The sequence below is a fragment of the Ornithorhynchus anatinus genome, chromosome 16 (genome assembly GCF_004115215.2).
Source record: "Ornithorhynchus anatinus isolate Pmale09 chromosome 16, mOrnAna1.pri.v4, whole genome shotgun sequence".
Classification (NCBI taxonomy): domain Eukaryota; kingdom Metazoa; phylum Chordata; class Mammalia; order Monotremata; family Ornithorhynchidae; genus Ornithorhynchus; species Ornithorhynchus anatinus.
In genome coordinates, this window is record NC_041743.1 from 37220547 (window position 1) to 37508904 (window position 288358).

The following is a 288358-nucleotide window of genomic DNA, read 5'->3' on the forward strand; positions in this document are numbered from 1 at the left end:
GTTCCTCTTCCTGGCTCCCAGGCTTTGGCCTCTTAGGGCTCCAGATCAAAAGGCCGACTTAAGCATGAATAGGTTATTCATTTCATTCAGAGACAACAAAGTAGGATGAGGTCAATGAGAAGAAGAGAACAGAAGGGATTTTGACAATCAGAAGGGCTCTTTGCAAGAGGTTATGAATCTGGCCAAGTTCAATGGTAAAGCCTCTCTCTCCCTCCCCAACCGCCCCCCCGCCCGCACCCTCCACCTCCCCTGAAAAATTCATATCAAAGGGAAAATTTGGTTCGGAAGGGGACGTCAGAAGAGCCAGACGGCATTAATGATCCGGCCATTTTCCTTTCATCCCGGCCACCGCAATGATCGGGAGAGTAAATAGATGGCATCGCCTTGATTAGAGCGGGCAGGTTAAGGCCTGGCGGTGATGATCAGACACGCTTCTCTCTATAACGCTGAAGGCCCAGGCGTGAGCCTTATAACAGTAGTTCCTAGCTGTAGGTTATTAAACCAGGGCAGCTGCCTTCTGCCTTGGTGGTACTGCTAAGTACTCCGTCTGTAATGTACCAAGCATTTGGGAGAAGAAAATGAATACAAAAGAACAAATAAAAAAAAAACCTATAAAATGGTAATGAGGAGGCACGGCAGCCCCTCTCAGCAAGCAGCTCACCAGAGCACAAGTGTGGCCTCAGTCACGGCACTGTGACTCATTATTAGAATCCTTTGCCTAAAGGTTTGGAGCAGTGATGCAGTGGAGCTTCATGCTGAGAAGCTGATAGCTCGTTGGAGAGACTGCGAGACTAATCAGGCAGCCCCGGCTGCCGAAGAAGGCTTGCACTTGTTTCATGACAGACATATTCAGAATCAAACATTAGGACGATCAGGTTTGGTGCATTTCTGGAAGGGGACAAAACAGCCCCGCTTACTGGGTAAGAAGATTAAAAAACAAAATTGCAGCTAGCCAGAACCCTCGGGAGAATCAGAAAGAGCCTCGTTTGAGCTTCTTGCTGAAAATGGGCAAGGGGGATTTGTCTGGGGTCAGTGCCAGGAGGATGTTTATCCTTGGGGGGGCATGTCCTGTGAGTTTGATAGAAGCGATAAGAGGTAAATAAATTATATTACCAACTACCATACCAATTACCATCTCTATAATAGTCACTTAGACTGTGACAAAGCTTTAATGAGAAAGGGGGAGGAAAAAAGGGTTTCGGATCACTTTTATCTTCAGGGCAATTGAAGGGGACATTTCTTTTCCTGTCTTTTAAAAATATTTCTCGGTTTCTCACCCGAGATCCTGAGAGATCCAGCCAAATCCCAGCCTTGGGGGCTGTCGTTTTTCCCACTTCAAGTCTTTGCAGGAGCAGTAATTTGGTCTGCAGGTGGAGGAGAAACTTAAATTCTAGTTGAAGGTCTGATGGACCGACTTCTCCCTCTCCTTCCTTCTCCAACCTTCTTTGAAAAGCTTGGATGGATGAGGGGGGTGGAATGGGCCGGGGACCGGCTGTCGCGGAGTTTGATTTCTCAAAAAAACATTTTCCCTTGAACCAAAAGGAATGATAGCTTCCTATTCTCCATCTCTTCCTTGCTACTCAAGGTCCACAGGTCTCCATGTTCTCATTCTGGTTCTGTGGAAACGCCCTGGCAAAGTGCTGTTTGGAGAGGTGCGACCGAGGGGAATTAAGGGATTTGACTTAATTTATTCCAACATAAATTTAGAATGGTTAACCTATGAAACTCATGTAGATGGATTTACAGGGACGTTATTGGTGTCAAAGAAGCTATTCATTTCAATAGTTTAGAAGTTCTTATAGGGCTTGAAAAATATCCGGGAAGCCAAGATTTCGTTCCTAGGTGGGCGTCACCAATAGAGTGTAACATTTAGGAAGAAGATATAGCGTAACCCTGTGAATATAATAATAATGATGATAACAATAATAATAGTATTTAAGTACTTATGTGCCAAGCACTTTACAGAGTACTGGGGTAGATACAAGATCATCAGGTCAGACACAGTTCTTGTCCCACATGGGGCTCACAGTTAAGTAGGAGAAAGAACGGGTGGTGTGTAATATGGTGTGTCTGTCTCTCCCATTACAAGATAAGCTCTGGTTGGCAAGGAACAGATCTTGTGCTTCTGTTGTACTTCCCAACTACTTGTGCATTGCGGATTATTCAGAGGGTGCTCAATAAATATCATTACTATTACTACTGGACTCAGATTTAGGTGGAACTGAGTTGAGGAAGTTTGGTGGAATTCCAGACTGGTTCTGGATGTCTATTACCCTCCCTACTTTAGGAAGGCAGAGTGGTGTAATGGGTAGGGGAGACCCAGTGGGCCTGAGAACATGGGTCTGGGAGTCACCACTGGTCATCAGGGTGACCTTGGAAAAGTCACTTTTTGTCCTGTGCCTCAGTTTGCTCATCTGCAAATATGGAGATAGTAATTTTCAACTTTCCCTCCCTCAGGGAGGTGTTGGGAGGACAAAACCAAGTCGAGTAATGTGGAAGCGCTTTGAGAATAAAAGCGCGATATAAAATGAAGGCATTATAAAATAATACCTTAATAATATAATTAACTATATGTAATAATAAGGTAATATAATTTAATAATATAAATATCTCATTAATAATAATAATTAATAATCCTGGTATTTTTTTAAGCGCTTACTATGTGCCAAGCACTGTTCTAAGGGTGGGGGTAGAAACAAGGTAATCAGGTTGTCCCACGTGGGGCTCACAGTGTCAATCCCCATTTTACAGATGAGGTAGCTGAGGCACAGAGAAGTTAAGTGACTTGCCCAAGGTCACACAGCAGACAAGTGGCAGAGCCGGGATTAGAACCAACAACCTCTGACTCCCAAGCCCGGGCTCTTGCCAACCCCTTGGCAGCACTAGCAGGGAGAAGGATAGATGGTTGTGGACTTGGGGGCGGGGAATGGGAGAGTGGTAGGGGGTGGGGGAAGGGCAGAGGGTGGGCACTGAAGGGACCCCTCCATCCCAAGGATGTTAGGCTCAAGGCAGCTGCTCTGCCATTTTGTAAAAAAATAGTATCTGAAATCTCTGAATTTAAGGAATTAGTACAGTAAGCACTCAAATACCATCGATCCATTGTTACTTTATCCAACCCCTCATAAGGGTAAGTCAGATTTTTGAAGAATCCAATTTTGTTACTCCCCAAATTAAATGAATAATCTGCCATTAACATCTGTTAACAGAACTAATAATTTCTGACAAAGAAGATCTTGAGACAGAATTTTGACTCGGAAGCGTGCGCGTTCTTGAAGGTTGAACTTTAAACATTAGCCTTTAGATCTACAAGATGTAGTAATGAAAAAAAATTGGGAAAATTTCCCTACAATGGCAGATGGAGATTAAAATGCATTTGGGGAAATTTCCAACATACATGAGCATAATGGATGAAAACATGTCCTGACTGAACTAACCTATGAGATCAAAGCTCTGCCCTTAGAGCACTGAGCCTGGGGAAGGGAGACTTGAGTGACAGGGCACTTTCCCCCCAGCCAGTTGGCTAATTGGATCATAATTGGAGGGTCAAGAGCCACCCGAAGCAAGAGGTGAGTGACAAGTGATTCTCTGCGAAGCAAAAACGGCTACCCATTTAAGAACCCAGATTATCCACGAAGCAAACATTAATGAAACTTTGCCAGGGCTAGTGTGGAGCAGATGTGATTTTCGTTACACATTCGGGAGTGGGGGGGAAACTGAGGCACGATAGCTTCTGGAGATCATCCAGGAGAATCGGAGGACAGAATCCAGGATTCCTGATTCCCATTAGTAACTGTGGTATTTGTTCAGTATTTACTATAGGCCAAGGGCTGGGGGTAGTTACAATACAATTGGATCAGATAATAATCGGATCAGACACAGGCCCTGGCCCACACAAGGCTCACAGCCTTAAGGGAAAGTGAGAGAGTGAGAAGTGAAAATGGGTATTGAATCCACATTTTACAGATGACAAAACTGAGGCACAGGGCAATTAAATGACTTGTCCATGAGCACAGCAGGAAAATGGTGGAGCAGAGTCCAGATATCCTGGCTCTTATGTTTTTGCCACTAAGGCCGTGCTGCCTCTGTTTGGATTCCAAGATCTGAATTCTATCAGTTGGTTCCCCTCTCCCCTGCAGTCACATTTTCAAGAGTGGGGGAAAGTAGTGGCTTCTTTGACCTTGAGTTTAAAAATTGCATACTGTAAATTCTGGGCTCATTATGGGCAAGAAATATGTCTAACCACCCAACTCTGTTGTATTGGACTCTTCCAAGCCTTAATACAGTACTGTAAACATAGTAAGTGCTCAATAAATACCATCGACTGTTTGAGCGAAGACCGAACAGACGCATGATTGTGGCTGAGAGGTTGCACAGGAAAAAAAACACCTCAGTTATATGGAATTTGATAACGATATTGTTAAGCACGTCCTAGGTAGGTACAAGATAATCAGGTTGGACACAGTCCCTGTCCCACATGGGATTCTCAGGCTAAAACAGAGGGAATCTACAAAATCTCAGACAGAATCTCCGTTAACCAGAATGAACTCAAGTCCGATTCGGGTACGTGGCTCCTCCGGACAGTTGAGTTTTCTATTTTCATTGGATAACGGCTGCATTTATGCCATCACCTGAAGCAAAGCAAATGAGTGATTGGCAATGCCTTGGCATTATCCCTCACTCCTCTCTCTCTCTTTCAAATCCGGGTTCAGACTGTCATGAAATTCTGTCGGCTTTTACTCTACAACATCTTTACACTCTACTGCTTCTCCTATCTGTAATTTATTTTAGTGTCTGCCTCCCCTACAAGATCATAAAGTTTTGAGTGCAGGGATCATGGTTATTAATATTAATTCTTCTTCTTCAATCATATTTGTTGAGTGCTTACTGTGTGCAGAGCACTGTACTAAGTGCTTGGGAGAGTCCAATACAACAGAGTTGGTAGACACATTCCCTGCCCAAGACAAGCCTCCAGTCTAGAGGAGGAGCCAGATGTTATTATAAATAAATAAATTATGGGTATGTACATAAGTGCTGTGGGGTTGAGGGAGGGGTGAATAAAAGGAGCAAATCAGGATGACGCAGAAGGGAGTGGAAGAAGAGGAAATGAGGGTTTAGTCAGGGAAGGCCTCTTGGAGGAGTGGCTTTAATAAAGCTTTGAAGGTGGGAAGGGTAACTGTTGAGCATGAAGAGGGAGGACATTATTATAATTATTATAATGTTTGTTAAGCACTTAATAGGTGCCAAGCACTGTTCTAAGCTCTGGGGTAGATACAAGATAATCAGATTGGACACAGTCCCTATCCTATAAAGGGCTAGCAGTCTAAATAGGCAGGACAACAGGTATTGAATCCCCATTTTACAGATAAGGAAACTGAAGCACAGAGAAGTTAAATGACTAGCCCAACGTCACACAGCAGATGTGTGGCAGAACCGGCATTAGAACCGAAGTCCCCTGGCTCCTAGTCTCTTGCCATTTTCACCAGGTCACGTTGCTTCTCATCTCTATTGTCTTCTCTCAGGCTCAGAGGCTCGTCTTGTCTTACAGCGTTGAGTCGTCTCTGACGCACGGCAACCCCATGGTCGCATCTCTCCCAGACCGCTCTGCTCAGAGTAAGTACTCAATAAATACTATTGATGGGCCGCAAAATATCTCCATTGACAGGATTTAGTCACTTGAACCCTCATTTTCTTTGGAAACGAAGAGCTAAAGCTGTAGGGTCCACTGAAGCCATCCCTGAGTTCCGTAGTATAGTTCTCTATGGTGTTTTAATGTCACCACAGCATCCCGGTACCCCATCATTTATCTATACAATCTAGGGGTCTCTGACAGATTTCCCCTGCAGAACTGCCACCCTGGGGAAAACCTCTGAGCACCAGTTTCCGCTGAACAAGAAAACCTCCAAAAGCCGCCCTCCCTCCTCCCCCTTCTCCTGACTAAGTTTGCCTCACTGCTGGGAGTTGACAGAGAACGGGTCACCATTCCCCAGGCGATGAGTTGTCAAGGCTCCCTATCTTGTGTTTCTGGGACTTTTACAAATGTACGGGACTCCGGGATGTAAAACGGGCTCTCCTGGGTCACCGTAGATAGGAAAGATTTTTACCGAAGAGGCTTTTCCTATGAAAATTAAACTTTAATTTGTTTTGGACGCTGCTTTCTCGATAGGCAACTTTTCAACATCCTCACTCTCCGCAGCCGGCTGATCAACCCAGTCACTTCTCGAAGAAGTAACGGCAAGTCTTTTTTTTAACAAGCAATGATTTTTCCCTGTGCTTTTCCCACCGAGGCCCCTTCAATGTCTAGTTCAGCATACCTTTACATTAAACTCAGTGGACGGTTATGAAGTCATCTTTAAATGCACATTTTAAGGAACTAAATGGTCGGAGCGTTACGTAATATGTTGCTCCTCTTCCATGGTTCCGTCTATTAGAAGGGGCAAAGGATTTCAAGGGAAAAAAAGCCAAATTCTCCTCTGGAAATGAAACCTAATTTAGTGAGGTGCAATATGCTGGAGAAAAATTGCCTCTTAATTTTAAATGCATGCTGAATGTAGGAAGAAAGGCAGAATTCCTTAACATAATACACATTTTTTGTTGTATAAGAGAATAATAAATCCTAGAGGAATTCTCCAAGCAAGGTAAAATAGGATAATATACATTTCTTAATATTGCAGAAGTTTCCTTAATCTTATTGTTTAAACTTTTCAATAAACCATAATGTTTATTAGTAGTTTTTCATTTCCAACTGTCAGATAATTTCTTTTGCTAAGTCGGGATAAACAGAGCCCTCAGTACCTCTGGTTTTAGTTACATATGATATATATATGACCAGACAGTTGATGTAATATAGAAGTATTGTGTTTTCCACTGTGTTGAACTTAGAGGTTCAAATGTGTTAATGCGATTGAATGGATTGTAATATTTTATAAAAGTTTCTTCAACAAAAATGTTGTTAGCTATTCTAGTTGTCAAAGGTTATGAAAGCAAATAAAATGGGCTCCTAGCTGTAGTGACAGCAGACTGTCAGGAGCAGAAGCCGAGAAGTGCCAGAGACTGATGAACTCTTTGTGTCACTAAATCCTTCCCTGCCACCACACTCTTTCCAGAAGGGATTTGTCCATACTGAGCAGTAAGACTTTCCTTGAAAAGTCACCAGGTGGGATGAAAATGGATGTTTTTCTATAGAGAGCAAATGTGTGCCACAAAGAGAAGCAGCGTGGCCTAGTGGAAAGAGTAGAAGGCCTGGGAGTCAGAAGACCTGGGTTCTAATCCCTTTTGATTGTAAGCTTCTGTGGACAGGGAACGTGTCTAGCCACTATGTTGTATTGAATGCTCCCAAGCAGTTCGGTGCTCTGTGCACAGTAAAGACTCAATAAATATCATTGATTGATTGGTCGATCATCCCGACCCCACCTGTTGCCAGTGGTGTGACCTTGGGTAAGTCACTTAACTTCTCAGGACCTCGGTTTCCTCATCTGGAAAATGTCAATGCCTGTTCTCCCTCCTACTTAGACTGTGAGCCCCATGTGGGGCAGGGATTGTGTCCAATCTGGTTAATTTGTATCTACCCTATCACTTAGTGCAGTGACAGATGCATAGTCAGCGCTTATTAAGTACCATTAAAAAACAAAAACAAAAAAACATCTTTAAAATACAAGAGTAAATTTGATCTGCCTTTTCCACCATTATTTGTTTGGGCAGAATTTCTGTCCCATGATGTATAAGATAGGAAGATGTTAGGAAGGCAGTTGGGGGGAAATTTGAATCCATGCTAATGTAGAGTGGCACATTTTTGATCAATCATATTTACTGAGCACTTACTGTGTGCCAAGTACTGTACTAAGCACTTGGGAGAGTACAGTAAAACAGCATAACAGAGCTGGTAGACACATTCCCTACCCATTATGAGGATACCATCCCGGGGGGAGACAGACATTAATTTAAATAAATAAATTACAGATATGTTCATAAATGTGGTGGGGCTGCGGCGGGCGTGGTGAATAAAGGGAGCAAATCAGGGGTAGGTGAAGAGGAAATGAAAGCTTAGTCAGGGAAGGCCTCTTGAAGGAGATGTTCCTTCAATAAGGCTTTGAATGGAGAGTGATTGTCTGTCGGGTATGACGAGAAAGGGCGTTCCAGGCCAAAGGCGGGACGTGGGTGAGAGGTCGGCAGCGAGATAGATGAGATTGAGTTGTAGTGAGTAGGTTGGCATTAGAGGAGCGAAGCGTGTGGGTTGGGTTGTAGTAGGACAGCAGTGAGGTGAGGTAGGAGGGGGTAAGGTGATTGAGTGCTTTAAAGCCAATGGTAAGGACTGGGGAAACATGGACTGAACATTTTTGTATAAAAATGATCCTGGCAGCAGAGTGAAGTATGGACTGGAGTGGGGAGAGACAGGAAGCGGGCAGGTCAGCCAAGAGGCTGATTCAGTAATCAAGGTGGGATAGGATAAGTGCTTGGATTAACATGATAGCGGTTTGGTAGCAGCAGGACAGGAAAGGGTGGATTTAGTGATGTGTGAAGGTTGAACTGACAGGATTTAGTGACAGATTGAATATGTGGGTTGAATGAGAGAGATGGCAAGGTTAAGTGCTGTGAGACAGGAAGGATGGTGGTGCTGTCTACAGTGATGGGAAAATCAGGGGGAAGACAGGGTTTGGGTGGGAAGATGAGGAGTTCTGTTTTGGACATGTTAAACTTGAAGTGATGGTGGGACAACCAAGTAGGGATGGTTTGAAGGCAGGAGGAAATGTGAGTCTGCAGAGAAGGAGAGAGATCAGGCCTGGGGATTGTAGATTTGGGATTCATCTGCATAGAGGTGGTAGTTGAAGCCATGGGAGCAAATGAGTTCCCCAAGGGAGTGGGTGTAGATGGAAAATAGAAGGGGACACAGACTGAACCTTGAGGGACTCTCATAGTCAGGGGGTCGGAGGCAGAGGTGGAGCTTGCGAAAGGGACTGAGGCGAACTGGGAGAGGACAGTGTCAGTGAAGACAGTGTTGGATAATGTTTCCCAGAGAAGGGGGTTGTTGACACTGTTGAAGGCAGCTGAGAGGTCAAAGAAGAAGAGGATGTTGTAGAAGCCGTTGGATTTGGCAAGAAGATCATTGGTGGCCTTTGAGAGGGCCGTTTTTGTGGACGAAGGGAACTGAAGCCAGATTGGAGGGGGTCAAGGAAAGAATTGGAGGAGAGGAACTTGAGACATTGCGTGTAGACGACTCTCTCAAGGGGTCTGGAGAGGAATGGTAGGAGGGAGATGGGGCGATAACTGGATATCAACTTTGAGTTATTTGGGAAAAAGAGCTATGTAATTAAGCAGTGAGGATAATGTGAATAACTACTGCTGTAGAGTTTAAGAATATTGAGCGCATTTGAGGGTAGACTTGTAATAGAAGTAGTAGTAATAATACTTATGATATTTGTTAAGCACTTACTATGTATCAAGTACTGTCCTAATCACTGGGGTAGTTTCAAGTTAATTAGGATGGACACAGTCCCTGTCCCATATGGGGCTCACAATCTAAGTAGGAGGGAGCACAGGTATTGAATCCCCATTTTACAGATGAGAAAATTGAGGCACAGAGAAGTTAAGTGGCTTGCTTGGAGTCCTACAGCAGGCAAATGGCAGAGCTGGAATTAGAACCCAAGTCCCCTGACTCCCGGTAGAAGAAAAGATGTTTACTGAACCCCTTCCCTGACTCTGCACTATGTGGACTTGGGAAAGTACAACAGAAGCATAAGATATATGCCCTGACCATGAGGAGCTTTCATTTTAACGGGGTGAAACAGATATAAATTATTTACAAATAGTGGAAACAGAATAATTGAATGTCCAATTGAATATAGAGATATGTGCAAGTACCATGGACGGGCATAAAGGATGGGTTGTTGGGTGATTATGACTTGAGGTGTTGGGAATTTATGACATTAAATTAGGTGAGGTGGCTTTGAAAATGTCTAAATGTAAAACAGTGGACTGACAGTGCAGGATGGAATTTAGGGGTAACAAATAAAGACTCAAATATAGCCTGGGAACATAGGTGGGTCCAAGCACCACAGAAAATGGCCTGGTGGTCATAGTGGGCCACATGATGAAGATGTCAGCCTTGGCGTTCAGTTGGTGTATGACATGGAGACATAGATTCTGCCATTCAAACTGAGAAGCAATCCTTCCACAAAACTCGGATGGGTGTCCAGCTTGGGTCAATGCTTTTACAAAAGGAGGTGGAAAAATTGACTTAGCGGGTAGAAAATTGGTCCTATGAGGAAAATTAAAGGAATTGGTGTTGTTTCGACTGAAGTGGAGAAGTCTGGGGAGGGAGTTAATATCCGGCTTCAAGAGAACGGAGCATTTTTATGAGGAAGTTTCTGACCTATCGATCTCTTGGTTTGCAGACAGTGTGGTTTAAATAAAAGCCCGTTACATACGGGGAAGACTTTCTGACCATTAAACCCGGAAATAGACTATCGAGAGAGGAGGGGAAGCCTTCATCCCTGAAGCTTTTTGTAAAGCGAAGAATAGACCATCGTCTGCATGGGAGTTTTAAGTATTTATTTCCTAGAGACCTGCCAGATGACCCCTTGAGGTCCCTTAAAACCTTATGATTCTCACTTGTACATTTATAAATATCCTTCAATTACCTTTATTCCTCATCATTTCCCAGGAAATTCTATTTTAAATGGCAAGCATAAGTTATAAAAGAATTCATTTTACCTTACCCCTTCTCCTTTTAATTGATTTTCCCCCAGATAATGGCAAATAATTTGTCATTGTTTCAAAATTCCTTTCACTTCATCCTAGAGAATAGTAACTAAAAATGGCAAAAATACAACTAGACTAATGAGGTATGTTACAAGAATATTAGTTCTATCCCACATACGTGCTCTCAACCAGCAATTTATGACATGACAAATCAGTGCCGCATTCTTTGCACTTTCAAATTCATCCCTTACCAAGTGTGGAATTTATTAGTGTGAATATATTTTAAATAGATGCCATGCAACTACTGTTTCTTATATCTGGATTAAAAAAAAAAAGTCTTGAGTTTGGGATATTATCGTTTTAATGAGCTGGTTTTCAGATGGTTAAAGAGGACCTGAGAGCTGGGGGTACAGAGAGTTAAATCCTGTTCCCCCTCCAGATAATTTTCTGCAGACCCTCCACCCTTCTAGGATTGGCAATCAGCAAAGGGTATTCGGAAGAAACAAGAATAATTGTAAATTTTGTGTCTGTCTTCGCGACTTAGATCGCAGATTTCTTGAGGTCAGGGATTGTGTCTTCTAATCCCATTGTACTCTCCCCAGGCTTAGGACATTGCTCAGCACACAGTAGGGGCTCAAAAAATCCTGTCTATTGATTGATCTATCGACTAGAAGCCCGCCGGAAAACGCACCTACTCCAGCGAATCTCCACCATCCCTGGAGATGCTTTTGCCATCTCAACAGTAATAGTAATTGTAGTAGTAGTCGTTGGGGGCAGGGAATGCATCTTCCACTCTGTTATATTGGACTCTCCCAAGAAGTGTGGCCTAGTGCATAAAGTAGGAGCCTGGGTTCTGATTCCAGCTCTGCCACTTGTCTGCTCTGTGACTTTGGGCAAGTCGCTTCTCTTCCTCTGTGCCTCAGTTACCTCATCTGTAAAATGAGGATTAAGATGGTGAGCTCCATGTGGGACAGGGACCGTATCCAACCTGATCAGCTTGTATCTCCTCCAGCACTTAGAAGAGTGCTCAACTCATAGTAAGTGCTTAACAATTGCTATCATTATTATTAAGTTCCTTGAGGGCAGGATCTGGGTCTCTTTATTGTACTCTGCGTGCATTCAGCACACAGTAGGTGCTCAATATACAGAATGAATCAGTGCATGAAAACAATTGCCTAAACTTTTGGACGTTCATTAGTTGGTTTTTTTTCAACTTTCTTCTTTCCCCTTCCCTTGGTCGAATGACTTCTAAGTGGTCTAATGGTCCAGAAATGACCCAATTTTACATACCCTCCAGAGGAATGGTTTCATCGCACCGGCAACATCTCCGAGCTGCATTTTCCTGGGCCTGAATTTCTTTGGTGTGTCGCCGGTCCTCAAAGTAATGAAAACCGCCCGACGGTTTGGACGAGTTCCAGAACACGGACAACCCAGCCAGAATGTTTGCTCACACTTGTATTTCAGAATCGGAAAAGCCCCTGAAAGTTTTACGGTGTTTGGACAGCAAGGCTAACAGTTAATAGCAAAATCTGTTTCCCCTCTTCATTTCTCAGGATGCCTGACTCAGCGTCAGCCGTTGTGACGCACGAGGCGTCCGGGGGCAAGCGTCTCATCGTGAAACTCCTTTTACAGTGAGGAACTCGGCAGATAGGGGCCTCTTACCTAAACGGAGCTAGGCTTCGGGCAGACCTGCCAATGGGCTTGCGTGAACCTCAGGCCTGGATCAATCATCTGAGTCATTCTTGCTGCTGTAACTCCTGCAGAAGGAAACGGGAACCGTTAATCCTCATTAATAAGAGGCCCCAAAACACAGGGTTAGCTTTGCTCAGGGGTGGCAGGCGGCTGCAGAATCTGTCAGTGACTCCCCTGGGGCCCTCCCTCCCTCTCATCCTGGCAGCTAACTACAAATAATGTGCAAGCAAATGAATTACAGATATATAGGCATGTACATATAGATACCTATATGTATATAAAATCTTGAAGTTTCAGATTTGTACCTAGGGGTTTTTTGAAGGAATAGAGAGGATGGTGTAAATGCAGCAGCATGGAGATTAGTCAGGAGAGACCATGTAAGAGATGGGATTTCTGAGGGGTTTAGAAGGAGTGGAGGGGCAGGGTTGGGCGAAGCAACACTGGAATTTATCGAGCGCCTCCTGCGTGCAGAGAGCACTGTTCGGATGAGGCCACGTGGCTTCTCACTGGGCTTGGCACATAGTAAACGCTTTTACTGCTGAAATGTACTTTCTCAAGAGCTAAGTACAGTGTTCTGCACACAGTATGTGTTCAATAAATACGATTGAATGAACAAAATGGTCTTCTAGGTCTTCCAGAATGACGGGAACAGTCTCTATTCTTTATTAAGCAACGAAATACCATCGGTAGTGCCATGTCCTCAAGGATTTCTGAGAAGCAGCATGGCTTAGTGGATAGAGTACGGGCCTGGGAGTCAGAAGGACCTGGGTTCTAATCCTAGTTCTACCCCTTGTCTGCTGTTTGACCTTGGGCAAGCCGCTAACTTCTCTGTGCCTCAGATACCTCATCGATAAAATGAGGATTAAGACTGTGAGCCTGATGTGGGGCACGGACCGTATCAGACCTGATTAGCTTGTATTTAACCCCAAAGCACAGGGCGGTGCCTGGCATATAAAAGTACTTAACAAATACCATAAAAAAATCCGATGCCCAATAAATGTAGGGGATTGAATTTCATCTGGAATCAGGGTGGCTCTATTAACTGTGCTTCACAAATGTTCTAGTTAAGATTTTGTTTTGAGACAGTTATAAGCACACCTAGGTCTCCTATAGGGTGGAGGCTGCTTTCTTGCAAAACCATGTGATAAAGAAAACTCTCACTGTGACATTCCCCGTGCCCGAGGTCATGAGCGTGTGCAGAAACCGTTTCTTCCCTGCAGCCAAGAAGGCTCACTTTATCAGATGGATGGTCCTTAACTCCCTAATAGCTTTCCAGCTAAAACGTGTTGTCAAAGGACACATTATGGAAGAACTGAATGTATTTGATTCAGTATTGAAAGCATTTCGTGTGCCTATTTCCAAACTGTAGTTCAGTGAACAACAATAAAAATACCCTGTTTCTTGTAGAGCACTTTCAAAGTGCTTTCACATCAATTATTTCATTTTATCGTCCCAACATCCCTGTGATTTAGGAGAGGCAAGTTATATTATCCCATTTTACAGATGGAGAAAATGAGGCCCAGCACATATAGCAGATCAGGTGTTTTTAAAAATAGTATTTGTTAAGCACCTACTATGGGTCAGGCACTTTTACTAAGCGCTGGGGCAGATGCGAACTAATCAGGTCGGACATAGTCCTTGTCCCACAGGGGGTTCACGGTCTTAATCCCCATTTTACAGACGAGATAACTGAGGCCCAGAGAAGTGAAGTGACTTGCCCAAGGTCACCAAGCAGACAAGTAGCAGAGCCGGGACTAGAACCGGGACCTCCTGACTCCCAGGCCGGTGCTCTATCCACCCGGCCCCTCTGTTGCCAAGAGACTCTTCACCCTGGCCTTCCCTTACACTTTCTTGCTCTTTCTTCCAGTGGCTTAGAGAGTAATTCATGCTTTAATAATTAATAAGTAAAGGCGGCAGGGTGAGAAAAGAGAGTTAATTGGAAGGTGGCAGAGTTTCCTTTGGTTTCATCGTTTGCACCCCGACGGAGGAGGGCTCCGCCCCATTGATGGAGCTTCAAGATGTTTGCGAAAATGAAGTGGCCGGTTTGCTGGCTGGGGGTGGAGCATCCTGCAATCTGAGCAGCAGCCTGCAAGGCTCCTCGGCTCAAACAGAATTCTCCCGGAACACTGAGTCACGGGGGCTGACCCAGCAAAGCGCCGTGTGTGTGACACATAATGAAAGGTTGAACTGTCTGTCTCCGAGGTGGTGGAGCAGATCAAATCACAGAGGATCAGGCAGAGAGATGTTGCCTTGCTCTGAGTGACAGAAGTTAATAATTAGTGACAATGATTGACAGATACACTCCATCTGCCGCTCTGACGCCTAGGAGCGGTTATTCCACAACTGTCTGCGGGCACAATGAACTCCTGGGGGAGAGAGAGCTGGCCCGTGATTGACAGCTGCCTCCGAGAGAGACAGGCCATTGACAGCAAAGTCACTGTCAGCAAAAGTGCTGAAGTCTCGTCGTGTTCCCTGGAAGTCTCACTCGCTGTATACATTTATTCTCTTTCATTTATCGTGTCAGGTGTGGTTTTAAATATATTACTAGCTAGCCTGTTTCTTAACAGTAGGCATTTTCCAGTGGTAAATTAGAAATCTCCTCATCTCTAGTACACTTTCCGGGAACCCTTTCCTCCGTCTTCGTGGTCTCTGTCCAAACACCAGTCTAGTTAAACAATTTATCTTTCTAACCCCGTCGAGGAAGGCATTTTTAACCAATGGCCCTGGCAACTGGTCTAAGACAACCGATTTGCACCTCTTTCTGGATAGGTTAAATGTTTTTAAAAATTAAAACTAAAGTTCATTTCCCCCCCCGCCCATGTACTGACAATTCCTCAGAGGATGACTTTTAAGCATTCACATGTGATAGTTTCACCTCAGTCGCTGTGAGGATGTTGGCCGATTAAATCATAGAATAATCTCCTGATCAATCGGTATCCCAGCTTTATTAGCTGGATGGCAGTCACCTCGCTATCTTATTCGAATCAACTCATTTTAACTAACTAGGCAACTAATCTTAGACACATGGGCCAGATTCATTTCCCATGCAGTTCTGGAGAAAGAGTAGTTTCCAGTCGCAAGTTAAAGCAAAAATTCAAATGAGTTTATATTTAACTGGAGAATCAAAAAAACCCAAACCCCATAAAAAATGGGAAAAAGCAGAGTTAACTTTAGTTTAGCTTAAGAAATGTCATTACCTAATCATCCAACATTTGTTTGGTTTTCTGGAAAAATGCATTTCACATTTTTTCCCCTCCTGGACCATCAGCTACTTGTACAGTACTTCTCTTTTTTCTGGTGCTTCAGCATAATTTCAAGAAAGATAGTCCGCTGCTTATGTGAATAAAAGCCCACTTAAACTTTGCTATTTAAAATAAAATGAGACCCGCTTATATTGATCTCACGCCTAATCATTAAAGTTTTCCCGCATATAATGACCATCTTTCAAAGTCCAGGTCATGTTTCCTGCTTATAATGTTTTCATATTTAATTCTCTTAAAAAATGATATAAGCAGTTTCATTGTGCTTTCATTAGGTTTGCTGCTAGGGAGGACATGCAATTCAGAGTACAATACTTTGCTTTTCAAACACTTAAATTTCTAGTCTCAAAAAATGAAGTAGTAATCAGAGTAACTGTATGGCTTACTCTGGTAGTCGCTTTCCCTGCTCTTCTAGAGCTCCAGAAAGATAGATAAGAACTGGAGGTGAGAGACCACATTTTGGGGGGCTATTTTAGGAATGATTCATTAACTTGGTTCACATGATAGTAATAATAATTTTGGTATTTCTTAATTAAGCACTGGGGTGGATACAAGCAAATCAAGCTGGGCACAGTCCCCGTCCCTCGTGGGGCTCACAGTCTCACACCCCATTTTACAGATGAGGTAACTGAGGCCCAGAGAAGTGAAGTGACTTGCCCAAGGTCACATAGCAGACGAGTGGTGGAGCCGGGCTTAGAACCCATGACCTTCTGAGTCTGAGGCTCATGCTCTATTATAGAGGGCCAGTGCACTCATAATTCTCCTAGTAAGAAAGTGTTCAAGCAAACCCAATCTGTGCCTTTAAAAATTCCCCAAATTCAAAGCTTTATATTTCTTTACTATGCTAAAAGTCATACGAATGACATGATGAATACTGGATCAACTTTTGTCTTTCTCAAATGTAGTTCAGCCGCTAAGATTATGTGGTTTAAATTTCCTTCCCTGAAGGAACAAAGACATAAAATGGAAGCCCTGGGTATGTTCTGTCAGGACCAATTCATCTTGGAGTTTTCTGATTACCATGTCAAATGTTTTCTACTCCTTTTTTCTGAAAAGTAAAATGTAACTGATTCATACTTGTTATTAATAATAATGAAGAACAATAGAGGCAAAGATCATTACCTTTCTTTTAAAAATTATATTTGTTCAGTGCTTCCTTTGTACTAGGCACTGTACTAAGCACTGGGGTAGATATGAGATAACCAGGTCGGACACGGTCCGTGTCCCACCTGAGGCTCACGGTCTTAATCCCCATTTTACAGGTGAGGTGACTGAGGTAAAAAGCAGTTAAGTGAATCCCCCAAGGTCACAAAGCAGAAAAGTGGTGGAGTCTGGATTAAGACTCTTGGTCGTCTGACTCCCAAGCCCGTGCTCTTTCCATTAGACTGAGGTTAAATGATATGTGGTTCTTTATTCATTTGTTAATGACATGATATCCATAGTTCCAGCATAAAGGAGTGTCAAGTTGGATTTGTTAACACAATGCCATGACTACTTCTCCAGAGTGGCCTAGTGGAAAGAGCATGGGCCCCGGAGTCAGAGGACCTGGGTTCTAATCCTCGATCTGCCACTAGCCTACTGTGAGACCTTGGGCAAATCACTTAACCTACTTGTGCCTCAGTTTCCTCATCTGTAAAATGGGAGTTCAATACTTGTTCTTCCCCCTCTTAGACTGTGAGCCCCACGTGGGACAAGGACTATACCCACCCTGAATATTTCGCATTTACCCCATAGTAAGCAAGCACTTAACAGATACCATAATTATTATTATTCCCACTAGACTATAAGCTTGTTGTGGGAAGAGAACGTGTCTACCCACGCCGTTATATCGCGTTCTCCCAAGCGCTTAGTACAGTGCTCTGCACACAGTAAGCACTCGGTAAATCCGGTTGATTGACTATGTGCAGAAAGTCAACCTCACATAGGGTTGAAAAAACTTCTCCGACTAAGCATATGTGATAGGTGAAGAAACTGAGGCTCAGTGAGGTTGTCACTTACCCAGGGCCACACAGCAGGTCAGTAGTAGAGCAGGGACTAGAACCTGGATCTCTTGACTCTCAGTTCATGCTCTTTTTACCTTTAAAGCACTCAATCATCTCTTCCCATCCTACCTCCCTTCACTGATCTCCTCACACTCAGCTCCTCTAGTACCAGCTTACTCACTGTGTCCCGATCTCATCTGTCTCATCGCCGATCCCTTTCCCACATCCTCTCCCTAGCCTGGAACTCCCTCCCGCTCTACATAAGCCAGACCACCACTCTCTCCACCTACAGAGCATTATTAAGATCACGTCTCCTCCAGAGGCCTTCCCCGATTACGCACTTGGATCCGTGACCTTTGGACGTTTGATATCCCCCTCACCCTCAAACCCACAGCACTTATGTCCATATCTTTAAATTATATATTATAAATTACTTTAGTCATGTTAATGTCTGTCTCCCCCTTTAGACTGTAAGCTCGTTACGGGCAGGGAACCTCTCTGCTAATTCTGCTGTTCTGTACTCTGCCAAGCGCTTCGTACAGTGCTCTGCACGTATGAAGTGCTCAATAAACACCATCGATTGATTGATTTCCATTAGGCCACTCTGCCTCTGTTGTCATCGGTCTGTTGCTCTGTCACGTTATTTCAGGTTGTCCTTCTCCATATCGCTAGTGCATCTGTCTTGCTTTCTCTATTTGCATTTGAATCTAATGGTGCTAATGTCACGTGACCAGATGTCTGCTAATGTCAGTGGGTTTGCTTTATCTGTTGCACAGTGGGGCTTAAAGCAGCCCATTTAGGTTTGTAGAGACAGGATGGCATGAGATTGTGTCCTTGTTTAGAACCTTCTGATTGACACCGGCTGCCCAGGGGATGTAGAGAGATGAGGAGATGTCATCAGCCCTGTTCCACTCCATTTCAGCTCCCTTCCAGCTTGCTCAGATTCGGGGGCCGGAGGATGAAGAAATCCAAAATACAGCTTGTTGATTTAGATGGAAATGCTGATGGCGGAGTTGTTGGGGCAGGCTCAGAAGTGAGAGAGTGACTCAGAGCTCTAAAAACACGGATTTTTCAATCAATTAATGGGATTTAGTGAGCACTTCCTGCATGCAGAGCACTGTACTAAGCGGTTAAGAGAGCATAAAAGACTGAGTAGGCCTGATCCCTGCCCTCAAGAAGCTTCAATCTGCAATATTTTAAAAGCATCAGTTTACGCCGTCCAGACCTGGGCCCCACACTGGCTTTTTAATCAGAAGCTCCTCAAAATGCACATTGACCTTTTAGATCCACAGTCAAGGCATGTTCTGAGAGTTCATTCTTGTATCACCATCGACAAAAGTATTGAATACCTATTTGATGGTAATCACTATACCAGACAGTTGGATATGCAAAAAGGAGTATAAGACGCAATTGCTGCCCTCCGAGAGTTTACAATCTAAGGGGGAAGACAAGCACCCATAAAGTGACGAATATGCAAGAATTAAAAGAGTGAGAGAGTAAAAGTTTCTGAGCTCTGTCTCTGGACTTTACAAATGGAGGCCAGAGTTGGGCAGGATTCTCTGCTTTTTTGTTTTTTTGTTCGTTTGGTCAAGTCTCTTAGTTCCTCATGTTGAATCAACCTTTCTCTCAAGGGAATTTACCTATTTGCTTCAACAGCTGGTCCAAAGGCTTTATCTAATACTCCTTCTCCCTGTCTAAACTCACTTTACTACTATCTCAGTAGCCTGCTTAATACCAAAATTCTAACTCAAATGGACTATTATCTTAAAAATAAATACGCAATCTACGACGCAACACAGAGAATTGAAAAATCTTGTTTTACAGCTAGTGATTACTACAATTCCCCTAAAGGATAAATGGATTATTTTAAGAAAGTTTGTCAGCTGTAAAAACTCTCTAATCTCAGCTCAGGTGCCAATAAGTCAGTCAATCGATCAATGGTGTCTGAGTGCTTACTTTGGGCAGAACACTGGGTTAAGTGCTCGGGAGAGTATGATATAGTTCATAGACATGCCCCCTGTTCTCAAGGAGCTTACTGTCTAATGGGGGAGACAGACATTAAAATATTGATTATCCTAAATATATCTGCTATCTTTGCAACTCTCATCACCACATTTATTGATTAATATTTAGTGAATGTCTATTGGTGGGCAGACAAGGTCAATCTTTGACCTCTCCTTCTTCCCATGAACTTCCTCTGTGACACTGGAGGCTAAATCTAGGGAAATAGAGCCATGAACAAAATTCCATCAGGGATTTTTATTATTATTATTGTTATTAATAATAATAATGGTATTTGATAAGTATTTACTACATGCCAGGCACTGTACTAATTGCTGTGGTGGATACAAGCAAATCAGGTTGGACACAGTCCCTGTCCCACATGGGGCTCATGATCTCAATCCCCATTTTACAGATGAGGTAACTGAGGCACAGAGAAGTGGTCATTCAATGGCATTTATTCTATGCAAGCTTTGGGCAAAGCACTGTATTAAGCGCTTGGAATGTACAATTCCTAAGTGCTTAGTACAGTGCTTTGCACATAGTAAGCCCTCAATAACTATGATTGAATGAATGAATGAATGAATGAATGAATGAAAGTACACTGCAATAGAGTCGGTAGACTTTCTGGAAAGATTATCTTCCATGACTTATAAAACACAAAAACATTTCTTTCAACCACTTCACACTTTTAACTCATTAGGTGCTCCCTATAGCTTCTTATATCAATTAGGTATTTATCCAAGTGTCAAATATTGCAGAAACTGAGGCTACCACAGTCTCACATGATCTACTGAGGGGATGCGTGGCCCGAGAACAGAAGCTGAGTCAGCCTGAGTTTCCAAATTGGTTCTGGCCCAGGGCCTGGGATTAGGGATCTGAATGATGTTGATACTGATATTTATTCAACTATACTAAAAGGGATATTATTATTGCATTTTGATTTTAATAAACATTGTTAGGGAAAGGGTTTTTAGAAAAACTAATAGGAATATAGGGTTTTTGTCATATTAAAAACTTGGATTTAAATTGGTATATTATCTGCTTTCAGTGTTAAATACCCCCCACCAGCTCAGCCTTCCAAGTACTTGTAAAACAAAATAATCTGCAAAAACATTTGCTCTTGAGAACCAGAAAGCATAACTGCAGTATAAACAAAAGTAGAATTCACCAATTTCATACAGATGATTCACCTCAAAAGATAAATTAAGCTGGAAGCAGATATAAAGTAAGCAGTCTAATTTTTAATAATCTTTTCTAAGGATTTCAGGAAAAGTCCATTTTATTTTCGATAGACCCTTTTTTCCTTGTTCTTTTCATAATTTTTACATCTTTAATTTATATGAATCGAAGAGACCTCTTCACCGATTGTACCGGAGTCTTGCCTCTGACCTTTTTTGCTGGGACTCTTTAAAGCTGAAGGTTAGATAATTCCGATTTGTCACATAGATTGACACTTGAAAGATAGGACTGGGCTTTTTGGGGGTCAAATGTTACAGTCACTCAAATTGCAGTTGGACTTGAATTGTTTTTGAAGTTTTTATATTTTTTTCTTCCAAAAGGGACAGCTGAAAGGAATCTTTTCCAAAGTCTTCTGACGGGAGCACGTGTAAAAAGCATGTATATTAGAATAAAAAAAGTTCTCTAAGTCAATAAAACTTTCTCTGGAGTGACTCCATGCTCCCGGGACCATCGCTTGGATGGTCATTTGTCTGATTTTCTATCGGAAAGTTTGGTTTTCAGCTGTTCCGTTCCATAACCGTGAAGATTTGGATCTAGACGCATGATCGGTCTTTTCATATTAAACTCTGTTTCCTTCCATCTCTGCTCTTGACACTGAGTTCCATGATTTGGAAGCGGTACCTGTTTTCACAGGGAACGTGGGAGTGGATGCAATAGCTTTGGAGTAAGTGTTGGGGGGGGGGTTGGGGTCTTCCTGGAGAAACACTCCCAGGTCCATCACTAGCCTACTGTGTGACCCTGGATGAGTCACTTAACCTCTCTGCGCCTCAGTTTCCTCATCTGTAAAATAGACATTCAATACCTGTTCTCCCTCCCCCTTAGACTCTGAGCCCCAAATGAGATAGGGACTGAGTCAGAACTGATTGCGTTCACTCATTCAATCGTATTTATTGAGCTCTTGCTGCATGCAGAGTACTGTTCTAAGCGCTTAGAAGAGTGTAATAGAACAATAAACAGACACATTCCCTGCCCACAATGAGCTTACTCTACCCCATTGATTAGCACATTAGAATATTATTGTTATTATTATTATTATTGTTTTATTAACACTTTAGTTTGGGCTAACTTCACAAAATGTTCCGTATGACTTATTAATGTTATCCTGCACGCCTTATCTAATGCAGGTAACCTAATGTGTGTCTGCCTTTCCAGTCACCGTGAGGACGTCAGTGGCCACCGAAACCATTGCTGAAAATCGAAGCGGTATTTTCCAAGTCAGTCGATCGTATTTAGTGAGCGCTTATTGTGTGCTGACGCCCAGCTAAATGCTTGGGAGAGAACGATATAAAAATATAAAAGACACATTCTCTGCCCACAACGAGCTTAGAGTCTAGAGGATTGTAAGCGTTCGTGGAAATGCTTCTAAGATGTCTGGCAATGCATGTGCACAAGATTCAGTGCATTCCTATAAAAGCCCAAGCAGAAGGAAGGTCAAGTAGGGTGACTAGAAAAGCCAAGTTGGGGTCAGGAAGTAGGACTTAATGGGCCTGATTTGGCTAGTGATAGTCCATTAGCTCTTTCAGGCTTTCAAGGGGTAAATCAATCAACTACTTCCAGAGCACCTCAGAAGCCCTCCAAAGAGCAACCCTATGAGAGCTCCTTTCTCCTTGGAAGGATTAATTGAGCTCCTTTTTTTGGCCTGTGGTATGTGGAAGGCGGTGAAGGAGGAGAGGGGGAGGGGAGGATGATATAAAGTAATGGTTTACTAAATTAACCAGGTCTCTTCTGTTCAATTTCCCAACTTTTGATTATCTGAACTAGCCTTATTAACTCTAATTTTGTTCAGATTAGTTCAGGAAATTAGTGGTTTTGGGCTGTTCATTTATTATACAGGCATTATTAAATGGTCAAAAATGGAGGCCATTTTAATGGGAAAAAGAATCTGATGCCCAGTGTAAGGAGGAGGAAGAACAGGTATTGAATCCCTATTTTACAGATGAGGAAACTGAGGTAACGAGAAGTTAAGTGACTTGCCCAAGGTCACATAACAGCAAAGTGGCAGAGCTGGGATTAGAACCCAAGTCCCCTGACTTCCAGGCCCATGTTCTTTCCACTACGGAACACTGCTTGTAATTTGCCAGTAGAGTTTTAAGTTGGTAATTGAGCTTAGATAAATGATGCAGATATCAATCAAACAATCGATGGTATTTATTAAGTGCTTACTAAGTGCAAAGCACTGTGTACTAAGTGATTGGGAAAGTAAAATATGACAGAATTAGGGACACATTCTCTGCCCAAAATGAGCTTGCAGTGTAGTGACATGAAACTAGAAAGGTAGAAAAATGAGCAGCAGACATCATGCCAGATAACTTTGCTTAGTTTCGCTTGTTCAAAGTATAAAGGAAAAGTTTGACCATATATCCCACAGACACCAATAATTCCAATTCTTTAAATGATATTTATTAAGTCCTTACTATATGCCAGGCAACGTACTAAGCACTGGGGTAGATACAAGCTAATCAGGTTGGACATGGACCGTCTCTCACATGGGGCTCACAGTCTTAATCCCCATTTTACAGATGAGGGAACTGAGGCCCAGAGATGTTAAGTGGCTGCCCAAGGTCACACAGAAGATAAATGGTGAACCCGGGATTAGAACCCAGCTCCTTCCGACTCCCAGGCCTCTGTCCTATCCACTAGGCCATGCAGCTTCTCAACACTTCTCACTGGGCTCAACGGTTGAAAAGTTCAGTTTGAAAGAAAACCCATTCAAAACAGGGGTTCCAAGATCCATTCCAAGGCGGAATCCTAGTCCTGTTTCACGGGCCACTTCCCTACAGAAAATTCCTCCTCTACTCTTCCTGTCTCAAATCTCCATCCTCATTCTCTCCTTTCCAAAGACGCCCTGAATCCTCCACTGCTTCCTTTTTGCTCCCTACTGTTGAAGACTCCGGAGGCCCCGGCAAGGCTTGGGATAAACTGATAAACAGGGCAATTATTTTAGAAGTTGTAGGTCAGATACCCCCACTGTGCCCAGCTTCAGCTGGCTGGCCCTACCCCTGGGCAGGGGACTTGGTTTGAAATGGAATAACCCAGTGAGCTCCCGGCCCAGAGAGAGCAAAGATCTAGGTTGTTCGCATATATTTAGGGCTCCTAAGACTTATTCTTCGGGCCACTGAAGTGAATTCCCTGTGCAGGAGAAACTTCTTAAGTGGGTTTGGGAAAGCAGAGGATGTAGATATTCAAATGACTCGAAAGGGAAAAGTTTTAGTGGGAGGATGGCAGAGGAGTTCTGTTCTATCTAAAGAAGAGATTTTAATCGATGGCATAAGAATGTAGTGACTTTCTTACTTTCTACTTTAAAGTTGAGTATGCGGTGAACCACGGCAACCAGAAGCTCTGATTTGCTTGTATACATCAATTTCCCCATTACTTCATTCTCGAAACATGTTACCTTTTGCACTGACCTGTCTAGAAAATGCAAAACAGCATTTGTGGAGAAGCAGAAATGAAAGCTAAACTATAGGAGAGAGAGAACTTTTCCCCTAGAGATAGAGGCTTCTCTTGACATGGTGGTTCTTTATCTCATTCTCCAACGCTTTCAGTTTAAAAAAACAACCACTGCGCTGAGCCTAAATTTGACTAGGTCCGGGGGTGGAGTTGTCAATGTTGACTCTTTTCCCTTTCTTAGCTAAAAACTTAAGAGGATGAATGTTGCAAAATTTTTCGTGGGCCTGCAGTTTAATTACTGTAAACGAGAAGCAGCATGGCCTAGTGGATAGGACACGGGCCTGGGAATCAGAAGGACGTGGCTTCTATTCCTGGCTCCGCCGCTTGTCTGCGATGTGACGTCTGCCATGTTACTTAACTGCTCCATGACTCAGTTTCCTCATTTGTAAAATGGGGATTAAAACTGCAAACCCCAAGTAGGACATGGACTGTAGCCAACCTGATTAACTTGTATCGACCTCAGCCCTTAGAACGGTGTTTGATGCAGAGTAACCACTTGACAAATACCATCATTATTATTACTATCGCTACCCCAACACTTAGTACAGTGCCTGGCACATAACAAATATAATAATGACAATAATAATAATATAGTGCTTGCTGTGTGCAGAACACTGTACTAAGTGCTGGAAAAGAATACACCTCTGTCCCATTTTAGCTCACCTTCCAGCAGCTGCTTGGATATTATGTAATCTCCTCCAGCGCTTAGAACAGTGCTCGGCACATAGTAAGCGCTTAACAAATACCAACATTATTATTATGTCCCTCTCAGTGAAGTTGTGTAGTGAAGAAAACTTTTTTTATTGTATTTATTAAGCCCTTACCATATGTTCTAAGTACTGTTCTAAGTGCTGGGGCAGATAGGCCAGAGACAGCCCTGTGGCATGAATAATAGTAGGGAGAATAGGTATTGAACCCCCAATTTAGAGTTGAGGAAACTGAGGCACAGAGATATTAACTGACTTGCCCAAGGTCACGCAGCAGGTAAGTGGCAGAGCTGGGATTGGAACCCAGGTTGTCCGACTCCCAGGCCCGTGCTTTATCCGTTAGGCCGTGCTGATTCTCAAAACTGACTCACTGATGGTTGGCTAACTGACTCGGGGCTGGTGATCCTGTCTTGGCCATTTGGCATTAATTCGGGCTTGTAGATGACAAGGACGAGTAGATGTGTGAAGCTGTGTGATTTAAATCTATGTCTCGCCGCTGTAGAGAAGCTCTGTAGCTGTAGTAATAATACATTTATTTCGTACTTACTGGTTGTAATGCATTGTTTGGTAAGTGTACTTGTTTCACGCATACTACGTTGTGGACAGGAAGGGAATGTGTTTGCCAACTCTGTTGAACTGTGCTTAGTAATAATATTGTTGGTATTTGTTAAGCGCTTACTACGTGCAGAGCACTGTTCTAAGCGCTGGGGTAGATACAGGGTAATCAGGTTGTCCCACATGAGGCTCACAGTCTTCATCCCCATTTTACAGATGAGGGAACTGAGAAGTTAAGTGAGCGGTCCACAGTCACACAGCTGACATGCGGCAGAGCAGGGATTCAAACCCATGACCTCTGACTCCCAAGCCCGGGTTCTTTCCACTGAGCCCCGCTGCTTATATAATAAGCACTCAATATCATTAATGATGATGATTATGTGTGTCAAGCCCCATTCTAAGCACTGAGGTGGATACAGGATACGGAACAGTGCTTCACACCTAGTAAGTGCTTAACAAATACCATTATTATTATACAGGATAATCAGGTTGGACACAATCCCCTGTCCCAAATGGGGTTCACACTCCAAGTAGGAGGGAGTAGGATTTATTCCCCATTTGCCCAGAGAGGTGAAGTAACTTGCCCAAGGTCACACAGCAGACAAGTGGCAAAGCTGAGATTAGAACCCAAATCCTCCTGATCCCCGGGCCCGTGCCCTTTCACCAGGGCTAAAGCCCAAACTAAAGTTGAAGCTAAAGCCACAATCTATCAATTTCCAAATGAATCCTCTGACCTTGATTCAAATAGGTATTTCCTTGTCTATCTGGGCACTTTAGAAACATGTACCTGCTTAGGTTAGCAGAATTTCGCCACAGGAAGTGTGTTGAACATATGGGCCAAAGTCCAGGCTCTATTTAATCCATAGTGAACAAATATTGAAGCCAGAAAATTCTTTCACATAGATAACAATAATAATTAATAATAATTAGGGTACTTGTTAAGCACTTACTGGGTTCCAAGACTGTCGCAGATACAAGTTAATCAGGTTGGACACAGTTCCTGTCCCACATGGGACTCACACTCTTCGCCCCCATTTTACGGATGAGATAACTGAGGCCCAGGGAAGTGAAGTGGCTTGCCCAGGGTCACACAGCAGACAAGTGGCAGAGCAAGGATTAGAACCCAGGTCCTTCTGACTCCCAGGCCTGTGCTCTATCCAGTAGGCCACGCTCCTTCCTCTATTGGCCACTGGTGTGCCGACAGGTAGTCACGCTTCTTTCCGAAGCTTAGGTTGTATATTCTTCGGCGTTCCCTCTCTCCTAGATCCTCATCTGTCGCTTAAACTCTGGAAAAGACGAGGGTTTCCACACAACTCGCTCCGAGCTCCCCGACTAAGAAGCCGGGCTTGCGAACGCACATTCTTTCGGTTTGAGGCTTCGTACACGAAGTTCCATGTCCATGCCTGTTAGCGGTGAAAGTCAAGTCTCGTTGAGTGTCTGTTTGCTAGCACAGTAGGAGATGCATCATCTGTCTTTGAACGGCGCTCCTGTCGTTTCGGCTGACATGTACAAGAAACAGCATGCCTCGCAGAAATGAGTGTGTGATAACTATACGGTGAACATAATATTCTTAAGGCATTAGGAAGCCGAACATATCTCACTGTGTTATACTTCATCCTCACAATTCGAAATGACACATTTTTTATAGGTTCAGCAGTCTTCGCCGAATGCGTGCGGCTGACCCCGTGAACGTGACAACTGGGTAGATGGGGCGGGCTTCAGAAATCCCTTAAATTGTGTAGGCTGCTGGGCCAACAAGGGAAGTCTAGTGGAAGGCAGTGAAAATTAGCGCCCAAGAAGAGCTAAAAAATCCTGAAAGTATTGTATAACCTATATTTCCATGTAGTACAAGTCCCCCTTTACTAATTCTTTGCCTCTTTTTGCCAGGTCAGAATTGTGGCAGTTAAATGTATGTCCACGTCAGCAAGTGACGTCTCTGTTTCACTGTTAGCTATAATCTGCTAGGTGAGAGTGTTCCGCCATGTTTCGGATATGTTTTGGGCAGACATCTCCTTGGTTATGCCACTCTATTTTCTCTTGAAGAATAAACACTTTTCATTAACTGACGCCATGTGATTTCAGGAGTCGTTAGATGTAGGCTCACCCCAGAAGCACAGTGACACACACTACAAGCTTTTTAAAATTTATAGTAAGCAGTTCCAGGCCTCAAGTAAGAACAATTTTCCAATTGCCAGGTGGAATTTTACCCTAAAGCACCATGAGCACGGACCTTGGGTTCAGTTGATGGGGTTCTAAACCTGACGCCACCACCCACCTGCTGTGTGACCTTGGGCAAGTCCCTTAGCTTCTCTAGACCTCAGTTTCCTCATTTGTAAAATGGTGCTTCAATACCTCTTCTCTCTTCCTCTTTAGACTCTTTGCTCTATGTGGGACAGGGACCTGACCCTGATCTTCTGTATTTACCACAGGGCTCCTTACAAAGTAAGTGCTCAACAAATAACATTACTATTATCAGCAGGTATTGCTTATTCTGAGACTTTTTTTACAAGTTTAAAACAATTACTCTTCCCACCTTCAAAGCCTTATTGAGGGCATATCTTCTCCAAGAGGACTAATCCCTCATTTCCTCTTCTCCCACTGCCCTAGGTCATCCTGATTTGCTCCCTTTATTCACCCCTCTCTCAGCCCCACAGCACTTATGTGTAAATCCATAATTTATTTATTTATTTATTCTACGGCTATCTGCCCTTCTGGATTGTGAACTCTGTTGTGGGCAGGGAATGTGCCTACCAACTCTGCTATACTGCAGTCTCCCAAGTGCTTAATACAGGGATCAGTACACAGTAGGTGCTCAAAAATACAGTTGATTGATAGGAGTGAGGCAGGTCTTCTTATGGCCTCTCGTCACATTACCTTCTTCAGACTTTAATTGAAGGGACCCATCAAGTGAAATAATTTTTACAAAATCTAGGTGCTAATGAATCGGTCAGTGGTATTTATTAAGCATTTACTGGGTGCAGAGCATTGTACTAAGCATTTGCACTGTCTAAAGCCACCACGAGGAGTTTTTATGGAGCCATCTGGGGTGCGTTAGTCTGAACTGGTTGGATGGTGTAGATGCCCAAGCTGAAATTTTTTTTTTATGGCATTTGTTAAGCTTTTACTGTGTACCAGGCACTGTATTAAGCACTGGGGTAAATACAAGAAAATCAGGCTGGACACAGTCCCTGCCCCACCAGAGGCTCAGAATCTTAATCTCCGTTTTACTGATGAGGTAACAGAGGCCCAGGGAAGTGAAATGCTTTGCCCAAGGTCACACAGCAGGCAAGTGGCAGAGCTGGGATTAGAACCCAGATCCTTCTGACTCTCAAGTCCTTGCTCTATCCATTAGGCCATTCTACTTCTCTAAGAGCATAATCTGTGCCTATTTAGAGCAACCTCCTGGGTGCTCTCAGTGGCATTGAGCACATTTTAGGGGATTGGAGGGGGGTAAAATATGGTGCCCCAGTGCTGGAAAAACACCTATATAACTCCAAAAAGTTTAGAAGATTTTGTTCTTGGGACTGATTCCATAATACTAACAGTCTCATTCGAACCACAGTTAAGCCACCTGAAGGTGGTCCCAATCAACAAAAGTTTATAAGGTATTTCTGACTGTACTAGCACCACCATTCCTGGGAGAGCTATGTTTTTTAAACTGAAATTTTCCAAGCCAGTGGCTTATGGCACAGTCATGCATTTCAGTAAAGAAACAAATGAAAAATGAGTGTGTTGGTTTGTCAACAAACATGGTTTTCTGTGAATACAGATTAATTGCTTTCATTGAGAATTTCATAAGGGTTGTTAGTCTGATGATTAGTATGCCCCCGGGACAATCACATTAGCATGAGGAGCCAGGATCGCAGTGGTCAATAAGCTGCAAATTAAGGATGAAGAAAAAAAAAGATTTTTTTTTTTCCTCCCCAGGGGCAAATCCTAGTTTAAGGGATGAGGCTGAAATGGTGGTTTGATTCTCCTTGGATTGCAAACAGCTGTGCCTACAGTTCCTCCAAGCCAGTGAGTTTAAAAGCCAGAGTCACCTTGGCAGGTCCACTGGTTTGGAGAGTCATACGTTCTCTGTTTGTTGGGGAAAAGCAAAAATAACTTATGGCGGTTCAACCTGCTATTATTTATAGCTGAACTTCACCACTTCCTTCCCTCTCCATCTAGGGTAAGAGAATTGAGACCTTCTGAAAAGGAGGGGCCGACGGGGCGGGGGGGGGGGTGGAAATATTTATGGGGAATCACATCCAATCCCTTGCTATCTCCTTGGTGTCAGTCAGTCAATAGTATTTATTGAGTGCTTACGGTGCGCAAAACACAATGTAACAATCTAACAGGCTTATTCCCTGCCCATAGTGAAATTACAGTCTAGAAAGGGAGACAGACATTAATATAAATTAAAAAAATTACAGATATGTACATAAGTGCTGAGGGGCTAGGATGGGCAATGAAAAAAGGGACCAAGTCAAAGCGATGCAGAGGGAGTGGGAGAAGAGGAAAGGAGGGCTTAATCAGGGAAGACCTCATGGAGGAGATGTGTCTTCAGTAAGGCATCATGTCCGATCCTATTTTTGCTATTTGAAGGGTGTCATAGTCTGCTGCACAAGAGATGGACAATCCACTCAGAAAGGAAATAATGTGAAAAGTGATGGAAATGTAGGTTACCCTTGTATGGGGAAACTCAAAATCTGAAAATAATCGATTTTGGCCTTGCATGGCCTGGGAAAAGTCATCCATTCACCAATATCTCTGAGTTCTAGGTTTCCCCCTTCTTGAAAATCCATTTATTTAGGTGGGAGCAGTTCAGTGGTACTCAGGAAACATTATCCATTCGGTAGAGAAGCAGCGTGGCTCAGTGGAAAGAGCACGGGCTTTGGAGTCAGGGCTCATGAGTTCGAATCCCAGCTCTGCCACTTGTCAGCTGTGTGACTGTGGGCAAGTCACTTAACTTCTCTGTGCCTCAGTTCCCTCATCTGTAAAATGGGGATTAAGACTGTGAGCCCCACCTGGGACAACCTGATTCCCCTATGTCTACCCCAGTGCTTAGAACAGTGCTCGGCACATAGTAAGCGCTTAACAAATACCAACATTATTATTAATATCATTGAGTTCCAGACTTCTCCCTTTTTATATCCTTGTATTTAGGTTGGAGTAGATCAGAGGATGAAGTGCTATGTAGCGGAGGACCCGGCTGTGAGTATGATCTTGGCCACCATCCTGTTGTGTGCTGTGGGCAAGTCACTTAACCTCTCTGTACCTCAGTTTCCTCAACTACAAAGCTGCCTTTCTGGCTGCCTCGCAAGGTGTTGTGAGGGCAAAAAATGAGATTATTGCTGGGAGAGTGCTTTGGGAATTAAAAGCGCTATACGAAAACCAAGGTATTATCTGTGATATTCAGGAAAGGTCATCCATTCAGCAGTATAACTAGGCCCACCCCACCCTGCCCTTGAAAATAGTATTCGGGTAGGAGTGGTTCGGGGCTGTTGATGGACAGCCTCTCGCCCATCAGGGAGGATTTATGTGGATAAATTAATCCAGCTAAAATGCTGCGGAGAGTTAGGGAAAAACGTGGGATTCACCTATTCTAGCTGGAAGCGAGGAAGCATCCCTAGACTTTGGACTAAGCCACCGGCCGATCCCTAAAGAACAGCCCTTCGAGTGCTTTTGACTGTTGTGTGTTGAAATTCTCCACCGAAACACTGCAGCAATATAGGGTTTTTTCCCATTGAATAAAAATTAATCTAATCCTTGACAATTCTGGCTGGACTCCTGCCAGATATGAATACTGTGAATGTTTCCTGTAAACTCTACCATTGAGAATTCTTATGATTCAGGGAACATCTCATTTATCTCAGTGCTCTGCACTTTTGACCTTAATTCCCAAAGGGTTTCTTCAATAGAATCTTCCTTGCATAAACTTTAGAACTTTATACGGCAGTGTCTCCTTCAAATCTGTATAATCAATAGAAAGCAAGGACGATTCTGGGGTGGAAGGCTAGGGTCATTCGATGAACTAAACCCTGCTAAAACTGTGTTTTGGAATTTTTCCAGTAATAATCTCTCTCATCATTAACAGCCTGCTGGGTGAATCTTATTATATTTCCTTAAAATAATTTAGATGCTAATATCTACCAGTGACCATTAGATGGGGAAAGCAAACCCTGAAAGCTCACTTAATTCTGTGATCGATTTCACAGCTGGATTTTATTTTCCCTTTTACTTCGTAAAGAAAATCTTAGCGATCCTACCTGATCATGTCGTGGAACTATCCAAGCCTACTTGCCTTGGCTTTGGTGCTCTGAACTCTTCTCAGTGGGATTTATCGACTTCAGTCTCCCGTAATTGAGGTGAGGAGACTAGCAGAAACCCAGGTTAAAGTCATCGATAGGGGTGTTTTATTTCCTTGAATGAGAGCTGCTGGTATATCCCAAGAAGCCTGAACTGCAAACTCATCTTTCCTCCCTGCCCAAGCGCCTGGTACTCTTCTTGCTGTCAGGGCTCAATAAATACCTTTGATGGATTTCTGCATCACCCAACCTTTTGACTTCGCTCTCCCCACCCTCAGCTAGGGTAACCAGTTGGAATGGATTCTGGTGGCTAGCGCTTCGTTCCTAAATGAACAGGGAGCTGGGTTCGATGATGGATCGCAAGTCTGAAATTTCAGAGTAGGGGCTCGTTTTCCGGGCTTGAGTTTGCCATATCTGGATTGCTGATGTTGCTGTCTCACTGTGTTGCTGTCTCACCTATTTATTAGAGAAGCAGCGTGGCTCAGTGGAAAGAGCGCGGGCTTGGGAGTCAGAGGTCACGGGTTCTAATCCCGGCTCTGCCGCTGGTCAGCTGTGTGACCTTGGGCAAGTCACTTAACTTCTCTGTGCCTCAGTTACCTCATCTGTCAAATGGGGATTAAAACTGTGAGCCCCATGTGGGACAACCTGATCAACTTGTATCCCCTAGCGCTTAGAACAGTGCTTTGCACATAGTAAGCGCTTAACAAATACCACAATTTATTTATTTAATAAAAGCTAATTGATCCATCTATCAGTGGTATTTACTGAGCACTAATGGGAGCAGAGCACCATACTAAGCACTTGGGAGAGTACATTACAGTTGGCAGTCCCAACCCCTGCTTTGAAGGAGCTTATAGTCCAACAGGGGAACCCATATTGATTTCTGTGGGCTTAAATTTGTTTTTAATCCACTTCTCATTGCAATTTGTCAAAGCCTCCTGCATGTTTGGAACACAGACGACAATTGTAATATACCCAAACCCGCACTGTCCCAAACCTTGCCCAGAAATGAATGTGCTCGGCACTATAGCTTTTTCCTCATTTGATTTTGCAACCGTGCTCCTTGTCTCTTTCACCCGAGCCTGGGGATCGGGCTTCAGAACAAAACTGGATAGTAAAGGAATTCTCTACCTATAACCCAGGACAGCGTGCACTGCTGGTGTGTACATTTGTTTGGCATTTCAAAAGAAATATTTCTTTTTAGCTAAAGAGCACCGCAGGTGTAATTTCCTTAAACAGTAAGAAATATAACAGCCTCTTGACTCTCTATCATTTACATTAATGAGGGCAGAAAGGACACAGCAATGGGAGAAGAGATGCTTATTCCAGAAGATTACCTCCCTGCCACCCCGGCAACCCTTTCTCTGCTCTGGTTTTCCTTTGTCGATCGGATTTTTCCACTGGGCTCAATTGTCTTTGTGACCGTTGACTGTCCACTCTCTTGGATAATCTGAAGGCAAGCTAGAGGGGGTGTCAATTTAAGCAAAAACAATGATAATGATGATGGTGATGATTGTATTTTTTTATGGTATTTGTTGAGGGCTTGTTATGTGCCAGGCACTCTTCTAAGCGCTGAGGGAGATACAAGATAATCAGGTTGCACACGGTCCCTGTCCCACGTGGTGCTCACGTTCTGCATCCCCATTTTACAGATGAGGTAACGGAGGCACCGAGAAGCGAAGCGACTTGCCCAAGGTCACACAGCTGACAGGTGGTGGATCTGGTATTAGAACCCAGGTCTTTCCGTCTTCCAGGCCCATGCTCTAACCACTAGGCAGTGCTGCCTAGTATTATTAAACACTAGTATTTATTAAGCGTGTATTATGTCCCGAGCACTGTGCTAAGTGCTGGAGTAGATAAAAGATCTCTGACGTGAGTTATTTGAGCATTGGTTGGGTAAGCGAGAAACATCTTTAACCTGAACAGAGATGGATTTCCAGAATAAACAAAAGTAAAGAAAGTGTGTTAAAGAAAATAATTTGGCTCCCAGTAATTTTCTGAGTTGCAAGCCCGAACTTCTTGTCGGCTAGTTAACGGATCCGATGGAAGTATCCTGAAGCAAAATGTAATATTCTTAATGAGATTTTGATAAGATTTATGATCCTAACATTTAGTTATTTTGTGATATTTGTTTATACCAAATAAGATTTTATAAAGGCAAGTAATTGTTCACTTGGTGTTTCTGAGGAGACATACTTAATAGCATTAAGGTGTAGAAATGATCAAGTTCAGGATATTTTGGCCTGGCGGTAATGATCAAAGCATTTTAACAGGATCACGGATGCTAATATTTGCTTCCTTGAGTATTTTTAGTTTACCAGCTAACAGTCGGTCCGTTGATCATATTTATTGAGCACTTACTATGTGCAGAGCACTATACTAAGCAAATCATGTTCTTTGAATCCATTTTGTTTGGACCACTGTTGACCAGATCAATCCCATCCAGAGTCTTTAGAAGCCCTCAGGACAAAGTGACTATTATCTGCTTAGGAAAAGCAGACTGTGAAGGACAAAAAGATCCAGTCAAGTCACCCTGCCTGACTTTCTCATGTGGCTTTTATTTTTTTTTATTATTGTTTGTTTTTTCCTCTTAATGGATTTTAGGTTTGTTTTAAGTAGGCTCATTTAACCTCTTATTTAAAGGAGATTAATTACTCCAGTAGAGCTGCTATTAGGCAGCCAACATTGCAAAGTATGCAGGTTTAAATGATGGCCAAACTTCTCATGATCAAATATGCATTAATGTTCTTTTTGCAACAGATTATTTTGCTTGTTTTGCATAGTTATGTTGAAAGCCATAAATAAAACATTTCCATTTTAGTATTCTGAAGCCTGCTGAGTTGTGATAGTTTGCTTAGCAATAACACCAAGCAGAATTCTGGGCCTTAAGGTCACATGTTCCAAAAACCCAGAGCGAAGCACTCTCACTTTATAACATTCTCTTCACTCACATATGTGTGTTTGCAATAAAGAAGTAGTAGGATTCTTATGTAGTATGCTTATTATTTCAGCATCACATTTTAGAATTATTCCTAGGAAATGGAGAGGGTTGGGGTGACGTTAGTTCCTCCATGTACAACAGTAGAGGAGCAGCAGTTGCGGCTGAATATTTAAATGGTGAAGGGCGATCCGGTCTCGTTTGGAAATTCGAATGGTATTCTACCGGAAAACTCCCGTCTCTTCTTCAACGGCAATGGGGAGTAAGAAAATGAATACTTTCTGTTTCAGCTGACAATTCAGTTCTTAGCCTGCCATCCCGCTGTTTTTTATTTCAAATAATAATAATCATTTTGAAAAGTCTAAGACAAAGACTTCATAATCTACATGATATGCCTGGGTTAAGAAGATGTGATTTGTATGATCTATGGGTAGATGCTGGATTTATAAAACAGCCTCAGAAATAATTATAGCAACACAACAAGAGTAAATTATAGGCAGGCCAGTGCCAAATGAATCCTGGTGTGATCAGTCAATCAATCCGCCTGTGGTATTTATTAAATGCTTTACTCTGGGCAGAACACTAAACTAAGAACTTGAGAGAGTACAAGACAGTAGAGTTGGTGGACACTTTCCCTGCCCAAAGAGAGCTTACAGTCTAGAGGGAGAGACAGACACTAAAAGAATTTATAGATAGCAGAACCGAGTATAAAGATCCGTGCATTCATTCATTAAATCATCTATTGAGCATTTACTGTGTGCAGAACACTGTACTAAGCACTTGGAAGAGTACAATATGACAGTAAACTGCTACATTCCCTGCCCACAATGAGCTTACAGTCTAGAGGGGTTTACAGCCTGGAGTGGGAGTGGGGGATGGAATTAGTATCTAAGTGTTTAGAGGGGGAGGGTCCAATTGATGAGTGATGCAGTAGGAAGGAGAATCGGGTGGGGAGATGAGAGATTAATCAGGGAAGGCTTTCTGGAGGAAATGTAATTTTAGTAGGCCTGTTAAGGTCAATCGGCCGACTGATGGTATTTATTGAGCACTAACTCTGTGCAGAACTCTGTACTACGTGCTCGGGAGAATGCTACACGGCAGAATTGGTGGACATGTTCCCTGCCCGCAAGGAGCTTACAGTCTAGAGGGGAGAAGGACATTAAAATAATTTATAGATGGGTGGGGAGAGTGGCGATCTGGAATCTTGAATCTCCAGGGCCCCAGTGCCTGAATGGAAAATCCAACTCAATACCTAAAAGCAGGGTTGGGTCGGTAGCTCACGGAAGCTCTGGACTTTCAGGGCCACTGGAACCAGAGCCAAGTAGGAGGTTAATGCGGTGGAAGTAAAGAACCATCTTCCTCCTCCTCCCTCCTCCTCTCTCTCTCTCTTTTTTAATGGTATTTGTTAAGTGTGTACTATGTGCCAAGCACTGTACTAAGTCCTGGGGTAGACACAAGTAGGGGCACAGTCCATGTCCCACATGGGCCTCACAGTCTTAGTCCCCATTTTACAGATGAGGGAACTGAGGCACAGAGAAGCGAAGTGACTTGCCCGAGGTCACAGCAGACAAGAGGCAGAGAGGGGATTAGAACCCAGGTCCTTCTGACTCCCAGAACCGTGCTCTATCCTTTAAGCCATATTGCTTCTCTGACCTTTAGCTCAATAAATAAAGGTAATGACTAATCTGATCATTGGATCACTTGTTAAATTCCTATTAGACAATCGTTCACTGGTTATTTTCCATCTCCCTGAAAATTTTTATTATAATTATTGTTATATTTGTCAGGCACTTTTTTATGGTATTTGCTAAGCTCTTACTATATGTCAAGCACTTTCCTAAGCACTGGGGTAGATACAAGTTAATCGGGTCAGACACAGTCCCTGTCCCACATGGGGCTCACAGTCTAAGTGGCGGGGAGAAGGATTTAATCTTCATTTTACTGTTGAGGAAGGTATTTGTACACCTAGCCTTAAGAGGCCAAAATACATTTCTCTAAATGAAAGGAGAACAAATAATGAATCCACCGAAGTAGCCATAGCTCCTCACGTCTAATATATGCTTTTTGGACTAATTTTTTCACTTTCGTTAGCCAGTTCCTCTTTGGTTAGTTTGGTTTTGATGGATGGGAACCTCCAGAAAGCCATCTTCTGTTTAAGAGAATGTAGGAAGTGTGAAGGCACTTCACTGTATCTTGGGTACACATATTTTTAGAAAGAAATCTTCATTTTCACTTCAAACTGCTCAGTTTTCTTTGAGGTCACACACATCCCTAGCCTTTCAGGACTTGTTTCTTATCTTCCAAGATTCCGCACTTGACAAGTGAGATTTCACTTCCCTTCTCCGACTCAAATAATAGGTGACACGTGAGCTCTGCTTTTTTAAAGGGCAACGGATTTGGAATATATTTTAGAGATTCTAAGATTAAACTCTCATGTTTTCATTCAAAGCTTTCCTAAGATGCAACTAGCATTCTTTCTTTCATGAAAGCCCAGGTTCTTCCGTTGCTTTTTTAAGCAGTTCACGTTACAAACGACTGCGAGCATTGCGCGTTTGCCCTTGTGTTTACAGATGATGTCCTGGTGAAGTTTCCTTATAGATGTCTCCCCTGCTGGATTGTAAACTCCTTGAGGGCCGGGATCGTGTCTACTAATTCTATTGTTCTCTCCCAATTTGTATTACAAATTATTTATTTATATTAATGTCCGTCTCCTCCTCTTGATCCATCTCCACCTCTGGACTGTAAGCTCGTTGTGGGCAGGTCTACCTACTCTGCTCTATTGTATTCTCCCAAGTGCTCAGAACAGTGCTCTGCACAAAGTAGGTACTCAGTAAATACCTTCAAATAACTGATTGATTGAGCCCAAGCACATAGTGCAGTGTGCAGCACACAGTATTACCGAATTTGTACTTTCCAAGCGGTTAGTACAGTGCTCTGCACACAGTAAGTGCTCAATAAATACGATTAAATTGAACGAGTTGGTGCTCAATAAATACTATTGATTGACTATTGCAGAAAAGGCCAATGGAGATCAAGATTCCCGACCACGCCGTGCACCCAAAGGTTTCACTGTGCTTAGCACAAACATTAATGTGTGAAAAGAATCTTTCATTTTTTTCGCAATTGCCTTTGGTCCCCGCGCATGTAATTTTTAAACCGGGAGATTTTCCGGGAAAAAGGATGAATTGTTGACATCATTCTTAATGTAATTTTTGTCTGCCAGAAACAAAAGAACTGCATAGTATGCTATACAGCAGGGTGAATCATAAGCAAAAAAATCACTGCAAATGATTCATAATAAAATAGCAGAGTTGAGATTTGATGGGCTTGGAACTGGAGTGTATTTTTGGTGATAGAAGCAGAATAGATGATTATGAGGAGCAGCATGGCTTAGTAGAAAAAGCACGGGCCTGAGAGTGAGAGGACCTGGATTCTAACCTCGGCTCCACCGAATTCCTGCTGGGTGATCTTGGACAAGTCACAACCTCTCTGCGTCTCGGTTACTTCATCTGTAAAATGGGGATTCAACACCTGTTCTTCCTCCTACTTAGACTGTGAGCCCTGTGTGAGACAGGGACTGCATCTGACCTGATTATCTTGTATCTTACCTAGCGCTTAGAAAAGTGCTTGACACATAGTAAGCACTTAACAAATGCCTCAGTTATGATTTTTATTATTCATTTAATCCAAATCTAAAAACCCAGAATTGTATCTTTCTTTAGTATCCTTCACAGACTTTGTTTCATTCCCTACCCTCTTCTGACTGACCCTAGGCTTTTCTCCTAGGCCTCTCTAGTCTTCTCATTTTCCCCAGACATCCCAGACTGGTATAGCTATGCAAGAAGCAGCTTTCTGTGCATGAATGTTGAAGAAATGTTCAACGGGATTACAGAAGCAACCGATAGAGCTGGATTTTGCAGTAGTACTGTTCCGGTACAGTGAATCACATCAAATATTTCTATCGGGTGTCAGTACTTCCACCCAATGGCGGCCTTAGGCCACATCATTTGAACATTAGGCTCTGAACAATTGGTGCAACTTGAAAAGATTTAGAAACGCGCCTAATCAACGATGAGCGAAGGGGAGAGAGAGTGAGTGACAAGGTGATGCAAGAGAAAAACCTTCCTTAAGTCATCTCCCACGTTCTGTTCCGAGAAATACCCAAATATTGGTACCAGACTTGATGAAGCCCACATTTGACCAAGGGGCTTAAGTTCTGCAAACAAGAATCAACTCAAATAAAATTGCTGCAGGAGGCCCAAGGTGTGCCTGTGGAAATCTTACTGCGATGATTCAGGGATCAGACATTTCTTTACCTTTCTGGCTATTTACTGACAATGTAAGAACAGGTCCAGGATATTATTTAGCAAATATGGGATCTACCACGTTGGGTAGAACCCTTTGATCATTAAAGTGTATCATCCAAGGTGAATGCCCCTGTCAGTGAACGTTTCAGACTCAGAGGAAATGCTTTCATCTCTCAAGTTAGAGGCAGCATGGCCTAGTGGATAGGGCTCGACCTCTAGACTATGAGGTCATTATGGGCAGGAAACGTGTCTGCTTGTATTGTACTCTCCCAAGTGCTTAGAACAATGCTCTGCACATAGTAAGTGCTCAGTAAATTCCATCGATTGAATGATAGAGCATGGGCCTGGACTCAGAAGTACCTGGGTTCAAATTTTGGCTCCTCCACTAGCCTGCCGGGTGACCTTGGACAAGTCGCTTCACTTCTCTGGGCCTCAAGCTACCTCATCTGTAAAATGGGGGTGAAGAGCGTGAGCACCATGCCGGCCGTGGGTTGTGTCCAACCAGATTAGCTCGTGTTTATCCCCGAGCAGTACAGTGCTGGCATATAATAAACACTTAACAAATACCATAAAAAAAATGCAATAAAAGCTCCATTCCTGAGGGCCTTTTGCCACAGCATCTGGGGTGTTTTAAACACCGAAAACATGGAAATATGGTAAGAAAACACAGGCGCAAGTTATCATTGGAGAATGAAGGGATTCATATATCTTATCACTAGTTAATTTGTTAGTCACGGCATTTACCGTACGCTAAATCCTGAGGTAGATACAAGATTGGGCTCAGTCCCCGTCCTACAGGAGGTGCACAGTCTTAAGTAATAGAGAGAGATGGGTGGTATGTTCTCCATTTTACACACGAGGAAACTGTGGCTCAGGGAGGTTAAGCAATTTACCCAAGGTCACTCAGCAGGCTGGTGACTGAGCTGGGGCTAGAACCTAAGTCTCTTTTTCCCAGCCCTATCTGAGGCTTTCCATTAGGCCATTCTACCCCTAAGCAGCAAATTTGAAAGGGCCCCTTGAGGCAAACTATGAAAGAGAGTCATTTCTTAGAGATAAATTAGGGAAGAGGATGATGGATCTGGTAATTCAAAATATTAGAGGCTGAATATGCATTGGGAGTGAGTTAGTTACCATCTGTTATTGAACAGTAGCATATCTTGATCTGTCTATTTTTTAAGTACATTCTCTTTGCTTAATAGTTCTTGGAATTTCATTTCTGCCAGGTGAGTTAAAGATGAGTTGTTCATCTGCCATAATGTTTTATGTGTAGCTTTAGGGATAAACTAGGTACATGAGCAGAAGTGGAGTGGTGACACATCAAAGCTTTGCTTCTTCATACTCTTTCTCAGAGAACGATGATGGGGTGAAGTAGTCTGGTTGTCCAAGAAATGAACCACGCTGCTTCCAGACATGACTCCAGCTTTCATTTTTACATACAACACCTATATGGCAAGTGTTTCTTCAGTCATAATTCTCCTTTGTGGAATTTGGAAATATCCAATAGAAATGGTCAAATGAACACTCAACACTGCTGCTCCTGCTGCCATGCAAGGTGACATGGAGGCAACCTTGTCTAATGAGGGTATTGGGCCTTAGGATCAATGCAAAATCTCTTAACGATCAAATCTTGTTTTTGACGTAAGTAAAAACCGATCAGCTTGGCTGGCTATTGAGGGAAATTCCATACAAGAGAAATTCCTCCAAAATAAATCTTCCCCCCAAAATAAATATTTTAAAATGACCTGTTGTTCCAGATGTCCCGTTCACAGATATATATATCGAATCAATGACTGTGAATATCTTGGTGATTCATCGTACAGAGACACTAAATTGACAAGTCGAATGGAGCAGAATTAGAATGGGTTTGTAAATAGGTCCATTTGGACAATGAAAACATTAAGACACCTAAAATAAGGTTGGGTATTATTTTGGGGTGTTCAACCCCAACATGTTAATACATTAATATCAATATAAGTATTAATGTAATTAATGTATTATATGTGTACTATATAAGTATATATGAATATATCAATGTAAGTATTGATAGAAGTATTATATCCATATAATATGTAATATAACATACAACCCCAACTTATATTTAATATATTAATATAATTACATTATAATAATAACAATAATGATCACTTTTAGTAAGTGCTTATCATATGCCAGGTGCTGTACTAAGTGCTGAGGTAGATAGAAAATAATCAGATTGGAATCAGTCCTTGTCCCACATGGGACTTTACAATCTAAGTAGAAAGGGGAAACGTTTAATTCCCAGTACGATATTGTCCCCACAGTCTCCCTGACAGTCTTCCTAATAGCACACTGTTATTCTTTGTTTGGCTTTGTAATTCTCTGTCCATCATTAGACAGTGTCTTGCCTAGAATTCCATGACAACATTCATTTTTGTATTGTTGATGAAGGTCTTGGATTTGGGTAGCATTTCCTTGGTGTAGGTTAATACATTTTCTCAGATTTTATTTTTGGTGCTGATTTTGAAAAACAGATAACAGGGAACAGACAAACAGAATTACCCTGGACTTGTTTGATAATGAACATTAATGTTGAAACAGCAATAGAGCAGTCCCAATAAAGATCGAAAGATAATCGAAGATTGCGACCCTACCCCCTCACCTGACGGTGGACTTTTTTTGTAAATTCAAATATTGATGGAGATTTTATGAATGTTCTTGGAAAGTTGCCTGCACTGACCGCTAGCACATCATGGAAAAGTGTCTGCCATTTAAAAATTCATTAGCTATGTAGTTAACAGGAAATCTTTGCTTGCATTTTGTACGTATTAGCTCCTTAGATTTTGACACTGTAATAATAATGGCTATATTTTTGACTGTGAAAGACCATCTAAAGAAATATAACCTGAAATAAAAATAATTGATTTGTGCAACTATTCTTCTTTAATATTAATTGGAGTTAAGACAGGCATAATTGATATCTCCAGGCCGATACTGAGAATGAGCATAGTTTGAAGTGAACTTGGTAAAGATGGTCTGGGGCCTTTCTCTCTGGCCAAGCTTCGAAAGGCACTTCAGATACAGTGACTTACCTGCTAATTCTTCCGTGTCTCTTGAATTTGTTTTCACAGAGAATTTGTTTGTGCCCAGAAGGCAGCCTAAGGCCATTAATGAAGCCAGAACTTACACACACTCTGAAGGTGTGTAATTGATTTAAAATAATCCAAGGAATTTCTTACAGTTCCACACACTGATCATTAAGTCGCTTTTCCCAATCCAGTCAGATGTTGTCTTAAAATGCGAATGTTTATACAAAGTAGACATTTACATAATCTATTCAATTGTGAAATCAATCCCCTCTCCAAACACCCCCCCTCCCACCTACAAAGGGAAGTCAAGGCGGCTTTCAGGCAAATGTTTCCATTTGATCGGGATGAGTAAAAGCAAAACCATCTGTTTTTCTTAGACAGCTGATTCAAGAAGAGCTATTTTTTAAAAAAACCTGTCTTCCAGGTGAGAAAGATCTATTACAGTTTTCCTCCTTTCAGCGAGATGAAAGGGCTGGGGCCTGTACAAAGCACATCCAATAGAAAATAAAGCTTCAAATGAATCACATCAAAGGCACTTCTGCTATTGTTAGCCTCTTCTATCCAGGAGAAAATTGGCTCATTAAAAGCAGGAAAAGTACATTGTTTACATTAGCAGGCCCTGATTTAGTGCCCACAATGGTTGCCATATTTATATCACCTTGAGCTTCGCGTTGCCGCAAGAGAGCACTTCACCGTGGCCGTGATGGCTCCTTTGAAGGTGCGTTTTCCTGAAAAGGAGGGCTCTGATTGTCCCTGTTCAGTTCTCCCTCTCTTTTCTCCGCTAATTAGGTTGTTACCAATTGAGCAATATCTAGTAGCTCAGGCATAAAATAGCGCAATACTGTCTGCAAAGTTCTCTGCATAATTATATTGATTAAGAGGTACATGGCTGGAAATGGCATGTTCTTTCCGTACCGCGACTCGACGCTTAGGGGAACCTTGGTTTTTGTGGGCCAATTTGTTTGTGCTGGTCTAATTGCTAGAAATAATATTTTTCCCTGAACTTTCATCCAAAACAATATGGTGTAATTACGGTGGCACTACATTTCCCTTTGACATTTAAAATGAGACAGGACATGAGTACATGAGGAACGCTTCTGGTTTGGCAAATACAGACTTCAATTATTTTTATGTAATTTTTGCTTTTTCAATGAACTCTCCAGAGTGAGCCTGTCAGTGAGAGGTGGGGAGATCTATCTTTCTTCATTAGTATGTCATTGTGTGCCAGAATTTCTTTACTAGATAGCCAGAGGTTTGTTTTTTTTCCTTCTTGAATTCTCAGCTCAAGCCAAGTAGGCAGTAGATTCCTCAGGAAAAAAAAAAACACAAAGAAAAACCTGAGGGTTTTAGCACCTGGATCTCATTTATTCTGGATCAATTCCCAGAGTCCCTGACTCTTGAAGGGCTTTTTTAAAAAATCTGTTTTTTCCTTTTGAGGTGTGTTCTAATAGGGAGAGAAATCTTGATTATTTTGTTTTTAGGCAATGTTGTCTCCAGAATATTGCAACTTTCAGACGAAAATGAATGCTTTCCCAGCAGAGACTTTCAAACATTTTGCTGGGCTGGTCAGGATCTTCCCACAACTGCTGGTTTATGGACTCGGGATCATTAAACCTCATTTTACTGGGTAGAGAAGGGGTGTTTGCAGAACCTGTTTGCGGGAATTGTTAGGATCCTCTGGTAAATGGAACTGTGTTCCAGGAGTAAAGGGGAAGAAAGAAATTTATTCTTGAAACACCTGTTGCCTGAGAACTACGTTTCCCAGAATTATCTGTGACTGAGAGCCCATCATCTGGGTACTTTCCTGCGCACAACGAGCTTGCAGTCTAGAAGTTGAAAGAAAGCTCACTGCAACTATGGTTCAGCCAGTTCTTCTGTAGTACAGAAGTTATGTTCTTGAAGACCCTTGCACTAAAAAGAAACCCCACTGCAGCTTTAAAACCTTGACTATGCACATAGCCCTTTTTTCTAACACTGTTCTGTGATCTGTCCAGGCAGAATGTGTGTGTGGGGAGAACATTTCCTAATTCCTCAACAACACTCTTGTCGAAGATGTAGAGTGGAAAATGCACTTTATGGCAGAGCTGACTATATATGGAAACTTTTTTTTTTTTTACAAAAATATTAGTTATCTTGCTCGGAGAATGATATTGCCGGCCCAGATTCCTTCCTTTCACTTGCAGGAGAGCTAAGTCTCTCAGAGTTCATGCTCTCTTCCTCCACACCCCCAAACTCTTCTTCACCCCCCAGCACAATTATCTGCTTGGCTGGAGGGGACAGGCATGTGAACCCCAGTTTCATGGCTGCTGGCATAGAGAAGGTTACAAGTTACCTCAGTTTGGCACATCTTTTCTACTTTCCAAGGGCAGACAGAAGAATCATTCACTACCACTGTGCTCCTGAGGTTCAGCACCTCCATACTTCCAATAATAATAATAATAATATTTAAGGGCTTCCTATATGTCAAACTCTGTGCTAAGCACTGTGGGAGATACAGTATAATCAGATCAGACATGATCCCTGCCTCCTAAAGGGGCCACAGCCTAATTGTGGGGTGGGGGAGAATGGGTATTTTATCACCATTTTTACAATTGTGGAAACTGTCACCCAGAGAGGTTGACTTGGCCAAGGTCACCCAGCAGGCAAGTGATGGAGCTGGAGTCAGAACCCAGGTATCCTGACTCCTGAGCCAGTGCTCTTTCCATTTAGCCAAACTACTTCTCATGCCTCCTGGCATTTTTCTTTCATACATAAGGATGTTCAGGGCTGTGCGTGCCTGCGTTTGTGTGTGTGTACGCACTTTCTCCCATCCAACACAAATACTCACTGAAGTGACCTCCATCCTCCTGGGACTGGGAGAGAAGAATTAGGCTCAACAAGTTATTCTGCAGTAGTTCTTCCTGGCTGAAGAGCATGGTGACCTTTTTCACCGTAAAGTCTTTGACTGTCCTTTTCAGGTGAGACTCATGAAAGGAATTCACCCGTTTTTTCCTTGCACCCCTCTTTGGATTTGACCTTTTCTAAGCACCCACATTCCCCTAATGCTGCTGTTTTTGTAGGATCCTTGCTTGGTTTGAAGTCCCCCACTCCTCCCCCCAAACATGGATACCCCAGCCAAATGAGCCAGTGTTCAGTTTCTTCATTGCCATAGGCTACAGCTAACTTGCTTTGCTAGTCAAATTGAATTTAGAGTTGACATTATATCCTGCATGGGTTTTGTTCCCCCAGCGAGGCAGAGTATGCTTATGTTATTAAGTAGGTTTTTAAAACCGGACAACATTCTTGACATCTCAACCTAGATGCAGAGGAATTAAAAGTGTCTTCTCTCCTTTTGTGCATCTTCAAACAATAACTTTATAGCAATATGACTTGACTTTCAAGCCTCGGGCACTTTGCTCATAATTCTAATAACCATCTTGGAATTAGATCACTTCGCATTCACCTTATTTTTTTCCTCATTTATCTTCTAGTCAGGTCATTAGGAGCTCTCTGATCTCCCTGGCCCCCTCCCCCGCTAAACCTTCCACCCCAACTCAGTGTTCTATTATTTACGTAGTCTACATATTCTACACATTTCCTTCTTCTTTCCCTTGAAAACTGTAACAGTGATAATACTAAGGCTCCCTCGACAATGTCTTGGTAAATATTTTACAATCTCTTTTGGAGAGTACCTGGAGAGGTAATGCATTTTCGCCCTCCCCCATTAAGATTTTAAACATTTTTTCTTAAAATCCTTAAAGATGGCATGATTGTTTCTAGTTGGGGCTCCATGGGGAATCAGGAGCCGAATTAGGCAATGCTGAACTCTTGGGACTTATGATATCATGTCGGAAGAGTACGCAATGAATGAATGAATGTCTTATATCTTCGCATTCTCTTCGGGCCCATCCATTATCATGCAATTTATTCTGGCGGCCGGGTTGAGAGGAGGAGGAGGAACTCAGGAAATGCTTCCAGCAGAACTGTGATGGCAGAAATACTTTTTCCTTTCCCTTTTGGTGAGAAATCAGAAGAGGCAAGAGGGATTTAAATCTTTGTTTGAACAGTGAGCAAGCTGAAAATGCCACTTGGGTCTGACTGTTTAGTGGAGACAATACGTGTTTATATTTTTACGGTATTTATCAGGCGCTTACTATGTGTCAAGCACTGTACTAAGCGCTAGGGTAAATATAACATAAATGGGGTTGGACGCAGTCCCTGTCCCATGTAGGGTTCACTGTCTTAATCTCCATTTCGTAAAGGAGAGACCTGAACCACAGAGAAGTTAAGAGTCTTGGCCAAGGTCACACAGCAGGAACATGGTGTAGTCAGGATTGGAATTCAGGTCCTCTGACTCCCAGACCCATGCTCTATCCACTAGGCCATGTGAGGTACTAAGTCCGATGCAAATGATCAGGTTGAACCAAAAGAACGAGGAGTAAATTTTATACGTTAAATGTTTATCATAGATATTCAGATCGGTCACTGCTAAAATGAACCCTTGTCTTTTAGACCCTAAATTCTTTTTCTTAGACACAACCTGAGACTTCACTCTGGATACAGCCACACAAACTTCTGTTACAATGGGAAACATTTAAAAATCTCTGTTTAAAGTGATGACTAAAATAGTTTTCAACGGTCTTTCCACTAACACATGAGGTTAATACAAATGGTATTTGATCTTGGCTCTAAAGCCCCGATTTTCCTCCAAGTTTTTCGTGTATGTGTAGAGGTGTTAATTTAATACACTGAGTAAAGCAGCATAGATGAGTTCACAGCTCAGAGGATTTCCTCTTTGAATGAAAATAATTTCAGATAGGATAAATTGTACTCAAATCAGTGATTCCACGAACAAAGGAAAACTGTCATTAGGATATTTAATCAGCCAATGAATCAGTGGTTTTCACTGAGTGTCTTCTCTGTGCGGAGCACTGTAGTAAGTGCTCAGTCGAATCTGTAGAGGAGGTATAGAAATGATCCCTTCCTTCATGAAATGCATTATGCAGTGAATACTGCAGTTATATGGAGGATAATTCTGCATGGGCCCAAGACTGTCTTTTGAAGATCTTTTGAAGATCATTTATTGGCAAGGAAACTCATTTTGGCATGAAGCTACTCAGGGTAGTCCCAACTTTTTTTTCTAATGGTATTTGTTAAGCGCTTACTTTATGCCAGGCTTACTAAGTACTGGGGCAGATACAACCTAATCAGGTTGGACACGGTCCATGTCCCACATGGGGCTCACAGTCTTAATCCACACTTTACAGATGAGGTAACTGAGACACAGAGAACTTCAAGTGACTTGCCTAAGGTTACACAGCAGACAAATGTTTAATTATTAGAACCCAGGCCCTTCTGATTCCCAGACTGGTACTCTATCTACTAGGCCATGCTGCTTTTCTAGTGAGTATTGCATTGTGCAGGCAAGATTAATATTTTTAGTAACACACCACTTGTCCTGGGCAAATGTGGGGAGAGGAGCTCTTGGATCTTCCAAAATGACTGAGAGCATTTCAGCCTTTTGTGACCTCTCGTCCCCTCATTCGATCAGTCACTGGTTCTTATTGAGCGCTTACTGTGTGCAGAGCACCGTACTAAGCGCTTAGGAGAGTACAGTGCAACAGAGATGGTAGACACGTTCCCTGCCCAAAGGAGTTTACAGTCTAGAGAGGACTACAAACCAGTCCTGAGGCTCTAGGATGAAAATCCATCGAAAACGACAAGGCACGACATCTGGGGAGATACAAAAGCTCATGGCCCTATCTATGGGAACCAGTGACCTAGAACAGCAAAATCCCAAGGGAAGATGCTGGAATGTGGGAAATGAATTCAGATGATCCCGCCAGGGTCTCCCGCCAGAAATATATGGGTAGATGTAACACAAGACATTCTGGGAATTCAGAATTAGACAAAGGACATCGCCAAACCTGGGTTCTAATCCCGGATCCACCACACGTCTGCTGTGTGACCTTGGGAAAGCCACTTAGCTTCTCTGTGCCTCAGTTCCCTCATCTGTAAAATGGGGAGTAAGACTGTGAACATCGACTGTGTCCAACCTGATTAGCTTGTATCTACCCCAGGGCTTAGAACAGTAAGCATTTAACAAATACCATTTATAAAACCAAACGAACCATTTCCTGGATACCAGTCAGCCTTATCAATCAATCAATCAAGGGTACTTATTGAGTGCTTGCTATTTGCAGAGCACTGTACTAAGTGATGGAAGGCTTCGCCCAATTTAGCTCCCTTCTATCCCATCGGAGATGATGCCATCTGCCTCCAATAAGAGACAATTTCCATTTTATCAAAATCCTACAGGATCTGAGCAGGATCTTAACTGGATAGAAAGAATTTCCATCAGATTTTCAGGGTGGGAGATGAGGGGAGGACTATGCTTGGAGAAGCAAATTAAAAATTAGTCTAGTTCAAAGAAGCACTCGGGGAAGTGAAGCAGCGTGGCCTAGTAGACAGAACACCGGCCAGGAAGTCAGAAGAACCTGGGTTCATAATCCCAGCTCTGCCACTTTTCAGCGGTGTGACCTTAGACAAGTCACTTCATTTCTCAGTGCCTCAGTAACATCATCTGTAAAATGGGAATTAAGACTGTGAACCCCATATAGGACATGGACCGTGTCCAACTTGATGATCTTGAATCTACTCCGAAGCTTAGTACAGTGCCCGGTACACAGCAAACGCTTAACAAATAATAAAAAAAAGGTGGGGGGGGGGGCAGGTGGAGTTGGGGGAGGGCAGTATTGTAGCAACCCCAGGCAATAGCATCCCCTTGCTTCTATTTATTGCTATTGTTCCTGTCTGTCCGTCTCCCCCGATTAGACTGTAAGCCCATCAAAGGGCAGGGACTGTGTCTATCTGTTACCGATTTCTACATTCCAAGCGCTTAGTACAGTGCTCTGCACATAGTAAGCGCTCAATAAATACTATTGAATGAATGAATGAATAGCTGAAGGTCAAACTGATTCCTTGGCCAAACACAAAACACTCTCAGAGTTGTCTGCTCATGGCGGATAGTCCCTCCCTGCACTATCTCAATTTAACCCTTTTGAGCTCTACCATGCTGAATTGCAACAAAAAGCACTAGAATCAAATCTCCCTAATGTCAGCCGGCTAACGTGTCAGATATCATTAACACTGTGAAAACTCTCCAGTAGTCTGTGAAATTTTTTTAAGCCCGCTGTTAAGTTGCCCTGTCCAGACTTGGCCGGTGAAAAATCTGCTGTGACACCCTAGTTCTGGAGGTTGTTGCTAATTTTAGTTCTTCTCGATGTCCAGGGTCCTTTCCCTGTTTCAAAAAATCCCTTTCTTAGGTGCAGAATAGACTCTTTCCCTCCAGGAAAGAGATGTCAGGCTGTCCGTGGTCATCTGTTGTGTTAACTTGTTGTTCAGCATTAGGTCGAGCACCTTTTGAGTTTCTGAGGATTGCATTGATTGTTTCTCTTTCTGGCATCTTGCACATTTCTCCTTGTGTGGGATCCTGGGTCTTTAGTTAAGATGGAATCTGCTGCTTCTAAAGTACTAGTTTCATTTGTTTTTGTTTTTATAGCAAATACCACTATTATTATTATTAATTGTAATAATAAGCAGTTATTATGCGCCAAGTTCTTTGCTAAACTCTGAGGTAGATAGAGGATAATCAGATTGGAAATAGTCCCTATTTTCCATGTGGTTCACAGTCTAAAGAGGAGGGAGAATGAAGATCGAAACCCCGTTTTACAGATGAGGAAACGGAGGCACAGACAAGTTAAGTGGCTTGCTCGAGGTCACACGGTGAGCAAGGAGCAGAGCCTGGATTAGAACCCAAGTCTTCTGCTCCCAGGCTTGTGCTCTATCCACTAGGATTGCTTTGTGATCTCATGACAAATGAACAGGTTTAGGAAGTTTGTTGAGTCAGACTGGTTGGATTATTTCCCCTGCTCTCTTCACCAGGTGACCTGCCTGAGAGGAGTCTGTGGTGTAGAAGCAGAAAAACTAGGACTTTGCTTTCTAATCTTGCCCTGCTTTGACCTTGTTTGCCCATCGCACCATATAAGGGTATTGTGAAGCCTTGGAACCTGGGTTCTAATCCCGTCTCTCCCACTTACTTGCTGTGTGACCTTGGGCAAGTCATTTAATTTCTCTGTGCCTCATTTTCCTCAGCTGTAAAATGGGGTTTAAATCCTTTCTCCCTCCTACATAGACCGTGAACCCCATGTGGTACAGGGACAGGGACTACCCCAGTCCTTAGAATGGTGTTTGACACATCATAAGCGCTTAACAGATACAATAAAAAAGCCTTACACTTACATGGAAATTCGAGACAGGCCTAGAGAGAAGTTTGTTAATATGAATCCATTGGCACCATCAGAGAGCCAGGGAAACTTGCAAATGCTGCAAGTACCAAAGGAGATTTGCTATTTAAACCCTCAACTTCTTTTGCTTTCTTTATGTGTCTTCATTCCTCCGCCCTCCGAGAAGCCTGCAGGCTCTTTCTTTGCCGTGCTAGACCTGAAGAGAAGGTGGTCTGGCTACGAGCCCAACACTATATTTCCGAGATGGCAGGACTTTTGTGTCTTTTGGCATGTCCAATTTATCTTTCTCTTTTTCTCTCCACTGTAAGAAGCTTCTCCCCACTTCCCCCCTACCAACCTTGCAACTGGAAATTCATAGTTCTGAATGGAATTTACCTGACTTTCCTGATTTTACTCCAGGTGCTTCTCAGTTTTACTGTTTCCTAGGATTCATTTCCGTTCTTTTGGGGCAAAAGAACTTCCATGCTAGAATATGGTTTTAAAAATCAAAGGATATTCAAGGGACCTTGTTATTTTTCTTCCTCGATTTCCAGAGCCCGTCAGCCCCGCCTAAGTCAATATAAACTGTAATACAAAGGTCATGAAGATTAAATGACATATTTAAACATGGTAATGGTCCAGATAATGCAAATCTGGGGTTAATCCATATATTTTATAGTTTGGGAAATTTCAACTAATATGATGAATCAAGAACTGTATTTGTTGGAAGATTAAGGTCCTTGACCTTAATTTGAGTTGATTGATCTCTTGAAATGAGATGCTAATTGTGAAATTGATAGGCGGGCTGCCATTGGGTTTTCCCCAATAGTTTATGTTGGTAATTAAAATAATAAAAAATTGGAAATGGTCAGTTTAATCAGCATAATCTAAAACCAAGCCCACCTGATTTACATTGTACGTAACCGTCCTCTTCCTCTCTTCACTTCCTCCTCCCCTCTATCTCATTTCTTTCTGCTAGAGGAAATCTGGACAGGAAATCGCCCAAAGACTGGCTACATTTCCTTCATTTCTGATACCAAGGCAAAGACATGACTTGGTGCCTTTTAGGAAAGAGGATCACTGCTCCTCGATTCACAAAATATGGGATGTTCTGAATGCCTCAGTGTTCTTTCTGTGGACTGCAAGTCACAGATAATTATATGAATACAATCTTTTCTACCTTTAAAAGATGCTTTCTTTAAAAGAAATAACTCCATCCGACGAGGAACGGTTTCTTGGTATAACAGGGCTGCAGCTTCCATCGTGCTACAAGAATGAGCTCAATCCAGCTCTACGAAGCTGTTTAGAAAAAAATCCCGGTAAAAATGATAATTTGTTCTCTCCAGGAACCACACTAAACTTCACGGTGTTTTCACTAGTGCAGTTATCGTTACAGTGGTTATCTTAATTTCAATGCGGCGTTCCAATTGTCTCTTCATACAAGCTTTAAAAACTTGCATCCGTCAGCATGGAATCTGTCAGTTCAAATAACTTGGATTTTGCTGCCATAAATTAACTGAAATGCAACCCACAGTCCCATAACTGGAACCAGATTGATGCCCCTGGAGTTAGTAAATAAACCAATCCTTAAGAAAAAAAAAAAGAAAGCTCTTGATTTGTGTCCTTTCGGTGTAAATGCTTAGCTGCTTGCTCTCCAATTTATGTATTATTGTTATGGGCTGATGTTTTATATCTGTCAAAAATTCCCTACACTACCTGTGACCTTATCTTGTAATTAGATCTTCTATTGTTCTACCTTGGGTATGTCAGCATTCATTTGCCCATTTTAGAATCTAAGCCCTTTAAGGGCAGGGACCTTGATGGTAATTAACCCCTTTACACTCTTCTTAGGAACCGAGTTCAGTGTCATGTACCTAGTGAGTGTTCAATAAATATTAACCCGTAGTGGTGATGATGAAAGCTGTTCTATTAAAAATGCAAGGAAAAAAATCATTTTAGCAATTGAAATGAGATGAGAATTCTCATGGCTTTTCCTTCTCTAAATTTCTATCTTGATCATGGGTAATACTTTGGGTTTTGTGGATTTTCCTTCTTGTCTTCATAGTTCAAACCCCATTTCTGGTAGAGGCTTTTCCCCCTCTAGACTATAAACTTGCTATGGGCGGGTAACGTCTATCAGGTCTGTTATATTGTCCTCTTCCAAGTGCTTACTCTAGTGTTCTGAGTTCAGTAAGTGCTCCATAAATATGATCGATTGTTATTTACATATTTCTTTAGGTAAAGCTCTACCTCTGAAGGGTTTCCCTGAGAGAAATTAATTATGTGTACAATTCAGATGCTTTGACACTTCAGCTTGGTTCATCTCAAACAACTCCTAGATCTATAAGTACTGTTATGCCACCATCGTTAACCTGACCTGGGTGAATCGGCTAATTATCTGAAGAATCTACCTGGAAAGGGAAGCAGTGGAAAAAAAATCATCTCTTGGAGTTCAGCACCGTGGCCAGAGCATAAAAGACAGGTCACAGGAGGGACTGTGTCTATCTGTTACCGATTTGTGCATTCCAAGCGCTTAGTACAGTGCTCTGCGCATAGTAAGCGCTTAATAAATACTATTGAATGAATGAATGAATGAGTTGGTCAGAAGGATGGGGTTGGGATAGCAATAGGGAAAATTGTGAATAAATATGTCTTTCTTGAAAGTAATATACTATTTCAGAGGACTTCAAGCTTCCTTAATGAAGTAAACTGTATCTTCCTGAAGTGAAATATACTGTTATTAATATGACTAATTGTCCACATTTTTTGGGGGGTGGTATTTGTTAAGCACTTACAATGAGCCAGGCACTGTACTAAGCGCTGGGGTAGATACAAGCCAATCAGGTTGGACATAGTCCCTCTCCCGCATGGGGCTCACAGTCTTGATCCCCATTTTAAAGATGAGGGAACTGAGGTCCAGAGTAGTGAAGTAACTTGCCCAAAGTCACACAGCAAGCAAATGGCAGAGCCAGAATTAGAACCCAGGTCCTTCTGACTCCCAGGGCCACGCTTTGAAAGTGAGACCTCAAAATATCTCCCACTAAAAAAGATTTCACCTGACTATCTAATAGGTTATTCATTAGTATTATAGTTCTACACATCCCTTTTCCTAAAAGTAGTTTAAGGCATTTTATGAGATTCAAATAGTAATCCTCACATTAGCCCCCTTCCTCCATCTCCTCCCTCCTTTTCCTTTCTCCTTCGGCATCCTCTTTCTTCTCTTCCTCCTCCTCCTTCTTCCAGACTGACCTCCCCTTTTCCCTCTGCTCCCTCAACTCCCCCTCTACCCTTTCCTTCACCTCTCCTCAGCTAAGCCCTCTTTTCCCCCCTTTCCCTCTGCTCCTCCCCACTCCCTTCCCCTCAGCACTGTACTCGTCCGCTCAACTGTATATATTTTCATTACCCTAATTATTTTGTTAATGAGATGTACATCACCTTGATTCTATTTATTTGCTATTGTTTTAATGAGATGTTCATCCCCTTGATTCTATTTATTGCTATTGTTCTTGTCCGTCCGTCTCCCCCGATTAGGCCGTAAGCCCGTCAAAGGGCAGGGACTGTCTCTATCTGTTACCGACTTGTACATTCCAAGCGCTTAGTACAGTGCTCTGCACATAGTAAGCGCTCAATAAATACTATTGAATGAACGAATGAATTATATGTGGATTGAGATTTTGAGTAGTTAGTTATGAAGTTTTCTAGAGCTCAATATAACAGTGTCTCATTCAGCAATGACTAGGTCACACCGTGGTCCTACAGTCTGTAACGATATCGAAAGCAGCATGGAGGTTGCTCATCTGAGCATATGATGAATAGCAAGGAAATCAAGTAGACACTAGGGAAGTTTTGCCAGAAGAGATCACAGCCAACGTCCCAGTTTTTAATAATCACAAAGGAGCTTTCCTGACGAATACGCTTGCCTGGACGTAAGGAGGTATACGTGTGCACCTGACAGGCAGAGATTGTCGGCGTGTTACTGTTCTATTTCAGAAGATGAAAAGGGGCTTGGTGATCTAGGCAGTGGGGTTTGGGCAGTCACACTGCTGGGATCTTCGAGGATTGCCACGTTCGTGTCTGAGGTGATTCCTCGGGCTGAAGTTATAATCCTGAAGATTGCATGACAGAAGGATGAGGGAGTCCTTGGGAGTGCTTTGCGCTAATTTGTGCCATGCTCAGAATCTGTTGGCTAATTCTCTCTCAACTCTAGGCTTCTCCCTGGCTCTCCCTTAATAATAATGGTGGTATTTGTAAGCGCTTACTATGTGCAAAGCACTGTTCTAAACTCTGGGGGGATACAAGGTGATCAGGTTGTCCCACCTGGGGCTCACAGTTTTAATCCCCATTTGACAGATGAGGTAACTGAGGCACAGAGAAGTTAAGTGACTTGCTCAAAGTCACACAGCTGGCGAGCGGTGGAGCCGAGATTAGAACCAATGACCTCTGACTCCCAAGCCCGGGCTCTTTCCACTGAGCCATGCTGCTTCTCAAATCAATAGCATTTATTGAGCGCTTACTGTGTGCAAAGCACTGTAGTAGGCACATGGGAGAATGCCATATAACAGAGTTGGTAGATATATTCACTGCTCACAAAGAGGTTACAGTCTAGGGAGGAGCTAAAATGCCTCAATGGAAAGGTCTCTGAATTTCTAAAAGAACCAGCATCAGGCTTCCCCGCCCTCTCAAGTCTCTCCACTTTCAGGAGGAGAGGAAGGCTTGTATTTGTAGGTTCAATTTCTTTGTCTCGGCTGTTACCTCGGCTGTTACAACATGGCTGTTGACCCCAGGCATATTGTGGTTAACACTCTGAAGTAATAAATCTGAGAGAGTCACCCAGCACAGGACTAGTCTACTCCTGCATTTGTTCACCTGGCTGCCTGGTTCTCAAAGGCGAATGAACTACTTTTGAAAATAACTACCCACTTTATGTCCACACACACACACACACACACACATACACACACACACACACCCATACACACAAGTGTGAGAAGGGGGAGAACCAAAAAGAGAAAACCCACCAGTGCCAGGCAACCTCTCATAAATAAATCAAATATTAAACATCAGCATTTATCTTATTTTCCAGGCACCACTTTGACTTATTTCAATAGTTCCAGAGGAAGAGCTGCTGTGTAAACGAAAGCCCCCATTCTGTGGTACTGGTTTGTTCTTTGGATCCTATAATTGGGGCATTGAAAGGATACAATAAAAAAAAAACACATAGGAGTGGATGATCTTTTATACTTAAAGTTCCCCCCTCTATAAAAGCGACATATTACAAACCTCTTTTTCCTCTAGAACATTTCTTGCTAAGTGCATTCTGATGCCACATTGAAACGCAAAATAGCTGGAATCAAGCAGCCACCGAAGGCTATTTATATGCTAATATATATTCCCCAAGCTGAAGTAGGTACCTAGAGCCTATTGCTGCTACTAATGATGGCTATGCTTTAACCTCTGTGGAAGAAAGAAAAGTATTTTCCTTAAGAAAACAACTCAGTTTCTTTAAGATGAAATGTAATTATCTATTATCAGATGTCCCTTAAAATGCAAGGCCTATTAAAGCTGCTAAAAATATTGAAGCCCTAATTTCACCATAATAGCATTTTAATTTCAGCAAATCACGGCTCTATTGTTACAGGACATTTTGCTGTAGGAATGTGGTAAGAGGTCCATCTTAGCTTTTTTCTTAACGTTTTTCTTTCTTTGAGAAGTACAATTAAATCTTTGCAATCATCTAACCTCCCTTGACACAAAATTTTACTTATCAAGTGCGAAAACAATGGCCATTAGCATTTAAAAGAATTTGTTTTAAAAGTAGCTAAAGTTTAATTGCTTTACATATTCCCGAACCAATGTGCAGCCCGCTGTTGGTTCAACGTTCATATTAAAGAGAGTCGGTGTTTAATTGATCGCTGAATTCCATTTAAAAATATTTACTTTACTTTTGGGCAAAGTATGAAAAGACATCTTGATGGACTTCGAGTTGGAATGATTCGGGGGAGGAAGGAAGCCAGGGGTGCATTTGGGTGGATGCAGGAAAAATGATCTGGGGATGTTATTGCTTCTGAGATGGCTGAATGAATTGTGGGACTTTTCCTTTTTAAAGTTTAAAGATTAAAGAAAAAAACAAAAACGCAAGCAGCAATCAGCTAGATCAGCTGCTATTTTCCAAAGCCAGTGGACTCCATTTGGCTTTCATGGATATCAGTGGGAGGTTAGGGCTAATAAGGAGGCGTATCGGTCCCAGAGGTTATTAAGCTCGGAAGCTCCTTACTATGTTCCAACATAAAAGATGGGAGATCACTACCCACTTATACTTTCTTTCCAACTGGAATGACTGGGTACTTGTCCAGAAACGTAACACCACCCCGGGGATATAGCCGCCGAGGACCAATCCAAGTTGCCTTTTCAAAAAAAGAAGAAAAAAAAAGATTTTAGATTATTTTAATGGGGCCGAGTCGCGCTTAATTCTTCAGAGGTTCCGAGCTCCGAAGGAGCCCGCCATCCAGTTAATGACCTGGTGCACTGGAGCGTGGGTGGATTTCTCTAGCTCGTGGCTAAACACTAGTGCTTTTCAGTTTTGTTTTGTTCATTCATTCATTCCATAGTATTTACTGAGCGCCTACTGTGTGCAGAGCGCTGTACTAAGCCCTTGGGAAAGTACAAAACAACAATAAACGGATGCATTTCCTGCCCACAACGAGCTTACAGTCTCTACAGTCTCGAGGGGGAGACAAACATTCATTGCCCTGTTCACTGCATGCCTCCACACCGGAAGATTGACAGTGGCCTAACGACATCCGAGGCACCCATTTCGTACTTCCTATGCAACAGTCAAATGGTTAATGGTTAAACGTCAATAGTTTTAGTCATGTTACACTTGTGTAGGAGACCATCTGTGAAAAAGGTGACTTTTCTGAGAAATCATGGGGGCGGGACCTTTTTTTAAATGGCATTTGTTAGGTGCTTATTACGTACCAGACACTGTATTAAGCACTGGGGTAAGTACAAGATAGGTTGGACACAGTCCCTGACCCTCACAGCACAGGTGTTGAATCCACATTTAACAGATGAAATAACTTGAGGCACAGAGAAATTAAGTGACTTGGTGGGGGAGAAACCAGGCCCATACTCTGCCCGCTAGGCCACGGAGCTTCTCAAGAAAAGAGAGAGTGTGTGTTGGGGGTTGGGGTGTGAAGGGAGCTTATGGCCATCACACAGTTGTTTCTCCAAGCATCCTGTTGCCTCTGTGGGTGGGCAGGGAACAGGTCTGCTTATTGTTATATTGTACTCTCCTAAGCACTTAGTACGGTGCTCCGCACACAGTAAGCGCTCGATAGATACGATTGAACGAAGGAATGAATGAGGGAGACAGACAGGTAATCCTGATGGACGTTCTTCTGATCTGGCTCCTTGTTGAGCCGTTCCAGTTGGTGTTTGCCTGGATTTCCCAGGACATCTTCCGGAGGTAGAATTGTCCTTCCATCTGAAGACAATCCTTATGACTACACAACTGGAAACAACATAGTGGGATGGAATCTCACAATGTTGAAATCCCTCCCTGGGTCTAAATGTATTAATCATCTTCGCTAATTGCATTAACTGTTTCAGGATGCTAGATACCACTTTTTTTTTTAGATCAGTCGAAGTTTTTTATGGACTGTCTACTGAGGGCAGACCACTGAATAGTACACTAGACAAAATTCGTCAGAAGCTAAACATCTGGGCCCTGTCCTCAGGGATTGTATAACCAGAGCACCAAAGTGTCCTGGCAACCAGAAAGAATTAATAGCACTTCTAAAGAGGCCTTGGCAACAACTAGGAAAAAGCTTCCATTCTGGAACATTGTGCAGTCCCAGCCCTATATAATGAGGCTGGTTGTGTGTGCATTCAACCATGCTGTGAGTTTGAGCTTCCTTCCCCTCTCCCCACCCCCAGCTGGTCAATCTGTCAATGAATGAGATTGACTGAGCACTTACTGTGTGCAAAGCACTGTACTATGTCCTTGGGAGAGTACAGTAAAATAGATCCTCCAGCCTGTAAGGTCGTTGTGGGCAGGGAATGTGCCTATTATATTGTTCTCTCCCAGGAACTTAGTACACTGCACACAGTAAGCGCTCAGTAAATACAGTTGACTGAGAGCTATCCCTCCATATTAGTACCAGATTCAATTTTTCAGCATCAGGCTCCTTATGCCCAACTTAGGGTAGAGTTTCAGGTAAATTTCAGTTTAGACCGAGAGCCCCATGAGAGATAGGGGATTGGGGAAGCAGCGTGGCTCAGTGGAAAGAGCCTGGGCTTTGGAGTCAGAGGTCATGGGTTTGAATCCCGGCTCTGCCACTTGTCCGCTGTGTGACTGTGGGCAAGTCAATTCACTTCTCTGTGCCTCAGTTACCTCGTCTGTAAAATGGGGATTAAGACTGTGAGTTCCACGTGGGACAACCTGATTATACTGTATCTACCCCAGCGCTTAGAACAATGCTCTGCACATGGTAAGCACTTAACAAATACCAACTTTATTATTATTATTAGATAGGGACTGTGTCCAACCTGATCATCTTGGATACACCCTAACACTTAGCACACTGCTTGTCACATAATAAATACTAAAAAATACTATTATTATTACACCGTGCTCAATAAACACGATTGATAATTCAAAAAGGTTATGCAGCGACAGGTAGCATATCTTATAATGGAAGGGGTATTGCTGCCTCCCTGCCTTACTTCCTAAGACATTTTTCTGGTGTTGGTTATTTATTTTTATTGCTTTTAGAGCTCTGGGTCCATTTGCAATTAGAGAATAGTCAATCAGTGGTATCTCTGTTCAAAGCCTTGTGCAGAGTAATGTACTGAATGCTTGGGAGAGTACAATAGAGTTGGTAAACAAAAATCCATGCCCTTGAAGAGTTTATAATCTAGTAGGGGATTCAGCTAGGGGACTAATAGAATAGGAGGATATATCCATAATGGCTGTAGGGTTGGAATGAGTATCAAAGTTCTTAGAGGATACAGATTTAAGTACGAGGTGATGCAGAAGGGAGGAAGGATAGGATGGGAGAGATGAAAGTTTAATCAGGGAAGGCTTTCTGGAGGAGCTATGATGTTAGAAAGGCTTTGAAGATGAGGGACATATAAACTCCTTGAGTGAAGCGACCATGTCTTCCACTTTCTCCATCATCTCTCTAGCACCAATTCAGGGCTCACTTCCCAGTAAATGCTTTTGGGACAATTGCTTGGGTGAATAATTTGTTTTTTAATGGTATTTGTTAAGCGCTTAGAGGCCATTCAGAGGCAGGACCTCGGTTCCTAGATCCACTAAACATTTAGAATGTGCAGGGGGTTGTTGGGGGTGGGGTATGCTTTTTACAATAATAATAATAATAATAATGTTGGTGTTTGTTAAGCGCTTACTATGTGCAGAGCACTGTTCTAAGAGCTGGGGGAGATACAGGATAATCAGGTTGTCCCATGTGAGGCTCACAGTTAATCCTTATTTTACAGATGAGGTAACTGAGGCACAGAGAAGTTAAGTGACTTGCCCACAGTCACACAGCTGCCAAGTGGCAGAGCCGGGTTTCGAACACATGATCTCTGACTCCCAAACCCGGGCTCTTTCCACTGAGCCACGCTGCTTCTCTATGCTGACAGCCATGAAGATCTTCTAAAATTAGACAATCCATCAATTAATCCAGCAATTGAAGCAGCCTGCTCTAATGGATAAAGTTTGGGCCTGGGAGTCAGAAGGACCTGGATTCCAATCACATGGCACTTGTCTGCTGTGTGACCTTGGGTGGGTTGCTTAACTTCTCTGTGCCTCACTTCCCTCATCTGTAAAGCGGGGATTAAGACTGGGAGCCCCATATGGGACATGGACTGTGTCCAACCTGATTAGCTTGTATCTACCCCCGGTACTTACTACAGTCTCGCACCTTGCTTGTTTTATTGTTGGTTTTATGGTACTTGGCAAGCATTTACAATGCATCTGACATTCTTCTAAGCACTGGGTTAGGTACAAGTCAATTAGGTTGCACACTGTCCCTGTCCCGCATGGGGCTCAAAGTCTTAAGCAGGAGGGAGAACAAATACTGAATCCCCATTTTACAGTTGAGGAAACTGAGACGCAGGGAAATTAAGTGACTTTCCCGAGGTCGCGCAGTAATCATTTGGCAGGGCAATTGGCAGAGCCGGGATTAGAACCCAGGTCTTCTGATTCCCAGGCCGGTGGTTTTCCTACTAGGCCACACTGCTACAACATCTGGATTAATTGATGGATTATCTAATATTAGAAGGCCTTCATGGCTTTCAGCATGAAAAGCATACCCCTCCCCCACCAGCCCCCTTTCACATTCTAAATGCTTAGTGGATCTTGGAGTAAGAGGGTCTGCCTCTGAATGGCCAGTGGTGCAAATAGGAGCCACGTAAACAGACCTTTAAAGTGATGCAAATAGGAGCCACCTAAACGCCTAGTACAGTTTTCTGCACACAGTGAATGCTCAATAAATAAAATTGATTGAGCCGTGTTTTATTCTACTTCCTGATGACTTTGGGCCAGGGCAGAGTGGGGTGGTCTCAGGAGTGGAAATTCTGGAAGACCAGTCCGGCCACACTAGATTAATGTGCATTCCTTAGTTCCTGGCTAATCATTACATTTTAAGCTCCTCAAAGGAAGGCACCCAAAAGATGCTTGGCCTTCCTGATATTAGCAATAATTTACTCTTCAGAGCTGATAGATCCAAGCTTCAAAAGGGCAACTTCAAGCTTTAGATCTCCCTTTGTTTCAGATCTGAGTTCCCTGTCTGTCTCACGTGGTAGGTAACAGTGTTCATTCATTCATTCATTCATTCATTCATTCAATCACATTTATTGAGCGCTTACTATGTGCAGAGCACTGTACTAAATGCTTGATAATAATAATGTTGGTATTTATTAAGCGCTTACTAAGTGCAGAGCACAGTTCTAAGGGCTGGGGTAGACACAGGGTAATCAGGTTGTCCCATGTGAGGCTCACAGTTAATCCCCATTTTACAGATGAGGTAACTGAGGCACAGAGAAGTTAAGTGACTTGCCCACAGTCACACAGCTGACAGGTGGCGGAGCCGGGATTAGAACTCTTATGACCTCTGACTCCTAAACCCGGGCTCTTTCCACTGAGCAACACTGCTTGATGTAACTACCTACCTGAGACGCAAAGTGGCCTACGTAGAAAGAATCTGAGTTCTAATCCCTATTCTGCCACTTGCCTGTTGTGTGACCTTGGGCAAATCATTTAACTTCTCTGCCGCAGTGTCATCTGTAAAATACCTGTTTTCCCTCCCCTAGACTCTGAGACCCATAGAGCCCAAGGGACTGTGCCCGGCCTGATCATCTGGGGAAGCAGCGTGGCTCAGTGGAGAGAGCTTGGGCTTCGGAGTCAGAGGTCATGAGTTCGACTCCCGGCTCTGCCACTTGGCAGCTGTGTGACTGTGGGCAAGTCACTTAACTTCTCTGTGCCTCAGTTACCTCATCTGTAAAATGGGGATTAACTGTGAGCCTCACATGGGACAACCTGATTACCCTGTATCTACCCCAGCCCTTAGAACTGTGCTCTGCACATAGTAAGCGCTTAACAAATACCAACATTATTATTATCTTGTGTCTTCCCCAGTGCTTAGTACAGTGCTCGGCACATAGTGAGGGCTAAAAGAATATCTCATTTATTATTATCAAGAGTTTCCTTTTCCCTTAGTCCCTAGCGCGGGGCCCCGGTGAGGACTCCATCAATGCGGTTGGTTAGCTGGCTGTCAGGGAGGATGGTGGGATTGCTGGGGAAGAGGCAGGCTTCCCAAATGGATACAGTAACGTTCCTTGAGAGATTAAGGAAAATATGACTTGAGGCCTGTGAATAACACCGGCTAATTGATATATTAGTGACAGATCCTGAAGTGACATTTCTGACAGGAAACAGCATTCAGTGTTTTATACTGTGCAGTGGATGTTATAAATTTGATTGTATCTGAAATAGCTGATTTCTCTCTGAAGTCCCTTTTGTCCACTCTGGAATTCAGATTTATTTCTGAGAGGCCATTATAATTTTCTTATCTTTGTCACAGATTACTCCAGTCTGGGTTAATCTCATGGAGCAATAAAGCCTTTCGCCTACTAAGTCTCCTGCCTTGTCAGCACTGATAAACGATTCCCTCAGGCTATAATAATTCAGTCTAGAACCTTGGTGAAAGAGTGGTTCTTCTGAGGGAAACTCAATTTGTTTGTGTAGCCGATGGGTCTTTGAGGGACAGGAGAACTTGACCCATGTCGGGGTGTTTGTCACCTTTCCAACGACCAGATTAGCCTCGTTTCATTAACCTGAATGAATGCAATCGAAAGGCTAAACAGGGTAGAACCTTGTGGGGAGAAAAATGGCATCTCTCATTTTGGGAGAAAGAACTTCTCACAGGGATGGACAGCAGTGCTCACCCAAATGACGGGGTGAAAGATAGGGTGACTGGCTGAATTTTCATGGGCACCAGATTCTCTGTCAAAGATACCCACGTTCACAGGTGCGACTTCGTTTTTGGCAGCATCTTCTTCTAACTGAAGGGTCACTCACTATAAAAAAAATATGGTGTTTGTTAAACCCTTACTTTGTTCCAGACACTGTACTAAGCGCTGGGGTCCCCTCTTCAAATCCCTACTTAAAGCTCACCTCCTCCAAGAGGCCTTCCCAGTCTGAGCTCCCCTTTTCCCTCTGCTCCCTCTACCACCCCCCCTTCACCTCTCTGCAACTAAACCCTCTTCTCCCCCCTTTCCCTCTGCTCCTCCTCCTCTCCCGTCCCATCCCCTCAGCACTGTACTCGTCCGCTCGACTGTATATATCTTCATCACCCTATTAATTTTGTTTAATGAGATGAACATCATCCTGATTCTATTTATTTGCTATTGTTTTAATGAGATGTTCTTCCCCTCTATTCTATTTATTGCCATTGTTCTTGTCTGTCTGTCTCCCCCGATTAGACCGTGAGCCCGTCAAAGGGCAGGGACTGTCTCTATCTGTACATTTGTACATTCCAAGCGCTTAATACAGTGCTATGCACATAGTAAGCGCTCAATAAATATTACTGAATGAATGAATACAGGCAAATCAGGTTGGACACAGTACCTGTCCCACGTAGGGCTCACAGTCTCTATCCCCATTTTACAGATGAGGTAACCGAGGCACAGAGAAGTGAAGTGCCTCACCCAAGGTCACACAGCAGATACGTGGTGGAGCCGCAATTAGAACTCATTACCTTCCGACTCCCAGGTCCGTGCTCTATGATTTGTAGAGAAGCAGAGTGGCATAATGGATAGAGCATGGGCCTGGGAGTCGGGAGGTTGTGGGTTCTAATCCCGGCTCTGCCACTTGTCTGCATTGTGACCTTGGGCAAGTCACTTTACTTTTCGGGGCCTCAGTAACCTCATCCGTAAAATGGGACTGTGGGGCAGGGACCGTGTCCAAACCAATTTGCTTGTATCGACCCCGGCGTTTAGTACGGTGCCTGGCACATAGTAAGCACTTGGAAAATACCAAAATAATTATTATCCACTACACCATGCTGCTTCTCTACTACTATTACTACTCTGGAATGACTTAGGGGTTTATTGTTCGTAAAAGGGGAAGGATGATTGATTGAGTTTCCACTGAGACAATTTTGGGGGTAGATGACTTTTGCGGGGAGCTGAAAACAATTGCCAAAGATCCTTCCATCCGCCTGGTCCTGATTTTGTGCAGAGTTGGGTGCTCAGAAGCCGAGAGAGAATTTTGGGGGAGTCAAAGTCCCAGAAACTCTTGGGGCATCTCCTGCTCGCCCACTTGCTATGTTGGGTGTAGTTGAAAGGAATGGGAAAACTTTGGCTTCCAGGATCCTATTTTACTCAGGCCCTGCAGTGAATGGCTAGTAGAAATCATAAAAAAAAACAAAAACAAAGAAGAATGCTATCCTTGCCTTCTGACTGTTTGATTTCCGACTCCAATGACCAGATCCATTCATTCTAGTTCGTATTTATTGAGCATTATTGTGTGCAAATGACAGTACTAAGTGCTTGTTAAAGGGCTATTATGTAGAAGCAGCATAAAAGTGGAAAGAGTTCAAGCCTCGGAATCAGAGGACTTGATTCTAATCACTTGCCAGTTGGGTGACCTTGGGCAAGCTACTTAACTTCTCTCTGCCTCAGTTTCCTCAACTGTAAAGTGGGGATTCAATGCCAGTTCTCCTTTCTATTTAATCAGCCTTGCTATCCAAGCCTCATCAGGTGGCAGTAAAATGATAGAGCATCAAGCCCTGTGACTCCTTTAAAGAAAAAAAAATCTAGAAATACTTTGCCCCATGTGTTAGCTGGGTCACACACCGGCTCAGGCCAGACCCCTCCTTCCAAGGGTCATTTGGAATATTCCAGCAAGGGGTTTGGCTTTTGGCTAGTAGAGTGAGAAAACTCCACCCCTCCCCTGGGTGGAGCTGAGTGCTAAAGGGGGCTCAGCTGGGGAACTTTTTCAGTTCCCTTTGGTGTTAGCCGGACACTAGTATGCGTGAGTCCTGTTCCAGAGAGCTTCCTGGGGTAATGTATTTCTCTTTTAGCTGTATCTGGGGTGAAAAGAAAGTTTAGTGTGGGTTAACTTGATCAAGAGCATGATCTGTGGGTGATTTTAATTAAATGTATTTTCTCAGCTTTCCCCAAGCGGAGTTCTCAATGAGCAGGTTGGCTTATTTGCATGACCTGGTCATCAGGCTTTCTGGGTGATGATCTTGAAGTTATAGGAGCCATACATACTAACATGCAAACATCTCCCATAGTCTCTATTGTGATTTTTCCATTTGTGTTATTAATTAAATCCTGATTTTGATTTTTCCTGGTGTGGAAGGTGTGTTTAGTCATGGCCGCTGGGCCCTATGGAGAACTTTGAATTGGAACCTGGATAGACTCCCTAATTATGTATATTTCTCTGGTGATTTTTAAATACAGGATAGCTATTATTAGTCCTGGTTTCTGGTTATCTGTCTATAGTACTGCAGCCGCCATTCTGATCCAATGAAGGAGAAACTCCTTTGGATTTTATCACTGTGAAACAACTCATTGCAGAATTTGACAGGGGAAGGTACTGCTTCTGACTTAAATTTTCACAGCCTCTCAAGTCATAAGGATTTCAGAAGAATGTAATTTTATCAATTATTTATTAAGTTCTTATTGTGTGCAGAACACTGTATTAAGCACTTGGGAGAGTTCAATATAACAGAGTTGGTGAATGTGTCCCCTGCCCACAATGAACTTATAGGCTAGAGGAGGAGAATTATTTTTGTATTTAAATACTTATGTTTTTATTCATTTTTTAATGGTATTTAAGTGATTACGGTGTGCCCGGTATTGTGCTAGGGGTAGACACAAAGTAATCAGGTTGGACACAGTTCATGTCCCAAATGGGGCTCACGGTCCTAATCCCCATTTCATAGATGAGATAACAAAGGCATAGATAAATGAAGCAACTTGCCCAAGGTCGCATAACAAACAAGTGGCGGAGGCAGGATTAGAACCCAGGTCCTGTGACACCCAGTCGCATGTTCTTTCCTCTAGACCACGCTGTATGAAGAGCAGCATGCCTTAGAGGAGCACCTTCAACTAAAAATGCATAATTAGTAAGTAGCATTCTGCTATCCTGAAGAAGTCATGTATTTAAATCTGAACCAAATAAAGGACGCTATGATTCTGTCTTAGAAGAAGGAACAGTCATCTATTTTTTTATTATTTGAATTCATTCACACTTTAGATCTCAAGCTTCAATGATAAATGAAAATGGTGGAAATAAAGGTATAAAATTATGCATTTCACTGGGATCAATGGTAACTACAAAGACCGGTCAAGTTTTTCAGCAGCCAGAAAGTCATGAAAACTGCATAGAGAGGTTTTGTTGAGAGCCGTGGGGAGGAAATGGAGACCTATCATGGGGAGAGAGAGGAAACATGGCTCTTGCAAGTCCTTGAGGGCAGGGATCTTGTCTTTCAATAATTGTACTCTCCCAAGTTGTTTTCAAGTAATCGGTAGTCAGTGCTCAATAAAGAGGATTGATTGACTTTTGAGACAAGGAGAAGGCTTTGTTGTCTCTGTAGGAAGTGGTAAGAGTGTTTTCAGGATGGTGTAGGCTCTTGAGATTAGGGATCCTATCTACCACCTCTATTGTACTCTCCTAAGCATCTAGTATAGTGTTCTGCACATTGAAAATGCTCAATAAATGGATGCTAGTGATTTGGCAGAAACGAGTGATGCAGTAGCCTAGACATTGGATGAGGGCATAGGAGAGTGCTCTGAGGAGGATTGTGGCTTGCTATTCTCTTCCTCGGACTGCACTGCTCTTCAACCCCTGGCCTTCTGCCTCCGAATGGATGCTATTGTCCACTGAAGGACCATAGCTAAGAGTCATTTGCCATCACCACTGGAGAAATCCATCTATCTCATGACCTGCTGACGGGGCTGGCTTCTGCTCCACTCTCAAACAAAATCCTGAGCAAGTAGGCTGCTGAATATTGGTTGGCAAAAGGCAATCATTTTATGCACCTGATGAGGATTGGATTGTTAACAGCACCTGAGTCTTTTCAGCCACATCCCACTGCAAGACTAGATTCTCACTGTCAAGAGTGTGGTTTTTTGAAAATGCAGGATAACTCTCTCTCTCTAGTTACATATATATGTGTGTATATATATATATATATAAATGTATATATGCAAGTATTAGGATGTGTATTCTAATCTTGACTCTGTCCCGTCACTTCCCTGTGCCTGTTACTTCATCTGTAAAATGGGAATTAAGAATGTGAATCTCTTGAAGGACATGGATTGTGTCCAACTTGAGTAGCTTGGATCTCTACCTTAGCACTTAATACAATTCTGGGCACAAGTGTTTAACAATACCGTAAATTGTTTTAATTCTCAGATGTTAACAATAGAGAGAATGTGCTTTAAACACTTCTCAAACTAGGCTTTCCTAGTGAATTTCAACAGGCGACTTTTCATTCCTTTTCCCACTGAATAAGTGCCACAGATGCACGTAATACTCTGCTTTTATTTTACCAATTTATTTTCATTCCAACAGGTGACTTTTTTCCTTCCCCTCCCCACAGAATAAATGCCACAGACATGTAATACCTTGCTTTTATTTTCCCAAACTGTTTTCACAACAAAGCTATCACTTTATCCTCATAGCATTTCTGTGAGGTAGTGGGAGGTAGGGTATTATTACCTTCTCTTTATATGTGAAGAAACTGAGGTTTTTAAAGATCTTAGTGACTTCCAAAGTCATATTCAGTAAGTCAGTGACTTACCTGGGGGGAAGAAACCAGGTCTCCTGACTTCCAGTCCCATGTTCTTTCCATTAGATATCACGGGATTCTTATCTGTGGCTTCTTGTTCACAAGTTTGGTTCAGGCCAGACTACTCCTTCCCATGACCCCCATCAATCAATCAGTGGTATTTATTGAACACTTGCTGTGTGCAGAACACTGTACTAAATGCTTATGAGAGTACAATTCAACAACAGAGTTAGTAGACCTATTCCCTTCCCCATCTCTCTCTCTCTCTCTCTCTCTCTCTCTCTCTCTCTCTCTCTCTCTCTCTCTCTCTCTCAGGGTCAGTTGGAGTATTCTGGGTGGGGACAGGCTTTTGGCCAATAAGTTGAAAAAGTCTACACTGGAGACTGAGCTCGGGAAGTTTTTAGTTTGGGAAACTGGCTGCTAATGATGATGATGGTATTTGTTAAGCACTTACTATGTGCAAGGCACTGTTCTAAGCGCTGGGGAGGATACAAGGTAGCCAGATTGTCCCATGTGGGGCTCAGTCTTAATCCCCATTTTACAAATGGGGTAACTGAGGCCCAGAGAAGTTAGGTGGCTTGCCCAAAGTCACAAAGCTGACAAGTGGCGGAGCTGGGATTTGAACCCATGACCTCTGACTCCCAAGCCCCGGCTGTTTCCACTGAGCCACCTGCTTTTCTACTGAGCCATGCTGGAAACTGGAGAGTGTGAAAAGGGCAGGAAAATTTAGTGGGGTGTGGTGTTTCTCTGCCTTGGAAAGCCAGCCAGAAAGCTCTGCTGAGGTAATGCATTTCATTCAATTGTATTTATTAAGTGCTTACTGTTTGCAGAGCACTTTACTAAGTGCTTGGGAAAATACAGTATGGAAATAAACAGTGACAATCCCTGACCACAAATAGCTCACATTCTAGGAGGGGGAGACAGACATCAATACAAATAAAGGGACATCAATATAAATAAAATGACAGATTATATGCATAAGTGGTGTGGAGATGGGAGAGGGGAGAAGAGCTAAGGGACAAGTCAAGGCAATACAGAAGGAAGTGAGAGATGAGGGGAAGTGGGGCTTAGACTGGGAAGGCTTCTTGGAGGAGATGTGCCTTTAGTAAAGTTTTGAAGTGGGGAGAAAGGAGAGGGTCGGGTGGATTTGAGGAGGGAGGGCGTTCCAGGCCAGAGGTAGGATGTGGGCCAGGGGTCGGTGGCGAGACAGGAGAGATTGCGGCACATTGAGTAGGTTAGCGCCAGAGGAGCGAAGTGTGGGTGCTGGGTTGTAGGAGAGAAGTGAGGTAGGAGGGGGCAAAGTGATGGAGTGCTTTAAAAGCAATGGTGAGGAGTTTTTGTTTGATGTGGAGGTGGATAGGCATTTCTCCCTAGACAGAGCGCAGGCCTGGGAATCAGAAGGACCTTGGTTCTAATCCCTGTCTGCTGGGAGACCTTGGACAAAGGGCTAAACTTCTCTGCGCCTCACTTACCTCACTGGAAAATGGGGATTGGGACTGTGAGCCCCGTGTGGGACAGAGACTGTGTCCAACCTGATTAGCTTGTTTCTACCTCAGTACTAGAACAGTGTCTGGCACATAGCAATGTTTAAATGCCAATAATAATAATAAAAAAATCAACCATGAGGTATAAACTGAAGCTGCTGTAAGGAGTTGTAAATTAATCAAAAGTATTAACTGAACATCCGCTTTGTATCTAACACTATACTAAGAATTTGGGAGGATATGATAGAATAGACATGATTCTCGCACTCAGAGTTTGCAGTCTAGTGGGGGGGGGGGGCACAAAAATAAATTACAGGTAGGATAAGGGTGTCCAAGTGGCAGCCTCTTGGTCCAGAGTAGAAAGGTTTTTACTCCTGACCCTGAGAGAAAAGTGATCTAGCACGGGGTAGGAGGGCTGCTCTCCACTCCTGATTAAACAGAGAAGCAGCATGGTGTAGTGGATTGAGCACGGGCCTGGGAGTCAGAAGGTCATGGGTTCTAATCCCAGCTCCCCCACTTATCTGCTTTGCGTCCTTGAGCAAGTCACTTCACTTTGGACCTCAGTTACCTCATCTGTAAAATGGGGATTGAGACTGTGAGCTCCACATGGGACCGGAACTGTGTCCAACCCAAGTTGCTTGTATCCACCTCAGCGTTTAGTACAGTGCCTGGCACCTAGTAAGCATTTAACAGATACCGCAACTTAATGTGAAGTTTTGTGAGAATGCAAATCCTATATTTTAGGTGAACTGGTTGTATCAGGCCATGGTCTCTATCTGTTACCGAATTGTACATTCCAAGTGCTTAGTACAGTGCTCTGCACGTAGTAAGGGCTCAATAAATACTACTGAATGAATGAATACTGAGCACTTGGAGAGTACAGAATAACTGAGTTGGTAGACATGATCTCTGCCCAGGAGGAGCTTATAGACTGGAGGGGGAGCTTAGCTTTAGAATACAACTCTCCCTTTACCCGGGTATCTTTTGACAATAACGTTATTAAGTTTAAATTCTGGAATTACTTGATACTCTCCTTTTTGGGTAATGCTGCAAAGTTTATCTTGGCACAAGAACTTCCCTTTCCATCCTGTTGAAGTATTTTGACTTACTTGGTAGTCATTAAAGCCCATTTCATTTAGTATTACATAATAGCATCTATTCAGCATAGATAATGGCAGATATGTTAGCTCAAGATGCCTTTTAGCTGAATAGGATAAAAGCAGATAATTTTCAAAATGTTAAGTATTGTATCTACATGTGCATTTGAAAAATCTAATTCAATATCTTTTATTAACATGCATGGCTTGATCGTGCCCTTATTGACTTTTAATTGTTTGGATCAATATTTTGGGAATGCATTTCACAATTTCCTGTGAGAGTAATAATAATTGTGGTATTTAAGTGCTTATTAGCACTGGTATAGCTACAAGATAATCTGATTGATTATAGTCTGCCCAACTGGGACTCATAAACTGAGACAACTGTACTTTGTTTACCTCTCCGGTCAGGGAACCAATAAGTAGCAGTCACCGGGATATAGCAGTAAAGAAGCAGCACATGGTGGAAGGCAGAAGGACCCAGGTTCTAATCCCTATTCCTCTGCTTGCCTGCTTGGTGACCTTGGGCAAGTCACTTCACTTCTCTGGGCCTCAGTTTCCTCATCTGTAAAATGGGGGGTATAACTGTGAGCCCCATGTGGGACCTGGATTATGCCCAACCTGATTAGCATCTACCTACTCCAGCGTTTAGTACAGTGCCTGGCGCCAAGCAAGTGCTTAACAAATACCACCACCAAAAAAAAAAAAGAGGGGCTTAAAACACCGCAATTATTATTTAAACTAATAGGGAATTTTAAGTGGGGTGCGTTGGGGGCGGGGAATACTACGTAATAATGGATCTTTTTGATTTTGCATTTATAGCTCCTCCTATCCCTTGGGGTGAGACAGCCCCAAAAGAGCTTTTCAGCCTTTAGATGCGGGTAGAGTGCACCCAGGTTGCACAAGATGATTTTCATTACATCTCCCTCAATTTTGTCTATCTACAGAGCGATGGCTTGTTTTAATTGTCGAGTACATTTGGGGGGGAGTTGAAGAAAAGGCCCTTATCAAATTAGGATTAAACATCACCGCCTAGACCACACAGAATTAGTCCGCACCGTCTCCCATTACAAGGTATAATACACTGCTTATATCCTAATAGGTACATCGAGTAGTTATAATTCAATTAAACCCTAGTTATGGTGAGGTTGAGAAGAATAGCCATGGCAGTACTGTGTCTTTGCTATATGAAACAACCTATTTAAGCTAAATCAACTTCTACTTAAGTGAGCGGTAATAAGCATTCGTGGGGCAGCCTCAAGTCCTGGGGGCATCATTTATCACAGTGTAATAGAAAATCGTAATGAATAATAACACCTCGCTATTCAGCAGGGGCTCGCATATATTAAGGGGTAGATAGGGGGATAATGCGCCCTAGCAGGAAGATGAGGGTTTTTTTGGGAGGGGATTTTTGTTTTTGTTTTTTGGTTTTATTTGTTTCAGAGACTCTGGTTGTGGTGTTTGCATACTGAATTCTGCCTGCTTCTAGGAAGGGTTTTTTTTTTTGGTGGAGATGTGAAGGCTATTAATCTATCATTCCAGTCCGTGTTGTCTACTATCTGGGGTCTGCCCATGTATTTGCTTGCATAACACTGTTCACTAAATAGGAAAATGAAGTCAAGAGAAAACAGTTCTTGAGGGAATATGGCTTTGGCCTCAACCTTAGCAAATGTATAAGAATGCAAAATTAAAACTAGCTCCCTAGGGCCAGAAACTAGATTTTACATTCATTTCCTCACAATGCACTTTTTTTTTTCCGCTTTCTCTACCTGGTTTCTGGCATTATCTGATTTCGTTGCAAAAATTCTCCCCTCCATCACATCTGTGAGGGTCCTAAAACTCAAGGCGTATTTGAGGATTCATTTCTTTCCTTTCTTCCCTGATGGCCATCTATCTGTAGGAGGAATCCTGCATTTCAAGAAAAATGAAAAACCAGAAGCCTCTCCCCCTCCCCTGAAACAAATGATCATAATTCTGAGAACATAGAACAAATTGGCTTGCAGGGGTACGCCATTGTTTCTGGAGGGGTGAGTATATCAGCAAGTCAGGTTTTAATCTTTCGGAGTGTGATTCGCTTCTGGTTGACTCTTCCAAGTGCCTTGCCGTGTATGTAGGTGCTCATCAAATACCCCCACTTCTCCTATAGTGCAAGGATTACTTTCTTGCAAAACCCCATGGTAAGGAAAACTCGCCACTGGATCCGCTGCAGCCTAGTTTAGTAGAAAGCAGCGTGGCTCAGTGGAAACAGCATGGGCTTTGGAGTCAGGGCTTATGAGTTCGAATCCTAGCTCTGCCACTTGTCAGCTGTGTGACTGTGGGCAAGTCACTTAACTTCTCTGTGCCTCAGTTCCCTCATCTGTAAAATGGGGATTAAGACTGTGAGCCCCACGTGGGACAACCTGATTCCCCTGTGTTTACCCCAGCGCTTAGAACAGTGCTCTGCACATAGTAAGCGCTTAACAAATACCAACATTATTAGAAAGAACGTGGGGCTGGGAATCCGGACACCTGAGTTCTGGTCCTATAGGCCTGCTGGATGATCTTGGGCAAGCGCTTAAATTCTCTGTGCTTCCGTTTGCTTATGTGTAAAATGGGGACAAAATACCAGTTCTGCCTCCCTCTGAAGCTACCTGCCTCTTGTGAGACAACAGCTGTATGTCTGATCTCATGATCTCGGTCCTATGCCAGAAATCAGTCAGGGGTATTTATTGAAAGCTTACGATGCACAGAACACCGTACTAAGCTCCTGGGAGAGTACAACAGCATTAGCAGACATGCTCCCTGCCCATGATGAGCTTACAGTCTAAAAGGGGACGTGGGCAGTAATGTGAATAAGTAGTTTATAATATATAATTTAAAGATATGTAAGTGTTATGGGTGGGGTGAATATCAAATGTCCAAAGGTCACAGATCCAAGTGGATAGACATCACAGAAGGAAAGGTGAGCTGGGGAAGAGAGGGCTTAATCAGGGAAGGCCTCCTGGAGGAATGACTTGAATAATGCCTTGAAGGTGGAGAGAGAGGTGGTCTGGCCTGTATGGAGGCGGAGGGACCTCCAGGTCAGGGGAACTTTGCGGGAAAGGGGTCAGCAGCGAGATAGACGAGATCGGGGTACGGCAAGCACGGAGCTGAGCATTTAATGGGTACTTATTAAGTACTATGTTATTGTGCACAAACTGTTTCTTCCAGAAAAGTGGCATGCCATATCAAAAGAGCATGGGCTTGGGAGTCAGATGTCATGGGTTCGAATTCCGTCTCTGCCACTTGTCAGCTGTGTGACCGTGGGCAAGTCACTTCACTTCCTCTGTGCCTCAGTAACCTCATCTGTCAAATGGGGATGAAGAATGTGAGCCTCACGTGGGACAACCTGATTACCCTGTATCTACACCAGCGCTTAGAACAGTGCTCTGCACATAATAAGCACTTAACAAATACCTACAACATTATTATATCAAAACCAATTTACACTGTTGGAAAAAATTTTCCCTAATTTCTTGATGGCGTTCTAGCCAAAATGTGGAGTGAAAACATTCATTATGGCAGAACTGAATGTCCCATTTGATTGATTCTGTAGTTTGGAGTTTTCTAGGTCAAGAATGGGTAGAAAAATAATGTTTCTGAACGAATTAAGCGGATGATTCTTTTCCCCCCGTCCTGTGAACACTGCATGTTTTAAAATGTTCCCATTGAATCTTCTGTCAAAAAAAGTGGTCACTGCCATTAATTATTTATCGTATTGAAGACACCCCAGCTGTGACTTTGCCCGGAGACTCGATCCTCTCAGAACCGCCTCTGCTCTGGCTCCTTGAGGAGCTCGAAGGTTGAGTTGTAACCAGTTTTTAACATCTGAGTTTCTTCTCCACGATCCAGTCCTCCATTTTTTTTTTCTCCCCTCGGATGAAAGCGATGGGTTTTTGAGCTTATGGAGTGGGAGACGTTTCAAGTGCCGAAGAGTGACATATTTATCTGCCAACCAATGATGGAAATGGAACTTGTCAGCTTTTACATACCACATTTCATTCTTTAGGTACTAAAATTACCCTCCAGGGCATAAGATGATCCTACAGGCTTCAGTCTCATTCTCAACATTTTGAATTGATCTAAGTTAATTATGGAATCATAGAGTCCTAGAATGGCAGAGCTGATAGGGACCTCCAGGGGTCATCTGGCCCAGAATCTCTGCCTACAGGCAGAGGAATGCCTAAACCATCCAGGACAGATGAGTATCTTTTCCCTTTTTACAGTTCCTCAGGGATGGAGATTCGGCAGCCTCCCCGGATAGACCATTACAGTGTTTTTATCACCATGATAATCAGCACCTTCCGTCTTCCTTTCTTCCCCCTCATATGATGGAATACTCTGGCTGCATTAAGACACTTCTTAGCTTCTTCTCCAGGCTAATCATCCCAATTTTTTTGTTTGTTTTTTTTTGAAACCTTTTCCGATCTATTAATCACATTGTTGCCTTTCTCTGGAAACTCCCCTGTTTCTTGACATTGGTTTGAAAATGTGGTAATCTGAACAGGACACAGTACTATATTCTGGATTGGGCAGATCCTCATGTTAGCGGTAAGGTAATATCTCAGTCCTTGCCTGTCATGAGCCTATTACTGCTTCCTAGTCCCATGTTGGTTTTCTTTCAAAACAGTATTTGTGTTGATTCAGATTTAGCTGTGGCCCTCTGGGATCGGCCGATCTTGGGCCTAGCTGGCCTCTTTCCATCCTCTCTCTGTATTTTTATTTTGTCCCTAAGGATATGTATCCTTATGGGATTTGGGCCTTTTTTACCCCACATTGGATGTACTAGGTGTCTGAGTTCTCAAGATCACTTCAGAATTTCTTCCTGTCTCTTGAGATTTTAAGCAACCCCTCCGAATTCACGGACTCCCACACAAACACCTAGCGCAATTCGTTTTAATATGTTCTGCGTATAAGAAGAAACAGCGGTTACGTGGAAAGCAAATTTCCCACTTCTGCAAATAAAAGATGAAACAGTAGGCTGAGGACTATTCAGAGCATTTTCTTCAGATGAAAATTTGGAGTATTTGCCCAGAAACAAAGTCCTTTTAATTAAAAAATTCTAGCTGTCTTACTGTCCCACCTCCAGATGTTTGCACTGACAGCTGTACATTTTGCCAGCAGCTTCCATGCAGTGAATGAATGAACGAATTAGCCCAACGTCTCTGATGACTAAATACACCGGATGAGCACATTTAGTGGCTGATGTCTCCGTCTAGACTGTAAGCTTGTTGTGGGCAGGGAATGTTTGTTACATTTTTATATTGTGCTCTCCCAAGCAGATAGTCAAGGGCTCTGCGCACGAGAGCTCAATAAATACGATTGACTATTAAACACGTATTGAGTACCCACTCGTCTCAATGCACTGTACTAAAAGCTTGGGAAAATGCAACATAAGCGTGAGACATTTTCCCTGTCCACAGGGAGCTTAAGCTCTATTGGTAGAAATGGAGGGGGTCATGAGAGGAAGGGGAATAAGGGGGAGAATCAGAGAGGGCTGGGCCTCTGTCCAAGCTGCTGCAATGGCTTATTGCTAGCTGGAAAGGTTTTTTTGGGGTACGGTATCAAGGGGTCAATGGGAGATACCTCTCCACGTGAGGCAATAGGTAATTCTTTTCCCATACTCTGAGAAAATCAAACTTTTTCACTAATGTGGTTGCAAAGAGAAAGTAGCATCCTTTTGTGACTTCTTTCAGTAGCAGAATGGTCTAGTGGAAGGAGCACAGGCCTGGGAGTCAGAGGACCTGCATTCTAATCCCAGATCTGCCACTTGTCTGTTTTGTTACTTTGGGGAAGTCACTGCATATCTGTGGGCCTCAGTTACATCATCTATAGCATGGGGACTAAGACTGTGAGTCCCAGGTGGGACAGGGATCGTGTCCAACCCGATTTGCTTGTATCCACCCCAGTGTTTAGTATAGTGCCTGGCACATAGTAAACGCTTAAAAGAGAGTATTATTATTCGTGGAAAGGACATGGGCCTGGGAGCCAGAGGACCTGGTTTCTAAACGTGGCTCTGCCACTTACCTGGTGTGTGACTTTGGGCAAATCACTTATCATTATGCCTCAGTTTTTTCACCTGCAAAATGGGGATTCAATACCTGTTCTCCCTCCTTGTTAGACTGTGAGCACCAGATGGGACCTGATTATCCCATAGTGCTTGGCACATAGTAGGTGCTTAACAAACACCACAATTATGTGTAATATTTTTCACGTGATTTATTTTGGTGCCTCTTAGTCTGGGACTCTGGGATAAATTTTATAAGGAGCTGTGTTCTCATCCTTTGAGAGAAAGACTACCCTTATTTATTTTCAGAGGATTTTGGTGATGTGATGTTAACTGAGGTGGCTAGAGTTGCTATTTGAGACAGGAACATGGTTTGCAATTGTTTCAAATACAGGTGCCATTGCAGTTTCTATAGCTCAAGAGCATAGCTAACCTGGAGAGCTGAATGCTACCTCTTAGATTGGTGACTGGCCCCACAAAAAAAAGAGGGATCCCTGGAACTTTACTTTTGCCTCCTCTTATTTTTGGAAAAAGTCTGTGATAGTTGGAATTATCCATACACACTGCATTTTAATATTAATCACTTAGCAAAATGCTGGCAGTAGCCACCCATACGGCTGGTAGTATATCACTCCATGGGTTAATAAAAGCACATGAGAAAACTGGCAGATAACATAGTAATATCTCTTAAGAAGGGCAGCAAATCACACTATTAACACATGATCCATAGCACTGTTTTCATATAAATTCCCCTTCATTGTCTGTTCCATATACCTGTATATTCAGCCCTCTCTCGCTTAGGGGAGAGAAGGATGAAATCATTCTTCACAGAGGAATAAAACAGGGAATTCCAGAGATATAAGGTCAGAGACCTAAGAAAAGATAAAAAATTTTGCAAATGTTTGAGACCCATTTGGGAGCCCAGGACTGTCACAGAATTGTACGGGGACCACGGAGGGAGTGGAGGTCATTAACAATTTGGATTGATAGGTCTGGACTTGAATATTCATAACGGAATTCTGTAGTTAAGGGACAAGTGGAAACATGAAGAGGTAGAAAGTTGTAGTAAATTAAAAAGGGCAGGAAAAGCTGTGGTTTAGATGTAAAATTCAGGTCAATGCTCAAAATCAACCACATTGTTGCATTGATAGAAATGATAGACGCTGTTGATATATTGAGAAAAATAGAGTTTCAGGTCAAGGAGAGCATTAAGGTTTCTGCCGGATGAAGTGAGAGCGATTGTAATCAACAGTTAAGTTGCTGAAATATGGAAGTGTTTAGATTTGGCAATTAGATTGAAGCAAGGTGTCAATGGAAAGAAGCCACATGTAACCTGGGAATATTTTAAAGCAGATACAAGACATCCTTTTTGTGTGGCTGGAACCCAGGATCCCACACTGACCATTTCACCACACAGGCTCTCAGACCATCACCGGTATCTCCTTCAAATACGAAGGACAAGTATATACATATGAACTATTTCGCCTTCTGGACTCTAAGCTTTCTGTGGGCAGGGAATGTCTACTAACTCCAGTATAGCGTACTTTCCCAAGTGCTCGGCACAGTGTTTTTCACCCAGCGAGCTCTCAGTAAATTCAGTTGATGTGCCTGAGTTTGCAGGATGGGATGTGGTGAGTCCCCAAGTGCTTAGGCGACATGCAAGAACTGAAGTGGCAGGGAGGGGGAGATTGGGTGGGGAGATGAAAGATTAATCAGGGAAAGCCTCCTGGAGGAGATGTGTTTTTTTAGAAAGACTTTGAAGAAAAATGCGGAACATTTCATTAATTCTACTTAGATTGTGAGCCTAATGAGGGACAAGGATTGTGTCTGATCTGACTGTATTTAGTCCAACACTTAGTACAGTGCTTGGCACATAGTAAGCACTTAGCAAATGCTACAGTTGTTCTTATTATTGTCCTTGCACCAAAGAGGGTGATGGTAGATATAAGAAGCTTCTTCCTAGAGGATGTCAAGGTAAAATCTGTAAAAGTGTAGTGCCTTAAATTTCTACAACACCTCTTCTGCTGAGAAATTTAGACTGCTTTACCAATAACCAATTCATTAATTTCTTCCCATTCTCCCCACCACGAGAGTCTAGGAAAAAATGCACTAATCTCTCTCCTACAAAATGACTGTAAGCTCATTGTGAGCAGGGACCATACATGGCTTAGTAGAAAGAGCACAGACTTGGGGATTCAGAGATAGTGGGTTCTAATCCTGGCTCTGCCACTTTTTAGCCGTGTGACTTCGGGCAAGTCACTTAACTTCTCGGTGCCTCAATTACCTCATCTGCAAAAGGGATTACGAGTTACGAGTTGTCCACATGGGACAACCTGTTAACCCTGTATCCACCCCAGTGCTTAGAATAATGCTTGGCACATAGTAAGCACTTAACAAATACTATCATTATTACCAACTCTGTCATATTCCCTCAAGGGCTTAGTGTTGGTGCTCAGGAAATGCTCAATAAATATGATTGATTTGACTGACTGCCCTCTCATCCCAATGTAATGGGATTTGGGGAACACTATGAAAATCAGTCTTCATCTTTCCAGACTGTTGGGACCTAATCTCCTTAATCTCTCATCCTCCCATGGAACCAGTCCCATCCTGTGGACAACTGGATTGCCCTTTTCTGGTTTCTCTGACTTGAAGTAAGAAGCACAGATGAGTGACATGCCCAGGAGCCAGATAATGTCATTAAACCTGAAGTATAGAGATGTCTGACCTCCTCTTCTCCCACCCCCCACCAATTTAATAAGTCGCAGCAGTTTTATCTGAGTGCTGACTGTGTAGAGAACATGGCACTAAGTACTCAATGAACATATAAAAGAAGCAAAATCTACACTCTCCGACCTCGAGAAGCTTACAATTAAATGGAGGAGGCAGTAGAGCTAAATCGATATACCAGGATGAAGTCAGAGTAGGTTCGAGCAAGATGCAATTGGAGAGAGAAAATGTAACATACATATGCATACAGGTGACAAAACGGCAGCATAACCATGACAGAGCTGATGCAATGATGAGCTATGATCCAATCACAAGATTTTTTTTTCCGGACCAAAGCCTAGGAAGAAACCGGAAGTAAGGGAATGGAAATTTGCTGATCCTGGTCATACAGCATTTTAAGGAATGACTAATGAAAGAATAATAATATTCTCTTTATGAAATGCAATTTGCCTTAGATCTGCTTCCTAAAAGCAATCCTAATTTAAGAGCTTTTCACCGTCACGGCAGCAGGCGTCCTCAACTCCTAAATGGTGTAGGAAAAATGGAGTCAGACTTTACCTCGAGAGTCAAATGCAGCCAGCTCTCCTCTAAATGAGAGGTGGGAGCTTGGGGGAGGTTTATGTTGTTGAAGAGCCTTATGGTAAGAAAAGGTCACGTTGAAGTATGCACTCCATGTCTAATGTTGTGCTTGTGTGCAGAACTGTTTTTTTCCCCCATACCGAATTGTGCTGAGCCCAGACACATGTCATTTTTGTATATATCTATAAATGATATTAACACCTGTCTTCCCCCGCTAGACTGTAAGATCACTGTGGACAGGGAATATGTCTACCAACTCAGTTAAATTGCATTCTCCCAAGTGCTTAAAACAGTGCTCCTCACATAAGCCCTCAATAAATACCATTGATGATGGAAGAAGGTTCCTTAATTTTGTCTGACACATCTAGTGAAAACAGGTGTTCTGGCAGAACAGATTCTGGTGGACAGGGAATGTGTCTATTGTTATATTGTACTCTCCCGAATACAGTGCTCTGCACACAGTAAGTGGTCCATAATTGAATGAAGGAACTGATAACAGGAGCAGAAGTAGGCCAGATTTCAGTTTATGAATCAGACGATGGTATTTGAGTGCTTACTGGGTACAGAGCACTGTACTAAGACCATGAGAAAGTACAACAGGAGCAGCGTGGCTCAGTGGAAAGAGCCCGGGCCTGGGAGTCAGAGATCATGGGTTCGAATCCCGGCTCTGCCCCTTGTCAGCTGTGTGACTGTGGGCAAGTCACTTCACTTCTCTATGCCTCAGTTACCTCATCTGTAAAATAGGGATTAACTGTGAGCCTCACATGGGACAACCTGATTACACTGTATCTACCCCAGTGCTTAGGACAGTGCTTTGCACATAGTAAGCGCTTAACAAATACCAACATTATTATCATTACAGTCTACAGGAAGTTGTGAAGTTGGCCAAATGTTTTCACCCAACTCAACACCAGCTGTATGTAATGACAATAGTAATAGACATCTTGCTATCAAAGGAATGAAGTAGTTAATATTCCATTAACAAGGCCATTACAACCACTGAATAGAAACATACTTTATCTTAAGCGTCGAAACCCATCCCTAAGTGAGGTGTTAGAGCTGAATCAGCATATGCTTCCTGATTTATGTCCATAAAACTTTAATTTATTAGCCGCATCTTAATTTTGATGGGGTATGGAGTCACTAAGCCATTAACAAACCCTTTAAAAGCTACTGACTAGAATAATACTTTCTAATAATGGACCAAGCAGCACTTTCCAATGAGTAAGGTTATATACTCGCTAATAAGTGCTGTTTGGTCCATTAATGAACAGTGTGATTCTCTGTAGGGCATTTTGTGCCACAGTAAAGTGGAAGAGAAGGTGGCTCATTTCAAATGGCTTATTACACCATTTTATGCTGTCCCATAAGTTGTCAACTGAGCCAACTTGTTGAAGCTGAATCAATGAATCAGAGGCATTTTTTCCGACATCTTCATTAAGGAGGCATAGGTGCTGAAACGTGGTATTATAATCTGGTTTGACAGGAGTGAAATGAAGAATTGTTTTTGATGTCCTCTTCGAGGGTGGCATTCTTGAGTTGGCTATCAAAAACTCGTCACTTGAGTGTGCTGTAGATGTCTTCAAAGATTAATTTTAAGAAAAGGATGAGACAAGATGGAAGTGCTGTTGGGTCCCTGATCTCCTGGGCTAGGTGAGATTTGCGGTGTTCATTTTATTGTTTAGGGATGAGAGATCTCAACCAACTTGAGGAAAACTAAAAGTAAGGAAAATGCTGAGCCTTCCCACGGGGAGTGAACAAGATGGTCACCTTCATGTATTAAAATATCAAAATTAAAAATGAACAGAGAGGTCTTATGCATTTGTACTGTAAGGGCTCGCTCTGTATTGTCACCTTGTTTTTTCCCTGAATGGTATTTAAGAGCTTAATTTGCACCAGGGACTGTACCAAGCTCTGGAGTAGCTACCTGGGGTGCACAGTCTTAATCCCCATTTTGCAGATGAGGGAACAGAGGCACAGAGAAGTTTAAACGACTTGCTCAAGATCCCACAGCAGATAAGTGGTGGAGCCGGGATTAGAACCCTGGTCCTGTGGCTCCCGCGTCTGGCTTTTTCTACTAGGCCACGCTGCTGCTCTGCCAAACTGGCTTCTCTAAAAGCAGTCTCGCTTAGAGGACTCTCCCAGTTTCTTGAAGTCAGAAATCCTTCCCTTCCTATTCTTCAAAATGCCATCTTTGAAAGACAAGGAAGCAATAAATGTAAACAGTGGTATTTATTGAGTGCTTACTGTGTGCAGAACACTGTACTAAGTACTACAGAGTTGGTAGACATATTCCCTGCCCACAGTGAGTTTTCTAGAAGCACCCCAGATGATTCTCAGAACTTCTGCTTTTCTCTTTAGACATTAAAAAAAAAAAGAGAAGCAGCATGGCCTGGTGGATACAGCACGGGCCTGAGAGTCGAAAGACTTGAGTTCTAATGCTGGATCTGCCACTTGTCTGCTGAGTGACCTTGGGGCCAGACACTTAAATTCCCTGTGACTCAGTTACCTCATTGTAAAATGGATATTACGACTATGAGCCCCATGTGGGACATTGACTGTGTTCAACCTGATTACCTTGTACCTACCCCAGCACTTAGTATAGTATCTGGCACGTAGTAAGTGCTTAACAAATACCACACACAAAAAAGGGAAATCTGGAAAATCATGAGCCTGACTCTTCTGATCCCAAAGATTCAGGTGGCCTACGAAAAATGTGGGCTTAACAAATGTTTCTTTTAATGTAACTATTTGACATGATATTTATTATTTTAATTCCTCCTCCAAAGAGCTTCTCTTGATTAATTTATAATACCCCAGTTGTATTAGCTCGACCCAATCATTAGCACCTCTCTATTTTATTCCTACCCTCTTCACTTATGTACATATGTATATTTTTATTGGTATATTTTCCTTGGGCAAATTTAGGTTCGGGGGAGGGGGAAGGAGCTGGCTTTTCCCAAGATTTGGCTCCCGGCAAACATCGCTTCTTAACACTCATCATCATAATCAATATTTACTGAGTGCATAGTATTCAGAGCTCTGCACTATGCTTGAGAGCATATAATACAGACAGAAGACACTATCGCTGCCCTTGAGGAGCTTAAAATTTAATGATAGAACTAGGCAGATAAAAATTATATATAATAGGAAGAAAAGTAAAAATACATAACTAGTAAAAAATAAAATGGAATAAACAGATGAGTTATGGTGGCTAATGGATTAACATGAAGGTTAGTCAGGGAGACTCTCCTGGAGGAAGCAGTTTTTTAGGAGGCTATGAAAGTGGGAAGGGATATATATATAGAGATTTATAGATATATATAGAGATATCTGCTATATATATATATATATATATCAGATTTGAAAGAAAATAGTTACCATAATTTGCTTTGCACCCAAAAGGGGGAAGAATCTACTTTTGAATTTACCTCATGCATTTCAGAGAATAACCACAACTTTAAGCAAACAGAATGAACTCATGAGGTCTAAATGATCCTCTACAAGACCTGAGATTTGTATTATTTAAAAATACTTGAAAATATAGTCCTAACTCAGCAGAGCAGGAAACAATAACAGAGCAGTTAAGTGGGAAACCAAGGGCACACACAGACTCCCTAGTGAAGCACAGTTAGAATCCAGGTCTCTGGTCTCCCGCTAATCTACTCTGTGGAGAAAGCATGGGCCTGGGAGTTAGAGGATCTGAGATCTACTGCTGCTCTGCCACTTGTCTGCTGTGTGACCTTGGGAAAGTTGCTTAACTTCACTGTGCCTCAGCTCATCTGGAAAATAGGGATTAAGACTACGAGCCCCATGTTGGACAAGGACTGTGTACAACCTGATTAGCTTGCATCTACCCCAGTATTCAATATAGTGTCTGGCACATAGTAAACACTTAACAAATACCATAAAGAAAAAATTCCCATCTTTGAAGAGGAGAATGAGACACACAAATACCAGTTATGAAAAGAGATAATTGGACTCTGGATGCCACCATTTCAATGGATGAAAAGATATTCAACTTTTGACCTATACCGGGAGTCTGGAAATTACAAATGTGATTGGTCAGATTTAGCTAGCTCCTCCCCAGTTAAAGTGTGTGATTCCCACAACCTACTGAGTTATTCTACAGTGTCTGCAGGAGCCAAACATGAATCGATATATACTGATGGATCCTTTTTTTGTGGGTGTGTTTTCAAGGCTACCCTCAAAATGTTGCCCTGAGGGATCTCTCTCTTGGTCTCCCATCGCAGAACATGCAGTTATGCGGAAAGTCATCCCTGTTTATGCAAAGATGCTTTCCAATCACTAATTGGTGAGCGTGATTCCATGTTAAGTTATTGATTTAAGCCTGGATAGAGGGTGTATAATATTCCAGGCCTCAGAGCCTGGAAGGAAGTTGATGAAAACTGAGGGAGAGAGGAACTTTGGGAAATGAGATTGGAAAGCAGAGAAAAAGAAATAAAGGGGTCCTAGTGAAGAGAAGTCCGCGCTTATCAAGACGATTTCATCGGAAAGGGCAGGGATCCATCTAAACTGCGCTCGGGTTGGTTCTGTTTATCTGATCACCTCACAATTAGAATGATTATGTTTCCCAGTGTTCGGTCAATGAAATTGACTCGCTACAACCTCATTGAAAGTTGACAGTGAAAGAAAGATGTAATAAATCATTGAATGTCAAATCCATTCAATTTATCTGCGTAAATAGATAATTACAAGGCATTTCCTCCCAGATGAGGAAATTTGGATTCCTTAATCATGAGATTTTAAAGATTTCCTCCCAAAATAATGATTCTAATAAGCTGCGGTGATCTTAACTTTATTTTCCAACAATAAAACACATCCTTGGATAAATTATTTCAGTGCCTATCCCCAAGTGCCCCTCTAAACTTGAGGCTTTCCCCTCCCCTCTCTTTCCCCCCCACCCCCCCAACCACCAACAGCCATACAAGCACTGGCTCCATCTATTATTCATTACAATCAAATAAGACACAGTGGTGGCTCAGTAAACTTGCTTTTCATATCAGAATTGCTTTTATTGAGTAACACACACTGCAGACCCTAGCTTCCAGCAGCCAGGACTGAAATGAGCAATTCTCTCATTGTAATAATGTGCTTCTGTCATCTCCTTATTATCAGCATGATAAAAGATGAAATATTCACAGATGCTGCCCTCCTAACCTGATCACAGCTTGATATTTGAGCTTTGGAAATGAGTTTTATAAGCTTTAATATACTCCTTGGCGGAGTGACCCCTGAAATTAAACATTATTACAGAGCGGATATTTAAAAAGCTGGGGCCGCAAATTACATCAAAATGAAAATATTAAGGAGTATTACGAATATACCAAGTGGGAGTCCACAGCTTTTGCAGCTGTGAATGCCAGAGAACTCAGCATGTTGGTGTCAAAAACATCAGAAAAAATAATAACAGCACAGACACCTTGACTTCAGTTATTTTATACTTAGGACAAAACTAAATTATTTGAATGGATTTTTTTTTTCCTATAGGCTAGTTTTCCAGGAGGGGAAAAAGCACATTATTCTCAACTTTTATGTCCTTAATGCATTTCATGCTTGGTTTAAAGAGGCACCTTCCCTTTTTTCTGTGCAAACATAAATAAAAGAAATACCTAAATATAATGAAACCAAAGATCATACTATGGAAAAAGTGAGCAAACATAACTGGAAAGAGCATCTTGATTCAATTTCTGCTGCTATTGGTATTTTGATGGACAGCTTACCAGAAAAGCCTGGGACACAAAGTCAAACGTGCATAAGCCTGAAAATTTATTTATTTTTAACCATCATAACCAAGCGATCATATGTCAAATGATGCCTTTACTTGTTTTTGATTTTGGGATTCTTGTTCTCAAAATTTTATGTGCTAATTGAGGCTCATCCTAAACTTCAAATGATTGGTCCCGGTGGCCAGTTCTGGTCCAAACCTCTAAATCATGTGTATTTACATATCAGTGGCTAAAAACTTACAGGATTCATGTGAGTAACCTCCCAAGTGAGCTTGTGGTCAGGTTTGAGCTTTCAAGAAGTATGGTTTTTGAGTTAAATTTTACCATTTATGCTTGGCAACAGGCTAATTTCACAATTTTGAATTATTCCAATTTAATGATATGACTCTAGTTATTCAGACCCAGAACCGGTTTTGAAATCCTAAAGTACCCTTTCACCAGTGGTTTGCCATTTTGAGATATTTTCAGATGCATGCATCCCTTTTAGAAATACTGAAAAACCCTGACCCTGAGTTTCGATCTTGGTTTTGAAGTGGCAGTATTTCATTTGTGCAAATAGATGAGTGCTAATAAAGTTGTAAAAAGCAGGCTACATCAAAAGAATCCCAAGTCTGCGCGGATCATAAAATAACAAAAAGGGCCAGGAATTTTTGAAGGCATTTTCCTACATTTCTTTGAACATTTATCAGTCGAAGGAATGAGTTTCCATTTTTTGTGGACCCAGGACGGCTTCCTACAGCAAGACAGTAGCGAAGCCGGGAATCTGGATTCATGATTTCCAGTTCTCCCTTTACAGATTTTAACTGAGCTGCTTGGAGGGGAGATCTTAATAGTGATTGATTGCATGTCTATCTCAAATTCGGTTGAGATGATTTTTTTTCCACACTCAGTGAATTCATTTTCAAGTGGACATAATAGGACTCTTTAAGCCTCTCATGAATTGTGTTAGTTATTCTTCTGAAGTGTCAAGGTTGAAAGGTGTAGTTAAGAGATCTAGAATTGCAAGGGCCCACTCTAGTGTTCTGATCGACCAAGAGCATTTGAGTGCTTACTCTGTGCAGAACACTGGACTAAGTGCTTGAGAGAGAGCAATATAGTTGGCCCTCCACCTCTGTATCCCAAGGTACTGCTATAGTATCAATCGTATTTATTAAGCACTTACTATGTGCAGAACACTGTACCAAGCGCTTGGGAGGGTACAGTAAAACGATTTCTAGGCAACCGTATCTTTCGCTTTCTTGAGAATGTACAAGGAAAAGGAAACATTCTTCGGTGCTTTTAGAACAGTGCTTAACACATAGTGAGTGCTTAACAGATGTCGTAATGATGATGATATGACCCCCTTTTGGTTGCTGCTATTTATCTTGTCCCTTTTTTGCTATCTTCAGCAGGGGGAAAAAGTTCTAGGAAATGGAGCACTGGGATATACATTTTTATAATTTTGTCACTTCATTGTGTTATCTCTTACAGTAATTGCTTTCCCGTATCTAATTCTTATTATTTCTTCTCCCCCTCCTCCTCCTCCTCCTCCTCCTCCTCCTTCATATTTAAGCACATACTAGGTATTAAGCACTGTTCAAAGTGCTGGGGTAGATACAAGTTAATCAGATTGGATACAGTCCCTGTCCCTCATGGGGCTCGCAGTCTAAGTAGGAGGGGGTTTAATCCCTGTTTTACAGTTGTGGAAACTGAGGCACAGAGAAGTGAAGTGACTTGCCCAAATTCACCCGACAAGAAATTGGCAGATCCGGAATTAGAATGCAGGTCCTCTGACTCCCAAATCTGGGCTCTTTCTACTAGGCCATGCTGCTTTATAGAAAGTGGAATCTGTCAACCTCAGTCTTTCCCCTGGCGTGAGAACTGTTGTCAGTTGCTGTATGTTCTAAGATTTATTAAATAAAAGACCCCAGAGACATGTGTAGCCCTCACCCCAGCATCTCAGAGTAACAGGAGCTGTTGTTATCAGAGGATTGATGTGTAAAATGCATTTTGTGCTTAAGGCTACCAGCATAGAAAAGAGTTTAGCACCTAGGAAGATTTGAGTCTCCACATCAAGAGGTATTTTCTAACGAAGTATGCTTATGTCAATAACTTTGGAGGCTTTTTTTTTCCTTTTTTGGTCATTGTGTTCATTTCAAAAAATAATCTGTGAGAACAGAGGGAGACTAAATACAACAGTTCCAAAAGATCTGGGACCTGGAAGGCAGCGTAGCTTAATGGATAGAGCAGATGATTGAGAGTTGTAAGACCTGGATTCTAAACTTGGCTCTGCCACTTGTCTGATGTGTGGTGTTTGGCATGTCACTTAACTTCTCTTGCCTCAGCCTCCTCACCTGTAAAATGGAGATAAAATACCCGCTCTCCCTCCTGGCAGAACAGTGAGCTCTGTGTGGGACAGGAACTGTGACCGATCAAATTAGCAAAGTGGTTGGCATGGAGTAAGCATTTAATAAATACATTTATTATTATTAGTGTTATTATGATGATGATTATCCAACCTTCCATATTTCATCCAGTTTAGATCAGAAGAACCCCCAGCTGTCCAAATCGTGAGGGAATATTTTTGAAAAGGCAAGAGTATTTTCCTTCAACAAGTCATTAGGAGAGAATGTTGAAGCCTAAATACCAGCTGAACCTAAACCGCCAACAGAAAGGACAGTCTGCAAGTCTAAGATCCAGAGCCGCATCAGAGACAGAACCTGTGGTCTTTGGGAAAAGAGCTTCTCCCATCCAGAAAGGACTTCAAGGATGGAACACGTTTCCTTCGAAACATGGCCCTATTCCTACTGTGTCCTCATCTTGCCTAGAAGCCACCTCTCTCATCCCTAAAAGAAGGCATTTCTCCCAGGCAGGTCAGCAAAGTCGCCACTACAGATGGAATGTCACATCCCAGTGGCTCCCATTTCCTAAATTAGGATCTCATCTGCTGGACAAAACCCCTAGGAAAAAGCCAAGTGTTGACCTCCTAGTCCACTCCTCAATTCTAGGCATTAATATTCCACCTGAAGTATGCCCTTTTTCTGCCAAGAAATAGCATGTATAATTTAATAACACTGACAGGAATGCGATGTTGGATTTACATATGCCCTCGTGCTTCCTAGAGCATCAAGTTAGGGGAACCCGCTGACAAAGTAAGCCAATTGATCCAGTTTTCCCTGGAGGTCCTAGGGTGCTGACAGTGAGTCTCCTGGATAGGGGAAGGTGAAGGGACAAGAGACCTCATCTACTCTCCCCTCTTTGCTCTAGCCCAGGAATGCTGGAAGGGAAACAGCATGGCCTAGTGGAAAGAGCACAGGCCTAGGAGTCATAGGACCTGGGTTCTAATCTTGGCTCTGCCACTTGCCTGCTGTGTGACTTTGGGCAAATCACTTAATCTACCTTTGCATGACTTTTCTTCTCTGTAAAATGGTGTTTCAATACCTGTTGTCCCTCCTACTTAGAATGATGAACCCAATGTGGGACAGGGACTGTGTCTAACCTAATCATCTTGTATCAACTCCAGTGCTTAGTACAGGGCTTGGCAAATAGTAAGCACCTAACAAATAAGCAATCAGCAGTATTTATTGAGCACTTTGTGGGTGCAGAGCACGGTACTAAGCGTTTGGGAGAGAACAATACAACAGAGTTGGTAGACAAAGTCCCTGCTCACGGTGAGCTTACAATATAGAGGGGGAATCAGACATTAATATAGTTTATAGATTTGTTTGTAGGTGCTGTGGGACAAATACCAAATGCCTTTAGGACACAGATCCAAGGGAAGGGAACTGGAGAAAAGAAGGCTTAATTGGGGAAGGCCTCTTGGAGGAAATGTGTCCTTAATAAGGCTTTGAAAGTGGGGAGAGAGAGAGATGGCCTGGTATATATATATATATATATGGAAGGGGAGGGAGTTCCAGGTCAGAGGGAGGCCGTGGAAAGGGGATTGGTGTTGAGATAGATAAGATCAGGGCACAGTGAGCTAAGTGTACAGGCTAGGCTGTAGTGGATCAATGAGTTAAGGTAAGAGGGACAAGCTGATTGAGTGCCTTAAAGCTGTGGTAAGGAGTTTCCGTTTGATGCCGAGTAGATGGGTTACCACTGGAGGCTTTTGAGGAGTTGGGAGATGTGGACTGATTTTTTTTTTTTTTCCTTAACGATCTGGGCAGCAGGTAGATGGGTGGATTGGAATGGGGAGAGGCAAGAAGCCAGATACAGTAGTCAAAATGGGTTAGAATAAGTGCTTGAATCAACAGTGGAACAGTTTGGATGGAGAGGCAATGGTGGATTTTAATGACTAATGATGTCGTGAAGGTAGAACTCTAGACTGTAAGCTCACTGTGGGCAGGGCACGTGCATACCAACTCTTATATTGTACTCTCCCAAGTACTTAGTGCAGTGTTTTGCCCACAGTAAGCGCTCAATACAATTGATTGAGAACTGACAGGATTTAGTGACAGACTGAATACGTGGATGAGAGATGAGTAGAAGACAACACCAAGGCTATGGGATTGTGAGATGATAGTGGTATTGTCTACAGTGATGGGGAGGACAGGATCTGGATGGGAAGATAAGGAGTTCTGTTTTGAACATGTTTGAGGTGTCAGGGGACATCCAGGTATTGATGTCTTGAAGGCAGGAGACTGCAGAGAAGGAGAGAGATCAGGACTGGAAAGGTAGATTTGGGAATCACCTGCGTAGTTGAAGCCATGGGAGCGAATGAGTTCTCTAGCCTACAAAAAAGCCCAAGGAGGAGAACACAATACAAATACCACTGTATATTATGAAAGGGGACAATAATAGTAGTATTTAAATTAATCGGTCACCCATTTGCCATTGGGCATTGTATTAGATGCTTGAAAAGTCCAAAATAAAGATGGGACATATTCCCTATCATAAGGAGCTTACACTCTGAGGGAGATGAATATTCTCTCTGGGTGTCTCCTTGTGAGTTGACCACACTGTGGATAAGGGGTTGAGCACCTTTCTTCTCCCCTGACTTCCCTAATGGTCATGATAATAACAGTAATAATAATTGTGGCTTTTTATGCACTTAGTTCTGGGCTAGGTACAGTATAATCAGGTTAGACACAGTCTGTCCCACGTGGGGCTCACAATCTAGTAGGGATGGAGAACAGATATTTTATCCCTATTTTACAGATAAGTGAAACTCAGAGAAGTTGGGAATTGCGCAACGTCTCACAACAGACAAGTCCCAGAGGTAGGGTTAGAACCCAGTTCCTCAAATATCACAGCTAAGTTGAGTTGTTCTTGTTCATTTATTACTGACCTTAATTTACAACTAATTTAGTTCCTGACAGACCGAGTGATGATGGTCATTCCTTGTCTTTCTATAGCTTCTAAAGCTAAAAAAAATACTTTTATTAAAAAATGCTAATCAGTTTATTTTTGCAACATCTCTGTGAGGAAATGGGCATTTAGGACTCCATTTTAATAGGGTGGTAAACCAAGCCATGGACTAATGGCTTGCCTCAAGTCTCTCTCTGACTTTGTGGAAGATCCCGGGACTTGCTAAAACTTTCCCGGATCCTAGCCGGATTCACCACCATTAAACCACTTGACCTTTCCCCGTCTCAACCTCTGATGAAGTTCACTCAGTAATTCCGCCATTTGCCATTTGCTTGAGATTGGTGGAAAGTGGATTACAGAGGGAGGGGGAGAGAGAGAGAGGTGCTCTCGGCAGTGCTTCTAATGCTTGGTTTACTGTAATTTCTGTTCTTGTATTCCTGAGAGACAACCCTTGTGCAGATGCCGGGCAGCTCTGGAGAAACCAGAACCCTTCTGATAAAGATGAAAAACTTGCCAGAAAAACAATTCTTAACTAAATCCAACACATCAAAGCTATGCAAAATAGATCAAGTCTGGAGTCTGAATTCACAGGAGTAGAAATGCTGATTTCAAGAGCAGGAAGGAAGTTCACGTAGGAAACCCTTTATTGAATGCGCTTGTTAATGCTGATTTTTTTTTTTTTTAATGAAGATGACTGTAAGCATTTGGATTCCTGAAACTCCATCCTCAGCCTGCCAATAAGGAAGGTCTTGGGGTCCCCACTAGGGAAGTGAAACCCTCTAACATTGATGCTGAGAGGGACCAGGCTTTCCATCACAATCAGGGACAATCTGGGGTTCCCAAAGAGAGAATTTGTGTGGAGTAGCATGACCTAGTAGAAAGAGCACGGGCTTGGGAGTCGGAGGACTTGGGTTCTAAACTCGGCTCTACCGTGTGTCTGCTGTGTGACCTTGAGCAGTTCACTTGCCGTCTCTGTGCCTCAGCTCATCTGTAAAATGGGGATTAAGACTTTGAGCCCCATGTGGGACATGGACTGTGTCCAACCTGATTAGCTTGTATCCGCCCCAGCTCTTAATAATAATAATGTTGGTATTTAAGTGCTTACTGTGTGCCAAGCACTGTTCTAAGTGCTGGGGTAGATACAAGAGAATCAGGTTGTCCCACGTGCTGTGCATGGCACATAGTAAGTGCACAGAGAATAATTGTGGTGCTTGTTTAGCGCTTAACAATTATTCTCTGTGCCTCTGTTACTCCCTCTGTAAGATGAGGATTAAATCATATGCCTTCCTATCTAGAATGTGAGCCCCTTGTGGAACAGGGATTGTATCCAACCTGATTAAATTCTATCTACCCTAGTGCTTAAAACTGTATCCAACTTGATTAAATTCCATCTACCCCGGTGCTTAGAACAGTGCTTGCTCAATGAGAGTTGAGCAAGTACTATTTAAAAAAAATTAATCTCATCGAGTTTAATGGTTGCCCTGAACCATCTGCTCATCTCTGTCATTCGAACCCTTGCACAGCATATTGTGAGATAAGTGGGCTGGGATTTAGCATACTGCAGCCTGTAAGGGTTGTTAATAATAATTATTATGGTATTTAAATGCTTACCATGTGTCAGGCACTATACTAAGCTCTGGAGTGAATATAAGCAAATCAGGTTGGACAAGAGTCCGTATCCCACATGGGGCTCACAGTCTTAATTCCCATTTTACAAGTGAGGTAACTGAGACACAGGGAAGTTAAGTGACTTGTCCAAGGCCACACAGCAGACAAGTGGTGGAGCTGGGATTAGAACCTGTGACCTTCTGACTCCCAGGCCAGTGGTCTATCCACTACGCTATTGACCTCCAAAGTCACCACTAAGGTTATACTGAAGACAAAACCCAACAGTGATTTTTAAATTCCCCCACGTGGTCTTCATAGCTTACCACCACAACACGATGCCTTCAGATTCGGCCATCCTATCGCGGACTCCATAGGAGTATGGATTCGAGTCCTTTGGTCATTATCGTTGGTGATATGCATTGGATTCAGGTGACATTATTCTGTTAGAATTGTTGGGAGCTCTGGGGATTTCTGTTTAGCCATTTAATTCCCAGGGAAACTCTAATAAGCCACATTAAAGGGAAGGAAAATAAATTAGTGCTCATGCTCAGAGACTCGCTGAAAAAAACTGGTTCTAGGACTTGGGAGAATTGAAGCTGCCTTTTTCTTCCTAAAAAAAAAAACCTCTCCTATTTACACCTTCAAAAGATAAGGGTCAAATTGATTTTTTTTTTCCTCTGCAGTTGCTACCTTGTAAGCAAAATTAAATACTGCTGGTGAATGTTTTATAAAGGTGCATTGGAAATGATGCAAATATGTGTTTATTGATTTTATTTTTTATTTTTATTGGAAGCATGCTTTGGGGCTGCCTATTTGTCTACCTTGAACCTTAATTTACAAAAATCTGACCTCACCCTAGCATTCAGATCCTGTAGATTGGGTCTTGAATCCCGAATCCCTTTGAAACACGGGCTCATGTTGACCCATGGAGACACCTTTCACCCTTTTCTCCTATGATAATAAAAACAATAATATTTGTGCTAATAAAAACCATATGCTAAGTTCTAATTCCAGTTCTGCCACTTGTTTGCTGTATCACCTTGGGCAAGTCATTTCTCTGTGCCTCAGTTACCTCATCAGTAAAATGGATATTAATTCTGTGAGCCCCCCCGTGGGACATGAACTCCATCCAACCTGATTAGCTTGTATCTACTTCAGCACCTAGCACCTTGACTGGCATATGCTAAAAGGTGCTATACTAGGAGCTGGGGAAGATAAAAGATAATCATGTCAGGCACAGTCCCTATCCTCCAAAGGGTTCACATTCTGAGGGGAAGGTAGAAGAAATATTTTTTCCCATTTTGCAGAAGGGGAACCTGAGGTACCAAGAAGTTAGATGACTTGCCTGAAGCCACAAAGGAGGCAAATGGTGAAGCCGGTATTAGAACCCAGGTCCTCTGCTTCCCAGACTCGGGTTTTTTACGCTAGGTCACGCTGCATTAGCTTTTTGCAAACTGAAAATGTGAGTTTCTTCTGGAGCAACATGAATCCGGCCACTGTGTTACAGTGTCTGTGAGTCCACTTAGAATGATCTGTGGCTGGAAATTGCTCGGACATTTCCGTTTCATCCAAACTCCGTGCCTCTATTGACGTCTGTAGCCCAATCGGTTCATTGAAACGTTGCTCACATTTGCTCTCTGTCGTACTCTGGACATCACCAAGTCAATGTGATTGTAATATTCTCTTCACTGCTCCAACCAAAGCTCTTCCTAAATTGAGCTCAGCAGGAGTAAGTCCAGTGACCTCATAAATAGTGGAAATGATTGCAAATCAGAATTCATATATGTTCCTGTCTCAGTGGGTATCCTTATCCCCCACAAAGGAAGCAATCATCTTTTTCAAATTTCTGTTTGCCCTTTCACTCAGATATGTTTGAAGATAATATAGAGAGAGATTTTGCTGTACATATCTGGAAGAACTGTTTCCTCAAATCTGAAATAAATATACATCCGACGAGGAGCGCTTCTTAGTGATGTGTGTCCCAACTGGTGGCGTTAGCCTTCGCCCTAAAGGTTTCAGGGCGTGACACAATGTGGTTCTCTGGTTGATTTAATCGGTGGTTGACCTTTTCACCCGGATCTTGGGGGACGACTCCATTTGGTGAGGTGGGTCTGCCCTCGTTTTCTCTTAGTCATCCATCATTTTCCCCCTAGCTAATACAATGGCTACATACAAGGACTCAGGGCCTTCTCTTTCTCCAAGGGTGGTTCAGGTAGGATCCGCCTTCAGCATTTGGTTTGATTCATTTAACCGGGCTTGCTTTCAAACTCCAGATATTTTGCAACAGAGGGTGAATTAATAACCATTTGGATAACCTTTGGCTTTTATTCATAGTGTGCCGTTTAGGATGTCGGGGGCCGGGGGGGGGGGGGGTTGGTAATTAGGCTAAAAGGGACACTGAAAAAACATTTTTGGTGGCATCTGTGCAGAGTGTTGCTATCTTGAGCTAAGTGGAGAGCAGAGAGATGGGAGTCTCTCGCAGGATCTTTTCAAACTATCATTTGCAATGCGGTTGAACATCTTGCCGATGGAAAATAGAAAGTTGTGCCAAAATCCCCAAACCCACAGTGGAAAGTATTCTTTGGACTGTTCTTACAGGCAGGAAAGCTAATTACTTCTATATTGCCCCACTGGTGTTTTTGCTTTTAGCCCTCATTAGATTAGGGTCAAGCAGTCTGTTAACGTTCATCTAGTTCCCATTCCCCATACGCCATGAAAGCCTGCTATCTCTAGGCACACATTGCATCCACTGACACTAAATAAACATTTTTTTCCCTTTTCTTGGGTCCTATAGGCTAAGGATAGCGAGACAGTGAAACATACCCACTGCAGAGTTTTTCACAATTTAAATGCCATCACTTGCTTTCTCTAATTTGTTCTAATGATCCTGCATTGTTTCTTTACCAGGGCTTATTATCTCTGCCTGAAAGGTCATCTCATGAGCAACCATCCTTGTCTGCTGTGTATAAATTGTTTTCATAACCATTTTCATTTGCCTAGGAGACTGGAAACTTAGTTACTTTGCATATATGAAAGTCCCCCTTCCCCCCCGCCCCATTTTCATTGGGTAAATATATTCACTTTTTATTCTCATCTCCTAATTTCCCAGTCATTCTCTTGGCCCACCAGGTTCATGACCTTGTAGTCACGTATGACCTTTCCCATCCCCACTTCCGTCCCGCTACATATGTTGGCATCCTTGAATCCCGATGCTTTGTCCATATTTCATGACTTTTTAAAAATGGCATTAAGCGCTTACTGTGTGCCAGGCACTGTACCGAGTGCTGGGGTAGATACAAGCTAATCAAGTTGAATACAGTCCATGTCCCACATGAGGCTCAAAGTCTTAATTCCCATTTTGTCAATGAGGTAATTGAGGCACAGAAAAGGGATGCGATCTGCCTAAGGTCACACAGCAGATGAACGATGGAGCCGGGATTAGAACCCAAGGTCCTTCTCACTCCCGAGCACAGGCTGTATTCACTAGACCACACTGCTTCTCATCCCCAAACAGGCCAACGGAGTTGACTACCTACTGTTTGGCAGATGCCCGCTTGCCATTAGGACTGGAGTTAAAGTGGGGCTTCCGTTGACTCAGTGTCAAGTTTGGAAGTATCAAATTTTACCCCCCAGGAGATCACCCTGAGACGGAGACTATTTAATATCTTTATCAGAGACCCGGGTGACTGAATTGTGAGTTCGCACGTTGTTTGCTCCCTGAGTCAATAGGGTTACTTGCACTTGGGAAGCGGAATTCAAAACGATCCAGATAAACGAGAGAAACGGTTCATCCCAACCAGGATGCACTCCAAAGACTGAAAAGTGTAAGCTCTTTGAGGGCAGGGATCATGTCTCTTCTTTCTGGGGTACTTTGTTGAAGACTTATTACAGTCCGCTGCACCCAATAAGTGCTCAATATATAGTATCCGTGTGTGCAGGACGGTACCCTTAGGGGTCACAGAAATGCAAAATGGGGGGAGGATCAGCTAAGAACATCGGAGGTTTCTAGAAGACTGCAAGCTGAGTGTGATTGAACATTGTTGTGAGGTCATTAAAACAAACTTAATAGTTGGCAACATCTAGGGAGCGATCTTTCCACTCCCTTTGACACTGGACAGATCCTTCTTAGAAAACAGCACTTCCCATGTGAGAGTTGGATAGCGACCTCGTTAAGGAGAGAAATAAAAATGACGGTAAGGATGGGTGATAGGGCCGGAAGCTGTTTAACTTGGAGAAGGGAAGGTTTAGGGTTGTATGAATTGAGCAGATGAAGGGGGGTATTTTGAGAAGGATGGTCTAGTTGTTCTCCATCTCCTCAGGGGATTAAGAGGAAATGGGCATAATTGAAGTAAGAGGGAGTATGGTTAATCATAAGGAAGAACTTAATCACTGAGAGAACAGTTAAATCCTGGAACAGCGTACTAAGGGCAATTGTATTATTATTAGTATTAGTAGTAATAATATTTATGGTATTTATTAAGTGCTTACCCTGTACCAGACACTGTACTAAGCGCTGCAGTAGATATGAGCAAATCAGGTTGGGCACAGTCCATATCCCATGTGGGGCTCATTTTACAGATGAGATAACTGAGGCACAGTGAAGTGACTTGCCCAAGGTCACAAAGCAGACAAGCGGCAGAATTAGAACTCATGACCTTCTGACTCCCAGGCCAGGGCTCTATCCACTGCGCCACGCCGCTTCCCTCCAGATCGACTCTTGGCGATCTCCAAGGTGATTGACCACATTCTGTCTTGATTCGGGGCCGAGAGAGACGGAGGGATGAGGTGGCTTCTTGCAGAACCTCCAAGCTCTGTGATTCTAAGCTTTCATCTGATGATGGGGTCTCCCAACAGGAAAGGTGGGCAGGCCTTGGTCCTGAGATTCAGAACCGAGAACCTGCGTGGAGGAATTGATTATCGAGCCAGTGGCTTTGCTGCACAAATTGCATTGCTGAGTCTGCCAGTCTCATTCCTTCTGGGGCATGAAGTGCCATGAGGGCGTAGGAGGATAGGGATGCAGCATATGACAAAGTGCATAATAATGATAGTATTTAAGTGCTTACCGTGTGTCAAACTGTTCTGAGCACTAGGTTAATCAAGTTAGACACAGCCCCTGTCCCCCAAAGAGCTCACAGTCTAGGAGGGAGACCAGGTATTGGGTCCCCATTTTACAGTTGAGAAAACTGCGGCACAGAGAAGTTAAATGACTTCCCCAAGGTCACACAGCACATGTGCCTTCTAGGCCTGCCTTAGCTCCCTATAAGAACTGAAACCCAATCTCCTTCCCAGAGCAGTGCTGTTTCTGATAATAATGATGGTATTTAAGCGCCTACACTGTATTAAACACTGGACCAACAGCAGGTTGAGCTTATAGCCAAGAATTTTCTCATAGACTGGAAGCTCCTTGAGAGCGGGGATTGTGTCGTCTTGTTCGATTGTACTTTCCAAAGCACTTAGTACAGTGAATATCACTTATGGGTTGATTGATTACTGCTTCTAATTAAACACTCAAATTAGCTATAGGGAATGGTAATGGCCTCATTTATTTAAATTCATATTGACAGTAACACTGTCCCAGGAGGAAAAGCCATATATGGTAATGGATCAATGGACTTTTTGGTTTACCTTATCTAGGAATGGCCACACCAGGAAGCAAGCAGCCTATTTAAATGGACCTTAATCGTACCATATTTAATCACTTATTGACCCTGGCTGATAGCTGCAACCCCCAAACACAGTGTGATAAACCTTATAATTTCTATGAAACCTAATGTAACTCTAGATGCTTAGTTCAAAGTGAGATAATTTCCAGTGACTCTTTTTGCCACCAATTTAATTCCCAAGTTTTTAGAGTAAAAGCAACAACGTGTTCAATATGGCTCAAAAATATCTCGTACAAAAACTGCCAAAGTCATAGACTGAAATATTTATTCGAATATAAATGAACTCAGATTTGCCAAAATACTTTTCCCCCCTGTTGTCATGGACACAAATGGCTGATTTTCTGCTTTGCATTTCTTTTGTAATGGGTACAATATGTTTCAGTTTCTCATTGGTACAGGGATTGGATATGAATAACCCACCATTATGTGAGCTTCCAAAAATGTCAACCAGTGGGAAACTTTCTTGCTTTCTACTCCATTAGAAACAATGAGAGTGAACAAAGTTTGGATCTCCTGTGTGTCGAGCAGGCGTTGGACATCTTTCACAACTAGCCTTCCTTCCGAAGGACACGGGAGTTAATGTGTGCAAGTTGAAGACACCCCTGCAATTCCAAGCCACCAACACCTGTCTATAAATTAGATAGTTTTCTTATTCCTTACCGAAAGCAGCCGAAGAAATTCCTCTCACCGAATTGACTCTTGCACCCTGCTAAATTTGCACTACTCCTGCTCTTTTCTTACTATTCCTCCTGTTTTCGCTCTGTAAAATCATTTTCATTTGTTTCTCTTCTCTCTCCCCCCGTCCCCCATTAGATTGTAAGCTCCTGGAGGGACAGTATTGCATGCCTTTCTACCGCTGTACTCTCCAAAATGCTTAGTACGGGACTTAGTCCTCAGGTGCTCAATAAATCCCACTGATCGCTCAACATTTTGGAAGGAATCACAACACCTTGCTTCTGAGGTAGGTCTCTGGAAAGAGGTGTAGGGAAAGTGGGTGCTTTGTTCAAATATGAATCCACTCTGCTTTGCTGCTGGTGGATTTGGTTTGCAAATTTGTGCTGCTGGGGAGAATTTTTCCTTGACCTGACATGCGTGAGTTGAGCAGCCTGGTGGGAGATTTGGTCCACTTACATGTCACCATAGCGACCAGGGGATGGAATGACCAGGATGACGCAGGAACGAGATGGGCAGCTTTGCTTGATGGGAGATTTTGCTCTCTATATTAACCTCCGCTGTGTCCCCATCCCAAACCCTCTACCCTCTTCCCTTATGCTGTTCCAAAAGAGAATCCAAGGTACTACATTACCTGTGATTATGGCCGCTGTGGGTTCAAATACAGGGTCCTGGATGGCAGGGAAACGGGGAGATTTCCTCTCCTGAAAGCCCAGGAGCGTGTGTTGTTTGTTCCTTCCTAGTTAAGAAGGGGAGAATTGGGCTGAACATATTGCTATGCACATGAACAGAGGAACAGTGGAAAGTCTTTGCTTGTGGCAGTTCAGGATAAATGTCAGCAAGACAGAATGTTTGAAAAATACTGGCATTTCTGAAGAGCCATGTGACAACAAAATGAGAACCCATCAGTTCTTCAGACTAGTGACAACTGGCACCTGCTTTAGCAGAAAAGGAAAAAAAAAATCAATGAACAAGATATGCAACACAAAATTGGGCCCAAGAACAGTTAAGTAAACTTCAGAGACTCCAAAGAATAATTATTCCACTAATTTTCTTGCTACCACTTATGCAGCACTGGGAAAATAAGAGAAGTGGAGATTCTTGGAAAGATCTGCAGTGATTACCTTTGAGATTTTTTTACCATGTGTTTCTCCACACCCAGTCTTGGAAAGAATGCTTACCCAGTTATGTGTTCATGAAATAAATGCCTCTGTCTACTAAAATACTAATAGATATAAAATAGTTGTAGGAACACTGATATTTATTGAGCACCTACTGAGTATGTTGTGCTGTACTAAGCACTTAGGAAAGTACATAAGAAGGATGGGACTTGATCCCTGGCCTAATCTAATGGGGGAACCAGGGGAAAAAAATTACAAATAAAGCCATCAGAATAAGTGATTGACCAATAGATTCTCCATATATGGACGTGTTGCAAGTGGGTAATAAGTAAATAACTCTATGCTGTTCGGTAGACGTGACTCAGAGTTTCTGGGAATTAATTGGAAGAGCCTTACTGGAGGAGGGAGAGAAGGCTATGGGTCTCTCTTAACTTAAGGACCATTTCATAATACAGCAGATTCTATGATCCAGGATGCTGAAAATTTTGTAAAATCCCAAACTAGACAGAATGGCTCACCTGGAGGTAAATGAATGCCACACCTTCAGGCCCGGCTCTTCAAAATCACTTCATGCTCTAGTGAAGAGCTGTGATTATCGAATTTATAGAGACACCCATGTGTGCTAACAAATGTCTAACGTTAATAGCGTTACTGACTTGCAAAGCGTCTCGAGTAAATTGTGGAATAATGCAAAATGTTAACCATGAAGAGATCACGCTGCATAGTCTATTTAAAGAAAAACTGCTCTTTTGTGGAAGCAGTTTTGCGGACTTGTCGGGATGTGGAGGGGTTTGCGTTGCTGTTTGAAGGGGCTCTCTGTTCAATCTGGGGCCCGAGGAATGCCAGCCATCCAGCTGAGGTGTTGAAGGGAAAGACGGGAAAAGAGTTGCCTTGTTAAGTTTGCTGCAGTCTTCGTTGGGTTCTAATAAAGCTGAGTAGGAGGTGGGTATAATCCCAAATCTATTGGAAGAGACAAAGAGATTTGCCACTTAGAATTGTGGAAAAGAAAGTATCTGGCTGGGAAATAGAGCCAAATTTCAGCCAAGGGAAATGGCGAGTTGCTCGAAAACGTTCTAGTTCTAGAATGCAAAGCTGACTTGCTATCAATCAGTCGTATTCATTGAGAGCTTAATATCTGCAGACCACTGTACTAAGTGCTTGGGAGAGTACAGCACAACAGAATTAGCAGACTAGTCACCTGCGCATAATGAACTTACAGTTTAAGTGTGGGGGGGGGGGGGATGTACATCCCAAAGGCCAACGCTTGGCAGGGGAGAAGAAAATAACCGGATTGGCAAATTCCCCTTTTTCCAGAAGCTCACCGTCCTTTAGTTTTCTCGTCTGTAAAATGTGGGTGGAATACCTGTTCTCCCTCCCTTTTAGACACTGATTCCCATGTGGGACAGGGACTGTGTCTCACTTGATTATCTAGTATCTACCTTAGCACTTAGTTCCGTGCTTAGAATATATTAAGCACTTAAATAAAATTTATTATTATTATTTCACAATGTCGTCTTATGCTTAACCTGCAGACATCCTGCACTAGTATAATGTGGGAAGGACCAATACAAAACAGACAGGTTCATTTTGTCTTTCAGTATCTTGGGGCAATTCATCCCTAACCATCCATTTGCAAGTGGAAAGGAAAGAGGCCTAGAGGAAGAATCCAAAGAGCAGACCCAGAGCCAAGGCCCCGGCTTTGCCCTTGGGATCCTCCAGATCAACCAAGGGGAAGGAAATCCCAGGCATCTGCTCCAGCTGGAGACTTGAGGAAAAAAAAAATTACCCTGGAGTTTTCTCATTTCAGGCATCGTGTTCCTTTCTAAACGCGGCTGCAAACCAGAGCATTTCATAATATATATTTGTAGAAATATCTGTAATTTATTAAGCGGTATCAATATCAGTTTCCACCTTGATTTAGTGGTAATTGTGCGTGCAACGGATTTAGCGGTGATTGGGTGCCCATATTTTATATCGGTTATTTATTATTCATCCTGGGTAATTTAATTATAACCCATGGTAGCTGCTCACTCGGTATTTGTGAGCCGCTCAAGCTAGGAGCCTCTTAATTGGGACCCGGCAGTAACTGCTGATTCCATATTTGGGTTGGAACCGAGTTAAGATTTATTTTCTGGGGTTCCCTATTAGCTGAGGGATGGAAGATATTTTTGAGTTAGGGACCTCGCTGTCCTTATGAGGGTTCCCAATCAAATCAGTGGTATTTATTAAGCTCTTAGTATGTACAGAGCACTCTACTAAGCACTTGGGTGAGTACAGTAGACGACATCCATGCCCTCAAAAAGCTTACAATTTGTAAGGGAGACAGACATTAAAATAAATTACATGTTCCTGTTAGAATGAAGGGAGCAGGAGACGGTGATTGTCACTTAATCAATATTTATTGAGCTCACTCAGTGAGCAGCATGGCCTCGCGGATAAAGCACGGGCCTGGTAATCAGAAGGACCTGCGTTCTAATCTCAGCTCCGCCTCTCATCTGTGTCACCTTGGGCAAGTTGCTTCACTTCCGGGCCTCAGTTACTTTATCTGTAAAATGGGGATGAAGACTGTGAACTCCAGCTGGGACAGGGACTTTGTCCAACCAAATTAGCTTGTATCTTCCCAGCACTTAGAACAGTAGTTGGCACATAGTGAGCACTTAAAAAATACCATGATTATTAGTATTATTATGTGCCAGAAACTATACTAAGTGCTTAGGAGAGTACAATATAACGGAACTGGTAGACACATTCCTTGCCTACAGTGAGCTCACGGAATCACCATTCCCCAGCTTTCTTGACCATCCAATTCCTCAGGTAGTTTTCATAAAGGAAGTAGATCCTAGAAAAACCTGGTTCCACCATAACATTAGCTTATAGTAAACCTACAGGATCTCTCTTGACACTGTAGGAAGGTTTAGACTGCTTACGGTCTTAAACAAGAGAGTGGTATTAAGCTCTTCCTTTCTTTCACGTTTCCTGCTTTCTTAATTGTTCCGAACTTAAACATCCCGAGTGTTGTTCGCAGCAGTGTTAACAGGATTTTTGAACATTACGCTCACCGGCTAAATATTCTTAACATGATTTTGTTAACTGGATTTGTGTGCCTAACTCCCACACACTACTTTGAAAATATATCCCTGAGTGTCTAAGTACTTTAAACATGAAAAATAGTCAGTGAAGCGTAGAAAGCAAGCTAGTAATTAAATATGATCTGAAAATGGATGATGGCAGTAGCCCCCTCTGAAGCCCTTTTAACACAATGTTTTATTTTTTTTTATTTTTTTTTTTATTAATGGAGCTGACTTTTGTGGAGTGGGGAGAGGAGAGTTTTATAGCATAGCAATCCCACTCTGAAATTGTACTCAGTCTTTATACACTATACCATTAGCCCAAATTTCATACAACAGGATAATAATAGGTTTACTATTTAACATTCATATAGCACTAAAACATATCATGGTTGGTGCTTTACCAGAGAGAAGAAAGACATGTTTAGAGAGAAAACAAACAATTACAGAATTCAGGTCTACATGAGCAAAGTGAAATGAAAAATGGATGCAATTAGCTGGAGATTTTAGGACAAAAATCCCCCCTATGAGCACTAATGAAAATCACACTACTGATGTCTAAGTTCAGTAATTAAGTGAGCAGGAAATGTACAGCAAAAAGGGAACTAATGAACCATCTTTTAATTTCACAGTCTTTAGCAGTTGGCCTGAAGTATCTGCATCATTGGCTCTTCACTTGACTAGTGTAGACCTCGTCCCCCTTCTTATTCCCCACGCACCCCTGCCTTCTTCAAAGAACATCCCGGTCTACACCTGCAGACTGGAAAAAACATAGTCCCCACTTTCAAATAGAAGAATACCAAAGTGGCCTGGCATACTGGATAGAGCACGGGCCTGGGAGTCAGAGGTCATGGGTTCTAATTCCGTCTCCGCCACTTGTCGGCTGTGTGACACTGGGCAAGTCACTTTACTTCTCTCTGCCTCAGTTACCTCATCTGTAAAATGGGGATTGAAACTGTGAGCCCCCACGGGCACGGACTATGTCCAACCCGATTTGCTTGTTTCCACCCCAAGCCTTGGCACAAAATAAGCGCTTAACAAATGCCATTATTATTATTATTATCGTGAAACAAATTCCTCCTGCCTTCCAGACCAAATAATCAATCAGTGGTATTTATTGAGTATTTACTGTGTGCAGTGTATTGTACTAAGAGCTTATGAATCACTTTCTCTGCCTGGAGCTGTTGCTGGGGAAAAAAAATGCTTCCAGAAGAGGAGAGGTGGGAGCAGAGTGGAAATTTGATTACCATTATTAACAGCAGCATTATTATTATTGTGGAATCTTGGTGAGTAAGACCCCAGATTTTTTGTGCGTTTTTCTCTCTGGGCACCAAATAGACCCGGGCCAGGCTCGTGAAGGTATGTAATGAATATCATTTGGCATTTGGGATTGGCCAACTCCCCTAGACCGTCGGAGTGCTCTTGTCATTTGTGAGATCCTCACATCTTCAGGTGTCAGACATCGTGGGATCTGGGCTGCAAAAAAAAATAGTTAAAGAAGTTAAAACTTTCAGGACGTGGGTAAAAGCCAGTCTTCAGGCCAAGTGTCTTTTTATGTCCTTGAGAATTAATGGCTTACACTGTAACTGAGGGGTCTCGCAATTGCAACTTTACTGCACGTTTTTTTCCTGAAAATGAAGTTCTCTGCAAGCGTATAAGTACTGTACTTTAGTTCTATTATATTGATAAACACAGCTTCACGATCTTGATTCTAAAAAGGCAGTGTTATTATGAAAGTGGGGAATTTTAAGAAAATGGTGTGAATATTAATGCCCCCTACTTCTATAGTTCCTCGTAGGATAACTTTGCAATTCCTTAGTTCTTTACAGGATAAATTTGCAATTATCTAGTCACTTTGGGTGAAGGGGAGGGGAGGAGATGATTGTCTGCTGTTTGGATCAGACCACTGGGAAAAGAGCTAACTTTTAAGCAATACTGGTTCCTCTTGGTCCACCAAGGAAACTTAGCATGTTGGGGCAGGAGGAAGAGGAAGAGAAACGGGTAAAAGTTGAGCGGGCTTTGATCTTCTCTCTCTACAACCCAGCCTGCCACATTTCCCTCCTCAAATAACAACCTAGCCTCTATCCCTCCCTCTTACTCACCCACCATCAACCCATTGCTCATGTCCTACCTCCTGCCTGGAATTCCCTCCCCGTAGGTATCTAACAAACCAACACTATCCTCATCTTCAAAGCCCTACTGACATTCCATCCCTTCCAGGAAGCCATTCCAGAGTAACATTTCATTTTCTCATCCTATTTTCCCTCCTTACTGACTCTTTGCACTTCGTCCAACCCCATAAACACTTAGGTACTCACCTTTCACCCCCACAGCATGTTTGTACATATCTTTTTTTTTATGGGATTTAAGTTCTTACTATGTGCCAGACACTGTAGTAAGCTCTGGGGTAGATTCAAGTTAATCAGGTTGGACATAGCACATGTCCCCTACAGCGCTCACAGTCTTGATCTCCATTTTATAGATGAGGTAACTGAGGCACAGAGAAATGAAGTGACTTGCCCAATATCACCTAGCACGCAAATGGCAGAACCCGGATTAGAATTCAGGTGGTTTTGACTCGCAGGCCCGTGCTCTGTCCACTAGGCCATTCTGCTTCTGTAGCCTTGTGCTCAGTTGCTTCCCCTATGTGTGTGTTATTTTAATACCTCTCTCCCCAGTTAGACTGGAAGCTCCTTGAGGGCAAGCATCATGTGAACCAACTGCATTGTATTCGCACGAGCTCTTAGCTCTCTGCTCAAAGCAAGAACTGTATACTATTATATGTACAATATATAACAAATACTATATAACAAATACTATTGATTTGATTGATTTTTGCTTGAACCCAGATCTCACAGCCAAATGAGCAGAGATGATAGAGACCCAGAGTGGCCAAGAGAAGGGTCTCTGAGGAACCAGAAAAGCTGAGAAGAGGGTGACTCTGAGGGGTCAAGAAGGTCTGAGTTCCTTCTACCAACTCTATTGTATTGGACTCTCCCAAGAGCACAGTACAGTCCTCTCCACACAGCTCTCAGTAAATACCACTGACTGATTTGATGGACAACCAGTGTGAGCAAAACAAAACAGAGAGTAGCGCCCCAAGGAGAGGAAGGCAACATCTTGGTTCTCCTTAAATGTGTCGCCATTTCAAGGAGTAATAGTATAATGATGGTCTGCATGGGGGGAAGGGAGCCACAGAGACTGTAATGAATTCACCATGTGTCTGAATGACCCAAACTATGTCTGACTCTGGAGCCAGCTAACATTTGGAGATTTTGATAATACTTGTTTTTGTCACAATTGAGCACAGTCGGACAAGGAAGAGTCAGGTTTGTGCAGACGGGGTCTCTTCTCCTTGAGGCTGTTCCTCAGGCACATCTCGTGATTGACTGGCCAATGGCTCAGTTGGCAGCTGCTACCCAGAGGGGGTGGTCCATCCCCTCTGTCTCCTCCTACCCCCAGCCTGGACCTTAGAGACTACCTTCAATCACCCCAGGGTAGCAGTGGGGTCAGAAGGGCCAGGGCTGAGGAATGAGTGTTTGAGTTGCTCCTTGTCCATCATGTAGAAGTCACGGTTCCTGTTAGTGTGAACCTCACTGGCCAATCCTCTTTAAAAAAAAAATATATATAATAATAATGGCACTTGTTAAGCACATAGTGTGCCAAATGCTGTACTAAGCACTGGGAAAGATATAAAATAATCGGATTGGTTACATCCCCTGTCCCACGTAGAGCTCACAGCCTAATCTGGGGGGAGTAGGAGATAATCCACGTTTTACAGATGAGGTAGCTGAGGCAAAGAGAAGTTGAGTGATTTGCCCAGGGTCCCACAGCAGACAAGTGGCAGAGCTGGAATTAGAACCCAGGTCTTCCAATTCCTCGGCTCATGTTCTTTCCTCCTTGTTACCTTGGAACCTAATGCTGGGTTTGCCTCACGTGGATGTGGGCAAAAAAATGGAATATATTGGAAACAATTCCTTTCAAAAGATGTGCTTGCATCATGCATTCATCCAGACTTCTATGGATATTGTTGAGAAGCAACATGACCTAGTGGAAAGAGCATGGGCCTAAGAGTCAGAGAACCTGGGTTCTTATCCTGGCTCTGCCACTAGTCTGCTCTGTGACCTTGGACAAGTCACTTAACTTCTCTGTGCCTCAGTTCCCTACTCTGTAAAATGGGGATCCAATACCCGTTCTCCCTCTTAAACCGTGCATCCCATGTGGGAATGGATTATTTTTTATCTACCCCAGCGCTTAGCATAGTACTTGGTATATATCTCTTAACAAATACCACAATTGTCATTATATTAAAGGTAGAAAGGAAACTGAAAATGCCAGGATTTGGCATATTCTAAAGACAAATACTTATCCCATCATCAAAATTATTGACAATCAATTTCTCCTTAATGCATGAGAAATTAGATTTTATGGACAGTAATGCATTTAAAGGAAATAATGTGACTGCAAAGCTTACCCTCTGGGAAATGTCAAGCAAACTGAATCCCTGGGTTACCAGAAACACGGGACAAATCCAGAGTAATTATTGATTTCGCCAGATTCTCAAAGAACACAATTATGACTATTGTGGTGGATGTTAATTAGACACTTTGGAAGGAACATCAACACTTTCCTATTCCTCAGGAACCTTCTATGCCTGGATCAATAATTTATTAAATGGCACCCCTGTAGCCTGAAAGGGTTAAAACACTTCTTCAAACAAATCACTTAACCCGTAGGATCTGACCCTCCAATTTTATTCCCTCTCCCGTAACTCCAACCAGAGCTGCTGGTGGTATTCTGAGATTTAGCCAATTAAAATGATTTAGAGTTTCCTTGAAATATGAAACAATGTTAATCCCTAAATTAGACCAAGACACAACAAAGATGGCTCCGTAAACCTGAGGCAACAGTTGCAGTTTAGAAAACCAGGTCAGTGAGTGAGTGCTACGCGCTGTGCGAAGCGTTTGGGAGGATAAAAGAGAAGCAAGACATATTTCCTGCTCTCATGGAGCTTCTAATCTAATAGGGGAGAGAGACAATTTATTTATAAAGAGTGGGAGCCGGCGGAAGAGCTACTGTTAGGTGGTAACGAAAAGTAATTACAAATGTACCAGGGTGAAGTAGCAGAAATAATAAATATGCACAAGCGAGTGCGTCATTAAATTTATGTAGACTGCTTACTGTCATTTCCCGCTTTGTGCTTGTCGTCCGTTTTAATGAGTGCTGTAGAAAACCATCCCAGTGTCAATCATTGGTATTGAGTGTTCAACATGCGCAGAGCACTCTACTAAGCGTTTGGGAGAGTACAGAACGATAGAGTTGGTAGGCACAAGCCCGCCCCTCAAGGAGCTTACAATCTGCGTCCCCTAAGTTAATTTCTCCTGTCTTTCTGTTGAAAGTACAGCACTGAATATGGAGGAGGAAACCGTACGTGCATCCACAAGACATGTTCTGAGGTTTTTGTTCAAATGAATTATTGTTCATTACTAGCATTTGTCGGGTGCCTTCTTTGAGCATAGCGCTGTACTTGATTGCCGACCGAGCCTCATCATCAGATAGTAGAGGAGCACGACTACAATGGTGGTTCTCCTGTAGAAGACCAAGACAAATACTTTATAAAATATCACCAGAGAAGTTAAGGTGAAGAGGGAAAAAATAACTTCCAAATACTCTTTTTGAGCACGCCCCCTGCCCCTCTGTGACTTTGAATAAAGCATTTAGGAGAAAATCATTTCAGAATCGTAAGGGGATTGCTTGTTTCTGCTCTTGTTCCACGGACTTAATTCCTGGTCATTTTCCCAGGAGTTTTACACGGTACCAAATCTAACTCAGCCTATAACTCCTCTTTTTATGTTTGTTAGCAACCATCAGGAAAAAACAACAACTCGTATAGTGTGTTCTTTTGCACTTGATTGATTGGCTTTGAATTGTGTGTGTGTGTGTATATGTGTGCCTTGAAAATATAGTATTTGAGCTTAGGGGGTCACTCTCGGTACCGTTCTGTGATGTTTCTCTTCGGACCTACCTCCTCCCCTTCTCCTGTTCTCTTCCTCCTGAAGGGGACACGTCCTTAACAGAGTGTTTCAGTCTCTGCTGCTGGGATGGTTGCGATCCAGAGGCTTGCATCTCCCTGCCTTCTCAGGGGTCTCAATGCATAATAATTCCTTTCACATATGTCATCTTATCATCTTCATAGTCCACGCTCATGTAGGAAAACAGTGTGCCAAGCTGTTTTGTGAGTAATAATAACTGGGGTATTAAGCACTTACTATTTGCCAAGAGTGTGTTAAGCGATGGAGTTAGATCCGAGATAATCAGGTCGGGCACAGTCCCCGTCTCATGTTCCAAGTCACGGTCTAGGTTTGTTTGTGGGGTGGGAGAATAAATAACGAATCCCCATTTGACATTGCATTTTTATACTGCACTCTGCTAAGCACTTAATACAGAGCTGTGCACACAGTAAGAACTCAAATATCAATTGATTTTACATGTAAGGAAGCGGGCCCAGAGAAGTTAAGTGACTTGCCCAAGTCCACACAGCAGGCGAGTGGCAGAGCTGGGATTAGAATCCAGGTCCTCTGCCCATGCCCTTTCCACTAAGCCATGCTTTGAGCGCACTCCCTTTGGGCGAGAGCTCTCGTTGGGGGGAAAGGAAAAATGTAGGGTGAACCAGGGTGCTCTGAAAAGCTTCATTCCAGGAGTTGCAAATTTGCCACTGCTAAGTCGGCGCTGCAGGGCCCGTAAATTGGGGCCCCGGGGAGGCCGGATGTTTGCTGCTCTCTTCCAGGTGCTCCTGCTGAGGCTCGGCTGGCACTCCCGCACCGCTCGGCGGCCTCCTGCTGGGGCTGCCGGGTGCCACTCCCGTGGTGCTGAATTGGCACCAGCAGACGAGGGACCATCTGTCATCGGGAGAGAGAGAGAGAGAATGGCCTTCCGTAATGCTGACTCAGCGCGGCACAAAGGAAGAGCCAGATGGGAACAAGCAAGAAGATGCTTTGGGGAGAATGGGTGGGCACCTCAGAATGTGGAGATGATGGAACAAACAGCAAAATTTCCTTCATCGGAGTTTTTAATTGAGCGCTTACTGTGCAGAGCACTGTACTAAGCCTTCGGAAGAGTACAGTACCATGGAGTTGGTGGTTGTGTTCCCTGTCCAGAAGATGCTTACAGTCTAGAGGGAGTTTACATTGTTAAGGGCAGTGTTCTAAACACCGTGGAAGGTACCAGATAATCAGGCTGGACATAGTCCCTGTCTCACATGGAGCTCCCATTCTAAGGGAAGCGGGGAATGGGTACTGACTCTCCATTTTACAGAGGACAAAAATGAAGCACGGATAAGTTAGGCGACTTGCCCGCCATCACACAGTCATCTCCAGCAGGAAGGATAGGGCTAACAGAGCCAATAAAAAAAGGAAAGTAGAGGCTGAGAGTAGCGTGGAGAAAGGAAGAGGGAAATGGGTCCCCTAGGACAGCACCGTTTCTTTGGTTCCTGGTTCCTCTGATGAAAGAAGAAATTCCGTTGGTTCAGTGACCAAGAGTAGTCAGATGAAGAGCCGTGGACCAAATATTCCAACATCTGGAGCCACTACCTTGTAATCGCGTTTTGAAGACTAAGGGGATAATCCCAATTCCCGGAAAATCTATTGGGAGCCAACCTTTTCCCTGGGTCTGAGATTAATAATTATGATGTGGGCCCAGGGAATCTGAAAACAGCTGCTTCCAATTTAGAGCAATGTTAAAATTACACCTGTTTAAAAGCTGAGCCTTTTAAAATTCTTTGTGATTGCAGCTGTAGAAGCACTTAAGATTCTGAGCTGTAATACGCATTTAAACGGCTCTTAACCTCCAATGGTCGAGAAACCTTGAGTGGCCATATACAATGGTTTCTTTGCCTTAAATGACCTTTCAGACTGGTGTGGTAGCATAAATATTTTGATTGTCGGTAACAAGAAATTTAGATTGTTCAAGTTTAAAAGAGGAAAAAAAAGTAAGAAAGTAAAAGCAGATCTAGCATAGATGGATGCTACTACTGAATGGTATTTCCTGAGTACACTTCACTGTTATCAATCACTGTTATCAATTAATCAGTTATCAATCACTGGTATTTAAGCACTTATTCTGTGCGGAACATGCTACTAAAAGTTTGAGGGAGTTCAATAATTGGAGGGACAATTCCTGCCCTCGAGGAGCTTGCAAACTAGCAGGAGAGCCAGATGTGAAAATAAATTACAGGTAGGGGAGACAAGGGTAAAAATATGTACGTAACTGCTGTGGGCTGCAGCGTAGGATGTCAGCTAAGCGCATAGGTGTTACAGAAGGGAAGGAAGTCAAGTGGGGAGATGAAAAATTAGTCAATATGACTGAATGAATGAGTGCTTACCGTGTGCACAGCACTGTACTAAGCACTTGGGTGAGTACAATACAACAATATGAGAGACATTCCTTGCCCACAATGAGCTTAAAGTCTAGAGGAAGTCAGGGAGGCTTTCTGGAGGAGGTGATTTCAGCAGGGCTTTGAACTGTACTAAGCCCTGGCAAACATTCAGTATAAGCCAAGGATAGATTTGCTATCCATACTGAGCTGTCAATCTAACATCTAGGACCTAACTTTCGAGAACTGAAATCCATTCAGACCTACGGGTCATATGGCAAGTCAACCTGGCTCTGCCACTTGTCTGCTGTGACACCTTGGGCAGCTCCCTTTGCTTCTCTGTGCTTGTTACTTCATCTGTAAAATGGAGATTAAGACCTATATGGGCCAAGGACTGCTTTCAACCTGATTATCTTGTGTCTACCCCAGTGCTTAATAGAGTGCCTGGCACACAGTGGGTCCTTAAAAAAACACCATTAAGAAATAAGATGATAGTTTTGGTGGCAACTTCTAATATATAAGATTGCTCCATTTATAGTTGCCTGACATCTGGAAGTTCTAAAAAGAGTCTCCCAATAGATGAATTAGGGAGGACTCTCTCACCTTCCTAGGGATAGTTCAGGGGGTAAATAACCTGGAAAAAATGTCTTCGGTGGGCAACCCAAACAAATACGTTTATTACTCTAGGAAATACAAGTCAATAATAATAACGGATAAAGTGTGTCTATAGGAGAAGTCCGTTACCTCTCATTTTGCGATAACACCTCTCCTTATCAACAGTAAATCAAGCCCCCGATGAGAGGAATCAGCAACAGTAAAAACCGTGGACTTGCCCAGAACTGAAAAGATGGGCAGTGTGTCAGTTTCTTGCTTGCCTAAAGCCCCTTGTTTTTTAAAGGAAGAAATGATACTAAGCAAGTTTTGAAGTCACGATTGTTAAGCAACACTTGAATGTGTAAACTATAAATATCAACAGCCATTTCTTGGGACTTGGGTCTGCAAACTCAAAAGAACATCTCTTTGGCTGAGGATGGATTTGAGTATCTGTTGATTCATTTCCTTGAAATTTTTCACTGACTGGGAAGTTTTCAATGAATAGGCAACTTGCTATAATTGTGTGGTTTATCAGCAGCAGCATCTGAGCTTAAAAGTTTCCCCCCAACGGGAGGAAAAACTCCAAATGCTCAACCTTCTAAGACCTAAAGAAATGACTCAAAGGTCATTATTATCCCCAGAACATAGCGCTTCCTATTTTATTACTATTAAGTAGGATTTAGCTCTATTTTATTAAGGCTATTTTTACAGCCATGTTAGAGGTTAATGCATTTCACATATAATCCACTGCTAGCTTACTAAATGTTGAACTCATTAAAGCCACGTAATACATGGTGCACATTTCTAGACAAAGTGATATATTAAGAGCTTGTGATGAGTGGAAGAGGGAGAGTATTTGAGATTTTTTAAAACATGGAAAATTCATTTCCAGGCAGGTAAGTGCCGCAGCGGCCATGCCTGTATTATAACCTAAGCAGACTTTTCTCCGGAGGATTTTTCAGGTCCCTTAAAACATTGGTTCTGTCTAATAGCAGCAGTAAAATGAGTAGCAGTAACATGAGCCTCATGTAGGACAGGGACTTTGTCCAAACTGATTTGCTGTATCCATCCCAGCATATAGAATAAGCACTTAACAAATACCATAATTATTATTAGTAATGGTATTGGGCGCTGTGCACTATTCAGTCAATGATTGGCGAAGTATCACCGAAGCACATCATCCCTGCCCACCGGGAGCTTATTCTCTAATAGAGAAGAATGAAATTAATGTACATCTAAGAGGAATAAGCAAATCAAATGTGTCACCACATATACAGGCCCCTGGAGTGAAGGTTCCTTGGTTCTTCTAGACTGTGAATTCACTGAAGGCAGGGAATGTCTGCTTATTGTACTCTCCTAAGCATTTAGTACAGTACTCTGTCCACGATAGAGGCTCAATAAATAGGAACGAATGAATGTTTACTCTGGAAAAGGTGAGGTAGAAAAGTGACATCCTGGATGTAGGACTGTAAGCTCCTTGTGGGCAGGGAATGTCTACCAACTCTATTGTAGCATAGTCTTCCAAGGGCTTAGTAAGTGTTCAATTAAAAGAATTGATTAATAGGACTAGCTCACTAGTGTTGTTGCCCAAATGGAAGCAGTCATCAATCAAGCAGTGGCATTTGACTGCTTATCATGTGCAGAGCACTGAACTAAGCATTTGGGAGAGTACAATAACGACAGAATTAGCAGACACATTCCCTGCCCATAATGAGCTTTCAGACTAGAGGGAAAATGACTTTCCCTGACCGGGAATCGAACCCACGCCGAATCCAAACGGCTAGACCACCAGGGAACACAATCAGGGGTGAGTCCTTCATGATTGGTGATCCTAGCAGCCAACAGTGGGAACGGGGTGAATTAGGTAAGTTGAGCCCTCTGTTAGACTGTAAGGTCCTCTAGGGCCGGGTTTATGTCTGACAACTAGTATTCAGCACGAAGTAAGCATTTAATAAGTACCATTGATTGAGTGATCAATTCTGTCCTCTCTGGTCCAGGTTACCCAGTTCTAGTAAGGATTAATATGGTTGACCCATAATCCAGTGCAGAAAAATCAGTCACATTTATTGAGCACTTATAGTGCAGAACACTACACTAAGCACTTGGAAGAGCACGATATAAGAGTTGGTAGACATATTTCCTGCCCACGAGGTGCTTACAGTCTAGAGGGCGGAAATAAACCTTAAGTCTGCTCCTGAGGCTCCAGAGTCAGGTACGGCATTTTGCACGAACCCATCTCTTTGGTGATAAATATTCAGAGTGCAAAGATTTTCACTCCGTGTGCATAAGTGGCCAGGGGCACCATCTGTTTCTACACTTATTATTTTGGCATCATCGTCAGGATGAAATGGTTCCAAATTACGCTGTGGACATTTGTTCTCAAATACCCTCTTAACAGGCCCCTCAGAACTCAGAATCTTTCTGGCATTCAGCTGTTTTTTCTTACAATCTGCTCACGGCCCTTTTCTGTATTCCTTCTTGAAGCACTCTCTGATCCTCCTACTGTTCTTTGCAATTCATCTGGTCCTCCCTCCAATTGGATTGCGTTCAGATTTCCCTGTCTGGACTGATTGTTTTGCAGTGTCTTTAGGATAGCTCCAGAAGTACCTGTATTCTCTCTTCTGATGATAGGCCCTCTTAAATGCTCTGTCTGCATTACCCAGGACCCCGTGGGTAGCAAAAAGATCTTTTTTTTCCACGGGGCACTTGATTAAAACTTAGAAAGTCCCTTCTAGACTGTGAGCCCGTTGTGGGATAGGGATTGTCTCTATCTGTTGCCGAATTGTACTTTCCAAGCGCTCAGTACAGTGCTCTGCACACAGTAAGTGCTCAATAAATATGATTGAATGAATGAAAGGCCAGCTCAGTGGCCAGAATGATTCCTCAAGTTTTCCCCAGCTCAGTCTCTCCCCAATTTAGAGAAAGGGTAAATCCTATACTAAACTGGGAAAAAAAAACCACCCCAAAACAAAGCAGCGCATGTGAATTTGGGATTGGATTTTGGGATCTGACAACCCACTCAGCCCAGATCCCATAAACACACCCATAAAGTCTCAGAAGTCTATTTGTAGGTCTCCGTGTGGTGTGAGCTCTCTGGGTTTGCCTACCTCTGAAACCCTGCAGCTCAGCAGAATTTTGAATATTTTAAATAGAGGTTGTATGAAGCCTGATTTGGGGAAAGCAGGTAGAAGTAATCTGGGCATTATGGTGTCTTAAAAAAAAAAAAAAAAAGATTGGTCTGCTCTGGCATAGATTTGTCTTGGAAGATGAACGAAGGATGCATGAGGAAGGACTCCCAATAGATTTGTTGAAAATATTATCTCATGCTGAGGGATTTTACAGAAAATGGAAGTAACCAAGCTTAAGGGACACTGACCCTTAAGATCTGATAATGATTTCTCTCTTTTTCCTAATTGTCTCACTTCTGGTTAAAGGTTTCATTCCTCTAGACAATCTACTCGCTGTACCTCGATCTCATCTATCTCACCTCCAACCTCTCATTCACCTCCTGCTTCTGGCCTGGAATGCCCTCCCGCTTCGGATCTGACAGACAGTCACTCTCCCCTGTTCGAAACCTCAAAAGCACATCTCCTCTGAGAGGCCTTCCCTGATTAAATCCTCATTTCTTCTTCTCCCACTGCTTTCTGCATCGCTCTTACATTTAGATTTGTACCCTTTATTCACCCCTTAGCCCACAGCACTTATGAACGTATCTGTAATTTACTTGATTTAATGTCTGTCTCCCCCTCTAGACTGTAAGCTCTTTGTGGGCAGGGAATGAGTCTACCAAATGCTTTTATAATATTCTCCCAAACACTTAATACAGTGCTCTGCACACAGTAGGCGCTCAATGAATTCAATTGATTGAAGGCTGTATTCTGACCCTTCTGGAAATTCCGGCTTAGGATCAAGGGTTAGAACTTGGAGGGGGCTTGCACTTTTTGTCGACTGCCAGGCGCCTTCTGTGCTGTAGTTATCTTGAGATACGTTTGCATATGGGACTAAAAGGGTAAAGAAGTAGTGGGTGGGGAGGGGGGATAAGATTAAGTAAGGAGGTGTCTCCGAATTGTAGTAACTCAAAATACCCAGTTTGGGTAAACACGAGCCTTAAACCTGACACTGACACTTTCCTCCAGAATAGACACCCTTGTTGAAAAGCGGTCCCAGGAGCAGTGATTATTCCATCATGAAACATAAGGAAGAGTCAGCAAAGACGCTGATGGATTTTCCATCATGCTCATCTGTATTCCCCTGCTTTGACTTTGAAACCTCCTCTTCTGATCAGGGCTGCAAATCTGCACCGGGAAGTTGAAGGAAGGGGCCTAATCACTTCCACGGCCTAATCTCTTTCTCGGCTACATGTACTCCCGCGTCCCGGAATCAACCACTCGATGCCCGGTTTCAGTCCTCCGAGCACTCGGGGGTTTAGCTCTGCTCAACCCGTAGGCGGACTTGTACCTGATCTGAATTTAGACTTCCACCTTTTGGAACGGCAGAGCCGGCTGGAGCTCAGTGCGGGGCTGGGGAGGCGGGAGTCTCTGCTTGTCGCCGTGCTGACACCGCGCCCTCTCCGGAGGGAGGTGAGTCCAGCCGCTGCCCACTTCGGCCCGGTCTGGGGGTAAGCGGGGGGCCTGAGGGAGGTGGCATTACCCTCAAGTCCGTGGGGAACCTTCTTTGGCCTCATCCTGTTCACTGCTTCCTTTTGGCAAGTTGGGGGTGAAGGGATCCGAGGGAGCAGTGGTGAGGTGGGGTCCCCTCTAGCAAAACAAATACCACAATTATTATTATTATTATTATTATTAAGTGCTTACTATGTGCCGGGCACTGTACTAAGCTCTGGGGTGGATACAAGCAAATCGAGTTGGATACAGTCCCTGTCCCTGCATGGGGCTCACAGTCTCAATCCCCATTTTACAGATGAGGTAACTGAGGTACAGAGAAGCGACTTGCTCAAGGCCACACAGCAGACAAAGGACAGAGCCAGGATTGGAACCCATGACCTTCTGACTCCCAGGCCCATACGCTATCGACTACCCCATGCTGCTTCCCTGACCTTAATACCTCCGGAAGCCCCTGATCCGGGACTGAGGTAGCCTCTGAACTATAATAATAATGATGTTGGTATTTGTTAAGCGCTTACTATGTGCAGAGCACTGTTCTAAGCGCTGGAGTAGATACAGGGTAATCAGGTTGTCCCACGTGAGGCTCACAGTTAATCCCCATTTTACAGATGAGGTAACTGAGGCACAGAGAATTGAAGTGACTCGCCCACAGTCACAGAGCTGACAAGTGGCAGAGCCAGGATTCGAACCCATGACCTCTGACTCTCCAGCCCGGGCTCTTTCCACTGAGCCACGCTGCTATGGCATTCATCCCAACTGGCACTGGGCCCTGTTTTGCTTGAGGCACAGACTCCTTTCCTCCTCATCTCACGCTTACACCGGTTTTGGATTAAAGGTAAAGTTAAGACGGCCCTGTTGGCCGTCAAACCTTAATCCTGCCTCTGCCACTCTATAAATTTGCTGTGAGCAGGGAATGTGTTTGCATACCATTGTACTACCCAAAGCGCTTACTACAGTGCTCTGCACACAGTAAGCATTCAATAAATACAATTAACTGGCTTGCTGTATGACTTTGGACATGTCACTTGCATTTTCTAGCTTCAGTTTTCTCTTCTGTTCTCCCTCTACCTTAAACTGAAAGCTCCAGGTGGGACGGGGACCCCGTCCATTATGATTAGCTTGTATCTACTCCCTTGCTCTCTACTCCCTACAGAGAAGCAGCGTGGCTCAGTGGAAAGAGCACGGGCTTTGGAGTCAGAGGTCATGAGTTTGAATCCCGGCTCGGCCACTTGTCAGCTGTGTGACTGTGGGCAAGTCACTTCACTTCTCTGGGCCTCAGTTACCTCATCTGTAAAATGGGGATTAAGACTGTGAGCCCCATGTGGGACAACCTGATTCCCCTATGTCTACCCTAGCGCTTAGAACAGTGCTCGGCACATAGTAAGCGCTTAACAAATACCAACATTATTATTATTATTATTGCTTAATACTGTGCCTGGCTCATAGGGCATAACAAATACCACAATTATGATAATTACATAACAATCATCATAATTGTGGTATTTGTTAAGCGCTGACTAGGTGCCAGGCTTAGTACTAAACGCTGGGGTAGTTATAAGATAATCGGGTCGGATTACTATTATTATATACAGTTAATGTGGTAATTATGATAGTGATAATAAAAGTACCTGTAGCTTCCTTCAGGCTTCCTCCAAAGGCTCTCCTTTACCCTTTACAGCATTTAGTACAGTGCTGTGCTCTACTATGTACAGAAATAGTATTAAATAGTATTACTATTACACTTTTTCCTCTGCGTTAAGATGAACTTCTGATCCTCACCTGCAGACTCTCCACCAGTTCTCTCCATCTTATTTGTTCAATCAGTTGTATTTGTGTGCTTACTGTGTGCAGAGCACCATACAAAGCATATTCTCCAACTATCAAGAGTATTTACTGAGCACTTACTATACACAGAGCACTGTGCTAAACACTTGGGAGAGTACAGTACAACAGAAATAGTTGTCCCATTCCCTGCCTATAATGACAGTTTTCTCCTTTCCAAGTGTTGTAACTCAACAATCATTCTTGCACTGATGTTCATACACTTACCCTTAGAACCCATATACGTATATATACATCGATTTTCCCCTCTCAGGGTCACACCTGGAGAGTTTCCGGTACTCTATCTGTCTCGATTACGGGAGGGAGAGTCAAGCCAGGGCATATTCATTCCATTCCTAGCTTGGGCAGTCGCTAGCGAGTGGCAGGCCATCTGCTTCAAGTCAAAACTCACCTGTGCTGGACAGCAGCGGCACGGGAGAGAGTCGAGGGCGCAGATTGGTGATTACCGCGCGAAAGGCGACAGTGGTAAACCACTTCCGTATTTTTACCAAGAAAACGCTATGGATACACTACCAGAACAACTGCAGATGGTGGTGAGGTGTTCTGGGAGAAATGTGGCCATGGCGTTGCTCTGGGATGGAGACGACTCGACAGCAAAAAGACAGTGTATCGATTTATGCAGTTTACATTAAAGTTTATTTTTATGCTGTACTCCTAGCACTTATAATTTTTCCTGTTTCAACTATTTGTTAATAATTTGTGTTTTTCTATCTCCTCCTATCATAAGCTCTCTGAAGGCTGCGACCACGTCGTCTTCTTTAATTGCTTGCCCCAAGCTCTTAGCACAGTGCTCTGCCCACAGTAGGTGCTCAGTAAATACCATTGATTGATGGATCGATTCTGTAGCCTTCAGGCTCAGACCAGCCCTCGGGCACGGGCTTTTGAGGCCAAGTTTAACTGAAGACCTAACCTTTGTGGTTGAGGACTCCGTAAAGATCAATCTCATTGACAAGGGCCATGTTAGTCCTTGGTCTGCACATAATGAGTAGTAATGGTAATTGTGGTATTTATTAAGTGCTTACTATGTGTCAGACACCGTACTAAGTGCTGGGATGGATAAAAGTAAATAGGGTTGATCACAGTCTCAATCCCCATTTTACAGATGAGGTGACTGAGGCACAGACAATCTTTATTTGTCTTGTTTTCCAAGCCACCACTTTCCCTAGTTCAAAGCCCTCCTAAAGTCACGTTTCCTCCAAGAGGCCTTCCCTGACTAAGCTTTTATCTCTCCTACGTCACCTGTGCACTGGGATCTATATCCTTTAAGCACTTGATATTCAGCCCCGCAGCAGTTATGCCCGTATCCTTACACTCTGCCATTTTCCCTTAATCCCCATTTTACAGATGAGGTAACTTGAATTCTCCTATTTCCTTATGAGTATTGACTGCTCTTGTGGCTACCCTCTAACTCACTGCCGAACACCGTCTGAGGAAAGAAATTTTAAACAAAATTATATATGGACAGACGTGAACTTCTCACTAAGATACTCTGTATAGAAGAATAGGTGCCGTACATCGGTCCCCTCCTTACATGCAAGCTTGCTGTAGTGTTTTGTTTCACGTGGGCCGAGCGGACTCTTTGCCCGGTTTCAGAAACAGGACTCGATGAGGTCAATAAACAGATACTGTGGTTCATTTGTAGGGATGGTGAAAAATAGTCTCCATATCCGAACTGAGGAAAATGTATTCATGATTGCTTCTCCGGTGCACTTCTGCCAGCTAAACACATTTATGTCCTTGCAGTGCTGACTGACCTAGAGTTGGGGCTTCCAGAAGCCCCCTGGGGGGGGGGGGGGGTCGATGACCCAGAGAGGCCAGGGCTGACTGCAGGTGGGTTAAAATTAATTTTTTTTGTTTATCAGATTTGGGAGTTGAGCAGGGAGTGAAGCATTCTGGGAGGTGGAAGGTGGTGGTAGGGGTTAGGGCGGGGGCGGGGGCTGGGGGAACTTTACCTTAATAGATGGGTGTCGGTGCCGAAGCGTTTCAGGAATCAGCAATCCGAGCCTGTCTTTCGGACTTCTGCAATGCCAACTCTAGGTCAGGGCCGCTGCAGTGCAAAGTATTGTCCTGCCTCTGCAGTTTCTTTCCCAGAGAAGCAGGTATTTGCATTGCATAAATGAAACATGTACATCATACTGGCAAGAGGGGATGAGGAGGGAGAGTAATGCAATGAAACTGCCTTTGTTTTGTGGACTGTGATTTGTGCTTTCTTTTTTTTAACCAGAGACTATTAATCATAAATGGGCCAATCTCCTTGATGATGGTTCTGAATACTAATAGTAACAATTAGGAATACTTTGGGATGCACAGGCAGTTGGAGATTTCTGCTGAGAAATGACCGAGGGGCCTCGGGTTCAGTTAATATTTGTTAATGGGGACCCCCCCGTAATGGGCTGGGCCTTCTCCAGGTGCGCAGTAGCAAAGGGTGGCCCTTTCCCAAGCTTGCAGCTTCTTTCCAACTCCAATGTCCAACCTGATCATCTTGTATCGACCGTAGTATTTAGTACGATGCTTGGAACATAGTAAACACTTTACAAATACCTTAATTATTTTTAGCATGTGAGAAAAATTGATGAATTGGCCAGAGGACCTGAAAGGGGAGAGACTACAGAAGCTGAAGAATTATTTTATTTATTTTATTTAGTAATTTAAAGTATGCAGCACCTTTCTTTCCCAGTGCTTTCGGGGCTCTTAAGTTTTAAAACATTTTTGAACAACGAACATTTTAAGACAACTAGCATTGCGAATGGAAACAAAATGCAAATTGAAATCTTTTTGATCTCAGTAATGTAAAATCATGATTTACACTTTTGCCCACATCCTTTCTGACATTCCTCCCGAATTATGGACCCAGGGTTTTTCTTTTTCAGGAGGAGGGTTTTTTAATGTTTTTTAATGTATTTTAAAACATTAAAATATTTTAGTCCTCTTGGATAAGACCTCGCCTCTGCCCCGGATATCTGCATGGGCAAAGAAAGAAGAATTTAACTGGCATCCTAGCCCTGCGCTCTGGCCCTGTTTTTCCAACTTCATCTGCATGTCTGTGTTAATCGTTTATTGAGTATTAATCATGTGCAGGGCGCTGTACTAAGCACTGTACTGTACAATAGAATTGGTCGACATGATCCCTGGCTGCAAGGCGCTCACTGTCTAGAGGGGGAGACAGACGTTCAGTTTCAGAAAGGGAAAATGGGAGAGTGTAAGGATGCGGGCACAAGTGTTGCGGGGCTGAATATCAAGTGCTTAAAGGATATAGATCCGAGTGCATAGGGGATGTAGGGGAAATAAAAGCTCAGTCAGGGAAGGCCTCTTGGAGGAAATGTGACTTTAGGGAGGGCTTTGAACTTGGGAAAGTGGTGGTCTGGAAAGACCTGAAAGGGAGGAAAACTGTGTGATTGGTTTAAACTCTTTAGAGGTCCCAACTAGATATCCTGGGAATTGCATGAAACTTTCTGCTGTCTTATTTTCTGCTTCTTTTTTTTTCTTTTTTCCTCTGTCTCTCTACTCTTCTTCCTCTTCTTCTCTAGGAATCTGTTTGACGGTAACAGGCCACGCTTCTCGATTTGAGTTCGCCCTAGTAAGTAGGTAGGGTAGGAGTTCAGACTTCCTCTCCTGCAAAGTATTTCTGGAAAAACAGCAGTAACAGAGACAGAAAGAACAGATGAATTTTTGCTAGGGCTGGAAAGAGAGAACTTCCTCCAATCTTCTGAAACTCCATTGGTTCACACTTCTGCGCTCCTGCTGAGTGTGTGATGAATTTACTCCTCATCTGCCAATTCCTTAACGGCTGATAAAGCTGGTTATTGAATATTCAAACAAAAACCAAAAAGGAGGAACCTGCTAATTAATAACTGAAAGCCTAACCCAGCACCCGTGTATTTGTTCATGGGCCCCACAGAAGAGTTTATCATCCAGCAAATCTAACTGAAAACCAAGGGAGGGGATAATAAGTCACAAATGAACTGCAAAGTCAATTTAAAAAAAATAGGACTTCAGCTTATTTTTAGTAAATAAAATCCATCAGAGCATGAATCCTGGGTCCTCATTTTCAGGGGAGAGACGATTGTTTGGAGAAATTCACTAAGCGCAGAGAGGCCTCAGCTCTATGGCTGTTCTCAGATTTTGGGGGATCTTGAGAGAGAAATTCTGAGCTATTCCCAAAGGGCTCAGTCTGGTAGTGGTATCTTCTTGGCAAAATAATTGGTAGAGCTAACAGGAACTTGCTTGCATAATGCAGGTTCCCTCAGGCCAGTGTCCCAACAATGCTGTAATTAAATCCACATCTGCTTCTGCAATAGCTTTCCCAAAAAATAGGCAGCCAATCAGAATCTGTTAATGGCTATATTAATGAAGCCAATGGAGCGGCATTCAACAGGGATGGGAAATGATTATTTCTGCCCTTTGCATTTTAAAGGTGTAGTGTACCTCAACCCTAGGCAGTATTCAGGGTACCGAAAAGCCCCTATAAGCCCCCAAAACAGGGCATTTTAAGGTCAGATAATTCAGTCAAAGCTTACTTGGAATCAGGCCCAAGAACATGAATCTCCTAGAATTTTCCAAGTTCGGTAGGTTCTTGCTTGTCACCAAATGGCTCATATTTCCACCTCGCCGAAAGCCGGGCTGGTTTATAAAAGGATTAAGACCCACCTTACTCATGGTGGAATCTTTTTTTTTTTTTTCTTGGTTTTTATTTCATCTTCTCTGATCACCCAGAAGTGAAATGGGATGGTCGGGTGCTTGAAGGGCACAAGATTTGTCTGTCCTGTCGGTCAGAAAAGCGGCCCTATTGTTTCAGCATATTTTAATCTGTGGGTCGTGCCCTTCTAGCTCCAGGTCTGATGAGTGGTTTGTAAATGTTTGAACATTAAGGTGAAACGATAGAACCCGACAAGTAACTTCACTTGCCAATCTTTGAGTCCTCACATGTCTAAACCCCCAGATCTTTTCTCCTAAATCAGACCCATTGGCTGTTAAGATGAGAGAGCTCTCATAGTATTATTAGAACTATTAATGTGGTTCTTGTTATTACGTCGCTATACTAGTACCGTGAGTTAACATGAATTAAAGTTGCACAATGGGCTGAGTGCTGATAGTGATGTGTAACTGAGGGATGTAATTTCACTCAAGGAGTTTGCATTTTGACATTCTGGAGGCTCCCTGGATCTTCACTAAGTAAACATTAACTACCTCAGCAAAATTAATAATAATAATAATAATAATAATAATGTTGGTATTTGTTAAGCGCTTACTATGTGCCGAGCACTGTTCTAAGCGCTGGGGTAGACACTGGGGAATCAGGTTGTCCCACGTGGGGCTCACAGTCTTAATCCCCATTTTACAGATGAGGGAACTGAGGCACCGAGAAGTTAAGTGACTTGCCCAAAGTCACACAGCTGGCAAGTGGCAGAGCCGGGGTTTGAACCCATGACCTCTGACTCCAAAGCCCATGTTCTTTCCAGTGAGCCACGCTGCTTCTCACCTTAGGTTAATTTTCTGGGTAGGACAGAGTAGGATATTTGGCAGAATCAGTGTTGGGAGGCCAAAACAAGCTCTGAACAGCAAAAGTGATGAGACTGATTGAATTTGGGGAATTTGGTTAAATAATGATCTGTATGGTTTGGTTGCATCCTGAAATCCATCCATTAGCATTTCATTCTCCACTTTCCTCGGACTCTGTAGACTCGACTGGAGAATCTTTAAGACAGGTTATCTTCTGGGATTTCTGTGAATGTTGGTCCGAGCCGTGAGGAGGAAACTCTGCTAGTCAATTCATGTTTGCCATTGTCTTTGTCTTGGATCTTTGTTTGCCTTTCCTTACATGTCAGTGGCTAACACCTCTCCTCCCCTACTCATTCTTAGATGCATATTAAAAGAGCAAAAGGCTTCTTACATTACAGAACTCTGGTGTTAAATCCAGTTCGGTGCCATTCTGACAGACTAGTCAATGTGTGGGACAAGGAAGTTTTTCCATGGGCTCAGGATCAAAAGCAGACTTTCAAATTCTACTGGTCATCCAGCTGGCTCATCAGAAATGAACCGAGCAGTTGCCCAGAAATGAATGGAACTTATTTGTCTGGCCTCGGCAACTTGAAGAATCCCAGGCCCATTTCGAAAGATCAGAAAATCCTGATGCTCCGTGAGCGGCAAGGAAGCTCTCACGCTTGATATTTACAGTTGCCTAATAGTGTTTATTAAATGGATTTCTGGCCACTGTGTTCATTTTGAGGCTTTCTCACCTGCAATGCTTTACGAACAGTTTTTTAAAGGTACCGAAGGTGTGATGGCCGGGGAGTTTTGCAAAATCAACACAGGCAGAATTTCCTAGACCGGTGGGTAAGGCATTGAAAGGATGCTTCGTTGGGCTCCGGGTGTTTTATAAATACCTGCTAAAATATGCCATTTAGAGCCCCGATGCTGAATCCATCGTTCTCCGGAGCCGTTTTGATTCCCTGTTGTTTTAAGAAGCACCTGGCGGTGGAGCTATTTAATAAATCCATCTTTGGGGTTGTGCTGTGCAGAAAGATCTGCATGTGGAAGGACTCGTCTGATCTGCATTCCTGAGATGGAAAGTTGACCACAGATTGTATCAGCTCCAAAGATTGTACACAGGGAGTGCTTGTGTAGTCACCTGGGTAACTAGGAAACGCTTTAATAAATTATTCATACAACTGCCTAACTCTGAGCACGTGGCAGAGGTTTTGACGGGGGGGCCCCAGAGGGACAAACTGCTCGTCAAACGTGAGCCACTGGGTTCTGCGGGGTTTTTCTGGGCAGTCTGTGGAGCACCAGTCCTGGAGGCCCTTATTTCCTATATTTTTGTTTTCAACATTGCAATAATAAGTACGATATTTAGTGTCTCCTATGATCCAAAGCACTGTAATGGGGGTAGAATCAAGATCCAGTTCCTTCCCCACATGGGTCATCATCTCTCTTATCCCCATTTTACAGCAACTTGAGGCCCAGAGAGGTTAAGCGACTTGCCCAAGGTTACACAGCAGGCCAACGGCAGAGGGGAGACTAAAAGCCGAGCCTCCCCATTCTCTCACCTGTTCTCTTTTCTTTAGATCACAAGGTCATCCTGGCTACAAAAACTGAGTAGGCAGGATTAGCCAACCCCCTCTGACACTCTAATTACACCTGCATTTAGTCTCTCTCATTTAATAATTGTTGTATTCGTTAAATGTTTACTATGTCCTAAACACTGGACCAAGTGCTAAGGTTGATTAAAAAAAAAAAAAAATCAGGTCAGACACAGGCCCTGTCCCATGTGGGGCTTCTAGTCCAAGGGAGAGGGAGAACAGCTACTGAATGCTTTCTTTTTCCCTCCAGATAAGGAAATTGAGGCACAGAGAAATTGAGTAATTTTCCCAAGGCCACTCAGGGATTAGAAGACTATTGCCCTCTCATTCATCTTCTACTCACATTTTGTTCAATGTGAGACCCTTACCCTCTCATCACTATCTAGCATATGGGTATTTATTAAGCCACGGTGGAGTGAAGGGGTGATATTCATGTACTTTTGTTGAGTGTCTGAGCTTTATTGAACAAGTGGCATTTGTATGGTATTAACTGTTATCAAGTTTGGATAATTACCCAATGACTAAGAATCCAGAAGGCAACCCTTCAGAACGATCAAACTGTCATGTCTAGTGCCGACCTTTAGATATCAGAGTTTGATAATTACGAAGGGCTGGTTTTCCATAAATGTAGATGTTTCATGTCTAAAGGTCAACCTGAGGTAGACAATTTGATAATTACAAGTAGCTTTGATAAGTGAATTTTGACAAATATTAGTGGCGATGACTAATTTTCTGAATATTCTTAGGTGATTCTGACTGGTTAAAGTTAATTTATATTTTTGTATGCGTTCATGGATATAAAGACATATGCACCCTCGTGACCGTGTGTTTTTTGAGTTGATAAAGGCTAGGTTGGCCAACACGAGCAAATTCAGTCCTTATTGGGAGAAATCTTCAAATGACAAAATGAATGAGTAAAAATGTCTTTTATAGCATAAAGTAAAAAAAAAATTAAAAGCATTCAACAATTTACTTTTGAGATGAATTTGCTCCTAAGTTTTGGCTCAGATGGATTAGAAATCTAGGAATGATAACATAAAGTAACCTGAAACAGAGGCTTCTCAACAATTCAGTTAGTGTCCCAGCTCTCTCAGTGCATTTGTGGGATATGTGGGGAAAAAACCCCAAAACCAAAAAAGTCTCCTCTTAAAATAGATGAAAACTCCCTGAAAGTGTCAGCTAGTTTTTCCAAAGTCCTTCAGAACTGTCGAAATCATGAAGAAATGTAGAATGCTATATTACAAAATAGAGAAAATAAAAGGGAGGAAGAGGGGAGGCCAGAGGCTGAAAGACGGAGAATGTTAGAGGACTGCTTAGTAAATGCCATCTAGTCCAAGTTGGACTATTCTTCAGGTTTAAAAAATTAAGTTTAGAAACCAGTTTTGTCACAGGGAACATGTCATAAGTGGGAAAGCCTCAAATGCAAAGCTTGAGAAATCACCTCACCCCAACTACCCCACCCCCCAGGTGGGTTTCCTGTTGGATCTCAGAGAGTAACGCTAACGTGCACTCACAAATAAGTAATTGAGTGAATAAATGAATGAGTTAATTTATTTTTAATTGTTCTCCTGGGCAGGATGGTTTCAGTGAAAATGAACAGATTCCCCAACATCATCGAATGGTCTGCTGGGGAGGGGCAGGATTTAGATGGATTGATGCATTTTTCCTCATGAGGGAAGATCAGCAACTCCGATCTCAGGGATGGGACTGTCAGAGGGGCAGGGGCAAAAGGAGTCCCTAATGGCCTTGAGTACCCAGACGCATGTGATGCCATTTGGGGGGGGCGCAGTCTAAAATAATGCCCCCAAGGCCTACTGGAAAGAGCATGGGTTCGGGAGTCAGGGAACGTGGGTTCTAATTCCGACTCCACCACCTGCCTGCTTTGTGACCTTGGCTGAGTCTCTTAACTTCTCTGTGCCTCAGTTTCCTCTTCTGTAAAATGGAGACAAAATATCCATTCTCTGGCCTACCTAGACCGTGAGCCCTACTTGGAACAGGAATCGAGTCTGACCTGACTTTTATATACTCTACAGCTCTTGGTATAGGACTTGTCCCACAGTAAGAGCTTAACAAATACTACTATTATTATTGTTCTAGGCAACATTTTGTGGAAGTCTATCTGAGCCTCCACTGTTTGCTCCAGAGTCATTTCTATTGCCTTCCTAGGTCCTTGGGAACATGGGTGCCACTTCCAAGTCATGGAGCTCAGCAGCAGGAGTTGGGGCTGGGGACTGAAAATGGAAAATCCTGGACATAAAGGTGCCCGGGCCTGGATTGGTATTAGGCTGGGACAGACCAGCTGAAAACAGAAAACCAAACAAATAGCCACCCTAACCATGACAGAACCATAACTCAGGGCAGAATCAGTTAATTACCTAAGATATTAGCAGGCACATCCTCGTACAAATCACGAGAAGCAGAATGGTGTAGTGGATAGAACAAGTGCCTGGGAGTCGGAAGGTCATGGGTTCTAATCCCAGCTCCACCACTTGTCTGCTTTGTGACCCTCGGCAAGTCACTTCACTTCTCTGTGCCAGTTACCTCATCTGTAAAGTGGGAATTGAAACCATGAGCCCCATATGGGCCAGGGACTGTGTCCAACCCACTTTGCTCGTATCCACCCCAGGGCTTTGTATAGCGCCTGGCAAATAGTAAGCACTTAATGCCATTATTATTATTATTATTACTATTATTAATAAATCTGGGTTGCTAGGGCATGTGCTATTTTATGCCAAATTGTAGCATTAGTCACTTACACAGATCTTGGCATTGATAGAAGGAGCAGCAAAAACTTTAACCCTCCCTATAGCGATGAGAGGATGTTTGATTAATCCGTTTTCTAGACAGAAAAATGGAAGCCAAGAGAATCTCGTCCAAGTCGCGTTGAGTTTGCAGCAGAGCCGGGTTAGGGTTCGGGACTCTAGAATCTCAATTCTGAAGTTCTCTTCTGCAGAATTCTTCCTCTCAATCCCTCACTGAAATCTGGAATGATCCAGGAGGAGGTGACGTACACAAAGAACTGTGTGAAAGCCAGTGTAAAAATGAGCAGCTCATCTTATGCCCACTAGCCCACTCCTACCAGTGCCTCGACAGTGTATTCATTCATTCAATAGTATTTATTGAGCGCTTACTATGTGCAGAGCACTGTACTAAGTGCTTGGAATGTACAAATCGGCAACAGATAAAGTCCCTGCCCATTGATGGGCTTACAGTCTGATCGGTGTATGAATGAGCATCAGTGGTTTGAAGAAACACTGTCAGAGAAGCAGTGTGGCCTAGTGGATAGCCTGTGAGTCAGAAGGACCTGGATTTCTAATCCAGCTCCACTTCTTGTCTGCTGAGTGACCTTGGGCAAGTCACTTAATTTCCCTGTGTCTCAGTTACTTCATCTATAAAATGGGGATTAAGACTGTGATTTCAGTGTGGGGTCATTAACTTTATTCTAACCAAGCACTTAGTACCGTGCCTGGCAAAAGGTAAGTACTTAACAAATACCATTAAAAAAAAAAAGTTAAATGACTTGTCCAAGGTCACACAGCAGACAAGTCGGGGAGTCAGAATTAGAGCCTAGGTCCTTCGGACTCCCAGGCCCATGGTCTCTCTGTTAGGCCATGCCGCTTTTACTCATTAAATGTTATCGAAATGCTTATTTATCCACACCTTGGCTTCTTTTACCTCTGACTTGATTACTCTCAGGGTTGTCACCTAGTAGACTAAGGGTAATGTGTCCTCTAAGACTCTCAGGGGTGAGAAGCAACATGGCCTAGTGGATAGATCAAGGGCCCGGAGTCAGAGAACGTGGGTTCTAATCCCAGCTCTGCCACCTGTCTGCTGTGTGACCTTGGGCAAGTCACTCCACTTCTCTGTGCCTGTTACCTCATCCATGAAATGGGGATTAAGACTGTGAACCTAATACGGGACAGGGACTGTGTCCAACCTGTTTGCCTTGTATCTACCCGGAGGGCTTGGCACATAGTATGAGCTTAAATAACATTTTTTTTAAAAAAAAGGTGTGGCATATGGGCCTTTGTAAATACTGGAGTTTTCTTGCCCTTGTAAGGCTTCACACCTGTGCTATGCTGAAGATAATTTTTTGGGCAACCTTACTTCTTGCTTGTGAGAGTTACATAAATAGTAGAATCGTCAGAGTTGCATAAACAGAAGAAACATATGTAGATATTTATAGATAGAGAATCCTGTCATCCCAAACAGTGGGAAATTAAAGCAATTCCAAGAGTTCTATTATTTACACGGCAATTTTTTTTCCCAGTTACTTCATGGCATGTGAATTATTCCAGTATAATTGATATTATCACTGCGGATTCATATTTTGTCAAGAATATACCATTGTTTTTCTTCTTTATTTCTCTTTCGCACACACATCTGTCTCTGTCTCTGTAGATCTAGATGTGTACGTGCATTAACAATTTATAAAATTACTGAATTATACTTTGTTCCAGAATAATGTGTGCTGTGAATTATGCCCTGCAAGAAATATGAATTCCAAGGCAAGGCGCATCGAAGATGCTGTGCCTGGCACTGTTGTAGTAAGCTAAAATCAAGGTCTATGATGTCCAAGGGTTTTAAACATGCTAAAGTTGAAGGTCTGTGATGATCCTGAAGTCTTAATTTACTACCTTGGAAGGAGCGAAGCTTAGGAAGCGGTTGTCAGACACAGAAAAAAAGATTCATAATCAGTTTAATGAAACCACGTCTAAATCTTCCTAGGAAAAATGTTAACCTGTAAGGAATTACAATAATTACAAATGCACTGAAGAAAAATCAACTGTCTGCCACTAATGGTTTACATAGTTATTCAAAACATGGACCTCGGAAGTGAGGAGCTGTAAATATGAAAACCACTGGAAGTAAAGTCAGTCTCTTCTCTAAATTTGAAGACCTTTCACCCTTCCGCCTCCCAAACACAGCATTTAGAATCTCCTTTATATCCAAATGACCACCCACTTATGTGACGGACCACTGGTCTCCTCACTCCCAAGTCCTATTAAAATCACATCTCTCGAAAGAGACCCTCATTCCCCGTTTCCAATCTCCCTTCTGCATTGCTTATGTACTTGGATCTGTACCCCTCATTTAGTCAATCATTGGTATTTATTGAGTGCTTACTGTGTGCCAAACACTGTACTAAGCATTTGGGAGAGTACACCACAAAGTTGGTAGGCTTTTTGTTCATATTTAAGTGCTTACTATGTACCAGGCACTGTTCTAAGTGCTGGGCTAGCTCCAAGCTAATCAGGTTGGACACAGTCCATGTCCCACATGGGGCTCACAGTCTTAATCCCCATCTTCCAGATGAGGTAGCTGAGGCAAAGAATAGCTAAGTGATTTGCCCAAGGTCACACAGCAGACAAGCAGTAGAGCCCAGATCCTTGTGACTCCCCGGCCCGGGCTCTATCCAATAGGCCACACTGCTTCTCATTCCCTGCCCACAGCAGACTTAACGGTCTAGAAGAGGAGATATATTAATATAAATAAATTATAAATGTGTACATAAGTGCTGTGGGGCTCAGGGTGGGGTGAATACCCTACTTGAGCACTTGATATTCACCCCATTGCTGGCCCCTCAGAAATGATTTGCATACCTTTTAATAGTATCCCATTTCCCCTATATGTAATTTATTTTAATGTCTCTCTCTCTCCATTAGACTGTCAGCTTCCTGGGGGCAGGGAACAGGTCTACCAACTCTACTGGATTGATTAATAGAGATGACTGGTCAAGCCGGTGCCCTCGTGTCTGGGTGTTTGTTTTTTTCTCCACTTGAACCCAATCTGAATGGTGGCCTCTGGACTTGCCCGGCTACCAGAGCAAGTTTGGACTTGCCTGACATTTTTCTTTAGTTGCTGCACAGCTGCAAAAAGTAGTTTCTCCAATTTACAATTAAATGGGATTCAGAAAGCTAACATATCTTTAGTTGCTGAGTCTGTGTCTCCTTGGGTCTATCCACTCTCCGTGAAGGTAGGCCGCTGAACTCCTTCAGTTTCCAGGAGTTTTAGGCACCTGAAGACATTATATTTGGTTGTGGGTAGGCAGAATGCACGTGGCCAAGACTACCTGCCCTCATCGTCCTGCTAATTTTCCTCCTGGGCTAGTCAGAGATACTTTTGCCCAAACTGAGCTAGGAGAAAGTGCCCTTTATTGAAAATCCCTGGATCAGTAGTCAGATTTTTTTTAACTCTCCTAGCCCTTCTCCTCCCACTTACTCATGCCGTAACTGATTTCTTTTAAGACTGGCTAATTTCTTTCCAGCTCTGGACTAATGAGGCCAATTCTCATTTGAATGTTTCTATAATGCAGTTATAAAAATAAAGACTACAGTGATATAAAAGTTATAAATCTTAAAATATTAGAAAGCAGAAGTAATCTGGAGGTTTAGTTGGAGCAATTAGTATTTACCCCCAGAGACATGTGGCCACAAATGTAATGTTTTGGGTTATTCTTCAAATGCTCCTCAATAATAATTGTAATAATTGTATTTGTTAAGACTTACTGTGGGCCAAGATCTGTACCATGTACTGAGGTAGAAACAAGGTAATATCGGACACGATCCCCGTCCTACGTGGAGAGAACAATCTAAGTAGGAGAGACAGTGGGTATCGAATCCCCATTTTACAGCTGAGGAAACTGAGGCATGGAGAAATTAAACCGATTTGGGCACCTGGATAAATGAAGAGGAACAAAGCTGGGCTTCTCTGAGACCTGGGGAGATCAATCATATTTAGTGAGCATTTACCATATGCAGTAAGCATATTAAGCGCTTGGGAGAGTACAATATAACAGAGTTGGTAGACATGTTCCCTGCCCACAGTGAGCTTATACTCTAGAGGAGATATTGCTTTTTCTAGGCTGGGGTCAAGGGGATGGATTGGGTGGGCCGAAACCAAAAAGTAGTATTGAGTTTTTTGTGCAACACAGAGAATAAATAATTGGGGAAGATTTCACATGGAATAGAAAAGAGGATTCCTGCTCTCTTGGAGCTTGCAGTTTCCCAGCGTTTCCAAGTGGATAGAGCACGGGTTGGACAGTCAAAAGGACTTGGGTTCCAATACTGGCTCCACCACTCATCTGCTGTGTGACTTTGGGCAAGCCTCTTAATTTCTCTGGGTCTGTATTTCCTCATCTATAAAATTTGAGACTGTGACCCTCATGTAGAACAGGGACTATGTCCCACCTGATTACCTTGTATCTACCCCAGTGTTTAATACAGTGCCTAACACATTTAGTGCTAAGCAGATACTATTGAAAAAAAAGCCAGAGGGTGTCTCTGACTTCAACATTTTTTTTTTAATGGCATCTGCTAAGTACTTATGTGCCAAGAATTAGGCCATACTACTTCCCTCTTCAAAGCCCTTCTGAAATCACTTCTCCTACCAAAAGCCTTCACTGAATAATCTCTCCTCTCCCCACCATAGATCACTTTTGACTTTTAACTTTTAACTGCCACATTAGCATTTCCACACCCCCTAAACATCTGAATACTGACATCATCTCCCCATTCTACTCAGTTATAGCAATCAGATATGTATCTTTAGGTCTTCATATTTTATTACTTCCTCTTATCTGTAATTTGTTTTAATGTCTGTCTACCCTGCTAGATCATAAGTTCCTTGAAGACAGAGATCATGTCTAGTAATTTTTTTGTACTCAAATGCTTAGTCCAGTGCTCTCATTACAATAGTTGCTCAATAAATACTAAGTTTGGGAGGAAAAAAGTGGGGGGTTTGTGGCTTAAGGGGAGGGAGAACTAAAAACCTGGGTTCTGCACATAGTAAGAGATCAAGAAATACCATTGGTTGATTGGAACAGCTGGAGATTCTTAGCAAGGGAGCCCAATAATGAGTAATAGTGATATTGGGGGATTTTAAGGGTGGCATTGAAAAAGGAGAGTAATTGGGAGAGGTGGGTGGGAATTTTGGTGTTCAGCTGCCTTAGAACAGAGATGATAGGCTTGGCTATGTGGATAACAATAATAATAATAATGGCATTCATTAAGTGCTTACGATGTTCCGAGGACCGTACTAAGCCCTGGAGTAGTCACAAGGTAATCAGAGCAGTCACAGTCCCACGTGGGGCTCAGTCTACGAAGGAGGATGATATGAGGCAGGGGTTAAGGGGTGATAGGGACAAGAGGACAAGGGGATGGAGAACATTAGAGAAGGCCAACTTTGGAGCAAAAAGTCAAGTATAAAGAAGAGAGAGATTATGGGTTGAAGAGGGGGAGTCAGAGTTTAGGTTGGTCTGGGTAGGGCTGGAGGTGAATGGATTGGAAATTGTGAAGATGCAGAGGAGAGTCGAGTTGGAATCAGGGCATGGGCAAGGTGAAGTTGGAGGCTGGGCATTGGACAGTTGCCTTACTGCCTAGGTGGTAGGGTGGTATTAGAAGATACGACTAGTCCAAGTGGTCAGAGCTGTCACTACTGTCCTCTTGACCTCCCCTTCCCTTGCCAGCCTGCTTCTGCTCCTGTGACCCTCAGCCTTATCACTCCAAAATCCCTCCACAGTCAGACCCCTGACTGCATTTGACTTAGATGCTGAAATGAAAGTTTTTGATATGAGAAAGAAAGAAAGAGGGCTTATGGACAAGGAATGGGCCTACCAATTCTGTTGTACTCTCTCAATAATAATAGTAGTGGTATTAGTTAAATGCTCACTTTGTGCTAAGCACTGTATGAAGCGTTGGGGGCGGTACAAGATAATCAGATCAGAAACAGTCCCTCTCCCTGCCCCTCCCAAGTGTTTAGTACAGGGTTCTGCACAAAGTGATCAATAAATATGATTGATTTTTTGTTGTGTGTGTGTGTGAGAGAGAGTGAGAGAAAGCAGAAAGGTGATAGGAATTGGAAAGGAGTCGATCACAGAGCAGTATTTGAGGAAGGGAGGGTCATAAGTTTCAGGAAAATTTGGAGCCCAGCTAGAGAACTGAAAGCTCCCTGAAACAAAGATTGGCATTTTGGGGCACTGATATCTAACTCGGATGGGGCAATTATGTTATTGATTATGTATGCCTCTATTATATAAAAAGTGCTGAACTCAAACTGTAGCAACACGCTGTGGGGTTTTTGGAGAAGCGATGAGCCGAGGCAGTGAACTGGAGGAAGTTGTGGGCTTTGCAACCCGGGCACTAGTGCAACAATCCAGACAATTCCGACTTTGACCCATTAGGATAGGATATTTTGTCAAGCAGAAGGAGGAAAGACAGCAATAATTTTTTTAAATTTGGGGGTTTCTCCCTGTCCTAGCATGGTGAATGTATCTTTTATACTTGCTTGCTACTCCCACTTGTAATTTACTTTTAATGTCTGTCTCCCCCTCTAGACTCTAAGCTCACTGAAGGCAGGGAACAAGTCTACCAAGTCTGTACTGTCCTAAATGCCTAGTACAGTAGTCACTCAATAAATACCATTGATCGATTAGCTCATTAATCCAGTCATTAAGAGTTCTGGGCAGGGTAGTTTCCCAAGCAGTTAGCCTGAGAGCCCCAGGGAGCTATAGAATCAGTGAGCTACAGCGAGGATTTCTTCTCTTTGACTTCCTCTCGGTCTTTGTAACCACTCTGCCTGAATGACTCTCATTCTTCAGTAGGGCAGCTCTAGAGTATAAACTCACTGTGGGCAGGGAACGTGCCTATCAACTCTGTTGTACTCTCCCAAGCTCTCAATAAAGTGCTCTGCACAGAGTAAGTACTCGGTAAATAACATTGATCTGGGAAACTCTGAAACTCACATCTCTTGAGTTTCTGTGTGCATGTTTCTGTGTTCCCCTAAACTGTAAGACTGTTGATTGCAAATGTATCAGATTGTGAAGCAATCCCAGTGGTGAAGCCTGAATGGAAGAGAGTTGAGAGAGACTTGTTCTTGGGGGAATTTGTATTGCCTCCGATGGGCCTTCGAAATCAAATTAATATTTAATTGTTTGCTCTCATCATCTGAAACCTTAGGGGGAAGTTATCTTCCGTACTTCCTGAGGTCAAAACTAAAGCAAAGTAACTTCTGTAGACACTATTAAAATGCAGTTACTTCTCATTCTTTGGGAGGGAAATGGACTGGAAAGCTTAATGGATATTCAGTCTCTAATACCTCTGCTTCCTTTTAGTTCTGATTCTCCATCCTTAGACTAGGAGGATAAACTCCTGTAGAGTGGGCCATCAGAAGCAGTTCCTGTGAGCTGGTCGCTCAGACCCCACGATGATGCTGAGATTTGCTCTGCCTGTTATCGAGAGACCCTGTTAAAAGCCCATCTTTTCCCAAAATCTAAAACTGTCTTGTGGGGCTATCTGGCCTCCATCCTGGATGTAGGTTGCTTTGGGTCATTGGTTGCCTCGTGGAGAGTGAGGTGTCATCAGGGCGAAACAGGGTGATGGTTGTTCTTGGAGGTACGGAGTGATCAGGCGTAATTCAGAACACGAGGAAGTGGCATGGTCTCGTGGGAAGAGCCTGGGCTTTGGGAGGACCTGGGTTCTAATCCCCATTCTGCTCTTTTCCTGCTTTGTGACCTAGGTCCAATCCCTTAACTTCTCTCAGCCTCAGTTTCCTCATCTGTAAAATGGGGATTTGGTACCTGGTCTCACTCCCCCTTACATTGCGAGCCCCAAATGTGATAGGGATTGTGTCTGACCTGATCCACCCAGGGTTTACTACTTGACCATAGTGCCCTACAAATACCACAATTAATGTTACTAGCGACAGTCTGACCTGGTGATCTTGGATCCCCCGTAGTGCTTGGTACCTAGTAAACACTGAGCAGACACCACAGCGATTCAAGGCACGGGAGTCGGAGTCTTGGGGGGCCGGGGAGGATTCGCAGAAGGTACCTATGGCGAACTTTGGGTATGGTGTACAGTCTTGCAGTGTTCGTTGGGTGACTGTGGGCTTTCACAAGGGTGCCTAAAGGGAGGGTTCTCGCCACCTCCAAAATCCAGTCACCACCTTTCTGCTCCGTAGGGCACCACCTGAACACTGGGAACACCCACAGCAACTCCCCCCCACCGCCCCCCACCCCGTCCTAATGGAAGCCTTCCCGAGAAAGAAGCCCGTTTGTCTCCTTTTCATTTACATGGGGATTACTAGAGACTAGGAAAGTGCTTTAAAATGATATAATGTCTCTGCACCTCATCAAATCCTTCCCCTTCCACCAATTTCTGCCTGATTTACAGTTAATATTGCACACTCTCATCACCCTGCAGTGAGAGGCAGTGATTATTTTTCCATTGCCGTAAAGAATGTAAAGGAGATGGGAAAAATCAGGTGAATTCAGAGAAAGTTGAGTGGAAAAAAAAAGGCAGAGTGGGGGGTGGCGTGAGTCTTCAGGGAAGGTATAAAAATGGAAGTGTTTCTGTAAGCCATTTCTGAGCCTGGAGAGGTCTCTGACTAAGCAACAGAAAAGCAGAGAGTTAGGGGACAAGTGGTCTTCTCTCACACAGATAAATAGAGATGTCGCCGCTAATTGGGAGGTCATGATTTAGAGTGGGAGATTGTATGGAAACAAGGTTTGAGTGTGTCTTTTGTGGCTATTAATTAGCATTCCTGGTTTTCAACTTTAATGGTGAATGTGAGTTTGAATTTCTTTGAATGGGGCTATGGATTCTTCTATGGAAAGATATCCTGCATGGAAGAGATGAACGATCAGTCAAAAGAAGCAGCGTGGCTCAGCGGATAGAGCATGGGCCTGGGAGCCAGAAGGACCTGGGTTCTAATCCCCGCTCCACTACGTGTCCACCTTGGGCAAGTCACTTAACTTCTCTGGGCCTCAGTTACCTCATCTGTAAAATGGGGATTAAGAATGTGAGCCTCATATGGGACAGGGACTGTGTCCAACCTGATTAACTTGTACCTAGCCCAGTGCTTAGAACAGTGCTTGGCACATAGTAAGCACTTAAGTACTATTATGATTTATTATTAATATTGTCTTTTTGCTCTAATCTCCCAAATGCTTAGTACAATGTTATGCATACTGTAGGGGCCCAGTAAATACTTTTGATTGAGCACTTACTGAGAGCAGAACGACGCTCTAAGTGATTGGGACAGTATGATAGGGTAAAGTTCGATCTTACAATCTGATGGAATAAATACATTTATATTGGGCATAGGTGTTCTCCACCTTTGCAATTAATTCCCTGTAAATGGACTGGGATAAAGTGTTGCATCTTTTCCCTGCCCCAGGAGCCCTAGCCAGGCAACTTGGCACATTCTTGGGGTGGTCTCTGGGCAAACTTAATAATTATGGTATGTAAGTGCTTACTATATGCCAAGCACTGGGGTAGCCACAAGTTAATCAGGCTGGACACAGTCCCTGTCCCACATGGAGCTCAAAGTCTTAATCCCCATTTTACAGATGAGATAACTGAGGGAGAGAGAAGTGAAAGCGACTTACCCAAGGTCACACAGCAGATAAGCGGCAGAACTGGCATCAGAACCTCTCATCCTATGACTTCCAGGCCTGTCCTCTTTCCACTTGCTAATCCTGGGCCTGGGGCAAACCCAGAGAGAGGGATGGCAAGGGGCAGAGCTGACATATGGTCTTGACCAGTCTGGTCCCAGGAAAGTTAGGAAGCATCCTTGCCTAGATACTGGGGATTGCCCGGGTCTGCTGGCTGGACCCTCCCCAGACTTCTGACTAGATCCCTTCCCCTTGACAGACAAGGAGCCAAGGGCAGTAAGTCAAGTGGCTGATGACTCTGACCGTATCCAAGGCCATTCTGATTCCCGCCAAATCTCACAGTTTCAGGTCCCCAAGTTCATCCTGGAAACCCTAATCACTGCCGTCCAGGAAAAGATACATCCTTATCCTATGGACATAATTAATTTGTTCTTTCCAAGGTCCGATTCAGTTCCAACACTTGCGGTTCCATCAGAACCAGATCAACCTTGAATGGAGAGGAACAGCTGTTTTGAATCACTTCCTCCGTCTCTTCCTCTCCATTCCCTTCTCTTTCCTCTTCTTTCCCCACCCTTGCCCTCACTTTATTTCTCTTCTCACTGCCTCCCTCCTCTTTCTTCTCCTTGCTCTTCCTGTCTCCCCCCCTTCCTCTTTCTCCTTCCTTTTCTTTTTTCCCTTCTCTTCCCACTTCTCCACACTGTCTTGTCCCTTCCTCCTCCACACTGCCCCTTTCCTGAATGGCCTCTTTTTATCCTACCTTTCTCGCTTCCCTCTCTCCCTTCTCCTTTCTCTCTCTCCTCTCTCCACCTCTTTCGTTCTTTTTCTCTCCTGTCTCCCATATTTTCTGTTTCCCTTCTCTTCCTACTTTTCTCTCCACTCTCCCCATTTTCACATCCCTCCCGTCTTTCCTCTCGCCTCTCCCCTCATCCCACCTTTCTCTCTCCTCCCCTTTTGCCATTAAAGAGCAGTCCACATCCAGGCACCTGGGAAATGCATGGCCCTCTCTAGTCTGCTCAAATTACTTTAGTGCCTGTCAGAAAATGCTTTGGGCAAAGTACTTAAGTGGGAAAACAGGGATTCATTTGGCAAAAATTGCCCAGGGCATGTCTGATTGGTCCTGCCTCATGTGTTGAAAGTGTTCAGACATACTTGGTTCATTTTATCTTTTTTATTTTATTTAATTCACAGTGTGCCTATTCTTGTAGCCTCTGGGTTCACAAAAGCAGTCAGAACCACGTGAAATATCTCCTCATTACCGAATGCCAAATGAGAAGCATCGTGGCTTAGTAGATAGAGAATGGGCCTGGGAGTCAGAAGGAACTGGCTTCTACTCCCAGTTTCACCACTTGTCTGCTGTATGACTTTAGGCAAGTCACTTCAGTGTTCCTCAGTTACTTCATCTGTAAAATGGGGATTAAGAACGAACCTCATGGGGGACGGGGACTGTCCAATCCGATTTGCTCATATCTACCCCGGTGTTTAGAAGAGCTATCGGCACCTAATGCTTAACAAGTACCATAATTACTATTATTATTACAGTATATCTCCCTCTTGGATGTAAGCACATTGTGGACAGGAAACATGTCTACCAACTCTGTTCTATTGTATTCTCCCAAGGACCTAGTGTAGTGCTCTGTACACAGTAAGCACTTGATAAATACGATTGATCACAAGGGAATAATTAGGAAATACGTGAGTAGGTTCCCTGAGGAAGTTCACAGAATTGATATAGTGGCCGAGCGAAGGGTGACCACTGACAGGAGGATGGGCTGAGCACATTATCAAGTGCGGGTGGGTCTACGGTAGCCAGGCAGAGGCAGAACCAGGACTAAAATCCAGATTTGAGGTTTCCTTATTCCCAGAGCAGTAGTGTTTCTCTTAGGCCAACCGCAGGGCTGGGGGGGAGGTGAAGACTGTGGGTAGTTTTGATGTTTGAAAGATAAGATTTTATGTGTTTGCCTTCCCCCTTTCCTGTTCTCTACCCCACACTGTAAGGAGTTTACAATCTGGTAAACTCCTTGTGGGCAGGGACTAGTCTTTGTTATATATTCCCAAGTGCTGGGCGCAGTGTAATGGGCAAATATAGAAGCTCAACAGATACTTGTAATAGTAAGCACAGGCGACCTTAGGCAAGTCACTTAACTTCTGTGAGCCTCAGTTTCCTCATCTCTAAAATGGCGACAAAATATCTTTTCTCCCCCCCCCCCCCCTTAGACTAAGAACCCTAAGTGGAATAGGGACTCTCTGATCTGATTATATTCAATCTACCTCAGCTCTTAAGTGTTCAGAACAGTCTTTAACAAATACCACAATTACTATTATTAGTAGTAGTAGTAATATCCAGCTCACAAGTAGAGGCCTTGGCCTGAATGACAAATTATGGGGGAAGAGCAGTTTAAAAAAAAATTAATAGACTAAAAATTGGATACTATTCTCACACACTGCAACAAAGTAAACAACGTGATATGATAAGCCTCATATAACGGTGATGGTGAAGAAGCAAGTCCACCCCAGGAGAAGGGAGGTGGGGGACATGAGACCGAATGTGTAGGAATATGTATGGGTGCGTGTATTTTGTTGTGCTAAACAGTCATTGTGTTCAGCTGTGTCAAACTCAATTTGCTTGTATCCACCCCAGAGCTTAGTACAGGGCTTGGCACATAGTGAGCTCTAAACGAATACCGCAGTTAATTAGTTTTTATGAACTAGTGACCACAGGACAGACAGCGAAGCATGGTATAAAAACCTAGCCACCGAGTAAGGTGATGAGGTTGCACAAGGATGGGATATTGTTATTGATTTGCTATGGTTCCAGGTTCTTTCTGGAAAGGAACTGGGGCTGGGTAGATTTCACATTAACCAATCTGTGGTAATTATGGGGTGCTTACTGTGTACTGAGCACTGTGCTAGGTACTTGGAAGAGTACAATACAATTCAGCCAGTAATAATAATAATATTGGTATTTGTTAAGCGCTTACTATGTGCCGAGCACTGTTCTAAGCGCTGAGGTAGACACAGGGGAATCAGGTTGTCCCACGTGGGGCTCACAGTCTTAATCCCCATTTTACAGATGAAGGAACTGAGGCACAGAGAAGTTAAGTGACTTGCCCACTGTCACACAGCCGACAAGTGGCAGAGCTGGGATTCGAACTCATGAGTCCTGACTCCAAAGCCCGTGCACTTTCCACTGAGCCACGCTGCTTCTCTGCAGTAGACAATTCCCTGCTCACAAGGAACTCAGTCTGGAAGGGGAGACACACGTTAAAATAAATTTCCGACAGGGGAATGGGAGGCGTTCTTAAGGAGTACAGATCTAAGCGAGTAGACAATGTAGAAAGGTGGGTGAATGTGAGAAACTAAATTCGCAATATGGTGGTTATATGACAACTTTAGACTTCTTTCAAATTTTACAATGAATTGGCTAAGGGTTGGCACTAAGGTGAGCTTTATAGTGTACTTTCCCAAGTGCTTAGTACAGGGCTCTGCATGTAGTAAGTGCCCAGTAAATAGGATTGATTCCCTGGAGGTCAAAGTACCAAAGCCCCCGTTGGTGGCAAGGTTGTCATGGTAGGTTCTCTCTCACATGAAGACCCTATTACATCTATATATCACAAGCAGATCCTGTTGATCAATTAATAGTACGTAGTGAGCATCCGTGGTGTGCAAAACACTGTAGCAAGCATTGGGGAGACCACATTAGAGTTAGTAGACACGATCTCTGTCCTTAAGGAGTTTGAAATCTAGTCAGGGCGACAGACACCAAGTAAATTACAGATAGGGGGAGTAGACTATAAGCTTGTCCTGGAGTGGGGAACTCGTCCCCAGTCCTGTTATATTGTGCTCTCCCAAGTGCTTGCTACTGCGATCCGCATACAATAAGTGCTCAGTAAATACGACTGACCGAAGTACTCCAGGGAGGTGTGAGTACCGATGTGCTTAGGTGGTACTGATGAATAAGGTCGTAATTGGCAACTTTGCACTGCCAGCGTAAATGGGGTAAGGATTTGTGAAGGACATTGTAGGCAGGGAATGTCTTGTTGTTGTTGTATTGTACTCAGCATGGCTCAGTGGCAAGAGCCCGGGCTTGGGAGTCAGAGGTCATGGGTTCAAATCCCGGCTCTGCCACCTGTCACCGGGTGACTGTGGGCAAGTCACTTAACTTCTCTGTGCCTCAGTTACCGCATCTGTAAAATGGAGATGAAGACTGTGAGCCTCACGTGGGACAACCTGATGACCCTGTATCTACCCCAGCGGTTAGAACAGTGCTCTGCACATAGTAAGCGCTGAACACATACCAACATTATTATTATTACTCTCCCAAGTGCTTAATCCAGTGCTCTGCACACAGTAAGTGCTCAATAACTGCTTGATCTCAAGCAGCCACGAGAGCCACCATCCCCATTGGCCCTGTGGAATCACTCGATGAATGGTATTTATCGAGTGCTTACTGTGGGCAGAGCACTGGTACCTGCTTGGGAGAGTACAGTCTAACAGAGTCGATAGACACGTTCCCGGCTTGCCTCGAGCTTACAGTCTACAGGATGTACTAATCCACTTAGAAAGATGAGATGAAGCTTAAACCCAGGAATCCAACTATTTTTTCTTTGCTACATCTAATCGCTTAATGCTCAATAAATATGGTTAATTTGAAGGAAAATAATCACTCAGAGCTTTCAGAAAAACCATCTAAATACATATTTCCAAGGTGGGAAAAGTTCAGCCGGAAAGGGAGAGAAATTTGTAATTTGAAATCTGTTTGAAATTTGGGGTTACATTTTCTCTCACATGATCTGATGAGGCTCCATCCAGGACTTGCTATTTGACTTTCATATGATCTAGAGTTTGTTTTCATAAGCACAAATTGTGCAGATGCCCTATGGTAGCTTGTATTTGATAGATCAAACATCAGTGAACTTAAACTGCCCTTTACCATCAAATCAAATAGCCCTGCCACACTGATTTATTTTGAAACCAACCTTCAAAGTTTCTGCAAGTAGCTTTCAGAATTCCCCTCCACCCAACCCCCTAGCAGCTAGAATAAATATTTAGCCTTTTTTTTTTAAAAAAAAAATGAATACAATAGCTTTTTTTAAACTTTCAAAACTGCCTTTCCTCATCATTTTCAGTAGAAGTTGACAGCTGCATTCTTTGACTCCAATAAGAACAGCTTCTGGCCAAAAAAAAATCTCCATTCAAATCAGATCTTAGTAGTTTCGCCAAATGGATATTGTAAGAGTATTGCGGTCCATATACCCTCCAACAGAAATTGCTGCATATACGTTTGCCGGATTAAATACCTGAAATATTTAATATAAAATTACTCATTTATGCAGTTTAAATGTATGAGAAAGGAATGTGGTTTTTTGACCACTAAAATGCGATACGGTTTTCAAGAGTCACAAAACTTAAAAGATTAATTTCATAGATACGTGCATATTTTCATGTGAAAGAGCACTTGTTTCTTCATAATTATAATTATTGCATGACTTAATGTCATGTTTTACTCATTTTTCATAAGAACTGTAAAATCGGTTTTGTAAATTCTGATTGTAAAACCCTCAAGGAAACATTATTTCTTAATGATAGTGTCAATATCTATGAAATATGCATTTTACAATATAAAATTTCAATATTTCTGATAAATGTCTGATTTCTAACAGGGTTTGAAAGTGTACACACACTGCCAATAAGGCTTAAGTGAATGATGTTTTATGAGTACTGGAGAAATAAACCCAGTTTATAGCCCTGTATCAACGTTCAGTAGTGAGTTCATTGTTTAGCAAACGAAACTGTGTGTGATATTCATTTAATCAAATTTATTGAGCACTTACTGTGTGCAGAGCACTGTACTAAGCACTTGGGGGAAGTGAAACTTTTTTGTGACATTCATTCATTTAATCATATTTATTGAGCACTTACTGTGTGCAGATCACTGTACAAAGCACCTGGGAGAGTTCAGTATAACAATATAATAGACACATTCCCTGCCCACAACGAGTTTACAATCCAGAGACGAGCTTACTGGCAAGAGATATGAGACATCGTAAAGAATGGAAGTCTAAAGTAAGTAATGTGAAAACTACAAGAAAGATATTTATTCCATGGATGCTTCCGTTGAGATTTTATTTGACTTTCCTTTTATGTCCTTCCTTGAATCTTGACAAACTTTCATTTAAGTAAAGCTGATTTTAGTTCTTGTCTCTAAATGCTTGGTAGGTTTTACCCTAAAAAGATGTCATAGAAACCATGACTAAGTTTTCATTTTTGGTTTCTTGACTGAGGGAGTTAATTTTTAGTTTGGGCTATCCAGAACCTCCAAGCTCCAGAGTCTGTAGAGAGGGGTGGCATTTCAATCTCCCTGCATTTGGCATTCTAAGGAAAGAATGGTAGGGAAGTAATTTATCAGTGGAATTTAGTGAATGCGTATTTAACTAAACACATGGAAAAGTCCAACAGAAGAAAGATACACAGTGTCCTGCCCTCAAAGAGCTTATACTATGAAGAGGGAGAGAGACAAAGATTATTTACAAAGAGTGGAAGCATGAAGCAGAACAAGGATATAGCAGGTGGTTGTACAAATATACTAGGATGAAATAACCGAATAAAGAATTGAATATACAAATATACTTTTTGCAAGTGCCAAGGCTAGGAATAAAATACTTAAGTGCTTAGGAAGACGCTTTTAACAATAAGACATTTGTAGTGGATGGAGAGAAGATTGAAACTGTTGACAGTTTTTCCCTCCTGGGATCGATAATCAATAATAAAGGAACTAGTAGCCAAGAAATACACCGAAGATTAATGTTAGGAAGGCTTGCTATGAAGAGCCTGGAAAAAGTCATGAAATGTGCTGATGTAACAATTGCCACAAAAGTACAAATTGTCAATTCTCTGATGTTTCCAGTGACAATGTATGGATCCAAAAGCTGGACAGTGGAAAAAATAGGGTAGAAAGAACATGGATTCCTTCGAAATGTGGTGTTGGAGAAGACTTTAGCGAATACCACGGACTGCCCGAAAAGCAAACAAATGGATTTTAGAGCAAATTAAAACAAAGTGGTCTTTGGAAGGCCAAATAACTCAATTTAGATTAGCATATTTTGGAGACATAATCAGGAGGACTAATTCTCTGGAGAAGACACTAATGCTCAGAAAAGTCCAGGGAAAATGTTGAAGAGGCAGACAGGCAGCGAGATGGATAGAGACCCTAACAACGATAGCAGAAGAACCGTTAGGTTGCGGTTTATGGCGGAAGACAGGACGTTCTGGAGAAAGTATATCCATGGAGTCGCTATGAATCGGAAATGACTTGATGGCACTTAATAATAATCAGAATGGCCATTGGATTGATGCAACCAGAATGTTGTGAATTAATCAGGGATAATTGGGGATTTCCTGAGGGAGGACGACCTGATAGCTAAGCTCATTATGGGCAGGGGACGTGTCTACCAACTCTGTTATTTTGCACTCACCCAAGATCTCAGTATAGTCCTCTGTGCACAGTAAGCGCTCAATAAATACCATTGATTGATTGATAACATGGAATAAGGGAGAAGTGTTGGGTGTGGAAGGGTTTGGGACTGGAATATCTAAGAGGCTATGCATCTCTACCCTCAGTTGTGGCTAAGTCTATTTCAGGGCAGTGATTTCCAGCCTCACTGCGGGATTTCACCCCAGATGATTCCATCCCTCTAGAGTGTAGACTTATTTTTTTTTAGTGGTGTTTAAGTACTTACTACGTGCCAGGCACTGTTCTAAGCCCTGGGATAGATACAAGGTAACCAGGTTGGATGCAGTCCAAGGCCCACATGGGGCTCACAGTCATAAGCCCTATTTTACAGATGAGGTAACTGAGACACATAGACTTGCCCAGAGTCACACAGCAGCTAAATTGGCAGGGAATGACTGCTAATTCTGCTGTATTGTACTCTCCCAAGTGCTTAGTTCGGTGCTCTGCACATAGTAAGCGCTCAATAAATACCATTGACTGTTGTATCCTTCTTTCCTTTCTCCTTCTCCCTCGGCATCCAGAAGAGTAGTTTTGACACAGGGCTGGAGTCTAATAATAATGGCATTTGTTAAGTCCTTACTACATGCCAAGTACTGTACTAAATGCTGACATAGAAACAGGGTCAGGCACACTTCATGTCTCAAATGGGGTTGACAATCTGAGTAGGAGGGGAAACAGGGACCGAATCCTCATTTTACATATGAGGAAATTAAAGCACATGAAGTTAAGTGACTTGACCAAGGTCATTTGGCCAGCCAGCGGCAGAACTGGGACTGGAACCCAAGTCTTCTGATTTCTAGGCCCTTGCACTTTCCATTAGGCCACAGTGCTTCCTTATGGCCTTGAGGGAGTGTGATTTGCCTACAGGAAGCTTGGCCTGAGAATGCCCATAATTGACAAAGCAAACTTTGGGATGAAATGAGCGCTCCAAGGGCAGGTTGGGTTCCCATACTAAGAACAAACACCCTTGACTGTATGCAAGAACCAAAGAGGACAGTTCCACCGCTCTCCAGCCCCTAGGGAAATCCCAAATGAGTTGACCTCATCTGTAAAATGGAGGTTAATACTGTGAGCTCCATGAGGTACCTGGACTGCATCCAACCTGATTTGCTTATATTTACCCCAGCGTTTAGTACAGGGCTGGCACATAATAAGCACTTAACAAATAGCACAGTTATTATTATTATTACCGTAATTGCTCAGTAAATACCCTTGATTGATTGGATCCTGGCAGGTCAGTTGTTCTGTCACATTGTTCAAGGTTGTGTCTTCGCTCTGTCTTTGGCAGTTGGGTATTAGCGTGGCAGTATTGACTGAGCATCTTCTCAGTTGGGAGCACTGTTCTGAACACTTGAGTAGTGTGACCTTGGGCAAGTCACTTAATTTCTCTATACCTCAATTTCCTCCGATGTAAAATGGGGATTCTATCCTACTCCCTCCTACATAGAGCGTGAACCCCAGTGGTAAAGGGACCGAGTCCTTCCTGACAAAACTTCTGTCCACCCCAGTGCTTAGAGCAGTGCTTGATACATAATAAGCGCTTAACAAATACCAATGGGGGGGGGGGGGAAGGCACAATCCCTACCCTTTAGAAACTTAAAAGCTAACGGGGGAGGCAGCAGACACAACCTGACCAACATACCCTAATTAGGAATGAGAGAGTAGAGGTTAAATAATAATCCAGTGCAGCGAAAAATGCACAAAGAGCGCAGATAAATACAGAGATTAGAATCGGCTCATGGGACGGCATGACCAGGAAGGGGAACAATCAGGACATCTCTTCTTGGAGGAGGTGACTTTTTAATGGACTTTTGAATCTCTAAACTGTCAGCTCGTTGTGGGCAGGGAATGTATCTGTTATATTGTTATATTGCACCTCCCAAGTGCTTAATGCAGCGCTCTACACCCGGTAAGCGCTCAATAAATTTTATTGACTGACTAACCTGTTTGGGAGCAGAAGTTGGGGGACATTCCAGGCTGGGGAAGGGACATCGTCCTCAATGGTATTTATCGAGTGCTTATTATGTACAGAGCACTGTACTAAGCCCTCGGGAGAGTGTACTGCAACAGAGTCGGTAGACACGTTCCCATCCTCAATGAGTTTACAGAGGTGGGAGAGTCCTGCAGGGAAGGAGGGAGGGCTGTTTTTTTTTTTTCTTGGGATGTGGGAAGAGCATGAACCAGGGTGAGCAAATGAAGGCACGTGGAAAGGAGATTTTGAGAAATAAGTGGAAAACGGAGTCCTACCCTTTGTGTGTCATCCATGTAAATGACACCCATGATTAACTAAACCTGAGAGCTAATCAGCAGATTTGTGTCTGCTTATCTTTCCCGGGCAAACACTCTCTGCTCTGAATGTTGCAGCATTTTGATTTCCATATTAGAGAGCTTCACAGCCTTCTTCTGAAATGCCATATTAGGTAACATCACATATGTCACATAATCTTTTAAAATATCTCACTGGCATACCAGGGGGTGCAGTGTAAGAGAGCCCACTGTGAGGTTTCCTTGCTTAACCCACCTAGGAAGCTGGAGATTCTGTGCTTTCCTTCATTCAGACCCTCTGGTCGGATTCCTTGCGGGGGGAGGGGTTCTTCAGGGAAAACGTAATTTGAGGGTTTGAGCATTACGGGCCTTTCTGGTACCCTGATGAACGTCGGCGAAATTGGAAAGGAAACCGAGCACAGGGCCGGGTGTCTGAAATCAAGCTGGCTCGCGAACCGACGGAGTTTTAGCCAAGGAGAGCCCTCTAGACTGTGAGCTTGTCGTGAGCAGGAAATGTCTGGTATATTGTACTCTCCCAAGCGCTTAGTACAGTGCTTTGCACACAGTAAGTGCTCAATAAATGCTACTGAATGAATGCCTGATGGAGAAATTGTCCGAGGAAGTTTGCCTGAGCTTGGGTGTGGAGTAGCGAATGGAGGCTCCCTGGGTTCATCTGTCGCTGTGGGCAGGGAATGTCTGTTGTACTCTCCCAAGCATTTAGTACAGTGCTTTGCACAAAGTAAGCTATCATAAATAAGATTGAATGAGTGAACGCATCCTTTCTCTCCTGAGATGCCCCACTGGCAGCTCTCCGTGCCTACTCACTCGCCAGAGTGGCATGGCCTCGTGGAAAGCGCATGGGACTGGGAATCGGAGGACCTGGATTCTAATCCTGCCTCCGCTGTTTGTCTACTGTGTGTGACCTTGAGCAACTTCTCTGTGCCTCAGTTTCTTCATCTGTAAAATGGCAATTAAATCCCACTCCTCCTACTTCGACTGTGAGCTCCCTGTGGAACAGGGACTGTGTCCAATTTGATTACCTTCGATTTGTCCCAGTACTTAGTACAATGGCCAGCACAAATACCTCTTTTTTTTTTTTTAAATAAAAAAGTAGACCTGATATCTTACAATGTAGCAGTAAGTCTGAAACCCTGGTGGAAATCACTCAATCATATTTGAGTGCTTACTGGGTGCAGAGCGCTGTTCTAAGTGAATAATTGCATCATCCCAGGGAGACCAAAGTTTGGAACCAAGACCCTGAAGGGCCCGGAGATTTGCTCCAGAAGGATCCCTTCTCTCGATTAGTTTGTTTTCTCCCTCCAAAACCCCTAATAAAGCTGCATTTGTCTCTGTACTGCCAGGGATCGGAAAGGTTCTAGTCAAAGCAGTGCCCAGTGGGCAAAAGTTAAACCTACAGGTCAGGGTGACCATGATTGTGTCTGCAGTGGAATTTCTCAATTCCTACACTCACTGCTGCTACCGACTAAGATTAAGAATTTTCTCTGTGGCCTCCTCCCATCGCCTACTGTTCGGAAACTGTGTTTTAGAGATTTAGTAGCACACAAATAAATGAAGAGGTTTTGTTGGTAAAGGAACGTGGTTTGCATTTTTCCAGAGCAAAAATAGCTAGTAGCAGCCAGCATAATGCAACGTCCAGTTCTGTTGCCTTGATTAAAAACCTGCCAGATTTAAATGGTATATCGGAAGAGGAAAACAGTGATCTTATTCACTCACGGGAGGGAAAAAAATCCAAAACAACCACAGCACCATTCCGTACCGTGCCTCTGACATCGGTGCCGGCTCTAAGGAAGTCAATTTACATGGTTGGAAACATCATATTTTACCTCTGGACTTAAGAACCTCACATTAAGTTGCTTTTGCTTTAGAAGTTATTTTGTTTAATGAAGCGTGCACATTCTTGCCTGCACTGGAAACTTGTTCCCGTTTTTTATCAAAGAGAAATTGTGTTTTTATAATTCTGTTTGATAAATGCCTTAATTAAGAATGGGATCACTTAATAATCAGGGGCCAGAATCCCATGTCGAGAACATCTCTGGGAATTCTGTGCAAATCTGGCTTCAGGTAGGGACGACCTCTTTCTTTAGGATCTTGGCAGTGCTATATTCAGTTAGGAAAAGGCAGTGGCTTATTGGGGCTGGGGATAGGGGTAGGAGAGGGGTTTTTTTGTTTTTTTTTTTTAAAGCTCTGTGGGGAAAGCGAAGCTAGTGCCGTGTGCTGGCTTTTTCTCCACTGGAGATGGGGAGGAATGTGTAAAAAAAAAAATAAAATAAAATAAAATAAAAAAATAAGGAAGTTCACAGAGTTCGGCCAGAAAGGCGTCCTCTGACTGGGGTTGATTAGAGTGAGCGTGGCAGTTCTTCATTTATGTCTGCTGTGTGAGTGAGGGTTCCCTTGGCCACAGGCTGCATGGGGTTAACAGCAGCGCTATTTCATTACAGATACACCGAGTGTCCTTGTGGAGTTTGCCTGGAGCAGAGCTGGCCCTGCCAGCTATGTTCGCATACAGTGTCAGAGCAGTGATTTATAGCTCTGCTTAAGCGAAGGCCACGCTTGCTCCCAACACAGTTATTTGTTTCGACGCTCTCTCATTTTTTTTTAACCACTTCAGAAGGATGTGGCTCTGAGGAAGCTAAAGTTCTAACCCTTTCCGTGCTGCCGCCTGTGCGAGCAGGCCTGGAAGAATTTTAGGGGGTCTTGAACACAGTTCCTGGAAAATTGCAATAGAGGGGTGGGTTTTCATTTTGAGGTTGAATTCGGACCAAAAGAAGGTCCTAGGGCAGGGGTGCTTTGGAATAATTTATGTCCGACTCGCACCTCCGGTGAGATAATCTAGTACGAGGTGGTCCATTCTCATTTAGACCAAGATATGACTATCAAGGAGCAGATTTACTGTATTTCTCCTGACACCATGCATTCCCGAGGAACTGCTGCTGTCTTAAATACAGGGAATTAAACGATACCGAGTAAAACATCTTCTGAAACCTCAGTCAAATGCTTGGTGAATTAAGATATTCTTAATTGTACTCTGAGTGTTGCATTTTTCCCAAATGTGTGATTCTGTTGGGTGAATCGGCCTTGGGATCCTTGCCTTCAGAATGCCTGGACGTGGGGCTGGATTTAACCTGATGTGATAACTATGGAAACCTAAAATCAAATGTCCTCAATGTGCACTGGCAGATGCTGTGAATTCCTGGCCATCCTGGGCTGACAGGGGAACACCGTGGACAGGGAACGTGTCTACCGACTCTGATATAGTGTCCTCAAGTGCTTAGTACAGTGCTCACCACACAGTAAGCACTCAATTACCACGGATTGATCGGAAGCAAAAAAAAGCCTAATATTGAGTGCTGGGGTAGGTACATGGTAATCAGGTTGGACACAGTCCATGTCCCACATGGGGCTCACAGTCTTAATCCCCACTTTCCAGATAAGGTAACTGAGGTACAGAGAAGCAAAGTGACTTGCCCAAGGTCACACGACAGGCAAGTGAGGGCTAGGATTAGAACCCAGGTATGGAGGTGGAATGTTTATAACAGGTGCTGAAATTTACAGAGTTACAAATTAGGCTCTTTATTCCTTAGCTTTTTTATGGTATTAAACGTTCACTACGTGCCAGGCACTGTACTTAAACTCTGGGGTAGAGACGAGTTGGTCGGGTTGGATGAGTCCCTGGCCTGCGTGGGACTCACAGTCTTAAACCCCATTTGACAGATGAGGTAACTGAGGCATAGATAATACTAGCTTAATATTTTCTCACTGAAAAAGCACCCAGAAAGTTTCATGCCTGGACATCTCTGAGTTTTGAGAGTAGGATGTGTGTCGCTGTTCTTCTTTTGTAAAGGAAAACAAGGTTTCAACAAGCCCAATCCTCCAAGCACCTGCAGTTACTCTGTGGTGGTAGCTGAGACAATTTGGGAGGGGGCCCATTGGAGGTTGGTTAGTGTGCTTGCGTGGTGAATGCAGAACTGAGATGTTATTCGATTGTAAACTCCTGGAGGGAGAGGAACATGTGTTTTACTTCTGGTTGTACTCTTCCGGGCACTTGGAGTACTCTGCGCTCAGTACGTGCTCAATAAATACCATTTATTTGTTGGTGTTATTACAAATACCATTTAAATACCATTTGTATTTGACCTGATCGGTGCACCAGATGGCCAAAAAGGGTCTGAAAGAGTTAATGTCCCTCTAAAGTGCTTCGTTTCTCACTAGAGAGTAAATTTAGTGCCTAAGAGAATTAAGTTTATTTTGCTTAGAAAAATGAGATTCTGGGTCAGTACTACACCAGGCAGTCTGTGTTCTTCTGAGGGACCAGATTGTAAATATTGGCATTGCCTAAGATGGAGGCACTTTGTCAGATTTATTCCCGGATCTTTCTTCTCATGAATGAAATGGAGAGAGCAGAGTTTTCTGGCCAGAAGAGAGAATTCTGATTGGCTTCATTGACAAAATGATCTGACTTTGCTCTCCAGGCTTTCCTGGACACCTAGTTTGATGACTTCTCATCATTTATATAAAAAACATCTGGTAAAGAAGCCGATGATCTGAGCGACGACAAACTTGCATTTTAGCAGAAAGGGAGCGTGTGTGAGATCATCATGGCATCATTGTGACCCACCTCAAATCATAAAATTTACAAATTGGCACTGGGATAGTTCTCAAGAACAGAAGGGTCCCTGTTTTGGGCAGAATGGGTCACAGTACTTTATGAAAAAGACAAACCCCAAACGTGAAGAATATCATTGTATTTTCCACAGTGCTTAGTACGGTGCCCTGCACTCAGTAAGTGCTCAATAAATATGACTGATTGAGCATTACTGCATATTCATCCCCGTTCTAAGCATTGGTCAGTACAGTAGTAGAAAGACACCTATTTCCTCTCCTCAAGGAACTTCCTTTCTAATGTGGGGGAGACGAAGAAAAACGGTTCACAAACAGTCGAAGCAGGAGGGAGTAGGAAGACGTACAAGTAAATCAAGAAATGATTGCAGAATAAATCAATTAAAAGTATAAATAAAGGGCAGGGAGCCTGTCTACCACCCCTGTTGCACTGTACCCTCCCAAATGCTTAGTACTGTGTCCCGCACACACTAAGGGCTCAATAAATACCACTGAGTGACTGATATCTGTAAATAAACAGATAAATGATAAGCTTATGGACATGAGTGTCGAGAATTAGACTATAAAAAGGCAACGGTGGAAATGTGGGTCACGGTGACTGCAGCTTCTAAGCTGCCCCTTGATCTCAATCCACCCCTCAGCCAGAAAGCGGGTTCCGGTATGGGCTCCAAAGGCAGCTGAATTTATTATATGACTTACGCCTCTATTCTTATCTCTTGCCAAGCTCTGACCTTCCTATTCTTGGGGTCAGGTGGCTGAGTTCTTTCAAGACTTTTCATCCCGGTCCCCGGTTGAAAGGTCCTTTGACAGCCGCCGGTACCGCTGCGTTTGAGGAGGATAGCGACGCTGGGTGCTCTGAGGCTGGCCGGGAAACTTCGCGGGTCACTTTAGATTTGAACGGCACAAGGCTTCGATGGCGCTAATCAGACCGGCTTGAAGGTGAGCCTATTCATCAGTCTGCTTCTGCAGGGAGGGAGCCTTTGGCAGGAAGTAATTTGAGCCTTTACATGAATAAATGATTGGTGATCAGCTCTTGCCCAAGACAATAACTCAAGGACTACCTGAGTGTGGCCATGGGGTCTACCCGCCTGTGCCCCATGCCTGGAATGAAATTCTAAGTGGGACAGGCCCCGAGGGGAGTGGAATTTTAAAAAATGCATTAGGACTTCTCCATCCTCAGGGAAGAAAAGACCCTCCGCTGGGGTCTCGGGCCCCCGGACACCTGAAAGAAGCCTTTAGCCCCATAAGGGAGTGTACATTTCCCCCTCCATCCCCCTCCTTTCTGCTAAACCCGGCACCGTTTTCCTCTCTTTTTCCTGACGACCGCCGAGGTAATGGGATTAAGGGACACCACCCTCCTTTATGGCTCGGAAATTGGTATTCTATACACGAGTGAGACGCAGAGCTGGGTTCCCAAAGTGGACAGCTAAGAGGTTTGACTGCAGTCTGCGTATGCAGATGAGCAGATGACCCCATGGTGTGGCTCAGAATTTTTTTTTTCTTCCCTCTCTTGGGCGAATGGGATGTATGCAGCTCTTGGAGTCAGTCTGCCCGGAGAGAGAATCAATCAAGTCCATTGCCAAGAATTGAGTCAGCCTGGCATAGCTCAGCCGGAGAGCACTTAAGTTCCCATATCACCCCCGTCGCACTTACGTATGCCTCTTATATATACTCTATTCCTCCCCCTAGTTGTAATTTATCTAAGTGCCGTCCCCCTCTACTAGATTGTAAGGTCCCCGAAAGCAGGGATCGTGTCTTCTAACTCTTTGGTAATCCGTCAGTTGAGCGCTGACTGTGTGCAGGATACTGTACTGAGCGCTTGGGAGAGTATGATGTAAGAGAGTCAGTATTCACGCCACCCCCCCCACAGTGAGTTTACAGTCTAAATGGGTCGCCGGGCAAAACGAATAAATTATGGATGTGGAAATAAGTACTCTGGGGCTGAGGGAGGAGCTGGATAAAGGATGCGAATCTAAGTGCAAGGGCCAGGCAGAAAAGAGTTGTGGAAGAGGAAGTGCGGGCTTGGTTGGGGAAGTCGTCTTGGAGATGTGGTTTTAATAAGGCCTCGAAGGTGGGGAAAGTGATCGTCTGTCAGTCGTGAAGAGGGAGGGCGTCCCAGGCTGGAGGCCCAGTGGGTGCTCTGTCCAATCCTCGGCACAGAGTGGGTGCTCTGTCCAATGCTCGGCACAGAATGGGTGCTCAATAAATGTTATGGATTGATTAATCAGCCCACTTTTCTGGTCTAAACCTTCTCCATCATCAGCTCACCTTCCAGATGTTGGGCCGGGATGGAGAGGAAAGGTTAACTTTACTTGACAGGCTCCCCCTCCCCCCGCAGTAAAGGAGACTCAGTAACAATCTTGATTGTTCTGTCACCCTTCAGCTTGTGTAGAGATGGTGTTTTTTAGAATTAGTGTTAAGCGAGCTCCCCCAGTTTCTTCTCACTGTCTCCCTCCCCAAGCACAGATTTCCCCAAGCACTTTCCCCTTTACTTTTTTCTCTTCTTAAGCTGTGTTGGGGCAGATACAAGATAATCAGTTTGGACACGGTCGGTGTCCCGTGTGGGGCTCAGAGAACAGGTATTTCATCCCCATTTGACAGATAAGGAAACTGATGCCCAGAGAAGTTAAATGATTTGCCCAAGGTCACCTGGCAGGCAAAGCCAAGATTAGATCCTGGGTCCCCTGACTGCCAAACCTGTGCTCCTTCTCTTAGGCCATGTAATATCATTGCATAGATAAATACCTTTGCTGGATCGATGCACGCTTTGCTTTTTTGATTTTTGAAGTCAGAGGAAATAGTATTCCTCTACTTTGGGATGTGTATCCAGCCCCTAAGGAGAGATTTTCCTTCTTTCCTGGAACATTATCAAATTAAGTAGAAAACAGCCCTGCTTTCTTTCAAGGGATTAAGTTTGGGGGACCTGGGTCGTCCTTGCCCTAAGCTGATGAAACATCATCTGAGTGTTCCATAAATGTACAAGTCAAGTTATTCCACACTTGATTAAAATTTCAGAAACCCCGACTGCTGGATTTTTAATGAGGAGTTAAGATTCGACTGTTACTTTCTTCCTGAGACTGCGTACTTTCCCCCATACACTTCTCACTCTTGATATCTTCGCAGCCTGGGCAAACTTTGCTGCTTCAAAACTCAACATGACCAATAACCCAGTGATCACGGGGACACCCAAGTCAGCACTCGTATGTGTAATTTTAATGTGAGATTAAAAGTTCTAACAGTGATTACTCGAAGACTGTGGCCAATGGCCCTTGTCTGTGTATTTGTAATTTATATGCATTTCACGGCACAGGGGGAACAGGCAGAGAGCTCTGCTTTGGGTACATTTCACAAGCAGGAATGGTACTGCACTCTACTCGTCTTTCCTTGAGGAGATTTTGAATATTTATCAGGTATTAGGGTAAAAATGAAGTGGAACCAGATGAAATTGTGTTACCGCATGCAAAATTTCCCAGAAAAGTTTCAACTTTTCCTTCGGTTCATTTTTAATTTGATGATGATGATTTTCCTCAACTTGTTATCAAATTAATGAAGATTATCTTCTATCTGCTCCAGCACTTAATACAGTGATTGACACATAGCGAGCATTTGGCAACTAGTACTATTATTATTATTATTAATATCGAATGTGGCGATAGACTTCAGTTTCACCTTCTTGTACTAGCAGGCATTTCAAAAGGCAATGGTGGATTATAGAAAATGGTATTTGTCCCCCCAAATTTGTATGTCTCTGTTTCACTACCCCCTCATCATATGTACCTCTTAACCAGCAGACCTGAGAGTCAGGAACTTTTAAGAAACTCAGGTAGCATGAGGTCGCTCATCTCATCAATTCACAGTAGCATTTCTTTAAAGAAATTAATGACATTTTTCAGCCTATCTTTTCCTCGCCTTCCCTCATCCGCCCATGCTCTCCTTTGGGTTTTCATACCTAGTGCCAGCATAAAAAAATCTTGCTTTTTGGAACTCTAACAAACACTTAGAACAGTGCTCTGCGCACAGTAAGTGCTCAGTAAATACCACTGAGTGATCCTGCTTTTTCCAAGCTGATCGATCTGTTGAGGTGATTCATCTCTTCTACGGGGCTCCTTTTTGCTCCTCTGACTCAACCACAGCATATAAGAATCACTTTGACCGTGCTTGAATGTAAGTTCCTCAAGAGTGTGCCCCTATACCATAAAATTCCTGAACTTCTTTCCTCTTTCTGGACCTGGGACTGAACCAACGGCCAAAATAATAGTTCATTTTTAAGTCATTGGTAACGTGAGGACACCGTGGGTTAGGATTTTAAGCTCTTTGGAATGGGGGAGGAGAATTTAGCTCTTGAAGTTCATACAAGTTAATAGAAAACAGGTAAGCAGATAAAACCCTCAACTCAACTTTCTCGTTTTAGCTTAAAGAGCTGCAGTAATGTGCTCTTGTAGGGTGTAAAGGGGAAAAGAAGTTCCCTCCTCAAATACTGTAGTTTTAGCTACCTACTGCACACCTTAGAGAAGCAGCGTGGCGCGGTGGAAAGAGCACGGGCTTTGGAGTCAGGGCTCATGAGTTCAAATCCCAGCTCTGCCACTTGTCAGCTGTGTGACTGTGGGCAAGTCACTTAACTTCTCCGTGCCTCAGTTCCCTCATCTGTAAAATGGGGATTAAGACTGTGAGCCCCACGTGGGACAACCTGATTCCCCTGTGTCTACCCCAGCGCTTAGAACAGTGCTCTGCACATAGTAAGCGCTTAACAAATACCAACATCATCATCATCATCATCACCTCTTGGGAACTTAGTTGAGTATCTGGCACACAGTAGGCATTTAGCGAAGACCCTAAAGAATACAAAAAAAAAAAATGCCCTCAGTCACAGCTGGGATCCTTCAGCAGACTCCTGGAGAAAGAACTTTAAAGGGGGTCTTCTGGTGATAACAATAATAATAATTTTTTTGCATTCGTTAAGCACTTGCTATGTGCCAGGTACTTTCCTAAGACCTGGGGTGGATACAAGCAAATCGTGTTGGATAAAGTCCATGTCCCAACACGGGGATCCCGGATTTAATCCTCATTTTACAAATGAGGCAACTGAGGCACAGAGAAGTCAAGTGACCTGCCCAAGGCCACAGAGCAGACAAGTGGTGAAGTTGGGATCAGAACCCAGGTGATGGGGTGCTCAGTCCTTTGGGGTTTCTTGGGCCCAGATTGAATCTCTTACTTCTTGGTTTCAAATGTGACTTTTCAGAAGACTCCAAGTCGTACATTCCAAAAGGGAAGAGGGGCTATTTGTTCTTCTTTAAGAATAAGACAAGACAGAGTACAAGGCAAGAGATAATCTAAACTGACACTTTAGAGGAGATGATGGGAAATGGTTTAGAGGAGGCTCCTTTGGTCACGAATTCTAAAAGAATTTGTGCAGGACCTGGGAGTGAGCGGCGAAAGATTTTGCCTCAAAAACATGTCTAATTTCATTTCTAAAATCCTTCTAGTGGAGGTGAAACTGTCTTGTATCTGTGGATTATTTTACCCCAGGAGGGTTTCATAATGGACATCAGAATAGATTAGTTATGACAGACACTTCCTGAAGTCTGCAGTAACAGTTCACACTTGGGATCCACAGGCCATCGGAGTTGCAATGAAAGAAGTTTGAGAAAACCTTTAGCTCCATGAAGAGGCCATACTTTGCGTGAATGATTATTATACAGGCTCGTGAAGATGTAAGAGTTCCAACTCTTAATTCATCTTCCCCCAAAATAGAGGATTTTAGAAAGGAATCCATCCTCCCTGGATAGGATTGAAATACTTGGCCAAGAAATAAACTCTCTGGAAAAGTCGACTCCGGAATTGCCTGGACAGATTTGGAAACCTACTCATATCCTGTGAGTGTTGTATCTGTCTCGTGTTATTCTTCAAACAGATCTTAAGCTGAAAATCTTGCAAGCGATTCAAATTGTGATCCATTGGGTATTTACATATCATTTCCTCAGTAATGCTCGGCCCCTAACGCTTTCTGTTCCGCTGTTCTATGGACTCCTTTTCTCCTTCTGCTTCATGTTTTCATATGTTTTCTTACCACAGTTAAGTGCTTACAAGGTAGCGCTTTTATCTGTGTGGATTTTCCTCGGTGGTGGTAGTCTTTCGATTTGAAGATGACGCTGCTGACAGGGAGACTGCATTCACTTAAGAAGCAGTGTGGCCCAGTGACAATAGCACGGGCTTGGGAGTCAGAGGACGTAGGTCCTGATCCCAGCTCCGCCACTTGCCTGCTGCGTAACTTTGGGCAAGTCACTTAGCTTCTCTGTGCATCAGTCACCTCATCTTTAAAATGGGGATTAAGACTGTGAGTCCCATGTGGAACAGGGTCTGTGTCCAACCTGTTTACCTTGTATCTACCCCAATGCTTACAAGAGTGCTTGCCACATAATAAGCACTTGACAAATACCATAATCATTATTAACCATGATCTGTGAGCATCCCAGCTCTGCCGCTTGCTAGCTGTGTGACTTTGGGCAAGTCACTTAACTTCTCTGTGTCTCAGATACCTCATCTGTAAAATGGGGATTCAAACTGTGAGCCCCATGTGGGACAATCTGGTCACCCTGTATCCCCCCAGCGCTTAGAACAGTGCTTTGCACGTAGTAAGCGCTTAACAAATGCCACCATGATTATTATTATTATCTTTGCCAGAGAATCCCTTGCATGCTTTTACGCGGTGTGCGGAAATGTTGTCGGGCATCTTTTCCGAACCCGTGCTGTTCGAGTGAGCATCGCTCAGGCATCGGAGGTTAAGAGGGGAGAGTTCTGTCCTCTCACCGGCTGATGCGTTTGAGTTGTTTTTTTGGTAGCGGGGATGGTTTGCACTGAGCCATCCTCGTTCTTCGACAGGTCCCTCTGTACTCCCATCGTGAGATGGCTGGGTGACTTACCCTAATGTTTGAGCACTCACTCATCTGCATACCCACTTTTCCTTCCTCCTCATATCTCTAAATTATTTTAGTATCTGTCTTTCTGGCTAAATTAGAAGCTCTTGGAGAATAGGGAGTGCTTCCACTGTTTCTATTGTGGTGGATATGATCCCTGCTCTCAAGCAGTGTTCCAAGCAGTATCAGTGCTCAAGAAAGATTATTGTTTGAATGATTTTCTGGAATATCAGAAAATCAAGGAATAACCAAGTCTCATTCACTGGTTTTTATTAAGTAATAATAGTGATGATAATAATTGTGGTATTAAGCGCTTGTATGCCAGGCACTGTACTGAACAGTGGGGTGGATACAAGCTAATCGGGTTGGACACAGTCCCTGTTCCACATAAGGCTCACAGTCTTAATCTCCATCTTAGAGATGAGGGAATTGAGGCACAGAGAAGTAAAGTGGCTGCCCCAGGTCACATGGCAGACAAGTGACAGAGCTGGGATTCGAACCCATGTCCTTCTGACTTCCAGGCCTTTGCTCTACTGACTAGGCCTCTCTGCTTCTCTTGTATCTACTGAGTGCAGAACCCTGTACTAAGAGCTTGGGAAAATACAACAGAAATAAATGATATGTCCCCTGCCCTCAAAGAGCTTACAGTCTAACGGGGGAAGCAGGTGGCTGTACGTTTTTTACGTGGAGCAGGAGGATAAACCTAGATACCTAGGCAGAGTATGAAGAAAAGGAGCTGAGGTTGGTGGCAGTAAAAATCGAGCTCTGGATCCTCTTGTTGGGATCCTGCCATTTTCAAAAGGGGAGCAGAGTCGGTCAGTCGTATTTATTGAACGCTTACCGTGTGCAGAGCACCGTATTATGAGCTTGGGAGCATACAGTACAACAGACATATTCCCTGCCCACAATGAGCTAACAGTCTAGAGTGATTTCTCTCCATCCCATCGCAGGACCTAAGTTGCAGAACTGTACTTTGGCCTTCTTTCCAGCTGTTTTGTCAAAGCGGATGGGTGAAGCTTTTTCTCCAATGAATTTGACAGCTTTTTATAGTTAAAAGAAGTAAAAAAATCCATCAGCGGTATTTATGGAGTGCTTGCTGTGTGCAGAGCACCGAACTGGGTGCTTGGGAGAGTACAATACGACAGTGAGCTTGTATTTTACAGGACTCTGCATTATGGTGATTGTTAAGCGCTTATTATGTGCAAAGCACTGTACAAGTCACTGGGTTAGGTGAAGGAAAATCAGTTTAGACACAGCCCGCTCCCATTTCGGGTTCCCAGTTTAAGGACGATGTAGACTTTCATCCCCATTTTACAGATAAGGAAACTGAGGTGCAGAGAAGTGAAGGGACTTGCTCACTGTCACAGAGCATGCCCGCGCTCTATTCACTAGACCACACTGCTTCTCTCTTGCCTCTTACTCTTATTTAAGCACTTGCTTTTCCATATCCATATTTCCAATCTTTCTCCTCCTATCTGTAAGTTATTTTATGCTTGTATCTTTCCATAGATTGTTGGCTCCTTGAAGACAGGGAGCTTCCCTCTTTTCCCTCTATTTTAATAAAGATAAAATTAATAATGGTATTTAAGCGCTTACTATGTACCAAGCACTCTTCTAAGCACTGGGGTAGATACAAGGTAATTAGGTTATCCCACGTGGGGCTCACAGTCTTCATCCCCATTTTACAGTTGAGGTTACTGAGGCACAGAGAAGTGAAGTGACTTGCCCAAGGTCACACAGCGGGCAAGTGGCGGAGCCGGGATTAGAACCCACATCCTCTGACTCCCAAGCCCTTGCCGCTAAACCACATTAGCTCTGCTCACAGTAAGTGTTCAATAAATATTATTGGTTGGTGCTTCCTCAGAAATCTTCTGACTGTTTTGGTTTTTGCTATCCACCTTTCAACCAAAATCTTCCTTACATCGTCATCCATCCAAGTATTAATTAAGCACCTATACTCTACCAGGGACCGGGGAAGTTTTACAAACAAGGAAAAAGACACGGTCCCTAGGCCTTGATCAATTCATCATATAAAGGAGAGACAGACATGTGAAAGAAAAAAAAAATCAATGATTCATTCCGCGTTTTAAAATAGAACCATTGAAGTTGAGATGTCTTTCAAGACGGAGCAGAACAATAGGGAGATTTTCCTAGACTCACTCTGGTGCTAATTTGAAGTTACTCAAATAAATGGACAGGTCTTTGTGTAGCTTTTAAGGTGATTGAGAACTCAGTCCTGAAAATGAGACCAGGAACCAGAAATAGACCTTTTTCTCCATTTGCCATTGTGCTTTTGTTAGGCTTCACATTAGATTTTCAGGAGAGCAATAAGCTGATATTGATCTCCATTTCCTTTCCCTTCCTACCTCCAGTTGGTCACAAGGGTCCATTATCAGCATGCGAAACCCTCTTTGAACGTGAGGTTGGCACATGCCAGCACAGGGGCTGGAGAGCTCTCTGAAACCTTCTATTCCCAAAGATCAAAAGATGCAGTATTTTTTCTGAAGGGGTTATCAGTGGTGCCCATAAAAAGGATACGAGGGCGGCTGCCCAACAGCTTTCATTTCATAAAAGCACTTTGGCTAGTAGACTAGTAGCACCGTCCAAAAACCCCGATGGAAGATTCAGATAGCATAATAGATGCTGGACCCAAGAGGTAAGATTCGACGTGTCAATGCGGGCATTAAGCCAACCCATTTATTTCACCCGGGATTCACCCGATGGTAGGTGTGAAAATTTTGAACTCTTTTTTACGGCGTTAAATGCTTACTGTGTGTCCAGCACTGTTCTAAACCCTGGGATAGAGTGGACACAGCCCCGTCCCACAGTCTAAGTAGGAGGGAGTAGGATTTAGTCCTCATTTTACAGTTGAGGAAACCGAGGGTAAGAAAAGTTAAGTGACTTGCTCAAGGTCACACAGCAAGCAGTCGGCAGGGATTAGAACCCAAGAAATGAACTTCTAATTAAAGAACCAGGTATTCCCCACAGAGGTAACCCTATGCATTTGGATTCACTAAGTATGGCAACCTCCACATTTTGAACAAGTCTATTAACTTTTTTTTAACGGTATTTGCTAAGCGCTTAATATGTGCCAGGCACTATGCTAAGCCCTAGGGTAGATACACCCTAATTGGGTGGGTCAAGTCATAATTCCCATTTTACAGATGAGGTAACTGAGGCACAGAAAAGTTAAGTTTAAATTTACAAGCGTTTGTTTCCAGATTCCAAAGTGATGCGAAAAACTAAATATAGCTACTGCAGAAATACTGACTGACCATTCGTTCATTCAGTCGTATTGATTGAGCACTTACCGTATGCAGAGCACTGTACTGAGCACTTGGAGTGTACAATACGTTTACCAGAGAGAAGGAGGGGTATGGTGAGGGCTATTCTTTGCCATTCCAGCAGTTGAAATCACGTCAGGTAAATTGAGAAAACATTTCCCAACTTATTGAAGATTGCCGCCCCGTGGAGAGAACCACAAGAGCCACCAACCCTTTGCCTACACCTTCCCTCTGGCTTGGACTCCCTCCCCTTTCATATAATAATAATGGTATTCGTTAAGCGCTTACTATGTGCCGAGCACTTCTCCCCACCTTCAAAGCCCTCCTAAAATCACATTTCCTCCAAGATAACCTCATCTCCTCTACTTCCTCTCCCTTGTGTTGCCTGTGCACTTGGATCTGAACCTTTAAGGACTCGATATTCACCCGCCCTCAGCCCCACAGCGCTTATATACGTAACCATAATTTATTTTCATTGCTTCATTCAAGTCAATCATATTTATTGCGTGCTTACTGTGCGCAGAACACTGTAATAAGCACTTGGGGAAGTACAATCCAGCAATAAGGAGAGACAATCCCCACCCACAGGGAGCTCACAGTCTAGAGGCGGGGGAGACAGACATCAACACAAGTAAATAGACGACTCCCCCTCTAGACTGTAAGCTAGGACATGGAACGCGTCTACCAATGCTGTTGTATAGAACTTTCCCAAATGCTTCGTAAGGTGCTTTGCACTTAGTAAGTGCTCATTAAGTACAATTGATTGATCTCCCAAATCTCTCCCCGTGTGAGCATCTTTCACTCCTATTTATTGCACACTTACTGTGTGCTTAGTGCTGTACTAAGCACTTAGGAGAGTACATTCTGACAGTTGGTAGACATTTTCCTTGCCCGCAACAAGCTTACAGTCTAGAGGGTACGTGCCCACGCATCAAAAACGTGCACGCTTCCCAAGCTTCCAGTTTTACCCTCATCCATTCCAAACAGCCCCAGATTTATCCTCTGCCTTTTGGGATGGTTGGATTATCAGCATTCTCCCTGAGTAATGTTTGCAGTTCCTCCTTTATAATAATGTTGGTATTTGTTGAGCGCTTACTATGTGCAGAGCACTGTGCTAAGCGCTGGGGTAGACATAGGGGAATCAAGTTGTCCCACGTGGGGCTCACAGTCTTAATCCCCATTTTGCAGATGAGGTAACTGAGGCCCAGAGAAGTTAAGTGACTTGCCCACAGTCACACAGCTGACAAGTGGCAGAGCTGGGATTCGAACTCATGACCTCTGACTCCAAAGCCCATGCTCTTTCCACTGAGCCACGCTGCTTCTCTTTATCCCACGCTGCCCAGAAGGATGGCCTTAAAATGTTTCCCTCACAGTTCTCTCTCTGCTAGGATGTTCTCTTCCAAGGGCTGTGCGGTAGTAAGGATTTTATTTTTTTTTTTTGAGCACTACCTGCATACAACGCAATCGAATGCTTGGGAAAGTACAACAGTAGCAACGGCTACAGCGTGGCTCAGTGGAAAGAGCCCGAGCTTGGGAGTCAGAGGTCATGGGTTCGAATCCCAGCTCCGGCACTTGTCAGCTGTGTGACTGTGGGCAAGTCACTTAACTTCTCTGGGCCTGAGTTCCCTCATCTGTAAAATGGGGATTAACTGTGAGCCTCACGTGAGACAACCTGATTACCCTGTATCTACCTCAGCGCTTAGAGCAGTGCTCTGCACATAGTAAGCGCTTAACAAATAGCATTATTATTACATTCCCCTCCCACAAGGAACTTCCACTCTAATGGGAACCGGATGCGTCTTGTTTCTGACAGAACTAAGCCTTCTGGTTTTATTAGAGCGAGAAAATCCTCCTGAAATCCTGCCCTCACCCGGCTCCACTGTCGTCTTTTACAGCATAGTTTTTCCATTCCTATCCTTTATTTCCTCTTTGTTCCTGTTACTCATTTTGGTGTGTCTGTCGGGGTTGGGGAGTGGGGGATTCCTTTAAGAATAACATCCTTATACTCTACTATTTACCCGCTCTGTAATTTATTTTAAAATCTGTCTCCCCTTGTAGACTGAAAGCTCCTTGAGAGCAGAGATACTGTGTACCAACTCCTTTATGTCGTACTTTCCCAACCACTTAGTACAGTCCTCTGCACAGACTAAGGATTCAGTAAATACCACTGATTGATTCCTTAGGCTGGATCAACAATAGGTTTCACTCTACCTACTGGTACTTCAAGAGGCCTGATTGGGTTTGGTGGACTTCTTGTCCAAGAAGTATCCACAAAAAAGGGACCCCTGTTCTACTGACCAGGGTGTCCCTTAAAGAACTGAGGGTGGGGTGGGCTTAGTTTCTTTCCTCGCCTCCCCTTGCTTCCTGTCTCCTCTTCTCCTGCCTTTTGCGGCCCTCCTGTTAGCATTTTAATCTGCTTCCCTGGAATCATCTGATCAGGAATGATTTTTGTTCTGCATTTAGCACCTTCCAACTCGGTAACAGCCACATTCTGTCTTGCAGAACTATTGCCACCCCAGTTTCGTGTGATGGGGCCATTTAATATGCAGCGGAGAAACAGTGCTACAAAGAAAATAAGATAAGGTGGGAATGTTGAATATTCATTTTTCATGGTTAGAGGGTGTTTTTCCTTGGGTTCAGTTATTCAAATTAGCTTTGGATTGTAACTTCCATTTAAACAACAAAGGCTTAAAGAAACATAACAGGATAATACCAGGCTTTCACAAGCAACCCAAGGAAATGGCCTGCTCTCTAAACAGAGAGTGTGGAACCTACCATTTACCCAAATTTCTCCCAATTTGGGTGTGATGAGTGATTTGCACAGGGTGGGGGTGGAGGGGGGGGGGTCACTTATGGTCTGCAGTGCATTTTAATAGGTGTTAATGGGATTAAAATGTTCTGTCTGTTGCAGGGTCCGATAATGGACCGCGGTTCCAAAAAAAGAAATCCAATTTTGTGAAAAACCATTGGAAGAACTGGCCCATATGTGCTATTCGCTGGTCCTGGGGCCAGCACCTATGCCAACCTTTATTAATGTCGCCTCTGCCTCACTTGGATAAATCCTATTTCACCCAAGAACCGGGCCCCAGATGGTACCGAGGGTAACACCAGCCCCTTTCTCACTAAGCAGCCTCTGCAAGTGCCAAAAGGAAAGGCACAGAGGTTGAGCGGTGACTTAACTCTCTTCCCCCTGCCAATTCCCCACAAGGGCAAATGTAGACTACGTGGATCCAAGAATAGTAATGGAAGTTGAAAAGCAGGATGCCCTAGTGGAAAGAACACGGGGCTGGGAGTCAGAGGGCCCGGGTTCTAATCCCGGCTCAGCCGCTTGCCTGCTGTGTGACCTAGGTAGAGCCCCTTCACTTCTCGGGGCCTCAGTTTCCTCAACGATCTAATGGGGATTCAATATCCGTTCTCCCTTCTACTCAGACTGTGAGCCCCATGGGGGAACTCATGATCTCGTATCTATCCCAGCACTTCGAACAGTACTTGGCACATTGTAGACACTTAACAAATACCATAAAAAACTTGATGCAGGGTATCTGCCTGGGTAATATCTATTTTGTTAAAAAATACAGATAATAGTAATGATTATTAACATGATCATGAGTTCCAGTTGAAGTTCCTGTCCTCCCCACCGCCATGAAATCCTTTTTCCTGCTGCTCCTCCTGCCCCACCTCCTCCAAGTAGGATGACCACCGATGGCCTTTGAGATGAATGGACAAGGACAGATATTTAATGTCACAGGGTGACACAGTGACGTGACAAGGTCCATTTTGTGGAAAAATGTCAATTTCAGTAGATCCCCAAGCATTTCTCCAGCGGGAGGTGGGGAAGGCTTCCGGTCTCCCCTCCCGCCCCCGCCGTCATTTTCTCCAGAGCCATCGCTTTTCCCTCCCAGGATTCGGGGGAACTCTGGCATCGCATCAAAGCCGTGGAATTCGGCAGCTGGAGCTGAGGCAGAGGGCGACTCCGCGCCGAGGATAAGCGGGACTGACGGACATAAAAGCGTCCGCCCCGACTGGACGGGGGACAGTCAGATGAAAACCGGACTGACCGTTGTCCAGCCGGACAAATGGTCGTCTGAGCCCTGACCCCGGTTGGCGGACCGAGTCCACTGCCCACAGCAGAAGGTTGGTTGTTCTAAAGTCTCCAGTCCCTTCCCATTTCCCCAGAGGCCAAACCCGCGGCTGCCTTCCCGCTCCAGACGGACAGAGGCTTCCTCTACGGAGCCCCTCCCACCCCCGCCTCATTTTTCTGCTTATCTGTGTTGTGATCAATTAGGAAAGGTCGCAGACACCAGCCTAACCTACGGGGCTCTATTTCTTCTTCCCACTTTCCCTCTAGCTGCCTCCGCTCGACCTCAGCAGGAGAGGTGGCAGGGAAAGTGAATTAGTCGGGGAGGAGGGGGCACGAACGTGAATAGGTAAGCGGGCTCCGAGGTGCCCCGATTTGACTTCTCCAACCCGCGTGAGGCCGACCCCGGCCTGCTATTTGCAGACGGGCTCCCCGGGTTTCTCCGCATTTGCACTTGTCTGTGAAGCTCGACATTTCTCTCTCATCAGCTTGTCTCCAAGAGCTTCTTTCATGGGGCCCTCGCCATGTGTTTTAATGAAAAGCACCCTCTGCCTTTGCCTGTACATTAATGAAGCAATTCTCTCCTCACACCTCATATTTATAGAGTGGTTTTATTGGCTGGGATAATTATGTAGCATTACCCGAACATTAGCATCCACACTAATCATCTTTATCTTGCTGGAGTTGCATCATTTTGAGGAATGTGCATGGAACAGAGAAATATTTCCAGTGTCTCCGGGCCTTTGAGAGATTCTATAATGTTGTAATTAGTGGTGAGCGGGTTCTCAGAACACTTACAGAGGCTTGTTTCTTTCTGCTGCAGTGGAGTTTTCCCCTGTCGTGGCCAGGAAGATGATTCATGCTTTTAAAGGGGCGAGATCCGGGGTTCTCATTTCACAGAGATCAGAGGAATACAAGAGCGTCAGCCTACGAGTGGGCTGAAAACCGTTCCTCAGAGCTTGACCGTGGATGATGAGGCTGCTGATGGTATTTTTTAAGCTCTTACTATGTGCCAACCACTGTTCTAAGCGCTGGGGTAAATACAAGGTGACCAGGTTGTCCCACGTGGGGCTCACAGTCTTAATCCCCGTTTTACAGATGAGGTAGCTGAGGCGCAGAGTGACTTACCCAAAGTCACACAGCTGACAAGTGGCAGAGCCAGGATTAGAACCCATGATCTCTGACTCCGAAGCCCGTGCTCTTTCCACTAAGTCGGTGAAGGCTAATTCAGCCACTGATCAGTGGCGGGTTTAGCAAATCCAAGAGGAGGCAGTGCGGCTTAATGGTGTGAGCACAGATCTGGGAGTCTGGGTTCTACTCCCAGTTTGGCCACTGGCCTGCTGTGTGACCTTGGACAAGTCACTCAACTTCCTCCGGGCCTCAGTTCGGTCAGTCGCTCAATCGTATTTATTGAGGGCTTACTGTGTGCAGAACACTGTACTAAGCGCTTGGGAGAATACAGTAGAACAGACACATCTCCTGCCCACAACAAGCTCACAGTCTGAGGGGAGGGCGGGGCGGTCCATATCTTCCTTTCCCCATGTCCCAGGAAGGTTGTGGGGATGAGATTATAGATGTGAGAAGGAGAGGGGCCCAGTGGAAGGAAGACAGGACTCGGAAACAGGAGACCTGGGAAGCAGCGTGGCTCAGTGGAAAGAGCCCGGGCTTCGGAGTCAGAGGTCATGAGTTCGACTCCCGCCTCTGCCACTTGTCAGCTGGGTGACCGGGGGCAAGTCACTTCACTTCTCTGGGCCTCAGTTACCTCATCTGAGAAGTTAGGTGACTTGTCCAAGTTGCCCTAGCGGGCAGGTGGGAGACCCTGGTGTAATAATAATAATAATGTTGGTATTTGTTAAGCGCTTACTATGTGCAGAGCACCGTTAATAATGTTGGTATTTGTTAAGCGCTCACTACGTGCCGAGCACTGTTCTAAGCGCTGGGGTAGACACAGGGGAATCAGGTTGTCCCACGTGGGGCTCACAGTCTTAATCCCCATTCTCCAGATGAGGTAACTGAGGCACAGAGAAGTTAAGTGACTCGCCCAAAGTCACACAGCTGACAAGTGGCCGAGCCGGGATTCGAACCCATGAACTCTGACTCCGAAGCCCGTGCTCTTTCCACTGAGCCACGCTGGGGTAGATACAGGGTCATCGGGTTTTCCCACGTGGGGCTCACGGTCTTAATCCCCATTTTACAGATGAGGTGACTGAGGCACAGAGAAGTTGAGTGACTTGCCCACAGTCACACAGCTGCCAAGTGGCAGAGCAGGGATTCGAACCCATGACCTCTGACTCCCAAGCCCGGGCTCTTTCCACTGAGCCACGCTGTACAGTGCTTAACAAATATCACAGTTATCATTTGGAAAACTAATGGGCACTGTACAAAAACAGAGGCGTTATTATCAATCCATTGCAGTTGACACTTATGAATTTATTTATACCCTCCTCAGCAGTCATGTAGATAAGTGAACTCAATTATTTATTTTGACTAGTCTAGTTGTAAATATTTGGATGCTTGTCTCCTCCATAATAATTTTGGTAGTGGTTAAGCTCTCACTATGTGCCAAGCAAGAGCGCCAAGTCCTTGGGGGAGGGAATATGTCACTTTATTCTTCTAGGCCCTTCTCGAGCACCTAGTACAGTACACAGCACCAAGAAAGCGCTCAATAAGTGCTACGACCATATCTCCTAGTACCGCTATTACTATTTACTGAACCCCTGTGTGCAGAGCACAGAGAAGCAACGTGGCCTAGCGGATCGAACACGGGCCTGGGAGTCAGAAGGACCTGCATTCTAATTCTGGCCTGCTGTGTGACCTCGGGCAAGTCATTTCACTTCTCTGTGCCTGTTCCCTCATCTGTAAAATGTTTTTATTGAGCACCTACTGCGTGCAGAGCACTGTAGTGAGCACTTGGAAGAGTACAAGATAACAGTAAACGGATACGTTCCCTGCCCACAGCGATTAAGACTGTAAGCTCCACGTGGGATAGGGACTGCGTCCAACCCGATTAACTTGTACCTACGTCGGGGCTTTTAACAGTGCTTAGCATACGGTGAGCGCTTTACAGATCCCGTCATCACCAAATATCAATCTCAGGCACCTGGGAAAGGGCAGTAGAGGAACTCTGCCATAATCCCTGACCTCAAGGGCTTTACGGTCTAAAATAATAATGTTGTTATTTGTTAAGCGCTTACTATGTGCAGAGCACTGTTCTAAGAGTCTAAAATCCCCAACAGGGACTAAAAAAAAGACCTACAGGACATCCTGAGAGCTCCAGAAAAACGGGCTCCCCCAGCCCAACCCCCTCCCCCAGTAAAAGCTTGGTTGGATAGTCACGGGAGTCAAAGGGAAACTGAGGTTACGGTCGGTTTTGCTTTCAAGTTTGTCTGTGAACACTGGGCTGGGTGGCCTTATTACACCATCAGAAGCTGAAACTGAGATTAATGGAGGGGGTAAAGAAAACAATTAAAAAAAAATTGTTTGAGGTGTTTGGTTTACAAAAGCCCTGATGATGGGGAGAGAGAGAGGGAGGAGAGCAGGCAGCTGAGCTTGGGGCTGAGCTCTTTGAACTCGCTCCCTTTGCTGCGGGCGATCGGGCCCTTGCTCGGTTTTAATTACGCAGGTGCCAGGGTCACCCACTGCCGGAGAAGGAAGGATGGGCCTAGGCTCCTTCGGCGAGGCGGGTCTGAGGTGCCGCTGTAGACCTCACGGTGGGTGTGGAAGGGAACCCACGTGGAATGACCCCCGGGCTCTTAAAAGGGAACATCAGAGAGGATAGCCGGTCCCTCCCCACTGCACCAACCGGCAAATAACGGGGGCGGCTCCTCTTTCATTTCTCCGCTCTGTCTCTCGGCTCCCGGCCGCGGGCCGTTTCACTCTGGAGCCGTCGTTTTTCGGATCCTTATCTGGCCCCCGGCGTAGCCCATCGGGCCCTGGATGTGCTCGGTGGGCCTCCGTGATTGGAACGGGGGAGAGAGGTTTGGGGATGTCCCTTGGGACCGAGTTGGGGCCACGGCCTCTGGGTGGAGGCCCCGTGGCACTGGGGTCTACCCGGATGGGCACACAGGGGGAGGATTGTCCTTGGATGCAGCTTGAGCAGATCGCGGAGAATTTTTGTTGTTGTTGTTAATGGTATTTGTTAGGCGTTAACCACGTGCCAGGAACTGTCCCAAGTGTCGGGGTAGGTACAAGTTAATCAGGTCGGACACAGTCCGTGTCCCACGGGGAGCTCACAGTCTTAAACCCCGTTTTGCAGATGAGGGAACTGAGGCACAGAGAAGTGAAGTGATTTGCCCCAGGTCACACAGCGGGCAAGTGGCAGAGCTGGGATTAGAACCCAGATCCTTCTGATCCGCAGGCCCACGCGGTAGCCACTAGGCACACTTCTTCTCGAGGCAGTGCGTGGCCAGGAATGTGTCTGTTAACTGTTTTATTGTACTCTCCCAGTCACGTAGCGCAGTGCTCAGCCCACGGTAAGCGCCGCGCTCAATAAATATGATTGATCTGACAAGATATTGGTGGCCTAGTGGAAAAAATGTGAGACTAGAAGTCAGGAGAACTACGTCCTGATCCTGGCTCTGCCCTTGCGTGCTGGGTGCCTTTGGGCAAGTCGCTTAACATCTCTGTGCCTCGATTTCCTCAACTGTCAGATGGGGATTCGATACTCATTCTCTCTCCTACTTACACTGCGAGCCACAGAGACTATAATCCCGCCTGATTAATTTGTATCTATGCCAGTCCTTAGAACAGTGCTTGACACATAGTGAGCGCTTAAGACACCGTGACAATATAGCGTGAACACTTCTGGACTTGGGAAGGCGTGAGAACACAGAGCTGTAAAGTTGAATGTCAAAAACCCGGACCTGGGGGAATTAGCCAACCTTCCTCACTCTGGTTGTAGAGGAAGGGATAAAAATGTCACTGGGGTCAGTGAGAAAGGGAAAAAAGATAAACACGTGGAGCTCAAGGGTGAGGGTACTCTGCATTAGGAGGAGACTGTCTGCAACAACGTAAATGCGTAAGGGACACTGATAACGGGAATTGTTCTCATTTATGCCCCTTATGCACTGAAATTGGGACAGAGAGTGTCTGACCTGATTAACCTGCACCTACTGAAACATAGTAAGCGCTTAATAAGTACCGTAATAATCATATTTCTTGAGCATTTACTGTATTCAGAGAATGGTACTAATTGACGAGAGTATAACAGAGTTGATAGACACATTCCCTGCCCACTCTGAGCTTACAGACTAGAAGAAAATAGGGAGAGGAAGGTATTATCGCGCCCCCCCCCCGCCCATTGGACAGATGAGGAAACTGAGGCTCCAAAACTAATTACCTTGCTTGAGATCACACCCCTGTATAGACTGTAAGTTCACTGTGGGTGGGGAATGTGTCTGTTGTTTTGTACTCTCCCAAGAGCCGGATAAATACGATTGACTGACAGCAGACAAGCGGCAGAGGTGGGATTGTTTCACTTGTTTCCAGCTTCGTGCTCATTCTCTTTGACCAGGCTAGGTCACTCATGAAGTGTCCATCACCTCTAAGCTTTCAGAACGTAGACCAGGCCACCGCTGGGGCTGCAGCTCTGACTTGTCTAACCGTCTGAGCCACGAGGAGCCCGAAATTTTGACGCTCCTTTTGTGTTTATCGTCTCCTTGGCTTTTCTATTCTTGTTTCGTCTTTCCTGACGTGTTTGAACTCTCCCCACTTATTGTAAGTGCCCTGGGGGGGGGGGGGGGGCAGGATCTGTGTCTGTATCTTTCCCAGTGCTTTCTACAGTGCTTTGCACACTGTAAACATTTAATAAATACTATTGCTGTCCATACTAGCAGAGGTTTGGACTAGATAACTATAATAATTGTGGTGTTTTAGCGCTTACTATTTAAGCGCTTTCCCGCATTAGACGAATTAACGACCTCTAGACTTTAAGCTCATTGTGAGCAGGGATTGTGTCTGTTTATTGTTGTGTTGTACTCTCCTAAGCTCTTAGTATGGTGCTCTGCACAGAGTAAGCACTCATTAAGTGTGAATGAATGAATGAACATTAGACTATAAATTCGTAAGGGCGAGGAATAAATGTTCTGCTTCATTTTTACTCTCCCGAGCACTTAGTACAGTATCCAGTTCTTAGGCGCCCCATAAATACCGCTGACCAATAAATGGACCGAGTGGCCGATGAATACCAGTCCTCGAGGTGCATAGCTTTGGATTTTCATGTTCAAGCCTGTTTTTAAAAAATGATATAATCTCTTTACTTCCCATGTGCCCCCTGATTTAATTTCATCTAAGGATATCACATTTGGGAAAGGCATGTGTTGCACACCCCAGATTGGTCTACTGGGTGGCTATTATCTCGCCTTGCATCAAGCCCAACCGCCATCAGTTTTGTTCCACTTAAATTCCATCTTATTTTGTCCCCCAAAGCATTTGACGGTGTGCGGTAGAAAACGTGAATTTTCAAACCCGGGCGAGACGGGGGCAGCCACTCCTTAGATCTTAAAAGATCATTTTTCCATCAGTATTTTTCCATCTTTGCAAGCTCCGCTTTCCCAGATTATTCGCTGCCTCTGCCTCCATTTCCAGCAAAACAGCATGCTCCGCCCGAGCCCATTTCTCCAGTTCAGAGTGAGATTGATTACCCCCCGTGTTCCAGAAACTGCTTGTGTCTCCAGGCATAAATTCTGCCCTGCATTTTCTCATGCTGCTGCTCTTGGCAGTGTGATGCAACAATAAGTAATAGCACAGGGCAGGGCCCAGCGTGTCGTGCATGCAGCCGGATGTCACAACAAATGGATTTACAAAAGCCAAAGGCACGATCCACAAAGCACGACTTCCACCCCGTTCAAATCCTTCCTGAGGTCCGAGAGGAACCGGAGCAGTGTGGTTCTCCAAGCCCAAAATTCCAAATCACGTTGTTGGTTTTTAAAAAAAATGTATTGATGGTATTTGTTAAGCACATACTATGAGTCGAGCACTCTTCTAGGACCTGGGGTAGATTCAAGATTATAAAGCCGGATGGAGTCCCTGTCCTACGTGGGCTTCACAGTCTCAGTAGGAGGGAGTGCAGGTATCGAATCCCCGTTTTGCGGTTGAGACTGAGGCACGGAGAAGTTAAGTGACTTGCCCAAGGTCACCCAGCAGGCAAGTGGCAGAGCAGAGATTAGAACCCGGGTCCTCCGGCTGCCAGACCCGGGCTATGACACTAGGCCATTCTACTTTGATTCGTTCAGTCGTACTTATTGAGTGCTTACTGTGTGCAGAGCATTTTCGAATTGCCACCTGAATGCAAGGGGGAGGCAGTGGTGAAATGTGGGCAAGTGGGTGTTAACTTTGAGGACTTTTGCTTTTAAAAAAAAAAATAGTATTAAGTGCTTATTATGTCAAGCACTGTTCTATGTGCTGTGTCAGGTTGGACACAGTCCCTGTCCCACGCGGAGCTCACAGTCTAAGGAGGGAGTAGGATTTAATCCCCATTTTACAGTTGGGGAAACCGAAGGGCAGAGAAATGAAGTGACTTGCTCAAGTCACACGACAAAGCAGTCGTCAGAGGTAGGATTAGAACCCAGGTCCTCTGATTCCCAGGCCCCACTGGTTCTTCATATCGGGACCTTCCTGTCTGCCGTTGAAAGGTAACGAGCTAGAGATGGATGTGCTTGCTCTCCCGTGCCCGATAAGGGCATGAGAAGTATTTTAGAAGTTAGTGTTCAGGTGGGAGTTTGGCACTTCATTGTATTGTGCTCTTCGAAATGCTTAGCGTAGCGCTCTGCCCAAGGTAAGTGCTCAGTAAATACCACTGTTGAGAGATGCCCACTGAAGCTTGAAGTTGGACGTTCCAAACAAACAAGAGGCAAAGCTTCTTCACCCAGAGGGGGGGGAAGCCTTGGAAATTCATTATCACAGGAAGTTAGGCTGCTGAAAATATCAACAGGTACAAGTATTTATACTTATTGAGCACCCACTTGGTAAAGTCTACTGGACTAAGCCCTTGGGAAGTGCGAAACAAAGGAGTTGCATGCCTCCTTGCCCACATGGAGTTTATACTCTGGCTCAAGAAAGGTTTAGATCGATAGGATGAGTGATCCATAATGGGTTACTATGGCGAATTAAGGATATAGAGGGAAAAAGAAGGATTATCCCTAAACAGTAGGCCACGTATCAAGGAGGGCCTCCATCAGATGGCTTCTCTTTCCATAAATAAAAAGAAACCAGGATTCAGTCATGGGCAGTGTCCTTGGGCGGGGAGAAGTGCTTATTATTATTGTTAATATTAATATTATATATATATTATTAACAATAATAATAAGCAATATAATATTTAAGTGCTTGCTAAGTAATAATAATTGGATTTGTTAAACGCTTACTATGTGCAAAGCATGTCAAGCAGTGAACTAAATGCAGGGTTAGATGCAAGATTATTAGATTGTAACCTCATTGTGGGCAGGGAATGTATCTGTTATACTCTCCCCAGTGCTTAGTACAGTGCTTTGCACACAGTAAGAGCTCAGTAAGTATGATCGAATTAAGATAAGCAGGTGGGACACAGTCCCTGTCCCACACAAGACTCACAGTCCAAGTTGAGGGGGGCGCAGGATTTGAATTCCATTTTACAGTTGACGAAACGGAGGCACAGAGAGGAAAGCGACTTGTCCAAATTCAAAGAGTGGGCAAGTGGCAGAGTTGGGATCAGAGCTCGGGTCTCCCGACTCCCAGGCCTGGGCTCTGTCCTTAGGCTACCCTGCTTCCTTATAGGAGCAGATGCCACACTGTGTTTATCATGGCAGCTCCCAAATGCAAAGGAGGATAATTCTTAGAGCTCAGAGTTTAATTCTGAAACTAGGAAAGGAAAGGAGTGGGAAAGGAAGAAGATAGATTTCACCGAGGCAAGACAGAGCATTACGCCTTCATGTTTTGAGGGGAGGGGGAGAGGGTGGTGAGGGCCTGGCCCCTAATCATATAAACCTAAATTAATGAGCCCATTAATTGATATAATTAAGCTTTAAGTAAATTAATGCCCTGTCTTCCAACTCAGCCCCCATCCACCCATTCATTCCGGAGTCTCCCTCCGGGGAGAACGGAGGATCAACCCCGCAAACACGGGTCCAGGCTGCCAAGCCGCCCACGGAGGGGATGGAACCTTCCCCCCATCCTGGAGGACTTGGCCCATGCCATTATGCGCTGCCCAGCTAGGGAAAACCAGGCTGGGGAAAGAGATGCCTCTCCCCCACCCTCATCCTCTCCTCATCTCCGGCAGGGAGGCTTTATCTTTGGATTCCCGTATTTGGTAACGTTCCTGTCTCTCTCCAAGGCTCTGGCTCTGAGATTCCTCTCCTTCGCCTGTCAGACCCCAGGGGACCCCTGACTAGAGCCTCTAACCAAGCTAAGTTCGAAGGGCAAGGAGAATGGGGTCTGGATCGTTGATCTCCTTTGCCAGTCAGACTCCGAGCTAGAGCCTCATTCATTCATTCATTCAATCAATCGTACTTATTAAACGCTTACTGTGTGCAGAGCACCGTACTAAGCTCTTGGGAAAGTACAATACAGTAATAAACAGCGACAGTCCCTGCCCACAGTGAGTTCAAAGTCTAGAGGTGGGGAGACAGACATTGATAAAGATAAAATGACTGATTTTACAGATTTGGGGCTGTGGGGCTGGAAGTCGGGGGGGGGGGGGAGGGGGAGGGAAGAGCAAAGGGAACAAGGCAGGGTGATGCAGAAGGGAGTGGGAGATGAGGAAAAGTTGGGGGGCTTCGTTACAAGCCAAGCTTGAAGACCAAAGAGAATGGCGTCTGGATTGTTGTTTCTGACGACGCTTGAACTGAGATGAGGCTTCTTGGCAGGTAGATTCCCAATACTTAGGCTAGATATGATGAGTTTAACCCTCGGTTCCCTCAGCTCACACTGTCCCACCGGCTGAAACCCCTTCACCGCCCCCACCAAATCCATCTCGCACTCCCCAGCCTCCCCCACCTTCAAAGCCCTCTTCACAATCCCACCTCCTCCAACAGGCCTTCCCTGATTAACTCCCCAAACCCAAGTCACATAAATCCATCTGCCCCCTCTAGCACTTAGATATTTATTTGTAACTTCCCTCATCCCTTATGCACGTAGGTAGGATTAATTGTATGCTCAGTTTACTTATTATGATGACTCCATTTGTAAATATATTTATTACTGCCTCCCCTATTAGCACGTAAGCTTCCTGTGACAGAAAATGTTTCATGTTTCTGTTGCACTTAGGCCATGGGCCTAGGAGTCAGAAGGAACCGGGTTCTAATCCCGGCTCTGCCACTCGTCCGCCGGGTGACCTTGGGCGAGTGGCTTCACTTCTCTGTGCCTCAACACACGAACCCTTGGCGGTGAGAGCCGGGGTGTCCGACTGGCAGAGCAGCTGGGTGTGATCTGGGCGCTCTAGATTGAACCCACCGGCCACCCCCGGAAGAGAGCCACGGGCTGCCCTGGGGAATGCCTCTGACGTGGAAAAGCCAGGTCTCTACCGGTCGTACCCTCTGTCCCCGCCGTCTGTCTGTCTGTGCGGGAAAGGAATGACTAATAAGAGCGATTAGGGACCGCTTTGCCAGAATACAAATCTCTATGTGAATGCTAAATAACAAGAGTAAATAATAAAGATGATAAACTGCTGTGGGAATGTGCGGGGGAAGCATTTCATCTTGCAGCCTGGTGAGGAAGTGGTTTCTCATGGGTCCTGTCCATTTTCCGAAGTGCTCAAGGTTGGGAATCAGACACCCCACCACCCACAGCCCCCGCTGCCAAAGGAGTCCAAGTCTTGCCACCTGGAGGGCAGAAGAGCAAGATGAAATGTGGCAGAAACCCGGTGCCTCTTCCGGGCAGGGAATGTAATTAGCAATTCTGATTTATGGAGCTCTCCTGTGTGCTTAGTACAGTGCTCTGCACCCAGTAAGCGCTCGATAAATAAGATTTATCTGCGATGGAGCTGGCAATCAATCAGTCATATTTACTGAGTGCTTACTGTGTGCAAAGCCTTGTACTAAGCACTTGGGGGAGGCTAACAGAGTTGGTGGGCACGTTCCCTGTCCTCAAGGAGTTTATAGTCTGGTCTTGGAGGCAGACGTTAAATTACAGAGCGAGGAATCGGGGTCGTTGACCTAACTCTGGGACCTGGTCTGGTGGGGGGCATCAGTCGATCGATGGTATTTATTGAGCACTTACTGTGTGCAGAGCGCTGTACTGAGAGCTTGGAAGATTCCAATATAACAGAGTCTTAGACACGTTCCCTGCCCACAGTGAGCTGCCAGGCTAAGGGCCCTAGAGCATAATAATAGTAATAATGATGGTATTTAAGCACTTACTATATGCCAAGCACTGTTCTAAGCGCTGGGGTAGATACAGGGTAATCAGGTTATCCCGCGTGGGGCTCACAGTCTTATTAATCCCGTTTACAGATGAGGTAACTGAGACACAGAGAAGTTAAGTGACTTGCTCAAGGTCACCCAGCAGACAAGTGGCAGAGTCTGGATTAAAACTCAAGTCCTTCTGACACCCAGGATCGCCCACTAGTCCACGCTGCTTCTCAATGCCTGCTCCTTTCTCCCTGCTTCTTTTTGTGCCTCTGTAGGGCGGATGAAGGGATCTATAGGTCCTCTCCCCGTGCAGGGAAGTAATCCTGTTTTCCATCCCTCTCTGTCCCGTTTATAGAATGTTAATAATAATAATATTTATAGAACGTTCTTCATCCTTCCATGTTAGGCAGCCCAGTTGGAAGTCACTCTTTATTCTAACCCTTCTCCCCTTTCCCCATCCCACTCTACCCCATATACTACTCCAGAGAAAAAGAAGCAGCGTGTCCCCTTGGCTAGAGCCCAGGTCCTTCTAATTCCAACTCTGCCATTTGTCTGCTGTGTGACCTTGGCCAAGTCACTTCCCTGAACCTCAGTTAGCTCATCGGTAAAATGGCAATAATGACTGTGAGCCCCGATCATTTTGTCTCTATCCCAGAGCTTGGTACAGTCCTTGGCACATAGTAAATGCTTAACGAAAGCTATCAAAAATATAATCAGGAGGGTCCTGCCAGGGAGAGGGAAGGAGGGGGTTGATCTCGGTGGCGGGAAAGCGTTTCACGTTGTCTAACCTTTTCCTCTGTGGGTTCCTCTGTATGCCCTTAGGCCTGACACAGAGCCGGGTTAGGCAGGAACTTCTATCGGAGCTTGTGTTGTGGTGAGGGGCATCTCTGTGGAGCTGCAGGGTCTAGCCATGCAAGTGGTTGTTGTTTTGTGTGTGTGTGTGTGTTTGTTTTACCACAGAACAGCTTCTTGCTAGCTGTCAATTTGTAAACCTGCTTCTCGTGAAAGGGATGTGTGTATGTGGTGTGTGTGTGTGTGTGATTTGCGATGGCGTATGTGAGGTGTGGTGGCGTGATAATGTAAGTACGATGTGATAGGTGGTCTGTCTTAAGTATTATGTGGTGGGTTGTGTTTGTGGGTATGATGTGTGCGTAATGCGATGTGTTTTGTGAGTGTGATGTGTGTGTTATAAAGCGTGGCATGTGGAGTGCGCGATGTACCGATATGGTTTAGTGGGTTGTGAGCGATGTGTGGTAAGATGTGTGTGCTGTGTGGGAGTGTGACGTGATGTGTGGTCTGTCTGAAACATCGGGCGATGGTGCGTATTTGTGGGTGTGATATGTGACTGTGTGGTGTGATGGTGCATGGATGTGATTTGTGAAATGTGTGAGGGTGAGGTTTGGTGGGGTGTGTATGTGCGTTTGGAAGGCCCTTCTAGAAAACAGAGGGAACTCTTTTGCAGGTGATTCCTTTGTGAACTGTTGGAATATGTGGCAGAGCCACTGAGAGAGGCAGCTTTGAGGGATCACTGACCCTTCCCTTCTCGGCTTCTTCCTCTTTCATCTCTGTCTGGCTTTCATTTCCAACTTGGACTATTGTTTCAGAAAGGCTTATGCTTCATTCAGAAAAACCCTGAAATCCACACATTTCCATGCTCAGTCATCAAGGAGTTTTGCCTCACCATCGGATCAAGTTTAAAGTTTTCGATAATTCCATGAAGAGACAGAGCAGTATAAAGCACAGCTAAAAATATGATTTTTCCTGTAACTGTCATAACAACATTTGGGCTAATTGATTCTCAATAGAATAATGACATCCAGTATGTAGTGAGAAATATTCATGAAGGAATCTGTGAAAACCTAGAGGTGCCTTACAGCTTTAGTAAAGCGGGAAAATTCATTCTAGCCCATTATATAAAAAAAACACAGCGCTTTTGCTGGTTTCGGGGATGGTCTTTCAGGTCCTTTGGCTGAATTTGGGTTTTATACCATTCAAGGGGAGTGAGGATTGTAGTTCATGAACTCCGGGAGTCTGTTTTAATCGGGAGAAAGGTGATGAAAAGATTAGAGCGTATGATTTATGGAGTGAGATTAGCATCAGAGAAGTCAAGGGGGAGAATATAATAACTCTCTAAAAGTAGTTGAGATAACAGAAAGGGAGGGAGGGAGGGCTGTTGACCGATTGAGAGGCTTAAATAACGAGGAGTGAATGGCGTGGGACGCACGGTAATATCAATTCTGACAACTGAGATTTGCCTAGATTTACCTAGTCCCTTTGATCTAAAGAATCTCCATCTCTCCTCTCCCTCCTGCCTCGAAACCACCTCTAAAGCGGAGCAGGGCTTCAGTTCCGTGGAACTCCCGGGTAGACAGTGAAGTCCACCTGAGGAAGTGGAGCCCTCCGGAGCCAGCTGAGCTTTAAAGCCCCCCCCCCCCCCCCCACCTCGCCCGGGGTGTGCGTGAGATCTGTGGATGGAGACCTCCTGGGGCCGAGGAGAAAGGCGATGCCCAAACAGAAGTAGCCGTTTCCTCAGTTGCCCCGTAAAGTGGACCGACTGAGCTGACCGAATACGATTGAATGAATCTGATTGCTTTGGAATGGCCGGCAGGAGTACCTTGACCCAGACAGTCCCCCAAGATTGATGGTAATTTATCCAGTCGCAATACCTGCTGAACGCAACAGTTGTTTTTCCCGCTAATAATAATAATGATGTTGGTATTTGTTAAGCGCTTACTATGTGCAGAACACTGTTCTGAGCGCTGGGGGAGATACAGGGTCGTCAGGTTGTCCCACGTGAGGCTCACAGTTAATCCCCATTTTACAGATGAGGTGACTGAGGCACAGAGAAGTGAAGTGACTTGCCCACAGTCACACAGCGGCTAAGTGGCAGAGCTGAGATTTGAACTCATGGCCTCTGACTCCAAGCCCGTGCTCTCTCCGCTGAGCCACGCTGCTTTAAATACTTACTATTTACTTGCTACAAGCACCGGGGTAAATAGAAGATAAGCAGATCGGTCACAGTCCCTGTCCCACACAGGACTCCTGGTTTAAGGGGGTGGTTGGGACAGGTTTGGAATCCCCATTTTACAGATGAGAAAATGGAGGTAGAGAGAGGTTAAGTGACTTGTCCAAGGTCAACCTGCAGGCAAGTCAGAGTCAATCGTATTTATTGAGCGCTTACTGTATGCGGAACACTGTACTAAGCTCTTGGGAGAGGACAATATAAAATTAACCGGGCACATTCCCTGCCCACAGTGAGTTTAATGTCTAGAAGGTGGTAGAACTGGGATTAGAATCCAGGTCCTCTGATTCCCAGGCCTCTGCTCTTTCTACTGGGCCACACTGCTTCTCCGAGACCATCTTAGGTTAATTCGTTCTTACCCACAACCTCCCTGGTTGTACCCTCCACTTCAGTTCCCCAAACCCATCTAGTCGTCTCTGCAAATAAATATTCTGCCTGCTTCTCAGTGACCTTTACTGTTATTTGTGCCCCTCCCTGGTTTTTGTGCCTTTTATCTCACTGAAGGTTGATTGACTGTGGGATTTATTCCGTGCTTACTGTGTGTTAGACATTGTGGCCGATGCTGGAGTTGATACGAAAAAGCTGTCCAAACCCAGTCCCTCAGTTGTTAGACTTGTCTTTTTCCTCTACTAGATTATAGTTTGTTCCAGGACAGGGTCATATGATCTATTCTTCCTTTGTGACTCTTGCACAATGTCTAGTATAGTGTCTTTTTCCTCCAGGACAGGATCATATAATCTATTCTTCCTTTGTGACTCTTGCACAATGTCTAGTATAGTGCCTGCCAAATGTAGGGCCTCAATAAAGTACAGTTGATAATGGTCAAATTGTAATTATCAAATCGTGAGGAGCAGCGTGGTCTAGCGGATAGAGCACGGGCCCACGAATCGGGAGGCCCTGGGTTCTAATCCCGGCTCCACCGCTTGTGTGACCTTGAGCAAGTCACTTGACTTCTCTGTGCTTCAGTTCCCTCTTCTGTAAAATGGGGATTAATACTGCCAGCCCCATGTGGGACGTGGACTGTGTCCACCCTGATTAGTTTGTATCTATCCCAGCGCTTAGTACAGTGCCCGGAACATAGCGCTTAGCAAATACCGTTTTACAAAAATGTTAGTGTCCAGGGTAGTAATAGTAAGCAGTGTGGCTCAGTGGAAAGAGGCCGGGCTTGGGAGTCAGAGGTCATGGGTTCTAATCCCCGCTCCGCCACTTGTCAGCTGTGTGACTGTGGGCAAGTCACTTAACTTCCGTAAAATGAGGATTAACTGTGAGCCTCACGTGGGACAACCTGATTACCCTGTATCTACCCCAGCGCTTAGAACAGTGCTCCGCACATAGTAAGCGCTTAACAAATACCAACATTATTAAATATATACCATGATAATAACAATAATAAATTATGGTATTAAGCCCTTACCGTGTGCCAAACACTAGCGTAGATACGAGGTTATGAGATCGGACACGGTCGCTGTTTCACGGGGAATCACAATCTTATCTCATCCCTGTTTTACAGATGATGAAGCGACTGAGGACCCGAGAGGTCAAGTGACTCAGCCAAGGTCACACGGCAAGCCAGAGGCAAAGCTGGAGCTCAAATTCCTGATCCCCCAACTCTGTCCCGTGCTCTTCCCGTTGGGCTACACTGCCTCATCTCTCCCAATCAACTCCTAAGGGAATCCAGGTCATCCATTCATGCAGGTAGGATCATTGGGTTTGGTTATTTGTTTTCTGAGCTCCGTGTTATTCTCCCCCTTGATTAGATGCCAGAGAGAGGGATGGAGTCCTGGGGAGACTCTTCTGTCCCTTGCCCCTGAGCCAGAAGAGAACACGCCCCCAAGTGTCGTAGATGCGGCTGGGTTTTGTTCACTCTTCTATCGTAACACTGGACGGATTCACACTTTCTGCCTTCTGCGCTGACATTGTTCCATTTTGGTTGTTAATGATGCAGTTCTGGTATTATGCTACTTTGTGTCAGCCATCTGCTAAGTGTAGTTTGGGTATCTCACATACAAACACACACCCCGCCCCACTGCTCGGGGCCCTTTGGGATCACTAGGGCACAAGCAAGAGCCCTCGACAGCGGCGAGGACCCAGTAGGGAATCTGGGACTTGGGCCAAAAAGCAGCCACAGAGATTGTCATTTTGTCATGGTTTCATTTGCTTACGGTTGTGTTTCACCCTGAACGTCTCTGAAATTTTATTCCTTCCTCACTGCACCCATCGCGGTGGTGAGGACCAGTTCTGTTAGAGAGAAATGGACTCCTCTAAAGAAAGAGTCACGCTGGCAGACGGTGTTCATTTTAATTTGATTCCCATCCCCGCTTCCGGAACCCCGCGCCTCACCGCCGGGTGATTGTCCCCCGGCCGTTCCTTCCCAAACGTCCCCAGTTTGGGTTGGGCCGTTCCCTCATTTACTATGCCGCGTGAGCTGCTTAAATTGCAGCTCCATGAGCGTCGGCTTCCATGGCGTTTTAAAATGGCCGCCCTTCAGGTGACAGACCGAACAGCTCCGCTCCAGATTTCCTGCTGAATTAAACATCGGCTTGCTCTAAATGGTAGCTTTGATGCAACGGTGATGTTGCTCTGTTATTGCATAACCACAGTTATTACGGGAAATGGTGTATCTGCTGTTGTCAGGTTGCAAACCGCACAAAGTCAGTGAAAATAAACTGGGGCCGGGGAGGTGCAGACGAAGGGGACGGAGCCTGACTTGATCCCGCATCAGTGGGGTCGAAGATCCGAGTTTCCCAAGGTCAACTAGTGCAAATGCGCTTCAGTCCTAGGATAAAACAGCGTGGCCTAGTGGGTAGAACACAGGCCTGAGAATCAGGAGGACCTGGATTCTAATCCTGGCTCCGCCCTTTGTCTTCCGTGTCTCATTAGGAAAGTCATTTCACTTCTCTGTGCCTCGATTCCTTCATCTGTAGAATGGGGATTAAGACTGTGAGTCCTGTGTGGGACGCTTGATTAGCTTGTATCTACCCCAGAGCCTGTTACAGAGCCTGACTGTAAGCGCTTAAATATCATAAAAAAAAATCTTTGAAATTAAGATAGAATGGTAGGTTACTGAACTCTCCCAAATCCCTGAAAAAAATGGTGACCTTTTTTTTTTTTTAAAAAAAAGCCACAACAGGATTTATTCAGCGCTGTACCGGGTGCTGTTCTAAGCACTGGGGTAGTTACAATTGGATACAGTTGGACACAATTCCTGTCCCACATGGGGCTTGCGGTCTTAGTCCCCATATTACAGATGAGATAACTTTTATTACCCTCTTTATTTTGTTAATGAGGAGTCCATCCCCTTGATTCTATTTAATGCGATTAAGTTGTCTTGTTTTTGTCCGTCTGTCTCCCCCGATTAGACTGTAAGCCCGTCGATGGGCAGGGATGGTCTCTCTCTGCTGCCGAATTGTACATTCCAAGCGCTTAGTACAGTGCTCTGCACATAGTAAGCGCTCAATAAATACTATTGAATGAATAACGGAGGCATGGAGAGGTGAAGTGACTTCATCAGGGTCACACAGCAGACAAGTAGGGGAGCTGGGACTAGAACCCAGGTCCTTCTGACTCCCAGGCCCATGTTCTATCCACTAGGCCACCTTGACTATTGATGCAGTATGCCAAAATGAGGAAAAAAACCAGCTCTTGTCCACAAGAAGTGTTGAAAGTTCTTGCATCAGCAGAGGCAGCAGGTTCAAATTCCAATTCCTCAGTAACGGTCTTTTGCTTCCTTGCTCGGGTGTGGTGTCCTGGGATGGTAGGGGCCCAGCTGCTTCATTTCTGAATTTAGAATGATCCTCCTGGTGCTGTGAACCTGGCCCCAAAGGGAGAGATCTCTTTGGACGGCCCGAGGGGAGAGGGAAAGGAAGCAGGCCCTGAAATTAGGTTTTCTGATGGGGTCCCAACTTGGGATCCAGTGGCCAACAGGCATGACGTACGTGCCTACTTTTCACCATGGCAACCAAGTGAATCAACCCTGAGGAGGGATTATCTTGCGTGAAGGGCCGGTGCGTGGCGGCCCCGGGCACCCCTGTGCTTTTATTAAAGATTAAGGGTAGGTACTTTTGGTTTGTGCTATTGACCTCACCGGTGAAGCAACCTCTGACCTTTCCCCAAGGAGAAGAGTGGAAGTTTGCTTAAACCAGGAAAATCCTGCTCAGTTGGAAGACAGATAAACACTGATTTGCTGAAAAAAAAACCCCAAAAAGTTACAAATCCCCCTGTTTTCAGATGATTACTAATGTAGATAAAAGGGTCTACCATTATAGTATTTCTCTTTAAGACCAGCGTCCAGGCAAGGCTGAGAAGCAGGTAGGCATCGTGGGTAGAGCACGGGCCTGGGAGTCTGATGGACTTGGGTTCTAATCCCGACTCCATCACGTGTCTACTGTGTGACCTTGGGCAAGTCACTTTACGTCTCTATGCCTCAGTTACCTCGTCTGTAAAATGGGGATTAAGATTGTGATACTCATGTAGGACGTGGACTGTGTCCAACTTGATTTGTTAGTATCTACTCCAGCTCTTAGTAAAGTGCCGGGCACCTAGTAAGCGTTTAACAAATACCATAAAAAAGGGACTAGTCCTCAGACTCCCACTTGGCCCAGGTAGGGCTCTGGTGACTCCTACTGTGGGATTTCTTAAGCGCCTACCAGCCCTGTAAGAGAAAAGAAAAGAGTGAATAAATGGCACTTGGGGAAATCTTAAAGGGAATCTTAGAAAACAGTGAAATAGAAAGTGAATCTACTCCTAGTAGGCAGCACAGTGCAGTAGAAAGTGTAGGACCCAGGAATCAGAAGAACGAGATTCAAGCGCCTGTCCTGGCTTGGTGTGTGACCTTGGGCAAGTCACTTCGACTCTTGGGGCTTCAGTTTCCTCATTTGTAAAATCAGGATTAGCTTTCTCTCACCCTCTTGGATTACGACCCCTTGTGGAACAGGGACAGGGGCCAAATCTGACCATCTTATATCAACTCCAGTACTTAACACAGTGCTTGGCATCTAGTAAGTGTTTAATAAAAATCCTAATTTTTCAAGAAGGAAGCAGACTAACCTTCTGTTATCTAAATCACTCTCTCTACCTTCAAAACCTTATCGAAGGCACAATTCCTCCGAGAGGCCTTTCCCGGCTAGGCCCTTATTTCCATTTCTACTCCATTTTTTGTCACCCTTACACGTGGATAAGTGTCCTTTATTCACCCCTCCTGCGGTCTCACAGCACTTTTGTTCATATCCGTAATTTATTTATTTGTTCTGTCTCCCCCTCTGGTCTGTAAGCTCCTTGTGGGCAGGGAACGTGTCTACCAACTCTGTTATACTCTCCCAAACACTTAGTACAGTGCTCTGCACACGGTAAGCGCTCCAAATATGACTGACTGACTGGATAGCCCCTAAGCCAGCGAGGATAGAAAGTCCACGGGGCGATGGAATGGGCTTGTTGGAATCCAGAAATGGCGGGTGATTCCCAAAAGAGCTTTACATAATCAATGTAGCATATATTACAAGCATCTAAATGCAAAGAAGATTGTTACCACAGTAAATGGAAAAGGGACTATTGGCAAACTCTACTGACAAATGCTTCTGGGATGTTCGGGGCAGTTGGCTTATGGGAAGGTAACAAGGAAAAATGAAGCTTGAAAACTCTCCTGTTACAATGGCAAAGTAAACGGTCAGAGAGGCAGTCAAAGGAGAAGCAACCAGCCAGGAAAGAGTTTCCCTACGAAGGCCATCTTAGAAGGGGACCCCTTAATCTAGGACCACCTGAAAGAAAATATTTCTTAATGACCTGTCGATGATTTGTTGTCATTGTCGAAAAGGAATTTCCGTCAGCCAGTGGATGGTATTTATCGAGTCCTCACTCCGAGCCCGGTACTGTGCTAAACGATTGGGATAGGACGAGAGAGAAAGGGATCCCTGCCCCTTGGGAGTTTACAGTCTAGCGGGGGAGACTGACACTAAAGGGACAAGTAGGGGGAGTATGTATTGCATACTGTACTGAGCGCTTGGGAGAGTACAGTATAACAGGAAACAACCCAGAGTAAGGACACGTACATAGGTGCTTTGGGGAGGGGGTGAGTACCCCGTAGTTAGAGAAGCAGCGTGTCTTAGTGGAAAGAGCACGGGTCTGGGTGTCAGAGGTCATGGGTTCTAATCCCGCTCCACCGCTTATCAGCTGAGTGACTTTGAACAAGTCACTTAACTTCTCTGTGTCTCCCTTACCCCACCTGTAAAATGGGTTTAAGACTAGGAGCCCCACGTGGGACAACCTGATTACCTTGTATCTACCCCAGTGCTTAGAACAGTGCTTAGCAATAGTAAGTGCTTAACAATTACCATTATTATTATTACTCAAGTGAACAGATGGCACATGAGCAAGGGAAATAGGATGGGGAGATGAGAAATTAGGGAAGGGGATGTCAAGCTCCTTGTGGGCAGGGACCGTGTCCCCCAGGTGTTTAATACAGTGCTGTGCACACAGCAAATGCTCAAAAATTGATGTGATTTTAGTAGGGCTTTGAAGGTGGAGACAATATCAATCTGTGGGATATGAAGAGGAAGGGAGTTCCAGGCAGGAGGGAGGACATCATATTATTGACGATGTTTCTTAAGCCCTTACTATGTGCCAAGCACTGTTCTAAGCGCCGAAGCACCGTTCTAAGCACTGTTGTGACACAGCAAGGAGTCGGTGGCGAGAGAGACGAGATTGAGGCCCAGTGAGTAGGTTGGTGTTCGAGGAGGGAAGAGTCGGGGCTGGGTTGTAGTGGGAGAAGAGTGAGGATGAGTGTGACCTGGTCATGGGCAGGAAATGTCTATTAACCCTCTTTTAAGTGTTTAGTACAGTGTTCTGCACCTAGTAAGCACTTAATAAATATGATAGATTGATTACTTCTTAAGTTCTTACTCTGTGCCATGCCCTCTACTAAGTAAATGCTGTGGTAGATACAAGATAATCAGAGCTCAAATTCTATATAGAAGGGAATAGGATTTTATTCCCCAATTTACAGGTGAGGAAACTGAGGCACAGTCGAAGTTAAGCAATTTGCCCAAGATCACAGTGCAGACCAGTGGCGGGCCCGGGATTAGCACCCAGGTCCTTGGACTCCCAGGCCCGTTGCTTTCCACTTGGCCACATTGCTTCCCTTTGTACCTTCCCAGCTGCTTAGTACAGTGCTCTGCACATAGTAAGTGCTCAATAGAGGTGCTTAGTACAGTTCTCATTGACGGATTGACGGGTCATTTCTCACTTCATGTGTCCTCTCCCGATCTCAGTTTCTCAGTGACTATAGGGGGTCATGTCACCCAGACCTGTCAACTCCCTGTTAGCTTAGAGAGTACAGTATAATCGAGTTGGTAGGACCCGATCCCTGCAGTCAAGGAGTTTACAACCTTGTGAGCTCTGAATTCTGTGTTTACCGGTGGAACTCAGAAAGTTGGCTTTTGATCTGAGCTAAACCGAACAGAATCACCCCGGCGTTTTCCAAAGCCGCTGAATATTTCAAGCCGTGGTCTACGTAGAATTCAAGATCTCAGGTAGTTTTTCTAAGGGTTTATGACTTTCATGAATTGATTTTAGCGGAACCAACAGGATGCCTAAAGGCATCAGGGACTGGAAGAACATTAAGAAAGCAACCACTCACGGCGTAGTGGCTAGAGCACGGACCTGGGAGTCAGAAGGTCATGGGTTCTAATCTTGACCTTGCCACTTGTCTGCTGTGTGACTTTGGGCAAGTTACTTCATTTCTCTGGGATCTGGGGATCAAGACTGTGAGCCCCACGTGGGTCAGGGACTGTGTCCAACTCAATCAGTATATATTCCCCACACCCCCCCTTGCTTAGCACAGTGCCTGGCATATAGTAAGCGCTTAACAAATACCATAATTATTATTATTATTCTCCCCTAGGGCTAGCTTTCCTGGGTTTCAATCAATCGAGGATGTTTATGGAGCGCTTACTATGTGCAGAGCTCTGTACTAAGCCCTGGGGAGAGTACAAGAGAATTAGCAGACATGTTCCCTGCCCAGAATGAGCTTCCAGTCTCCTGAGCTTTGCCCCAGAGAAGTTTTAAAATTCCAGAGTATTTATTCCAGTCCCAGTGTGCGCTAGTGGAAAAATCACAGGCCCGGAATTCAGTGGACCTGGGTTCTCATGCCAGGCTCTGCCACTTGCTTGTTGAATGACTTTAGGAAAGTCACTTAACTTCCTTGTGCCTCAGTTTCCTCCACTGTAAAATGGGATTGCAAAACCCATGAGTCCCATGTAGAACAGGGACTCTATCTGCCCTGATTAACTTATATCTGGTCCAGCGCTTAGTAAGCACTTAATAAATACCATAAAAAAATCTAATTTGGGTTGTAGGTTCTGGATCGATCAATCAGTTGCATTTACTGAGCCCTTACTGTGTGCTGAGCGCTGTACTAAGCGCTTAGGAGAGTACATTATAACAGAGTTGTTAGACATTCCCTAGCAGTGTGAAAATGGGAGAGAGAGGGAGGAGGAGGGAGGAAGAAGCCCCGGGGCGGATGTATCAACCAAAAACTCATGTTTATGAATTAGAGCCAAGCGTGGGCCTCTTTCTCCGAAGGCTGATTGGATGAGGCCGAGCGGCCATTTTACAGGAGGTGTTAGTGGAGCTGAAGTATTGGTGAGGGGAAAACGGACCCCGCGTATGAGTTGTTTATATTCTGGGTATGTTGTGAGAGCAAGTATTAGACTGGCGAAGCCTGCTCCATAAGACAGATTTGTTGCCTCTGAGACTCATTAATCAAACCATACTAGGAGAAATCCTAATGCAACCGCTTGCAGGTCAGGGTGTGGAGGATGATAAGTATGCACCGGACCGGCGAGAGGCGAGGTAGTGAGGCCATAAGTCTTGATCGCGGGGGAAGTGGGATGCTCTTGAACAGAACCGGTCTTTTCTGGGAGCCCGGAACTAATCCCGGAGTCGGGTACCTTGAAGCGGCGAGGCCTAGAAGGCAGAGTCCGGGCCTGGGAGTCAGAAGGGCCTGGGTTCTATTCCCGCCTCCGCCACTTGTCCGCTTTGTGACCTTGGACAAGTTATTTCATTTCTCCGGGCCACAGTTACCTCATCTGTGAAATGGGGATTATGACGACTCTGAACCCCATGTGGGACATGGACCATGTCCAACCTCATTGTACCTACCCCAGCGCTAAGAAAGGTGCCTGGCACACAGTAAGTGCTTAACAAATACCATTAATAACAAAAAGGGTAATGGGACTGCCCCTGTGGATACCAGACCCTGAGATGTCTTAGACGCTTAGAACACAGTACTAAGTGCTTGGGGGAGAACAATGTAACAGAGTTGGTAGAAATGTTCCCTGCCCACAACAAGTCACAATCTAGAGAGGAGACAGACATGAACTTAGGTACTTATCCATCATAAAGGCTGCGGGACTGAGAATGGGGTCACTATCAACTGATCAGAGGCAGTAAGTGCTTAATAAATCCTGGCCTGTTACTATTACTTTAGCTCTTGCTCTGTACACAGTAAGTGCTCAATAAATATGGTTGACTGTGTTTATCAAACAAGGTATTATCCCTTCCTGTTTCTTGTTTTGCTTCAACAGATTAAAAAAATCCACCTTATTCTCCATCAACCCGTTGGGATGAAATTAGTCCATGTTTTACTTCCCTGAGGTTTCCCTTGTACCCAAGGTCCCTGATCTCGACTTCACCACCGCCTGTCTCTCTCAAGTCTCTTGATTCTCACTGATTTGGTCGAAACTATGTGGGCCCAAATCCACAGCAATCAATCGTATTTATTGAACACTTACTGTGTGCAGAGCACTGTACTAAACACTTGGGAGTATAACAGAGTTGGTAGGCGTGTTCCCTGCCCACAGCGAGCTTTCAGTCTCTGGGGGGGAGACCCAGATATTAATATCAATAAATAAATTGCAGATACGCTCATAAGTGCTGTGAGGCTGAGGGAAGGGTTAACTCGTGGACTTTCCAGATTTTAAAGAGCCCTTTGGTAGAGAGAGGTTGGATGAATAAAAGTGCTCCCATTATAGCTTTATCTTTCATTTAGACATCTGTTCTTCAGCAGTTTCCTCTGGAGTCCTGTATGCTCTGAGGGTTTTATAGAGAAAGCAGCGAGGTGGAATGGAAAGAACAAGGACTGTGGGAGTCAGAGGATCTGGCTTCTAGTCCCGGCTCTGCCCCGGCCTACTGTGTGTCCTTGAACAAGTACCTAAGTTATCTGGGCCTCGGTTTCCTGATCCGTAAAATAGGGATAATCTGACTGCCTTTTCCGACCCCAAAAGGATGTTGTGGGGACCGAAATGAGATGAGATGTGAACGTGGAAAATCAAAGCGCTCTCTAAAATTCAAGCTGTTATCGTCATTCTATTTCAAGGCCAGGATCGCTGACTTTTTTAAGTGTAGGGTTGCTATTTCTCCGATTAGGTGGGGTTGAACTGCTTTCGTTTTTTCCAACTCACTTTTTATTTAGTAGTTGTGAATGTCGAGGACTGCCAGTACTAGAAACTGAGATCCCATCCATATGCCAGGTTTTAAATAGCAGGATAGAAACAAGTTTACACAGGAAGATCTTTCTCTTCGCAAACATGAAGCAACCGCACTGTTCAGACGAGAAGCAGAGATTTCCCCTCTGCCCCCTCTTAAAATGCTTTGGGTGGATATTTCTGTTTTACCTGAATGTTGTAGGGAAAAATTTCTGAATAGAAGTTCTCTCGGTTTCCCCAGTGAAGGCCTTATCTCAGAAGAGGGTGAGTATCGGCACCGAAAGTTCCCGCGGATGTAGGACACCTGAGGGGCAAGCGGCATAGCGTAATGACATCACACGTGTCATTTTGTGGAAGTCCTCTCTGCTGGGCCTTAAGAACAAAATGTTAGAAAGGTGTCCAATGATGAGAAGCAGCTTGGCCTAGCGGAGAGAGCACGGGCCGGGAAGTCAGAAGGACCCGGGTTCTAACCCCGGTTCCACCGCTTGTCTGCTATGTGACCTTGGACAAGTCACTTTACCATTTTGTGCCTCAGTTACCACATCTGTAAAATGAGGATGAAGATTGGGGGCCCTATGTGAGACAAGGACTGTGTCAAAGCTGATTAACTTGTATCTACTCCAGAGTTTAGGACAGTGCCTGGCACATAGCAAGCACTTAACAAATAGCATTTAAAAAATGCTGTATCCCTACTGGACAGGGGACAGGGCAGCTGAGAATTAGACTGCCCTGTCGGAAACCTGACGAATGGCCTCCTTATTACTACTAGCAATACGTGATCGATAGACTTTGCAACTTGTCCCAGGCGGTATCATAAAGCACTTTGACCCGAAGGGGTAATTCCGAAGACTTCTGAAGTGTCCTGCCTCTTTCCCCGGAGAGGAGCGCAGGGCATTTGTTATCTAAATGTCTCCCATGAGGGACCGGTCCCGTGATTCATTTCACTCAAACTAATTGGATGTAAATTAGATGAAAAAATCAGTAATCTGTCCCAAGATTTCTCATCCTGGTGTGCTTCAAAAATTCTGCCGCGATCCAGCCCGTTTTGGAATCATCCAAGTGTTTTTGCAGTGACGGGGAGAAATGGGGAAATGCTATAAAAAATGGAATGGGATTTCTGTTGGTTTTTTTTTTTTTTTTCTATGCCCTGCTTGGATAGACGGGGACGGGGAGGACAGGAGCGAAAAGGAACGGGTGAGGTGGGAAGGTACCATTATTTATCCTAATTTTTCTCACGCACCAATATACTAACGAACCCTCCCCCACTCCCTCAGGCTCCATTTCCGGTTCCCGAGAACGGGGGACTCGGGCCTATATTAAGATGTGATGGCCATTGATTTAATGAGGGTGAAAGGTACATAAAGTGAAATGGCTTGTGTCTCTGGGATTAGACAATGACATTCGGAGGTCAAGACGGGTGTAAATCTATGGGTTTCAGAACACATTAGCATAGCATCTAGCTGATGCCGGGCTCCTGACGGAGACCCTAACCCTCCTTGTACAGCGAAGACCCCAGATCTCCGTGAAGAAAGAAGAAAATATAAATATTTTTCAAGTGAATTTGCGGTCCGAGTCAAGTGTGTGAATGAAGAAAGTGGGGGGGGTGGGGCTGAAGTAGGCAGATGGAGGCAGAAAGTAGGTTATTAGCATAAAGAAATTAGTCATACCACAGTAGTAAATAACGTGTTGGAAACTGGGTTTTTACCCGACTCTTAATAGCTGAACGAAGCCTCAGAGAAGGAAGGGGGAAAAGAGTGAAAAATAAGTTACAAAGAGCTGCTAAAAGAAAAGCCACAATGTTTGGATACGTACCTGGAAGGACACACTTGTGTATGCAAGAGTGGGGATAAGCAAGGGTAGGGGTGTGAATATAGAAGTAGCTGGGGGTGGGGAATAAGGAGGATCTGTCTTCTGTAATCTTAGGACCAGTTCCTTACATTTTTTCCCCATTGTGCAATATGCTGACAAAGTTTCTGATGCCTTTGGAGAACCTGCTGAGTGAGAAATGAGAAGTACATAATCTCAGGGAAAAAGAACAGAAATAAACATAGCAACTTAGATTCTGATTCCCCCCCTCCCCTTTCCCCCCACTCCTTTTTTATGAATCACATTTTCCAGAAACATCATAAAACAATCGTCCTAGCACAGCACGGCGGGAATTGTCAATCTGGGATTTGGGGAAGAAAGATATGGTAGATGGTAGATGTTGTTTAAAAAAAAAAATGGTTTTGTCACTGAGTACAAGAGTCAGCTTACTGAAAGAAAAGAGCAACGGCTTCGATCCTCACCAGGAAATCATCTTGACCTTAGCTGTCCAACGTTGCGTTTTGGTGCTTTTCATTGCTGAAGGAGTGGCTGCTTTTTAAAAGAGAATCCAAAACTGTCTAATGCCCTCACGAGCGCAGTGCTTTTGAGGCACCAAAACTGCTTCTTCCCTGGTTGCCTTCTGGCAGGCCTGAAATCTAGAAAAAGACAGACCTTCCTCCCTTCCCTCTCTAGAAAAGGAATGAGCCGATCTCGTAAAATCATATCTTCTTAACGTGTTTTTCTAGCGTTTTCTTCAGCACCCTACTTGGGTTCTTGAGACTAAATCAGCCCTGTGAGGGAGATGACTCTTACCCAGTCATCCTACTCTCGAGGAGCTTACAGTCCAGACTGCGAGAGGGTGCTAGACACCACCAAGTGCTTAGTGTAGTGCTCTGCAAACGGTAAGTGCTCATTAAATACCACCGATGATGATGCCAAAAGTCGCTCACAAACATGGCTGTGGATAGCAAAAATATAGAGGGATGCATAGGTAAATTAATGTGTACATTAATCTAAATCAAGAATATGGGTAAAGCCAATAATGATGTTTTAAATATTGTGATATTTAAGTGCTTACTATTTGCCAAGCACTGTCCTTTGGGGCAGATACAGGATAATCAGGTCTGACACACTCCCTGTTCTACGTGGAGCTCGCAGTCTAGAGAAGAGGATGGGCAGGTGTCGAATCCCCATTGTACGGTTGAATAAACTGAGGCACCGAGAAGTGACTTATCCGAGATCCACAGCACTTGGCAGAGACGGGATTAGAAGCCGGATTCTCCGACTCCTAGCCTCTCTCCACTAGGTCATACCACTTCTCAAGCATCTTCTGCCTCTGTCATGTGGCATGTTTGTTTCTGAATCCTTAAGAGTCTGTGGGGCTAAATCCTCATCCTCAATTGCAGAAGTCCTTGCCTACAATCCCAGTCTCTGGACGGTTGGCCCAGTGAGGCTGGAGATCAATCAACTGTATTGATTGAGTGCTTAATGTGGGTAGAGTTCTGTACTGAGCACTTGGGCAAGTACAAATAAAACAGAATTTATTCAATTGTATTTATTGAGTGCTTACTGTGTGCAGAGCACTGTACTAAGCGCTTGGAGAGTAAAATTCAGCAATAAAGAGAGACAATCCCTACCCAACAACGGGCTTACAGTCTAGAAGGGGGGAGACAGACATCAAAACAAGTTAACAGGCATCAGTAGTGTCAATAGAAATAAACAGAATTATAGATATATACACATCAAAGCAAGTATACAGGCATTAATAGAAATAGAATTATAGATAGGTACATATATATTCACAAGTTTTCTGGGGCGGGGATTGGGGGGTAGAGCAAAGGGAGGGAGTGGGAGCGATGGGGAGGGGGAGTAGAGGAAAAGAGGGGCTGAGAGAGTTGTTAGATACATTTTCTGCCGACAAGTTCAGAAGATTCATTTAATTTTGGATTCCGGCTAGCTGCAGGACCAACCTTCAAAGGTCTCCCAGCGTACTGATGGGAGGTTTTTTCCACATCCCAAAATGAAGTGGAAAGTTTAGCCATTATCTAGGGAAGTTGGAGAAGCACAGACGGTTACCACGGGCCACACCTACCTCCGAATACCTAAAACCCAGTTTTGCTTCGATTACGTGTTTGATGGGTGCAGAGTGTGATTTGAACACATATCCAAGTCATACTAGGTGTGGCTAGATGTGGCCTCGGGCTTTTCTTTCTTTGCCGTCCTGTGTTCTTGTGACACAAATGGAATGGGTCATCATCTAGAATAGCAGGTTTAGAAGGAGGTCGATGTGTCAAGGACCAAGATGGAGCAAGACAGATCCCTGAGATTGAAAGCTTGTTGAGGCAGGGAACACATCACTTCTCAGTACCGGAATAAATGCTGTGGTGTTTGTCAAGTGCTTTTGATCCAAGCTCTGTACTAAACTCTGGAGTACATATCAGATAATTATCCCAGTCCTTGTCCCCCATGGAGAACAGCAATCGAACAGACACAGTAAGCGCTCAATAAATGTCATCGAATACATGAATGAACCCACCCGTTTGGCCGTGCTCGATTCTGAAGCTATCGTGGGCCAGTTTTAAGCAAGAGATTGGAGTTAAGAAGTTCAAAAGTATGGCTTCTTTTCTTTAGCTTAATTTAGCTTTATCCTTGATATCCGAGTAGTACGGCGAATTTATAAAATCTCAACTTCTCTTGGCAGCTTCAAATATTCAGTGGGTTTTGGTGGGGGGTCTTCCTAAATCTTTACTCTGGTGCGGGAATTTGGAGAAAATAATGTGTGTCTTGGGGAGTCGGAAGGGGGGGAAGCGCCATTTTCAACACGGTTTCCTATTATTTCACTCTCTCCCCCTGTGGAGTAGAGGGATATAGGCAAGGACACACATACTGTAATAAATAATGTAGCCTTTTCTGTCTTGGAGGAGGGTCTGCAGAAAACTATGCAAATAGCGCAGATTGTAAATGTGCAGATTGGAAAGGAGCCCTAAAATGCACCCTCGAAAAAACAGCACCATGTTTTTCATTTTTGTCTAATTATAACTTTATTCATAACAGTCTGGCTCGTAGGCTTATAAACTAGAATCAGGAATAGAATATGTGTTACATATATATTTTTGTAATACTTTTCCTTAGTCAATAGTGAATTCGGGCCTCAGAATGGAATAGAAGGTGTTAAGTAGGTGGACCGGGCCCAAAGTTGGGCTTGTTCAAGGTGGTATGACCTATCCCTGCCACATAATTCGCTCAAAGCAATGGGGAGGTGTTAATCAAAGATTCCCACCCCACCCATCCAGCTAGACGAATTAGAGAGACTGTCAAATAAAAATGCAGTATGCAGTATTAGTCTTCAGGGCCAAATGCTTTTAATTAGGTACGGAGAGGATCCGATTCAGATTAAAAAGAACCCTGAGAGTGATTTTCTTCCCCCCCCCCCCGAGGTTTCTCTCTACCACTTGGCTGGGGCCGGGGGGAGCGTTGGACAGACAGAGAGGGAAACTTTGGGACGTCTCCGACTTCAAAGAATTAAGCGAGTGGCTTCCTCATCTCAGAGGCGGGCTCGGCGAGTGGGCCATTCTCCGGAGACCGGGGTAGGATTCGTAACGGTGCCGGTTCAGTTACGGCGGCAAATGAAATAAGCGGCAAATTAGCCTCTCTCAGTCCACCAACCGAGGAGAGTTGCTTGAGGCTGCCGCCCCAGGATAAAGGGAAAGAGAAGCTGGAGTAATGAGCATGCTGTCTTCTTCGACCTTAAACGAGTTTGCCTGCCGCTATCACGGTGGCGGGATTGTCACTTTCGAGAACTGGGTTGTGACAGTTCCCTCCCCTCCGATGGATTTTCCTAAAGGCCCAGGCTAAGGGCATAATTAGGGCCCTTAAATGTTTAAAAATGTCCTTAAGTGCTCTCAGTGTTAAGGTGTCCGCATGGATTTTTTTCCACGGCGGTTTCGGTTTTGAAAAATGAAATGGAGTTACATTCCTACTGGGCCGCTACTTCTCGTTGGCTCCTACGGGAACAATAAAACTTGACCTCTGGGCTTGGGCTGGGCCGTTGTCTGGATATTTGGGGTCACTGGAAAGACCCCTGCAGGCCCCTCTGCCCTCTGACTGTTTTTTCGGTTTTGTTTTCATTTTTTTAACCTCCAGTGCTCAGCGGGACAGTAGCAGGCCCTGGAGAGCCGGAGGTGTGAGTGGGTGGTAATGGAGACCCACCTCCACCTTGAGGGAATCGCCCTCCCACCCCATCTGATCGCAGCTCCACTACTTGAATGTTGTGTGACCGTGGGCAAGTCACTTCACTTCTCTGTGCCTCAGTTACCTCATCTCTAAAATGGGGATTGAGACTGTGAGCCCCACATGGGACAGGGACTGTGTCCAACCCAATTTGCTTGTTCCACCCCAGTGCTTAGCTCAGTGCCTGGCACAGAGTAAGCACTTAAATACACAATTGTGATTGTCTACTGTAGACGGGGGGGTGTATCTGCTCATCTTTACCACTTGTGCCTATTTGTATTATCAACTATGCTTTCAATTTTTATTTATGCCAACTGCCCGTGGATATCTTTCTGTCTCCCTGGTTTTTGTATTGTTTTTAAAGGTATTTGTTAAGCACTTCCCATGTGCCAGGCACTGTTCTAAGCTCTGAGGTAGAGACAAAGTAATCGGGTTTGACACAATCCATGCCCCACAGGGGGTACACAGTCTTAATCCCCATTTTCCCGGTGAGGTAACTGAGGTACGGAGATGTGAAGTAACTTCCCCAAGGTCACACAGGAAACAAGGGACAGAGGTAGGACTGGAACCCAGGTCCTCCCGACTCCCAGGCCTGCGTTCTATCCACTAGGCCAGGCTGCTTCTCAAAAACTGCTGTGTGACCTTGGGCAAGTCACTTAACTTCTCTGTGCCTCAGTTACCTCATCTGTAAAAATGGGGATTAAAAAATGTGAGCCCCGCATGGGACAATCTGACTACCCTGTATCACCCCCAGCGCTTAGAACAGTGCTCTGCACATAGTAAGTGCTTAACAAATACCATAATTATTAGAGTGTCAACCTCTTGAGGACAGGTAACATGTTTTGGGCTTCTGCTGTACTACCTAATCTCCTCCCTAATTTCTTAGTATAGTATACGGCCTTTACTCGTCCCTCAGTAAATAACATGACAGGTAGTAGTAGCAGGAGTATTTACTGAGCGCTTATTGGGCGCAGAGACTGTACTTCAGAGTTTAGGAAAGTAATAATGTTGGTATTTGTTAAGCGCTTACTCCGTGCAGAGCACTGTTGTAAGCGCTGGGGGAGATACAGGGTAATGAGGTTGCCCCACGTGAGGCTCCCAGTCTTCATCCCCATTTTACAGATGAGGGAACTGAGGCCCAGAGAAGTGAAGTGACCTGCCCACAGTCACACAGCTGACAAGGGGCAGAGCCGGGATACGAACCCATGCCCTCTGACTCCCAAGCCCGGGCTCTTTCCACTGAGCCCCGCTGCTGCTTTTGGTAGATGTGATCCCTGCCCACCAGAAGTTTATAGTCTACAGGGGGAGATAGACATTAAAAGAAATTACAAGTAGGGGAAACAGCAGATTATAAGGGCACGTAGTTAGGTGCTGTGGGGCTGGGGTGAGCGTCGAAGTGCTTAAGGGCTAAGCAGCGATGGTCGCGGGCCCCGCACAGGAAGGACGCATAGGAGAAATGAGAGCTCAGGCAGGGAAAGGAAGCAACGTGACCTAGCTGTCTGGAGACCTGGATTCTAATCCTGGCTCTGCCCCTTGCCTGTTGTGTGTCCTTGGGAGCCTCAAGTCACTTGGGCAAGTCACTTCTCTGGGCCTCAGTTACCTCCTCGGTAAAATGGGGATTGAGACTGCGAGCCCCGCGGGGGACAGGGAGTGGGTCCAACCCAGTTTGCTTGTATCCACCCCAGTGCTTAGTACAGTGCCTGGTACATAGTAAGCACTTGACAGATATCATCATTATTATTATTATTTAGGCTTATGAATTCTAAATATTCGACACCTAACTAAAACTTTGCTTTGACATAGATGGTAACCTTTGAATCAATATTCTATATTCATCTAGTATTTTTTTTTGTCTTGGTGGAGTTTCCTGGGGTTTGCGATTACGTCTTATTCATGCCAGATCAATTATGCAATTCACAGACAAACACTATCCTACCTGCCCACGCTTTCTCTGACTGTATGGTTTCCACTGCACAATGTTGAGTCTATTTCCAGATATCCTTGTTTGGGAGTTATAGGAATGTCATCTATAGAACACTGCTAGTTAACGCCTTTCTCCTCTTTCTGTGGCCATAAAGTCTAATCGTCGCATATCGCCAGAGTAGGAGGAAACTCTGGCCCGGTTCTATCTGACGAGGAGTCGTAAATTCTGGGGGATGAGCGAAAATAGAAGCGATTTATAAAGGGAATTTCGAAGACAGGAAAGTGAGGCCGAAAGCCATCCCATGTGAGAAGTTTCCTCTAAGTCATCCCAACCTTACAGTCTTGCCTCAAGTCAGCTTTTTTATCATAAACATTCGGGGCTCGCTGCTTATGTTGCAAAAGTGACGCGTTTTAATTTCCAGCCAAAAACGCTATATGTTTGGATTGCAGTTTTTAAAGTTGCTAAAAAAATGATTCAGAGTAGATGAAAACCTGTCGCGCTACTCGGTGCAGGGGTCTGATGCTTATTGTGGAATCTAAACTGGTTCCCCTTGAAGTGTGATTTTTTTTTCTCTTTTAACTATGCAAGGAGCCTGACGGTGGGTCAACGAGAAGATTCCAGACTAAAGCTGAATTTATGACTTCTGTGGGCATCTTTGATCTCCCGGATAGAGCAGAACTTCATCGTGACTCTGGTACAAGTTGTGTTTGGAGGAATTCTTTTTTTCATTATTTTGTTGAATACACATAAAAAGACAAGAGACGAGGAAAGAGGAGCCATAATAATCTCCCCGGGGAGGAGGAAACACTGTTTCATAAGGAAGAGAAAAACGAGAGCTTCTCTCTTCTGAGTAGGATGCACGCTTTTTCCTCCTTTAACTTCTGAAGGGGAATTGTTTATGAATTCTCTTTGTACTTGAAACACAATTAAGAAGAAATTAAAGTTGAGAGGGGGTCTGATGTTTAGGAGTAGAACCAGGGCAGAGAAATTGGAAATCCTCAAATCCGGGGTGTGGTAGAAACCTTCCTGAGCTCTGCAGTTTGGCATTAGCGCTGCTGAACAGCGCGTTGGAAGAGGGGGAGGCTGTAGCTTTTCCGTGTGCTCCTTTGATCTTGGTGGCTCTCAGTAAATTTTGTTTCTACCACTTCTGCTCCTTCAGCCCCACCACCACCATCCCACCTGCCCCAGAGAGCCAAGTGCAGCTGGATCTCTTCCAGTGTCTCTGAGTGCCAGGTTCTCGGGGCACAAGCCACCCCACTTCTTCACCCGTAGTCCGACCCACTTCTTCACTCGGGTGAGAAGCAGCGTGGCCCAGCTGTGTGACCTTGGGCAAGTCACTTCACTTCTCTGTGCCTCCCTTACCTCATCTGTCAAATGGGGATTGAAACTGTGAGCCCCACGTGGGACAACCTGATCACCTTGTATCCCCCACTGCTTAGAACAGTGCTTTGCACATAGTAAGCGCTTAACAAATACCACCATTTATTTATTTTAGTGGATAGAACCCTGGCTTGGGTGTCAGGGATCTGGGTTCTAATGGCGGCTTTGGCCAGCTCTCTGTGACCTTGGGCAAATCGCTTGACTTCTGCCCCGGAATCAATCGATCAGTGGTGTTTATTGAGCATTTACTATGCTCCGAGCACTCTAATGAGAGCTCGGGAGAGTACAGTGCAACAGAATCAGCAGATATGTTCCCTGCCTATAGGAGTTTACAGTCTAGAGGCTGAAATGTTGCCAGCTGTGTAATTCCTCCCACCATGTTACTCTGCTCTTTATTCTTATATCGCACTCTCCCAAGCGCTCAGTATAGTGTTCTGCACACCGTGAGCACTCAATAAATACGGTTGACTGACTGACTACGGGGAAAGGGCTAGCGTGAAGTGTGGGGAAGGGAATCGTCATCCGTCTCCCCTGGATTCTCTGCAGCTTCAGAGCCGGGCTCATTTCACTGGCCCTCAAAGCCACTCCAAGCTTCAGTGGGGCTTTCTTTATGGTGCCCGTGTGTGTGTGTGCGCGCGCGCCAACCACCGCTGTAAGTGCTGGGAGTCAAATGATATAAACAAATTTTACCCAGTCCCTCTTCCGTGCTGTCTAAGAGTTAGAAAGGATGGGCATCTTATTCCCATATTCCTGATGGGGGGAAAACTGAGACTCCGAGAGGTTAAGTGACTGGCCCAAGGTCACACAGAGGCAGCAGAGATGGTAGTAGAACCCAGGCCTTTTGACTCCCTTTCCACTCGGCTGGCACGCTACGGGGAGTGCCCTTCTGGCCTGCAGCTTACCAGGCACAGTTAATTGGATTTTTGGTTCGAAATCCCAGCGCCCTCAGGATCCTCCAGAATCCTTTAGTCGCCTTTGTTCCTGCAACAGCCAAGCGAAGAACCCAAAATCCATCATTTCCCAAGCGAACCCATGTGCTTTCCCTCACGCCAATGAACCTTTCTGCTGCCAACTAATTTTGCCCGATGTGGCTTGTCTGCTTCTCCTTCGGTTCACTTCAGAGGTGTTTATGTGCCAATTACTGTGCCTTCTTCTTGTGAGGGCAGAGCTTTGGGCCTTCTTAATGTTTCACTCTCATTACATTACGGAGTTGCCTGTCAGTACGTCTGTGGTCTCTGCATGCGCAGGCTGGGCTGGAGCCAAGCTGCTCCAAGCTACGGCCTCCAGGACTCTCAGCTTGACAAACGGCCGGGCCAGATAGGGGATAGAGATCCAGTTCTCAGAGGCCAGGAAGTTTTGTCAGCCAGCCAAGGGCCTTTTCTCTCTTATCAGAGACATTAATAACGATGATTATGGTCCTCGTTAAGCGCTTACTGTGGGCCGAGCCCTGTCCTAAGCGCTGGGGTAGATACAAGTTCATCAGGTTGGAGACGTCCCCGTGCGGGGCGCACCGTCTTGATCCTCATTTTACACTGAGGTAATTGAAGTGTCTTGCCCAAGGTCACGCAGCAGACAAGTGGCGGAGCCGGGATTAGAACCCAGGTCCTCCTGACTCTCAGGCCCCTGCTCTATCCACCGCACCTCACTCCTTCTCTGCCTCCAGATTTGGGTGGCTCCTTCCTTTCCTGAGAATCCTGAGGAGAATTTCTTACGTTCTTGAGGCGAGTCCCGTCAGAATCAACAATTCGCTTGGATCTGCAGCTGCCCGGCTTCAAAGCGTCAAGTTAAGATGCCCCGGGGGCGGGGCCGGGTTGGGGATGGGGCGGTGCCAGGCAGCGGAGCCCTGCAACACCCGTTCTGGGATTTTTTCTTGTAGAAATTCCAGCACTGGCCCCGCCTGCCATGTGAGTTCTTTAACTTGAAGGCTGGGAGGCAGTGTGGTCTGGTGGAAAGAGCTCAAGACTGCAAATTAGGAGCGTTCGGTCCGAGTCCCGGGTCTGCCGTTGGTCTGCTGTGGGATTAGACAAGCCGCTTAACTTCTCTGTGCCTCTGTTTTCTCGTATATAATAGGGGCATTTTCCACTGTGGGATTGGGATTGTGTTTGATATGTTTATGTTGCACCTAACCCAGGGCTTAGTTCAGTGTGTGGCAGAGAGTAAACACTCGGAAATGCTACGGTTGTTGTTGTTGTCATTTGCCCCAAAGTTGGGAGGCAGCATGGCCTAGTAGAAAGCTGCTAGAGTCTAGTAGCGCGTCGGGCCCTGGGCGAAAGGGAAGCTTTACAAAAGAGGAAACCGAGGCCCAGAGAGGTTAAGTGAGGTCACACAGCAGGAGAATGGCAGAGCTGAAACTGGAACCCAGGGTCTTTTCAGTCTTGGGTTCTTTCCACTAGGCCATGCTGCCTCCCAGCCAGTTCTGGGGCCAGTGTAGAAGTAAACTCTGGTAAAATCAAAGGTCCCTCAGTCGACATCCCAGGGCTGTTCCGCCCGGCCCCGCCTCCACCTCATCCCTTCCCATCCATTTGGTCCCCGGCAGCCACAGTCATGACCCTCTCACTTTAATAATAACAATAATGTTAGTATTTGTTAAGCGCTTACTATGTGCAGAGCACTGTTCTAAGCACTGGGGTAGATACAGGGTCGTCAGGTTGTCCCACATGAGGCTCCCAGTTAATCGCCATTTTACAGATGAGGTAGCTGAGGCACCGAGAAGTGAAGTGACTTGCCCGGTCACACAGCTGACAAGTGGCAGAGCTGGGATTCAAACCCATGACTTTACTCAATCAATGGTGTTAATTGAGCCCTTACCCTGTGCAGAGCACCGTGCTAAGTGCTCGGGAGAGTACTGTGCAACAAAATTAGCAGACGCAATCCAGCGTGGCACAGTGGAAAGAGCACGGGCTTGGGAGTCAGAGGTCGTGGGTTCTAGTTCCCGGCTCCGCCGCTTGTCAGCTGTGTGACAGGTCACTTCACTTCTCTGTGCCTCAGTTACCTCATCTGTAAAATGGGGATTAAGAATGTGAGCCTCACGCGGGACAACCTGATTACTGGGGATCTATCTACCTCGGGGCTTATAACAGTGCATGGCACCTAGTAGTGCATGGCACCTACAAGGTCATCAGGTTGTCCCACCTGAGGCTCACAGTCTTCATCCCCATTTTGCGGATGAGGTCACTGAGGCCCAGTGAAGTGACTTGCCCACAGTCACCCAGCTGCCAAGTGGCAGAGCCTGGATTCGAACCCATGACCCCGGACTCCCAAGCCCGGGCTCTTTCCCCTGAGCCACGCTGCTTCGGCTGTGTGACTCTGGGCAACTCTCAGGGCCTCAGTTACCGCATCTGGAAAATGGGGATTAAGACCGGGAGCCCCACGTGGGGCAACCTGAAAACACTGTTTCTACCCCAGGGCTTAGAACAATGCTTGACACACGGTGAGCGCTTAACAAAATGCCATCACCATCATTTGATTGTCAGCTCCTGGAGGATGAGGAGTGTGTGCTTCGAGTCCATCTGTCTTCCCCCAAGAGATGAGTTTAATACTCTGCACTCAGAAAGCACTCCCGACGGAAATAGTTGGGCTGCAAAAGCACGCCGCTGAGAAAAGCATCCCGGCTTAGTGGAAAGAGCACGGGTCTGGGAGTCAAAGGACCCGGATCATGGCCCCGCCACTTATCTGCTGCGTTACCTCGGGCAAGTCGCTCAATTTCTCTGTGCCTCGGTTCCCTCGTCCGCAGAGTGGGGGATCCAGTCCCTGTCCTCTCTCCTACATAGACTCTGGGCCCCATGAAGAACCTGATTACCTTGTATCTGCCCCAACCCTGAGAACAGTGTTGACACACAGTAAGCGTTTAACAATTACCACTATTATTGTGCAGGCTCCCGTTCAGTGTCATCTTTGAACCCAAGGACAGTCGACAATTGGAGGGAATTCCACCTCCATAACACCCCCTAAAGGAAACGAGAATAATGTTGGTATTTGTTAAGCGCTTACTATGTGCAGAGCACTGTTCTAGGCGCTGGGGTGAATACAAGGTAATCGGGTTGTCCCACGTGAGGCTCACAGTTAATCCCCATTTTACAGCTGAGGTAACTGAGGCACAGAGAAGTGAAGTGACTTGCCCACAGTCACACAGCTGACAAATGGTAGAGCGGGGATTTGAACCCATGACCTCTAAGCCCGGACCCTTTCCACGGAGCCACGCTGCTTCTCTAAAAAGTAAGCCCTTCTCTAGACTCTAAGCTCCCGTGGGAGGGGACCGTATCTACCGACCGTATTGCGTGGAGCTTTCCCAAGCGCTCAGTACAAGCGCTCTGCCCACAGTAAAGGCTCAACAGACCCCACTGATGGATCACCCTGGGCCTAGGGAGAAAAAACACCCGTTGCTTCAGCTGGCAGGTCCTCGTGGAATCTGTGGATAAAAGGGTTGCTGTTGCTCAATTGGCAGGATGGGATTTCCATATTAAATTGCACCAGGCTGTTGCCCCAGTCTGCTTTCATTAGCCTGGTCTGCTCACACTCCTCTCGATTTAATCTGTAGTTTTAGTTTCTCTCACCCTCCCGTATTTCAGACTAATTACGCTCCTAATTATTTAGCCCTTCCTTTACCAATTGGTATAATATTCGAATCTATTGCACTTCAGAGGGTTGGCCCGTATGGTGCGGAGTTCTGCTCTCCAGGTTAGGAGGCAAACACGTCGGAACGTCCGAGGCAGGAGAAGTTGTTTATTTCCTTTCGTCAATAAAAACAGTTCAGGTGCAAGGAGAAGGCTTCCGAACCGCTGATGAGCCTCCCCTGGGGGCCGCTTTCCCTTTCACGTTGCTTTCCCAGCCGCCTCTGCCCTGAAATCCAGTTAAATTTCATTTTCAAGTTTAAGAGTCGGGTCATGAATAATCAGAAGGGACTAAAACAGGCCACTGCCAGTCAATTGCGGGGCGGTTTCCGGCCGGGACCCGGAGAATTCACGAGGACAGGGATAGCTTCTTCACTCTCTGAAACAATGCCCCGTGGGATCCTCATTATCTGAATCCTTATAAAGAGCCGACAAGGCCACAGCCTCTGTTAACCAACACTGCAATTACTTGCTTGTCTCCCACTCGATAATTTTGAAAAGCTTCACCTCAAATGGCGAGTGTAAATAAAAAGCACTTTATTCATTAAATTTGGGGGAAAATCCATAGGGGATCCATTATCCTCCTGCCCCCGAGATCTTTTTGGAAACTCATAAGTGCTGTTTTCTATCCCGGGGTAGACGCGTGTTCCTTAAAGGAGATGTTTCAAGTAACTGCGATTCTATGAGTACCGTTGATGAAGATGTTGCTAAGGCAACGTTGTATTTTTCTTTAACGTGGTGTAAATAGGTGCATAAAATTGTTAGCATAGGGTGAGTTATTGCTTAGTTTTATCTTCATTAATGGCCTTAATGCTATTTTGGTGACATTTCTGACACTCCCCTCTCCCCCCCCATTTATAAGTTACCTGTTCGTGTTTCTTTGGCGTCTTATTGAGAGGCAAGAAATCAAAGGGAAACGTGAAATTACAGGAGGAAGATAAATCAGTTCTTTGGTGGAACAAAATGATATTCGGTGTGGAAAAGAATTCTGTGTCTGATTAGGTTCTGTCGGTTTTACCCTCAGGACCCAGGCTGGCTATCATTCTCGGTAGGAGACTCAATAATAATAATAATCATTAGTACAAATAATAATGGTGGTGTTATTAATAATAGTGTTATTTGTTAAATGCCACACTAAGTGCTGTGGAAGATATAAGATAATCAGATTGAACACACTCCCTGTCTCTTGTGGGACTCACAGTGTAAGTAGGCGGGAGAACAGGTATCAAATCACCCTTTGACAGATGAGGAAGCTGAAGCACAGAGAAGTTAAGTGACTTGCCCAAGGTGACGCAGCAGGCGAGTGTCCGAGCCGGGATTTGAACTCAGGTTTTCTGACACCCAGGCCTGTGCTCTTTCCACTAGACCATGCTGCTCGGTGTTGACAACGATGATGATGATAAAGGGGGGTAAACAGGAAAACGCGTTTTTAGTGAGTCCCTTATTTACAGTGGAATTTATAGTTTATAATTTGTATGGAATTCGCACCGTGAATCTTTTTTTTGCGGATGGACACACTTAATCTCACTTGCATTTCTCCTTCTTCTCAGTCTGTTGGTCTTTGTATTCTAGGGTGGCTGGGTTCCTCAGGGAACACTTGTATTCACTGCTGTAGGAAATCAACAGAATCCCCCAAGATCTATAAATCCCACTTACCTCCTGTGTGACCTTGGGCAAGTCACTTCCCTGCACTCAGTTCCCTCATCGGCAAAATGGGGGTTCAATACTTGTTCTCCCTCCTGCTCAGACTGTCAGCCCCATGTGGGGCCTGATGATCTTGTATTCATTCAGTCGTATTTACTGAGCGCTTACTGTGTGCAGAGCACTGTACTTGAGCGCTTGGGAAGTACAGTTCAGCAACAAATAGAGACATCTCTCCCAGCGCCTAGTACAGTGCTTGACACATAGTAAGTGCTTGACAAATTCCACCATTATTGTTGTTGTTATTTTTATCAGGTCCGGGTGGATTTATGGCATCCTGTTTTTTAGGGGAAAACCTATTACATTTTGGACCTGGTCTGATATTTTTCTCATCCAGTCTCAAAGAAATGTTTAATCGTGGGTCTGAAGCGGCAGCAGGAATGATGATGATAATGAATCAATCGATGGTATATATTGAGTGCTTACTATGCGCAGAGCCCTGTTCTAAGTGCTCGGGAGAGAACAAGATAACAGAATCGGTGGATACGTTCCCTGCCCACGGTGATCTTACAGTTCAGAGGGGGAGATAGATAGTAATATGAAGAAAAAAGTAATTTATAATATCTAATTTAAAGATATGTACATGTTCCAGGCACTGTCCTAAGCGCTGGGCTGCAACAAGCAAATCCCACATGGGGTTCCCAGTCTCAACCCCAATTTACAGATGAGGTAACTGAGGCCCAGAAAAGTGAAATGACTTGCTGAGGGTCACCCAGCAGCCGAGTGGTGGATCGAGATAATAATATTGATATCTGTTAAGCGCTTACTATGTGCAGAGCACTGTTCTAAGCGCTGGGGTAGATACAGGGTAATCAGCTAGTCCCACGTGACGCTCACGGTCTTAATCCCCATTTTACAGATGAGGTAACTGAGGCACAGAAAAGTGAAGTGACTTGCCCACAGTCGCACAGCTGACAAGTGGCAGATTCGCGATTTGAACCCGTGACCTCTGACTCCCAAGCCGGGTCCTTCCGACTCGAAGGCCCGTGCTCTATCCGATAGACCGCGCTGCTTATGAGGTCTTAACAGTATGCTGCCTGCCTGAAGGAGCACGTGTGACTTCACGGCCGTCCCCGGTATCTCCGAGGTCTGTCACTGGCCACCTTACCTATGGCTGGGCTCAAGACAGGGAGAGGAAAAAAGTGGGAACCTTGTATTGACTCCAGGCTTTCGGGACAGTCATTGAGGCCAGCAACGCTCAGGAGATCAAAGATAATAATAACGTTGGTATTTGTTAAGCGCTTACTCCGTGCAGAGCACTGTTCTAAGCGCTGGGGGAGATACAGGGGAATGAGGTTGTCCCACGGGAGGCTCACAGTCTTTATCCCCATTTTACAGATGAGGGAACTGAGGCCCAGAGGAGTGAAGTGACTTGCCCACAGTCACTGACAAGGGGCAGAGTCCGGGATTCGAACCCACGACCTCTGACTCCCAAGCCCGGGCTCTTTCCACTGAGCCACGCTGGGGCAAAATGACCCCCCCGGTGGGGCATGAGGGATCTAAATACCCAGCATTTTCCAAGCGAACGGCCATCTTGCCCCTAAGGACTCGATCCGGTTCTCGCTGAAAGCGCTTGAGTGAGAACGTGCAGTAACGTACATTTTTCACAGATGATTAATCAGGAGCATCACTGGATGGCTTGGCAGAGGCTGGGGTAAATTCTATTCGAATTTATATGATTTTACAGCCTCACCGGGCATCTCCCTGGGAGAGCTTCCTTTTCATTTAGCCTCGGAGGAAGTGTATTCTTAGGTCTCTGAATCGGCTAGTCCTCATCCTAAGGGCATCTACGCTATTTTCTGAGGGATTTCCCAGTGCAGCATGGGATTTACCAAAGCAAATTCAATTTTCTCGTATTTGAGGTGAGTTGGACGTTCCCTGCATTTTCTTGGATACCTTCGAAGATGTCCAAATTTTTGCAAGAAATGGATGGTTTAATTTGACTTATAAAAAAGAGGTTTATTAGGTTACTCTTCCTCACCATTAGGGCACAGAGCAGGAAGTCTTAGCTCTTTACATCCTTAATGACAGTTTTCACTGTTAAATTATTCATTCATTCATTCATTCATTCAATAGTATTTATTGAGCACTTACTATGTGCAGAGCACTGGACTAAGCGCTTGGAATGGACAAATCGGCAACAGATAGAGACAGTCCCTGCCCATTGACGGGCTTACAGTCTAATCGGGGGAGACAGACGGACAAAAACAGTAGCGGTAAATAGAATCAAGGGGATGTACATCTAAAATTATAAGCTCCTAGAGGATGTGGCTCACTTTCACTCTGCTTAGTTTACAGTGTTTCACATTCAGTAGTGGTCAACAAATACTACTGATTGGAACAGTGGTCAGAATAGGAATAATAATAATAATTATGGTATTTAAGCACTTACTACGTGCCAAGCACTGTTCTAAGCGCTAGGGTAATTACAAGGTATTCGGATTGTCCCATTTAAGGCTCACAGTTTTCATCTCCATTTTACGGATGAGGTAACCGAGGCACAGAGAAGTTAAGTGACCTGTCCAAGGTCACGCAGCAGACGAGTGGCGGAGTCGGTTTTAGAACCCACAACCTCTGACTCCCAAGCCCGTGTTCTTGCCACTAGGCTTGAGCACATATGGTGTGCAAAACCATATAATAAAGATAGGGAAAAAAATACACAGATGAGAATTAGTCCCCGGCCCCCAAGGAGTTCCCAATCTAAGAATTTGAGATGAGAGGGGATTTGGCGACTACACAGAAGGGAAGAAGAAATAATAAAACCGCAAAAACAACATACGGAGAAAGATGATGATAAATACAAGAACTGGGGAATCGTGGCAGAGTTTCATTTTCCTCCTTCTGATGGATGCACATTCCAACGAGCGGTAATGACTGGAGGGTTTGCGTAATTATCTAGTTTATTAGCGTCATGTGACGACGACAGCCCAGGTGATCATTTCGGCATCGAAATCCATGTTGGGGTCTGTCTGATCAGCTGGGACTACTCGCATTCATCAAATCATGGCTCAACTTTCCCCTTCACTTGCCAGAGCCGTTTGAGAAAGAAGCGTTACCCGATCCTCGGGGGCGCAGCGTGGCCTAGCCGACAGAGCACGGGCCTGGGAGTCAGAAGGACATGGGTTCTAATTCCGGCTCTGCCACCTGTCTCCCATGTGACCTCGGGCAAGTCTGTGCCTCAGTTAGCTCACCTGTAAAATGGGGATTAAGACAGTGAGCCCAGTGTGGGATAGGGACTGTGTTCAAGCCCGTTGTCTTCTATCTGTCACAGGGCTTAGTACAGTCCCCGGACCATAGTAAGCACTTAACAAATACCACTATTTTTTTTTTTTTCTGGCAATCAATGTGGCTGGGTAATTTTTTGGCCCAAATCGGGCATTCCTGAAGTGGTGTTTGTCACTCACTTCTATATGTTTGTTACTAAGCACTTACTATATGTCAAGCACTAGGGATATTAAAAAATCAGATCGGACACGGTCCTTGTCCCACGTGGGGCTTACAGTCTAAGATGGAGGGAGATCAGACATTTAACCTCCGTTTTTCAGATGGGGAAACTGGGGCCTATAGAAGTTAAGTGGTTTGCCCAAGGCGACCCTGCGTGTGAGCAACAGAGCTGGGATTACAATCCGGTTCTTCTGACTCCCAGTTGTCCCCATTTTACAGATGAGGATTTGGTGCCACGGGGAGAGTAAATGATTGACCAAAGGTGACAGCAGGCCAGTGGCAGTAACCTTACCTGTCCTGCTGATGTTGGCCAGTGTGAAGACAATGCAGGCAGTCTCAGACCTGGTCATTTTGAGCTTTCTGAGACCCTTTTTTTTAAAAATATGGTATTTGTTAAGTGCTTAATATGTGTCAAACACTGTCTTAAGCACTGGGGTAGATACAAGTTAATCAGGTTGGACACAGTACCTGTACACGTGGGACCTACACTCTCAGAAGAGAACTGAGACCCAGAGAAGTTAAGTGATTTGCCCAAGGTCACTCAGCAAGCAAGAGGCAGGATTGGAACCCAGATCCTCTGACTCCCAGGCCCATGCTCTATTCCACTAGGCCACGTTGCTTCTCAAGGCACAGTTGCTCTTTCTGAAGCCCTGCCGCCCACCGTCAATTGCAAATTCTTCCCAAACAGGTTGGTCGGTCCCAGCCTCCAAATCCTTTTGTGATTTCCTTCCTCCTCAATAGTCCTGCCGGTAAATCAAGAGAAGAGGCTTTTGGACATTAACGATGATTTTGATGATGGTATTTATAAAATGCTTACTAGGTGCCGGGCACTGTACTAAGCACTGGGGTGGTTATGAGCAAATCAAGGTGGGCACAGTTCCTGTCCCCTATGAGGCTCAGGGTCTCAATCCCCATTTTACAGATGAGGTCACTGAGACCCAGAGAAGTGAAGTGACTCGCCAAGGTCCCACAGCAGACAAGTGGCAGAGCTGAGATTAGAATCCCCGGGCCACGTCCTCCCGGAACGCCCTCCCTCCTCACCTCCACCAGACTAATTCTCTTCCCCTCTTCAAAACCCTACTTAAAGCCCACCTCTTCCGAGAGGCCTTCCCAGACTGAGCTCCCCTTTTCCCTCTGCTCCCTCTACCCCCCCCCCCACCTCTCCGCAGCTTAACCCTCTTCTCCCCCCTTTCCCTCTGCTCCTCCTCCTCTCCCGTCCCATCCCCTCAGCACTGTACTCGTCCGCTCGACTGCATATATCTTCATTACCCTATTTATTTTGTTAATGAGATGTACATCACCTTGATTCTATTTATTTGCTATTGTTTTAATGAGATGTTCTTCCCCTCGATTCTATTTATTGCCATTGTTCTCGTCTGCCCGGTCTCCCCCGATTAGACCGTAAGCCCGTCAAAGGGCAGGGACTGTCTCTATCTGTTATCGATTTGTACATTCCAAGCGCTTAGTACGGTGCTCTGCACATAGTAAGCGCTGAATAAATACTATTGAACGAGCCCATGACCTTCTGACTCCCAGCCCCGTGCTCTAACCGCTCCACCGTGCTGCTCCTCGACGTTAAGCGAGGTGTCAGAACCCTGAAGTTGCCCTGGGCGTGCTGAGATCCAAACCCGGCCCACTGCATCGTCGACTTTCCAAGGGAGGCTTTTCGCGGCACGGATCCGGAGGGCGGCAGGCGGGAGGTCTCGGGGCAGAGCCGAGACCTCGGCTCTACTGGATGTTGGGCCGCGTTAGATCCGGTCCGACGTCTCCAGAGCCCGTTTCTGCCCTTGCCTCTCCAGGCCCTCCTCGCCGAGGTCTTCTGATTGGGCTGAGGATCGGGGGGCTCAGCAGATGATAAATGTCCTTGATTGAAATATTGATTTGTGAAATTAGATTCCTTGTGTCTAGATTTGGGCTCTTACTGTGCAATAGAAATTCCCAGAGATTTTGCCATTTGCACATAGCTTTGACTTTCCCTTCCTGATTATGGGTGAGGCTTTATCTCGCTAATCACAGTGAGTTGGGGAGAGAAAAGAAAAAGAAGAGTTGACAGGTCTTGATTTTAAGAAGCATATGATTTCTGCCTGCCTGTTCAGGGTCTGGAGTGGACCCTCCTTTCCAGCCATGAGAGATTAATCCTATCAAGAACTTTTGCTGGGAAACTCCTGCCAAAGGACCTGGGTTCTACTCCCGGCTCTGCCGCTTTTCTGCCGTGTGACCTTGGGCAAGTCGTTTCACTTTTCTGTGCCTCAGTTACCTCATCTGTAACTGTAAGTCTGGGAGCCCCACGTGGGATATGGACTGTGCCCATCCTGATTAACTTGCATCTATCCCATCACTTAGTACAGTGCCTGGCACGTGTAAGCGCTTAACAAATTCCGTAACAAAAGAACAAAAAATGAAATAGACTTTCGGTTCCCTAGCTGACAATTCATTTAGTGAAGCGGCGTGGTTCAGTGGAAAGAGCCTGGGCTTGGGAGTCAGAGGTCATGGGTTCGAATCCCACTCTGCCGCTTGTCAGCTGTGTGACTGAGGGCGAGTCACTTAACTTCTCTGTGCCTCAGTTACCTCTGCTGAAAATGGGGATTAACTGTGAGCCTCACGTGGGACAACCTGATCACCCTGCATCTACCCCAGCGCTTAGAATAGTGCTCTGCACATAGTAAGCGCTTAACAAATACCGACATTATTATTTAGTGGGAAGTAGAAACATAGAAAATATCGCCTGGGATTGTGTCTTGCTCTAATCGTACTCTGCCAAGTACTTAGTACAGTGCTTTCCATGCAGTCAGTGATCAATAAACACCACTGATGGATTTAGCAGAGTTTCATTAATTTGGGGGTAATAGTCCAAGATTTGGGAGCGAGGAAAAAGTAGCTTCCCAGACCCTAGCCCACATTCTCCTCAGCTAATAACTGTGATTCTGAGCTATGGCCTCTGAAATCCAGTAAGAGCCCAAATCTAGAGTTTCTATTTTTATGATCTCAGGTCTCACGGTAGCAAATTATGCAAATTTCCATCTCTGATTGACTCTCTTTGTTCCCTTCTCCCCCATCCTGCCTCTGTGTAGACTTCCATGATGTCATCTCCCCCAGGACACTCTTTCACCTACCTGTACTCCTCCTCCCCTCCCCCCCTTCACTTCTGCTTCCTCTTTTTTTCATTGTATTTCTGAAGCACTTATCATGTGCCAGGAACTGTACTGGACGCTACAAGCTAATCAGGTTGGACACAGTCCGTGTCCCACATGGGGCTCAGGGTCTTCATCCCCATTTTACAGATGAGGGAATTGAGGCTCGGAGGAGTTAAATGACTTGCCCAAGGTCACACAGCAGACAAGTGACAGAGTGGGATCAGAATCCAGGTGCTTCTGACTCCCAGGCCTTCTCTATCCACTAGACATGCTGGTCCTCCTCCTTCCTCCTCCTCTTCATCCCCCTCCTTCTCTTTTTCTTCCTCCTCCCTCTCTTTGTCCTCCTCCTTCGTATTCTCCTCCTCTTTCCTTCTATTCATTCTTCCCTCCCTAGAAGATCTAAATGTCCCCAGAGCCCTGCAGTTGGTCAGTCATCATCGTCATCAATGGGTGGTATTTATTGAGCACTTACTACGTGCAGAGCACTGTACTAAGTTCTTGGGAGAGTAAAAACAACAGAGTTGGCAGACACTTTCCCTGCCCCCAGCGAATTTGCACTCTAGAGTTGATTTCGTCAGGCCCGACTCAACCAAAATGGAAGATGAAACCTCTGCCTCCTCAATTAATTATTCAATGGGATTTATTTAGTGCTTATTGTGGGCAGAGCACTTTACTAAGGGCTTAACACTGTAGAGTAATACGTGGTGTGTTTATGTGTGTCTCTCATGATAGCTGTTCCTAGTTGGAAAGCTTCCAGGGATTGGAGACTGTGACTTTCAATCCAATTCTGCAAAGCATGATAGGGACTTGGTTAATATTGTTTTATAAAAAAAACACATTCAGAAAAATAGGGCCTTTTGGAAAGAGCACAGGCCTGGGAGTCGGAAGACTCCGTGACTGTGATCTTAACAAGTCACTTATCTTCTTTGTGCCTCAGTTTCTGTATCTCTAAATGGGGACTCAATACCTGTTCTCCCTCCTTCTTAGACTGTGAGCCTCATATGGGGACTGTGTTGGACCTAACTGCACTGAACCTACCCCAGTGCTTCGTACAGTGCTCGGCACATAGCATTTACCAAATACCGTGGTTATCATTAGGACAGTGCTTGGCACAAAGGATGTGCTTAACCAATGCCACCATTTTTATTATTATTGTAAGGGGCAATATCATTATTGTAGCCCCAGGGCACTTGTGTATCTATTTATAAATTATATATTTTGAGTCACTTATTTCTATCGATGTCTATCTCTCCGCTGAAAGCTCACTGTGGGCAAGAAACGTGGCTACGAATTGTTGCATTGTGCTTTCCCGAGTGCTTAGTAAAGTCCTCAAGCATTCGATAAATACCATTGATTCACTGATTGATTAATAGGGATGGAACCGGGGGGATCAATGTCCCTGACTCATCTCTAAAAGCCACAAAAGTTCAAACTGAGCCGGTGCCATTGTGTCAGAAGACGGAGGGAGAGTTTTTGGTGAGAGAGAGCGAGCTGCTAGCCTTCGGTGTGGATTTAAGTGAAGTTCCTAAATTAGTTCAGACCTCCTTTGTCACTTATAATTCCCCCACTGAATAAATGATCTTGGGTGCCCGTTCTGATATCTGTCACTCTGGGTACCTGTACCTTTTATCCGAACACCGCTCACGCTGCTCCTAGGCCTTTTGTCATTAAAAATGCCCCTTGTGATGCCACTTCATATTTTCGATTCTGAAACTGATGTTTTGACACGTCAGTGCCTCATCTGAGAACGTCGGTTAACCAGGGAGGGAAAACCTAAATAATTTGCCCTGGCATCTCTGATGTTCGCAGGTGAAGAAAAGCGTTGTCTGTTTTAGCGGTTTTTACTCTTCCATCAGAGTAACGGACGTTCGTCGATTGCAATTATTGTAGGATCACCCACCCCGGGGCAGGGCACTGTCCTAGGCATCCTGGGTGTTCTTAAGGCGGAAGCCCCACCTTTCCTTCCATCTAGTCCTCCCCTTCCTCCTCCTCCTTCGAAAGAGGGAGGATCTTAGCCTCTCCCTCAGAGGAAAAGCGATTCTAGCCAATTATTTACGCAGCTAATGACCCATTTAACTAGATATTTGTTGGAAAATGTACAAATGTGTGATCTATGAGCATGAACAGGTTGTATCACTCAGCTCTCCCCAGTGATTACTCTAAAAATCCTCTGTTATTGTTATTAATATTAATAAGCATTTATTAAATACCTGCAGTGTGCTGGCTGGTGGGCAGAGCTCATGAAAGACACGGTCCCTGCCCTCAGGGAGTTGGTTGAAAGCTGTCTTCATGCTAAATCATATGGGTATTGTAACTGTCAAGGTTTTAAACACCTAAAAATCAGCACTATCATTAGCAATCAGTAATCACTGTTATAGAAGAATAAATCTTGTAATCTCCAAATTACCTGTTTGCACCAATTAGAGCTCAACCGATGAAACATAGCAATCAAAGGGGAATTTACTGGAGGCTCCCAAGCGTATCTGGTATTTAAAAAAAAAAAAAGACACTCAGCCCCCCCCGGACTGCCATTTTGGAATTCGGTGATGATAAGGATTGATTCTGGGGAGGCGGAACCGATAGTTTCCTCCCACGCATCCGCAGCCTGGAGACGGATGAGGGGCCTGATGTGCTTGAGCTAAATGCCAGACAGTTGTCCATGTCACCTCTAGACCGTAGATGCTGGCATGGGGAACTCTCTGGTTTGGAAGAATTGTTCCTGACCCCAGCTAGGAAACAAGACTGTTAGACTAGTTTTGTGAGACAGGAGCCACCCTGCTAAAGAACTTAGAATGAGAAGCCAAACCTTGAGCAAGTCACTGCACTTTTCTGGGCCTCAGTTACCTCATTGGTAAAATGGGGATTGAGACTTGGTGCCCCATGTGGGACAGGGACTGTATCCAACCCAATTTGCTTGTTCCACCCCAGTGCTTAGTGCCTCGCCCATAGTAAGCGCTTAATAAATACCATAATTAGTATTATTATTAAAGGAGTCTTTCACCGGTCTGGGCAATAACTCCATCAATGGTATTTACTGCGCACCGACTCTGTCCAGAACACTGTACTGAGTGCCCGGAAGAGTTCAGTACAACAGAGTTGGTAGACATGTTCCCTGCCTACAACGAGTTTACAGTCCAGACATTCGGAAGGAATAAAGGGAATGGCAAATCTTCCCAGGCTCTGAAAGGGAGTCCTGTCCGAGCCCTTGAAAGAATAATTGCACGTGTCTGCTATCGGATACTACTGTTTCTGGAGGTACAGTGGAAAAGAATGCAAAGAGATTTAAGACCACATATTTAAAGCTGAAACCCAGAAAGAGCTGTAATAGATCACCATTCCCCCCTCCCCCCCCCCCACATACCTCTCTGGCCTACCTTCGCAACAACTTAATTAGGTGATAAAATCACTTCTTACCAGGGGGAGCCTGTTTCTTAGAGCTGGATGAGGCCAAAATCACTCAACCAGGGCCCAGGAGAGAAGAGAAAAGAAAGATTTTGTCTCCGCCCATCCCCAAGAGCGCTCTGGGGATTTGGCTCTTTCCAGGACCACCCACTACTGTTGTGAAAGGGAGTGAATCCGCTCCTTTGCTTCCTGGGCAATAGAGTTTTATCTTCTCCCTCCCTGCAATTCCCTTGCCAGCTTCCAACAGGACCTCTGACTGGGTGTTTTGAAGACACACAGCTCTCACCCAAGCCTGACTGTAATCCAGCCCCGACTAATAAAGACCTAAGGCACCGGATCTTCCCTGTTGGAGGAAGGTGCGTGAGGGTTTCCAGTGACCCAAAAGCCAAAGCCAGTGTATTTTTTAATAGGTCAGTCAGTCAATTGCATTTATTGAGCACTTACAGTATGTGGAGAAATGTACTAAGCGCTTTGGAGAGTACAAAAGACAGATTTCCTGCCCATCTTGAGGTCAGAGGTAAGGTTCTGGTGTACCCTGGTCCAAGACTTGTCTACTCTGCCCATCTGGGGCCCTGGGGCAAGTTTCAGTCACTTGCAGTCTGGCTGTATGACTTCTCCCCCACAGTATCTCTAGGGGATATGAGGTCCCTACAAATTGTTTATATTAATGTCTCTCTCCCCCTCTAGGCTGTAAGCTCACTATGAGGGAACATGTCTGCCAACTCTGTATTATACTCTCCCAAGCACTTAGTAAAGTGGTCTGCAATACTGTAAGCACTCAGTAAGTACCACTGAAAATCCTATAGATTGATATGGTCGGGGGTGGAGGAGAGGACTTTAGAGCCTGGAGACGGCCACCACAAAAGACTTCCCTGCCTCTTTCCCTCAACAGCCCTCTCCAATGGGTTGGAGGTGGGGCATTGCAGGATGGGATTTTGGGTATTTCTTGGATCTGCCATGTCCATTCCACCCAAATGGCCACCACTCTGGTTCCCAACTCTCATCATCTCTCTGTTAGATCACCGTGTCAACCTCCTCACGGGTCTGGCCGCCTCCACCGTCACCCCTCTTCAGCCTATACTTCACTCTGCAGCCCAAATGTTATTCTGCACGTTTGCCCCCCCCGAGTTCCCCCAAAACCTCCAGTGGCTTCCCATCTCCCTTCATATCGAGTATAAACTCCTGACCACTAGCTTCAAGGTATTCCCCCAGCTCTTCCTTCTTATATAGGCTCAGTTCCCATCTATTTTTCGGCCCACCCTCTATGCTTCTTCAAGTTTCCCTTCTCACCGTCTCCCACTCTCTCCTCTCCTGCCTCCAACCCCTTAATAATAATAATTATGGTATTCTGGCCCTTATTATGGGCCAAGCCCTGGGAGAGATACAAGATAATTAGGGACGAGTCCCTATCCCGCAAGGGACCTTCGGTCTAAGTAGGAAGGAGAGTAGATATCGAATCCCCATTTTACAGCTGAGGAAACTGAGGCACAGTGAAGCGACTTGCCCAAGATCACACAGTGGGCAAATGGCAGAACTGGGATCAGAACCCAGGTCGTCTGACTCCCAGGACCGTGTTCTTTCCACTAGATGAGCCTCCTTTGTTTACTGAAGGAAGTAGCATCAGCATTAAGACTTTGGTTTTGTGCAGGGGACACGAGGAAGGAGAGCGAGGTATTCACGCCTGTCTTGCTTCAGCTACCCTAAGGAATGACACCACAAATTCTAGGCGCTTTACTGATTCTTCTCCTAAAGGCTCTTCAAGGACACTAGCGGTCTCCGCAAATAGGGGAAAACTTTGGAAGGGTATATTGAGCCCGGCGAGGGTCAAAGCCGCACAGACTTCCATGTTAAACGTCTTCAGGAAGTTTTTGTACATTAAAGAGGCAGCCCCACGCATGGGAGAGAGATATTTTCTTCGCTTCCTTTGCAAATGATAAACAGTAAAGATGAGTCAGGGGTCTGACATCATTTTAAGGATTCGGGTAGTTTTCAAGGAGTACAGACATCCACCTTTAAATGGCGTGTTTTGCCCGGGGAAGAGAGGGCGAGGGGAGGGGGTCGGTGAGTCACATACTTGAAAATTGACCAAATTGGTTTTCTCCCCCATAAAATATCCCTCTCAGATAGAATGTCCGAGCCACTGTGATTCTGGCTTTGTAATGTTGTCCGATTTTATGAACAGTAAAGACTGAGCTCTTTTTGCTTAACTCTTCAGGCCCAGACTTCTCATTCGCTGAACTGTGTCAATTGTGAAGAACTACCTTTCTAATAGATTCCTCGATATTTAGCGCTGGAGTTACAGGAAATGCTAACTGACCCGCACATTCACATTGATTTTGGGTAGTTTGACATATTTCCAGTAAGTACAATATTTTCGTACTCCGATGCCGCGTGGATAGACTGAATAAGTGGGTTGATTGCTTAATCTGTCTTATTTTTAGACCATCACTTCCTTAGCTCATGTGAAGGTTTATTTATTCAAAATTCAAATGGGAACATTATATTACCCCAAAATGCCTTTTCTATATACTTTAGCGGGTTACTAAGGAAACCATTTGCAACACTGCAGTAATATTGTTGCTATAACAAATTAGCCACTCAACAGTGTATACTGTACCTTTAGTTTTTACTCGCTAGTAAATTTCACACTGGTTGAATTCATACATTTGTAAGAAGGAAAATCAGAAACAACATGAGCACAGATGCAGAGGGAAATTGCATTCCCTAAATGACAAAGAGCATTTCCTCGGTATATATTTGAGTATCATTATAAGGGGACACAGCACTAAGTAGCATCTTTTACCGTATTAGGAAGACGGAGACATCAGAGGGTTGGGTGGGTGTGAGAAGTAATTTTTGGTTGCAAGGCATGATTTGTTACAGTGACTGGTGGGTGTTAGAAACCTATAAAAATGCATTTGGTGTATGGTGCAAATAGCGTGTTCAGAGCACTTGGGGGGAATTAAGTTTATCGAAGCTCCAGATAAGGTGTGATTTTAGATGGCTCCGCAGGGTGGACTGTATAACCCATGGGGGTTCTCTTGCCTTCCTCTCTCTTGGTTGATTATTGGTGGAGGAAGAAGTTAATGATGAGGGGATGGATTAGAACAGATGGATATTTTTGACACATATTCCAATGTTGTTATTTTCCGATTTCCCATCTTTCTACCACCTAGTAATGTACATTTCTCTTGGTTCAGAGATGGGAGTTTGCGGCTTCTAAATCAGTGGTATTTATCGAGAGCTTACTGTGGGCAGAGCACTGTACTTAGCAGTTGGAAGAGTACAGTGCGACTTAAAGGGAAGCTCTTCCTCAGGGTGGGAAGAGAGAACTAGTTTGATATTGGGTGGGTCGGGACTATAGCTGGGAGAAATAGCCCGGCTGTCTTTCCCTCTGCCTATTTCCTTGTTCTTACCCACCATTCCCTCCACGGTCACTGCCTAGACTCCTCCTCCTCTTCCTCCTCCTCCTCCGTTTGACCCCCTTGCTCTGTTCTCGGGTAGACTCTCTCCCCTGGCTGGTTGTGCTGGTCAACCGACTGAGGACTCCAGGCTCTCAGACCCTGATCCTCCCATCTCTCCAGTTCCCTCCTCCTCCTCTTCTTCTTTCCCACTGCCCTTCCTCTTCCTTTCCTCTCCCCCATCTCCATCTTGGCTTCTGTTCCTGCCCTTTTGGTGGCTGCCCTCTCGACCTCGTAGAAACCATTTCCAAACCAATGAACTGCCTGGGGATGATCCAAGCAGCAATAACTACCACTGCCTAGAGAGATATATGGAAGATCTCCAGAAGATAGATGAATAGATAAATAGGTAGACTGTCCCATCAGACCTCATTTCCTCTCTGCTTCTGCACAATAGGAGTGTGTGGCTCAGCGAGAGAGGGAAAAAGATAATCTTAGGAAAACTGCAAATAGGATGTGCTTATCCCTTTGTGAGAAGGGAAGGAGGGAGGAATTTCACTTTACGCTATCATGCTAAGAGGGACAACTTCCCAGCTGTTTGACTAAATATTCTTGGCTTCCCCCTATCAGTCTCTTCCTCCTTTCTCTTGGTCTGCTTTTCATTATAATTAATAATGATAGTAAGTGTTTGTTATGTGCCAGGTACTGTACTAAGCACTGAGGGAGGTGTAATAAAAGCAGGCTGGACACCACTTGGGTCTCCCTGTAGGCTCCAGTGGGGCATTTTAGTCCCCAGTATGAATCACTGGGTGATAATTATGTGGAGTAATTTGCACTTAGAAAGGAATTCACTTTTTTGCAACAATTAATTTTCCCGGGGATGAAATTTTAGCTCCTCAAACTGCCAGACCTAGGTCTGCCCTTCTCCCTGGGGAAGGGTCCTGGAACCTCCATCTTGAGGTGTACTGAGGACAAGTGACCTTCTCCCTCTTGCTTACTGAAGAGGTTGTTGCAATTATCATTTGCACTACTGACATTTATTAAGCTTTTTTTTAAAATGGTAGTTAAGTGTTTACTCTGTGCCAGACACTGGACTAAGCACTGGGGTAGATACATGCTATTCAGTTTGGACACAGTCCCGGTCCCACATGGGACTCACGGTATTAATTCCCATTTTACAAATGTGGTAACTGAGGGACAGAAAAGTTAAATGACTTGCCTAAGGTCACACAGCCAACAAGTGGCGGAGTGGTATTGGAACCCAGGTCCTTCTAACTCCCAGGCCCGTGCTCTATCCACTAAGCCGTGCTGCTTTGCGCAGAGCTCTGACTGAGGTGATTATGCAAATCCCAATTTCAGACACATCCCAGGCCCACAGTGGGCTCACGGTAGAACGGAGGGAGGACAGATACATAGAACAGTAAGAATATAATATAATAACCAAGAAAAAACAGCTAAAAGTCAACGGTCCAAAATATTCGGAGTTAAATATGTAGGAGATGGACGATAATTAGAAGGGGTCGTATTTGGATACTTCACCACTCCGGGCAGAAAGTCCTGGAGGGAACTGCTATTGACTTCCCAACATTTTATAGTTTGGTTGGGGGCTTTGGCCCACCTTCTACTCTTCTAGGGGGCAGGGCTTTGCTCCTGTGATTAATGGCGGGAGGATGGAAGCGCAAGTTTGTTCAGTTCCAGGTATGTTCTAAATTTCGCATCATCAATGAGCATGGGACTGCCCAAGTCCAGGCTTCGGCCCCGGAGGAATCCTCGCTAAGAACCAGTGTGACCTAGTGGAAAGGGCATGGGCCTCGATGTCAGAGGACCTGGGTTCTAATTCCGGTCCTGCCACGTATCTGTCAGGTGACCTTGGGCGAGTCACTTAATCGCTCTGTGCCTAGGTTTCCTCATCCATCAATTGTGGATTCAGTGCCCGTTCTCTCTCCCCCCACTAGACCGTGAGCCCCACGTGGGCCAGGGACTGTGTTGGACCCGAATGTGTTGCATTTATCCCAGTGCTTAGAATAGTCCTTGGTGCATAGTAGGTGCTTAACAAGTAGCATAATTATTTATCATTTATTATTTTCCTCCCAATGTCGAAATAGGGACATTTCCACCTGGATACCTGTTCTAAGTGGACTGGAGATCAGAGTCAGGCAGATAATAGAACCTTCTGCATCTCCCCGGCAGTAAGAATGGAGTATCTACCCTGTCCTTTATTCAGAGAGTCAAAGCCCCTTGTTTTTGGAGAGAACACTAGCCTTCAGCGGTCATAAAGGGTTTCCGAATGTCTCACACAGAGCCCTCCTCCTGTAAAGCCGTTTATGCCTGGTGACCTATTTATAACCCACTGATAAACGGTTGTCTGTGAAAAAGGATTTTCTTTTCAGCTAATTTTTTTTTTGAGGCAGCTCTTAAACGTTGACAGGGATTTCTTTCAAAACCATCCCTAAGTCTGGCATATGGGTGTAACGTCACCCCATATTTTATAGCAAACCATTCTTTATTTAAGGACACTAAGAAAGAGTTGTCTGCGAAAAAGTTTATTTTTTTTCAGTCAAATCGTTCAGGAATCTCATAAAATTAGGCAGGACTTTTTTGGGTTGCCCCCCCCCCAACCCTCCGCCATCACCACCCAAAAAAAAAAAAAGATGTAGGAGCAGTTTTGAAGTTGATGAAGCAACTTGATCTTGGCGTCTTATATGTAGGTCATTACAAATAGGTTTTAAAGGAGGCCCCAGCCCTATTCTAGAAAGATTTGGGGTCAGCAACAATCCCTGCTCTGCTCTGGAATTCTTTATCGCTCCCGCTCCCTCAGAACTAGCAAGTTGTCTTGACATCTAAGCTCCCTCTCTCTTTCTGCCCTTTAAGCTCTTTTCATCTTATTCCATCCTCTTGAGGGTGATTGAGAGGAATTTCCCGATTTGCCAAAATGACACCTATTTGATTTACCCTCGTTCAGCGTCCCGGAGCTGGAAGTCGCGCGGGACTGACCTTGGATTTGAAGTTCGGACCGCTTCCTCCCGGCTGGCTTAGGCGTAGACGTGCGTCGTGAATAAGGCTGTCGAGAGCCTGACTTGTTGGCTGCGTTAGTAGGAGCAGTCTAAATACTAGTTTAATTAGAATAAAATGATAATATACTGTCCTTTTTATCCCCCCTCTTCATTCAGCTCCCCCACCCCGCTTTCTCTGCTGGTGCGCGTGGGTTTGTGGTTTTTTCCCCCTTTCTCCTTCTGGAAAATTCCCTTCCTCCTCCACAGCCCAATCCCCTCGCAAGCTGGGAAACTTTGCAAGGGAAGAAATTCTAGAGGTGACTATGCCCAGCGAGCCAGAGAGAGACGGTCTCCGAGAGTGAGAGTCTGGAGGACAAAGCAGAGGCAAAGTGTTTCTCATTTGATTTCCTTTCCTGACCTCCATCCCCTAGCTGGGTCTCTCCAGTGGGAGAATGAGGCCTGCTGTTCACACGGGGAGAATACAGATTGAGACCATGTGACCCCCGTAAGCCACGGAGAGCCGGCTTGACTCCCTCAGGGGGAGAGTGCGGTAGCCAGAGGCTGATGCGTGTTCGGTTGGGAATGGAAGAAGCGGCCCAATCTGAACCTGGAGGGATGTGACCCAAGTTTTGTGTTTTTTGGACCGGGAATTCTTGGGGCGAGACGCAACCCCAGGTTTCCTCCGAGCGGCCTTAATGGATCCTGTCGTGGAGTGGGGCTAACGCAGTCCCGCACGTGGACCTGTGAAAACAAAACCCGCTGATTTGCCTGGCCCCGTTTAAATCATTTAGGCAAAATGTATTAATCGTTCCGCGGGATGGGCAATAAATACACTCCGCCCGTGCGCTATTTACCGAGTAGAGCGTGACAGCTCAGTCAGCACAAAAGGTATCGGAGGTGATGAGAGGGTGAAATCCCGGAGCTCGCGGGCCTCGGAGACGTGAGTTGTGCGAGCGTGTGCGTGGGCACGTGCTTGTGTGTGTCAGCGCGTGTGTGTGTTTTAATAAAGAGCTTGCTTACTAGGCATAGAAGGTATTTTTTTTCCTTTTCCCCAAGCCTTCACAGCCTTAATTATAAGAAGACGTGCTGAACGAATGGGTAATTGATACCCAAATTAATTCTGACTTTTACCTTTAAATAGAACAAGCAGGTAGTGAATGCCCCTCGTGGGACACCCTGGGAAAGTGTATGGTGCACCAAGCCCGTAGCTGGGCACTGGGTGTCACTCTTGTCCCACGGAAACACAGCTGCAGACGGGCTTCTCTGGCTCTACATAAGGCCGGTCTTAAAGGCAGAATTCCCGGGGCGGGGGCGTTTCCGCCGGGAGCGGGCATCCGGGGCTGCGTCTCCCAATCCCTGGCTTCGAGGCCTGCCGAGGGAGAGGCCAGGGGCCGGGATAGGGAGAGCTGCCAGACTGGGAGAGCCCGTCCGCGTGGGAGTGGACGTGGGGAAGGGTCCCTATCTGGCATTTATTTATATTAACGTCCGTCTCCCCCCCGCCCATCGATCAGCGGCATTTATTGAGCGCTCACCCTTGTGCAGAGCATTGCGTTAAGTGCTTGGGAGGTACAACACAACAGAGCTGGTAGACGCTCTAGACTGTAGGATCGTCGCGGGTCCGTTCGTGGTTGAATCGTACTCTCCCGAGCGCGTACCACGGTCCTCGGCACGCAGGAAGCGCTCAGTAAATACGCCCGAACGAAGGCGTCCTCACGAGGTTGGGTCCGGTCGACGATCTCGCCTTCGGGCCTGCCGGCGGATAGTTGTCCACTTGCCTCGGGTAGAGACCGATCTCTGCCAGGCGAGGGGCAAAGGAACGCCGTTTCCGTTTTTCAGTCTCGAGTCCGGACGGGACAGTGCCCTGCACACGGTAAGCGCTCGACAAATACGATCGACTGGCCGACCGACCGGAAGGGGGATGAATCTACTGCTTTCAACCGGCGGCAGATTGGAGCCGGGTCCCCGGCGAACTCAACCGAGCCTCGGATCCCCATCCGCAGCTTTGGATCGGTTGGCTTTTCCCATCTCGGGTCACTTCTCGATTGGGTTGAGAGGGCGTGTGCCTGCTGGGGATGAGACGTGGCGCGAGATCCGGAGGGGACACGGTAGAACGGTTAGGATTTTCGGACGCCGTATTTAAGGGGATGTTTCGGAGGAAAATCACGCTCCGTGAGGCCCGCGGTCCGACGCCCCGTTTAATATCAGAAAAGCTTTCTCCTCATGCGCCCTCTCGCACTGTGATTGTTAATCACGCAGTCCCACCCTCCACCGTCTTCTTCCCACCCCTCACCCCAACCCTCGGCATCAGCTCGCGTCGACCTCGCTGCCGTCAGCTTCCGCCATGAGGAGCGCCGGTTCTGTATTACGCGCACGCTCCGCGTTGTTGCTCGGAAGCAAAGCCTACCTTCGTTTTGTTCCCCGGGCCCTCGGACCGGGGTTTCTGACTCCCAAGAGGGAATTGGTGCACAATTAACTTTTTGCCTTTTATTTTAATTAAGAGGGTCCAGGGACTGAGATGTTAGCATGTCTAATGGGGCTGCGAGGCACGTGCTGATTGCCAGAGGAGTTTCAGTTAGTTAACACTTGTTGAAGACTTTCTAGATAATTAAATATCCCATTAATCATCGCTATAAACGGGCACGTGTTTTTATTTTCCTTCCCGACTCCTCTCCGGCAGAAGGGATGAATGACTCGATCGCCTCGTGGGTGTCTCCGAACGAGGGGAGGGAGGAGCCCTCTCCGTCCGCTCCCCCTTTTTCAGTCATTTTGACGAAAAGAAAAGATTCTTACAGACATCCTCGTTCCTCGTCCTGACAGCTGAAGCTTTCTTCCCAGGCACATTAACATGACCTCATTAGTTCTTGCATTCTACTCCTCTAAACACATAAAACTGTAGTGCAGTAGGAGCCAATCATGCTAATTACATCAGATCGGTTTGCATATTCATAAACCATTTTCTGTTTTATGGACAGCAAAAATAAACACGGTATCTCTTTAATAATTTTAAGTGGGTCACTTTCAGGACTGTATCTGGTTTAAATAAATTATCATATCGTTAAAGGCCGCAGCCAAAAGCCAGTCTTTCGAGCCACGCTTTACCGGGCGGCGAGGGCCGGCTGGGGGTGAGGGGAGAGAGAGGGGAGCGAAGTCAACGATATTATCCCACCGGTCAATTTCGAAGGACTGTTCCGCCGAAAAGAAGGCTCGGCTTTAAAAACCTTCTCGGACTTGGTTCAGTGAGCAGGTGCATTGCAGTTTCGGGACCGATGATAAAAAATATTCTCGATAGAAGCGTGAAATCATTGAAAAGTCTCACCATTTATTAAGCGGAGGGGTTGAAACAGCACGACCTAGTCAAATCCCGCAGAGTTTAGAAGCTGAGGGGATTGTAGGCGGGGATGTGCTTGCAAAGGATAATAATCGTAATTGGGGAATCGCTTAAGCTCTAGACTGTAAACTCGTTGCGGGTAGGGGACGGAGTCTTCTATACAGTGTTCGGTAAATACCATTCATTGATGACTGATTTTCCCACTCCCTTCTGCACTGTCCTGACTTGAACCGGTTGTGGGCAGGGAATGCGTCTGCTGTACCGTTATATTGTTCTCTCCCTAGCGTTTAGTACAGTACAGCCCCCCTTTTCCTCCGCTCCCCCCCCCCCCATCTCCCCGACTCGCTCCCTTTGCTCTACCCCCTCACCCCACCGCACTTATGTATAGATGTACGTATTGATAATTATAATTCCGTTTATTTTTTATTAATGTGTGTATATAATTCTTTTTATTTGTAATAATGCTACTGGTCCCCGTTTACTTGTTTTGATGCCTGCCTCCCCCCTTCTTAATAATAATGTTGGGATTTGTTAAGCGCTTACTATGTACAGAGCACTGGTCTAAGCGCTGGGAGAGACCCAGGGGAATGAGGTTGTCCCACGTGGGGCTCACGTCTTAATCCCCATTTTACAGATGAGGGAACTGAGGCACAGAGAAGTTAAGAGACTTGCCCATAGTCACACAGCTGACAAGTGGCAGAGCCGGGATTCGAACTCATGACCGCTGACTCCAAAGCCCGGGCTCTTTCCCCTGAGCCACGCTGCTTCTTGAGCGGGAGCCCGTTGTGGGCAGGGATTGTCTCTGTCGGTTGCCGAACTGTACTTTCCAAGCGCTTAGTACGGTGTTCTGCACACAGTAAGCGCTCCGTAAATACGATTGAATAAATGAACCCACCCACCCCCGGCCCATCCTCAGAGCATTTACGTACCTATCCATAATTTATTTAAATTACTGCCCGTTCTCCCACTGTAGACTGTTAACTCTCTGTGGGCAGGGAATATGTTGTGTTGTAGTCTCCCAAGCACAGTGTTCTGCACATAGTAAGCACTGAATAAATACGATTGACCGATTACTGAGCACTTACTCTGTGCCAAGTACTGTATTAAAGACTGGGGTAGATTCAAGATAATCAGGTCGGACACGGTCCCCGTCTCACACGGGGTCAGCAGAGTAAGGAGGAGGGAGAACGGGTACTGAATTCCTATTTTACAAATGGAGAAACTGAGGCAAAAAGAAGGGAAGCGACTTGCTCTTTGTCACCCGGCAAAGAAGTGGGAGAGTCAGGATTAGAACCCAGGTCCTCTGACTCCCAGGCCCATGCTTTTTCCACTTGGCCAGCAGCGTGGCTCGGTGGAAAGAGCCCAGGCTTGGGAGTCGGAGCTCATGGGTTCGAGTCCCAGCACTGCCACTTGTCAGCTGTGTGACTGTGGGCAAGTCACTTCATTCTCGGTGCCTCAGTGACCTCATCTGTAAAATGGGGATGAAGACCGTGAGCCTCACGTGGGACGACCTGATGACCCTGTATCTCCCCCCCAGCGCTTAGAACAGTGCTCTGCACATAGTAAGCGCTTAACAAATACCAACATTATCATTATTATTATTATCATACTCTGAAGTGAGCTCTTTGGAATTTGGGGGGAATAGTTCTAGGTGGAAAATGTCTGGGCTCCCAGGCTCCCCATACCTGGGGAGAGGGAAGGAGGAAAGGGGAAGATACGTGTCTGCCAACTGTAACGTAATTATATTTTCCTAAGTGCTCAGTACAGTGCTCTGCGCCCAATAAACCCTCCGTAAATATCTTTGGGGTTTTTTTTATGGCGTTTAAGTGCTAACACTATGCCAGACAGTTTACTAAGTGCCAAAGATAATCCGGTTGGATACAGTCCCTGTTCCATAGAAGGCTAGCAGTCTTAATCCCCATTTTATAGATGAGGAAACTGAGGCAAGAGAAGTTAAAAGACTTCCCCAAGGTCACACCCAGTTGGAAGAGCCGGGATTAGAACCCGGGTCCTCTGACTCCCAGGTCCGGGCTCTTCCCGCTGGGACACGTTGCTTCTCGGTCGATTGGATTGTTTGGCAATTGGACTGATTGGCGGGTCCCGTTCCAACTCTCTCTTTCTCTGGCTATTCCTGCTCCCTAAGGGACCCTCGTTTGGAAACGGGGCTTCGTTTACCGACGGGCCCTTTGCGTATCACCTTTCCTCTGCGTTGACTCGTTCGTTCCCAACCTGAATTCCTGCTGTGTCGGGATTCCCTCCACCCCGTTTTCTTTCCTCTCTTGGCACCGGTCTTCCCAAAATTTACATGGATCTAGATGGGATCGGGCTGTCCGCTTCCCCTTCGGCGTTGCCCTGATTTTATCTTTTGTTCAGCCCCCAGCCCCGCAGTGCTTATGCGCATCGCCATTATTTATTTATTTATTTATTTATTTGTATTAATGTCTTTCTCTCCCTCTAGTTTATAAGCCCCTTCAATTGAACTCTCAAAACCACTTAGTACAGTGTTCGGAGCGCTCAATAAATCCGACCGCGCGATTGCAAGATGGCGTCACACTGGCACTGTCCCGAGGAGATTGGAAGCCCGAGGTAGAAAGGATTCCTCGCCTCTTCTGGGAGCCGGGAGCTCTGCTCTGGGAATTTCCTATCCCGCTTGAAGCATGCCAACGCATTTTGCCTTCAGTCAACTCTACCCCTTCGTTAGATCCCGTGAAGTTGAAACGTCGCTGAACCGTGAATTCGCGATATCCCGGTAGAACGACACATCATCCGAGCCGAAGTTGAGGGTTTCAAGCCTCGACTTCGCTGAATTTTGAGATACCCCGCTATTTGTGCTCTATACCTTGGAATTACAGTGTATAATTCCAGTAAAGTCTAACATATCTGAATGTTTACAAGTGCTTATCCCTTAGGGAAATATATATAGTGTTCATTTCTTTTGTTTAGTCTATTTAAAGTAGGACTAGATAAAAGAAGGAGTGATTGACAAATTAATGCTCTCAGCTCCTACTCGAAAGTACTTGAATTATTAGTACAAAAAGCATGTTATAAACTATAATAATTTTAACTCCATTTCATTGCTAAAAGCTAGTAATAATGAAAACAAATGAAAATAGCTGTGCAGTCAAACTCAGGCAAGAATGGAAGCAGCGGTGAAGTTGGGGACTGTGCTATAAGGTAATTAGTTTCATTAAAAATCAAGAAAGGGTGAGCCTATTACTCCATTTTTGATGGATTCAGTTCTGCGGGGAAAAAAGAGAAAAACGACCCGTGAGTAGCATAAATCATATTTTCCCCTCCCCCACCCCCGTCGATGCCAAGTCGTGGGTGTGCGCGCCGGGTTCCGGAGTGAGAGATAAAAATGTAAACTCTCAGGTTGCCCTTTAGGGCGGGATGCCGCTCCCGGGTTACAGATGGAGACGGGGGAAGAGGGATGCAAACTAGGGCCTCGACTCAGCCGGCGGGACGGATGATTTCGGAGGCCGATCTGTTGAAGTGGAAGGCTCGCCACCGGAGAGCCCGCTCTCCCTGAGCTGCGGGTCAGGACAGGCCGCCTGGATTTCCACAGCCCTCCCCCCTCCTCCGGGAAGCCTTCCCGAGAAGGAGCCTGGCCTGATGGATAGAGAACGGTCGTGGGAATCAGAAGGATCTGGGTTCCAATCCCAGATCCACCAAGTGTCCGCTGTGTGACCTTGGGCAAATCGCTTCACTTCTCTGCGCCTCACTTACCTCATCTACAGAATGGACTTTGAGACCGTGAGCCCCATGCGGGACGTGGACTGTGTCCAACCCGATTAGCTTGTATCTAGTCGGTGCCTGGCATGTGGTAAGTGCTCAGCAAATACCATAAGGAAAACAAAAAAGAGAAGCACTGCGGTCTAACGGTTAGACCGAGGGCCTAGGAGTCGGAAGGACCTGGGTTCTAATCCCAACTCCGCCACTCATCTGCTGTGTGACCTTGGGCAAGTCACTTCTCTGTGCCTCCATGACCTCATCTGTAAAATGGGGATTAAGACCGTGAGCCCCTATGGGACACGGACTGTGTCCGACCTGATTAGCTCGCGTCTACTCCAGTGCTTAGTCGAGGCTGCCGCACAGTGCTTAACGAACACCATAAAATATCAAATATAAATCTAGTGGAACGTCTCACTGCTTTACGGTTTCACGAACTCAGCTAGTTCCTGCCTGCCTGGACCGCTTTTTATGCTGGGGATATCTAACAGACTGACCCAGGAGACCTTCACGGGTCCCAGCGGGGTTCAGAGCGGGAGTGGAGTTGCAGTTGGTAATCCTGGAATTTTTCTTCTCTGCGCACTTTTCTATACTGAGAATAAAAATATTGGGGGGAGTTAGAGGTTTACTGGTGCCAGCTCTCTCTCCTGAAATCTGACACAGGTATTCTTACGCAGATAATTAAGAGATGATGCTAGTTGCCCCACGCGTTGGCCTGGGGCTAATGGCTTCCTGCTGTGGCGTTTGGTTTGCCTCAGCCAGGTCGGGAAAACTTGATATGACACTCCTGTTTTCCCTATAGTAATAATAATAACAACAGTGATGGTGGTATTTGTCCAGCGTCTACTGTGTGCCAGGCACTGTACTAGGGTGGATTAGGTTGGACACAGTCCCTGTCCCACATGGGGCTCACGGTCTTAATCCCCATTTTACAGCTGAGGTAGATGAGGCCCAGAGAAGTGTAGTGACTTGCCCAAGGTCACAGGGCAGGCAAGTGACGGAGTTGAGATTAGGACCCAGGTCCTCCGACTCCCCGGCCCCTGCCTTCTCCTACTAGCCCACGCCGCTTCTCGTGGTCTAGTATGTTTTCTCCAGAGGCTCCTGAATAGTTTGCGTTAAACGTCCCCCTCGATGATGCCAGAGTTTCCTACTGACGGATTATCCCTCTGATGCCGGCTACACCCAAGCAGACCCATCCTCTGGGCGATGCCCTGGTCTGTGCCTCAGTTTCCCTATCAGCAATATTAGATCAGTCCATCAGTGGCATTGATTGAGCACCTACCGAGTGCAGAGCACCGTACTGTACTCTCCCAAGCTCTTAGGTCAGTGCTCTGCACTTAATCAGCACTCAGTAGATGCCACCGTACGCATCTCAAGAATCTTATCGTCTCATGGGGGAGAGAGGCCGACACCAACTATTTACCAATTGCTTGAGCAGGAGAGGGGACAAGCAGTGCCGGGCAATAGCAAGGATATGGTGGGATGAAATAGATGAATAAATGGGTGAATAACTAAGTAGCCTTCACAGGTCGATATAACCGCTGATCTATATATTGATATACGCGCGAGGATCGAAAACGGAGATAAATTCACGAGAGTTAAGGGGCCTGGGGGGGATCCGACGGTAGAATTCCCAATTCCCACCTCGCCCCATAGGAATGCGGTGAAGACCAGTTATAAGAATCTGTCAGGTATTAAATGAACTGGGGGGTGACGTTCCTCTTTCACACCTGTTGAGCAGAACCTGCAAATGAGCTTCCTGAAAGGAATTGAGATTGATTTTTAAGGGTGTTAACATTTGACATCAATTAAAAAAAAAATCCAGGCACTTGAGCCATGCTCCAGTGGGCTATTAATATTATATGACCTAGGGAGCAATTTAAGCGTATTGTCTGTAGTGTAAATGGTTGGAAATAGACCCGTTATTTCACTGGAGCATCTGTATTGAAGCTGGAGGCCTTCCCGTGCACCAACTTCAGCTAGTGTGAACGTTTCACCAGATAAGTGTAAACCGCACTCTCTCCAAAACAAATATAAATAGGATGACATAATGAGCCCAAGTGCAGTCAGATCAGTGAAGGAAAGCGAAGGTCGGGAGGGAGAAAACATTTCTTCGGGGCTGGGGGTCTGGATCTCTCTTGGACCGGTAGGTTCTCGTCGGGGGATTCGTTGGGGTTGGATCACCGTGGTGTCTGGGAGTCGGATGGGCTTTTGGAAAGGACGGTTTTAGGGAAGCGGCGTGGCTCAGTGGAAAGAGCGCGGGCTTGGGAGTCAGAGGTCACGGGTCCAACTCCCGGCTCAGCCGCTTGTCAGCTGGGTGACTCTGGGCAAGTCATTTAACTTCTCTGGGCCTCAGTTACCTCATCTTAAAATGGGGATTAAGACCGTGAGCCCGATGTGGGACAACCTGATCACCTTGTATCCTCTCCAGCGCTTAGAACAGTGCTTCGCACATCGTAAGCGCTTCACAAAGGCCGTCGTTTATTTCATTTATTTATTTTTAGGTGTAAGTTGGGGCAGAGGTACAGGGTGGGTTAAGCAGCTCTGGTATCTGACTTCCTTTTAGACTCCTGAGCTTCCTCCAGCTGGCCCAGAGGGTGTCCTTGAGTCAGAGAAGCACTGTGGTTTAGTGGATAGAGCACGGGCTTGGGAGTCAGGAGGATTTGGGTTCTAATCCTGGCTCTGCCACGTGTCTGCTCTGGGACTTTGGGCAGCTCAATTATGTGGGCCTCAGTTACCTCCCCTGTAACACAGAGATTGAGAGTCTGGGCCCCAGGTGGCACAGGGACTGTGTCCAATCCGATCAACTCATATCTACCCCAGTGCTTAGAACAGCGCTTGGCACATAGTAAGCACTTAAGTATTATTATTAAGAATTGCAGAAACGAAGAACAGCCCGCTACCAGTCTGTATCTGAGGAGCCAAAACCGGATAACAATAAAAATAAAATAATTGTGGTTTTGGTTAGTAGAGGGGACAGTTTTACAGATGAGAAAAGAGAGGCCCAGAGAAAGGGCTTTAATAATAATGTTGGTATTTGTTAAGCGCTTACTATGTGCCGAGCACGGTTCTAAGCGCTGGGGTAGACACGGGGTCGTCGGGTTGTCCCACGTGAGGCTCCCAGTCTTCATCCCCCTTTTACAGATGAGGGAACTGAGGCCCAGAGAAGTGAAGTGACTCGCCCCCAGTCACCCAGCTGACAAGTGGCAGAGCCGGGATTCGAACCCATGACCTCTGACTCCCAAGCCCGGACTCTTTCCACTGAGCCAAGGTCAACCAGAAGAAGATAAGTCATGGAGCCAGAATTAGAACCCAGGTTCTATATTTTTGGTTAGGCCCCTCCACCAGACGCCTGTTGGGCTAAAATTGCATGGATTGCCGGCGTGGTGATAGGTAATGAACGTTTATCGAGTACCAGTCAATCGATGGTATTTGACTGCTTACTGTGTGCAGAGCAATGAAGCAATCAATCGTTGGTATTTACTGAGCTCTTAGTAGGGGCAGAACACTGTACCGAGGGGCCATTGAGCTCGTAGTATGTGCAGAACACTGTTCTTGGAAGGTGCTTGGAAGAGTACGGTATTCATTCAATAGTATTTATTGAGCGCTTACTATGTGCAGAGCACTGTACTGAGCGCTTGGAATGAACGAGTCGGCAACAGATAGAGACGGTCCCTGCCGTTTGACGGGCTCACGGTCTAATCGAGTTGGTAGAGTTCCCAGCCCTCAAGGAGCTCACAGTCTAGAGAGGGAGACAGACATTAGCGTAAATAGCTTACGGATCTGTACGTAGAGAAGCAGCGTGGCCCAGTGGAAAGAGCATGGGCTTTGGAGTCCGAGGTCATGAGTTCGATTCCCGGCTCTGCCACTCGTCAGCTGTGTGACTGTGGGCGAGTCACTTCACTTCTCTGGGCCTCAGTTACCCCATCTGTAAAATGGGGATTAAGACGGCGAGCCCCACGTGGGACAACCTGATTCCCCCGTGTCTCCCCCAGCGCTTAGAACAGTGCTCTGCACACAGTAAGCGCTTAACAAATACCAACATTATTATTAAGTGCTGCGGGGGATGAGGGTGGGGTGAATAAATGGTGAAAGTGCAAGGGTGACCCAGGAGGGAGAGGGAGAAAAGTAGAGGAGGGCTTGGTCGGGCAAGGCCTCTCGGAGGAAATGTGACTTTAATAAGGCCTCGAAGGTAGAGAGAGTGATTGTCTGTCGGATACGACGTGGGAGGGTTGCAGAACGTGAGTAAGATGTCCGTCTCCCGCTAAAATCCGCAGCGTCTGAAGAGACCGCACACTGGCTTCTCTAGGCCGTAAGCTCGCTTTGGACAGGGAACCTTTCTACCATCCCCTTTGTATTTTACTCTCCCAAGCGCTTAGTACAGTGTTCTGAACACAGTGAGCACTCAGTAAGTACCATCGATTGATTTAAAAGTCATTGAATTTCCACAGACCGGCTCTTAGAGGGTCCAGTTTGAAGCAGCCTGACCTAGTGGAAAGAGCACGGGCCTAAGAGCCTGGGTTCCTGGGTCTTTCTCTTGCCTGCTGTGTGATCTCGGGCAGGTCACTTCATTTCTCTGGGCCTCGGTTTCCTCATCTGCAAAATGAGGCTTAAATGCCTGTTCTCCCTCCCCCTTAGACTGTGAGCCACATGTGGGATGGGGATTATGTCTCACTTCGCCGTGCCTCAGTTACCTCATCTGTAAAACTGGGGATTAATACTGCGGGACATGGACTGGGTCCAACCCGACTATCTTATATCTTACCCCAGTGCCTGACACAAAGTATGTGCCGTAAAAAAAAAAAAAATCACTAAGAAGGGGGAGAAATATGTCATTTCTCCAAGGTAAATGCACGTTTATTTACCTCGTATCTACCCTAGCGCTTAGAACAGTGCTTGGCACATAGCAAGCGCTTAACAAATACCACAATTTTTAGTATTACTACTTCTACTGGAAACAAAAAGCACAGTTCACACTAAAGCAGTTTGACTAAAGCAGTGGCTTGGCCAAAGTGAGGTGCAAGCGGAAACCCTTTTGGACTGTCTTTCGGTCTCCAGCAGGCAGGGAACGTGTCCATATTATAATAATAATAATAATGTTGGTATTTGTTAAGCGCCTACTATGTGCCGAGCACCGTTCTAAGCGCTGGGATAGACACAGGGGAATCAGGTTGTCCCACGTAGGGCTCACAGTCTTAATCCCCATTTTACAGATGAGGTAACTGAGGCACAGAGAAGTTAAGTGACTTGCCCACAGTGTCCCGAGCTTTTGTACTCTCCTGAGCTTTTAGTACAGTGCTCTGCGCACGGCGAGCGCTCGGTAAATACCGTGGATTGATAGTTTATACTTGGATCAGTAGCTACACCATTTGCCGCCCTAATAATAATAGCGGTGTGTGTTAAGCACTTACTGTGTGCCAGGCACTGTACTAAATGCTGGATATCATTAAAGGAGACGTTCGGCTTCTCTTCAGCACTGTGGATAAAAATGTGACGGGGACAGAGAAAAGTCCCGATTTTTCGGTCTTGGGATTCTGACATCGACTTCCTTGTCAAGACTCTGCCTGGACCGTATTCTTTTGTTGTCAGCATTTTTCCCTCGTCATTTGAGGTGGTTCAGAAATATGCAATTATAGGAGCATTATTATCCAACGATTCTAGTCAACTGGCTACGATCCAGCCCCAACCGACTCCTTTCAATCTACTCAACTCCAGCATTCCCCAGATCTAAAGCCTCGACCGAGAGCACGACCGACGCCTTGACATCCAAATTATTGCCTGGGAGAGCCGGATTCCCGTCACTCCGCTCTCACACGTCTTCCTTCAGGGAACTTTAAGTCTCCCAGTTGAGCATCAACATGTGCTGAGCACTGTCATAGAAAAAGTAATAATAATGTTGGTATTTGTTAAGCGCTATGTGTCGAGCACTGTTCTAAGCGCCGGGGAGATACAGGGTCATCAGGTTGTCCCACGTGAGGCTCACAGTTAATCCCCATTTGTACAGATGAGGGAACTGAGGCACAGAGAAGGGAAGTGACTCGCCCACAGTCACACAGCTGACAAGTGGCAGAGCCGGGATTCGAACTCATAACCTCTGACTCCCAGGCCCGGGCTCTTTCCACTGAGCCACGCTGCTTCTCAATAACGACAGTGGGTTTTGTTAAGCGCTTACTACGAGCCAGGCACCGTACTAAGCGCCGGGAGTAGATACAAGGTAATTGGGGCAGACACGGTCCAGGTCCCACCCAGGGCTCACTCTCTCACTCCCCATTTTGAGGCCCAGAGAAGTGAAGTGACTTGTCCGAAGTCACACGGCAGACGTGTGGCAGAGCCAGGATTAGAACCCAGGTCCTTCTGACCGCCGGGCCCGCGCTCTCTCCACTAAGCCACGCCGCTTCTCAAAGGGGAGATAAATCCGAGGACGTTCAGATGGGTGTGAATGAGATCGGGGAGGCTGAGTGGAGTCCCAGGGGCAGGCTGACTCTAAAGGAGACGAAGAGAAACCTCGGGTTTACTTTTCACCACGGAGGCTGTGACGGTTCCTAAACCAGGAACCCTCCCAGCCTTTCAGAAAGACAAGTGAGGATGTGATTTCACATTTTTAACACCGAGTCTGACTGGATGCCATTAAGCCTGATGATGGTGTTGAGTGTTGTGTGTATGCGTGCGTGTGTATATGTGTTTGTGGAGGGGTGGCTGTGAAATTAAAAGGGCCAATCTCTCTTGCGTTTTAAGTTCGAAACAGCCAACTCCGGATGGGGAACCACATCCTGTATTTACATTCCGTAAGTTCTAACAGATACCCTGATGGAATTCATGTGTGAATTTGTATTTTGTGGATTTGCTGGAGAGTTTATTGGCTTTTAGGAGCTTTTTAAGAACAACGGCCGAGATGCGGCTCTGGGAAACTGTCCGTTCGTGTTAGCTCGGAGGTGGGAGAGGGGGAGAGAGGTTGTCGCAAAGGCTTTGTGCTCTTTAGAAGAGCGGCGGATAGGACTCGTCCTCCGTTTTCCTTCACAGTCCCGTTTGGGAGCCCATCTCGGGTGGTCTAGTTACCGTGGACCATCCTCCCTGTTATAGGGGCATTTATTGAGCTCTTAAATCGTGCCTAGCGCTGTTCTAAGCGCTGGGGTAGACACGGGGAAAGCAGATCGGACACAGTCCCTGTCCCTCTTGGGGCTCACGGTCTAACTAGGCGGGAGAACGGTTGTCGAATCCCCATTCTCCAAATGAGAACGCTGAGGCACATTGTCTCGCTCAGCGTCACACAGCCGGCAAAAGGCCGGAGGATTAGAACCCGAGTCCCCCGACTCCCAGGCCGAGCTGTTTCCAGTAGGTCTCTGTGCCACAGTTACCTCATCTGTAAAATGGGGATTAAGACTGTGTGAGCCCCACCTGGGACAGTCCAATTACCTCAGATCCATCCCAGCACTTAGAATAGTGCTTGGCACAGTACATCGCCTTGATTCTATTTATTTGCTATTGTTTTAATGAGATGTTCATCCCCTTGATTCTTTTACCGCTATTGTTCTCGTCTGTCCGTCTCCCCCGGTTAGACCGTGAGCCCGTCAAAGGGCAGGGACTGTCTCTACCTGTTACCGATTTGTACATTCCAAGCGCTTAGTACAGTGCTCTGCACATAGTACGCGCTCAATAAATACTATTGAATGAATGAATAACAAATTCCATTATTATTAGTAGTAGTAGTATTATTTCTGATTCAGAGATGTTAAGAGTTTCTGGAAGCCCAGATCTAACGGTTTTCCCATACAGTGGAATTCTCAGTCTTGAAGAATCTCACGAGAAGAAGTTGCGTGGCAATATCATGGGAAGCAGAGTGGCTCAAGATCCCGGGCTTGGGAGTCAGAGGTCATGGGTTCGAATCCCGGCTCTGCCACTTGTCAGCTGTGTGACTGTGGGCAAGTCACTTCACTTCTCTGTGCCTCAGTTCCCTCACCTGAAAATGGGGATTAAGACTGTGAGCCTCATGTGGAACAACCTGATTACCCTGTATCTCCCCCAGCGCTTAGAAACAGTGCTGTGCACATAGTAAGTGCTTAACAAATACCAACATTATTATTATCATTATTGTTATGCCTTGACTGCTGCCACCTTTGTGCATAGGCTTTTCGGCTTACATCGCAGTGGGTTCTGTCCAGACAGATGGGCGTTGTCGGAGTATTATTCCTTCCTCCTCAGGAGCGTTCTGACTAAAACAAGTAATGTTCTGGCAGGTCTGTCAGTAGTTTTTGTGTTGCATCTACATATGAATATATATTGATCCCTCCTCATTACTTCTTTGTTCATCCAACCTTGGCGTGAAATGGGAGACGAGGGGTGGGGTCTCCCTGGGGGTTCAAGGTTAATATTCATGCCCTCCCTTCTCCCAGGTGTTCTTTATTACATGTGGTGTGGATTGGGGGATAGGTTTTTGAAAGAAAACTCTACTTCTCTACTTTTAAATATTAACATTTTTCATTGAAGTGTAATAACCTTTTCAGACCGCCATCTCTTAGCCACCATGATTTATTTATTTACGTTAATGTCTATCTCCCTCTCTAGACCGTAAGGTCGTTGTGGGCAGGAAACGGGTCTTCCGGCTCTGTTATTTTGTACTCTTAAGTGCCTAGTGTGGTGTTCTGCACACCTAAGTGCTCAATAAATGTGATTGATTGATTGACTGATTGAAATAAAGTATTCTTCATTCATTCAATGGTATCTATTGAGCGCGTACTATGTACAGAGCACTGTACTAAGCGCTTGGAATGTGCAATTCGGCAACAGATAGAGACAGTCCCTGCCCATTGACGGGCTTACGGTCTAATCGGGGGAGACCACTCAGAAAACTTCAGAAAACTCTGATAGTGAAGACGCACCCTCATTCCCTGTGTTGATTTGAGGAGAGCTTTCGATGGATCGATAGCGTTTATTGAACGCTTACTGTGTGTAGAGCACTCTACTTAAAGCACTTGGGGGAGTACAGTGGAGTTGGTAACGCGATCTTGCCCTTCAGGGAATTTACCATACGAGTCAGCCTTAACTGCCTTGTGTAATATCCGATTATACTCGGGCAGTTTTGCTTCAAAACTAATGACGCTTCCGATGCCTGGTTTATCACGTAAGACTTGAGAGAGTCTCCTGTTTGTGACTGCAGACTGCAGCTATTTCTCCCGTCGGTTGTCTCACGAGGCGTAGATGGGCTTAGACAGGCTTGTGAATATGGATGTCTCTGAGCTAATCCTCCCCACTCCTGCCGGTGATAGGACCCACCGGTCCCCTTTTAACCCCTGGTGTCTGAGCAGTGCTCACAGTAGCGATCTAGTGGATGGAGCACTGGCTTAGGAGTCAAAAAGACCTATGTTTTAATCCCAGCTCCACCTGTGTGATCTTGGGCAGGTCATTTCACTTCTCTGTGCCTCAGTTACCTCATCTGTAAAATGGGGATGAAGACTGGGAGCCCCACGTGGGACAGGGACTGTGTCCAACCCGGTTCATCGCAGTGCTTACTACAGTGCCGGACACTGCTTAACAGATGCCGCGGTTATTATTGGGAGTTGTAGCGTCAAGGGACCGCAGAAGGTATTTTGTACTCCCGTGATTGCATTTTCATAAGTTAGTGCTTAACAAATGCCGTATTTATTATTATTATTACACTACCTCGGGAGGGGCTGGAATGGATAGATCCTGACGTTGCCCCCCCCCCCCCCGCCACTTTTTATTGTGCCTGTTAAGTGCTTATTATGTATCAGGCACTCTACTAAGCATTGAGTTTGATACAAGAGAATCAGGTTGGACACAGTCCACGTCCCCCTCGAGGCTTTGGGGCTCACAGCTTTAATTCCCATTTTACAGATGAGGTAACTGAGGCTTAGAGAAGTTAAGTGACTTGCCCAGAGTCAAACAACAAACAAGTGGCAGAGCTGGGATTAGAACCCAGATCCTCTGACTCCCCGGCCTGTCCTCTTTCACTAGGCCACAATGTTTCTCTGGTCTTTCTTCTAGAAGGTCGTCCGTCTGCTTTCTGAAGGGTTGACATATTAAAAATCCAGCCTCCAAAAAATTTTCTCTTCATTTTACCCCGTTTTCAGCTTTCTATTATCCTTGTGAGTCTCTGAGAGATTATGAAATAGCAAGCTCTCCCTGTCACGGAGAGTGAATAAAATATTTTACCTGTTAATTGCTTTTCTCATAAAAGAATTAAAGCCCACGTTTGGCTGAAGTCAGTGTTCAATGAAGGAGAAAAAGAAATGACAAGAGTGAGTCACTAACACCAGCTGAGTTGTTCAGAGGCTGAGCTCAGGTGACTGAAGGACTGCCGGGATGGAACCTCCCTCCCCCTTCCACCCCTCCCCACCAAGTCCCTATTAAATAAGACGTTTCGATCAATCGTATTTATTGAATCTTTTCCACGTGCAGAGCACTGTCCCAAGCATTCGGGAGAGTACAGTATCACCGAGTTGGTAGACACATTCCCTGCCCGCAAGGAGCTTATGGTCTAGAGGGGGAGACAGGCATTCATATAAATAAATACATTACAGATATCTCCATAAGTGGACAATTTTGAATAGGTAAGGGCGGTGACTCCACGACAAATGCTAAACGTGGATTTTGTGATAACTGCACGAGGGCCAAAGAGAACATTCGGATACTTAGCTGCTCCAGAGGGAACGCTCTGGAAGCTCTCCCCGTCTTCGAAGTCCTTCTGCTATCCCAGTGTCCTCCAGGAAGCTTCCCCTAATTAATTTTTCGTCTTCCCAGATCACGTCCCCTCAAACTAGCCTCTCTGCCCTTCTGCCCCATCTCGATACTTACGCATTCACAACCTCCCATAGTCCTTTTGTGACTCTATTATTTAGATACGTTTTCTTTCTACCTCTAAATTGTTTTGTGTCTGGCTCTCCCATTAGATTGTAAGTGGACTGAAGGCAGGAATCGTGTCTTCTACCTCTACTGCACAACCCAAGCGCTGAGATCAGCTCGAAGTCGATTCATCGACATCCCCCACCCCGGCCTTGGCCTTGACTTTATTATCTTGACCCTGCCTTGTCCGTCAACCGGGAAAGCTCAGCAGGCATGTGACCGCAGCCGCGCCTGGCCATAGCGGAGGATTTCAGGATTTCTCTGTTTCCGTTCTCAGTTCGAACTTTCTCTGAGCTCAGCAAGGGAGGGGCCCCATTTTTCCCAAAGAGAAAGGAATTCGACAGCTCACTCCCCCCCCCCCCCAAGAAGTTGGCTCTTCAGAATTTCCAGAATCCAAAACGAGGCGATGACTTCCATATGTTCAAACACCTTGGGTGTTAGACTCATCGGTTGCTTCACTTCTGCGTCCGTCTTCGAGCATTTGGGACTTTAATCCGATGGGAAGCGCTGTAGCCCACCTCCCATCTATGTGGGACAGTTCCACTGAGGTTCGAATCCGGCAGGAAGGAACTGTGGCGATTGTGTGAACGTAATTAAACAGGAACGCTCGGACCTGATGATCTCCCCCCGCGCCCCCCGTGGAAGTTTTCCAATAGGGTTCAGAATGTTTACGTAATGGTTCAAAAGAGGCTTTTTCAATGTACCTGTTTACACTCTTTACTTTTGGAAACTCTTTCAGCAATCAGGCCTGGGAGAGCTCTTATTCAGGACTTGCGTGCCCTTGATTGCTAAGAAGAAGAAGAAAAAAAGAAAGCGCAGTGAATCAGTGGGAAAACATCTCCTAACAAACTGGCCCTTTAATGAGGGTCAGTGCTGTCCCTGCAGCAGTTAGGGGGATAGTGTCTATGTGTGTGTGTGAGCACGTGTGTGTATGGGTGTTGTGTGTGCGCTGGAGGGACGGGGGTGGAGCGGGACGCTGTTTTGTTATAAAACTGTTCGAGATGTGGCACGGAGGAGGAAAGAGCTGGACACCGTGCCTTTGTGTGCAAATTTCCCACCAGGGCTAAGCAACTTTTTACAATTTAATTAAGTGGGTTTGGAGTCCTGAGTTGGCCTAACAAGCTCCTCTTCATGAATGAAAGATTTGTCCCGGCAGTGAGGCCAGGCTGAAAACAATGTCAACAGCAATTACTGCCAGCCACGGCCGTTTTAACTGCTCACACGAAGGAGAGGGTGGTGGGAAGGCACCGAGGCAGATAGGGCTGGGGAAAATTCATCTGGGACTCGTCTCACCTAGCTTACAGCAAATATGCCATCCATATGCCCAGGATCACAACCAAAACAGTTCAGGCAGACCTGGAAAGGAGGCATTTAAATTGCTAATATTTTTACTGGGGAGCATGTTGACAGGTAGACCACTGATAGCTTCTATAGGATCCATGGAGGCGTAACTAGGAGTTAAGGGATGAGGTTAAATAAAAAACAGTTTAAGCCGGCTATCGTGAGGGGGGACAGGGTGGGAGGGAGATGGGGGAGGGCGTCTGAAGACGGCAGGCAGTGTATCGGGCTGCGGGTGGGAGGGAGGTGGTAGGATCTGCGTTGTTTGGGGAATGGGAATTGATAGGAGAAAATAAATAATCACCGTAGCGTTTAAGCCTTTACTTTGGGCCTAGCGCTACAGGACGCACTAGGGGGAACAGTCGGTCGATGGATGGAGTTTGAGCGCTTACTCTGCGCGGAGCGCTGTACCGAGCACTTGGAAAGAGTACAATAGAGTCGGTAGACAAGATCCCTGCCCCTAGTCCAGAGGGGGGAGACAGATGTTAAAATGAATGACGGATAGGGGAAATGGCAATCAAGATAAATTAGGTAAAATTCCCTTCCTGTCCCACGTGGGGCTTAGAGTCCAAAGTAGGAGGGAGAGCAGCATTTTCCAGATGGGGAAACTGAGGCATGGAGAAGTTGCCCGAGGTCACAGAGCAGGCGAGTGGCAGAGCTGGGATTAGATCCCAGGACTCCCGGGACTTAGTTCTTTCCCCCAGGCCACACTGGTCTCTCTTGCACCTTGCCTCTCTACGGTAAGTTCGTCATAGGCCTAGAACGCCTGCTAATTCTGTCGTACTCTCCCAAGCGTTTAGTGCAGTGGTCTGCGCATAGCACTCAATAAATGCCATTGATCGATTGCCTGGATGGGGAGATGGGGCCCTCGAAGCCTTTCCCGACAGTCATTCCGGACTCTGGGGCCCCTCAGCGTTTCTACCGGTCACGGGCTGGTGTGGCTCACGCTTAGAACACAACTGGCACGTGACGCAAGTGACTTCCTTATTATACGTCTATTCACATCCGTGGGACGATGGGCATTAAGTCCGTGCCGACCGATCAAATAGTGCCGAAGGAAGGTGTCCGGCATTCAATCGAGAGCAGTCGCAGCCTGCCAAAGCAGGTGGCTGTGTTATTATCTACTAAGTGGGCCATAAACATGATGTCAGTAGCCCAGGCATCTTTATTCAACCCTCCCATTCAGCCAGTCTGCCCCTTCCTATGAGGGATTAGCCCCGTGTTGTTCTCTGGCTGTATTTTTAGAAAAAAAAAATTATTATGACAGTTGTTAGTTTTCAGGCAGGCAGCACATTCCATTACAAAGTTAGCATGAAATCAATATGTAAATAACCCTTTCTAACTGGCAGCTATTTTTGAAGGCAGAGCGCACCTGATGTTGCAGGTTTGTTCCAGTTAACTTTAAATATCACTCTCTCCTCAGGGTGTATTTCTTTAAAAAGAAAAAAAAAAAAAACAGCACTCAGTAGAGCCTTATCCTCTGTAACTAGATCTTTACATCATCTCCAACACTTGCGATGCCATCTTATGTCTCCTCTAACAGGATCGATGATTTTTCGGTCTGGTCTGTCAAGCCTGGCTGAGTGTGATCTGATTGCATGTACCTCGGCGCTTAGCGCAGCATGTGAGCGCTTACAATGTTCCAGGGACCGTGCTAAGAACTGGGGTAGATACAAGCGAATCATGTTGGACACAGTCTCTGTCCCAGCATGGCTGCTCACAGTCTTAATCCCCATTTTACAGATGAGGTAACTGAGGCCCAGAGAAGTTAAATGTGTTGCCCGAGGTCACGCAACAGATAAGTGGACGAGTCAGGATTAGAACCCAGGTCCTTTAACTCCCAGGCCTGGGCTCTATCTACTAGTCCCCGCTGCTTCTCATTTATCTTATTGTTCTCATTATTAGTACTATTGGGGATCGCTCGTGATCCGCAGTGAGGGGAGTGAGTGACTATTCTCTCCTGCAGGTTAATTTAGGGGAGGCGCGGTGGTGAGGAAACACTTGTGACCGGGAAGGGTTTTATAGACTCTGCCCCTAGGCTGGCTCCTTGAGATGGTGATAATAATAATCATTATTATTATGATGGTGTTTGTTAAACGATTACTACGTGCCATGCACTGTAACTCAGTACCGGGTGGGTACAAGCAAATCGGGTTGGACACAGTCCCTGTCCTACGTGGGGCTCACAGTCTCGATTGCCATTTTACAGATGAGGTAACTGAAGCCCGGAGAAGTGAAGTGATCTGCCCAAGGTCCCACAGCAGACAAGTGGGGAGCTGGGATTCGAACCCGTGACCTTCTGCCTCCCAGGCCCGTGCTCTATCCTTTACGCCGTGCTGCTTCCCACTCATTTGGCCTCTCGGTTCTGCCGCCTAGGCGGTCGCCTGCCCAGTGATAGTTATAACTGTAGTATTTGTTAAGCGCTCACTGAGCAAAGCACCGTGCTAAGCACAGGGGTAGAAACAATACAGTCAGATCCGGCACATTCCCTGCCCCACATGGGGCTCACAATCTAATAGGGAGGGAGATCAGGTACTGAATTTCCATCGACTACTTAGCAAGCCGATGAGTTTGTCGATCTAACGGCTGCCACGCTGGTCCAAGCGTTCGCCATATCCCACCTCCACCACTGGATCAGCCTCCTCGCCGTCCTCCCTGCCTCCAGCCTCTCCCCTCTCCGGTCCATACTTCACTCTGTTGCCCAGATCATTTTTTAAAAACAGCATTCTGTGCAGGTCTCACCGCTCTTCAAAAACCTCTAGTGGTTTCCCATTCGTCTCTGCAACAAACAGAAACTCCTGACCATCAGCTTGAAGGCACAGTAACCTCACGGATCTCCTTCTACAATCCAGCCCGCGCACTCCGCTCTTCTAGCCCCAGTTGATTTCCTCTGCCTCAATCTCATCTCCCTCACCACTGACTCCTTGCTCGGATCCTCCCTCCTGCCTGGAACTCCCTCCCCTCTTATAATAATAATAATAATTATGGTATTTGTTAAGCGCTTACTATGTGCTGAGCGCCGCTCTAAGCGCTGGGGTAGATACAGGGTAATCAGTTTGTCCCACGTGGGCCTCACATTTTTTAATCCCCATTTTTACAGATGAGGGAACTGAGGCACAGAGAAGTGAAGTGACTTTCCCAAGGTCACGTGACAGACAAGTGGTGGAGTCGGGATTAGAATCCACGACCTCTGACTCCCAAGCCCGTGCTGTTTCCACTAAGCCATGCTACTTCTTATATCTGACAGATCGCCCCCTTCCCATCTTCAAAACCCTGACAGGCCACCCCCTTCCCATCTTCAAAATCCATCTCTCCTCCAGAAAGCCTTCCCTGATTAACCTCACATCTCCCCACTCTATCTTCCCTCTCTGTAAACTTGGATCTGTTCCCCTTAAGCATTTAGATACTCGATCCCATCCCCACTTCGCAGCACTTACGTACTTATCCTCATACTTCACCGTTCCCCCGTCTGTAATTATTTTAATGTCCGTCTCCTCCGTCGGATTTCAAGGTCCTCGAAGGCGGGGATCTTGTCTACCGACTCTATTGTACTTTCCCGAGTGCTTCTTATGGTGCTCGTGCTTAGAAAATACCATTGATTAATAGATTGATTAATCCTGCATCCGCCACTTGCCTGCTGGGAGACCTTGGGCGAGTAACTTAACATCTCCGTGAGCTGGAGATACCTGTTCTCTCACCTCCTTAGACCGGCCACCCCATGTGGGACAGGGCCCCAATCCTATCTGATGGTCATGCATCCTTCTCGACGCTTTGCCCATAAGTATGTAACAAATGCCACGATTATTAACAGACACCCTCACCGCCTCCCCGGGTGCTTTGTCGTCGGAGCCAAGTTGAAGGTACATTGACCCGAAAGATTATTTTCAGATCCAGAGCTATTTCCGAGCTCCTGAAAAGTTCACGTTGATTATAATCGGACTTCTGATTTGGACTTTGCACCTGACGGTGGAATTTACAGAAACACTTGACATTAAAAATGTATCAGCAAAGTAAAAAAAAAAAAAAAAAAAAAAATAACCCACCCTTAAATTAAAAGAGATTTTTAATTCCCTTCAACTGTTACCATCGGTATAATCACAAACAGTCAGAAGGAAATCAGAATCAGCGGAGGAAAATATTAATTATACATTTGCATTTATTAAAGAAAATGCAGAAGGGAGCCAATGCGACGATCACCCATCATTCAGCAATACCTGTGCAATCACCTGGGCGGAGAGAGGGGTTCCAGTTGGTTTTCCCGGCTGGGTGAGCAAGAACGGCAAGCGGGTAGTCTCTTCCCCAACAATAATCTTGGGTTCTATTTACATAGAAGCGTGACAATTTCTGCAGACAATACTACATCTAATTAACCCTCAAACTTTTCAAGGAGGCAGGAAGTTGGCGAGGACAACCGTCCCCTCCTAGAGACTTTAGTTTCCCCTCTCCGGAAAATGGAATGGCGCCCGGGCCTCTACGGTGCCCTCTCTGCCACCGGGCAACTGCTCTTCAGGGTATCTTATTAATAGTGTTTAAGGTCACATCTTCTCCGAGAGGCCTTCCCCGATTAAACCCTCTTTTCCCCGGCTCGCTCTCCCTTCTGCGTCATCTGTGCACTTTGATCTGTGACGTTTGGACACCTGCTGTTTTCCCCACCCCCAGTCCCGCAGCACTGGCCGTGCATATCTTTAAATTATGTATTAGAAATTACTCATTCACGTTAAAGTCTGTCTCCCCCTCTAGACTGAGAGCTCGTTATTGGCAGGGAGTGTGTCCGCTAATTCTGTTGTACTCTCCCAAGCGTTTAGTACAGTGCTCTGCACATAGGAGATGCTCAATAAATGCCAACGATTGATAGTGTTTATTAAACACTTACTGAATGCAGAGGTAAATGCGGGGAAGGAGTGTGCGGGTGGGAATTCGACAAGGATCCTGTCCCTCAAGGGGTTCCCAATGGATGAAATTGTGTCCTGTTATAATTCTACTATCCCTATCTTCCCCCTCCTCCACTTCCAGATGGCACCGAGGCACCACCTAAACATTTGTTTATTCCTTTCCACCCCTGCCTCCTCCCTGTCGCACTAAGCACGTAACTTACTCTTTAAGATGCCTGCGTTCTATCACATCCCCTAACTGTAATACCGTTTTAATAGAGTTAATTTTAGTGTCTGTCTCCCTAGACTGCAAGCTCCTTGAAGGCAGGGATCCTATCAACTAGTTCTCTTGTAGGCTCCCAGTCGCTAGCACAGCGCTCTGCTCACGGTAAGCCCTCGTAAATACTTTTGATTGTGGGATCTGTCTTTGACTGCTGGCCGGTATTTCTAATAATAATAACAATAATAATATTTGTTAAGCGTGTTTTATGTGCCAAGTACCGTATCAAGCGCTGGGGTAGACAGGTCGGACGTAGTCCCTGTCTCTCAGTAGACTCACAGCCTAAGTAGAAGGGAGAATGGATCTCTATTCCCCATTTTTTTTAATGGTATTTAAGTGCTTACTATGTGCCAGGCACTAGTCTAAGCGCTGGACACTTTCCATTTTACAGATGAGGAATCTGAGACATGGAGTAGTCAAGTAACTTGCCCAAGGTCACACAGCAGGTGGGTGACAGCCGGGATTAGATTTTAGCTCCTCTGAGTCCCAGGGTCGCGCTCTTTCCACTTGGCCACGCCTCTTCCAAATAGAGAAGCTGCTCATCAGAGAAGCAGCGTGGCCTAGTGGGTAGCATATAATAACAATAATAATAATTATGTTGGTATCTGTTAAGCGCTTACTATGTGCAGAGCACTGTTCCAAGCGCTGGGGGAGATACAGGGTCATCAGGTTGTCCCACGTGAGGCTCACAGTTAATCCCCATTTTACAGATGAGGGAACTGAGGCACAGAGAAGTGACTTGCCCCCAGTCACACAGCTGCTAAGTGGCAGAGCCGGGTTTCGAACCCATGACCTCTGACTCCCAAGCCCGGGTTCTTTCCACTGAGCCACGCTGCTTCTCATAGGTCTGACAGTCGGAGGACGTGGGTTCTAATCCCAACTCAGTCATTTGCCCGCTGTGTGACCTTGGAAAATTCACTTAACTCCTCTGTGTTTTAGTTTCCTCATCCATGAGATGGGGATTCAACACCCGTTTTCCCTGCTTCTTAGACTGTGAGCACACGTAGGATAGGGACTGTGTGCGGTCTGATTTTATTACATCAATCCCAGAGTGCTTTGCACCTAATAAGTGCTGAATAAATACCACTGTTATTATCGTCATTATTTTTAATCTGGGATCCCTCTGGGGTCCAGTTTTATTCCTTTAACCCCAAGCGGGGTCAATCCAATGGCCGATTCACCCTGAGCAACTGTCCTAGTGGAAGAGCCTTGCAGCAGCTGAAAGCCACTTGTTTCCACCACTTGTCTGCTTTATGCCTTTGGGCAAATCACTTAACTTCTCTGTGCCTCAGTTACCTCATCTGTAATTAATTAATGTTGGTATTTGTTAAGCGCTTCCTCTGTGCAGAGCACTGTTCTAAGCGCTGGGGTAGACACAGGGTCATCAGGTTGTCCCACGTGGGGCTCACAGTCTTAATCCCCATTTTACAGATGAGGTAACTGAGGCCCAGAGAAGTGAAGTGACTTGCCCACGGTCACACAGCTGACAAGTGGCAGAGCTGGGATTCGAACTCATGACCTCTGACTCCAAAGCCCGGGCTCTTTCCACTGAGCCACGCTGCTTCTCAAATCCCCATCTGTACAAATGGGGATTAAGATTGTGAGCCTCATGTGGGACATGGACTGTGTCCAACCTGATTATCTTGTAGCTATCTCGGTGTTCAGTTCAATGCCTGGCGCATAGCAAACCCTTAACAAATACTATAAAAAAAAACAAAAAACCCACAACCCAACAGTATCCTTGCCAAGGGATACACCTGGCATGAGGTGGGATGCAGCTGTTCCTTTTGCACGATCTTCCCTATCACCTGAGGGCAACCGGGAAGGTAATATCGTGGACTAATCTCTTCTTTCCTTGTTTGAGTTTTAAATAATGCACTCTGTGGAACTGGCCCAAAGCACGAGATCTTAAATTTAAACAAAATGTCTGAACAGCAGCAAACTGAACAGTTTAAAAGACACTGCCCCCACCTGATATTTCCAATTCCCATCCAGATCCTTGGGAATAGCGTGCCAGGGATTCACTGAGATAGTCTTTCAGAGCTACAAGCCCAATCAATCAAATGAGGAGCGACGTGGCCTAGTGGAAAGAGCCCGGGCCTGGGGATCAGAAAGACTTGGGTTCTAGTCCTTGTCCAAGGTCACACGACAGAGCTGGGATTAGAATCCAAGTCCCCTGATTCCCAGACCTATTCTCTTTCCATTAAAAGAGTCGTAGCGATCATATTTTTGAGGGCCCTCAGCACGGGGTCCGCTATACGAAGAGTTCGGTAAAGTTCCACCTAGAGAAGGGACAAATTCCCTGCCTACGGGGAGCTTACACTCCGAGACGTCGGTAAAAAACATTTGCAGCCGACTTGTAGCAAACTAAATAATCGCGTGCGCAGTTGAATAAACCTATGTGGACGAGTGGTGAGAAGGGAAAAGGGCGTTTAAAAGGATGGATCCGTCAGCCTCTTCCGGCCTCGCTCTGATCCCTAACAGTTCCCTTCCCCAAATCTACCCCACGGGGTTTTGATTTAAGAGTCCAGGGATGGATCGGTCGTAGAAAGTTTCAGGGGCTACGGGGACTTCAACAGCGGCAGAGAGGTCTAACCTGTATAATTCAGCCCCAGCCTGAGGCCCAGCCACGTTTGGAAAGTGATCTCGGCATACCGGTGTTTCCTTTCTGACTGTAGAAATGTCCACTCCAGGTCAGGCTAATTCAAAGTCTGGCGTTCCAGAGAAGCAACGTGGTCTAGTGGATAGAGCACAGATCCGGCAGTCAGAAAGACCGGGCTTCTAATCCTGGCTCCGCCGTTTGCCCGCTGCCTGACCACGGACAAGTCGCTTCACTTCTCAGTTATCCCATCTGTAAAACGGGGATTAAGAGCGTGAGCCCCGGGTGGGCCAGGGACTGTGTCCAGTACAGTGACTGGTACATAGTAAGTACTTAATATTAACAACAACAAAATGGATCAACTTCGGAACCCAAGGTGATCGGAGAAAATGGGAGCAAGAGGGCACGTCCGTGTCTCTCTTTCGCTCTGTCTTTCAAACACGTACGCACATACTCATCTCTCACTTAAACACATATGCACCCACTCAGTGAAGTTGGAAGAAGAGGTTGAATCCCACCCTCCCTCTGCCCCCTCTAAGCCTCTCCCCGACGGAATACCCATTGGACGGCGACCGCGTCCGGAACGGGTCAGGTCAGAGGGAGAACGTTCCCTCGGTTCCGCTGACAGAGGAAGCCTGTGAGGGAAGGGCCGCCCCGGGCTGGGCCGGGGTGTCGGGCCCGTGAATGCCAGTCCTGTCTTAGCACAATCCGGTATTCATCGGGGCGGGGTCGCGGCCCGGAGCTCAGGACCCCGTGTCAGGGACCCGGGTGCTATTCCGGGCCCCGCTCCTGGCTCAGGGGGTGACCCGGAGTGGGGCGCTCACCCTCTTCGGGGCGGACGCTCCGTGCCATCAATGGAGGCGGTGGTGCCGGCTTCCCCGTGCCCCTGTGGTGTGAGCGAGGGAATTCATCTGAGTCGGCCAGGCGCCTGAAAACGTTTCTGGGAAGCATTCATCAGAGGGAGGCTCGGAGTTTTCAATAATAATAAAAATCACTGTGGCCTCTGCCAAGAATTGAGAAGCAGCGGGTCTTAGTGGTTAGAGTTGGGGCCTGGGAGTCAGCAGGACCTGGATTCTAATCCTGCTCCCACCACTCGTCCCCCTGTGACCCTGGGCAAGTCCCTTCACTTCTCTGGGCTTCAGTGTCCTCATCTGTAAAATGGGGATTGACTGGGAACCCCACGTGGGACGTGGACTCTGTCCAACCCAAGTAAGCTTGTATCTACTTCGGTATCTGGCACGTAGTAAGTACTTAACGAATATCATTTTGAAAAAGCGCTTACCATGTGCCAAACATTTTTCTAATCCCTGGGGAAGATACAAGATAATCAGGTTGGATACAGTCCCTATCCCACAGGGGCTCACACTCTAAGGGGGAGGAAGAACAGGTATTTTATCTGTTTTACAGATGAGGAAACTGAAACACAGAGATGTAAAGTGACCTGCCCAAGGTCACTCAGCAGGCAAGTGGCGGACCTCTGACTCCCTGGCCCGTGCTCTTTCCACTAAGTTAAGTTCTAACGCTCGGATAAATCCTCGTAGTGGAATTGCCAGAGCAGTTATTTTGATAAAACAGGCCATGCCGCTTCAAAGCTTTTAGCTGAGTCTTTTTTCAGTTTTACTCAATTTTACTTGAGTTGGATGCACGGAGAGAATTTAACTTGGACTTTGTCCCTTTCCACGTGTCAACGTTTCCTGAGGCGCGGCAGGAAAGGGTAATTCCTAAAACTTTTCACAACAAACAGTTGAAAGCCCAGCTTCTGTCCTTTTATTCTTGCCGCAACGCATGTGATGCTATGGTTCAGTGGACAAACCCCAGAGTAGACGTCTCTAATCTGCCCATCCACGCTACCTCTCCAAAGCATTTCCAGGATTGCCTCTTGTCCATTTTTCAGCTGAACTTTCTCACGTCCGGCACCGAGACGGCACTGAACGTTATTATATCTTGTATTTTTAGAGAAGCGACGAGGCCTAGTTGAAAGAGCACGGGCCTGGGGGTCAGACGACCCCCAGGCTTCTAATCCCGGCTCAGCCGTGTGTATGGTGTGTGACCTCGGGCAAATCACTTCACTTTTCTGGGCCTTAGTTCCCTCATCGGCACCGTGAGGATTCAATACCTCCTCCTGAGACCGTGAGTCCTTTTTGGGGCCTGGTTATCTCGTATCTATCCCGGCGTTTAGTACAGTGTTTGGCACGTAGTAAGGGCTTCAAAAATACCACAGTTATTTTTGTTGTTATTTGAAACTCCGAGCTTCCCTCAGACTCTGCTCCTGCTTTCGAGCCCCGGAGCTCGAACGGAGCACCCGGAAAGAGGACCCAGTGACTGTGGTGTGATTTAAGGGGGCCTTTCGGTCCATCCCTCACCCCTACTAGCGATGCGGATCTGTTCTTAGGTTTTCCTCAAAACCTTCCAAATGACAGCCCTACCTGCCTCCCTCTACTTGGAGTTGATTTTAGTGTTGGTCTCCCTTGCTAGATTCTAAGCCTAACCTGCCTAGTGGTTAGAGCTTGGACCTGGAAGTCAGAAGGGCCTGGGTTCTAATCCTGGCTCCCTAACACACGGGGAGCACTTAAATCCCGCGGTTATTATTTGTCAGCTGTGTGACTTGGGGGAAATCACCTCACTTCTCTGCACCTCAGTTATCTCATCTGTAAAATGGGGATAGAGACTGTGAGCCCCGCCTGGGTCAACCCGATTACCTTGTATCTACCCCAGCGCTTAGGTGGCTCAGAGGTAAGAGCACGGGCTTGGGAGTCAGAGGTCGTGGGTTCCAATCCCGGATCTGCCACTTGTCAGCTGGCTCCGCCATTTGCCCGCTGCCTGACCACGGACAAGTCGCTTCACTTCTCAGTTATCCCATCTGTAAAATGGGGATTAAGAGCGTGAGCCCCGTGTGTGGGCAAGTCACTCAACTTCTCTGCGCCTCAGTTACCTCATCTATAAAATGGGGATTCAGACTGTGAGCCTCACGTGGGACAACCTGATTACCCCGTGTACCCCAGCGCTTAGAACAGTGCTCTGCACACAGTAAGCGCTTAACAAATACCAACATTATTATTGCATCCTTATTATTAACAGAGCTTGGCACATAGTAAGCGCTTAACAAATACCATTATTATTATTATTACTTAACTACGTATCTTTAAACTCTGTTGCTTCCCCCTACCTGTAATTTATTTGTGTCTGTTCCCCCTCCAGATGGTTAGTCAATCAATCAGTGATATTTATGAATGCTTCCCGTGTGCAGAAAACTGCATTAAGAGCTTGGGACAGTTAGGAGACACGTTTCCTAGCCACAGTGAGCTTACTGTCTACGGGGGCAACAGACATGAATACAAATAGATATTTGATGTGGGATTGAGGGTGGGGTGAATATCAGATGCTTAACAGATCTAAGTACACAGATGAGGTAGGAGGGAGAGTCAGGGAAAAGATGGCTTAATCGGGGACGACTTCTTAGGGGAGATGGTCAGCTCCTCGAGGGCAGCTGTCATGTCCACCGAAGGCATTGTACTCTCCCAAGTGCTTATTACAGTGCTCTGCCCAGAGTGCTCAGTAAATATCACGGATCGATTAATTCTGGATCCAAGAGTGCCCTCGATGTCCACCCTAAGTGGGTCACCTAGGGAAGGTAGCGAAGGGATGAATGCTTGGATAGAGAGGGAAGGGCGTGTTGAAGCGATCGCTAGAGCTTCCTCGCAGAGCGGAAACGGCAGTGGAGATGTTAAATCATCACAGTGCCTACTTAAATATTTGGGTGAGGGGCAAATAGGTCTCAAATTAAACATTTCAAGTCAAAAATCAAAACGTTGCAATCACCAAGGGGAAGGAAAGTGTAAATCAACTCGACAGCCTCAATCACGGAACAGTCTGGGTCTGCGGAGCGGCAGAGAGACTCCAGGCTCTCTTCCCCTTAAGTAGGGGGGAATGGTATCACACCGAAGAAGCCAACCTCTTAGCCGTTGCTGCCTTTAGGGAGATGGAAACGGTGACGGAGGGACAGTGAGAGAGAGACACAGACGCTATGCTTCTAGCGGCGAACGGTCTGCGAGGGGCAAACCCACTGTTTCTTATCTTCAATCTCCTCAAAGCATCGTTGCCCCCCTCCGAAAGTGACAGGTAGCCTTTGAGGACGTTTACACGCCAAGGGGGGAGATCTTGGGGGTCCCTTGACCCCACACCTGTCGTGGCTCCCTGAATTTCACGAGCAGGACTGGACGCCGTCGTCATTTGTCTCTGGGAGTCGGGGGTAGGCCCACGGCCAACAGACTAGGCGTGATGGTTGGTCAACGGGACAAAAAGTCGGGAGGGATGGAGAGAGAGCTGGCAGAGGGAAGACAATCCATCGATCGTATTTTTTGAGCACTTACTGTGCAGAGCGCTGTACTAAAAGCTTGGGAAGAGCGGCTCTAAAGCAGCGGCGTGAAAGAGCCCGGGCTTGGGAGTCAGAGGGTGTGGATTCGAATCCCAGCTCAGCCGTTTGTCTGCCGTGTGGCCTTGGGCAAGCCGCTTAACTTCTCTGTGCCTCGGTGACCTCATCTGTAAAATGGGGACTAAGACTGTGAGCCCCACATGGGCTAACCCACTTAACTTGTATCTACCCCAGCACTTAGAATAGTGCTTGGCACATAGTAAGCGCTTAACAAATGCCGTGATAATAATAACCCAGTATAACTAAAGAAGTAGACATGGTCCCTGCCCATCCCTAAACAGGGGCAGAGAGAGAGAGGCTTGAGGCAGAAGCAGTGTGGTCAAGCGGAAAGAGCATTGGCCCGGGAGTCAGGGGACCTGGGTTCTAGTCCCGGCTCCACCGCTCGCCTGCTGCGTCTCCCAGGGCTTCGGTTTGCCGATCCGTAAAATGGGGATTCAATAGCTGTCCTCCCTCCCGACTTTGACAGTACACCCTGTGTGGGACAGACTGTGTCTGACCTTGTTATCTTGTAGATACTCTTAGTGCTTAGTACAGTGCTTGGCACAGAATAAACGAATGCTTACTAAACACCACAATTATTTGTTATTAGGGAAAGAGTCAAGTGAGTATGGCAGAGACCTACAGAAGCAGAGCGGTCTCTCTGCTCCGTATTTCCCCGTCTACTTTTTAGTCTTCCCTTCCTACCTCCGTCCAGCGGTATTAACCGTTTGGCTGCAGGCCTAACCTCCACCCAGAAGCCCCCATGAAGAACCGCACTCGGGATTTGTCGTTCTAGTCTCTAGGAGGGGGATTTACCCCAACCCCGTCTCGAATCCAGCGACGAGAATGGAAAAGCCACGCAAGAGAAGACATCGAAAAGTGCTTTCATGCCCCAGCCCCTCTTCATCCTAGCCAGCCATGCCCTTTGCGCCTAGGCGATACATCCCACAATAGGCAGCTCTTCTCCTGCTAATTCGGTTGAGGGAAGACTACTCCGGTCTTGGACCGGAGCCGCCGGAATGAATTCTTGGATCCCGAAGTCGCGATGTTTTCAGTAGCCTGAGCGGCGGAGGTGAAAAACAAGGGCCAAACATTTTAAGAAATGTATTTCCCGCTCCCTCTCCTCGCCCTCACCTCCCGCGCTTCAGTGGAACACTTCAGAGTTGGATCGCTTGTCTCGCTTGAAGAATGTCCAGGAAAAGGAGCCGCCTGGAGCCTTTCTTGGGGTAAAAAAAAAAAAAAAAAGCTCGGTTTCCTTGTCTACCTTCTCCCAGTTCGAGATAGGAGGGCTGTTGTGTATCCTTTTTTTTCGCTATTAGTATTTGCATATCGGACAGTTCTTCGCAATGTTTTCTCATCTGTGGAATATCTCGGGGAGCTGGCTTTGCAGGCGGGTGTGTATGTGTGAGCGGGTGCCGACAGCCATCTCTGGGACTGTCACTGTTTTTATGCAGAAGCTGCATGATGTATTTTCTTCACAGTGCATTAGCTTCACTTCCCCATTAGCATTTACTTCCCTGTTTTCCATTTGCGGGTTATCTCAGGTGACTGTGTGGCACACCTGCTATCAACACTTCTGCCGGATGGCCACATCTGGATTGGCCTATGCTCTTTTTTCTTGAGCCCCTCTCCCCCCCTACCCTCATCTGGCAGGGAACGGGGTCATAATAATGAGAAGCAGCACGGCTTAGCGGCAAGAGCCCGGGCTTGGGTGTCGGAGGTCGTGGGCTCTCATCCCGGCTCCGCCGCTAATCAGCTGTGTGACCTTGGGCACTTAACTTCTCCACGCCTCAGTTCCCTCATCTGTACGGGGATTAAGTCTGGGAGCCCCACGTGGGACAACCCGATCACTCCGTAGCTTCCCCAGCGCTTGGAATAGTGCTCGGCACCTAGTAAGCGCTTAAATACCACCATCATCATCGCCATGACGAGCCGGGTATTCGTGAAAGGCCCTCCTGCGTGTCAAGTGCCGAGCCGAGCGCTGGGGTAGGTACGAGGCCCGCGGGCCGGACTCCGTCCCCGGGCCACGTGGGGTCCGTAGTCGGAGGGGGAGGGAGAACAGGGTTGAATCCCCATTTCACGGACGAGGAAACTGAGACACAGAGAAGGGAAGCGACCGGGCCGAGGTCACGCAGCAGGCAAGTGGCAGAGCCGAGGTTGGAATCCAGCAGAGTGGAGATTTGAGGTTTTGAAAACTCGCCCGCTCTCCCTCTAAACTCCCCGTCCCCTTTACGCTCCGGGGCTCGCAGTTCAAAGCGAGCACTTCCGCCTCATAGACTCGTCAGTGCGGAGATTGTGTCCGCGCCGCCACCTCCCCCGCCATCAAAGCGGGGCATCCACTCGGCCGGGGAGGGTAGGTCTGTCTCCCGCTCCTTCATCTTAACTGCTGCCTGTTGGCGGTTGTTCCGTCTTAATCCGCGTCTTTCTCAGGAGACACCCATATGCCTTCTTCTGCTAAGTATCCAGATGTTCTCGGGTTCTCCATTGTTGATTTATCCTTTGATGTATAACCAGCCCCTTCCCGAGCACCGAGCGGGGAGCGGTGCTTTCGGGTGCGAAATGAACATCAACTCGCGGATTAAAAAGGCCTCCTTATTCTTAGTAACCTGAAATGAAATAGATCTGCGGGAACCCTACGGATTCCTGGTTTCGGGGCTCCGTAGGATCAGCAGAAGAAACTAGCTGAATATCCTCGAGCTATTCAGAATTCTCTCTGACAGTCGCGGAGCAAAAACAGATGTAGTCTAGTATGTAATTAATGCTGGTGATGAGGCTCTCTGATCATTTTACCCCCATAATGTGTTTCTCTGGCTGAGAGGGAGATAATGGACAATCACATAAGAAAATCCTTGATTATGGCTTGATTGAGCTTGTATGAGCTCTACGCAGCTAATGCAGTTGTGGTTTCCAAACCATTTAGCGTGTGGCATTTCCATATAGACAGAGAATTAAATAAAGTCATCCAAAATACTTAACCTGGATTATGCTCTGAGTTTCCTTGCTCAGATCGAGTCGATCTGAACATCTGACCTCCGTAAAAGGCTATTAAGGAGTCGTCAGAGCCGAATTCGGGGAAGCCGGGATTCTTTGTTAATATCTGATGGGCAGGATGTCGGTCACCGGCAGCAGCGTGGCCTTAATGGGGAAAGCGCGGGGCCGGGAGTCAGGGGACCTGGGTTCTAATCCCGGCTCTGCCCTTTGTCTGCTGTGTGACCTTGGGTGGGTCACTTCACTTCTCTGTGCCTCAGATGCCTCACCTATCAAACGGGGATTAGGAGTGTGAGCCCCACGTGGGACGGGGACCGTGCCCAACCTGATTAGTCTTGTATCTACCCCAGCATTTAGAACCGTGCTCGACACGCAGTGAGTGCTTAATAAATACCCTAACTGTTAATGGTGTCTTATTATTATTCCTCCTTTTGTTTGCGCTGTCTTTCTGTCACAGACCCCAGTCCACAGTCCTTGTGGGTGAGGACTGACCTTTGCCCCCTGAAATCTGGTAACCTTCTCCTTTCCAGACATCTGGGTTGATCCAATCATTTGGCTTTCCTAGGGGAGGGATAAATAATCATCATCATCATAGAGAAGCAGCGTGGCTCAGTGGAAAGAGCACGGGCCCTGGAATCAGGACTCATGAGTTCGAATCCCAGCTCTGCCACTTGTCGGCTGTGTGACTGTGGGCAAGTCACTTAACTTCTCTGGGCCTCAGTTCCCTCATCTGTAAAATGGGGATTAAGACTGTGAGCCCCACGTGGGACAACCTGCTTCCCCTATGTCTACCCAGCGCTTAGAACAGTGCTCGGCACATAGTAAGCGCTTAACAAATACCAACATTATTATTATTATTATTATTAACTGTGGCATTTGCCACGTGCCTACTATGTGCCAAGCACTGTATTAAGCACTAGGGTTAGGGTTGGTAATCAGATTGGACATAGTCCCTCTCCCTGTCCCTCCCAAACACTGAGTGATAATAATAATACTGTTGGTATTTGTTAAGCGCTTACTATGTGCAGAGCACCGTTCTAAGCGCTGGGGTAGATACAGGGTCATCAGGTCGTCCCACGGGAGGCTCACAGTTAATCCCCATTTTACAGCTGAGGTAACTGAGGCACAGAGAAGTGAAGTGACTTGCCCACAGTCACACAGCTGACAAATGGCAGAGCCGGGATTCGAACCCACGACCTCTGACTCCCAAGCCTGGGCTCTTGCCACCGAGCCACGCTGCTTCTCAGCACTCAGTCTCTGCACAGTCTCAGCACTCAGTCTCTGCGCGCAGTAAGTACTCAGTAAATGCCACTGATGGACCGAGGGGTTGTCTGTGTCTTCCAAGTACATGGGGTTCATAGTCTAGGAGGGAGAGCAGGTACTGAGTGGAAAGAGCCCGGGCTTGGGAGTCAGAGGTCGGTGGGTTCTAATCCCGGCTCCGCCACTTGTCCGCTGTGTGACCTTGGGCAAGTCACTTAACCTCTCTGTGCCTCAGTTACCTCATCTGTAAAAATGGGGATTTAAAAATGTGAGCCCCACGTGGGACAATCTGATGACCCTGTATCTCCCCCAGCGCTTAGAACAGTGCCCTGCGCGCAGTAAGCGCTTAACGGATACCATGGTTATTATTTTACAGATCAGGAAACCGAGGCACCGAGAAGTTAAGTGACTTTCCCCAGGTCTCACAGCCTGCAAGTGGCAGAACCGGGATCGGAAGCCAGGTCCTCGGGTTCTCGGGCAGCGCGCTCTTTCCACTGGGCCACACTGCCTCGCTAGGTAGGTTGCAAGGGGAGCCGCTCTCCGGCCCCAGAAGCAGACGAGTTGACTTGCTCCTTGCGGGCAACGATCACATCTTCCAACTCTGTTATAATGTACTTTCTCTAGCGCTTAGTACGGTGCTCTACGCACAAGCACTCAATAAATACCATTCATTGATTGATATTGGAAAAAAAGGCAGCCCATCCATCCGTTTGTTAAGGTAGAGAGACAGATAGATAATTGCTCGTCAGGTCCTGTTTAATATTTAATTAGATTAAACGTGTAAGGACTTGGAAGTGAATGATCCCACTCGAAAACATTCATTCAATAGTATTTATTGAGCGCTTACTATGTGCAGAGCACTGTACTAAGCGCTTGGGATGAACAGGTCGGCAACAGATAGAGACGGTCCCTGCCGTTTGACGGGCTTACGGTCTGATCGGGGGAGACGGACAGACAAGGAGCATGGCTAAGTTCTTCACCCGGCCCAAGCCTCCCCACCTCATCGACCAATCCATCATGCTAGGGTCGATTCTTACGGTCAGCGTGGCTCAGTGGGAGGAGCCCGGGCGTGGGAGTCGGAGGTCATGGGTTCGAATCCCGGCCCCGCCCCTTGTCAGCTGTGTGACCGTGGGCGAGTCACTTCACTTCTCTGTGCCTCATCTGTAAAATGGGGATGAAGACTGTGAGCCTCACGTGGGACAACCCGATGACCTTGTATCTCCCCCAGCGCTTAGAACAGTGCTCTGCACATAGTAAGCGCTTAACAAATACCGACCAAAAAAAAAGTAGTTGCCCAATATTCCTTCTTTAAGCCAGCAGAGAAGCAGCGTGGCCTAGTGGAAAGAGCACAAGATTGGGAGTCGGAGAACCTGGATTCTAATCCCGGCCCCGCCATGTGCCGGCTGTGTGACCTTGGGCAGATCACTTGACCTCTTCGCGCCTCAGTTTCCTCAACTGTAAAATGGGGATTCAATCTCAGTCTTTCCTCCTCCTTATACGGTGAGCCTCATGCGGGACAGGGACTGTGTCCAGCTTGATTTGGAAGCAGCGTGGCTCAGTGGAAAGAGCCCGGGCTTTGGAGTCAGAGGTCATGAGTTCGAATCCCAGCTCTGCCACTTGTCGGCTGTGTGACTGTGGGCAAGTCCCTTAACTTCTCTGTGCCTCAGTGACCTCATCTGGAAAATGGGGATGAAGACTGTGAGCCCCAAGTGGGACAGCCTGATTCCCCTGTGTCTACCCTAGCGCTTAGAACAGTGCTCTGCACATAGTAAGCGCTTAACAAATACCAACATTATTATTGATTTCTATCCACCTCGACGCTTAAAACGGCGCTCGACATATAAGTGCTAAAAAAAAAAAAAATGCTATAAAACAGAACAAAACGAAACAAGAAACGCTCATTTTATTGTTCCTCTCCAGCACTTTCCTCCCTAGCATAGAGTTAGGATTGGGTAGGTCCCTGAATGTGAAGACACTTGTCACTGCCGACTGTGATGCTCTGAGGGAAATGAACCTTTGAAACTCCCAGTGGGTTTGGGTAAAGCCCTTCTGAGCTCACTTAGAAAACAGGTGAACGGCATCTGTGTCAGGAAAAGCGACTTCTTGCATCCCGGCTCCAGACGGGAACATTTCTGCTGTCTCTCGTGTGAACTGAGCCCGAAGCCATCCTAGTCTGCGAGAGGAGACCGAGCTGGGTTGGTGGTGGGATTCACCACGGTGGCGATAGAATCGCCGGAGGGTGTTTCGGGGAAGCTGCTTAGGAACAGAAGAAATTCTGACACCTTCTCGATCTTGAGAGCCAAAACACCAGGCGTGGGATTCCTGCCCGCCCAGCTCACGGGTAAAGGGAATTTGGAAGGGGAGGCTTCTGCCCCGGCCATCTCGCTTGGCACTCCAGGACCTGCATTGGCATTGGGAAGTTCTGGGGAATTAGATGCAAAGCATCCTCACCACGGGGATGGAAGTTGGCATTTTTGGTCCAGTGCTTCCTACCCGAATCTGATTCCTTTCATTCATTCATTCATTCATTCATTCAATAGTATTTATTGAGCGCTTACTATGTGCAGAGCACTGGACTAAGCGCTTGGAATGGACAAATCGGTAACAGAGACAGTCCCTGCCCTTTGACGGGCTCACGGTCTAATCGGGGGAGACGGACCGACAGGAACTCGACTGGGTCAGTCTGTTCCTGATTGTGTATTTTTATAGCGGTGATGGGCGGGACCTTAGATAAATCAATTTTGTGGTGCATTAGACGGATGTGAGAAAAGTATTCTAGAAAAGTCATCCTCATCTGAATTTACAGTACAGAGCCCTACACTGGATCTTGGTAGTGAACAACCTAAGTAGAAGCCACGAGGCCTAGTGGAAAGAATACAGTGGGTGTCGGGGGAACTGAGTTCTAATCCCGGCTCTGCCACTTGTCTGCTGTGTGATCTTGGGCAAGTAACTTAACTTCTCCGTGCCTCAGGTACCTCATCTGTAAGATGGGGATTTGAGACTTTGAGCCTCATGTGAGACATTCATTCATTCAGTCGTATTTATTGAGCGCTTACTGCGTGCAGAGCGTCCAACCTGATTAGCCTGTGTCAGCACTTACTATAGTATCTGGCCCATAGTACGTACTTAACGAATACCATTTAAAAAAAGTAGAAGGCACAGCGCCTACAGAGATGTTAAACGCAGAGTTTTAGCCCCACATATGTTTTAGCATCCATATATATGATCTAACACACGTCTGTCACTTTAACTTTGGTGGTCTTTGTGGTACCCCCGTACCCTTCCTAATGGAAGTCCTCAGTATGTAACCTGTTGAAGTGTTTCATGGGTTATTTTAAGTCCTAAAAAGAAGAACTTACTCGTAGCCGCATAAAGCATTCGTAACCAGGTGGTTTTTGCAAGAAATGTACCTGGAGACAGTAGGAAGACAAGAGAAAGCAGTGTGGCCTCGTGGAAAGAGCAGGGGCCTGGGAGTCAGACACCGGCTCAGTGGAAACAGCACGGGCTTTGGAGTCAGAGGTCATGGGTTCGAATCCCGGCTCCGCTACTTGCCAGCTGTGTGACTGTGGGCAAGTCACAGAGAAGTTACCTCATCTTTTACAGTTCCCTCATCTGTAAAATGGGGATTAAGACCGTGAGCCCCACGTGGGACAACCTGATTCCCCTGTGTCTACCCCAGGGCTTAGAACAGTGCTCTGCACATAGTAAGCGCTTAACAAATACCGACATTATTATTATTATTATTATTAATAATCCCTGCTCTGCCACTTGTCAGCTGGGGGACCTTGGGCAAGTCACTTAACTTCTCTGTGCGTCAGTTCCTTCTCTGCGAAATGGAGATCCCATACCTGTTCTCCCTCCTACTTAGAGGGAGCCCCACGTGGGGACTGATTATCTTGTATCGATCCGAGCACTGTACTAGCTGCTTGGCAGAGTACAACACAATAATGTAACAGACACATTCCCTGCCCTTCAGTGCTGTGCTTGCCCTTAACAAATACCACAATTTATTATTATTTTTATTCCTTTTAATGTCCTATTAGGCTGATGCCTGCTAGCAGAACCACGTAAAGGACCCTGCACAAAGCCTTATCACCCTGACTTCAGTCATCCTCATTCAAGGACACTATTTTCCGCGGTTTTGACTCGTCATCCTCATCGTCGTGAAGAGCATTCAACTCAGCCGCAACCCACACCGACTTGCGCATACTGACACTTTCACTTGTATTCCCTCTCATTTTCTCCCTCTCGCGCACATGTAATAGTCGTAGCAGCTACATTTGAGTACCTGCGTGGTCTGGTACACTGTGTGAGGCATGCTCACCTTTGAACTGCTACCTAATCGTTGGAAAGAGTTAAGGTCCCTCCTCGAACTCCTAGCTTCCAAACGAGGAGAAAACATCAACACTGGAGAATTGAAGAACAGAAGGAGTGTGGCCTAGTGGAAAGAGCAAGGGCCTTGGAGTAAGAGGACCTGGCGTATAATCCCAGATCTGCCAAATGCTTGCTGTTTGACCTTGGGCAGGTCACTTCAATTCTCTGGGCCTCAGTTCTCCCTCCTCCAAAGCAGCGTGGCTCAGTGGAAAGAGCACGGGCTTTGGAGTCAGGGCTCATGAGTTCGAATCCCAGCTCTGCCACTTGTCGGCTGTGTGACCGTGGGCAAGTCACTTAACTTCTCTGTGCCTCAGTTCCCTCATCTGTAAAATGGGGATTAAGACCGTGAGCCCCACGTGGGACAACCCGATTCCCCTATGTCTACCCCAGCGCTTAGAACAGTGCTCGGCACATAGTAAGCGCTTAACAAATACCAACATTATTATTATTAGACGCTTGGGAGGATGAGAATAAAGAAGTGATGTGTTCTCTGCCCACATGCTTCAACAGGGGAGACAGACACAAAAATATTGCCACGTTTTCTAACTTAGACCCACCACAAAATGTTTTGCTTTCGATTCCTCCTGGGGTAGAATAACCCGAACTGCCTAACTTGTTCCATGAAGGGTAACTAGAAACTTCTTGTGTCTGCGGATGTAGTAGGGCGCTGGATTCAATCCGTCAATGAAGCTCATTGCGGGCAGGGAATGTGCCGTACCAGTTCCGTTATATTTTGTTCCCCCAAACGTTTAGTACAGTGCTCTGAACACAGTAGACGTTGGGTAAATGTGATTGATCAATGGCAGTTTTGAGCACTGACTCTATGCGGGGCAGAAGCCGCGTGGCCTAGTGGACAGAGCACGAGCCTGGGCCCTGGGTTCTAATCCCAGTTCCGCCACTTTTCTGCTGTGTGACTTTGGGCAAGACCCTGAACTTCTCTGCACTTCAGTTCCCTCATCTGTAAAATAGGGATTAAGACTCTGAGCCCCACGTGGGACAGGAACTGAGTCGAACCTGATTAGCTTGTACCTACCCCGGCACTTAGAACGGCACCGGGCACACTTAGCAAATACTGCAGTTATTATCATTATTATTACAAAGCACTTGAGCAGCAAGTTTCATGGCCAGCAAAGGTTCCTGAGGCCGCAAGGGTGGTCTCAAAGTGAACATCAAGGAACGGGGAAGGAAAAGAGGGTGTTAAAGAAGAGGGTGTCGAAAGCTCCCAGCTTTTCTTTTCCCCGGCTCTCGCTGCTGAGTATTGTGGCTCAGAAGCAGCTCCTGTGTGAACAGGAACATGGGAGGGGAACGCAGTGGCTCCGGAGCAATTTCAGGGGTCAGGGAGTCCCCCCCGAAAACCCTGTAGCCTCGGGATTTCGGGAAGACTGCGGCAGACTTCCGTGTGATGTCGTTATATTATGCGGCAGATCAGTCACCGAACTGTACTAACCACTGGGGATTCACTCATTCATCCGTTCGGTCGTATTTACTGAGCGCTTACTGTGTGCCAAGCACTGTACTAAGCACTTGGGAGGGTACAATACAACAATAAACGGACACATTCCCTGCCCACAGCGAGCTCCCAGTCTAGAGGTGGGGATACAGACATTACAGTGTAACAGAGTCGGTAGACACGTTCCCTTCTCACATCACGCCGACAGTCTAGAGTGGGAGACAGACGTTAATACGAATAAACAGATTATGAATGTGGACGTAAGTGCTCTGGAGCTGAGGGAGGAGCGAGTAAAGGGAGCAAATCAGGGCGACGCGGAGGGGAGTGAGAAAATAGGAAGTGAGGGCTTGGTCAGGGAAGGCCTCTCGGAGGAGATGTGACTTCAATAAGGTTTTGAAGGCGGGGAGAGTAATCGTCTGTCAGATATAATCATAATAACGATAATGTTCGTATTGGTTAAGCGCTTACTATGTGCAGAGCACTGTTCTAAGCACTGGGGGAGGTACAGGGTGATCAGGTTGTCCCACGTGAGGCTCACAGTTAATCCCCATTTTCCAGATGAGGGAACTGAGGCCCAGAGAAGGGAAGTGACTCGCCCACAGTCCCACAGCTGACAAGTGGCAGAGCCGGGAGTCGAACCCATGACCTCTGACTCCGAAGCCCTGGCTCTTTCCACTGAGCCACGCTGCCAGGCCAGATCCCGCCTAACATCCATGGCTGTCTTGTGCCTCTTAGGGAGGGGTGAGCATTTGTTTTCCACCTCAGGACAGCCAAATGGCTAAACCCAGCCCCAGTTACGGGAGGACCCGTTGGCCGGTGTTTCTCCCGGGCGCCCTCCCGGCTGCAGATCCGTCTCTCCTCGGGTCTCTGGGAGTGGAGATCCAGGTGTTTGCTACTTCAGCTGGAAAGAGGGAGCTTGCAAATTAAAAGTGGAATGCTAATCTTGGAGTGTCCTTGTTTGTTCCTTTTAAAACTTTGCAGAATGGACAGTTAATCAATTATTTGAAATGATGACTCTTGCACTGTTCACATATTAACTGGCAACACTCTCAGTGAAGCCCGGGCCTCTGAAAGCCACTAGACGATCTTAGCGGAGCATTGTAGAGTGGCCAGTAATTGGATTCCTTAAGCTGTGGCTGGCTGACCGTAATACACTGGAGCAGTATGTGTTCATTTATATTGTAATCAAACCAGGAATCAGAAATCCAGAGCCAGAAGTTTGCAGTCAGCTGATGGGACGATTTTTTCTTTTTTTAAAATCAGGGGCAGAAATGAATGAATAAGCGTTTTTCGTCACACATCTCCCCGGGTAGGACTTGAACGTGGCTCAGCGCAGGGAAAAGTTTTCTGAACACATCCCCTCTGGTTACTTATAATGGGTTGGCATTTCCCTGAATATCAGAGGGTCAGTGATTTTCATCAAAGTCCTCGCTCCGGAAACGCAGATTTATTTTTGTCAAGGGGAAAATACATTTTTCTTCCAGAAGGAAAAGTTGGGGTTTGGTTACGGCTCCATTTATTTAGCTAGTTGGTGGGATTTGTTAAGCTCTTACTATGTTCCAAGCATTGTTCTGAGCTTGGGGCCGATGGAAGATAAGCAAGTTTATTTCCTGAAGAAGGCTTTGCTGTCACTCTCTGCCTTCGGCCAGAACATCCTCGAGTTTGCCGTCGTCTCGGCCTGTGTAAGGAAATGGTAAATCACCGGAAGTTTGGACACGTGCGGTATTTTCCAGGGTGCTGCCTCCTAGTATTACTAAAATGGTCTTCAGTAGGAATGCCCCCTCCCGCTGCACGATTCATCCTCCTTGAGAACTAGTTAAGCGGTGTGGGTTTGGGCCGAATGGTTGAGTGTTGTATTGGGTGGACTCTGTGGTATTCAAGTTTCGTATTGGAATCTGGAGCAGGTTTGAAGGTTTAATTGCAGTTGGACTATCTCCAGAAGTGCCCTGATCCGATCTGAAATGTATTCGGTGCAGTTGGATGGGCTTTCTCACAGGAAAAAGTTTTTCTGCAGAAGTTCAGAGTCTGCACTGACTACACCCAGTCTGAGTCTGCACAAAGTCCCGTCCCCGCCCCCATCATCCTGGACTGTTGGCTCGTTATGGACGGGGAATGTGTCTGTTGTCGTATTATACTCTCCCAAGTGCTTAATACAGGGCTCTGCACACAGTAAGCGCTCAAAAAATACGACTGACTGACTGACTGAATGAATCAAAGCACCGCTACCAAGTTAGCCATCATTTATTTATATTAACGTCTGACACCCCTCTAGGCCGTAAGCGCGTTGTGGGCAGGGAATCTGTTATACCGTTGTGTCGTACTCTCCCGAGCATTTAGTACAGTACTCTGCAAGCAGTAAGTGCTCAATAAATACGATTGGGTGGATGGTACGTACATTTTTTATTTAACAAAATCAGTCGATCAGTTAATCCGTGGCATTTTTTACATGCTTGGGAGGGCACAATGGAGTAAGTGGTCACATTCCTCCCCCGCACCCACCATCGCCCTGACTCGCTCCCTTTGCTCTTCCTCCCTCCCCATCCTACAGCACTTGTGTATATATGTACATATCTATAATTCCATTTATATTAATACTATTGATGCCTGTTTACTTGTTCTGATGTCTGTCTTCCCCCTTCTAGACTGTAAGCCCACTGGGGGCAGGGATTGCCTCTATTGCTGAATTGTACTTTCTAAGCGCTCAGTACAGTGCTCTGAGCGCTCGATAAATACAATTGAATGGATTCCCCATTTTTAACCATCTCACACGCTAGCCAGGGAGATGGGCATCAAAATAAATGGCAGGTAGGAGAAAACAGAGGAGTATAAAAACACATACTAGATTGTAAGATTCCCTCTCAGGGTTGCACCTGGAGTTTCCGGAGAAGCAGCGTGGCTCAGCGGAAAGAGCACGGGCTTTGGAGTCAGGGCTCATGAGTTCAAATCCCAGCTCTGCCACTTGTCAGCTGTGTGACTGTGGGCAAGTCACTTCACTTCTCTGGGCCTCAGTTCCCTCATCTGTAAAATGGGGATTAAGACTGTGAGCCCCACGTGGGACAACCTGATTCCCCTGTGTCTCCCCCAGCGCTTAGAACAGTGCTCTGCACATAGCGCATAACAAATACCAGCATTATTATTATTATTGTTACCAGTCTCGGCCACGGGAGGAAGAATCAAACAGAGGCCTATCCATTCCACTCCTAGCTTGGGCAGTGGCTAGCGAGTGGACGGCAATCTGCTACAAGTCAAAAGTCACCCATGCTGGGCGGCAGCGGCACGGGAGAGAGTCGAGGGTGGAGACTTTCATTCATTCGTTCAGTAGTATTTATTCAATGGTATTTATTGAGCGCTTACTATGTGCAGAGCACTGGACTGAGCGCTTGGAATGTACAAATCGGTAACAGATCGGTAACAGAGACAGTCCCTGCCCTTTGACGGGCTTACACTCTAATCGGGGGGAGACTTGAGTTTATTGCGCAGAAGGCGGCAATTGTGAGCATTTCCACATTTTTACCAAGAAAACGCTGTGGATACACGCTACCAGAATGATTACGGACGGAGAGTGGGGTGTTTGGGGAGAGATGGGTCTGAGGTGTCGCCTGTGGTTCAGAAACGACTCGTTGTCAATAGACAAAACGAGATTGTAAGCTCCTCGAGGGAAGAGCTCCTTGCCTACCAACTCTATTGTGTGGTACTCTACTAAATGCGTAAAACAGTGCTCTTCACACAGTAAATGCTCAGTTGATCATTATTTATGGTATTTGTTAAGCACTTACTATGTGCCAGGTACTGTACTAAGCGCTGGGGTGATACAAGATAATTAGGTTGGACACAGTCCGCGTCCCTCACAGCGTTTGTAGTCGTAATCGCCATTTTCCAGATGAGGTAACCGCAGCACAGAGAAGCCAAGTGACTCACCCCGCGTCACCCAGCCGACAAACGGCGGAGCCGAGATTAGAACCCAGGTCATTCTGACTCCCGGGCCCGGGCTCCACCCAGTAGGCCACGCCGCTTCTGGTCCCTAGATGGCTATTTCCGCTGAGGGCGTAAACGCGTGAAGCGAGCCTGGTGCCATCCCTTCCCTGCTCCAGAGGCAGATCCCACTCTGGACCCGACCTGGGGAAGATTAAAGAATAAAAATTAAAAAAAATAAAGTAAATTCATTCGAGCCCCTCGGCGGGTTGCCGGGAGCGGCGGCGGCCGGGCTGTTTGTCTCAGCTCAATGCGTATTCCCTTATCAAGTATCCTCTTAAGGAGCCCGGCGCTGATTACACACAGGCCGGGCGCGACAGGGACCGAGGGGGACTGGATGGCAGATGTGGGTTGCTCCAAGCCCTGTCAGGGAGGAATGATTAATGAACAGCAGCGCCAGCTGAGGCTAACCTTTGGAGAGCTGAGCAGGACATCTGCAGAACTGTCAGCGCTCTGACAAGGACAGAGCTGAACAACCAATTATTCTGCCATCACTAAGGTGGGCTGTCAGTTTAATCCCAGCCATTCACTTAGGCAAGGACAGGGAAATTTCTCCTTTACATAGCACCACTACACGGCGACCTTAACCGTTTCGGCGCCGCTTGGCCGGCGGGACGGGGCAGGGGGCTTCTCCCTCTCCGTCGAGCGGGGCGCTGCCGGGAACGAGCCTCGGCGGCCAGCCCGGGCCACGCGGTCCGGGATCTCGTGGCCGGGAAGGGGGCTCGTTTGAGGATCCCGGTCGTTTCTCGGCAGGGAATGGACTAACTGAGAAATTGGGCCAATTCCACCTTCCCCGCCCCCATTTCCAACTCCGCTCCAACCCCTATCGGCCAAAGTCCTTCTTTTGGCCGTGGCCAGTGATAATAGAGAAGCAACACGTCATAGTGGATAAGGGCACGGGACTGGGAGTCAGAAGGACCTGGGTTCTAATCCTGGCTTCGCACACATGCCTGCTCTGTGATATTGGGCAGATCACTTCTCTGTGCCTCAGTTACCTCGTCTGTAAAATGGGGATTGAGAGTGAGCCCCCTGTGGGACAGGGACTGTGACCATCCTGATTACCTTGTGTACCCCGGTGCTTAGAATGGTGCTTGGCACACCGTAAGCGCTTCACAAGCACCATTATCATTAGTATTAACCTACCTTGGCTCCTGGAGCGAACCCAGAGGGGAGAACGGGGAAGAGGATGGGTACAGGACAGTGTAGCACATATGGAAAGAGCATAGGACTCAGAGTCAGAAACAGAAACGTTCTGGGCACGTCACCCCCCCCCCCCCCTCAAAAATCTCCAGTGGTTGCGTATCAACTTCCATATCAAGCAAAAACTCCTCACTATTGGCTTCAATTCTCTTTATTTATTCACATTAATGCCTGTTTACTTGTTTTGATGTGTATATATCCATAATTCTCTTTGTTTATACTGATGCTAGTGATGCCTGTTTACTTGCTTTGATGTCTGTCTCCTCCCTTCTAGACTGTAAGCCTGTTGTGGGCAGGGATTGTCTCTATTGCTGAATTGTACCTTCCAAGGGTTTAGTACAGTGCGCTGCACACAGTAAGCGCTCAGATACGATTGAATGGACGAAGTCAGAAGACTGGAGTTCTGACTTCGGCTCTGTCCCGGTCTTCTGGATGATCTTGGGAAAGTCACTTAGCCTCTCTGGGCCTCATTTTCCTCATCTGTAAAGTGGGGGTAAGATACCCGCTCTCCCTACCTCTCAGTCCGTGAGTCCCATGTGGCGCCAGGATTATGTCCAACCTGATTATCCTGTTTCCAGCCCTTGACACTGTGCTTGGCACCTAGAGATCACTTCATAAATACCATAATTACTTAACTGAGTGGGGCAGCTGAATTTCCAGAGGATCTCAGAGAAGAGGCTGAGTTGTCCCAGTTACCGGGTTTCTCTTCTCCAGCTCTTCCTCAACTTCTCCTCAGAGGGTCAATGAATTGAAAGAAGAAATAACGTCAGGCTTAAAGAATTGTCTAAACGTTAAAAAAAAAAAAGTCTTAGCCGTCGCTCTAACAAATTAGTTGATGCTCCTTTTCCCAGCCCCTTCAACCCTGAATATGCACACACACACTATCTATCTCTTTCTGTCTTTCTCACTCACTCACATACACACACATAAATAAATCAAAGAACATAATAATCCCTGAAATATACCGGCCCTTGACTTTGCAAAGTGCTTTCTCATTAATTATTTTATTTGTCCTTATCCCAATTCTTCGACACTGGGGTTCTTCTCCCCGCCTTACAGGAGGGAAGACCGAGGCAGAGAGAAGTAAAGCAACCTGCCCAGGATCGCACCACAAATCAGGGGCAGTGGAAGGATTAGAATCCAGGACTTCTGATTCCCAGCCTGGGGCATTTCCACTAGATCACGTGGCCTTGATAAGGCTCTGTCTGGATGGTTTTGGGTCTTAGGTTGGCAACCAGAACATTTGTAGTGGAGACGAAAGGCGTCAAACCACTCCCCTAAACTTCCTGGAGCCATCTTCCTGCTTCAAACTGTGGGTGTCACTTGAAGTCTTAGAGCGCCGCGAGTCATAATACTGATTGTGGAATTTGTTAAGTGTTTACTATATGCTAAACACTGGGGTAGATACGAGATAATCGGGTTGGACCCAGTCCCTGCCCCACACGGTGGATACAGTCTAAAGAGAAAGGAGGAGAGACTCTTGATTCCCATTTTACAGATGAGGAAGCTGAGTAACAGAGAAGCTAAGCGATTTGCTCGAGGTCACACAGCAGCCAAGGGGCAGACTCAGGACCTCTAGCACCCAGACCTGTGCTCTTTCCACTGGGCCTCGCTAATGCAAAGTATTTATTTGCTAACAAATCTAAACAGAACAAAATCGGAAGCCCGATGCCACTGATCTTTCTAAACGGAATGATCTTTGAACCAAAATTTTCTATTTCTAACATGGTCGGCTAAGTCCTAGAGTCTCCCTGGTCTGTTTTGGATCTGTTCTGCCATGAAGGAATTCAGGGGATTACTCTGGAATAACCAAATGTTTGGGAAGGTGCTCAAGCCTGCTGAGTTGGATGACAGAAATAATGAGAGGGCAGTTGCCTTGGACAAAAAGCTTTCCTTGAGAAAGTCTTAGGCTCAAACGGGGAAGGCCATATCTGCCTTATATTTACTGTATCGTTATTATTACTAATATATGTCAAGTATCTACTCTGAGATAGTGTGACGCGCTTAATAAATACCATTAAAAAACCCCAAAACAAACAAAAAAAGTGGCTGTGGAGGCAGGGTGGGGACCGGGAATTCCCTCCTAGAGACACGCTCTAGCTTGTCCACGTTTCTACAAACAAACTTTTTGTGTGTCCTTATGACACCATAACCTGTGCAACATAATGGATGGTCGGTTTTACTCCTGAGTCGGCCGGGGGTGTCCCATATGTTGAGTTTTTTCGCAGTAGCGGTGGTGTTTTGCACTGAACCATCCACACTCACTGGCCCATGTTTGGTGGCGCACATCGGTGGGGAGAATAGAGACCGTCTGTGGACACAGAATGGAGTATCTCTGAGACGCCAATAGCAACAGACGCCTCGGTGTCGGGTACTCAGAGTGGCTTTGTAGGGGCCCCGGAAGACTTTTCCTGCAAATAAGGAGAGGAAAAACAAAAACCAAAATCAAATGATAACCACAGCAATGACAGAAAAAAAGATAAAGTTGTCCTCTGCATAAATAGACAGACCAGAGCCAGAAAATAGCAGGGCAACAACCGAACAGGGCAAATTCAGGCAAGGACTCCAAGAACACCCACAGCAAGATCATACATATATAAATAAATACGTACTAGCTGCTGAATACATATATTAGAATACAAACCTAGATTACTCTATGTACTCACCTGCTATATTTCATAACTATTCATTAGAGTAACTCTTCCCCATCACATCCCCGAGGTATTCCCAAGAGTTATTAAGTGCCCTCAATAACAGGAAATTCCTGAGCGAGGGTGAAAAATTAACCCTGGAGGGGGTACATTTTGAAAAATATATTCTGCAATTGGCTTCTGAATCGTTACGTAGGCATTTAGTTCCAGCTGCCAAATGCCTCTGAGAAGACCGTGGCTCCATTTTTTTTTTTCCCCAAACGATCTTAATCTTTGGCCCTCAGAAGCATGAGAAAATCCTCAGAAATGTGTTTTCTCTGCCTTCCTGAAGAACAGTAGTTAAACAGAGCGAGCAGACTCACACGTTGAAGAATAGGTCCTCCTGGAAAATGTTCAAGGACAAGTAAGTGGGAGTTGCCCCTGGGTATCTGGAAGGAGAATTTGAACGGATTCCGTACATATGTGCTGCTGTCGATGAGAACGGAGCCAAAGCCGAGGTGTACCTGTGATTACCCAAGGTAGCGGGTTCTGTGGCTTTGTTAGAGTAAATAGTGACGGAGGTTTCCAGGGAAAAACCCGGCATGGCCGAGTGGAATGAGCGTGGGCCTGGGAGTCAGAGGACCTGGGTTCTAATGCTGGCTCCGCCCCTTGCCTATTGCGTGACTTGCCTGTTGTGTGACATTGAGCAAGTCACTTTAACTTCTCTGTGCCTCAGCTACCTCATCTTCAAAATGGGGATTAAGACTGTGAGCCCTGTGGGGGACAGAGACGGTGTCCAACTCGATTATCTTGTATCTACCCCAGTGCTTAGAACAGTGCCTGGAACATAGTAAGTACTTAACAAATACCATTTTTTTAAAAAAGAAAACTACACCCAATACCCCTGTTCGTTGGCCTACGTATCCAAATGATTGCTGGGATTTAGGGAAACCTTATCCTAAAGAAGGAAACAGAGAGGAGAGCAGACAGCCTCCTGGAACTGACTGAGGAAGTTACTGATCAATCAATCAATGGTATTTATGAGCGCTCATTTGTTGTGTGCAGACCACTGTACTAATGCTTGGGGAAAGTACAGTGCAAGCGAGTTGGTTGACACGACCCCTGCCCACGAGGAGCTTACAAATCTGCCGAAGGAGACAGACATTAAAGTAAATTAAACATGACTTAAGAAAGAGGAGTTTAATCTGAAGCGGTCATTCAGCCTTTACATTATTTTAGGGCAGAAGGACTATTGGGTCACCTGAATTGTCCAGATCAAGAAGAAGTTGTTCCGGTGAAAAATGGAGGCAAAATGATTGTATTTATGTCTAGGTTGCCATCTCAGTTCGGGCAGCAAGGACACAGTGTTCAATGCTTACCTTCATCCTGTTCAGTTGACCTTTGACCAGCGTCCCCAAGGCGCAGCAGAAGAGCGGGGAAAGGAGCCGGCTTCAAAAAGCTTTCTCGTCTATCAACTCTGTTATACTGTACTCTCCTAAGGGCTTAGTACAGTGCTCTGAACACAGTCAGCATCTCAATAAATACCACTGATTGAAGGGCTGCCGTGAGACAGCCTCTCCCTGCCCCTCCTGCCTCTCCTCCCTAAATTCCCTTCAGCTCGTCCTCCCTCCCAGTTCCCCACCACTGTAGTTCATGTCGCCATCTTGGCAACACTCTACTCCCCCAGGTACTGTTTGTTTTACCATGGTGTTTTTCACCACCACAACTCTCTCCTTCCCCCATTACCTCCCATCTTGTCCAGTTGCCTCCCTCATCCTCTCCTGCTGGTCCACCACGGCTCCTTCAATGCCACTGTGACTCCTACCCCACATTCTGCCCCATCCCTCCCCCAGCTGCTTTCTCTCTCCACCATTTTCCCTCCATGGTCTCCCAGATCCCTACTGTCACCCATAAATACTTGTCTGGGGCACCGGCTGGCTTGATAACTGAAGCTTCTACAACATCGTTCTGCACGGAAAAGTCCGAGGGTGACTGATCCCTCTCTGGATCAAGCAGATACTTCTGATCACTGGTTTTAAGGCACTCGTATCTTAACCATTCACTCTCTTCTCCCATCAGGCCCCAGCTCGCAATCTTCGTAGTGCTCAAGTTAATCTGCTCCCTATGCCTTGTGCTCATCTATTCCGTGCTAAGCCTCTTGCTCACATCCTCCCCCTTGAAATCTGTCAGACCACAGCACTCCCCATCACCAAAGCCTTTCTGAAATCATAGCTCCTTTAGGAGACTTTCCCCAATAAATTTATAATCTCCCCAGCTTACATTCCCTAAACTCTACCCCCCCAGCCCTGCTGCTCCTCCTCGGCACTTAACGTACACATCTTACATACTTCATTATTTAAGCAATAACTCGCCTATAGACCCTTTTCTCCTTTTTTTCTCCTGTCTGTAGATTATTTTAGTGTCTGTCTCTCATGCTAGATTGTAATTACAGTAACAATTATTGGAATAGCTGTGGTAGGTGTTAAGCCTTTAATATGTGCTAAACATTGTACTGAGCACTGGGGTAGATAAAAGTCAATCAGATCAGACACAGTTCCCGTCGCAAATTGGGCTCACAGTCTAAGGAGAGGGAGAATGGATATTTCATCCCCATTTTATAGTCCTCTTAACTGTAAGCCCGTGGTGGACAGGAAACACGTCTGCCAACTCTGTTGTACTCTCCCAAGTGCTTCGTACAGTGCTCTGCACACAATAAGCACTTACTATGATTGACTGATTTTATGGAGGAGGAAACTGAAGCACAGAGATGCTAAGTGACATTCCCAAAGTCACACAGCAGGCAAGTGGCAGGGCCAGAATTAGAACCCAGAGATTGTAAATTCCTTCTGGACAGGGATCATGTTTCCTGGCTCTTTTATATTCTTCCAAGGGCCTAGTAGTGAGCACTTCACACATTAGGCATTCAGTAAATATTATGCATGGACTGAATGACCATCCCAGGACCCAGGGCGTTCTCATTCTCTAAAAATGGTGTCTTCTATCCCTTGCTTTGTCTTGTTTGAGTTAACTGAATCAGGACTACAGGGTGGGTGGGACATATTAGGAATTTTTGGGTTCGAGAGGAAAAAAACCCCACCTTTTTATTCTTTCCTTGATTCTTCTGGATTTTTATTTTATTTATTTTTTTTGGTGGGTAAAAGTGAAAGGTAGTTTGTCAGGCAGGAAACTGTCATTTTGTCGGCATAATATCTCTCCAAAAACTGATAAATTCTCACATGGACTTGAATTCATGAAAATTCATGATTTTGCCTTGTGGGTGCACTGTCACTGTGTTAGCTACAAAGAGTTTTGTTTGAAAATGGGTGAAAATTTTGCCTGAGTGAGGACTTGTGAAAATATCTATTTGCATCCAGGAGCCATTCATCCCTAAATTTCCCACTTTGAAGGGAACGATCAAGTTTGCCGGTTTGATTTGGGAGTCTTGACAGCTCGGAAGTCAGGGTGACTTCGGAGACTGTGCGGTAGGTGGTGAGTCACAAATAACTACGTCTAGGAGCTTCTGGGAAGAGTAATCCACATGTGCTTCTACAAATATTAGAGATGCAGCGTAGCCTGGCAGACAGAGCATGGGCCAGGGAGTCAGAAGAACCTGGGTCCCAATCTCGGCTCCACCATTTGTCTGCCGTGTGACGTTGGGCAAGTCGATTCACTTCCCTCATCTGTAAAATGGGGTTTAAGACTGTGAGCTCCAGGTGGGACAGGGACTGTGTCCAACCTGATTAGCTTGTGTCTATTCCAGTGCTTAGTACGTTTTCTGGCATATAGTAAGTGTTTAACAGATATCATTAAAAAAGCCCCATATATATTATATACCCTCCTTCAAGGGGGACAGAGGGAAGTGGACGCGCTCCTTTGTGGGGAAAATTGACTTAAATCCCAGTAACCGAATAAGGAGAAACACCTAAACTCCTCTTCAGATCGTCTGCAGCCCTCTTTTCCCTGTCAGGAGGAGATTAATATGGAAGGTAGCTTTGGTCTCGCTAATAAATATTCCCGGGGCCTTCCTTTGGAGAGATTTGATCCCGATCTGGAGCTCCTCGATGTGAACTGTAGGGACCTGGGTCAGCACAAGGTAATCAATTTAAACTTCAGGTGATAAGAAATAAACTTCCTAACAGTCTTAATGGGGAAAAAAACCAGCGAACTCCACAAAACTTGAGCCGTTCCCTGGGCTTCTTTCTGTTGTTCAGCTTTTGGGTCAGTGGTATTTTTAACAGAAAAGAAGCAGCTGTACCCCTACCCTAAATCCTTGGGGGAAAAGTCCCCACAGCTTCTCGGGGAGGGAGAGTAGAGCTATATCAGTGCCATTTATTCTGTCTTCCAGAGCCTGGTAGTTGAGGGCAACCTGTTTCTGTGCCTCCGCCCTTGACCAAGCCCTTCAGACGAGTGCTCGGTGAGCAGGGTAAGCTTGTCGTGGGCAGGGAACGTGTCTGTTTATTGTATTGTACTCTCCTAAGTATTTAGGACAGTGCTCCACGCCCGGCTCGGTGGAAAGAGCCCGGGCTTGGGAGTCAGAGGTCATGAGTTCGAATCCCAGCTCTGCCACTTGTCAGCTGTGTGACTGTGGGCAAGTCACTTAACTTCTCTGGGCCTCAGTGACCTCATCTATAAAATGGGGATTAAGACTGTGAGCTCCATGTGGGACAACCTGATTCCCCTGTGTCTACCCCAGCTCTTAGAACAGTGCTCTGCTCAAGGTAAGCGCTTAACAAATACCAACATTATTATTACTAGTCTTGTCTTATGCCGTCGAGTCATTTCCGACCCATAGCGACACCCCGGACACGGCTCTCCCAGAACATCACACTCTCCATCTGCAATCGTTCTGGTAGAGTATCCATTGAATTTTCTTGGTAAAAATACGGAAGTAAGTTTCCACCTCCCACACAGTAAACGCGAGTCTCCTCCTTCGCCTCTCTCCCGTGCCACTGCTGCCCGGCATGGGTGTGTTTTGACTTGTAGCAGATGGCCTTCCGCTCGCTAGCCACTGCCCAAGCTAGGTAATGGAAGGGGTAGGCCTCTGCTTGACTCTCCCTCCCGGAGCCGAGACTGGTAGAGTACTGGAAACTCTCCAGGTGTGACCCTGAGAGGGGCCACACACAGTAAGCGCTCAATAAATACGATTGAATGAATGACTGCTCCTGGTAGTTTGGTTAAGAGACCCCAACTTATGGCAGTGGATCACTTCCGCCACCTCTTTATGATGGGACTCTGCCATCTTAGTAAGGGGTTCAGCCACCGCCGTCTTAGAAAGGCGGTAGCGTGATTGCCACCTTAGCAATCTTGGCCAGTCGATTCACGATATTTATTGAGAGCTTGTTGTGTACAGAACACTCTGTGAAGACCTGGGGAGAGTACAGTCACCAGAGTTGTTGACATGATTCCTGCTCTCAAGAGGCTTCCAGTCTATTGGAGGAATTTACAGGGGGCCCTGCCCTCTACATTAAGGGCTGGGGCACTACCGTAATTTGTAATGGTATTTGTTAAGCACTTACTATGTGGCAGAGACTGTACTCATTACTGGGGTAGATACAAGCTAATCAGGTTGGACACAGTCCATGTCCCTTATGGGACTCGCAGTCTTAATCCTCATTTTATAGATTAGGTAATTGAGGCTCAGAGAAGCGAAGTGACTTTCCCAAGGTCACACGGCCGATAAATTGCAGATTTTGGTTTAGAAGCCAAATCCTCCGACTCCTAAGACAGTGCTCTATCAATTAGGCCATTCTATTTTCTATTGCCCCTTCATTTTTTATGTGGTGTTTGGTAAGTGCTTACTATGTGCCAAGCACTGTCTTAAGCATTGGGGTAGATACAAAGTAATCAGGTTGGACACAGTCCCTAACGCACATGGGGCTCCCGGTCTTAATCCCCATTTTACAGATGAGGTAACTGAGGCACAGAGAAGTGAAGTGACTTGCCCAAGATCACACAGCAGACAAGTGGTGCTTAGAAAAGTGGCTGGCACATGATAAGCACTTAAATACCATTATTATTATTATTATTAACTACCCTCTGTTCCCTCTGTTCCACAGTTTAGCGTTCTGAGGCTACCCCTGACCTATCCCTCACAGAGCTCTGGTGTACCCCAAAGCCATCCCATATTTGTGGGTGAAAGCATTAGTACTGACACTTAAGCTCAATAGTTAAGCAATTACCTGACCTCTGGATTCCGGTGGCAACCAAAATGGGTCTACTCTAACCCTTTCTTCTGTCCAGTAAGAATGCCAAAGATAGCTCCAGTACCCTTTCCTCCTTTTCTCTGTCTCTCTTCTTTCCTGATCTTCCTTTCCCTCTGTTTCCCACCCTTCCCCTCTTCCCCCAACCCCCAAATCTCTTTCTCCATCTCCTTTTTCCCCCCTTCCTCTTTCCATCTCCCCTTCCCCTTTTTTCCTCTCTCTCCCCCTTTTCTCTCCCAGCAGCTTATGCGGGAACTAAATTAATCTCCAGCTCAAAGGCATGATCACACATGGGTCTGGAGACAGGCATGGGTCTGAGAGAAAGACACCTTCCTGTGATTCAAGGACTCATTTTCTCTCAATGAGCTTGCGTCCCGCCTTGCTAATATCTGTTTACCCAAGCACAGCTCGTGGCTGCTCTAAAGGTCATTTTCCTTTCCCCAGGAGTGGTGGCGTGGGCATCACAGAGCACCAAAGTGACCCAGTCCTCCCTCTGTAGCCAGAGCCTAGTCCCCCACCCGCTGATGACCTCTTTGAGGTCCATCCCAGATGACCCCTGAACCACGCGGCAGGCCTTCTCTTGGCCCCGGGTGCCCTTCATAAATGGTTACCACCGCGGTCAGCTATTCATCAGTGAATTAATAACATTGAATGAGCACCTGCTATCTGCACAGCTTTGGACTAAGTGCCTGGGAGAATCCAACAGGGTTGGTAGACACGATCCCTGCCCTTCAAGGAGCTTTTTTCTTTTTGGTATTTTTAAGCACTTGCTTTGTGCCAGGCACTGTAATAAGCACTGGGGTAGATAAAAGATAATCAGGTTGGACATAGTCCTTGTCCCACTTGGGACTCACAGATTTAATCCCCAATTTACAGATGAGGTAACAGGGGCACAGAGAAGGGAAGTGACTTGACCGAGGGGGTCACATAACAGACAAGTGACAGAGCCGGGGTTAGAACCCAGGTCCTTCGACTTGCAGAGCCATTGTCTTTCCACTAGGCAGTAGTGCTTCTCGAGAGCTTACTACGTTCCCCGGCCTAGAAGGACGTCTCAGTCCCCTTAACACTCACAACAGTAATAATAACAACAATAATAATAGTGGTATTTGTTAAGCGCTTACTAAGTGGCGAGGTGAAATATCAATCAGTAGTATTTATCGAGTGCTTACCGTGTGCAGAGTATTGTACTGAGTGCTTGGAAGAATACAACAGTGAAAAGATGCCACCCCTGCCCTCCAGTAGCTTATCTCCTTCCTCGAGAGAGTTGTAGTTCCCATAGAGAAGCAGCGTGGCTCAGTGGAAAGAGCCTGGGCTTGGGAGTCAGAGGTCATGGGTTTGAAGCCCGGCTCTGCCGCTTGTCAGCTGTGTGACTGTGGGCAAGTCACTTGACTTCTCTGTGCCTCAGTTACCTCATCTGTAAAATGGGGATTAACTGTGAGCCTCATGTGGGACGACCTGATGACCCTGCATCTACCCCAGCGCTTAGAACAGTGATCTGCACAGAGTAAGCGCTTAAGAAATACCAACATTATTGTTGTTATGATGAATGAATGTAGGATGAGTTGGGGTAGGTAAAGTGGGATGAGCAGTTGAGACTCTGAACCCGTCAATCAATCAAGTAAATATATTCATTGAATGCTTAATATGTGCAGAGCACTATACTGATTGCTTGGGAGAGTACAATATAGGAGAGTTGGTAGAAATGTTCCCTCCCCCGCAGTAAGCTTAGAGTCCAGAGCAGGAGACGCAAATATAAATACGTACATTTAATTACAGATATATAGATGAGTGGTGTTGGGCTGAGGGAGAGATGAATAAAAGGTGAGAGCACATTTTTTCCCTCAGAGTGCCAAAGGGTAAACAGAAACCACTTTGGGTCGCTAAGGCAGAGCTCAGAAGGGTTCCCAGAAACCCCTTCACATAGAAGAACCTGCCTAGCTCTCCTATCTGGATCGTTGCTCTCTCTTGGGCAGGCCCACATTACCATCTCTCTGTTCCTGGCTGGCCGGAAGACTCCAGGAAAACCATTCTCTAATTCATTTTCAGCAGGCCGAGCAACCCCACTTGAGGAAAGAATGATGATCATTCTCAGATGGAAAAGATTTTGCCATGGGCCAGCCCGTGTATGTCTCTTTCCATATATGGGAGTATCAACCTCAGCGCCTAGCACAGTGCTTGATGCATGATAAGCACTTAATAAGTACCATAATTATTAGTAGTAGTAGTAGAAAAAAAAGAATGATTATCCTGGAAGTCAGGAGAACTTGTTTCTAATCCCAGTTCTGACACTTGCCTCCTTGTGTGACCCTGGACAAGTCACTTAACTTCTCTGGGTTTCAGCTTCCTCATCTGTAAAATGGGGATTCAAAATCGGTTTCCCTCCCCCTTAGACACGGCGCCCAGTGTGGGACAGGGACTGTGTCTGATCTGATCAGCAGAGAGTTTGGTGCCTAGTAAGAGCTTAAGAAATAACCACGCTTTGAGAACATACTTAAAGCTACTACGCTCAACTCTCCCGAAACAACTAGTGTATTAACGGGTTGAAAATCAGCCCCCAGGTGAGGAATTCTAGTGGAGTTTGGGATTCACAGATGAATCCTACCTTTTACTCAGAAAAATATTATGAAATTGAGAAGCTCTATCTTTGATGGAGTCTCCTGGGAGCAGAGCATGTGATGAACAGACCTTCCTCTGTGGAAGAGATGGGTGAGGAGGTTAAGTAAATTTTCTCTGTGTAGTTCCCATTAAACTTCAATCAGAGTTACAGAAAGAAATTTCCTTTAGGCTTCTGCGAATACAGGTATTGGTTTGACTTTAATAAAAGTCATAACTGATCTCTGTGAGGTCTCTTGTGAAATGAGCTCAGCAAAAATTCAGGCAGGTCCTTAGAGAAGGAGAGTGACCACTTAAACATCGCATTATCCTAATAATCCCATTCTGGAGCAGCCGTCCCATTATTTTAAAGGTCTTCATTTGCAAATTGTGATATTTCAAAGTTTTCTTTTTACATTATCGCAGAAAGTGGAATGAATATTGCGAAAGAAATATCACCTATTTATCGAATCTCCCCATCTCTCGGCGTTAAGGCCACCTCGTGGGATGATCTCAAATAACGCCCACCGAGCCGGCTGTATCCTGATCCAGTCAAGCGACTAGTTACTCTGCACTGATGCTCAAAGCTGAGTCTATTTTAATGAGATCTACTAAGGTTCGGGTGGAGGAATCCTTCAGTACTTAATCATGGACTTTGTCCTGGATTGAGTCACGGGATGATAGGAAGAGAGTTACATTTCCCTGAATGTTAATAGAAAAATGGTATTTTCCATTCATCTATTTTTCCTTTACAAATTCCAAGCAATAATCCGTAGGAGAATCACTGGGATCTGTTATCAGGTCAGTCGATCGTATTTATTGGGCGCTTACAGCGTGCAGAGCACTGTACGGAGCACTTGAGGTCTCCGGCAACTTGGCAAAGACGAATGACGTTAGAGAGATTCCCGAGATAATGACGAGTGCCCTCCCTAGGAAGCTGTGGTTTTATAATCAATCAATCGTACGTTGAGTGCTTACTGTATTCGGAGCACTGTGAGCAAGGTTCTTTATTTAAAGCATAGATGAGGGACACCGATATTGTGTTAAGATTTGAGAGCACCACAAATGCCCAGTTCATTCACCTTTCGCCACTTCCCCATGGGTGGTGACTTGGAAGTAGTTGGAAGGAAGATGATGAGTAGGGAGGAGAGAAAGCAGGCATCCCCATGCCAGCCACCGGCACTGATATTGACTCGTCGGCTAAGTAAGAGACTGGACTAAAGCTCATCTGTCATCTGACAGGAGCCTGTTGGAAGTGATTGGATCCCAGTGCTTAGAACGATGCTTGACACATTATAAGAGCTTAACGAAAACCATCATAATAATGATAAAAACAAGATAATAATAATAATAATAATGATGTTGGTATTTGTTAAGCACTTACTACGTGCAGAGCGCTGTTCTAAGCGCTGGGGTAGATTCAGGGGAATGAGGTCGTCCCACGTGAGGGTCACAGTCTTCATCCCCATTTTACAGATGAGGGAACTGAGGCGCAGAGAGTGAAGTGACTTGCCCACAGTCACACAGCTGACAAGGGGCAGAGTCAGGATTCGAACCTGAACTATGACAGATTAGACATAGTCCTTGTCCCACATTGGACTCACAGTCTAGGAAGAGGGAAAGCCTATATTTTATCCCCATTTTACAGATGAGGAAACAGGCCCAGAGAGTTTAAGTAAATTGCTCAAAGGTCACCCAACGAGCCAATGATAATAATAACGTTGATATTTGTCCAGCGCTTACTATGTGCAAAGCACTGTTCTAACCGTTGGGAGGATACAAGATTATCAGGTTGTCCCACGTGGGACTCACAGTCTTCATCCCCATTTTACAGATGAGGTAACTGAGGCCCAGAGAAGTGAAGTGACTTGCCCAGAGTCACACAGCTGACAAGCGGCGCAGCCGGGATTAGAACCCATGACCTCGGACTCCCAAGCCCGTGCTCTTGCCACTGAGCCACGCTGCTTCTGCTAGAACAGAGGCTAGAGGCCTGGTTTCCTGATTCCCAGACTCATACGTTTTTTCCACTCGTCCAGACTCCCAAAGACTTTTAGGGGCTTTGGGGGCCCCTCGAACACCCCAAGACCCCTGGGAGTTTGGAGCAGCGTAAGAGCGTGGCCAGGGTAGGAAGGGAATCTCGGTTGTGCCAAAATTGGTCTTGGCGTGAGCCTCTCCTCAGGAATGGAGCGGTTCCAAAGCCTCTCCCACAGAACTCCCCAATTCTGGGATAGAGGGAATGCCAAACCAGGTTTCTGGATGGGGTTGGAGGAAGGAGAGTCTTCCAGGCAGAAGCCAAGGGGCCGCTGAGGGGCTCTCTCATTCATTCAATCATTCAGCCGTATTTAGTGAGCGCTTACTGTGTGCAAAGCACTGTACTAAGCAGTTGGGAGAGTACGATATGACAGTGAACAGACACATTCCTTGCCTACAACAAGCTACAGTCTCCCTACCCACCCTGCACTCCTCCCCTCTAGAACTGGACAGGAGACAGACCAGCTGGAAGCAAGACTGTCCTATCGAAAACCAGACTAGTGGCCACCCTAGCTAAGCCTCTCCTGCCCGGAATCTCAGGCGCTGCAGTTTGGATGCCAGGGTGGCGTGCCGGGATCTGGCAGTTCCCATCCTGCCAGAACCCTCCCCCTGCAGCGATCGGCAGCCTGGTGGAGCCTCACCCTCTGACCTCCAGCCCACGGCTCTCCCAGGGGCGGGGAGGGGACTCTCCGACGCCCCGGGGCTCAGGGGAGCGAGGGGGGCGGAGGGGCCTCGTCCTCTTACACCTTGGCTTTATGAAAATGCAAGTCAATCAGGAGGCCTCCGATTGATCGAGTCTTGCTGATTGCCACTCGCTCGTGACGAGTAACAATTTTAGGCCCCCGGGAGGAGTGAAGAGTGCTGATTTCGTTCCCTTTATTGCTTCGGGAGAGAGCCTGATTGTGTGGGCCAGGAAATGTTCAGTGCTGGCGTGGAGGCCACCGGGGCCTTCCCTTTTAAGAGCACAGAATGCCTCGCATGCATTATCTCATTATCCGGCGTAAAGGTCCCCTGGAGCCAGGTGGGGAAGAGGAGCTACCCGGACGGAGTCCGGGAGTCCTTCCTCCGTAAATCGAGGACCTTTTCCGAGGTTGGGGGGACCTCGAGGGGTTTGAGATCTCGGGAAAAGCCCCTGAGGGCAACGGTGTCTTAGCAGGAGCGAGACACCTTCCAACTTCAGGGCTGCTCCAACCGGGTCCGCTTTCATGAACCAGAATAAGAAGGGGGAAAAAAAATCCCCACGCTTGGTTTCTTTGTGTTACGAGAACAATTTATGCTGATTATAAAAGGCACTTTGGTCAAACTTTACAAATCTTTTTACAGAAATAATCTACTTCTACATCGAAAACGCCTGTGGCCAGGGCTTTTAAGTAATGTTAATCGCTGGTCAATTATACTCCAGTGAAGCGGTTTGGCTGCAGCGCTTTTATGGGAAAGACTCATTATATTGGTAATATTTCCAGGTTTATTGTGCCACGCTTTTCTTGTCGACGCACTGGGGTGTTGGAGTTGAAGGGGGGGGGGGGGGCCTATATTGTGTCTTTTCCAAGACTTGGCTTGCGTGGTTGAGCAGAGTAAGATGGACACAGATTTAGGGCTTGGTGCTTCTAATTTCATTGGGATATTAAGTAGCAGTGATATTTGTTAAGTGCTTATTATGCACCAAGAAAGAAGCAGCGATAATAATAATATTCATTATGGCATTTGTTAAGCACTTACTATGTGCCAGGCACTGTTCTAAGCACTGGGGTAGATCCACCAAGGTCGCATTGGTCATAGTCTGTCCCATACAGGGCTCATAGTTTGAATCCCCATTTTACAGCTAGGGGAACTGAGATCCAGAGAAGTAAAGTGACTTGCCCAAGGTTACACAGCAGACAAGTGACAAGTATCATCATCATCAATGGTATTTATTGAGTGCTATGTGCAGAGCACTGTACTAAGCCCTCGGGGGAGTACAGTACGATAGATTTGGCAGATACGTTCCCTGCCCACAACAAGCTTACAGTCTAGGGAGGAAACAGATATTAACGTGGATAATTTATAATTTAAAGATAGGTACATGTAAGTGTTGAGGGCGGAGGGGTCTATCAAATACCCAAAGGTCACAGATTTGATTGCAATTCCAAAATCCTTTAAGGTGACCGGAGTCCCAGGACCCCAAGGCTGATGGGGGAATTGGCTACCAGGGTGCAATTCTCAAAAATTATTGTGGTAATTGTGGAGGAACAGAGATCATAGGGACAGAGATGGAAAGGGATGCCTAAATTCCGTGAAGGCACGGTTCATGTTTACCAACTCTATTGTAGTGTACTCTCCCAAACACTTAGTACAGTGCTCTGCACACATAAATGCTCAATAAATCTCCTTAATTGGTTGCTTGAGAAGGAAGGGAGACAAAGATGAAAGAGACAGAAATAAGACGGAGGAACAATAAGAGAGAGAGAGAAAAGGAGAGGTTAAAGGGGAAAGGGAGAAAGCAGGATGGGGGAATAAATGATTAGGGGGTGACTTAAGCTAGAATCTACCTTCCTTCTCCCAACCTCCTCCTCCTCCACTCTTCCTCCCGTCCTCCTCTTCTTCCTCCTTTTCCAGTCCTCCTCCTTCCTCCCTGTCTTCTTCCTCCTCCTGGCCTCCTCTTCATCTTCCTCCTCCTCCTCCAGTCTTCCTCCTCCTCCTCTCCTCCTCCTCCTCTTCCTTCTCCTCCTCCAACCGTGGGCACTGCCAACACCACCGACACCCTTATCACTGAGCAGCTTCGGTCTGACCCAGAAGAACCGGCCCACCCCAGGTCAAAATATGTCTAGTGGGTTGAGGAGTCAAGTCCATAGCGATGCAGCAGGGAGGAAAAACAGGTTGGGAACGAGACCCTGCCCAGAACCAAGGAGTTTATAGTCTGGGCGGCCGGGGTCCTTTCCTGACGTGTGTCCGCTCTTTCTGTTGTTTGTTTGTTGTGGAATGGGAGCTTTGATTCTCCCAACTTCTGCTGAATCGCCAGGGATGTGAGGAGTGACTAGGGAATGGTCCGTGGGACCCTTTGAAGTCCAGAACCCCGATCCGGGCCAAGTCTTTCCGTTAGTCCTGGGGCACATCGATGGCCTCGCCAGTGAGAGCGGGAGTCAATCTCCGCTCACCGACAGGAGCTTGGCACCGGTCCCGATCCCATCCAAGATCCCTTCACGCGGGCCCGGAAGAAGTGGCTGAGAATAGTTCATGGCGGGAAAGGGGCCGAGCCTTTTGGCTGCCCTCGTCTCGATGGGGGACCTGGGAGGCAGATAGCGTTCGATCTGGGAGCTGGGAAGAATCCCCGGCCCCTGTCTGCTGACCCCAACTGTGCCCGAGCTACGGCCGTACGTTATGTTACACTTCGGCCGTTGCGTAACGTCACACAAGGTGTCATCGAAACACCTACACGTACGGTCTCTGCAAGAATCTTCAGGTCCTGTATCACTACATCATCACTGAGCCCAGACCCCTTCCTTGCCGCAGAGTTAGTCCGAGTCATCTCTGAGGACCCGAACTACTCGCTGGTCCCACGGTGCGGCTACCAAACCATCTTACCCCCACCCACGTCCCACGGGCCAACCGGTCCCGCCCCTGCTGCTTCTCCGGGGCCTGTCCCCGGAGCAGGAAGAGATGGGACTTCCCGGGGCGTGGCTCCAATCGGCTGGAACCTGGAGCCGGCTCTTTCTGAATCGGATCTTAAATCGGACTGGCGGACGGTGCCAAAAAAACCTCTGGGCCGGGGAAGCGGTTTAACGGCCTGCAGAACGGCCGCTGACCGTCCCGCGGTCTTAACAAAGGTGCATCTAATGGCAGAAGAAAAAAAGAATTACCCGAAGAGGTTCAACCGAGGGTTATGGGAAACGGAGCGTAAAAATGGCAGCATTTGGGGAACGACTGGCTACTATTCAGAGAGGCAGCGTGGCTCCGTGGAAAGAGCACGGGGCTTTGGAGTCAGCGGTCATGGGTTCGAATCCCGGCTCTGCCACTTGTCGGCTGTGTGACTGTGGGCAAGTCACCTAACTTCTCTGTGCCTCAGTTCCCTCGTCTGTAAAATGGGGATGAAGACTGTGAGCCCCACGTGGGACAACCTGATTCCCCTATGTCTCCCCCAGCGCTTAGAACAGTGCTCTGCACACAGTAAGCGCTTAACAAATACAGATACCAACATTATTCGCTATGCAGGTCGGACTACTAGGTCAGAGAAGCTGAAACTCGTGTTGGGAAATGTAAAAAAGTGGCATGGACACCTCCTTTCCACCAGAGGGTGCCGTGCAGCCAGCTGGTCCTCCTCCTTTTTTGCAGCAGAGAAGGCCCTCTTGCAAAATAACCCATCGATGAAGTCCAAGATCTACAGACTTCAACCACCCTTAGGCCGTGTCCCCTTGTTCCTTTTCGACCCCCTTCATCTGCTCAGACCCTTTCCCCGCTTTGCCGACTGCGGTTGGTCTGGCGATCGGCCTAGGGCCGGCCCCCCGCGCGCTTGCGGCTCTGGACGACTCCGCGGGACACCCTACTTTCCCATTTGGGGTGGTTTTGAAAGGGCGCTCGGGGGACCCCCTCCCAAGACCCGGAGGTGGATCGTTTAAAAGTCTCCCGAAGTCGTGGGAGAAGGGGAAGGAAAGTGGGAGCGTGGTAGATTCATCCATTCGTTCGATAGTATTTATTGAGCGCTTACTAGGGGTAGAGCACTGGACTGAGCGCTTGGAATGGACAAGTCGGTAACAGATACGGTCTCTGGCCTTTGGCGGCCTTACAGTCTAATCGGGGGAGACGGTGAGATTTCCCGCCGCCCTGAATTATCGCGAGAGAGATTGGTTCTGTTATCCTTTTGGGTGGCTTTTTGAATAGGAATGAAGAGCACGTGTAAAATCCTTTTGCGAAAAGAATTAAGTCTTTAAGGCACACTTATTTATACATAAAGAGCCTAAGTGGAAACTGTGAGGAAAAAATACAGCT

At 45.4% G+C, this 288358-nt stretch overlaps 1 long non-coding RNA gene and 1 other non-coding gene across 2 annotated transcripts; one reads left to right on the forward strand and one right to left on the reverse strand.

Moving 5' to 3' along the window:
* The first annotated feature begins 64952 nt into the window (after positions 1-64952).
* Positions 64953-229819, forward strand: LOC114817144. Its single transcript, XR_003764990.1, has 4 exons — positions 64953-65022; positions 164862-164942; positions 182291-182475; positions 229070-229819. It is a non-coding gene; the product is annotated as an uncharacterized LOC114817144 (long non-coding RNA).
* Positions 229820-277548: 47729 nt separating this feature from the next.
* Positions 277549-277687, reverse strand: LOC114817548. The gene has a single exon (XR_003765411.1). It is a non-coding gene; the product is annotated as a small nucleolar RNA SNORA7 (small nucleolar RNA).
* Between the last annotated feature and the right edge of the window lie 10671 nt (positions 277688-288358).